Below are 238,188 nucleotides of genomic sequence, written 5' to 3'. Positions count from 1 at the left end.
TATTTCTGTCCTGACTGCCCTGACCACCCTGCCCTATGCTTAGGGGAGTGTTTCCGGAAGTACCACACACAGGTACACTTAGCATAGGGATTGCATCTCACAGGACAGGCACACAGGGCTCTTAGGACCCTTTCACTCACAGCTGCTGCAAACCTCTCCTTTCACCTGGGACAAAGTGCATAATGTACTTTGCCACATCTTTGGGTGATTTGTGCTTTGCACATTGTCCCATGGGGAAGGAGAGGTTTGTCCTATAAAGGTAAAAAAACAAAAAAAAAAATCACCGGTAAGCAAAAAAGTTAACGTTCTGTTCAAAAAGTTTAATAAAGTTTATATGTTCCATTCAAATGTTATTATAAAGTTGATAAATTTATTGCGTTGCGGCCTGGTTTTTTCTTTTTCCTTCCAGGTGGACCAACCGATCGACTAGCTGCAGCACTGATGTGCATTCTGACAGAAGCATTGCGCTGCTGTCAGATTACACAAAAGTCTGTGTATGCGGCGCTGCAAGACGAGATTTCTCCTCTGCAGTAAAAGATACGTTTGCCGAGGCTTATGAGCTGAGGGGGCGGCGGTGTTCATATGCTTTGGCAAACACTTTGTATATAAAAAAATAATAAAAAATCCCGCCAATGATTTATTCATCCACATTGATTGATGGGAATGGAGAATTCGGGTTTGCCAGGGCATACGGGCTAAGTGGGTTTGGATGTTGGGCGGAGCTCCTATGTCCTGGCAGACGCCTTTCCCCTCCTTTTTTTTTTTGGCAGAGATTTTTTCATCCACGTTGATCGATGCGAATGAAGAAATCTGTGCCGTTCATTTTTTCTTTCAGCCCAGAGGCTGAACGGAAAAAAAAAATCTCATTACCCGTATGCTCAATATAAGGAGAATAGCAGAAACTCCTAATGCTGGCCATACATGTAATGATTGCGGAGACCCTCAAATGCCAGGGCAGTACAAACACCCCACAAATGACCCCATTTTGGAAAGCAGACACCCCAAGGTATTCGCTGAGGGGCATATTGAGTCCATGAAAGATTGGAATTTTTGTCCCAAGTTAGCGGAAAGGGAGACTTTGAGAAAAAAATAATAAAAATTTCCGCTAACTTGTGGCAAAAAAAAATAATTTCGATGAACTCGCCATGCCCCTCATTGAATACCTTGGGGTGTCTTCTTTCCAAAATGGGGTCACATGTGGGGTATTTATACTGCCCAGGCATTTTAGGGGCCCTAAAGCATGAGAAGAAGTCTGGAATCCAAATGTCTAAAAATGCCCTCCTAAAAGGAATTTGGGCCCCTTTGCGCATCTAGGCTGCAAAAAAGTGTCACACATGTGGTATCGCCGTACTCAGGAGAAGTTGGGGAATGTGTTTTGGGGTGTCATTTTACATATACCCATGCTGGGTGAGATAAATATCTCGGTCAAATGCCAACTTTGTATAAAGAAAATGGGAAAAGTTGTCTTTTGCCGAGATATTTCTCTCACCCAGCATGGGTATATGTAAAAAGACACCCCAAAACACATTGCCCTACTTCTTCTGAGTACGGCGATACCACATGTGTGACACTTTTTTGCAGCCTAGGTGGGCAAATGGGCCCACATTCCAAAGAGCACCTTTCGGATTTCACAGGGCATTTTTTACACATTTTGATTTCAAACTACTTCTCACACATTAGGGCCCCTAAAATGCCAGGGCAGTATAACTACCCCACAAGTGACCCCATTTTGGAAAGAAGACACCCCAAGGTATTCTGTGAGGGGCATGGCGAGTTCCTAGAATTTTTTATTTTTTGTCACAAGTTAGCGGAAAATGATGATTTTTTATTTTATTATTTTTTTTCCTTACAAAGTCTCATATTCCACTAACTTGTGACAAAAAATAAAAACTTCCATGAACTCACTATGCCCATCACGAAATACCTGGGGGTGTCTTCTTTCCAAAATGGGGTCACTTGTGGGGTAGTTATACTGCCATGGCATTTTAGGGGCCCTAATGTGTGAGAAGTAGTTTGAAATCAAAATGTGTAAAAAATGCCCTGTGAAATCCGAAAGGTGCTCTTTGGAATGTGGGCCCATTTGCCCACCTAGTCTGCAAAAAAGTGTCACACATCTGGTATCGCCGTACTCAGAAGAAGTAGGGCAATGTGTTTTGGGGTGTCTTTTTACATATACCCATGCTGGGTGAGAGAAATATCTCGGCAAAAGACAACTTTTCCCATTTCTTTTATACAAAGTTGGCATTTGACCGAGATATTTATCTCACCCAGCATGGGTATATGTAAAATGACACCCCAAAACACATTGCCCAACTTCTCCTGAGTACAGCGATACCAGAAGTATGACACTTTTTTGCAGCCTAGGTGGGCAAAGTGGCCCATATTCCAAAGAGCACCTTTAGGATTTCACAGGGCATTTTTTTACACATTTTGATTTCAAACTACTTCCCACACATTAGGGCCCTTAAAATGCCATGGCAGTATAACTACCCCACAAGTGACCCCATTTTGGAAAGAAGACACCCCCAGGTATTTCGTGATGGGCATAGTGAGTTCATGGAAGTTTTTATTTTTTGTCACAAGTTAGTGGAATATGAGACTTTGTAAGGAAAAAAAATAATAAAATAAAAAATCATCATTTTCCGCTAACTTGTGACAAAAAATAAAAAGTCCTATGAACTCACTATGCCCATCAGCGAATACCTTAGGGTGTCTACTTTCCGAAATGGGGTTATTTGTGGGTTTTTTCTACTGTCTGGGCATTGTAGAACCTCAGGAAACATGACAGGTGCTCAGAAAGTCAGAGCTGCTTCAAAAAGCGGAAATTCACATTTTTGTACCATAGTTTGTAAACGCTATAACTTTTACCCAAACATTTTTTTTTTTTATCAAAGACATGTAGAACAATAAATTTAGAGAAAAATTTATATATAGATGTCATTTTTTTATTTATTTATTTTACAACTGAAAGTGAAAAATGTCATTTTTTTGCAAAAATTTTGTTAAATTTCGATTAATAACAAAAAAATGAAAAAATGTCAGCAGCAATGAAATACCACCAAATGAAAGCTCTATTAGTGAGAAGAAAAGGAGGTAAAATTCATTTGGGTGGTAAGTTGCATGACCGAGCAATAAACCGTGAAAGTAGTGTAGTGTAGTGTAGTGCAGAATTGTAAAAAGTGGTCTGGTCGTTAAGGGTGTTTAAGCTAGGGGGGCTGAGGTGGTTAAACTCAACGCTAAGTAAAACGCTCACTTTTCTGAGTTGTGCAAATACAAGCAGAACTCTCTTGACAGCATGTATAAGTAATACAGTCAGCTGATTCCTCTATTTCCAGACCTACAATGGACTCATGTCAGCGCTTGCAATATTCCCAAGAGCGCTAGGGGCTGAATGTGGGCACTGATGACTGGAAATGTCAGGGAGACCAAGAGTGCAGAGAAGATATTTATTGGATATATTCTGGCTATGCATTTAGGCACTGAAGCAGTTTTAACTGGTTAAAAACATTTTAATAGCCTACAAGGGAAAAATACTCACAAAAATAAAGGGTCCTCTCAGGAGTGCCCACTTATGATAAGGGTATTACCCTAAGCTCTGATTGCCATGTATAGTGTAAATAAAATACTTGCAAAGACTCAAATATCAAAAATGCTGCAAACTATGTAAATATGATTCGGAAAGTGCACTGTAAACCATGAAGTGCTCTATGTATGTCAGGTAAAACCATACAGTACTGTGGGAAAATGCTGCAAAGTAAGTGTTACTAGTTTATTTATCAATTAAAAATGCAAAGTGAATGAACAAAATGTAAATCAAATCAATATTTCAAAATTCTTCTAGGTACACTTGCACACAGCTTAAACATTTTGGAGAACTAACCCCAGATCTTCTGTGGATGTAGGTTTGCTCAAATCCTTCTGCCTCTACAAGTCATCCCAGACAGACTTGATGATGGTGAGATCATGTCTCTGTGGGGGCCATATCATCACTTCCAGGACTCCTTGTTCTACTTTGTGTTGAAGATAACGCTGGCTGTATGTTTGGGGTCGTTGTCCTGCCACAGAAAAATATTTGAGCCAGACACCTCAATGACTGTATTGCATGATGGACAAATATCTACCTATATGTCTAAGCATTGAGGGCACCATTAAAGGGCTTCTGTCACAAGTTTCAAAGCACTGGAACATGCTGACCTAGACCTGCGCGCTGGTCAGCAGACTTGATCTGTATCTGTATCAGTCCCATCCCAATATGTTAGAGAAAGAGTTGGTCGACACTCCTAGTCGCTGAAGGTGGTGGTCAGTGATTAATAGTATGCAGAATCAAATGGAGTAAACCTCGGCACAGTTGTAGTGTAAAGTAGTGAAGGTCATTTATTCCATCCAAAATTAACAAGAAGCCACTGTCCAACGTTTCAGTCTAACCTAGACCTTGTTCACGGCCATAATGACTGCAGTCAGATCGTTGTAAGGAGGATGGCGTGTCATCCTCCTTACAACAATCTGCCGTCATTATGGCCGTGAACAAGGTCTAGGTTAAACCGGAACTTTGGTCAATGGCTTCTTGTTAATTTTGGATGGAATAAATAACCTTCACTACTTTACACTACAACTGAGTGCCGTGGTTTACTCCATTTGACTGGCCATATGTGGCTGCATTTCAGTGAAAAAATAAGTTTTAATATATGCAAATAAGTGTTTAGATGCAAAGATGATTATATCTGGGCGTGCATAGGTCATCCCAGGATGATCTGGTCATCTGCCAGGACCTGTGATGACATCAGCATCATGATCACAGGTCCTGCACCATCTAGTAAATCAACTGCACAGAGATTGGTGTAGTTCCCAGGCTAGAAAGGTGCATCTGCCAGGACCTGTGATGACCAGGGCCACACCGCCATTAGGTGAGGTGAGGCGATTGCCCCCAGTGGCATGGCCCTGGAGATTGGTGGGGGGCAGGGCTGAGAGAAATGAGCATTTTCATTGTGGAAGTTCTCATCTCTCTATTTAACTGTATCACCATCCTCAGGACGGCCATATAGTTAGATACTGTGGCGGGGCATGAAAGCAACGTCTCCTTGCCCTGTAGCCTATCAGAGGCCAGCACAGGCAGCGTGATTACATCAGCATCGCCTGAGCCAGGCTGCGCACTGGCGGGACACAGGCCGGAAGAGGCCTGCACCTCCGCTGACAGCTGCATGGAGGTGTGTATTAAGGTGCTTTTACACCAACAGATTTTCTGACCAATCATTGGTCAGATGGCCATTTACACACACAGATCTTTTGTTATACACGACCACTATTGGTTGATTGGGCAGATATTGGTCAGATAATCTGTTGGTGTAAATGCATCCTTAGTGTTTACTTTATTCATTTGACACTATGCTTTTTGGCCAATATGGGGAAGGGGGAGAGGAGCACTATGGGGGCATCTACTGGAGGCACTATATAGGGGTATTACATACCGGCATACATTATGGGGGAACTATATAGGGGCTTTATATACTGGTGCAGATTATGGGGGCAATATAGGGACATTAGCTCAACTGAGGGCACTACAGTAAGAGGATGTATTTTTTTGTACTGGCACACACAAGGGGTCATTGGCACACATGGGGGCACTAACGGGGTATTTTGTGTACTGGCACACATTATGGGGGCACTATGGAGATGCTGGCTCTAATGGGGCACTAAGAGGAGGTATTGTTTGTGCTGCCACACGTTACAAGGGGGCATTTTTTGCACTTGCACACATTAGGGGAAATTTTTCTACTATAAGACATAGGGATAATTATTACTACTGGGGGACTATGGGGAACATGATTACTAGTATGGACACTATGGCAGCAGTATTACTTCTGGGGCACAGTGGGGACATTAGTACTGTTAGGCCTCTTTCACACGGGGGTTGCAGGTGACGTGCAGGCAAAGATGCGGGTGCGTTGCAGGAAAATGCGTGATTTTTCAGCGCAAGTGCAAAGCGTTTTAATGCGTTTTGCACGCGCGTGAGAAAAATCGGCATGTTTGGTACCCAGACCCGAACCCGGACTTCTTCACTGAAGTTCGGGTTTGGGATCGGTGTTGTGTAAATTTTATTATTTTTCCCTTATAACAAGGTTCTAAGGGAAAATAATAGCATTCTTAATACAGAATGATTAGTAAAATAGGGATGGAGGGGTTAAAAAAATGTAAATTTTACTCACCTCATCCACTTGTTTGCGCAGCCCGGCTTCTCTTCTTTCTTCTTCTTTGACCTGGGAGGAAAAGGACCTTTGGTGATGTCACTGCGCTTATCACATGGTCCATCACCAGGTTATAAGGGAAAATAATAAAGATCGGGTCCTCATCCCGATCGTCACCTAGCAACCATGCGTGAAAATTGCACTTGCTTGAAGATGCTTGTGATTTTTCACGCAGCCCCATTCACTTCTGCGTGAAAATCCCCGCTCATGTGCACAGCCCTATGGAAATGAATGGGTCCGGATTCAGTGCGGGTGCACCTCACGCATTGCACCAGCGTGGAAAACTCGCCCCCGTGTGAAAGGGGCCTTAGGGGCACTATTACTACTAACTGTGCTCTGGCAGAGAATTGTTACTATAGGTGGGACTTTTGGGAGCACTAATACTGTGGGTGTATCCTGGCACAGTATCGACTTTTTTGGACGGGACATTGTGTTTACACTATTATTGTCAGGGGAACTATTTGCTGGGCGCAGTTATTTTGTATGGCATTGCGTGTCAATAATTATTGAAGGGGGCACTATCTGTGTGGTATTAGTATTTTCAGGGGCACTGTTTCTGCAGTATAGTATTGGGGAGCACATTGGGCACAGTATTGGGGGTGGCAGGATGGGGTGTTCAGAAGGTAGGAGGATGACTGAAAAGTAGGAAACTAAGATGTTTGTTTGTCAAACTGCAGATAAGAGAGATGGCTGAAAGAAAACATCATGGCGGTCTGGTCTGAAAGGAGAAAATGAGCGAAGAGGACATCTACATCAAAGGAGACGTATGTCACTGGATGTAAGAGGTATGTGGCACTGTGTTTCGAATTGCTGTATGTAATGTTAGGAGGGAAGTGGTTAGGTTGAGAATTTGGTATGGGGATGGAGTGGGGTGCTGTTTCAATATTCGCCTTAGGCAGCAGAAAGGCCAGGTGCACCCTTTACCCATCAGGCTGCACCTTTATGATGCTGCCTGCTGGTGATCAGTATAAGTCTGGTTTCACACGGGCGTTGCGGATTGGGGCCGGATGCGTTCAGAGTGCGTTCAGTGAAACTCGCACTATTTTGCAAGCAAGTTCAGTCAGTTTTGTCTGCGGTTGCATTTAGTTGTTCAGTTTTTTCCGCGCATGTGCAATGCGTTTTGATGCGTTTTTCACGCGTGTGATAAAAAACGGAATGTTTACAAACAACATCTCTTAGCAACCATCAGTGAAAAACGCATCGCACCCACACTTGCTTGCGGATGCAATGCGTTTTTCACGCAGCCCCATTCACTTCTATGGGGCCAGGGCTGCGTGAAAAACGCAGAATATAGAACATGCTGCTATTTTCACGCAACGCAGAACTGATGCGTGAAAAACAACGCTCATGTACAAAGCACCATAGAAATGAATTGGTCACGCATTGCACCCGCGCGGAAAACTCGCTCGTGTGAAAGGGATCTAACACTGATACTACACTCACCTAAAGAATTATTAGGAACACCATACTAATATGGACCCCCTTTTGCCTTCAGAACTGCCTTAATTCTACGTGGCATTGATTCAACAAGGTGCTGATAGCATTCTTTAGAAATGTTGGCCCATATTGATAGGATAGCATCTTGCAGTTGATGGAGATTTGAGGGATGCACATCCAGGGCACGGAGCTCCCGTTCCACCACATCCCAAAGATGCTCTATTGGGTTGAGATCTGGTGACTGTGGGGGCTATTTTAGTACAGTGAACTCATTGTCATGTTCAAGAAACCAATTTGAAATGATTCGAGCTTTGTGACATGGTGCATTGTCCTGCTGGAAGTAGCCATCAGAGGATGGATACATGTTCTCATTCTGTTTACGCCAAATTCGGACTCTACCATTTGAATGTCTCAACAGAAATCGAGACTCATCAGACCAGGCAACATTTTTCCAGTCTTCAACAGTCCAATTTTGGTGAGCTTGTGCAAATTGTAGCCTCTTTTTCCTATTTGTAGTGGAGATGAGTGGTACCCGGTGGGGTCTTCTGCTGTTGTAGCCCATCCGCCTCAAGGTTGTGCGTGTTGTGGCTTCACAAATGCTTTGCTGCATACCTCGGTTGTAACGAGTGGTTATTTCAGTCAACGTTGCTCTTCTATCAGCTTGAATCAGTCGGCCCATTCTTCTCTGTCCTCTAGCATCCAGAAGGCATTTTTGCCCACAGGACTGCCGCATACTGGATGTTTTTCCCTTTTCACACCATTCTTTGTAAACCCTAGAAATGGTTGTGCGTGAAAATCCCAGTAACTGAGCAGATTGTGAAATACTCAGACCGGCCCGTCTGGCACCAACAACCATGCCACGCTCAAAATTGCTTAAATCACTTTCCCATTCTGACATTCAGTTTGGAGTTCAGGAGATTGTCTTGACCAGGACCACCCCCCTAAATGCATTGAAGCAACTGCCATGTGATTGGTTGACTAGATAATTGCATTAATGAGAAATAGAACTGGTGTTCCTAATAATTCTTTCGGTGAGTGTATTATACTCTGCAATGTATAAGCAATTAAGAGATCTCCACGTTAACAAAAACACCAAAAAAAGCTTTTCAATAGAAGAAATTGCAAAAATAAAATCCCATGCACATATTTGGTATCACCGCATCCAAAATGACCTCTACAGCACAATTATCATGTAATTTATCCTATATGGTGAACGCCTTAAAAAAAAAGAAGCCAGAATTGCTCCGTAGCCATCAAGCTCCGTAGAATGAAAAATAAAAAAATTACGTGTCTTGGGAAGCAAAAACATTTTTTTTATTATGCAAAAGTAGTACAATGTAAAAAAAATTGTACCGCTGTAATCGTACCAACTCGGAGAATAAAGTTAGCCAAAAAATTAATGCCACAAAATTTATAATGGAAAAACTCAGTGGCAGTATTGTTACCATCCCCCCAAAAGAGTTAATAAATGATGAGCAGTAAGTTATGTGTATCCCAGTATGGTGACATTAGAAGCTACAACTTATTCTGCAAAAAAACAAGCCCTCATATGACTAAATGGATGGAAAAATAAAAAAGTTATAGGTCTTGGAATGCGACAAAGACAAAAATGGAAAAAAAATTGCTTGGTCATTGAGATCCAATATAGGCTGGTCACTAAGGCCCCACATTTCCCCATTTTCTGCGGACACCACATGTACCTATTGATTTTAATCTATTTGTTTACACATCAGTTTTTCAAGATCATTGAAGTCTAAAGGTCCATTAAAAAAGTGGCATCTGTGTTTGGTTCATTTTTCACTGACCACTGATGGGAATTAATTTTTGGCTGAACATTGTTGTGGAATAAGGATGGCAGAAAACGGACAGTATTTTCCATGGATGTGAAACAGACGTGAAAATGTGAACAAGGCCTAAGGGTCTATTCACACGTCCGCAATTCTGTTCCGCATTTTGCGGAACGGAATTGCAGACCCATCCATTTTTATGGGGTCGCACGATGTGCGGTCCGGATCTGGAAATGCGGACCCACACTTCCGGGTCCGCATTTCTGTTCCCTAAAAAATAGAACATGCCCTATTCTAAGAATAGGCATATTCTATTAGTGCCAGCGATGTGCGGTCCACAAAATGCGGAACGTACATTGCCAGTGTCCGTGTTTTGCGGATCCGCAAAACACACACGGACGTGTGAATGGACCCTTAAGGTTAAAATCCAGCTCACACTTTGCTGTAACAGCTGATGTACGCAACAATCAAATGTCCCAAGAGATCAAAGCACTGCACCTGCCACTGTGTCTCAGAAGTCTCCCAAACCTCAATCAACTTCCAACACAGGCCACTTCATAGAATCCATTTATATATGTAAATTCATAGCATATAATATATTCTTAAAATCAATCTTCCATAGAAAGTGCATAAGGAAAAAACTGATGTAGTATTGTGGTTTACTTACCAATTCATATAGTCCATCAGAAACTAGAAGTACACAATTCACATGAGCATATATACTATGAGGGACATTTAGGCTTAGGCTACACTGCGATCCTGGCCACAGAACTAAAGTCTGTCACATCTAGGAGCTGGTATAGATTTCAGGTATAATTTATCCCGGCTTCTGCCGCAAATTATAATAAGGCCTCATGCACACGACCGTTGTTTTATTCCGTGTCCGTTGTGCCAGTTTTCGTGATTTTCTGAGGACCCATTGACCTTTAATGGGTCTGTTGAAAACTCGGCTAATGTACCGTTTGTCATCCGCGTCCGTGATCCGTGGTTCCAGTCCGTCAAAAAAATATAACCTGTCCTATTATTTTCACGGAAAACGGTTCGCGGACCCATTCAAGTCAATGGGACCGCTAAAAAACACGGAGGCACACAAGATTGTTGTCCGCGTCCGTTTTTTTCCTATCATTTGCATGGCAAACCTGTCTTAGATTTTTTTTTTACTTTCCTTCATGTCTGGTGATCCTCCAAAAATAAAGGAAGACACACGGAAGCAAAAACGGATCACGGAACAATGGAACCCCATTTTGCGGAACGGAACACATCAACGGTCGTGTGCATGAGGCCTAAATGTGCAGGCCCAGCTAGGCCCAGCCCTGCTTTCCCCACTTTTGGGAAAAGTGGGAAGCAGGACTCAAAAAGGGGGTGCCTAGGGAACTGGAACTGACTGCTGGAGACCGGAGGAGGGTATAGGGGACTAGAGCTGGCTGTTGGGGAGAGGAGGGAGGCCAAGGGGACTGGAGCTGGCTGCTGGAGAGGGCAGGGAGGCCCAGAGGACTGGAGCTGCTTGCTGGAGACAGAAAGGTGCCCAGGGGACTGGAGATCGCTCCTGGAGACAAGAGGGGGGCGCAGGTGACTGGAGCGGACTGTTGGGGAGAGGAGGGATGTCCAGGGGGACTGGAACTAGCTGCTGAAGAGAAGATGGGGCCCAGGGCACTGGAGCTGGCTCCAGGAGACAGTAGGGTGTCCTAGGGAACTGGAGCTGGCTTCTGGAGACAGACCAGGGGCCCAAGGGACTGGACTTGGCTGCTGAATACAGCAGAGGGCCTAGAAGAATGGAGCTGGCTACTGGGGAGAGGAGAGGGGCCCAGAGGATTGTAGCTGGCTGCTGGAGGCGGGAGAAAGGGCCCCTGACATTACCGCAACCTCTTCCTCTGGGTTTCAGGCGGCGTAATCACAAACGCCTGCATCACAACCATGTGATTGCACCACCTGATGTCATCGCAAGTTTTTGGTACTCTGAGGAACTGCATGACATGTTCCTTCACGGTCCAGTTACTGGTGCCTGGTTTGGAAAGCTCTGCAATGGATGAATAAATAAATGGACTGCCTCATTACCACTGTTCCCATGAAAAGGATGTAAATAGATAGTTGCACCGAGCATTTCCTTAGGTAAGTCATATCTTGGGACTATCTTTAGACTGCTTTTCTAAGTTTATACTGTCTACTTTTTACAAATTTAAGTTTTTATTACTAATTCCAAGTTACAATCACAGCTGTGACAACACATGTAAGTGGTATTACAATGTTTGCGACTCACGCAGGAATCCGACACTAAACAAGGATTGTGGTGCATACCCAAAGTCTTGCCAAAGACTCAATAGAAATCAAGGCATTCTAATAGAAAAATAAATAACAATAGAACAATAAAGGAAAAGGTACACATAGCTTTGAGTGATTTACAGTAGCTTGAAGTAGCGGGCTGCTCCGCGGGGGGATAGAATGGTACATTTCGTAAAGTTATCTAGCTTAGATTGGAAAATTTAATCCATATTTTCCATTTAGATATTAACTCAGACCAATTATGTGTACGGAGGGCGTATAGTTTTTCCATTTCAAAATTCGCCTGACCAAATTGCAAGTAGTCAGCGGGAGCTAGATTTCTATGTTTTAGCAATCATTGCTCTTGCTGTTAAAATGATCTGACCACAGACTGTTCTGATCTGCACCAGCAAATCTGCCAACCCGACGAAACACAAGGCTAGGGACGCTGATTTAGGAATCCGCCAACCCACAACTCGTTTGAGAAGAAAGAACACGGCTTCCCAAAAAGTCGAGACAATAGGGCTCTCCCACCACACATGTTTATAGGTACCTACTTGGCCACAGTTTATCTAGCAGTTTGGAGGGTATGAATGATTAATTTTATGATTGTGAACTGGTGTAAGGTACCATCTTAATAATATACACTGCTCAAAAAAATAAAGGGAACACTTAAGCAACACAATGTAACTCCAAGTCAACCACACTTCTGTGAAATCAAACTGTCCACTTAGGAAGCAACACTGAGTGACAATCAATTTCACATGCTGTTGTGCAAATGGGATAGACAACAGGTGGAAATTATAGGCAATTAGCAAGACACCCCCAATAAAGGAGTGGTTCTGCAGGTGGTGACCACAGATCACTTCTCAGTTCCTTTGCTTCCTGGCTGATGTTTTGGTCACTTTTGATTGCTGGCGGTGCTTTCACTCTAGTGGTAGCATGAGACGGAGTCTACAACCCACACAAGTGGCTCAGGTAGTGCAGCTTATCCAGGATGACACATCAATGCGAGCTGTGGCAAGAAGGTTTGCTGTGTCTGTCAGCGTAGTGTCCAGAGCATGGAGGCGCTACCAGGAGACAGGCCAGTACATCAGGAGACGTGGAGGAGGCCGTAGGAGGGCAACAACCCAGCAGCAGGACCGCTACCTCCGCCTTTGTGCAAGGAGGAACAGGAGGAGCACTGCCGGAGCCCTGCAAAATGACCTCCAGCAGGCCACAAATGTGCATGTGTCTGCTCAAACGGTCAGAAAAAGACTCCATGAGGGTGATATGAGGGCCCGACGTCCACAGGTGGGGGTTGTGCTTACAGCCCAACACCGTGCAGGACGTTTGGCATTTGCCAGAGAACACCAAGATTGGCATATTCGCCACTGGCACCCTGTGCTCTTTACAGATGAAAGCAGGTTCACACTGAGCACATGTGACAGACGTGACAGAGTCTTGAGACGCCATGGAGAACGTTCTGCTGCCTGCAACATCCTCCAGCATGACCGGTTTGGCATTGGGTCAGTAATGGTGTGCGGTGGCATTTCTTTGGAGGGCCGCACAGCCCTCCATGTGCTTGCCAGAGGTAGTCTGACTGCCATTAGGTACCGAGATGAGATCCTCAGACCCCTTGTGAGACCATATGCTGGTGCGGTTGGCCCTGGGTTCCTCCTAATGCAAGACAATGCTAGATCTCATGTGGCTGGAGTGTGTCAGCAGTTCCTGCAAGACTAAGGCATTGATGCTATGGACTGGCCCTCCCGTTCCCCAGACCTGAATCCAATTGAGCACATCTGGGACATCATGTCTCGCTCTATCCACCAACGTCACGTTGCACCACAGACTGTCCAGGAGTTGGCAGATGCTTTAGTCCAGGTCTGGGAAGAGATCCCTCAGGAGACCGTCTGCCACCTCATCGGGAGCATTTACAGGCGTTGTAGGGAGGTCATACAGGCACGTGGAGGCCACACACACTACTGAGCCTCATTTTGACTTGTTTTAAGGACATTACATCAAAGTTGGATCAGCCTGTAGTGTGTTTTTCCACTTTAATTTTGAGGGTGACTCCAAATCCAGACCTCCATGGGTTGAAAAATTCGATTTCCATTTTCTTTTATTTTTGTGTGATTTTGTTGTCAGCACATTCAACTATGTAAAGAACAAAGTATTTCAGAAGAATATTTAATTAACTCAGATCTAGGATGTGTTATTTTTGTGTTCCCTTTATTTTTTTGAGCAGTGTATATATACCTTATATACTCTAGTATAAGTCGACCCGAGTATAAGCCGAGCCCCTAATTTTACCCCAAAAAAATGGGAAAAATTATTGACTCGAGTATAAGACTAGGGTGGGAAATGCAGCTATAATGCAGAGTGTATGTGTATATAATGCACACACTCTACATTATATACACACATCTGCAAGAGGGTGACTCACTGGACTCCCTGTATTTAATGCAGAGTGTGTGCATTATATACACACACACTCTGCATTAAATACAGGGAGCCATCCACAGATCTCCCCCCTAAACAGTGCCATCCACAGATCTCCCCCTAAACAGTGCCATCCACAGATCCCCCCTAAACAGTGCCATCCACAGATCCCCCCTAAACAGTGCCATCCACAGATCCCCCCTCCCCTAAACAGTGCCATGATGGCACTGCTTAGGGGAGGGGGGATCTGTGGATGGCACTGTAGGGGGATCTGTGGATGGCACTGTAGGGGGATCTGTGGATGGCAGTGCCATCCACAGATCCCCCTACAGTGCCATCCACAGATCCCCCTACAGTGCCATCCACAGATCCCCCTACAGTGCCATCCACAGATCCCCCTCCCCGACGCTCACAGCAGTATATTTAAACGATATCTTACTTTGTCTTTGCTTCGGTAATACAGGCAGTGCGGGGAGCGGCGCTCACTCACTGACGTCACGCGCCTGCTCCCACTAGGCGGCGCAGGCGCGTGACGTCAGTGAGTGAGCGCCGCCCCCCGCACTGCCTGCTATTACCGGAGCTAAGACCTAGACTCGAGTATAAGACGAGGAGGCTTTTTGAGCACAAAAATATGTGCCAAAAAACTCGTCTTATACTCGAGTATATACGGTATTTTTTATATATCTTTTTATTTATCAAGATGCATTGTACACATTATAAGCCAACAATCTGTACATCATGTAAAAACCTTTAATACATAGTTGACTAATCATAGCCATTATTGAAGCATTGCAACATGACATCTTGATATCTTTTTATAATAATATCCGAATCCCCCCCTCCTATTTAACTACCAACTTATCTCCAAAGTATACTGGATACGATCAGAGTACATGGTAACCAGGGCCATACGAGTTAACAAATCGTCTCCTGTATCTATCCGATCCTATTGTCATATCTCCAGCCTTCCCAAGTTTCCTTTCAGTTGGGATGTCAAATACCATTTCGTCTGTTTAAACGGTGACATTAGCTCCTGTATTTCGTTATCCGATAAAGCGTCTGAAATAAATTTTTTCCATTTTTTCATAAACCTGCCTACTGTCTTTTCTTTATGTCTCTCAATCTCCATATATAGCATGTATTTCATAGTACCTATGACCTCCTCCCATTCCGGCACTGTCGGTTGCAACCATTTTCTCAGAATAGATCTTTTGACTGACATGAGCATAACGTGTATACCGCTCTCAGCAACCGCCAGGCCTTGTATATCTGATTGATCCCTCAGGATTTATTGAAAGATACATTGCATAGGGTTAGGTTTCACCTCTATTTCCCACACCTTCCGAATATATGTCACAGCATGGAACCATAGTGGTTGTAAATTTGGGCAGGTCAGCAAACCATGTAAGAGGTTCGCCTTTGGCAATGCACATTTAGGGCAGTATCTCAAATAATGAGCTGGCGCCTCTCTGTAGGGCAAGTCAAATGCGTACGTTGCTTTATGCAGTATGCACAATTTCGTTTCCCTCCATTGCTCGTTTAAGATTGATTTCCTAATATATTCAAAGCCATCCCTCATCTTTTTGGGTACGTCTTGGTCCTCCAACTCTCTCTCCCATGTGTGAAAAACTCTATTTACCAGACCTAACGTTTGAGTACTGTGGATCCTATGATACAATTCTGACAGAGGGCGTAATGATGCCCCTGTGCCCAGAAGTGCATCAAACCACGAGTTTATCCGCCTCACCCATCCTTTCTGATTGCGATTTACAGTAGGCTTTCAATTGTTGATAAAGGAGGAAATGCGACACTGTCAGGTGGTGTTTATCTCTAAGTTCTTGCCAAGGAAGAAGGGCCTGGCCAGTGTTGTGTAGCAGTTGATGCAACTTATGTATACCTTTTTCTCTCTTCCCCCCCCCCCCCGAAACATCTTGTTTTCCCTACCCATGGGAAAAGAAGGCAAAGACCACAGTGGCATCTGCGGCGACACATAGAACGGCAGTCGGTATATCTTTCTAATGGCTTTCCAGGACATTATTGTATCTTGCAATACCACACTCTGTTTAATTCGGGATGGGATATCACTTAATTTCGTGTGTAGCAACGCCCCCAGTTGCCACGGGCGTGCCAACTCCTGTTCCAGGGAAGTAGCCGAAAAGAAGGAGGTACCCCATATCCAGTCCCTCACGTGGCGAAATAACGCTGCCAGGTTATAGTGACGAACATTTGGCATCTGAAGGCCCCCCTCCCATTTTAGCATCGTAAGTTTCTCATAGGATATACGTGATCTTTTATGTTTCCACAAAATGGCTATGAAAGTTGAATGGATTTTCCTGACATCGTCATGTCTTAATAACAGAGGGATTGTCTGTAAAGGGTAAAGGAGTTTAGAGAAACATGACCTTTTAATCAGGTGTGCCCTTCCACTTAAAGAAAGCGGCAGGTTTTTCCATTTTATCAAATCCTGTGTTATCTTTTGGATCAGGGGAGGATAACTTAGGAGATACAATGCTGTGGATGAACGCCCAATCTTAATCCCCAAATACTTCAGGTAATCCTTTCAAACTTCTATGGTGTCATATCGCCGCTTGTCTCTCTGGTTGTGACTTAGAAATAGGATTTGACACTTCGATACATTTTGTATCCCGTTACTGAGCCATAGTGAAGTAAAGCATATAGTACCCCTGTGAGGTGCAAGTCCGGGGAATCTAAGTAAAGTAGTAAGTCGTCAGCGAAGCATGTCACCTTGGTTTCCATCTCCCCTACGTCAATACCCTTGAACAGATCGGAATGTTTTAGATATAAAACAAGTGGCTCCAGAGCTAGATTAAATAACAGAGGGGATAAAGGACATCCCTGCCTGTTTCCTGCCTGGTTCCTTTCTCGAGTGCAATTGTGTTGGATAGGAAGCCGGGTACATATATTTTCGCTTGGGGTTTAGAATAGAGAGCCTTTAGACAATTACAAAATTCACCCGTAAAGCCTATAGTATCCAAAACCAAATCGAGCCATTCCCAACATTGTCAAAGGCTTTTTCGGCGTCAATCGCCAATAAAGCTGGATTGCCCCCATGTTGTCTCCCTTTCAGTCCGTCCTGTATCGTGAGGACTTTCCGAATGTTAGTGATCGCCGACCTTCCCTTCATGAAGCCTACCTGATGCTCCCCTATAATTGACGGCAGCAGAGAGGCTAGCCTATTGGCTTTTATTTTCGACAGGAGTTTGATGTCTTGGTTGATAAGAGATATGGGTCTATAGCAGTGTTTCCCAACCAGTGTGCCTCCAGCTGTTGCAAAACTACAACTCCCAGCATGCCCGCACAGCCTTTGGCTGTGCGGGCATGCTGGGAGTTGTAGTTTTGCAACAGCTGGAGGCACACTGGTTGGGAAACACTGGTCTATAGGATCCCAGTTGTGTCAATTCTCTATCAAGCTTGGGGATCATTTTTATATAAGCCATATGACCTGATGGCGGCAAACTATTGCCTTTCATAATAGAATTCTATAATGGAGTAAGAATAGGGGCCAATTTCCCTGGCAGAGCTTTGTAAAACTCGGCCGGGAAGCCGTCAGGTCCTGGGGCTTTACCACCAGAAAGGGTTTTGATTGTCATTTTCAGCTAGTCCTCCGTTATCTCTTTGTTCATGACTACTTGGGCCTCCTCTGACACTAAGGGTAACGTTACCTTGTTCAAAAGATCTTCAGCCCTTTCTCTCATGAAGGGGTACCGGGTGTAGAGAGATTGAAAATATTTCCTCTGGTTTAGTGCAGAGGTTTCCAGACTCATCTTTTAAGGGGTGGTAGTGGGTTTGCTTAACGTAAGGTTTAGTGAGGTTGAATAACAACTTTTCCGCCTTGTTTCCATGCTGAAAGAGATCGGCCTTCTTACGGTCCCCGAACCATTTAGATGCCTGCTCTAGATCATAATCATACGCATGTTTGGCTGTTACCCACTGTATTTTATTGGACTCCGTTGGGTGGTTCAGAAAAGTAGTGTACATGCATCTGAGGATAAAAGGTAGTGGTTTTTGGAACCCTTTTTGCGGCGCTGGAGACAGGAGGCGGATTTTCATAAAATACTTTTTAGAGAATAAAATAGCTTGTTTATTTTTTGTGTCAACGCGTTTCAAGGGCATCCAGCCCTCTTCGTCAGGACAATAAAAGTATCTGTCATACATGTTAAAACATCGTCTTTTAAAAGGGGGGTATTTTGGCGCGCAGGCCAGTGGTTGGACGGGGGACAGATGTGTATGACGTCATTTGTGGCGTCACTTGGAGGAACGCCCCTCATTTTCTGGCTGATAGTAAAGATACTGTGAGCGCTAACTAGGATAGCAGCTGATTGCTAGATTGTATGGTATACATGTCTTTTTTATTTATTTATTCGTATTAGTTGGTGCTGCCGATTTTTCTCAGTACACAGGTGTATGGCGTATTCCGGTAAAATGATCCGGTATTTCGTGCATATTGAGAGCTGCTGCCGGCACTGTAAAGTATGGGGGATTGGTGGCTCGGCAAGAATCCAGATGCCTGTAGTTGTAAGGATTCGGTGGAGCTGTGGGTTACTGGAATGGTCGTGGGGTGAGTGGGGGAAGGGGGAGAGGTGGAGATGGGCTCCGTCCCGCCTGACAGCTCAGTGTGCTGTGAGGAGATGCCGGACTATGTTGGCGCTATGATTTTTGGGTTTTGTAGGGGGCGGACTGCGGTCTGCTGTTTGTTTGAATGCTCCTTCTGTGGGGAGATGTTGAACTATGTTGGCGCTATTGGTATTTTTTGTGTGTAGGAGACGGACTGAGGTCTTGTTGCTGGGATTATATGTTTGTTCTGTCTGGAGGTGCCGGACTGTGTTGGCGCTATGGTTATTTCGTCTGTTGGTGTGTGAGGAGCGGACAGAGATCTACTGCTGGATTTCGGTGTTCTTACAGGTAGGGAGATATTTTATGTTGTTGTTAGGAGGTGGCCCCAAGGAGCACATTGTAGATAGCCATATTTTTGCGTATCTGGAAGCGGCGGGGACCCTATGTTTAATCTCCTTTGGTGCAATGTGTGTCCTTTGGGGTTGTTTTCTGGCATTTTGGCCAGGTAAAGAGGCAAGGGGGGGGCCACTGGTTCTTCTTAGTTCGGGATTGTGTTTGTGTTTTTGGTTGTATTCGGTGTGAATGTATATCTGTATGCGTATATGGACCGAAAAGGTTATGTCTTATTGTATTGTGTCTAGTATAGGTACTGCCGGTTAGATTATTACGTTTGTGTATGTTGGGATTAATATTTGTTTGTTTCATTTTTAGATTGCCTTATTTATTGTGGTTCCAGGCTGGAGGCGGTCTCATCATCCGTAGGTAATGTCACTTTATTTTTCATTTTTCATTTGTTTTGTAACGTAGGATGCTGTGACAAAAAAGGCAGAGTATTGTGTCTTTATTTGTATCTTTTCATGTGGCAACATTTTTCCCATGTGGCAACATTTTTTTGGGAAACAGTGTTGCTATAGTCATCGCTTGAGACAGGGGTTGGATGTCTTATTGGATGTGTTTTAGTTATCGGATAGGGGAGGTAGTGGAAGGGGGAGGAAAGGACTTTCTGTGAGTTTGAGGATATTTTTTTTTGGGGGATGAATTTGAGAATGTGCGTTTATAGTATAGTTTCCGAGATTGCGTTGAGTCCGTATGGTGCAAGGGTGTCCAGCTGGTATATCCAGTATACTTCTCTCTTTTGTAGGGCATTAAATCTGTTGAAGGGATTTTCAGGTATAAAATCAATTGGGGTGATGGTTAGGGGGTGTTTGTCTTTATCAATTGTGGATGCACAGTGTCTGGATAGGCTGTGTTTAAGGTATTGTCTGCGTATATTGTATCTGTGTTGGTTTAGACGGTTATGTAGGGCCTGGGTTGTGCGTCCTACGTACTGCAGCCCACATTTACACTCAATTAGGTATATCACGTAGCAGGATTGACAGGTCATATGGTGTTTGATCGTGAATGTGGATCCATTTTTGTTTGAGGAGAATTGTGTACGGTTGTGTGTGATGACCTTACAGCATAGGCAGGTTTTTGTTCCACATTTGAAACTTCCTTTCTGGTCTGGCTTGTCTCTTTCTGTAGTTTTTTCATGTTGTCTTGGTTTGCTGGGGGCTAACATGTTTTTCATAGTGGGCGCTCTTCTGTGGATGATTCTTGGTTGTGTTGAAAGGTATTTATTGAGATAGGGGTCTTGTTGTAAAATATGCCAATGTTTGGATAGTATTGAACGGATAGTTTTGTTGGATGTGTTGTATTGGGTGATTAGGCTTAAATGCATCTCTGATTTTTGTTCATTCTTGGTGCTTTTTTGTAGGCAGGTTTTTTGTGATATTTGTGCCGTTTTTTCGTATGCGTCCCTTAATAGTTTTTTAGGGTACCCTTTTTCATTAAATCTTTTTTGTATTATTTTTGCTTGTATAATGAAATCCTCCCCTTGTGTGCAGTTCCGTCTGATTCGTTTATATTGACTATAGGGGATGTTTTTGAGCCATTTTTTGTGGTGAAAACTTGTGAAATGTATGTAACTGTTCGTATCGACTGTTTTGAAATATGTTTTGGTTGTCAGATGGTTATTAGCACTGGTGATTGTGATGTCTAGAAAATCTATTGTTGTCCTGTTGAGATTTGGGGTAAAAGAGATTCCCCAGTCTGTGGTGTTTAGCTGGGTGCAGAAGTCTTGGGCTTGCTTGTCGCTACCATCCCAGATGATGAACAGGTCATCTATATATCTCCTGTAGTAGATGATGTGTTTGTTTGGTTTGGAGGTGTTTAGGATGTGTTCTTTCTCGAATTCCCCCATAAAGAGATTTGCGAAAGACGGTGCCACCTTCGTCCCCATCGCGGTCCCCCTCCGCTGATGGTATGTGGTATGGTTATAAATGAAAAAATTATTTTCTAGGATGAATTTTAGACTTTCTAAGAGAAAAGTTATCTGTTGTGGTTTTAATGATTTGTCGTTTGATAATACTTGATTTATACACTTTATCCCTAATTCGTGTTGTATGTTTGAATATAGAGCAGTGACGTCCATAGTGAACAGGGCGTATGTGTCTTTGTATGGCAGATCACTTAGTTCGCGGATGAGTTGACAGGAGTCGTGTAAATAGCTGGGGAGTGTACGGACATATGGTTGTAGGAAAAGATCTAGATAGTGGGACAGGTTGCTGGTAGCTGATTTCGTGTTGGATACAATTGGTCTGCCTGGAGGTTTTTCTGTATTTTTGTGGATTTTTGGAAGGTGATAAAAATATGGTATACATGGGGATTTGGGTGTTAGGAAGTTTTTTTCTTTCTTATTTATGAGCAGCTGCTCATAGGCATTTTTGATTCTGGTGGTCAATTCCTTGTTTAGGGCTGGGAAGGGGTTTTCTTGGACTGTCTCATAGTAAATTGGGTCCTGTAAGATGTTTTGTGCCTCATTTTCGTAATCTATATAGTTTTGCAGGACAATGCCACCTCCTTTGTCGGCTGGGCGGATTATTATCTCAGTGTTTTCTTTTAATTTTTTCAGAGCCGTCTTTTCTTGGCTGTTTAAATTCTCTCTGAGTGTAGATTTTTTTGTTTTTGTTTTTGTTTTTGCGGTCATCTTTTTTATATCTGTTGATATCATATCGAAGAAGGTTGGTATGAAATGTCCCTGGCTTTGTAGGGGGAAGAAATTTGACTTCGGGCGGACTTCCTGATGTGTATATATCTGGGGGTCGTTGGTAGTGTCAGGGTTTGTTAGTGGGGTTTCTGTGTTCCTTGTGTTCTGGGATTCAAAATGTCTTTTTATTGTTAGATTTTTTCTGAATTTTTGTATATCTAGGTATAGTTCAAATGGGTCGACCGGATTGTAGGGGCAGAAAGAGAGTCCTTTCTGTAGTAATCTATATTCGGGTGTGGAGAGAATATGTGATGAAAGGTTGAATATTTTTACTGTGGTTGCTTGGTGTTTATTGGGGGGGGTGGTGAGTTCTTCAAGGGAGGATATGTCTTTTTCTGCTTGATCTAAATTGACTTTCCTTTTTTGTTGTTGTTTGCCTCCCCTGCACCCTCGTGCTCTAATTTTCTTTTTCCCGGGTTGGGCTTGTAGTACTGTGTGATGAGGGAAGGGGTGATTTTTTTGGGGGGGGGGGGGGGGGGGGGGTTTTGGGGTCTCTGGTTTGGTTAGTGTAAGTGTGGGATGTGTCGTTCTTGCAGAGCCTAAAAAAGGAACCAGGGCAGTGGCTCCTGGGATGGTGTTGTCGATGATGGTATGGCCAGGTGGGTGGATGGCATCGTATGATGATGTTTCGTGTACCGTTATGTTCGTAATTGTAGTGTCTAATAGGAGATTGGTTTCTTCTATAACTGGGTTGGTGGTGTATGGTTCATTTTTGCGGGTTGGCTTGTCACCAAGGATGCTTGCTTCATCAGGTGGATAGGTTGGGATGGGGGGTGTGCTTGTATAGTCAGGAGGACTCCTGGGTGGTATATTGTGTTTCGATTTGAAGTCAAGATATTTTGTCCTCAGGGCTCTGAATTTCGTTAGGAATTCATCAGGAGATGAGGGGCCTGGGGTGTCCGGGGGCATGGAGGGTGTTGGTGTTCTATAGTTGTTTGTTCTGGCATGTTGGGATGCAGGCTCGGTAGGACCCATGTGTCTGTGATCGGAAGGGCACATGGGGGGCTTGGTGGTGGTGTCTAATCCTAGGAGAGGTGTTGGTATTAGGGGTGGTGGTAGTTGTGGTACCGTCCTGATGGTATTTATAGGTTGGGTCGGGTTGATGTACGTATAGCGCGGGTCTCTTTTTGAGGTATGTAAGCTGGCTGGTTTCCTCAAGGTCTGGTTGTTCGGATTTTTGTAGTGGTTGTTTATAAAGGACCGAGTTTTGGTGTTGTATGGTGCTGTGGTCCTGGGGTTCTGTTGATTGCTTTCTGGTGGCGGGTTGCTGCTAGGGGTTATGGCTACTAAATCTTGTGGCTCTTTAGGGGTATTATAGTTTTTGTTTTTGGGGAGTCTGTATCTGTTTTTCTCCTTGTCCACTCTATCTCTTTGTAGTTTCTTGGCTTTGTTTGCTATGATGTTCTGCTCATTATAGTATATTCTATTTGTGAGGTTATGGTTTATCATTGGAAATTCTGGATGGGATGTGAATTCTTGTAGTTTTTGTATTTTTTCGTCTATTTTATGGGTGTGATGGTCGGCCAGGGTTTTTCTTTTGTTTGTGATAATTTTCATTAGGCCTGCTGCGCATTGATCAAGGTAATCATTCCATTCGTAAACAAAATTTTTGTCATCGGGAAAAGTAGGGGGGATATCTATTCTGAGGCCCCTCGGGGCTATGTTTTCTTGCAGATAAATGTTTAGAAACATAATGTCCAGGGAATGGAAAAGTTCAGATTTTAAGTTATCTTCCAGGTTATTGAAAAGTTCACACATGTGTTTCGTGTCATCAGGGGAAAAAGAATGTACATTGTCAGTTTCACCTGCTGGTGTCTCCTGTTGATAACAGTCTTTCTTTGCGGTGTAGCGGGATACTAAAGATATTCGTTGTTGGATCCTTTGTGGGAAGTAGTCCATTTTCTAGTTGTTGTTATATATTTCTCCACTGGCTGCTGGGCTTCCTCTCTGCTTCTTTGGACAGTGTATGTCCTCCGGTTACTGTATGTGTCCACACCGTCCCGGTTGTTATATAAAGGAAAAGAGAGAAAAAGAGACAGGAGGCCGCGCCTCGTGTGTGTGGCTGTATTTACGGTCTAAATTCACTGTATACAAGAAGCGCTTACCGTGTTTTGTTGTGTATAGTCACAACAACTGTAGAGATCTTTTGCTGGTATTCTCCCGTCCAGCATGCGGGGTCCTGTGCTGCTGCCAAAGGTTCCTTTTTCTCTGCACCAGAGGTGACAGAAGAAAAAAGTGAGAAGATAAAAGGTAGTGGTTTTTGGAACCCTTTTTGCGGCGCTGGAGACAGGAGGCGGATTTTCATAAAATACTTTTTAGAGAATAAAATAGCTTGTTTATTTTTTGTGTCAACGCGTTTCAAGGGCATCCAGCCCTCTTCGTCAGGACAATAAAAGTATCTGTCATACATGTTAAAACATCGTCTTTTAAAAGGGGGGTATTTTGGCGCGCAGGCCAGTGGTTGGACGGGGGACAGATGTGTATGACGTCATTTGTGGCGTCACTTGGAGGAACGCCCCTCATTTTCTGGCTGATAGTAAAGATACTGTGAGCGCTAACTAGGATAGCAGCTGATTGCTAGATTGTATGGTATACATGTCTTTTTTATTTATTTATTCGTATTAGTTGGTGCTGCCGATTTTTCTCAGTACACAGGTGTATGGCGTATTCCGGTAAAATGATCCGGTATTTCGTGCATATTGAGAGCTGCTGCCGGCACTGTAAAGTATGGGGGATTGGTGGCTCGGCAAGAATCCAGATGCCTGTAGTTGTAAGGATTCGGTGGAGCTGTGGGTTACTGGAATGGTCGTGGGGTGAGTGGGGGAAGGGGGAGAGGTGGAGATGGGCTCCGTCCCGCCTGACAGCTCAGTGTGCTGTGAGGAGATGCCGGACTATGTTGGCGCTATGATTTTTGGGTTTTGTAGGGGGCGGACTGCGGTCTGCTGTTTGTTTGAATGCTCCTTCTGTGGGGAGATGTTGAACTATGTTGGCGCTATTGGTATTTTTTGTGTGTAGGAGACGGACTGAGGTCTTGTTGCTGGGATTATATGTTTGTTCTGTCTGGAGGTGCCGGACTGTGTTGGCGCTATGGTTATTTCGTCTGTTGGTGTGTGAGGAGCGGACAGAGATCTACTGCTGGATTTCGGTGTTCTTACAGGTAGGGAGATATTTTATGTTGTTGTTAGGAGGTGGCCCCAAGGAGCACATTGTAGATAGCCATATTTTTGCGTATCTGGAAGCGGCGGGGACCCTATGTTTAATCTCCTTTGGTGCAATGTGTGTCCTTTGGGGTTGTTTTCTGGCATTTTGGCCAGGTAAAGAGGCAAGGGGGGGGCCACTGGTTCTTCTTAGTTCGGGATTGTGTTTGTGTTTTTGGTTGTATTCGGTGTGAATGTATATCTGTATGCGTATATGGACCGAAAAGGTTATGTGTTATGAGCTTCTTCATGGCCTCATCAAATCTTTTCCTAGTTTCTTTCTTTTTCCCTGTAGTATATGCCATCATATGGCCCCTTAATACAGCTTTCGCTGCGTCACAAAAAAGGGTATGATTGGAGATATGTTCTCTGTTATCCTAGGAGAATTCCCACCACCATCCTCTAAGTCTATCAACAAAATCTTCGTCGACTAAAAGGTTTTGGGGGAGCCTCCATAGAAAGTCTGACCATGAGACACATCATCTAATAGCTGTAGTACTACCGGAGCATGGTCCGATATAATCATGTCAGAAATCTTTACAGATTTCGTTTTGAGCAACAGATTTGGAGATGTCAGGAAGTAATCTAATCGCGACCAAGACATTTGTGAGTGGGAAAAGTGTGTGTACTCTCTCTCCAATGGGTGATGATGTCTCCACACATCTACCATACCTGTGGCTTGTAGTAATGGAGAGAGAGTACCCATCCCCCCGCCTTAGAACCCACCCGTGGACTACTACGATGTCTGTCTTCTACATTATCATAGACTCTATTGAAATCCCCTGCAACCACCAGATGGCCTCCCCCCTCTTGCAGAATGTTAACCTCCAAAGTCATAGAATTGTTGTTGGGAAGAGTTTGGCGCATATACGTTATAAAATGTGGTGAGGCCCGCCGGGGATTCCAACACTAGTTTTAGTATTCTACCTTCCTCTACCGACTTTGCGGCCATAACAGTATATTGTAAACGTTTGTGTAGCAGGATAATGACCCCTGCTTTTCTTCCCAATGATGGAGAACCCACTACCTGGCCCACCCATAATTTCTAAAGCCTCCAGAAGTCTGATTCCCCCAGATGCGTCTTCTGTAATGAGGCAACATCAGCCTCTAATTTTTTAAGATGTCTCAGGACAGCGATACGTTTCGTTTGGGATCTCAGGCCCTTTACATTCCAAGTCACTATCCGCATAATGCGTGAACCATAAGATTGACCTCAGTTTGACACGACCCACACTTCACCCGCACCAGTCGGATACTCAGGATCTACGGTTCTACCACATGTCAGAATCACCTTACCCCCCACCCTAACCCATTCCAGGAACAACAGAAACCCTTCCCCATAATACAACGTTAACAACCCACATCTCGACTTCACTTTTTTCCACACATGATAGCGCATAGCCGTTATAGCTATCCTTTTTACCCTTGTCCATTCTCAAAGTCAACATTCTTCTCCACCACTAGCCCATTTGTAAAAGAACATGAATCAAACCAAATATTTTCTCAATTGCTCATAATCCCCCTCCTTACATGAGCATCTTCTTTGCCTCAACCCTGACTAAGAGGGGGCAGACCTTTTCGACAGAAAAAACAAAACTCAACATGAATCTCACGTGTCCCATCAATGGTGTCTACGTCAACATCCCCACGCTGAGTCCTGGCTTGAAGAAAGTAGAGCCTGGGGATTCTCGGCCGTCGCCTTTGGAGATCCACGACTAGGCTGTCGGTTTACCCTCTTTCCTCTCCCAGAGAACCCGTTTCTTTGAGATGGACCACTATGGAAGTCAAGAACGTCGTCATCTTCACCTAAGCCATCTTGAGCTTCTTTTGCGGTGAGGAAGGTTTAAATCGATCCATCAGCTTGGAACACCCTCAGCATCGCAGGATATTAAAGGGCAAACTTGATCTTTTTCCTCGCCAGGGCGTAACATACATCGGAAAAAGCCCTTCTATGTCTCGCAACCTCCGCCGAATAATCGCGATAGCAAGTTACTACTATTTGCCGAACAATCAGTCTCTGCGGATTTCGGCAATATTGATTAAGGATCGCCTCCTTTGCTGCATAGTTCAAGTATTTAACAATGGTATTCCTGGGTCTATCTATGCCCAGCTCCTGGCCCTGGGGTGTTTTAGGCCCAATCTGTTGGCTCCTTAGACTGTAAACGTACTTTGGAGACCCCAAAGCTTGGGGTATCTCAATAGTACAAATCTGCATTAGTTGGTTCGGCGGGATCGATTTCGGGAGCCCCACAATCCGCAAATTATTTCTTCTGGAACGGTTTTCCAAATCGTCTAGCTTTTCTTTCAGGGCTTGGTTGCTGCGGAGTGCTTCTTTAGTTTGTAATTGAGTTTTTCCAAGCTCTTCCTCCACTAGTAAGATTCTTTGTTACAGCTCTGCTATCTAGGCGGTATGCTGTGATACCTCCTGTTGTTTCTGTAGCAGCGTTGTGGACACCGTTGCCTCCAGAGTGGCTTTAAATTCCGGCACCAGTAGTTTCACCACCGCAATAGCCATTTCCTGGCATGAGGCAGGTAAATCTGGCCCTGGGCTGGCCTGCATATCTCCACCATCTCCCTGTACCTCATCTGTCTCAGTGTTCCTCTGTGTGGGCTGGGAAGCTGATCTCGTCAGCCTCTGTGGTTTTCCCGCCGCTTTTGCCGCCATCTTGCAGCTCTTCCCCTGCTTTTCTTGTCGGTGCGGGAGCGGCGATGTAACTGGTCAGGAGCCACCTCTTTGTAGGTATTTATCCATGGAGCCCTGCAGGACTCCGAGGGCACTTCTGTGGGGGTTAATAGCCACTTGTAGTTAGAAGGTATTGTAGAAGGTACAGAAACAAGTTATGTACCGCAGTGCCATCTGGAGGCAGATGGACAATATTATATTATTTCATTATTTGTTCTATACTATATTAGGAGTTGATATGACATCATGGTGTTATTAGCATGCGAATACACCCACCTTACTTGATTGGGAATCCTTAATTTAAAGGGGATGATTCTTAGATAAGGGGGGGGGAATAATTACTCGTGTACGGAGGAGGGAGGAAAAGAGAGAAGTTGAGCTCTCTAGAGGGGTTTATCAAGATGAAAGCCATAATGAGATGCGCTATGATGGACCATCCAGCTTTCCTAGGAGCAGAAGTGAGATTCCTACTAGGACTTGGTAAGAGGCACAGAAAATGATATTTCATTTTATTAAGACTAATTTGATAGTGTGGGTGAAATTATACCATCTAGATTGGCGAATAAATAAATAATTAAATTAATTGATCATCTCCATATTGAGATGTAGTCTTAGGATATTGTGAGGCTTCATTCTACCTGCAGAAGAATCTAGACTCATAATCTAGCAAAGCATTAAATAATTGCTTATATATATATATATTGATAGAACATTCTTCGCCAAGCTAAAGTGATGGATTCCCACAGGAAAGACTTATTTCAAGTCCTTCCCATTTAAGATATGGTCTAGCAAGATCCTAGATCCCTGTTTTTTGTCTTAATATTCTTACCAAAGTTATATATGTGAAAATAGTCCAGGATGGGGCGGAAGGATACAGTTGTCTCTTCTAAGTTATATCCTTCAATGGATTTGTCCATCTTGAAGTCATGTGATGTGTAGTTGGTTAGGGGGGGCAGAATGTATTTAGCATTCTATAATGATGTCTAGGATTACACATGCCCATCCTGATATCATGAGGTTTTCTCTGAACAGAAGTAATGTATATAACTTCTGTTCATATTTTGACATCCTAACCTAATAATAGCTTGGTTATAATGTGACAAGTTATTTCCACTCACATGTATTGTTAAGCTTGTAATGCTTTATATTAACGGTATATATATTCATTTGCATGTATCATTGTGTTTATTTACTTATATATGTTTATAACCTTGTAACCAATAAATCTGCATATTTTTATAATACCTGTGTATTATTGTATAATGCAGAACTACATTTTATCATTAACGTCATCTCACGTCAAAAAGAACTTATTTATCTGAGGAAATAGTCGGACTCAGATGTGAATTGTATCAATTAGGTTGTCTACATATCACCAGGTCATGATTTTAAGAATTTATGACAAATTTTATAAATTTTATTTTTTTATGGTTAATTATTTTTATGACCATAATTAATAATTCTTAATTGAATTATTACCCCCCGACACTCTTCTTCCCATTTAAGTACAAAGGGAGGTTTTATTGTTGTTGTAGGCGTGTTGTAAAATTGGGTGATTCCTTTTATGGAAGGCCTAATAGAAGAAAGGAACTCTTGTATTTGCTTGGGAAAATCTAATAAATAATTATGAAAATCAGTTAAAGCATGTCTAATTCTCAAGTATTTATAGAAATCTCTTTTTGAGATGTCATATCGATTAGTTAAATTTTCAAAAGTACACGTGACTGTGCCATCGAAAAGACGTTGAATTGTAAAGATGCCAGCAGTCACCCAATTATCCAGTTGTATATCAGGGATCCATACATTTAAATAATGCAACGGAAGGTTCCTTACTGACTATTTGGCCAGTGGACCCATATGTGGCAGGAGGTTTTTCCAAGCTGCAACTGATGGTTTGATACTAAGGAGAGGTTGTTGGTCTCTTGAGATTTTTCGGGGATGCAAATTAAATAGCGAGATAAGAGGTATAGAAGACGCAGAGCTTTCCAATTCCACCCATCTCTTATCACTATCTCTCACCCACCAATCTTTTAATTGAGCGAGTATTCACGCCCAATCGTATTTCCTAAGGTCTGAAATACTAATTCCCCCCTTATCCTATGGTCTGGCTTTTTGAAGGGACTTTAATAAAGATTCCAGTACAGGGACCACTACTGTGCGGAAAACATATAATATGAGCGGCAACATCATCATCTTAACAATTCTACATGCCCAGGACAACAGAGGCAAGGAGAATCTGCCAATCATATTAGATATCTTTGACAGTAACGGGGTGTAATTTGCTGAGTACAGGTCTTTGCTAAAATTAGTCAATGTGATCCCCAGGTAAGTAAAGCCTTTGTCCTGCTAATTGAAAGGATATTGGGAGGTAAACTCCGACCGCACCAAAGGGTCCATACCAACCATAAAGGCTTGGGTCTTTGTTAAGTTAAGCTTATAATATAAAACATTCTGGAACGTGTTGATGATCCTTTGCACACCTGGGAGTAATCTCTCCGGATGGGACAATGACAGAATGATGTAGTCTGCATATAATCCTAGAGTATGCGAGGTGCCCTTATCTGAAATGTCGGGGGTATGCCTGATCCTTTCTGCAAAGGGTTCCATGACTAGGGCGAAAATTATGGGGGAAAGTGGACATCCCTGTCTCGTTCCATTAGAGCCATATATCTATTATATATTAAAGAGAGATTTTCATGAAGTTGAGGATCCGGCTGCTATTCTTCCATCTTGATTGCGGACCTGGCATACTTACCTGGATCTCTACCATTCTACAAACAATCCCGGCCCCACCCCAGGTGTCTTGAGCTTATCCTGGAGGTGACCCCCCTAGTGTTGTGAGTGCATAGTCCTTTCTTCCTCCTTTTAATTTGGTTCATGATTGTTCATACGTTTATTGCATATTTTTATTACAGTATTTATTGCAGATTTTAAGTAGCCTCCAATACTTTTATCCCTATTAGGCACATCAATATACTGGTGTCTAGTTTATCTTTGGTCACGGTGACTACCTGGGTCTACCTATTCTAACAATAATTTATCCTATTTTCCTTCTGTTAAGGGTTATTCATTAACTACTATATTACTTATTGATTCTCAGCACCACTCGGTATATGAATAGAAGGTTGGTGCTCCTCTCCTTCACTCATATCAGTGTGTTTTTGTCCACTAGTTCTTGGACATTATCACTCCTATTGGCATTTGATATACCTTCTAATCCTTGATCGAGTGTTAAGCACCGCTAACACTAAGTGAAGCAGTCTACTTCGACTATTTTCCACATTTTTCTTATATCTATACACAGTCTGAGTCACAGTCCTGTTGGCGCCTCTTTGCACTTCTCCAGGGGCACTTATCTGAGCCCTTGAAAGAATTTGGATAACCTCTTCTCTTTTTCTCCTTTTTTACACGTATTCTACTTCGTTCCATTAGAGATAGTGAAGCGATCTGACAAGAATCCTGAGGTGAATACTTTTGCTGAAGGGGAGAAGTACAAAGCCAATATTGCAGATTTAATGAATCCCTGAAATCCAAACTTATCCAGTGTGGCCGAGAGATATCCCCAGTATACACAATCGAACGCCTTCTCTGCGTCCAACGCCAGAAACAGTGAACACGTCCGAGTGCGCTCAGCCATCTGAGGCTTGTCTTTCTGCTACGAATCCCACTTGATCTGGGTGAATCAGGAGTGGAATATATTTCAGGAGGCGTGTTGCAAGAATTTTTGCATACATTTTAACGTCAGAATTCAATAGGGAGATGGGACGGAAATTTGTGGGGGTAGTCGGGTCTTTGCCCTATTTAGGAAGTGTAACTACGTGGGCCATGAGCATCTCCTCCGGAAACTTACTGTCTGCAGCAGCTTTGTTAAAAGCCTTTGCTAGATGCGGTGCTATCATGAGGGAGAAGTGTTTATAATAGGCATTAGTAAACCCATCTGGTCCTGGGGCTTTGTTTAATGGTAAGGATTTGATTGCCAATTGTATTTCTTCACTTGCAATAGGAAGTGACAGGGCCCCGAGTCCGACCTGTTCTGAGGATAAATGAGGTAACTTTAGTTACTTGAGTTAATTGCTTCCCCGGTGGGTTGCAGGGTTTGCTTATCTGTTTGTAAGTTATAAAGGGATTCATAAAATTGCTTAAATTGATCTGCTATTAGTCTAGGGTCTGTAATTTAGTTTCTTTTGTTTTCCAGTAGATAACCAATGCAAGATGAAGCTGTAGCTTGTCTAAGACGCTTGGCTAAAAAGGCACCTGCTTTATTGTTATGTACATAACATTGCATCTTGAATTTTATAAGAAAGTATTCATGCTGGGATGCAAGGATAACTTGTAGGTGCTTTCTAAGATCACTGAAGGTTATGGAATGAGAGGCGTGTACTGAGGTTTTATTTAGAGTTTCAATTTGTTGAATGCTGGAGAGAATCTCATTAATCTCCCGATTACGTTTCCTCTTCATCTGTGCACAGCACTGGATGAGAGTACCTCTCATTACCACCTTGTGTGCATTCCACAAATTCTGGGGATCCATTTCGGGAGTTGTATTAATTTCAAAGTATGAAACAAGAGCTGACCTCAATCTATCTCTATAGTTTGGGTGAGTAAGTATAACGTCGCTCAGGCGCCATTGGGATGGGAGAGGGGACGAGAATTATTCTGATAACGTGAGCGTAATAGGGGCATGATCAAACCATGTGATGGTCATTATATTAGAGGAGACTACTTGAAGTAGGCATATCTTATTTACTAGAAAAAAGTCGATCCAGGAATATGAATGATGGGGAGAAGAAAAAAAGGTATAGTCCCTTTCGCTGCCATGCTGACAACACCACACGTCATAATATCCCACTTTGCAAGTGTGGAGAGATGCCTCCCAGGGGCAGAAGTATCCAGTTGATTATCCAAAATGGAGTTGAAATCCCCTCCCTCCACCAAAATCCTTTTGCTCACTGACTCAATCCTGGTCCAGAGAGACCCCCAGAATCTTGGTTGGTGTCTGTTGGGAAAATACACATTAACCCCTTAAGGACTTATGACGTACCGGTACGGCATGGTTCCCGAGTCCTTAAGGACCCATGACGTACCGATGTGTATTTCCGATCACCGCCGCCCGGCGGGCGATGATCGGAACCCGGTGCCTGCTCAAATCATTGATCAGGCACCTTGGCTAAATGCGCGGGCGGAGTCCCGTGACTTTAGACCTGCGGTTCGCGGCGGCGTGTGGCAGTGCCATCGGGTCCCCATGCGGCTGTAGGGGGGACCCGATGGCATGGAAGGGCATCGTGCTGCCTTCCGGTGATGAGCCTGTGAGATCCAGCCCCCTGGATCTCACAGGCCGGAAGCTGTATGAGTAATACTCACTGTATTACTCATACAGCCAATGCATTCCAATACAGAAGTATTGAAATGCATTGTAAAGGATTAGACCCCCAAAAGTTCAGGTCCCAAAGTGGGACAAAAAATAGTGAAAAAAAGTGAAAAAAAAACTTGAAAAAATAAAGTTTTCCCCAATTTTTTTTTTAAAGTTTCAAGTAAAAATAAACAAAAACTTAATTTTCCCCAAATAAAGTAAAAAAAATTGGTAAAAAATAGGGGGAAAAAAAAGTATACATATTGGGTATCGCCACGTTCGTATCGACCGGCTCTATAAACATATCACAGGACCTAACCCCTCAGATGAACACCATAAAAAATTAAAACTGTGCTAAATAAACCATTTTTTTATCACCTTACATCACAAAAAGTACAACAGCAAGAGATCAAAAAGGCGTTTGCCCACCAAAATAGTACCAATCTAACCGTCCCCTCATCCCACAAAAAATGAGCTCCTACCTGAGACAATCGCCCCAAAAAATTAAATAAAAATATGGCTCAGTATACATATTTGGTATCGCCGCGTTCGTATCGACCGGCTCTATAAAAATATCACATGAACTAACCCCTCAGATGAACACCGTAAAAAATAAAAACTGTAATAAATAAACAATTTTTTGTCACCTTACATCACAAAAAGTGTAATAGCAAGCGATCAAAAAGTCATATGCACACCAAAATAGTGCCAATCAAACCCTCATCTCATCCCGCAAAAAATGAGCCCCTACCTAAGATAATCGCCCAAAAAATAAACAAACTATGGCTCAGAATATGGAGACACTAAAACATCATTTTTTTGTTTTAAAAAAGCTGTTATTGTGTAAAACTTACATAAATAAAAAAGTATACATATTTGGTATCGCCGCGTTCGTATCGACCGGCTCTATAAAAATATCACATGACCTAACCCCTTAGATGAACACCGTAAAAAATAAAAAATAAAAACTGTGCTAAATAAACCATTTTTTGTCACCTTACATCACAAAAAGTGTAATAGCAAGCGATCAAAAAGTCACACGCATTCCAAAATAGTGCCAATAAAACCATCATCTCATCCCGCAAAAATCATACCCTACCCAAGGTAATCGCCCAACAACTGAAAAAATTATGGCTCTCAGACTATGGAAACACTAAAACATGATTTTTTTTTTACTTCAAAAATGAAATCATTGTGTAAAACTTACATAAATAAAAAAAAAAGTATACATATTAGGTATCGCCGTGTCCGTATCGACCGGCTCTATAAAAATATCACATTACCTAACCCCTCAGATGAACACCGTAAAAAATGTAAAATAAAAACTGTGCTAACCTTTGTCACCTTACATCACAAAAAGTGTAATAGCAAGCGATCAAAAAGTCACACGCACCCCTAAATAGTGCCAATAAAACAGTCATCTCATCCCGCAAAAATCATATTTGGTATCGCAGCATCCGTGACAACCTGGTCTATAAAAATATCACATGATCTAACCTGTCAGATGAATGTTGTAAATAAAAAATAAAAACGGTGCCAAAACAGCTATTTCTTGTTATCTTGCCTCACAAAAAGTGTAATATAGAGCAACCAAAAATCATATGTACCCTAAACTAGTACCAACAATACTGCCACCCTATCCCGTAGTTTCTAAAATGGGGCCACATTGTTGGAGTTTCTATTCTAGGGGTGCATCAGTGGGGCTTTAAATGGGACATGGTGTCAAAAAAACCAGTCCAGCAAAATCTGCCTTCCAAAAACCGTATGGCATTCCTTTCCTTCTGCGCCCTGCCGTGTGCCCGTACAGTAGTTTACGACCACATATGGGGTGTTTCTGTAAACTACAGAATCGGGGCCATAAATATTGAGTTTGGTTTGGCTGTTAACCCTTGCTTTGTAACTGGAAAAAAAAAATTCAAATGGAAAATCTGCCAAAAAAGGGAAATTTTGAAATTGTATCTCTTTTTACCATTAATTCTTGTGGAACCCCTAAAGGGTTAACAAAGTTTGTAAAATCAGTTTTGAATACCTTGAGGGGTGTAGTTTATAGAATGGGGTCATTTTTGGGTGGTTTCTATGAAAGCCTCGCAAAGTGACTTCAGACCTGAACTGGTCCCTAAAAATTGGGTTTTTGAAAATTTCTGAAAAACTTCAAGATTTGCTTCTAAACTTCTAAGCCTTGTAACATCCCCAAAAAATAAAATATCATTCCCAAAATGATCCAAACATGAAGTAGACATATGGGGAATGTAAAGTAATAACTATTTTTGGAGGTATTACTATGTATTATAGATGTAGAGAAATTGAAACTTGGAAATTTGCTATATTTTAAAAAATTTTGGTAAATTTGGTATTTTTTATAAATAAAATGTATTTATTTTTTTACTTCATTTTACCAGTGTCGTGAAGTACAATATGTGATGAAAAAACAATCTCAGAATGGCCTGGATAAGTCAAAGCGTTTTAAAGTTATCAGCACTTAAAGTGACACTGGTCAGATTTGCAAAAAATGGCCAAGTTCTTAAAGAGGTTATCCCATCTTAGACAATGGGGGCATATCGCTAGGATATGCCCCCATTGTCTGATAGGTGCGGGTCCCACCTCTGGGACCCGCACCTACAACGAGAACGGAGCCGGGGAGAGTTGTGGCTGGAGGACCCCGGGTTTCCCAGGGTCCGTCCACCACCAGGTACAGCTCCCCGCCTCTCCCATTGAAGTGAATGGGAGCGCACCGCGCATGCGCGCCCACCGCTCCCATTCATTTCTATGGAGCCGACGGAAATAGCCGAACCAGCGCTCGGCTATTTTCGGCGGCTCCATAGAAATGAACGGAGGGCGGCTTTGCATGCGCAGTGCGCCCTCCTCCACTTTCTCCGCTCCGCTCCGTTCCAGCGGTGGGACCCGCACCTATCAGACAATGGGGGCATATCCTACCGATATGCCCTCATTGTCTAAGATGGGATAACCCCTTTAAGGTGAAATAGGGCTAAGTCCTTAAGGGGTTAAAAGGGTATATGTAACATTATTTATATCACAGATCACCCCTATATAACGACCATGTGGATCCACTATTGTATCATGTAGCGAGAAGGCTACAGTATTTTTAATCATCATGGCTAACCCCTTTCGTTTGGCAAGGCAGGATGCTATGTAGATGTGAGGGAACCTCCTGTTCATGAATTTCCTTTTATGGAAATGAGTTTCCTGTAGGAACTATATCACACTTCAGAGATTTCTAGCTTTCTTCCAAACCATACTCAGTTTGAAGGTACTGTTAAGACCCTTCACATTCAGAGAGGCGATAGTTATTACCATATTAGAAGCATATAGTATGCCGCCTCTGTGTCCCTACCGCGAGCAGCCGCGCCAGCCCACATCACTTCCAACAAGAGAAATGCATATTTAGATGTACAATCTACAATTATATATAACGAATTTAATGGAGCTCTACCGGATTACAAGCACAGCCCGCTTTAGCACCTAGCTGTAATGTTTCAATATCCAATCAATGGCCGGCTTCAATCAATAATTTATTAAATCTCTATATGTACATAGGCAAATATAAAATCTTAAAAATAATACAAAAAAAATATTTTCACCATGCGTGGATTACATAAAAAATTTATGAATCATAGCTGCTGCGTAACTCAAGCAGCTGCTTAAAATCCTGATATGGCAGTCTTCTATGCAAAAAACTGTTCTGCAGTTGTGGTACTTGTACAATGTCACCATACGCGTTTCGAAAACTATACTAGTTTCTTCTTCAGCTGTATTTTTTGAGAAGGAGCTCGAAATGAGGGACGAAACTGATTTATTAATTCCGTTTTGCAATAGAATGAGCATATCTTTTAAAGTGTCCACTGTTACTGGAGCTGAGGACGCTGGAAATTGAGAGATATCATATTGAGGCAATACTGTAGAGATTGTTTCCTCATCCATCATCTTGCACATAGCTCTTTTTATGAATCGAGCTTTTGCTGTTAGGAGACGAAGATGGCGAAGTTGCGGATTTCCTTTTCCCTTTTTCTTCACCCGCTCCCCTCTTGGTGAGGTTATTTTCCTGTGTCAGAGAGGGGAAAGAGTCCTCTCCTGGGGGTCTGTGTTTAATAAAGTAGGGCTCATGGGGCGCGGCAAGGGTGGTGCTAGCTAATTTTGTTCTACCCCGGAAGGATCTGCAGAATCAAAGAAGTCTGTTAGCTTCCTTGGAGCAGAGGCTTTCGCCTTTTTTTGGTCGATTTTAGACCCTCTATTCATTTTTACAGCCCCCAAGTTTGCGGGAAAGCCCTGAATTCATAGTATTCAGTATATTGGGCAGACTAGATGGGCCAAATGGTTCTTATCTGCCGACACATTCTATGTTTCTATGAATATGGCAGAGGGGTGAAATGCGGCTCCGCTGGCCTGATACTATAATCCTTAGCTATATCCGAGGTGCTGCACGTGGCCAAGATGACCGCTAAGGCGAGGGATTGTTATTCTTTGCTTGCCTGCGATACTGCTGTGCTAGAGAACCGCTCCTGCAATTACTATGGAGCGGGATTAACAGTGGCGGGTCCCGCTGCTTAATGCTGTGCTTTCCTCCTCACCTCGAACCACGCTGCTCCGTGTCTCCTCTGCTCGATGAGCCTTCTAATTGCGTGCGCTGATGTGGGAGCGCTGCCTCCAGGCAGCTGAGGTGCTGCACGTGGCCAAGATGTTCGCTGTGGCAGGGGCTGATACTCCTGGCTTGCCCGCGGTAGTGCTGTGCTGGAGAACCACTCCTGCAGTTGTTAGGGAGCGGGAGTGTCAGCGACGGATCCCACTACTTAATGATGCGCCTTCCTCCTCACCTTGAGCCGTGCAGCTCCGGATCACCTTTGCTTGTTGAGCCGACTATATGTGCGTGTTAATGTGGACGCACTGCCTCCAGTGTGCTCTCGATACAAGGAGCATCTTCAAAGATGTCCTCCGGCTTAGGATGAAGTAAATTCCCGCTTTGAGGTGCTTTGCGCCGGTTTCTTATGCTGTGAGCTGCTGTATATTATCTGTGGCTGGGAGAGCTGTGGACTAAGCAGCCATCTTTCTCAGCAGCCAGTCTCTGCCCCTATTCTGTCTACTTTTTAAACAGGATTAGTAAATCTGCCTCACTGACTGTATTAAAAAAGCTATGGTGTCTAGAGAAAAAGGTATTAATTTTCCAAGTTCCACAAACTGGAAATTAATTTATAAACTTAACAAATTATAATGAATGTGTTTGGCTGCCTTCCCATTATTAAAGAAAGTGGTGAGAGTGGGTAAAAACTAAAAAAATCTCCAACTTTTGTATGCCAGAAAAATAGTGGACACATTTAGTAAACTGTCCGGTCACATTGATCACTATTATTTTTATGTTTAAGACTGACCTTACACAAGATGATCGCTCATTCAGCTGACATCTCTTCCTATCAACTTGACCACAGACTACCTGAGCATGCGTGTTAATTTTATTGGGCAAAGATAAAAATAACTGGTGGCAGGCCCCTCTGCAATCCTACAAACCCAGTCCTTCTTTTCCAAAATCTACCACCTCGGAGGCCTTCATATACATGACCTAGCTCACATTTTTGTCTTTACAGTGAATTACATTACAAGCCTGTAATGTACTAATAATGTTTTGTTAGTCAAGGAACTGTCATCATTGGCACGTTGCAGCAAGTGCTCACAATCAGTCCATTGGTATTTCTTTACATAAGTCATGTGGACTTCCTCTTGACTATAACCCTCCTCCTGATTTTCAGCTAAGTAAATATTACCTTTTCCCCAGACACGCCTGTTAGTTCAGTGCATCATCACTCAAGGAGGTGCCTACTTCTCTAATTTCAGAAACAAGAATAGAAACTATTCAATCACCTAGCAGAGTCCTTGACCGGTTTAACAGCTCACACGTCTTTCAAGGTAAGATATCTCGGTTTTAAGTCGGCTGAAAGCAGCATATGAAAAGATTTCTGATGCAGACTTGTATATAGATTAGTGGCTTTGTCACATTCGCTGTTTATTGGGTGTTCTTGGTTGTAGTGTTACGATGGCGGCTGTACATGTGTGTGTATAGTATTTGTATCAGGGTGGAAGACACAGCAATATTACATCAGTAAAGAGTCAGTATATCGGCTGGATATAGATGGAATGGCAATGGAGTCTTAGTCTTGACACTTAGGCCACTTTCACATGGTCAACATTTTGTCAGTATTTATCATCAGTATTTGTACCAAAACCAGGAGAAGAAGCACATCTTTCCATTATACTTTTTCTCTGTAGGTTCTACTTCTGGTTTGGGCTTACAAATACTGATGAAAAATACTGACCAAAAACTGACAAAAGTGGCCTTATTTAGGCTGTCTTTATGTGAGTGGGGTAGCAGAAAACTGTACCAGTATTACATAGTGTACATCTAAAGGAGATTCATGTAACTGTCTAATCACAGCGCAGTTTTAATTTCATTGCACTTGACACATGAAATCTGTGCTGTGATTGGCTACTATGGACAACAATGAGTTTTTTCTGTTTTCATGAAAGCCCTCCACTCTTTCTATAGAAGATGGCAGTCACATACCCTGACACGTTTTTATGAGTCACTGTTTTTGATGGTAATTAACCATATAAAAAGCAATAACAAAGTGACAGTCACAGTTTGTAAATGCATTTATAGTCTGGCTTCAGACAGCCATATAGTGGCCACATATTATCTGTATCACTACTGAACCAAGATTAGATCACAATACAATATTGTTATAAATGAACGTTAAAACACAATCACCTTAATCACCATCAGAAAGTGGACCTCATCTTAAACCTGGAGTCTGGACTGACATTACAAGATCTTGAAAAATAACGGTGATGTGAAGTCTCCCTTACACTGGTCTAGGGTTGGCCAGATCATCGCTAACAAGGAATGCTCATTAGCGATGTTCTGCCTGTGTAAAGTGCCACCAATGTGCCATCTAATTGCGCTCTGCTGCCGGTAAATAATGATTCTGCATGGGGACGAGTGATAGCATTAGCAATCGCTCCTTGACATACTGTGGAGGAGATGGCTGCATGTAAATACAGTGATCACCTCCACTGATGAGCAAGCCGAAAATCATAAGGCACATCTGCCAGTGTAAAACAGTTCTTACAATAGGCAAGTACTATGCCTGATAGATCTGGAATCATACATATACGTACAGATCTCTTTCCAGGTATCAACTGATATACACCAGTTTTCAGAGCAATCTGTGACTTTTCCCCGCTTATTTCAGGTCTAAAAAAGGGGCACGCGTGTGGGCAGAGAAGGGGGGAGGCCAGCAGGCGAGTCTCATTTATCATTTTCCACGCTTGTTTTAGGAGTAGAAAATGTTCTAAATCTACATCATCAATGAAGCTTGCGTATATTTAGGTCGTCTGTAGATGCGCCAAAGTTATGTAGAGGCCAGCGCCGGTCTTAATAAATGACCTACCAAGTCATTATTTCAAGTGCCACAGGGAAATCTTTTTGTAATTTTCTGACCACTACGCATGTAGCAAAAATTCCACATAGAAAATTCTCAAAGCAGAGAATTTCTCATTTTAACATGGAAGTATTTTATAATTTACAGTTTACTTGTTGTCCATCAGTCGGGGGTCGGCTGATGCATATAATAACATTCACGCTCTATGGCATGAATATTACATTCTGCATCAATGCAGCATTATCCTGAGATATGTGACTGTTTGCTATCTTTGCTAAGCATGTGATGCTGGTACGTGTTAAGCGCTGACATGGAAATGTTAACCACTTTGCATGTTCAACCAGTACAACCCTGACTGGTTTAACTATTCTGATGCTAACACAACAGAACTGCTCTAAAATGTGCAATACTAAATGTGTCCCTTGTTTCAGGGTGGCTTTGTTACAGTATCACCATGTTTACTAGAAAATGATGTTTCGTTGTCAGTAATTCACATGCTACCTCTTAACTTGCATTTTATTCCAATGTTCTCATTGGCTAAGCTAAAAGCCAGTCACCACCTGAAAGTTGGCCAATGAGTAAGCATGGTAGTATGCCAGGCTAGCCACTGACAATCTCTCAAGCAGTTACTACAAATGAATCTGAGCAAAATGCAGTGTTGGGGCATGTGTGCCCCATGCCTGCATTGCGGCCCGTATATAGCGGGTCCGCAATATATGAACACAGGGCCTGTGCACTCCGTATCACCGATGATGACTCATTGACTTGAATGGGTTCGCAATCCACAAGATATGGAGTGGAGGCACAGATTGGGTGCCCACGGAAGCACTACAAAGCGTTTCTGTGGGATTTTGGTCTGTGCCTCAGCACCGCTACAAAATAGAACAGGTCCTATTTTTTTGTCAATGCGGACCACCTCTTATGGATCATGTGAATGGGTTGGTATCTGTAAACGGCGTGCACACAGACGGTGCCTGGGCATTGCAGACCGCAATTTGCGGTCCATCCACAGGCACAGGGCACACACACTCATGTACATGAGCCCTTAGCCGGATGGCCGCCATGAAATACTATATTTCGCACATACAATGCCTTGCTAGCCATGGCATCTTGAAACAGCCTGAACCCATGTCGATCACCTGATTGACACACTGGCTTTAATCGGAAAAGAGATTATTGGGACAATAATTTTTTACGTGAAGAAGGTGGTCCTATTAGTACTTCTTTAGCTGAATTCAAATCTGATTTTATTTAATTTCTATCACCCACAGCTTTTAACAGACACATGATTTTTTAAGTATTTTCTGAGAGTTTATAACGGATGATGTATCCTCAGGATAGGTCATCAGTATCTGGACGGTGGGGGTTCGACACCCAGGACCCCTGCAAATCAGCTGTTTGAGAAGGCACCGGCGCTCCTTTGAGCAACATGTCCTTCTCCCTGCTCACCAAGCACATCACCATTCAATTCTATGGGGCAGAGCTTCGCCTATGCCACGTGACCAATGAACGTGTCGTCACTACTGCGAGTGCAGCTGCCTTCTCGAATAGCCGATCGGCGGTGTCTGACCCCAACCGATCAGATGTTTATAACCTATCCTGAGGATTGGTAATCAGTATTAACATCTCTGAAAACCCCTTTAAAATTCCAAGAAAATATAAATGCGTTTAACCCTTTCCCCCTGCATGCATTTTAAGGCTTAGTGATCAAGCAAATATAAAAAATTTGGATTGTCACATTCCAAGAGCTATTTTATTTTTTATTTTTACATTGATGCAGCCTTTGAGTGCTTGGTTTTTGTAGAGCAAGTTGTAGTTTTTAATGGCACCATTTTGGGGTACACATAACTTACTAACTTTTCTTAACTCTTTCTGGGGGAATTGGAGAAAACAGGAATACTGCCTCTGGGTTTTTATCTTATAACTTCTGCTGCGTTCATTTTGCGGCATAAATAACATAACAACTTTACTCTCTGGGTCAGTATGATTACAGCATCCTCACAAGAATTCAGCATGCAAAACTATAGATAAAACACAAAAATTGTGCTTTTGAGTGGTTTCCGCAATGAACATTCGTATAAATGCTCGTTTCCTGGAATTGCACCAGGAAACTCCAGGTACTCCGTGTGCATTCCGTTTCCGTATTTCCGTTCTGCAAAAAAGTAGTGCATGTCCTATTATTGTCCGCAAATCACGGTCCGAGTCCCCATTCAAGTCAATCAATACTGCTCATGTGTTTGGTAATTACTACGTTACTGTTTCCGTTTCAGATCCGTAAAAAGCGGATCGCATATGGAAACCATACGAATATGTTTTGTGGAATAATGGAATGGAAGAGGACTTAAATCAGAGAAAAAAATAACTCTGATACGGAACAACGGATCCGTGAAAAACGGACCGCAAAACTACAACGGTCGTGTGCATGAGCCCTAAATGTGCCTCTGATCTCCCAACAAACCAGGAAATAATCATTTGTCAGAAAATCGGCAGCATTTTGCCCAGACTAAAAAGGAATGCGCTGCTGACTTAGGAATTAAACTGTATGGGGATGAAGAATGATATTAACGATCATTCATCCTCATACAGAAAAGATGATCTGCTGCCTGTAAATGCAGCTTAAATGAGCAGGCAATGATTGGGAACAAATGGCTCATTCCCGATCATTGCCCTATGTATTGGACCCTTTAACCCTAATAAGACAACCCCTTTAAACACACAATAATTATTGTAGTAGGTGTTTGGATATTCATGTAGCAGTCTTGGCAGCTATGAAGACTCTTTGTAGGTGTTGGCCCTTGTACTGTTTGTCCATATCTAGGGTCAGCAATACATAAAATCGGACATAACATTTCGGTTGTTGCATGTGGCCAAACCACTGCCCACTCAATAGCGGCCTACATCTGCACAATTTTGTAGGTAAAAATAAGGTATTATGTATTATACGTAAAATTGCACGGCCATTGGCTGCCATGGGAGGGTGAGGTTGTGGCCACATGGGGCAGCTGGATTGGGTAAATCCAACCTCTGTTTTCAATAGTTGTAAATAGTATAAAATAACTAGTATACAATTGGATAATGACTCTGCCCTGTCTGATACATCCCTAACGGCCCCATACACATTCGGATTATCAGATACTGTTTTGCACTCTAAAAACATAAGGGGAAATGTTTCTCAATGTAATTCCCGCGATTTGGCCCTTGTGATAATTGACCCAACAAAATCCCCACTTGTTGGCAGCCCAACACACAGTATAAACATAGATGTGCTGCTGACAATGTGCAAATTGAGTGGAAACCAGTGAGTGTAGTAATGACCATTCATACCCATACAGATGCAATCATGGGTGTATATTGAGTGGGCAATGATCAGGACTCAGGAATGAACATTCCTCTTCCCGATTATTGCCTACATCAGTCTACATAATGACCCTTATTTTGGAGTACGCTTGTAACTTCTGAAGATTAAACAGTTAACTTTACATTAAAAGAGAGGCTGATTATCGCTCTACACAAGAGAGAAGGCAAAATGGAAGACATTAGTCCTCAGCAAGAGAAATCCCATTTCTGGTATAAGAGGTATAGTTTTTCTCTTTGTTAGGTTGATTTGCCCACCCCATTCATTAGCCTTACCAATGTTTATATACAGGTGGCTCAAGGAGGAGACAATGACTCAACCACCTGAGTACACACATGAACAGAACATATAGTCCTTCCATAATGATTTGTGAGTGTAGAGCAGACAATAATTTATTAACCCCTCCAGTACTCAACCTATATTGCCGTTCAGGGCACATCTCTATTTTTCAAATCTGACATGTCACGTTATGTGGTAATAACTCTGGAATGCTTTTATTTATCCAAACCATTCTGAGATTGTTTTCTTGTGACACATTGTACTTTATGTTAGTGTTAAAAGGGTTTTCCGAGTGTTTTCTACAGATGACATACCCTAAGGACAGCTCATCAGTATCTGATCGGTGGGGGTCTGACACCAGGGACCCCTGCCGATCAGCTGTTTGAGAAGGCACCGGCGCTCCTGTGAGCACTGCTGTCCTCTCCGTGCTCACCAAGCACAGCGCTATACAGTGTATAGCGTCTGTGCTTGGTATCGTGCTCAGCCCCATTCACTTCAATGCAGCTATGCTGTGCCTAGGCCACGAGAACGATAAACGTAATGTCACTCGGCCTAGGGAAAGCTGAGAGAAGGCTGCGGAGCTACTGCAAGTACTGCTGCCTTCTCAAACAGCTGATCAGGACCCCCACCGATCAGATACTGATGATCTATCCAGAGAATAGGTCATCAGTATATAAATCTCAGAAAACCACTTTAAAGTTTGGTCAAATTCAACAAATATTTTTTTTCAAATTGCTATTTTTTTCCCCAGCAATGTGGTCACATATGAGTATGTGACCAACACAGATGCCTTCAGCTGCCAAGTGCACATGTAATTGGTCAGCCAGTTTCAAAGGTGCAAATCTGTAGACAGATGCACTTTAACCGCTTGCCGTCACACTAACGCCGAAGGACGTGAGTGCGGCAGCTCTCCCAGGTCACACTAACGCCGAAAGACGTCATCTCGTGAGACCCGAGATTTGCTGTTAACGCGCGTAAAGAAGTTGATCTATAGCCTGCCATCAGCGATCATTCGCTGGTAGGCTGTAGATGTGTTTTTTTTTTTTTAACCCCAGAAAGGTATACCAGACGCTGTTTTGTTAACAGCGTCTGATATACCTGCTACCTGGTCCTCTGGTGGTCCCTTTTGCTTGGATCGACCACCAGAGGACACAGGCAGCTCTGTAAGTAATCACCACACTACACTACACCCCCCCTGTCACTTATTAACCCCTTATTAACCCCTGATCACCCCATATAGACTCCCTGATCACCCCCTGTCATTGATCACCCCCCTGTAAGGCTCCATTCAGACGTCCGTATGTGTTTTGCGGATCCGCGAGTTCATGTAAAATTTTATTTTTTGTCACAAGTTAGTGGAATATGAGACTTTGTAAGAAAAAAGAAATAAAAAAAATAATCATTTTCCGCTAACTTGTGCCAAAAAAAAAAACTTCTATGAATTCACCATGCCCCTCACAGAATACCTTGGGGTGTCTTCTTTCCAAAATGGGGTCACTTGTGGGGTATTTATACTGCCCTGGTATTTTAGGGGCCCTAAAGCATGAGAAGTAGTTTGGAATTCAAATGCGTAAAAATGCCCTGTGAAATCCTAAAGGTACTCATTGGAATTTGGGCCCCTTTGTGCACCTAGGCTGCAAAAAAGTGTCACACATGTGGTATCGCCGTACTCAGGAGAAGTAGGGCAATGTGTATTTTTACATATACCCATGCTGCGTGAGAGAAATATCTCTGTAAATGACAACTTTTTAATTTTTTTTATACAAAGTTGTCAATTTACAGAGATATTTCTCTCACCCAGCATGGGTATATGTAAAAATACACCCTAAAACACATTGCCCTACTTCTTCTGAGTACGGCGATACCACATGTGTGACACTTTTTGGCAGCCTAGGTGCGTAAAGGGGCCGAAAGTCCAACGAGTACCTTTAGGCTTTACAGGGTTGCTCACAATTTAGCCCCGCCCAAAATGCCAGAACAGTAAACACACCCCACAAATGACCCCATTTCGGAAAGTAGACACCCCAAGGTATTCACTGAGGGGCATAGTGAGTCCGTGGGAGATTTTCTATTTTTTTTGCCAGAAGTTAGCAGTAATAGAAACTTTATATTAATTTTTTTTCCTCAAAGTGTAATTTTCCACTAACTTGTGAAAAAAAATTAAATCATACATGAACTCACCATGCCCCTACTTTGGGGTGTCTTCTTTCTAAAATGGGGTCATTTGGGGGGTATTTATACTATCCTGGCATTCTAGCACCTCAGGAAACGTGACAGGTGCTCAGAAAGTCAGAGCTGCTTCAAAATGCGGTAATTCACATTTTTGTACCATAGTTTGTAAACGCTATAACTTTTGCGTAAACCAATAAATATACTTTATATTTTTTTTTTATCAAAGACATGTAGCACAATAAATTCTGACACAAACTTGTATAGAAATGTAATTATATTTGAACAATTTAGCCAGAGAAAGTTAAAAATACACTTTTTTGAGAGAGAATTGCGGCCTATTTTGATTAATATTGGAAAAACGAAAAATCTTAGCAGCAATCAAATACCACCAAATGAAAGCTCTATTAGTGAGAAGAAAAGGAGGTAAAATTCATTTGGGTGCCAAGTTGCATGACCGAAAAATAAAACGTTAAAGTTGTGAAGTGCCGATTTGTAAAAAAGGGCCTGGTCATTAGGGGGGTATAAACCTGTGGTCCTTAAGTGGTTAAGGACTGGACTTCTGGCTTTTTCCTTTGTACAATAGCTATTTGTATACCTACAGTCATATGCTCTTTTAACAACACCAATGCAGAATAGTTGTCACTCTATAGGTGAGATACATGGAATACTGTATACAGTTGGCAATGTATATCTTCTTCTCAGCCAGCAACCTTATGGACAACACACACATAGTATAAAATTGCTGGCACCGAGACTAGCACTCAGGACAGTCTTTTGCACTGGTAGGAGCTTTATATTCCCCAGTAACCTCTGTTCACTGCTCTGTGACGTCACAGTGTTTCACTTCTGCTTATTGCATGTGGAGCATCACCAGCCTGGGGTGCTATGAATTCTCAGTCACTAGCATTATTGATTTCTGACTGAAGGGATACCAGCTACTGCCACACATGATGATCCAATGAGTGTTCTGTCCATTCCTGTGCAGCACATTGAGCTTTCTTTCAGTCTCTTTATCCACTAATATGTATTTCATGCGTGTGGTTTCTCGGGAACCAGTAGTATGTTTTATATGGCACCTCAAAGATATTTGGTTTTCACCATGGTTGGATGATTTTTTTCTGTTAAGACCTTGGTCAACTCTGGTAGCTTAGTACCCAGGGTGTTACTGCATTTATAGATGGTTTTGTGGGTTTAACCCAAAAACACAGTCTAGTTTGGTAATTAGGTGATTTTCTTTGCTGTTTGATCTCTGCATTTCAAAAATCATAGCTTTTTTACATTTTCCATCGACATTGCTATATGAGGGCTTGTTTTTTGCAGGCTAAGATGTATTTTTTATTGCCACCATTTTGGTTACCCCGACTGTATTGTTCAACTTTACAAAGAAAAATTTGGGACAACAGCTACATGGTAACAACTGATAGGCGGGAAATGCAGGGAGTTGGACCCCCGACGATCTGATATTGATGATCTATCCTGAGGATAAGCCATCAAAATTTTGGACAACTGCTTTAAGGATAATGTGAGACAATCTGTTAAAAGACTAAGGGCTCATGCACACGACTGTATGTATTTTGTGTTCCGCAAAAAACGGTTTGACAAAAAATAAGGATGATGTCCATGTGTGTTCCGTATTTTGCGGAACGGAACAGCTGGCCCCTAATAGAACAGTACTATCCTATCCTTGTCCGTAATACGGAACGGGAATACGGACATATGGAAACTGAATGCAGACGTAGTAACTTCTGTTTTTGTGCGGACCCTTTGAAATGAATGGCTCCACATAGGGTCCGCAAAAAAAACAGAACGGACACGGAAAGAAAATACGTTCGTGTGCATGAGCCCTAAACCTCAGTTGAAAACCTGTATTGACAAACTACAGTCAAATCATGTTTTTCTTTTGCAAAAGTTTCAATATATTACTGTACTGTGTGAATAGACACTAATAGATAAAAATGGATTGTTCCTGAATTGCCATGGAAAAGCTTGGATTTGTACCCATTGAAATGCTGAAGAAAGGTTTGAAACAGGATGTGCATGGAAGAATCCCCTCAAACATTGTATAGCCCAAAAAAAAATTCTCTAATGTCAGAGACTGGTAGATGGTTATGAGGAACACCTACTGGAGCTTGTTTCTGCAGAAGCGGACAATGCCAGGCATTAGAAGTCATGTCCCACAGAATGATATGGCATATTCTTGGATTTTCATAGAAAATGATCCACTGAGCTGTCTTCCAGTGGCTGAAGTGTGGGTAAATATATGAGACAGATATATGGCTAATGTAGATAGTTCTAACCACAGAAAGCATATGAGTATCCTTTATTGATGGTGATTATTTTTTCTAGCTGGCACTTCAAACCATTTGAAGAAGAAATGGAAGAAAACCAACCATCTGTAAAATGGTTCACTGAAACACAATCAGAATGGTTTTTACAGAATGGCATTCCTGAATGGTTTCATGGTGTCATCACAAGAAAGTAAGTGTCTTAACTATATGTTTAAAGGTATTCAAAATCTTTTCATATTGGTTTAGTGTCTGATTAACCCAGTAATATGCCATTGATGTAACCTTGTAAGACCTACAAATAAAAGCTAAACTGTAAAATAAAAGTCATATTTAATATTTATGGCCAAAAGTTTGATCCATGCAGAAAATTAGATGAACAAAAAGAAAAGAAAAGTTCAATATGTGCAGAATTCACAAATGCCACTTGTGCCTGTGTCTACATGCACATGCCTTAATACAATCACCAGAAGGACAGAAATGAAAAATCTGGTTTTAAGGGGATTTAAAACATGGTGACAGTGTTGACAGCCATATTCACATTCGAGTAACTTTGTGACCAACAGGAAACTAAAAAAAAAAATATATATATTAATTCCTACATTTCCAACTAAAAATACAAGCAGAGACGTACACACAAACACACAAAAAATTGGAATACTTGCTGGTATATTGATCACCGATATTTTAGTTTTGTTTAAAGGGCTTCTGTCACCCCCCTAAAGTAATTTTTTTTTGGCTCCTTAAAATCCTTATGCTGCAATTTATCAATATATAATGCTCTTACTCATTTTCGTTCAGTAGTTTCTTAAAAAAATGGACTTTTATAATATGTAAATTACCTCCCTACCAGCAAGTAGGGCGGCTACTTGCTGGTAGCAGCCGCATCCTCCTTTCATAATGACGCCCCCTCCTCATGTTGATTGACAGGGCCAGCGAACGCGCTCGTCCTCTGGCTGGCCCTGTCTGCGGTTTAAATCTTGCGCCTTCGCCGTACCGGTCTTCAGTTGGCGCAGGCGCACTGATAGGAGGGCGCTCGCTCGGCCGCTCCTTCCACAGTGCGCCTGCGCCGGGTGTAGATGTGATGTCATCGGCGCAGGCGCATTGAGGAGGGAGCGGCCGAGCGAGCGTCCTCCTCTCAGTGCGCCTGCGCTGACTGAAGACCGGTACGGCGCAGGCGCGAGATTTTGAACGCAGACAGGGCCAGGCAGTGGACGAGCGCGTTCGCTGGCCCTGTCAATCAACATGAGGAGGGGGCGTCTTTATGAAAGGAGGATGCGGCTGCTACCAGCAAGTAGCCGCCCTACTTGCTGGTAGAGAGGTTATTTACATATTATAAAAGTCCATTTTTTTAAGAAACTACTGAACGAAAATGAGTAAGAGCCCTATATATTGATTAATCGCAGCATAAGGATTTTAAGGAGCCCAAAAAAAATTATGACTTTAGGGGGGTGACAGAAGCCCTTTAATCGCATGTACAGTTGTGGCCAAAAGTTTTGAGAATTACATAAATATTGGAAATTAGAAAAGTTGCTGCTTAAGTTTTTATAATAGCAATTTGCATATACTCCAGAATGTTATGAAGAGTGATCAGATGAATTGCATAGTCCTTCTTTGCCATGAAAATTAACTTAATCCCAAAAAACCTTTCCACTGCATTTCATTGCTGTCATTAAAGGACCTGCTGAGATCATTTCAGTAATCATCTTGTTAACTCAGGTGAGAATGTTGACGAGCACAAGGCTGGAGATCATTATGTCAGGCTGATTGGGTTAAAATGGCAGACTTGACATGTTAAAAGGAGGGTGATGCTTGAAATCATTGTTCTTCCATTGTTAACCATGGTGACCTGCAAAGAAACGCGTGCAGCCATCATTGCGTTGCATAAAAATGGCTTCACAGGCAAGGATATTGTGACTACTAAGATTGCACCTCAATCAACTATTTATAGGATCATCAAGAACTTCAAGGAAAGAGGTTCAATTCTTGTTAAGAAGGCTTCAGGGCGTCCAAGAAAGTCCAGCAAGCGCCAGGATCGTCTTCTAAAGAGGATTCAGTTGCGGGATCGGAGTGCCACCAGTGCAGAGCTTGCTCAGGAATGGCAGCAGGCAGGTGTGAGCGCATCTGCACGCACAGTGAGGCGAAGACTTTTGGAAGATGGCCTGGTGTCAAGAAGGGCAGCAAAGAAGCCACTTCTCTCCAAAAAAAACATCAGGGACAGATTGATCTTCTGCAGAAAGTATGGTGAATGGACTGCTGAGGACTGGGGCAAAGTCATATTCTCTGATGAAGCCTCTTTCCGATTGTTTGGGGCATCTGGAAAAAGGCTTGTCCGGAGAAGAAAAGGTGAGCGCTACCATCACTCACAATTTTGCCCAAAAACACAGCCATGAATAAAGAATGGTACCAAAACACCCTCCAACAGCAACTTCTTCCAACAATCCAACAACAGTTTGGTGAAGAACAATGCATTTTCCAGCACGATGGAGCACCGTGCCATAAGGCAAAAGTGATAACTAAGTGGCTCGGGGACCAAAACGTTGACATTTTGGGTCCATGGCCTGGAAACTCCCCAGATCTTAATCCCATTGAGAACTTGTGGTCAATCCTCAAGAGGCGGGTGGACAAACAAAAACCCACTAATTCTGACAAACTCCAAGAAGTGATTATGAAAGAATGGGTTGCTATCAGTCAGGAATTGGCCCAGAAGTTGATTGAGAGCATGCCCAGTCGAATTGCAGAGGTCCTGAAAAAGAAGGGCCAACACTGCAAATACTGACTCTTTGCATAAATGTCATGTAATTGTCGATAAAAGCCTTTGAAACGTATGAAGTGCGTGTAATTATATTTCACTACATCACAGAAACAACTGAAACAAAGATCTAAAAGCAGTTTAGCAGCAAACTTTGTGAAAACTAATATTTGTGTCATTCTCAAAACTTTTGGCCACGACTGTACATAAACATTACGGTAAATGCATTCAGAAAGTCTTCAGACTCCTTTTCTTTTTACATTTTGCTATGTTGCAGCCTTGTGCTAAAATAAAATAAAAAAAATCTACTTTTCCTTCATCATTCTGCACTCAGTACCTTATGATGAAAAAGTGAAAACACAACTTTAGGAATTTTTGCAAGTTTATTGAGAAGGAAAAAAATGAAATTTTGCAGGGACATAAGTATTCAGATCCCTGCTTCACATTTTGACTACTGGAATGAAGAATAATTGAATTATATTAGTTCTCTTCTGTACCTCTTAATAATTTAGGACTTTAAAGGGAATGTATAATCAAAAAAATAAAGGATTAACTTTTTTTTGTGAGATATATATATATATATATATATATATATATATATAATATTTTTTTTTTTTCCATGTCCCTATCTATATTATTAAAATACTAAAAACCTAAAATCCTGCAGTTTTCACATGGCCACTAGGCATAAAGTATGTCAAGGCAGCGTGGTGGTTCAGTGGTTAGTACTGGGGTCCTAGGTTCAAATTCAAATAAGGGCAACATCTGGATGGAGTCTGTACGCTGTCTCTGTGGGTATCTTCCCACACACTAAAGACATAGGGAATCTAGATTGTGAGCCCCACTGGGGACAGTGAGTGATGACAATGTCTGTAAATACATAGGCGCTAAATAAGCAAGAGAAGACCTCATTGACTTTTGTGGGTGTGGCCACATGTTGTGGGTCCGCCGCAGCAAAACGTATAAAATGTATACTGAATAGCCTGAATTTTGTTGCTCATAACTATTGACTGTGTCATATGTCTCAAGGCACAATCTTACCTGATTTTATCATGCTTGTGGAACAGGTAAAGGTTCAACCCTTAGGCCTTATTCACACGTCAGTGTTTTCCATCAGTGATTTTGAGCCAAAACCAGGTGCGGCTCTAAACACAGAACAGGTGCAGATCTTTCCCTTATACTTTAGGCTCCAATCCTGGTTTTGGCTCACAATCACTGATGGAAATCACTGACCAAACACTGACGTGTCAATGAGACTTTATCATAATTCCCGAACCATATTTGTAGGATCACTGCAATGATACTTAGATTCCATCTTTTGGACACTGGACAGAAAGTTGCAAAAATTGCACTGATTTGTGCTGCAATCAGTTTTACAATGAAGACCATAAGTGAATTATGTGAAGTCACGTAATACCAGGTTACATAATATACAAGGACTAATCTCTGGTGCACCATAACTCAGCCAGTAACGCTGCCCAGTGCCTCCCCTAAAGATTTACCTATAATAAAGGCTGTCATTCAGAATCAGCACAAAAAAAATATCTGGAAGGTTACTCAAGTTTCACATATATTACAATATATCTACGTGTAAACTGTAAAATCATGTACAGAGGTAGAATAATTATACTTTAAAATGACGTGACTTGTTCAGAACTGGTTTTTCAGCATTTTTCATTACCCTGTTACCCTCTAGCCATGTTTCATTTTTGTTCTTTCATTTTTTTTACACCCTACTTTCCAAAAGCCATAACTTTTCTATATTTCTGTTCACATAGCCTTATGAGGGCTTGTGTTTTTGTGGCACACGTTGTACTTTATAATGGCACCATTTAATATTCCATATGACGTATTGGTAGCTGAAAAAAAAAAAGCATTAATGAGGTGGAACCAGAAAAAAAAGCATTTGTGCCATTGTTTTATAGGTTTTGTTTTTATAGTGTTCACTGTGCAGCAAGAATGAAACCATACCATGACTATTCCTATGGAAATCAATGAGGGAAAACGCCAGTTTGAAGAAAATTATGTAAAATGTGACTTTTCCTTTATTTAATCCCACAAAAACTTGTCTTATTATAGGGATGCAGAAGATTTACTGAAGGACAAGACAACAGGGTGTTTTCTAATCAGAGTTAGTGAAAGCAGAATTGGGTACAGCTTGTCCTACAGGTAATTTAAAAGAATTAAAACATTAAATCATATCTAATTTTCTATAAAAAGAAGATAATGTACCAGATCTGCTGATTATGTTATTACCTTACTTATAGGACCCCGGACCGCTACAGACATTTCATGATTGATGTTTTGAAAGATCAGCAATGCATCCTTTCTGGAGACACAAGAATCCACAATACATTAGAGGACCTAGTAAGCTTTTACAAGCAGCATCCTCTGTGCCCTTATAATGAACTTTTAACACAACCATGTGGACAGGTATGTGGCAACTTTTACATGAAAACAGTCATATGACTAGCCTTTCATTCCACAAGTACTATACTTACTGCTGGTGTTATATTGTAGATTAAATGGCTTCCATAGGAGTTTATGAAAATGTTTAACCACATTCAAAGTGACTATTAGCTGCATGCTTAGTCCTTGTGCTCTGTAATCTTCATATACTTTAATATAGACAGCCGGGCACAACCACCACCCAATTGCGTTCTATGGGAAAAGGGCGATTTTGGGTCATAGAACCTCTGTTCTTTTTAGTGAGTTAGGGTTCCAAAGGTGTGATGATCCTCTAAGCTGATTTATGACCAAATCAAAGCTCAGATTTGATATGGTCAAAAATCAGCCTAGAAGATTATTCAGGAGAGGAGATAGAGGGGCAGGAAACCGAGCCATCGGACAGATTTCACAGTGAATTGCATTCTGCATCCTACTATGTACTGTGATATATAAATAGTGCAATATTTTCAAATAAAACCATATGGCAAAATGGTTTCAGCCCGATTTTCAAGCATTTAAGTAAAAAAAAAAAAAAATGTCTTAAAGATATAGCCTATAACCCTAAATCAAATGAAGACCAGGTACTCTTCACAAAGTTTTTAATAAAACAGTGAAACTTTATGTCGTAGCATAGCATAGTGAGGCTTTGATCATGTAGCTGTAATATTATTTTATTGGGGATTGGTTTTATTTTCTAGAAATGTATTTTCCAAATTAGTAAATGACGGCATAGCAGCATTGTGATCACGCTAACTTAATGCAAACTTTAATCATCTGATCTGTTACAGAAAACATCATCTGGTAATGATTATGAAGAATTATTTAAAAACGGATCAACACTGCCAACACCATTTCACAGTCCAAAGCAACCTTTTATAGGCATCGCCATGCCTCCCCCACAGTCTGTGGATACACACATCCCACCTTTGCCACCAAGGAGATTGCAGCCTTCCATGTCCTTAAATTTTCAAATAACGACACCACCATGCAATCCTGCCACAGTAAACAGACTATACCCATTACTTCCCACAGAACTGCAGATGCCAAGCAACAATGTAAGTAAATGCTTTGGAGTAATTTTTCTTTAAAGGGTTTCCGTCATGAGAAATAACGTTATGTAGCTGACTGACACTAGCGATATCAGCAGTACATACAGTACATACAGTATGCTTTATAACTCCCTGCCTGCCGCCGTTCTCTTAAAATAAAGGCTTAAAATATGCTAATGAGCCTCTAGGTGCTAGTAGGGCGTTGCTTCAGCACCTAGAGGCTCGGTCTACTCATCCTTTGGCACGCCCAGTTGATTGACTTTCGAGTTCTCCTCAGTTTCCCGTAAATCCCGCGCATGCGCCGTCTCGTTTAGTATTAAGCGCAGGCGCAGTGAGTGAAGGACGCGCTCCTGCTGCCAGCTTCCACACTGCGCCGGCGCCGAAGGAAGGAAGCCGACAGCAGGAGCGCGTCCTTCACTCACTGCGCCTAATACTAAACGAGACGGCGCAGGTGCGGGATTTATAGGAAACTGAGGAGAACCCAAAAGTCAATCAACTGGACCTGGGCGTGCCAAAGGGTGCGTAGACCAATCCTCTAGGTGCTGAAGCAACGCTCTAATAGCACCTAGAGGCTCATTAGCATATTTTAAAAGTCTTTATTTTAAGAGAACAGCGGCAGGCAGGGAGTTATAAAGCATACTATTATGTACTGTATGTACTGCTGATATTAGCACATCGCTAATGTCAGTCAGCTACATAAAGAGTTTCTGTCATCAGAAATAAAGTTAAGAGGATAAAGGGAGAGGAGAGAATGCTGGTTTACCTGCACAGGACTGTTGTTTGGGCTACAGAATTTGAAATGTTATGTTCCTCAAAATTGATTGTCAATTCAAATATTAAATCCCTTTGCACATTCTGTTTACAGGTCCCAGTGGTTCCAAATGAGCAGAGATCTATAATAAAATCTCAAAGCGTAGATTTACCAAGCCCAAATGCAGCTAACAATTCAAACTGGCCCAATAAGAATGAGGAGAAACTGGGTAATTCATCAAAGAAACCCTTGAAAGCTTGTAAATCTGCAATGGATAAAGCAGTGTATTTCATTAAAGACGGAGAACTGGCTCAGGATTTGAAGAAAATGGAAAACACTATGGTAACACACATGAAAAATGTCATGGACGGTTTTGGACGCTTTGGACAAACAGGACAGAAGAGCCCACCTCCAACACCACACCAGAGATACCATCAAGCAAGAGTCCCAGAAGAATATACAGCACCTCCCCCTTTTGCACCAGGATTTTCCTAAACAAGAAAGTGGACAGAAAAACCTACTGTGTACATTAATATAATATAAATGTGGGCATCATGGATTTTCTAATACGTAAGGGCTCATGTGCAACCCTGAAAAACCTTGCATTTGTACCCTGTACTTGAGCACTAGATGTCACTATGTGTCCATATTTCAGAGTTGTGGGCAGTTTGTGTATCACTGTGTATATAGCCTCCATGAGACAACGTACAGTACGGTCATCTAGAAACCATGATTACCTCTGTAATAATGCATGCATTGAAACATGGCACCATTTTTGGTCTTGTGGATTCCTTTATGAGGGAAAAATAAATAAAAACCCTTCACTGCAACATAAAATCAGAAGCAAGTGGCCATAACATTTGTGCCCCTAGCAGACTATGGGTACTGCATAAACGTGTGCATAAAGCGCTATAAGGGTATGTTCACATGTGACATATTTTAGTTTGGATATTCTGCAACAAATCCACAGCAAAATCCCCATGGAGATTTTGACACAGATTTGGCCGTGGATTTGCAACAGATTTCACCTTATGCATCTCAAAGCATGACATTTTCTGTGGAAATCCGTGGCATAAACTGACATGCTTCAGATTTAAAATACACACCATTTGTGGATTCTGTTGCAGAGACTTTTTCCTGCAGGCGTGAATGAGCATTTTTAAAAACGCCTCTGGTTGCTGCTACTGTGAATGCTGCGGATCATCTACCTGTAATTCCATTGTGGCTGTACCGTGACACAGTGATAAAACCCTGCAGCCTCTGCTAGAAGACGTAAGGATAGCCCACACAAACGTACAAAACCTATGGAACCTCTTATTAGAATAGCATTGGGAACTTGATGAATACGCCATGAAAAAACACAACTAAATGACTATAGTTTACCGGAAGCTGACTGTGTAAGGATAGTTCAATTACACTGAGCAAAAATATAAACACAACACTTTCAGTTTTGCTCCCATTTTCCATGAGCTGAACTCAAAGATCTGAAACATTTTCTACATACACAAAAGACCCATTACTCTCAAATATTGTTCACAAATCTGTGTAAATCTGTGTTAATGAGCGCTTCTCCTTTGCCGAGATAATCCATCCCACCTCACAGGTGTGGCATATCAAGGTGTTGATTAGACAGCATGAATACTGCAGGGTCTATGCCCAGTCTGCCCCATTTCTGAATTTGTTTTCAGTCCCCTGCTGCTCAGGGTAACTAGGCTGCCATTATGTTTTGTCTATAGTGACAGGACCACATGAGTCAATATGGACTACTCATCCTGCCAGAGGGACATCCGTACCCAGAGGCAGAGATTCCGACGGTACTCATATTGTATGTTTTTTCTCAATATTATACAGGTTCCCATCTTTTTCTAAACGCCCAAAATGCAGACAATCCATAGACCAAAGAGAACGTATTTCCTTTCATACAGTGCTTCTCAACCGTTTAGCCATCTGGGAACTATAGTTGCTCTGCCAGGGAACTCTTACACCCATTTATGCCATGTGTAAACACTAGTGTTGGGCGCAAATATTCGAATAGCGAATATTAATCGCGAATATCGGCACTTCAAGAATTTGCGAATATTTAGAATTCGTATTTCCCTCAGTAACCTCCCTTCTTGCTTGTGGGCCAATGAGAATTCTGCAATGTATTTGTCTGAGCTTTGCAACATCCCTAGCAACCAATAGGAAAGCTGCTTACCCCTTACTATATAAGAACCTCCCCAGCAGTAATTTTCTACAGTTTTTTAAAGTTCTGAAAGAGACAGCAGTGTCATTGCTGTGCTCTGTGCTTTCCACACTACAGTAGATAAATATTTAGATAGTGTGTGTGTGTGTGTGTGTGTGTGTGTGTATGTATATATATATATATATTACAGATAGTTAGTGGGAGATAGTCAGTGTAGGTTATATCCTGATATAGTGTAGCTGTTGCAGTGCAGTGTGTTAGGTAGTGTGATAGGTTCTGCTGTCCATACATACATGCTACACAGGGCCGGTTTTAGACAAAATGTGGCCCCGGGACAAAATCAAAAGTGGGGCCCCAAATCTGGTAATAATGTACTCCCTCACAGATTTACACTCCGTAAAGCTCCTCACACAGTTCTTCACCCTCATGGCCCCAGTATATGCCACATGCCCCCTCCCCTCACAGCAATGAGTTCCCCTTACTCACGGCATCTGAGTGTTAAAAACCAGAGGCGCGGGATTCCTCTTCAGGCGTGCTTTTCCCCAGAGGAGATCAGGGAAAGCACCCTGTTCTAAAAATGAGTTGCAGCGCATACTAGGCTTCCAAGCTCATTGTTAGTATATCCCTGTTCAGGCCACTAGATGGCAGCACTGAACTGTGATAAAGGGATTTCTATACAGAATAATGGAGCAATTTGTATCTGATGATTGTAAGTTGTGGTCCACTTGGGGGACTTAACAAAAAGAGAAATAAAAAATTAGAAAAAGTTTTGAAAATATAAAAAAACATAAATTTAAATCACCCGCATTCCCCCCCCAAAAAAAGAAACAAAAAAAAAATAGAATTGTGGGCATCGCCGAATGCGAAAGCGCCCATACTATTAAAATATTTTAAAAAGTTAGCCCATATAGTGAATGGTGTAACAGAATTTTTTTTTAAAAAGGCCGTTTTGAGTTTTTTTCATCACTTTATCGCCCAAGAAAATTGAATAAAAAGTGATCGTCATACACAACCCAAATAGTATTGTCAAAAACGACAGATTGTCCTGCAAAAAATTAGCCCCTACACAACTCCATGGACATAACTATAAAAGAGTTATGACGGTCAGAATATCATGATGAAAAGAAAAATTATTTTTTTTACAAAGTGAGTCCTGATGAGATTTAGCTTGCTGCAGTGAGCGGGCCTATAGAGGTCCTGAGTGGGTGGGCTATTAGGGTTGCCACCTTTCCCAACAAAAAATACTGGTTACACAAGTTAAAAAGGTCGGTGTGGGTTAATACGGGTGTTATTTGATCATATTTTAAGTTTTGCTCCATTTTTTTCTCCATAAAATCAAATTTTTTACTGTTGCGAACACCCTGTGTATTTAAGTTTTATTTAGCCTCTATTTAAAAAAAAGTTTTTGTAGGGATTCGAACTCACAACCTTCTACATTAAGGGCAAAACCATAACCACTGGGCTATAGTGCTCAATGCTATGACAAGGCTGAAAAACATGATAGAGGTTTCTGTTCTGTTAAAAACAGCATAGAAGTTTCTCTTGTATTATACAACAGAAACTTCTATGAGGTTTTTCAACACTGGCTTAGCATTGAGCTCTATAGCACAGTGGTTAAGATTCTTGCTTTTAATGTAGAAGGTTGTGAGTTCAAATCCCCACATAGACATTTTAAAAATAGTCTAAATTAAATTTATATACACAGGGTGTCCCTAAGCATAATGACAATGCTTGGGAATACCCCTTTCATGTTTATAACACTGACTCCATACATGGACATATGCATATATGGAGTTAGAGCAGGGACTCCTAAGCTGGGAAATTCCCCACTCTGAAGTCCCGACTGTCAACCTTCTGCAATAGGGACTGAAGCAGGGGGCCCCTTAGAGGATTGCCCAGTTTGCCCCCCCTAATGCTGGCCCTGATGGTACAGACATAGTGCTGTGATGTCACAACAATACATAGTGCACCAATCAGTAATATGTAGTCAGACCTGCTAAAATGTGAAGTTTCACGTATTGCGCCAAAAAATGTGCATCATTAATTGCCAATTAGCGCAATCGCGAATATGTTGGATCACTCTATCTGCATATAAAATATGTAAATTTCTCCCTTTGTTCATTTTTTTGTATTCAGCTTTCCCAAATTATGGATTAAGTCTCAATTTAGATGTTCCCACTATCTCTGCTGCAATAAAGCAGAATACTGCTGAAGGTTGAATTTTGTAATTTGATGGAGGCAGTAGCTTGAAGTTTTCGCCTTTCCTCTGCACACATTTCATATATTATTGTAGCACTATGTTGATTCTATAGGTTCTGTAGCGAGAGGTGTTTCAGTTCATGGCCCCCAACCCTTTTCCCACAAAAAGTCTTTAATTTTAATTTATGTAACTTATATAACTTTGTATCATTATTCAACATCAATACATATTGTATTTGTCATATATCAAAAAAGGTTAATATTTTATATACACGCGGTACTGCAGCTGTGGTCTAAACATATGTGATGTATTTCTACTGGTGTGATCCCATCTCCCCATTATGGTTCTAACTTTATTGTGGTCACATAACATATACAGCACTAATAGAGAACATAACTTTTATTATGTCTCACTATGACTAAGGACAGACAACCATCCATAATGCATCAGCTGCTTTCTCAGGGGTTTTGTCCTTACTTTGGTATTGCTGTAGTTTAACTTAATTTTGAATAAAGTATAAGTTGAATCTTATACCATTTGTACTGTTATTAATTAAGTTTTATCTAAAATACCTACAGTGTGTCTAAGGCTACTTTCAAATTACCGTCTTTGCTGGATCCGGCAGGTTTCCGCAAAAATGCATCCGTTATGAACGGATCCGTCATGAACTCCATTGAAAGCCAATGGGGGACGGATCCGTTTTCTATTGTGGCAGATTGGGGTTTAGAGATAGCTGGGAGCTCATGCACTGTAACTCCTCGGTAAATCACTTGTGGTTTTTAAAATGCATTTTCCTCTGCATTTGGAAAACACAGAGGCTGCAACAGTCTGTGAGAAAAACAAGGTACACATTATGCCCAGTGTTTTGTCACAACTAGACAGCTGAGAAGCTCTGACAGGAGCTTTCCAGATCCTCCTCCTTGAGTTTCTTTGTTTTGGTTAAGTTCCTCATCTCGTTAGTCTATCTCAGCTGTCATGCAGTTGGACTGATTGCTTCCCTTTAAGTTCCTCCCCATGATGCATTAGGTTGCGGCTTATACAACTTCCTGGAGTGTGTGTGCATGCTGTTTCTATTCCCCAGTCCTCTGCAAGATAAGTGCTGTTCCTTTATTTGTGATTTTCTTTCTGCTGGATTTTCAGGTGACCCTGACTCCCTCCGTGTCTTGTGTAGGGAGCCGGTGGTCGTGTCCCCTCACTATTGTAGGGTCTTCAGGTATTAGATAGCTGAGGTACGTGGATATGCGCCCATCCACCTTTGGGGTGTTCGCATAGGCTGAGCAATTAGGGAGAGTGGCAGGTCTCATGTAGGGGTCTCCCTTTTGTTCCTTAGTTGTGGATCCAGTGAGTCATTAATTGTATTGCATTGTCTTGTTTCCTGTACACCATCCGTGACATTATAAGCCACCAAAACCGTCTCAAGCATGGATCCGGTTTCACTTTTGGCTGAGCGCTTCTAGGGTCTTTCATTGGAGGTAGCTGATCTCCGTAAGACTTTTTCTCAGTTTCAAGTGACCGGTTCAGCTTGCCTTCATGGAGTTTGTTCTGAGCCTAAGATCTCGCTCCCGGATACGTTCTCCGGGGGTAGTGAGTATTTTGTGCGTTTTAGAGAGGCTTGCAAACTCCATTTTCGCCTTCTTCCCCATTCCTCTGGTGATGAAGAACGGAGGGTGGGGATCATTATATCGCTGCTCAGGGGTAACGCTCAATCCTGGGCCTTTTCGCTGCCGTAGGGGGCACGGCCCCTCCGTTCAGTGGATGAATTCTTTTTAGCCCTGGGTCAGATTTATGATGATCCGGATCGTATTGCTCTGGCTGAGTCTAGACTACGTCTGTTATGCCAGGGTAAACAATCCGCAGAGATATACTGCTCAGAATTTCGGAGATGGGCAGCTGATACTGGTTGGAATGATGCTGCACTCCGAAGTCAATTTTGCCATGGTCTTTCAGAGGGATTGAAAGATGCATTTGCCTTTCATGAGAGACCAACCTCCTTGGATTCTGCTATGTCTCAGGCCGTTCGTATTGACAGGCATCTTAGTGAGAGAGGAGAGATCTCTCCTTCCTGCCATACTCAGTCCCGGGACAGTGCAGCGGTCTCTTTCTGTGCGCAGGGGTCTCAGTCGCTGTCAGCCCCTTCTGAGCAGGAGCCCATGCAGTTGGGGTTGATTGCCTCTGACAATAGAAGATTCAGCCCACATGGGAGGGTTTGTTTTTGTTGTGGAGGTAAAAAATCATTTGGCAAATGTTTGTCCCTCTAGGAGATTCAGGCAGTCTTCTGGGAGTAATAAAGAAACAAAAAGGAAAAAATCTTTTAAAAATGTTCCGTCTGTTACTATTGGCAGGGTTGAGGTGGAAATTGAAGGTTCCCTCCTGGAAGTTGGGTCCTAGGTTTATTGGGCCTTACAAGATCCTGTCTGTCATCAATCCTGTTGCCTACCGTCTTGATCTTCCTCAGACTTGGAAGATCCATAATGTTTTTCATAAGTCCTTATTGAAACCTTATGTTCAACCTATTGTACCCTCGCCTTTGCCTCCTCCTCCGATTATGGTTGATGGAAATCTTGAATTTCAGGTCTCTAGGATTGTGGATTCTCGTCTTGTCTGCAGTTCCCTCCAGTACCTCGTTCATTGGGAGGGTTATGGTCCTGAGGAGAGGATGTAGGTCCCAGTGACGGACATTAAGGCCACTCGTCTCATCAGGGCTTTCCATAGGTCCCATCCTGAGAAGGTGGGCCCTGAGTGTCCGGAGTCCACTCGTAGAGGGAGGGGTACTGTCACAACTAGACAGCTGAGAAGCTCTGACAGGAGCTTTCCAGATCCTCTTCCTTGAGTTTCTTTGTTTTGGTTAAGTTCCTCATCTCGTTAGTCTATCTCAGCTGTCATGCAGTTGGACTGATTGCTTCCCTTTATGTTCCTCCCCATGATGCATTAGGTTGCGGCTTATACAACTTCCTGGAGTGTGTGTGCATGTTGTTTCTATTCCCCAGTCCTCTGCAAGATAAGTGCTGTTCCTTTATTTGTGATTTTCTGTCTGCTGGATTTTCAGGTGACCCTGACTCCCTCCGTGTCTTGTGTAGGGAGCCGGTGGTCGTGTCCCCTCACTATTGTAGGGTCTTCAGGTATTAGATAGCCGAGGTACGTGGATATGCGCCCATCCACCTTTGGGGTGTTCGCATAGGCTGAGCAATTAGGGAGAGTGGCAGGTCTCATGTAGGGGTCTCCCTTTTGTTCCTTAGTTGTGGATCCAGTGAGTCATTAATTGTATTGCATTGTCTTGTTTCCTGTACACCATCCGTGACATGTTTTTTCCAGCGTCTTCTTGGATTTGTACTGAGCAGGAACTGTGGCCCTGATTTATCAAAGTAGATTTGTTATATTTTTTTACTTAACCTCTTAAGGACTTAGGGCGTACTGGTACGCCCTATTTCCCGAATCCTTAAGGACTCAGGGCGTACCGGTACGTCCTAAGTTTAAATCGAGATTGCAGAGCTGCGGGGGTTAATCCGAACAGGATGCCGGCTGAAATCATTCAGCCGGCATCCTGTCACAACGCCAGGGGGGGTCATGTGACCCCCCGTATCGGCGATCACCGCAAACCGCAGGTCAATTCAGACCTGCGGTTTGCTGCAGTTTCTGATCCCCTCGGTCCCTGACCGCGGGGATCAGAAACTTTAGTGTGCCTAAAATATAGATTTTTCAGCCCCCCTGCACCCCTGCATGATTTTTTGCAGGCGGGTGGTGCAGGGGGGGGGGGGGGTTGTGGGCGGTAGGGGGGGTGCGGGAGGCGGGCGGTGCGGAAGGCGGGATCGCGATCCCCGCCCGCCTCCTCTTGAAAATTCGTGGGTGCCCAGTGGTAATACCAAGAGTGTCAGCACATTGCTGACACTCTGGTATAAACGGCTGACATCTGTGCAGATGTCAGCCGTTTAACCCTTTCCATACCGCGGTCCGTACGTACCACTGTATGGAAAAAGTTAACAGTAAGAGGGAGCTCCCTCCCTCTACCATCGGGGGCTGCTGTGCCTTTGCAGCCCCCCGATGGAGAGGGAGAGAGCCCCCAGACAGCCCCCCTCATTACCCTTCCCCGTCTGCGAAGTTGTGGCCACAACTGAGCAGACGGGGAAGGTTCCCATGGCAACAGGACGCCTTCTCAGGCATCCTGCTGTCCATGGTGCTGAACAGATCTGTGCTAAAGGCATAGATCTGTTCAGGCAAAGTGTAAGTACAATACAGTACAAAACACTATATAGTGTACTGTACTGTATTATACAGACATCAAACCCACTGGATCTTCAAGAACCAAGTGGGTCTTGGTCAAAAAAAAAGTGAAAAAAAGTAAAAATCAAAAAACAAATTTATCACTGATTAAAAATGAAAAAAATTAAATTCCCTACACATGTTTGGTATCGCCGCGTCCGTAACGACCTGATCTATAAAACGGTCATGTTACTTTCCCCGCACGGTGAACGCCATAAAAAAATAAAAATAAAAACTATTAGGAAATTGAAATTTTGCCCACCTTACTTCCCAAAAAGGTAATAAAAGTGATCAAAAAAGTCGCATGTACGCCAAAATAGTACCAATAAAACCGTCATCTCATCCCGCAATAATCATACCCTACTCAAGATAATCGCCCAAAAACTGAAAAAACTATGGCTCTTAGACTATGGAGACACTAAAACATTTTTTTTGTTTTAAAAATGAAATCATTGTGTAAAACTTACATAAATAAAAAAAATTGTATACATATTAGGTATCGCCGCGTCCGTGACAACCTGCTCTATAAAATTACCACATGATCTAACCTGTCAGATGAATGTTGTAAATAACAACAAAAAAAAGTGACAAAAAAGCTATTTCTTGTTACCTTGCCGCACAAAAAAGTGTAATATAGAGCAACCAAAAATCATATGTACCCTAAACTAGTACCAACAAAACTGACACCCTATCCCATAGTTTATAAAATGGGGTCACTTTTTTGGAGTTTCTACTCTAGGGGTGCATCAGGGGGGCTTCAAATGGGACATGGTGTAAAAAAAAACAGTCCAGCAAAATCTGCCTTCCAAAAACCGTATGGCATTCCTTTCCTTCTGCGCCCTGCCCGTGTGCCCGTACAGCAGTTTGCGACCACATATGGGGTGTTTCTGTAAACTACAGAATCAGGGCCATAAATAATGAGTTTTGTTTGGCTGTTAACCATTGCTTTGTTACTGGAAAAAAAATATTAAAATGGAAAATCTGCCAAAAAAGTGAAATTTTGAAATTGTATCTCTATTTTCTATTAAATCTTGTGCAACACCTAAAGGGTTAACAAAGTTTGTAAAATCAGTTTTGAATACCTTGAGGGTGTAGTTTCTTAGATGGGTTCACTTTTATGGAGTTTCTACTCCTAGGGGTGCATCAGGGGGGCTTCAAATGGAACATGGTGTCAAAAAACCAGTCCAGCAAAATCTGGCTTCCAAAAACCATACGGCGCACCTTTCCCTCTACGCCCTACTGTGTGCCCATACAGTAGTTTACAGCCACATATGGGGTGTTTCTGTAAATGGCAGAGTCAGGGCAATAAAGATAGTCTTGTTTGGCTGTTAACCCTTGCTTTGTTAGTGGAAAAAATGGGTTAAAATGGAAAATTAGGCAAAAAAATGAAATTCTCAAATTTCATCCTCATTTGCCAATAACTCTTCTGCAACACCTAAAGGGTTAACGAAGTTTGTAAAATCAGTTTTCAATACCTTGAGGGGTGTCGTTTATAGAATGGGGTAATTTTTGGGCGGTTTCTATTATGTAAGCCTCGCAAAGTGACTTCAGACCTGTAGTGGTCCCTAAAAATTGGGTTTTTGTAAATTTCTGAAAAATTTCAAGATTTGCTTCTAAACTTCTAAGCCTTGTAACATCCCCAAAAGATAAAATATCATTCCCAAAATAATTCAAACATGAAGTAGACATATGGGGAATGTAAAGTCATCACAATTTTTGGGGGTATTACTATTTATTACAGAAGTAGAGAAACTGAAACTTTGAAATTTGCTAATTTTTCCAAATTTTTATTTGCAAAAAAAATAATTTTTTTGACTTCATTTTACCAGTGTCATGAAGTACAATATGTGACGAAAAAACAATCTCAGAATGGCCTGGATAAGTCAAAGTGTTTTAAAGTTATCAGCACTTAAGGTGACACTGGTCAGATTTGCAAAAAATGGCCAAGTCCTTAAGGTGAAATAGGGCTGAGTCCTTAAGGGGTTAAATATTGACTTTGACACATCTATCCTATTTATGAAGTTTCTGTGCTTGTCCTACTTTTTGTCTTAAAGGGGTTATCCCATTACGAATGTAAAAAATTAAAATCAGACCTCATATAGTACAAAGCAGGAAAGGGAGGTGGCTGTTATTGTCCATCTTGGGACAAATGATCTGGATTGCAATGAGGTTTCAAAGGTGAAGGAAGCTTTTTACACACTTGGTAATGATATAAGGGGGGTTGCATCAACTGTTTCATCCTCTGCAGTTTTGCCTGTGCATAACCTTCAGCATGACAGGAAAATGCGCATTAAATAATTCAATGTATGGCTTAGTTAATGGTGCCTGAATCAAGGGTTTGGCTTTGTGTCTCATGTTAGCTCTCGTTAGAATGGAAAAGAACTGTACAAGAAAGATGGTTTACATTTTTCTCTCAAGGGAACGAATGTCCTCAGTGAACAGTTCAAAGTATTTGCTAAGGAGCATTTAAACTAGGAAAGGGGGCAAAAGAGTGATAATCCAGCAGTCAGACTGCCACCCGGAACAATGCCAGAAGATGCCAGTAGCACATAGGTTAAGAAACGAAAAGCTCAGAGTCTTTGTCTACAAATGCTCGCAGTTTAGGGAATAAGATCAATGAACTTGAGTCTATAATGGCATCTGATAATATAGATTTAGTGGCTGTTACTGAGACATGGTTCAATGGAAGTAATGACTGGGATATAACAATACCAGGGTTCTCTCTATTTAGGATAGACAGAGAAGGCAAGAAAGGAGGAGGGGTGACCCTGTATGTGAAAGATAGCATAAAATCTAATTTAATACAAGTTAGCGAGACCAATTTAGAGTCAGTTTGGGTTACGTTGCAGCTTGATAATCATAAGGTAACTCATGTGATATATAAACCACCTAGCCAAGTCAAAGAATTAGATGATCTACTAGTTGAGGAAAGAGCTAAAATGACATTGAAAGGGGAAGTTATCATTCTGGGAGACTTTAATCTTCCTGATGTAAACTGGAAAACCAAAATAGCTAGTTCTGCCAGGAGTACAGATATTCAAAATTCCCTACTAGGATTATCTCTACAGCAAGTAGTGGAGGAGCCAAGTCGGAAGAAAGCCATTTTAGATTTAGTATTCATAAATGGGAATTTGGAATCTGATATTACTGTAGGGAAAAGCTTGGGATTTAGTGATCACCAGTCAGTGTGGTTAAGGCCCCATTCACATATCCACAATTTCGTTCTGCATTTTGCGTAACGAAATTGCGAACCCATTCATTTCTAAGGGGCCGCATGATGTGCGGCCCGGCTACGGAAATGCGCACCCGCACTTCCGGGTCCACATTTCCGTTCCCGAAAAAAATAGAACATGTCCTATTCTTGTCCGCAATTGTGGACAAGAATAGGCATATTCTATTAGTGCCGGCAATGTCAATAGTGGGGAAATTAATAGAAACCATACTTGAGGAGAGGATTGTGGAACATCTAAAATCCCATGGATTGAAAGATGAAAAACAGCATGGGTTTACTTCAGGGAGATCATGTCAAACTAATCTTATTGATTTTTTTGATTGGGTGACTAAAATAATAGATGGCGGAGGTGCAGTAGACATTGCTTATCTAGACTTTAGTAAGGCTTTTGATACTGTCCCACATAGAAGGCTTATCAATAAATTGCAGTCTTTGAGCTTGGACTCCCATATTGTTGAATGGATTAGGCAGTGGCTGAGGGACAGACAACAGAGGGTTGTAGTCAATGAAGTATACTCAGACCCTGGTCTTGTTACCAGTGGGGTACCTCAGGGATCTGTTCTGGGACCCATATTGTTTAATATCTTTATCAGTGAAATTGCAGAAGGCCTGGATGGTAAGGTTTGTCTTTTTGCTTATGACACAAAGATTTGTAACAGGGTTGATGTTCCTGGAGGGATACACCAAATGGAAAAGGATTTAGGAAAACTAGAGGAATGGTCAAAAATCTGGCAACTAAAATTTAATGTTGATAAGTGCAAGATAATGCACCTGGGGCGTAAAAACCCAAGAGCAGAATATAAAATCAGTGATACAGTCCTAACATCAGTATCTGAGGAAAGGGATTTAGGGGTCATTATTTCAGAAGACTTAAAGGTAGGCAGACAATGTCATAGAGCAGCAGGAAATGCTAGCAGAATGCTGGGGTGTATAGGGAGAGGCATTACCAGTAGAAAGAGGGAGGTGCTCATGCCGCTCTACAGAGCACTAGTGAGACCTCATTTGGAGTATTGTGCGCAGTACTGGAGACCATAATTTCAGAAAGATATTGATACTTTAGAGAGAGTTCAGAGAAGAGCTACTAAACTAGTACTCGGATTGCAGGATAAAACTTACCAGGAAAGATAAAAGAACCTTAAAATGTATAGTTTGGAAGAAAGACGAGACAGAGGGGATATGGTAGAAACTTTTAAATACATAAAGGGAATCAACAAGGTAAAAGAGGAGAGAATATTTAAAAGAAAAACTGCTACAAGAGGACATAGTTTTAAATTAGAGGGGCAAAGGTTTAAAAGTAATATCAGGAAGTATTACTTTACTGATAGAGTAGTGGATGCATGGAATAGCCTTCCTACAGAAGTGGTAGCTGCAAATACAGTGAAGGAGTTTAAGCATGCATAGGATAGGCATAAGGCCATCCTTCATATAAGATAGGGCCAGGGGCTATTCATAGTATTTAGTATATTAGGCAGACTAGATGGGCCAAATGGTTCTTATCTGCAGACACATTCTATGTTTCTATGTTCAGACATGACAATCTCTTTCTAACAAAGCTAGAACCAGCCCCGCACTTCACATGGATCCAGAGATCTCCCCATTCATTACTATGCTAGATTTATATCAAGCTGGCAGCTCAAGGGGAGTGACATTTCTGCTGCAGATAAGGGGGCGGGTCCATGCTCTCCCTATCACAGCTCAGGAGGCAGTTGAAGGGTGAGACTGAGCATGTGCGACCATTTCAGTGAGCAGGTCAAAGAAATAAGAAAAGACTAACAGAAGGTGGCGCTATACAGATAAATTTTATTGAATGAATCGGTGGCTGTATTCAATTTTTAATTACATGGAATTACAAAAGTATTCAAATCCAGGTGCTGGTTTGAAAACTGTAGAATATTTTTCGTGGGACAACCGCTTTAAGTTAATTGGCCAGTTTCCTGTTTCCAGATGTTTAGGCGATATGTCAGGCAGTTAAATTGGTTTATGACCTTATTTATCACTTTAAAAAGTTGCCAAAACACTCCAGTCCCTCCCTGCTGCAACTTCACAAAGTCAGTGTATGATAAATAGAAAGTCTTGGCAAATGACTTCCTTTGATTTTTTGATTTGATATTTACTAACATCCCACAAGGTCCATCAAACAAGAAACTGTGCAGGAAAGCTATATAAATACAATAATATCCTTGAGATGATGAAAGATATTGGCAGGCATGATAATAAATATAGTTGAAGAACAATGAGGATCACAAGTGCTGTAGCTTCTAAGCTAATGAATGAAAGAGATCTGCTGACATGGACGCACGATCAAAGATATAAATTTAATATACCCAAAATGAACAAACTAATAATCCACCTAAAATGGATGTTACAGTAGTCATACATAACTTAATTAAAAAACATAAAATATGTGCCATTAAATTATTTTTAAAGATCTAATGCCAGGAATAAAAACTAACCGATGGACCCTAGCGGTAGTTATAAATTATAATATCGCACCATATGTTGTCTTAGGCTACTTTCACACTAGCGTTTCTATTTTCCGGTATTGAGACAGGATCTCAATACCGGGGAAAAACCCTTCCGTTTTGTCCCCATTCATTGTCAATGGGGACAAAACGTAACTGAACAGAACAGAATGCTCCAAAAAGTGGAGCAAAACGGATCCGTCATGACCCACAATGCAAGTAAATAGGGATGGATCAGTTTTCTCTGACACAATAGAAAATGGATCCGTCCCTCATTGAGTTTCCCGGCTCTATAAAAATATCACATGAACTAACCCCTCAGATGAACACTGTAAAAAATAAAAAATAAAAACTGTGCTAAATAAACAATTTTTTGTCACCTTACATCACAAAAATTGCAACACCAATCGATAAAAAAGGCGTATGCCCCCCAAAATAGTACCAATAAAACCGACACCTCATCCCGCAAAAAAGGAGACCCTATCTAAGACAATCGGTCAAAAAATAAAAAAGCTATGGCTCACAGACTATGGATACACTAAAACATAATTTTTTTGGTTTAAAAAATGGTATTATTGTGCAAAACTTAAATAAATAAGAAAAAGTATACATTTTAGGTAACGATCTGCTCTATAAAAATATCACATGGCCTAACCCCTCAGGTGAACGCTGGAAAAATAAATAAATAAAAACTGTGCCAAAATTACAAATTTTTTGGTCACCTTGCCCCATAAAGTGTAATGATAAATGAACAAAAAATATGTACCCAAAAATGGTACTAATAAGGCTACATGCACACGACCGTATGTGTTTTGCCATCCGTTTTTTTTCTGCAGATGCATTATAACAATGCCTAAAATGGACAAGAATAGGACATGTTCTATTTTTTGTACGGAGCTACGGAATGGACATACAGATGTGGATAGCACACAGTGTGCTGTCTGCATTTTTTGCGGACCCATTAAAATGAAAGGGTCCGGATCCTATCCGCAAAAAAAACGGAGCAGACACGGAAACACGATCGGCAGAAAAATTAAAAAAAATATGGCGTTCAGAAAATGGAGACACAAAAACATAATTTTTTTTTCCAAAATGCTCTATTATGTAAAACTGAAACAAACAAACAAAGTAGACATATTTGATATAGATGCGTCCGTAACAACCTGCTCTATAAAAATAGCACATGATCTACCCTGTCAGATGAATGTTGTAAAACAGAAATTGTTTGGTTAACTTGCCTCACAAAAAACTTAATATAGAGCAATTAAAAATCATATGTACCCCAAAATAGCACCAATAAAACTGGCACCTTATCCCCTAGTTTCCAAAATGGGGTCACTTTTTGGGAGTTTCTACTGTAAGGGTGCATCAGGGGGGCTTAAAATGGGACATGGCATCCTAAAACCAGTCCAGCAAAATCTGCCTTCCAAAAACCATATGGCGTTCCTTTCCTTCTGCGCCCTGCCATGTGCCCTTACATCAGTTTACGACCACATGTGCGGTGTTTCTGCAAACCGCAGAATCAGGGTAATAAATATTGAGTTTTGTTTGGCTGTTAACCCTCGATGTGTTAAAGAAAAAAATGTATTAAAATTGAAAATCTGCCAAACAAGTGAAATTTTGAAATTCCATCTCCATTTTCCTTTAATTCTTGTGGAACACCTAAAGGGTTAACAAAGTTTTTAAAATCGGTTTTAAGTAGCTTGAGGGGTGTAGTTTCTACAATGGGGTCATTTATGGGGGGTTTCCACCATGTAAGCCCCACAAAGTGACTTCAGACCTGTGGGTTTTGGAAATGCTCTTAAAAATTTTAAGAATTGCTTCTAAAATTCCCTTCTAACGTCCTGAAAAATTAAAATGACATATACAAAATGATGCCAACATAAAGTAAACATATGAGGAATGTTAAGTAATAAATATTTTATGAAGTATCACTTTCTGTTTTAAAAGCAGAGAAATGTAAAAAATTTTTGGTAAATTTGCGATTTTTTCATAAATAAAGGTGACTCAAATTTATGACTATCATGAAGTACAATGTGTCACGAGAAAACTGTCTCAGAATGACTTGGATAAATAAAAGTGTTCCAAAGTTATTACCACATAAAGTGACATGTCGGATTTACAAAAAATGGCCTGGGCAGGAAGGTGAAAACTGGCCCAGGGTAGAAAGGGTTAAAATACAGGATCTGTGTCTTGTTTATTTATCTCTTCTTCTGACGGATCAGAAGAATGGAAAACTGTACAGTGATGTGAACGCAGCCTAAGGCTTCATTCATATCCCAGGTGACTGTATCCGGCAGGCTATTCCAACAGAGAACATCCTTCCAGAGTTCACTGGATCCAGCATGGCTAGATTCTGCCGTTCACCAGGTATGCAGTTTCACCACACCTGAAGTGCCGAAGGTTGCTGACCTCTGCTACCAGATGCCGATCACCAGAGATGTGAACGAAGACTAATATGGCATCAAACTGCAGCGATCAGATGGCTTTATTTTGTCCAGGTTCAGAGTTGAACCCCGGACATATCCCCTTCTTGCCCCACTCAGCCCCTGTGACATGAGCATCGGAGCATTTCCCTTGCCCTTCGGTGAATTTGGACAATTTTTCTGGAGATTCAGTGACGTAACTGAATGCTCATATCAGAGGGGCTGAGTGGGGAAGAAGGGAATATGACAACCCCTTTAACAGTCACAGTCATAACTAGTATTGAGTGAACTTGTATTTTCAAGCTTGGCATACAAGGTTCGGGTTATCTAAGAATTCCATTATGGATTCTGCTACCACGGACCATGATAGAATTCTATGACGGCATAGCATGGTTAGCATAGACTTCTATTATGACGGAATGCAATACAGAAAGCCGCTTGTAGGCTAACAGGGTCCGGAAGGTTGCTCCGGCGGGGGAACAGCCTGCTGGATCCGTGCTAATGCTAGCCCACTGTGCCGCCGGAAGTTCACTGTAGTTTTTGTCCGGCCACCTTTCGGCATGTTTGCTGTGCTGCGACCCGACCTCCGGCCTGCCCCCATTATAGTGAATGGGACTGCAGTGGAATTCCGGCGGCACGGTGGGCTAACGTAAGCACGGATCCAGCAGGCTGTTCCCCTGCCGGAACAGCCTGTCGGACCTTGCTGGCGCAAGTGTGAAAGTAACCTTACACATATATGGATATCCTGCACTTAAGCCAGTCAGAAACAAGACACATGCAGCGCACACCAATCACATGCCACTATGGGTCACATGCCACTGATCCATATGGCACATGCTGAACATACACCACTGATACATAGATCATATATAGCATACACCAATCACCCATAGGAAACATGCAATGCACACACCAATACATGTATGCCTAACCCTATTAAGTGTAGCACACTTAAAGGGGTTAAAGGGGTTGTCTCACTTCAACAAATGACTTTTACTAATGTACTGTGATTTTCCATATTGGCTCTTTTCCATCAGATTATACACAGCATGTATCCATGGTTTTGACCACTCTGCAATCCAGCAGCGGTGGCCGTGCTTGCACACTATAGGTAAAGGTGTTGGCCTATGCGAACTTTCAGCCTTTCCCTATAGTGTGTAAGCACGGCCACCACTGCTGGATTACACGGAGGAAATAACCACGGATACGTGCTGTGTATAATGTGATGAAAAGGAGGCAATGTGGAGTATCACAATACATTAGTAAGTACCTTGTATTAACTGCATGATAAATGCCATTTACTGAAGTGAGACAAACCCTTTAACCCCTTTATGCATAAATGTCCAGCATTAAATTTACCAAATCTTAACCTCCTCAGATTGCATATAATCTACAATATATTTAAAAGGGTTGTCCTACCATAATGACTAGTGTTGATTGAGCACCAAAATGCTAGGGTCGAACACCTCAGGATGCTCGGGTGCTCTACCGAGCACCCGAGCACATTGGAAGTCAATGGGAGAACCCGAGCATTAAACCAGGCACCCCCTGCTCTGAAGAGGGGAGGGTGTCCGGTTCATAAGAAAAGGTCAGAAATTGATAGAAATGCAGCGTCCCACTACGTGTGTGTGGGCACTGCTTAAAAGCACTTTTTACCTTGTCAATTGCATTATGTTGTATTGTGGTACATTGTATTAAGGTATCTGTAAAATCCCTGTTACCAGGCAGATTAGGTGTAATTTATACATCCCACCACTAGATGGGGATATAGTTCATGTCTTATATACACTCACCTAAAGAATTATTAGGAACACCTGTTCTATTTCTCATTAATGCAATTATCTAGTCAACCAATCACATGGCAGTTGCTTCAATGCATTTAGGGGTGTGGTCCTGGTCAAGACAATCTCCTGAACTCCAAACTGAATGTCAGAATGGGAAAGAAAGGTGATGTAAGCAATTTTGAGCGTGGCATGGTTGTTGGTGCCAGACGGGCCGGTCTGAGTATTTCACAATCTGCTCAGTTACTGGGATTTTCACGCACAACCATTTCTAGGGTTTACAAAGAATTGTGTGAAAAGGGAAAAACATCCAGTATGCGGCAGTCCTGTGGGCAAAAATGCCTTGTGGATGCTAGAGGTCAGAGGAGAATGGGCCGACTGATTCAAGCTGATAGAAGAGCAACATTGACTGAAATAACCACTTGTTACAACCAAGGTATGCAGCAAAGCATTTGTGAAGCCACAACACGCACAACCTTGAGGCGGATGGGCTACAACAGCAGAAGACCCCACCGGGTACCACTCATCTCCACTACAAATAGGAAAAAGAGGCTACAATTTGCACAAGCTCACCAAAATTGGACTGTTGAAGACTGGAAAAATGTTGCCTGGTCTGATGAGTCTCGATTTCTGTTGAGACATTCAAATGGTAGAGTCCGAATTTGGCGTAAACAGAATGAGAACATGTATCCATCCTCTGATGGCTACTTCCAGCAGGATAATGCACCATGTCACAAAGCTCGAATCGTTTCAAATTGGTTTCTTGAACATGACAATGAGTTCACTGTACTAAAATGGCCCCCACAGTCACCAGATCTCAACCCAAAAGAGCATCTTTGGGATGTGGTGGAACGGGAGCTTCGTGCCCTGGATGTGCATCCCTCAAATCTCCATCAACTGCAAGATGCTATCCTATCAATATGGGCCAACATTTCTAAAGAATGCTATCAGCACCTTGTTGAATCAATGCCACGTAGAATTAAGGCAGTTCTGAAGGCAAAAGGGGGTCCAACATCGTATTAGTATGGTGTTCCTAATAATTCTTTAGGTGAGTGTATATACCTAGGTCAGGATTAGTGAGGGGTTTGTTGTTGAAAATGTAGTTAGAGATGAGAGCAGATCTAAGGAAGTCAGATCAGATTAGTGGGAGAAAATGTAGAGTGAAGACTCCATGACACAGATTAGTGAGTGGAGCCAACTTCGCTAGGAGGTTGTACTAAGATGTGAGGCGCAGAACAGTGTTTTCCTTCTGTGGCCGGACTATAGACTTGCATCCCTGACCAGTAGGAGAGAGTTTGCCTCCCTGGAATAGAAACAAGCTTCCTAAGGAATCATCGGTGATAAGAGCCATTATTGAGGGCCACAGACATCTTTGCGCATGGTGGAGGACTTATAGCTTCTGGCAGCCACACCATACTTCTGAGAGACAGATGAGTTTTCCTGTCCAAATGTTCAGCTTGTAGGGAAAGGACAAGGAATAGGACTGAGCACATCAATAGGAACGAGGTACACCGAACCCACAGCTCCAAGTCAAACCTGAAAAGCCTAGAAACAGTGGATTTGCAGAATCAACTCTGTTAACATCAAGAGATTTTTGTACTGCTGCAACCAAAGTCATCAACAGTAAAAGTTGTGAGTTGCATCTTGCCACTGTCTACCTCATTATTACCACTATTGGTTGTACCACCTTTAACGGTACTGGCGTCACGACAAAAACCATCAAGGGACTCAGCCGCAATAAGCACCCCTAACACCAAGGGCACCTCAACCACCATCTTGGCTGATGCTTCCCTACCACAGAGCGTGCCCCGGAGGATTTCGTGCTGTCCACCTCAACACTGTGCTGCCAGCCCAGGGAGGCTTTCTGCTAACCGTGAGTAAACTGATGAACTGTGTGTTATATTTTGGCCCCTCATCGGTCCACCGTGCACCTCTTGTGTTGCCCCTGCGCTACTGGCTGGCTGCATATCCACCACCGAAATGGTTCAGGAACAGCATGGGGAGGATGCTTGGATGCATCTTGGACTCCCAAGTCAGTGCTGGGAACAATGTTGTCCGAGTAGTACACCACTTTTACAGACTTACAATAATACGCACCAAAACGAAAAAATAAAATCGATTTTAGATGGAGGAAAAATTGTTAGGAAACATTCTTTCCTGTATATTTACTTGTATATAAAGTGCAAGTGCTGCCAATAATTAGAAGGAAGAGGCACTCCGATACAACCTGTATATCACATAATGGAGGGCCTCATTCACATTGTGGTACAATTTTTGAGCCTATGCACTAAGTGAAAGGGCTTCCAAAAATTACAAGGAACCGGCACTCCAATACACCCTTTATTACACATAAAGAAGGTCATCATACACACTTGAAAAATTATGATTGATGGCCTGCTGGTGACCCTCAAAAACATTAGGAGCAAGGGCATGCTGGTGATCCCTAGTGCAGAGCTGACTCTCTAAAACATTAGAGGCGAGTGCCTGCTGCTGATCTGAGCATCAAAAAAATTATGCTGGTGAGCTGACCCTCTAAAAGATTGTAGGTGAGAGTCTGCTGGTGAGCTGACCCTCTAAAATATTGTAGGCGAGGGCCTGCTGGTGAGCTGACCCTGTAAAACATTATGGTTGAGGGCCTGCTGGTGAGCAGACCCTCTAAAACATTACATGCGAGGGCCTGCAGGTGAGTTGGCCCTCTAAACGATTGCAGGAGAAGGCCTGCTGGTGAGCTGACCCTGTAAAAAATTATGGTTGAGGGCCTGCTGGTGAGCTGACCCTCTAAAACATTACATGCAAGGGCCTGCAGGTGAGCTGGCCCTCTAAATGATTGTAGGCAAGGGCCTGCTGGTGAGCTGACCCTCTAAAACATTAGGTGCGAGGGCCTGCAGATGAGCTGACCCTCTAAAAGATTGTAGGTGAGGGCCTGCTGGTGAGCTGACCCTCTAAAACATTACATATGAGGGCCTGCAGGTGAGCTGGCCCTCTTAAAAGATTGTAGGTGAGGGCCTGCTGGTGAGCTGACCCTGTAAAACATTATGATTGAGGGCCTGCCGGTGAGCAGACCCTCTAAAACATTACCTGCGAGGGCCTGCAGGTGAGCTGGCCCTCTAAAAGATTGCAGGAGAGGGCCTGCTGACGAGCTGACCCTCTAAAACATTAGATGCGAGGGCCTGCAGATGAGCTGACCCTCTAAAAGATTGTAGGTGAGGGCCTGCTGGTGAGCTGACCCTCTAAAACATTACATATGAGGGCCTGCATGTGAGCTGACCATCTAAATGATTGTAGGTGAGGGCCTGCTGGTGAGCTGACCCTCTACAACATTAGGAGCGAGGGCAGACTAATAAGCATGTTGATATGATGGAAGAGGAGGAGGAGGACAAGAAAAGGAAGATTGGACTATAAACCCTTTTTTGTGGTGGAAGGGGTGCATGGGAATACAGTGTGTTCAGTACATTATAAAAAACACATTTAAAGTGCCTTTATGTTTAGCCGCTTTCCTCTGGAGAAGTCAGGGGCAATCCAGGCCTTGTTCATAGTCAACCTGTCAGCATTTTCAGTTGACAGGCAGATGTGCTTATCAGTTATTATGCCCCCACAGCACTAAATACCCTCTCTGACAAAACGCTGGTGGCAGGGCAGGCCAGCACCTCCAAGGTGTAGAGCGCCAGTTCGTGTCACGTGTCCAGCTTGGACAACCAGTAGTTGTAAGGCACAGAGGCATCATTGAGGACGCTAACACGGTCTGCTACTTACTCCTTCACCATCTTCCAAAATTTTTCCCTCTGTGTGACACTAGGCCACACATCAGGGTGAGGGTGCTGTCCCTGGCTTTGGAGAGTGTTGCCCTGCCTCTGTTGGAACTGCTGTGTGTTCCCCACGTCTCCCCTCCTCGGTTACCCAAGGAACTACGTACTCTGCCACCAGTGTTGTCAGCTGAAAATTTGTGGAGCAATTTTTCCACAAGGACCTTCTGGTATAGCACCATTTTGCTCGTCCTCTCCACCACAGGAATGAGAGATGAGAAGTTCTCTTTGTAGGGGGGGGTCGAGAAGGGTGAACAACCAGTAATCGGAGTTGTCCAAAATGCGTAAAATGCGTGGGTCATGGGAAAGGCAGCCTAACATAGAGTCAGCCATGTGTGCCAGAGTACCAACAGGCAAGACTTTGCTGTCATCATCAGGAGGATGACTCTCAATCTCCTCGTCCTCTTCCTCCTCTTCTGCCCATCCATGCTGAACAGATGGAATTAAACTTCTATGGGTACTACCCTCTGTAGCGGAGGCAACCGTCTCCTGCTCCTCCTCCTTCTCCTCCTCATCATCCAATTTGCACTGAGAAGACAAACTGAGGGTGGTCTGGCTATCACCCTGTGTAAAGTCTTCTCCCTTTTTCACCTCTTCAACATGCAAAGCGTCGGCCTTAATTGTGAGCAGCGAGCATTTGAGTAGACACAGAAGTGGGATTGTGACGCTGATAATAGCGTTATCGCCGCTCACCATCTGTGTTGATTCCTCAAAGTTTCTTAAAACCTCACAGAGTTTAGACATCCATGCCCACTCCTCACTTGTGAATAGCAGAAGCTGACTGGAAAGGCGACGACCATGTTCCAGCTGGTATTCCACTACTGCCCTCTGCTGCTCACAAAGCCTGGCCAACATGTGGAACGTCGAGTTCCAGAGCGTGCTCATGTCGCACAACAGTCGGTGAGCTGGCAATTGTAAGCGCTGCTGCAGCGTTGACAGACCGGTGGAAGCTGTCGACTTGCAGAAATGGGCACACATGCGGCGCACCTTCACAAGTAGCTCAGGCAAATTAGGGTAGGTTTAGAGAAACCGCTGAACAACTAAGTTGAAGACGTGGGCTAGGTATGGGATAAGTGTGAGCTTGCCAAGCTCCAAAGCTGCCACCAAGTTACAGCCATTATCAGACACAACTATGCCTGGTTCTAGGTTGAGTGGCGGAGCCACAGCTCAGTCTGGTCTCTTATCCCCTGCCACAGCTTTGCGGCGGTGTGCTGTTTGTCACCTAAGCAGATCAGCTTAAGCACGGCCTGTTGACGCTTCCCCACTGCAGTGTTACACTGCTTCGAGCTACCGACTGATGCCTGACTGGTGCTGCAAGAGGATAATTCTGAGGTGGAAGTGGAGGAGGAGGCGGAGGAGGAGAAGTGGGGGTTGGAGCCACTAACGTAGGTGGTGGCGGAAACCCTGATGGAAGTAGGGCCCACAATCCTTGGCGTGGGTAGCACCTGTACCATCCCAGGGTATGACACACTCCCAGCCTCCACAATGTTCACCCAGTGTGCCGTCAGGGAAATGTAGCATCCCTGGCCTAAAGCACTTGTGCATATGTCAGTGGTTAAGTGGACCTTACCAGTAACTGCATTGGTCAGGGCACGGGTGATGTTACGGGACACATGCTGGTGTAATGCGGGCACGGCACACCGTGAAAAATAGTGGCAGCTGTGGACTGCGTAACGAGGGACGGCCGCCGACATCAGGCTGTGAAAGGCCTCAATGTCCACAAATCTAAATGGCAACATTTCCAGGGCCCACCTATTACGGTGCTTTGATGCCATGTGGCGGATTATGCTGGTGGTGGTGAGGTTGCTAGTGTTCACGCCCCTGCTCATTTTGTACATGGCACAGGTTGCAAATTACAATTCTTTTGTCGTCCGCACTTTCCTAAAAAAAGCGCCAGACTGCAAAATACCTACCCCTTGGCCTAGGGAGATTTCCGCATGGGTGTGCTCCAGGGAACCTGTTTGGTGTGGCCCACCTTCTCCCTTTTGCCACCCCACTGCCTCTTCCAGCCTGTTGCGGTGCTGTGGATCCATCCCCCTCTGTACTGCTATCCTCGCTCAGCTTGCCACCTTCCCAGGTTGGGTTAGTGACTTCATCGTCCACCATCTCCTCTTCCTCTTCCTCACTCTGCTCATCCTCCTGATTTGTTGACCTAACAACAACCTCAGTTACTGACAAATGTGTCTCATCCTCATCATCAACCTCTTGAGACACTAATTGCCGTTCCCCACCATCATCTTCTTGTGACTGTGGATGCTCAAGAGTTTGGGAATCAGGGCACAGGATCTCATGTTCCTCTTCAAACGGGCTTGTTGAGAGGCCCAAATGAACGAATGGCGCTGAAAATAGCTCCTCGGAATATCCAAGTGTTTGGCAAGACTCTGAATGGTGAGAGGAAGGAGGATCAGGGTGTCATGGATGAGAGTGGGGGAAACCCTCATCCGTGCGATGTTATGGAATCGGGTAGCTGCTAGGCCAGGACCACAGGATCAGGGAGCAGGTCACCTCCTATCGCGTCCCTAATTCTGACCCTGACTCCTAACTGTATAAGCCAACCCAGATGGTAGGAGGGCTCTTACTCTGGAACCTAGGGTCCCTACTATCCCTGAGGAAAAGCCCTGTGCAAGGAGCAGGGTAAGACGACCTGTTCCTCCAAGACACGGGCGAACAGGAGTCTCACTGGCCAAGCTGCAAGGAAGGGGAAACATATACAGACATAAGCATGAATGTGGGTTTTGCGGAGCAAGCCATCCAATGTCCAGGTGTTTTAAAAGAGCCAATTTGCCATCGCAGCCGTTGCTGGAAGAATTTCTGGCCATTTTGCGGCGCCGCCTTTTGAGGATTTTCGTTTATCTCCTCTGGGGGTGGTGCTGAAAAGAGCAAAAGAAGAGTCGGGTGCGTTTAGGATTATCCATCATTTATCCTATCCTTTTGGTCAGTCTCTGAATGCTGAAATTGATACGTCTTTGACCAGGGTTTGTTATACTACTTTTGATTCAGCGGTTTCAGTGGTTAAGATGTTTGGAAGAGGGGCCTTAATGGCGAAGGCGGATATAAAATCGGCATTTCGGCTCCTCCCCATCCATCCGGCTGCGTTTAATTCTTTGGGTTTTAATTTTCAGGGTTTCTTTTATTTTGACAGATGCCTTCCTATGGGATGTTCCATTTCTTGTTTTTATTTTGAGGCCTTTTCTACATTTATTGAGTGGGTGGTTGCTGTACGGGCAATGAAAGGGGGGATAGTTCACTATTTGGACGATTTTTTTGTTTGTTGGTCCAGCAGGTTCGTCGGTTTGTTCTGAAGTTATGTCGTTATTTGTATCAGTTTGTGCAGAGTTTGGTGTTCCCCTGGCTTTGGAGAAGACTGTGTTGCCTTCTAGTTATATTGAGTTTTTAGGAATAGTGATAGATTCGGAGGCTGGTGAGTTTCGGTTACCGGTAGAAAAGGTTAAGAAAGCGGTTTTGTTGATTAATGGTTTGTTGTTGCGTCATAGTGTTATGGTAAAGGAGATTCAATCGTTATTGGGTTTGTTGGCGTTTTGTTGTAGGATTATGCCGATGGGGAGGATTTTTTGTAGGCAGTTGACTTTAAAGGTGGCTGGATTGCGGAATCCATGTTTACACATAACGCTGGACAGGGGGTTAAAGGATGATTTATTAGTTTGGTTGAGATTGTTGCGGGAGTTTAATGGTAGGTCGCTGTGGCAGGAGGAGTTTGTGGATGCGGCCCATTTGAATCTGTTTACGGACGCGGCAGGGAGTGTGGGTTTTGGCGCTTTCTGGGACGGTCATTGGTGTGCAGAGGAGTGGCATGAGTCATGGGTTGCGAACTCTGTGTTGTCTAATTTAGTTTTGCTAGAACTTTTTCCAGTAGTGGTAGCATTGGTGCTTTGGGGCAGTTTTTTTAGAACGGACGCATTCGCTGGCATACGGATAACAAGGGTGTGATGTACGCTCTCAACTGTTTATCTTCAAGGTGTCCGTTAGTGATTAAATTATTGAGGCATTTAGTATTGTTGTGTTTGAAGATGAATGTTTGGATCAAGGCGGTTCATATCCAGGGGATTAAAAATGATGTGGCTGATGCTTTGTCCCGTTTGCAGATGGATCGTTTTCACAGTTTGGCGCCATTGGCCGACGCTTTCAGGACTCCTTGTCCGGAGCACCTGTGGGGGCTGATCTAGAGTTAACTCTGAACCTGCTGAGTCGTTTTGTGGCAGCTTCAACATGGCAAGGTTACCTGTCTGCGTCGCTGCGTTGGGAACGGTTTGCGTGGGTCTATTGGTATCACCATGAGTCAATGGCGTTGTCGTTTTGTTTGCACTTGTTTGAGGAGAAATTGGCGCACAGCTCGGTGTGTCGGATTTTGGCAGGTGTGTCGTATTTTCTTAAATTGTTTGGGACAGGGTCTTTTTTAGATTACTTCCTCATTAAGCAGTTGCTGAAGGGTTATAGGTCATTGGGTAATTTGCCTGATGGGAGGTGTCCCATTTCTCCAGAATTGGTAGTGAGGTTGTGTGGGGTTACGAAGTCAGTTTGTTTTTCGCAGTTTGAGGCGTCCCTAATTTGTACAGCGTTTATTGTGTTATTTTTTGGGGCTTTGCGGATCGGTGAGTTGTTACCTCGTTCTCGTTGGGCAAAAGCGGGTTGAGCTTTGAGGCATGTAGTTGTTCAGGAGTCATGGGTGTCGTTATTTATTGAGAGATCTAAAACTGACCAGGAGGGTAAAGGCTGTTTTATAAGAGTGGGGGCTATTGGGGATAAGAGGATCTTTCCGGTGGCAGCAGTGTTACAGTATTTGGCTATTCGCCCTGAGGGGAATGTGGATTGTTTTCTTGCTTATCATGTCCCCCCTGTCGCAGTTTCAGTTTAGAGCGGTGCTAGCTAAATGCTTGGGTGAATTGGGTCTAAGTGTGAAGTTCTTTTCTTCCCATTCGTTCCGGATCGGAGCTGCTACTGCGGCTGCGCAAGCAGGTTTGAATGAGTCAGTGATACGGAGGATTGGTAGGTGGTCTTCTAATAGGTATCAGTTGTTAATCATTTAATTTATTAGTTACAGGACACGCAGTCTGGATTCTGGGACACTCTTTTATCCACTGGGCTAATAGAAGGGCTGCAGAGCGCTGCTACGGAACGAACCTATCCTTGTCTTCAGAGGCCGCCAAGATCTACTGGGCCGGAGTCAGAGGGCTTCGTTGGTCAGGTTTGGTTGACCTTGTTTTGCATTTGCATGATGTTTTTCCTAATCCGGACATTATCAATGTTCATTTAGGAGGTAATGATATAGGTTGTGAGGACACTATGGAGTTAATCTTCCAAATGAAGAGGACATTGTCGGATCTTCATCGCCTGTTCCCGGACACAGGGTTAATCTTTTCAGAAATCATTTGCAGGCGGTGTTGGAGGGTGTCCCCGGAATTGAAGTTCAAGGAGAAAGTCCAGAAGAGGATCAATCGGGCAATGTTTAAATTTATGCCTTTGTTGGTTTTTTTTTTTCGTTTAGACATGTCGATCTAGAGAGTGGAGAGGCAGGCCTGTACTTTCGTAATGGTGTTCATTTATCTGTTATTGGATGTGATTTTCAACCTCAACCTTTAGGCTATGGTGGAAATAGCTGTTGGTGGGGTGGGGCCCGTGCCGCCTTGTTAAGGTGGTTCGGTCCGGTTGGGTGATGTAAGGATAGTCATTCCGTGATGGGATGGACTATGATTGATATATTTATGGTTATTGGAGTCTGAGTTTATGACTAGACTTTTAAATGTTTTCTGTAAGGTTGTATTGGTTGGTTTTAATAAATCAGGCCTTGGCAGTTTTACCTCCACTCTTTAGTCTGTGTCTTTTATTAAGGGTATACATGTATTATTGTGTTTGTTATAAGCTAGGCATAATATGCCATGTATTGCCATGGAAGTACCCCGTACATTATGGAGGGGGACGCATGGCCATACTGGCATTGCCTGATGGCTGTCTTGTCCCTGGGTTTGAGATAGTTTCTGCCCGGTGATAAGAAGGTTATTTCAGGAGCTGAGTTTTGGAGAGAAAAGGTTTCCCGCTCTTGTGGGGTCACTGGGCAGAAGTTTAATTCTGCCCGGTAATTTGCCCTCAATTGGCTGGGCAGGTGGCCTATGATGTCCCCAGGGTCTCGGGTAAAGTTACCTGAGCCCTGGAGACAGTAGATGATTGGTGGATGTGGGAGGTTTTAGGGCTATAAGTGTCCAAGCTCCGCAGGCTGGGCTTGCCTTTGATCTGCACCTGCCTGTGGAGCCGGATTCTTTGTGCCCCTCCCGCCAACCCCATTTTTTGAGGGTTCGGTTTGGCCAGGGCCTGAGGAAGGGTGATGTAAGGATAGTCATCTCGTGATGGGATGGACTCTGATTGATATATTTATTGTTATTGGAGTCTGAGTTTTTGACTAGACTCTTAAATGTTTTCAGTAAGGTTGTATTGGTTGGTTTTAATAAATCAGGCCTTGGCCATTTTACCTTGGCCATTGTATACTGTAAATCCCCTCACTACTGACTGTATACTGAACGTTCTCTCACTACTGACTGTATACTGTACATTCACTCACTACAGACAGTACACTAAATGTCCACTCACTGCTGACTGTATACTGTACGTCCATATACTGTACGTCCCTACTGTACGTCGCTATAGCTACTAGAGATGGGTCGTCTTGGAGTGTAATAATATTACAGGCTATAGCTATTAGAGAGGGGTCATTGATCCAGGGAGTTATTTTGATTGCCTGATTGGAGTCGGGAAGTAGGGAAAATTGGCTTCTACCTCACAGTTTTTTTTTTGCCTTCCTCTGGATCAACTTGCAGGATAACATGCCGAACTGGATGGACAAATGTCTTTTTTCGGCCTTATATACTATGTTACTATGTCTTCTCACTACTGACTGTACAGTCGTGGCCAAAAGTTTTGAGAATTACATAAATATTGGAAATTGGAAAAGTTGCTGCTTAAGTTTTTACAATAGCAATTTGCATATACTCTAGAATGTTATGAAGAGTGATCAGATGAATTGCATAGTCCTTCTTTGCCATGAAAATTTACGTAATCCCAAAAAAACCTTTCCACTGCATTTCATTGCTGTCATTAAAGGACCTGCTGAGATCATTTCAGTAATCCTCTTGTTAACTCAGGTGAGAATGTTGACGAGCACAAGGCTGGAGATCATTATGTCAGGCTGATTGGGTTAAAATGGCAGACTTGACATGTTAAAATGAGGGTGATGCTTGAAATCATTGTTCTTCCATTGTTAACCATGGTGACCTGCAAAGAAAAGCGTGCAGCCATCATTGCGTTGCATAAAAATGGCTTCACAGGCAAGGATATTGTGGCTACTAAGATTGCACCTCAATCAACAACTTATAGGATCATCAAGAACTTCAAGGAAAGAGGTTCAATTCTTGTTAAGAAGGCTTCAGGGCGTCCAAGAAAGTCCAGCAAGCGCCAGGATCGTCTCCTAAAGAGGATTCAGCTGCGGGATTGGAGTGCCACCAGTGCAGAGCTTGCTCAGGAATGGCAGCAGGCAGGTGTGAGCGCATCTGCATGCACAGTGAGGCGAAGACATTTGGAAGATGGCCTGGTGTCAAAAAGGCCAGCAAAGAAGCCACTTCTCTCCAAAAAAAACATCAGGGACAGATTGATCTTCTGCAGAAAGTATGGTGAATGGACTGCTGAGGACTGGGGCAAAGTCATATTCTCAGATGAAGCCTCTTTCCGATTGTTCGGGGCATCTGGAAAAAGGCTTGTCCAGAGAAGAAAAGGTGAGCGCTACCATCAGTCCTGTGTCATGCCAACAGTAAAGCATCCTGAGACCATTCATGTGTGGGGTTGCTTCTCATCCAAGGGAGTGGGCTCACTCACAATTTTGCCCCAAAACACAGCCATGAATAAAGAATGGTACCAAAACACCCTCCAACAGCAACTTCTTCCAACAATCCAACAACAGTTTGGTGAAGAACAATGCAGTTTCCAGCACGATGGAGCACCGTGCCATAAGGCAAAAGTGATAACCAAGTAGCTCGGGGACCAAAATGTTGACATTTTGGGTCCATGGCCTGGAAACTCCCCAGATCTTAATCCCATTGAGAACTTGTGGTCAATCCTCAAGAGGCGGGTGGACAAACAAAAACCCACTAATTCTGACAAACTCCAAGAAGTGATTATGAAAGAATGGGTTGCTATCAGTCAGGAATTGGCCCAGAAGTTGATTGAGAGCATGCCCAGTCGGATTGCAGAGGTCCTGAAAAAGAAGGGCCAACACTGCAAATACTGACTCTTTGCATAAATGTCATGTAATTGTCGATAAAAGCCTTTGAAACGTATGAAGTGCGTGTAATTATATTTCACTACATCACAGAAACAACTGAAACAAAGATCTAAAAGCAGTTTAGCAGCAAACTTTGTGAAAACTAATATTTCTGTCATTCTCAAAACTTTTGGCCACGACTGTATACTGAACTTCCCCTCACAACTGACTGTATGCTATACAGCTCACTACTGACTAAACTGTACATTCTGTCACTACTGACTGTATACTGTATGTCCTCTCACTAATGACTGTATACTGTACGCCCCCCCCCCACTACTGACTGTATACTGAATGTCCCTTTACTACTTACTGTATACTGAACGTCCTCTCACAACTGACTGTATACTGTATATCTCACTACTAACTGTATACTGTACACTGAAAGTCCCCTCACTGCTGACTGTATACTGTACGTGCCATTACTACTGACTGTATACTGGATGTCCTCTCATAACTTACTGTATACTGTACATCCCCTCACTACCTAAAGAGGACCTTTCATCTGTTTTACTTATAGGAGCTAAATACCTGTACTTGCGGGGTACCCAACGCTGATGCTGCCACCCGTTTATTTTATTTTTAAACATCACCCCTACGCCCCGCTGCGCCTTCCTGAAGTTTTCGTGCTCAGTATGTAAATACTGAGCATCAGTACAGGGAGAAGGAGACGCCCACTGGGAAACCCTGGCGTCTCGACCTCCCTGTTTCGATCCTCAGTATTTACATACTGAGCACGAAAACTTCAGGCGAGTGCAGCGGGGTGTAGGGGTGATGTTTAAAAAACAGAACAAACGGGTGGCAGAATCAGCGGGGGGTACCCCGCAAGTACAGGTATTTAGCTCCTATAAGTAAAACAGATGAAAGGTCCTCTTTAATGTATATTGTACACTAAATGTCCCCTCCCTATTTACTGTATACTGTACATCCCCTCACTACTGACTGTAATGAACGTCCCCTCACAACTGCTGTATAGTGAATGTTCCCTCACCACTGACTGTATACTGAACATCCCCTCACTTCTGACTATATACTGTATAATGTACGTCTCCTCACTATTGACTAGGAGAAGGGCCAAGCCAATTTTGCAGCAACTACATTATAATCGGCTTGAATTAAACACTGTTTCTTGCTAGCGCCCTCTGCTGGTCACCAGTGGGAAATGCAAAATATTTTTTCATAATTCCGGACAAGTGGGGGGAAAAAAACATTTGGAAAAATATCAGTTGTGACGGTAGTTAATTAGGGCAGAATGGGAATCTGGTTTGTCTTTCTTATTGTTAAGACATTGACTTCACTAAAGGGAGTGGAATAACAAGAGCTAATTGCAATGCATCCTGGGAGATACAGCTTCTTGAAGAGCTGCTACCCTCTCACAGAAAGAAAGTCATACAGATACAAATAAAAACGAACAAACAAGTTTTCAATTTGTGGGTTAACCCCTTTAAATAGTTGATGAACTACTATGTGAATACAGTGTCAGTGGGCTAGTCCAAGTGCAGTTTTTGTTACAAGTTTTATAAACTTACAGCAAAATGCCATGGTTTTGTGAAAACCGCAGCACAAACAGCAGTATGACCACCACATGAGAATGGACCCTAATGGACCACTACCCTGTTTCCTCCCTCTCTTAATTGACTGGTCCTTGACAGAAGAATGAGAGACAGGAGGTTTTCAAGCAGAAGCCTTCTAAAGTGAGGAGGTTTGTATGCATGTTGCTGTTGGTTTTGGTGCTATGGAATAGGCAGCTGTGGCTGGTGATTCCTTGCTTACTGACACATAGCCAGTGAGGAAGTCAATCCCAAATCTGGGTTACAGCCCAGGGCCTATAGACTACTTAATCCGCCACTGAGAATAGAGATGATATCGGCAATTGTTCCACTAATCTCTTAACAGGCACAGATCGTAGTCTGTTCTTAGCACTGCATTGGCAAATGGTTGCCTCAATGGTTGCTTTGCATAATGCCCACACGTCCATGTTTAGTGCATCTGTCCAAAATAGGTGCATTATGTTCAGAGATTTTATGAGAAAATGCATTTGTGAAGCATCTTTATTTTACATTTCTATGTACAGTATACAAGTGAAAGCAGGAAATTGAACAGCTCTTTACGTGCAGCCTTTAAATCCGGATATGAAATGTGCTGAAATAAAAAACAAAAATATTGGATCAATTAGATTTACAATTTATATTACAAAATCAGTAAAAAGGCTTTGCTCACAATACTGTAATACTTTCTGTGATTAACATCATGGTTCAATGTTTAAGGGGATTCCAAGGAATCAGAAAGATCCAACTGATGTACTGTGTAATGAGGATCATTAGGTTTCCAATGTGCTTGATGGCAAGACTGACAGAAGACTATACTGTGCAGCATAGTTACGAAAGTGCCATTTGTCAATGTACAGGCTTCCCCTGCACAAATAACAGCAACAATCATAATGAATAGTGATGAGCGGCATAGGCAATATTCAAATTTGCGATATTTTGTGAATTTTTGGCTGAATATTCGCCATAAATTCGCGAATTCGAGATCTCCAGTCATTGTTTACTTGATTGCGAAAATTGGCAATGTAATATATTCACGATAAATTTGCAATAAATTTGCAATTAGAATATTCAACACTATTCGCAAAAACGAATATATAGCACTATATTCTAAATATTCGCAAATTCTCGATGTGGAGATATTCGCGATTAAAATTCGCGATTCGAATATTCACACTCAACACTAATAATGAATAGAATAGACTGAGCTATAAAGCCAGGCCTCCATGCTCTATTTTTCTGAATGTACAGTATGTATGACAGTCTGGTGTGTCTCTGAGCCCAGAAAAATTATGTGAAGATCTTTTAAAGCAAAAATCCTGAAGAGATGCATAGTGATATAATTTCAATAGTGTAAATACTTTTCAGTATCTTCAGGGATTCCAGGTTTTATAAACTGATGGATAAAAGTGGAGTAAAGTTTAATACAAACAATTTATGTCACTTAGAATTTGAAGTCCTAGAAACTTTATGAATTGGGGTGGTCATTTGAAAGGAATTTTGAATTTTATTTGCTCAATTATATGTGAAGGCATCAAAGGCCGATTTTTCTAGATTAATTTTAACCCCTTACCGCTCAGTGCTGCAACATTGATGGTACGGGCTCAGCTGTAATATACAGCTGGCCCCCTGCACTCACTGCTTGAATTGTTAATAACTCTGATCCTGCTGTCAATAGCCACTGACATCTGAGCAGTTAGACAGATGGAACTCCCTCTGTCCTCCGATCAGCACCTTTGAAAACGCAATCATGGGGTGCTGAGCAGTTATTATGGATCCAGCTGCTTTCTAAAGGCCCCCAGTCCTGCTACGTTACTGCCTTTTTTATATCTTGCCTCTTCCGGGATGTAACAGAATCCAGGTCAAAATCCCTATACACTGTAAGGCCTCATGCACACGACAGTATTTTTTCACGGTCCGCAAAACGGGGTTCCGTTGGTCCGTGATCCGTGACCGTTTTTTCGTCCGTGGGTCTTCCTTGATTTTTGGAGGATCCACGGACATGAAAAAAAAGTCGTTTTGGTGTCCGCCTGGCCATGCGGAGCCAAACGGATCCGTCCTGACTTACAATGCAAGTCAATGGGGACGGATCCGTTTGATGTTGACACAATATGGTGCAATTGCAAACGGATCCGTCCCCCATTGACTTTCAATGTAAAGTCAGGAGTCCCTTTTATACCATAGGATCGGAGTTTTCTCCAATCCGATGGTATATTTTAACTTGAAGCGTCCCCATCACCATGGGAACGCCTCTATGTTAGCATATACCATCGGATTTGAGTTAGATCGTGAAACTCATATCCGACAGTATATTCTAACACAGAGGCGTTCCCATAGCGATGGGGACGCTTCAAGTTAGAATATACTACGAACTGTGTACATGACTGCCCCCTGCTGCCTGGCAGCACCCGATCTCTTACAGGGGGCTGTGATCAGCACAATTAACCCCTCAGGTGCCGCACCTGAAGGGGTTAATTGTGCGTATCATAGACCCCTGTAAGATATCAGGGGCTGCCAGGCGGCAGGGGGCAGACCCCCCTCCCTCTCCAGTTTAAAAATATCATTGGTGGCACAGTGTGCGGCCCCCCCTTCCTCCTTTTATTGTATTATCATTGGTGGCCAGTGTGCGCCCCCCCCCGCCCCCCCTCCCTCTATTGTATTATCATTGGTGGCCAGTGTGCACCCCCCCCGGCCCCCCCTCCCTCCCTTTATTGTATTATCATTGGTGGCCAGTGTGTGGACCCCCCCCGGCCCCCCCTCCCTCCCTCTATTGTATTATCATTGGTGGCCAGTGTGCGCCAACCCCCCCCTCCCTCTATTGTATTAATATCATTGGTGGCCAGTGTGCGGCCTCCCCTCTCCCCCCCCCCTTGATCATTGGTGGCAGCGGATGGCCACCAATGATAATACAATAGAGGGAGGGGGGGGGCCGGGGGGGCCGCACACTGGCCACCAATGATAATACAATAGAGGGAGGGAGGGGGGGCCTGCACACTGGCTACCAATGATAATACAATAAAGGGAGGGAGGGGGGCCGCACTGGCCACCAATGAAATTAAAACTGGGGAGGGAGGGGGGTCTGCCCCCTGCTGCCTGGCAGCCCCTGATCTCTTACAGGGGGCTATGATACGCACAATTAACCCCTTCAGGTGCAGCACCTGAGGGGTTAATTGTGCGGATCACAGCCCCCTGTAAGAGATCGGGTGCTGCCAGGCAGCAGGGGGCAGTCATGTACACAGTTCGTAGTATATTCTAACTTGAAGCGTCCCCATCACCATGGGAACGCCTCTGTGTTAGAATATACTGTCTGAAAAAGCTTTTATGCAGACGGATCTACGGACACGGATCACGGACACGGATGCAAATCTTGTGTGCATCCGTGTTTTTTCACGGACCCATTGACTTGAATAGGTCCATGAACCGTTGTCCGTCAAAAAAATAGGACAGGTCATATTTTTTGGACGGACAGGATACACGGATCACGGAGGCGGATGACAAACGGTGCATTTTCCGAGTTTTCAACGGACCCATTGAAAGTCAATGGGTCTGCAGAAAATCACGGAAAACGGAACAATGGCCACGGGTGCACACAACGGTCGTGTGCATGAGGCCTTAGACAGAAGGTGTTACACTATACACTATAGTGTAGGGTGAATAAATCTATTAAACTAATAATTGTACAACATGTCAAGTGTGATTTCTGATACCTGAGAAAGTCTGGTGCTCTCACGATCATGTGCTGGAAATCTTCCAATGATAGCTTTCCATCATTATCTACATCAGCCTCATCTATCACCTTCTCACAAACTAGACACACTTCCTCTGGTGTTAACTCATTCCGGGTGAGCTTATTCAGTGTTTTTTCCAGGTCTGATTTACATATATAATCATCATTATTGAAATCTAGGAAAATAGATTGGAAACAAAAAGAAATGTAATGGAGAAGTTGAAACAAAATGAAATTACATTTTGACAGCGAGATTCAATTTATGCTGTGGATTTCATAATTTGCATTGCAAATTTATAGCAAAATCTGCATTAAAAACCTGCAGGTAAGCAATTCCACAGCAAAACGACAATCTTAAATCAGTTGTGCAGTGGCTTAATACTCATGACTTATCTATCGATCTCATATCTCTCTGCAGTACCCCAGAACAGGGTACTTACAAAATGTTTTTGTTATGTAATGTGGTTTAATATGTTAATGCCTTGTAATGTACCAGCATATCTCGGTATGGATCAGTTGGGGTTAATAATACTGCACCTGCATGAAGTTAGGAGATGGTCCTGGATCTGCCCATAGCTCAGTTAGTTGTGTGTTAGTGAGGAAGTGATAGGGCTCACTTCTCAGAGAACTAGACCTGGACTCCAGAGAATCACTATCTCTGGGAGATATACCATCTCTATTTTAAAGTATTCTAGAAAAAAAGGGAAAAGAATTAGAAGGTCCAGAATCTGCAGTCAATCAGTATAAGTATTTGAGTTAGGGTCCATTCACACGTCTGCAAAATGGGTCCGCATCCGTTCCACAATTTTGCGGAACAGATGCGGACTCATTCATTTTCAAAGGGGCCGGAATGTGCTGTCCGTATCCGCACTTCAGGATCCACACTTCCGTTCCACCAAAAAATAGAACATGTCCTATTCTTGTGGTCAAGAATAGGCATTTTCTATGAGACTGCCGGTGATGTGCGTTCCGCAAAATGTGAAACGCACATTGCCGGTGTGCGTGTTTTGCGGATCCGCAAAACATATACGGACGCGTGAATGGACCCTTAGTCTGTAAGGTATTTACTATTAGGCTAATAGAGACTTTACTGCAGTAAGAGGGACATTGCTAATACACCCTTTACACTTGGACACTGTCTGGGCCACCGTATCTTACTCCTGTACCCCTCAGCTGGGAGTTACAGCCACATTATGCAGAAAGAGACTTTGGAGAGATAGAGGGAAGGAGTACTATAATCCCCATCCTGGCCTATATCCATACATTGCTATCTGGGAAGATTTGAACAGAGAATTGTTTGGAACTGTGTTTTGATACCTTTGGATGTACTACAACTTCCATTCTACGCTTTAGTAAAGGGAAATGTTTATCTTCTACAACTGGCCTGGTTACTGACTCCAGCACCATCCACATCTCCAACCTTGTACCTGCACCAAACCCACAACACAAAGGGCACCCCAACTAGAACCAGGCAGGAGCCCTAACATGAGGGTGTGCTCTGAAAGGAGAAAGGGTGCACCCTGCTATCATTGCCCGCGCCCTAGGGAGCATCAGTGTGAGGATTGCCCCTGTGATTTACTGTTGCATCCAGAGCCAGTACTACTATAATCCTCCCGTCCTCCATGGCTTGTGGCATATCTGTCTATCTACTACTTGTGAAGAAAAACCAAGTAAGCAAATAGAATGATTCACACCAATTTTCAATAGCAAGGGTGGACACGGACAGCCCCGTGCAATAAGCGTGTTTGAGAGCATCATACCTCCGATGGAAAAGCTAGAAAAAGAAAAAAAATCCATACATAAACACACATTATAAAGAAGCCATCCACACATAGGACACATGACGCACAAAAGCCACTGACACACAGGACACATGACATACACACTCCAATTGTATATAAGAGAGGTAATGCACCACTCACACATAGGACACATGAAACAAAAATACAGTAATATATGATCTCTCCTTGAATGTTCTCATGTTCAGATCTTCCCATTTATAGTCATTCAAGGAGTTGGCCATTATCTATCACTAGCTGCACATGTGTTGGGAACAACATATACATGCACCTTGTAAGAACATGCAGCTTGAGAGGACTTTGAGAGGCAGTAATCCAATGAGGAGTGCAACATATTATAATATATTCTTATTTGTTTAACATGTTTGGTCTTATCACTTTTCAGCACAATGCACAATGCAGCACAATGCACCCTCAACCACTCCCTCATAGATTGTAAATTAGATGAGAGTGCCCCCCAAACCGAAAAAGTGAAGTAATGAGTATTTGGGGTTTAGACATAAATGCTGTAGTGTCCTGGTCCATGTTCTCCATGCTGTCATAATAAGGGGATTTACTTTAAAGGTCTTCTGGAGTATCTGACTATAGAGTATACGGAAGACAGGTCAGTGAAGTATCTGGGAAGAACTGTTGCTCAAGAAGGTAGTCTGTGAAACTAGAACTGTTAGCTAATCCCCACCTCCCTAAGTTGGGCTGTCCAATTGTACAAACTAAGGTTTTAGAGGAAATTCTCCTTAGTACAATGTTGTTGCAAGACACTTGGGGCTGCCAATAGCTCTATGTGACACCAGTGGTTGAAAGACCAGTAATATGCTTAACATCTCAAATATGTAAGAAAAGATTGCAGTAAATATAAACACATTGGAAAGACTATCATTTTCAAAAGGTTCCCAATTCTCAAGGAATGTGTAGAAGTGGTATTTCAGGTATGTCACAAATGGACATATTATGCTTATAAAGATGAGCGGCCCTTCAGAAACAAGGCTTCCAATTTGTTCTAATTGACCTGAACTCCTGACCAGGGACCATACTGCATGATAGGAAGGAGAAAAATGGGATATATATATATATATAGATATATATAGTAAGAAGGTACCTGCAATCATCGTGGATGGAAGGTATGTGTCACCGAGGTTCTTGGCCTCGGTGAAGTAAGAACCGGTATTTTATGTGTCAGCAGCAGCTATTGCTAATTGACACCGTGAGATTTAGCATGGCTGTCATAGCTGATCCGGGACGATTCTTACTGGGAGTAGTCAAAGTGAGAAAAGGTGACTTTTTTTGTTTATGGACTTGTGTGTGAACAAACACCAAGCCACCTGCGTTTTGTGATACACCTTATCTGCATTTTGTTATACACCAATGTGTGAATAAACACCACTGTTTGAATCAAGAACTGTGTACTTTGCCTCTATACTGCATACGCTAGTCCTAACTACCAGAGCGAATTCCCACAATTGGTGGAGGATGCAGGCAGAAGCAGTGAGGCTGGCGCGAACGCCGATATATTTTTGGGTTTGCATTTTTGGGCACAGTTGTATGTCGTACATCAAACCAGCTGTATTTTAACCCGTGCCCCACAACAAAATAGAGGCTGTTGTGAAGGCCCTCATGGAGGCAAATTTTCAGCAGCAGGAGACCAACCTGCACCAACGGGAGGCTAAGAAGCAGAAGCAAGAGACCAACCAGTTGCTGCTACAACATGTGATGGCTTTGCAGACAGCAGGATCAACCCCAAGCATCCACGATGCCTGGAAAGCAATCTGTGCAGCGATCCCTAAGATGACACTCGCAGACGACATTGAAACCTACCTGGTGATGTACGAGAAAGTGGCCACCAGGGAAAAGCTGCGCCGAGACCAGTGGGCTGAGGTCGTCGCTCCTTTCCTGGCATCAGAGTACCAGCGGGAGTATTTCGACTTGCCGGACGATCAAGCGACCGACTACCCAAAGGTAAAGGGTGAGATTTTGGCAAGACTGGGGGTGAATGTGTTGGTCCGGGCCCAGCGGGTACATCAGTGGTGGTTTAAGCAAGCTGAGCCTGTGAGACCCCAGTATTATGACTTACTCCACCTTTTGCAAAAGTGGCTACAGCCTGATGTGCTGAGTCCCACGGCTATGCTGGATAGACTATTGGCTGACATATTCTGGACAGTGCTGCCACCCCCTCTCCAGCACTGGATCGGCCAGGTATGTCCTGGAAATGCCCTGGAAATGGTGGACCTGGTGGAACGCTATGAGGCCACCAAGAATCTCAAGGAGGGTTCTTTTGGTAGGAGGGCAGGCAAACTCCAGAACTCCCCACCCCAGGCCCACCGGAATGAGCCAATGAAACCCCCCCCGGGAGGTTCCCCCTATGGGCCGGACCCAGTTAATCTGCTGGCGGTGTCAGGAACCTGGCCACTACAGGGCTGAGAGTCCTCATCAGGTTGAGCCCATGGACACTAATTGTGGTCACCGACAATCGCTATATGCTAGGAAACTGTGTGCCACAGTTACCCCGGAGGCTCTAGACCACTTGTGCCAGGTGGAAGTAGGAGACACTCAAGTGGAGGCGCTGCTGGACTCAGGGAGCTTGGTGACCCTGGTAAGGGCTACCCTGGTGCGGTCCGCTGAGTATACTAGCTGGAAAGTGGGGTGATGTGCATTCATGGAGACTTGAAAGACTACCCCACCGCGCTGGTGTCTCTAACCACGGTGGCCGACAGGGAGAGACTTTCCAGGTTTCCCTGCCCTATGGCCGGTTGTGAGAGTTAAGGATACCCCCGAGACAGGAATAAGCCCAGGAGATTGGCCTTGTTCAGGGGGACGACCAGAACCCTGCGAACATGAGGCAGAAGGGCCAGCAGTAGGGGTGACCGCCACTTCGGTGGAAGAGGGGGAGACAACCCCGCGTAGGGTAATGGTGGAAGACGTGGAGGAGTTGCCACCGGGTCCTGGGTTGGCAGACCTCAACGTCTCCGGGGAGAATTTCGGTACAGCCCAACGCAGAGACCCAACCCTATCCCAGGCCTGGGAGAATGTGGTAATACTTGATGCTGTACCCCAACAACCTGGGGCCAAGTCGATGTTTCCCCGTTTTGTGGTTCACCAGTATATGCTATATTGGGTAAACCAGCTGCGGGGTGAACCTGTTGAACAGTTGGTGCTGCCCGGGGCCTATTAAAAAGTTAGAGTTAGCCCACCAACATGTTCTCGGGGGTCATCTGGGACTGCAGAAGACACAGAACCGGATACTACAAGGGTTTTTCTGGCCCAGTATCTTTAGAGAGGTGGATGACTTTTGTAAGACTTGCCCGACCTGCCAAACCACTAGCCCCCAGCACCTGTTCCGCAGTCCATTAGTGCCCCTCCCGATTATCGAGGTACCATATGAAAGAATCGCTATGGATCTCGTAGGCCCAGTACCGAAGTCCGCTAGGGGGCACCAACACATCTTGGTTGTCCTGGACTACGCCACTCGGTACCCGGAGGCGGTGCCACTGCAACATACCTCGGCCAAACTCATAGCAAAAGAGTTAATGGAGATGTTTTCCCAAGTGGGGATGCCCAAAGAGGTTCTGATTGACCAGGGGACTCCTTTTATGTCCAAGGTCATGCAATGGCTCTGTAAATTGCTGAATATCAAACAGATACGGACATCCGTCTATCACCCGCAAACTGATGGCCTAATAGAAAGGTTTAATCAAACGTTAAAAACTATGTTAAAATGAGTAGAAGCTAAGGATGGAAAGGACTGGGACCTCCTTCTGCCCTATCTTATGTTCTCAGTGCTAGAGGTGCCCCAGGCCTCTACTGGGTTCTCACCCTTCGAACTGCTATATGGCAGACATCCTCATGGTCTGTTGGACATAGCCAAAGAGGCGTAGGAGCAGCAACCCACACCATATAAAAGTGTTGTTGAATACGTCAACCAGATGCAGGAACGTATGGAAACCGTGTTGCCGCTGGTAAAGGAACACATGGAGGAAGCTCAGCGAGCTCAAAGTTGGGTGTATAATCGGCAGGGTCGGGTCTGGATCTTTAACCCAGAAGATCAGGTTTTGGTTCTGGTACTGACAGTGGACAGTAAGTTACTGGCTAGGTGGCAGGGACCCTATGAAGTACTCAAAAAGGTTGGAGAAGTGTACCATGTGAATTCACTTAAACTGTGGAAGGATAGGGAGACCATTACTGACGATAGCCCGCGGCCGAGTTTTCTAGGGGGAGAGGTTCCAGCCCCTAAGTCTGATGTAAGGGAAGCGGTTGTCACAGTGAAGATTGCTGACAGCCTCTTCTCTAAACAGACTCAGGAGGCCAGGGAGTTCGTCAGCAGGAACATGGATGTGTTCTCAGACCTCCCTGGACGCACTTCCATAATCCAGCATGACATTGTCACTGAGCCTCAGGCCAAAATCCGGTTGAAACCATACCGGGTACACGAGGCTCGGCGACAGGCCATGTCTGAGGAAGTACAAATAATGCTGCAACTAGACGTCATCGAGGAGTCTAGAAGCGAGTTGGCCAGCCCTATAGTACTGATACCCAAACTGGACGGGACGTTGCGGTTTTGTAACGATTTTCGAAAATTAAATGAGGTATCTAAGTTTGACGCGTATCCCATGAGCTGATTGAGAGGTTAGGACAAGCCCGGTATTTTTCTGTTTTGGACCTCACCAAAGGGTACTGGCAGGTACCATTAAGGGAGGCTGCCAAAGAGAAAACGGCCTTCATCACACCAGAGGGGCTGTACCAGTATAATGTGTTACCCTTTGGTCTGCATGGCACCCCCACCACTTTCCAAGGGCTAATGGACATTGTGCTGCAACCACGCTTTGGCTTACCTAGACGATATTGTCATCCACAGTACCGACTGGGAAAGTCACCTGCCCAAAGTGCAGACTGTAGTAGACTCCCTTCGAAAAGCTGGACTAACCGCTAACCCAAAAAAATGCATGATAGGGTTAGAGGAGACAAAATATCTGGGGTATGTCATTGGGCACGTAGTGATCAAACCCCAAGTAAACAAAATAGAGGCGATAAGAAATTGGCCCCGACCTGTCACCACTAAACAAGTAAAGTCGTTCCTAAGAATGATAGGCTATTACATGAGATTTGTTCCCCATTTTGCCACTATAGCCATGCCCTTGACAGAGATCTTGAAGGGACGAAAATCAGTGACGGTTCACTGGGATGAGCAGGCGGAAGAGGATTTTTTCACTTTGAAATCGGCCCTATGCGGGTCACTGGTTTTGGTGACGCCCGACTTCAATAGGGAGTTTGTGGTACAGACAGAAGCCTCCGAAGTAGGCCTCGGTGGTGTACTCTCTCAGGAAGTCAACGGAGAGGAGCATCCCGTTGTCATTTTAAGCCGCAAGCTCATCCCAGCCGAAACCAGGTATAGTATACTGGGATAGAGAGTGCCTGGCTATCAAGTGGGCACTTGAGTCTCTCCGCTACTATTTGTTGGGGAGAAAGTTCCGCCTGGTGACTGACCACTCCCCTCTCAATTGGATGAGCCAGGCCAAAGAGAGAAATGCCCAAGTCACCAGGTGGTTCCTGTCCTTACAGAACTTTAAGTTCTCCGTGGAACACAGGAGAGGCCGGTTGCAGGGAAATGCGGATGCCCTGTCCCGGGTATACTGTAGGTGTTCACCCCCTCAGGGTTAAACAAAGGTGGGGGTATGTAAGAAGGTACCTGCAATCATCATGGATAGAAGGTATGTGTCACCGAGGTTCCTGGCCTCGGTGAAGTAAGAGCCGCTATTTTATGTGTCAGCACTAGTTATTGCTAATTGACACCGTGAGATTTAGCATGGCTGTCATAGCTGATCCGGGACAATTCTTACTGGGAGTAGTCAAAGTGCTGGGTCGGTGACTACTCCCCATGTTCCAGGCCGGGTTTTGCCAGGCTGGATTTGAGGTTTGAGCTGGGCTGGAGGACTCAGGCCCCTCTAAAGGTGAACAGGCCGCCTATGGACTTGATGAGGCTGAACTGCTAACAGGGTGTGAATTAACACCAGGGAGAAAAGGTGACTTATTATTTATAGACTTTCCTTGTATGTGAACAAACACCAAGCCACCTGCGTTTTGTGATACACCTTATCTACATCTACCAATGTGTGAATAAACACCACTGTTTGATTCAAGAACTGTGTACTTTGCCTCTATACTGCATCCACTAGTCCTAACTACCAGAGTGAATCCCCACTATATATATATATATATATATATATATATATAAAAACGAAGAAAGGACAGCACTCCAAGTAAAAATATGATGGTCTTTAATCACCCATGTAGATGGCAACGTTTCAGCTCCAAACAAGAGCCTTTCTCAAACAAGAGCCTTTCCTTTTTTATATATATATATATATATATATATATATATATATAGAAATGGACAGCACATCCAGTAGAAAAAATCTAAAATATTTATTCAGCCACAGTGGCACAAAGAGGCAACGTTTCGGCTCAAAAACCCAGAGCCTTTCTCAAGCTTGAGAAAGGCTCTGGGTTTTGAGCCGAAACGTCGCCTCTTTGTGCCACTGTGGCTGAATAAATATTTTAGATTTTTTCTACTGGATGTGCTGTCCATTTCTATCTACATACCTTGGGTAAGCAGTGACAACCCTGGACATAGCACCCATTATATTGTTGTGTATTGGTGCTGCCATACTTTTCCTTGTTATATATATATATATATATATATATATATATATATATAAGAAAGAAAGGAGATGGCAGCACCGTCACAGATAAAAATGGATGAAGGGTGCAAAAAGCCCAGTATGGATATAAGCCAATCCAATGAAATGTAAACGATGAAAAGAAGGGCAGCACTCCAATAGATAAAAAATGAAAAACCTTTATTTACCCAAATAAAGGTTTTTCATTTTTTATCTATTGGAGTGCTGCCCTTCTTTTCATCGTTTATATATATATACACTCACCTAAAGAATTATTAGGAACACCATACTAATACGGTGTTGGACCCCTTTTGCCTTCAGAACTCCCTTAATTCTACGTGGCATTGATTCAACAAGGTGCTGATAGCATTCTTTAGAAATGTTGGCCCATTTTGATAGGATAGCTTCTTGCAGTTGATGGAGATTTGAGGGATGCACATCCAGGGCACAAAGCTCCCATTCCACCACATCCCAAAGATGCTCTATTGGGTTGAGATCTGGTGACTGTGGGGGCCATTTTAGTACAGTGAACTCATTGTCATGTTCAAGAAACCAATTTGAAATGATTTGAGCTTTGTGACATGGTGCATTATCCTGATTGAAGTAGCCATCAGAGGATGGGTACATGGTGGTCATGAAGGGATGGACATGGTCAGAAACAATGCTCAGGTAGCCCGTGGCATTTAAACGATGCCCAATTGGCACTAAGGGGCCTAAAGTGTGCCCAGAAAACATCCCCCACACCATTACAACACCACCATCAGCCTGCACAGTGGTAACAAGGCATGATGGATACATGTTCTCAATCTGTTTACGCCAAATTCGGACTCTACCATTTGAATGTCTCAACAGAAATCGAGACTCATCAGACCAGGCAACATTTTTCCAGTCTTCAACAGTCCAATTTTGGGGAGCTCGTGCAAATTGTAGCCTCTTTTTCCTTTTTGTAGTGGAGATGAGTGGTACCCGGTGGGGTCTTCTGCTGTTGTAGCCCATCCGCCTCAAGGTTGTGCGTGTTGTGGCTTCACAAATGCTTTGCTGCATACCTCGGTTGTAACGAGTAATTATTTCAGTCAACGTTGCTCTTCTATCAGCTTGAATCAGTCAGCCCATTCTCCTCTGACCTCTAGCATCCACAAGGCATTTTTGCCCACAGGACTGCCGCATAATGGATGTTTTTCCCTTTTCACACCATTATTTGTAAACCCTAGAAATGGTTGTGCGTGAAAATCCCAGTAACTGAGCAGATTGTGAAATACTCAGACCGGCCCGTCTGGCACCAACAACCATGCCACGCTCAAAATTGCTTAAATCACCTTTCTTTCCCATTCTGACATTCAGTTTGGAGTTCAGGAGATTGTCTTGACCAGGACCACACCCCTTAATGCATTGAAGCAACTGCCATGTGTTTGGTTGACTAGATAATTGCATTAATGAGAAATAGAACAGGTGTTCCTAATAATTCTTTAGGTGAGTGTATATATATATATATATATATATATATATATATATATATATATATATAGATCCATAGAAAAGGTTAGGCAGCACTCCTTCACATGCAATGAATGGTTGTACGGTGCCCGCGGTGGTCCCTCGATACAGGACGGATAAACAACAAAGAAAGTCCGCAGCACTCCTTGAAGTAAAAAATGTGCAGTTTATTCACACATGTCAGAAAATTGACAACGTTTCGGTTCTCTCACAGAACCTTTCTCAAGTCAGAGAGTGCTGGATGTAGAGTGCGATCACATTTGCATTTTCCCTTTCTCAAGTCACGCCTGACTTGAGAAAGGTTCTGTGAGAGAACCGAAACGTTGTCAATTTTCTGACATGTGTGAATAAACTGCACATTTTTTACTTCAAGGAGTGCTGCGGACTTTCTTTGTTGTTATATAAAAGGGTATATTAGATTCAAGGTGCTGATAGGGTCATTCTGAAAAACTTAACACACACGCTACAGTGCAGATCCAAGTCTAATTCTGTGATTAAACGTATACCTGTCACCCAGCGCCTAAAAAATAGGCCTCACATTTATATTCAGCTAAATCTGTCATTACTGGTTTGCCTGTATTAGTGTAATACGGTACCTAAATAGATAGCCAGATAGTGTTAGGTGTCTGTAAAAAAAGGCCTGAATTTTAATTCAATACATTGGCCCGAATAATATTTTTCTTATGGTGGTGAACGGTAACAATGAGGAAAACATCTAGTAAGGTACGCGGACGTGGACATGGTCATGGTGGTGTTAGTGGACCCTCTGGTGCTGGGAGAGGACGTGGCCGTTCTGCCACAGCCACACGTCCTAGTGTACCAACTACCTCAGGTCCCAGTAGCCGCCATAATTTACAGGGATATTTGGTGGGGCCCAATGCCGTTCTAAGGATGGTAAGGCCTGAGCAGGTACAGGCATTAGTCAATTGGGTGGCCGACAGTGCATCCAGCACGTTCACATTATCTCCCACCCAGTCTTCTGCAGAAAGCGCACAGATGGCGCATGAAAACCAAGCCCATCAGTCTGTCACATCACCCCCATGCATATCAGGGAAACTGTCTGAGCCTAAAGTTATGCAGCAGTCTCTTATGCTGTTTGAAGACTCTGCTGGCAGGGTTTCCCAAGGGCATCCACCTAGCCCTTCCCCAGGGGTGGAAGAGAGAGAATGCACTAACGCACAACCACTTATGTTTCCTGATGATGAGGACATTGGAATACCACCTCAGCACGTCTCTGATGATGACGAAACACAGGTGCCAACTGCTGTGTCTTTCTGCAGTGTGCAGACTAAACAGGAGGTCAGGGATCAAGACTGGGTGGAAGATGATGCAGGGGACGATGAGGTCCTAGACCCCACATGGAATGAAGGTCGTGCCACTGACTTTCACAGTTCAGAGGAAGAGGCAGTGGTGAGACCGAGCCAACAGCGTAGTAAAAGAGGGAGCAGTGGGCCAAAGCAGAACACCCGCCGCCAAGAGACTCCGCCTGCTACTGACCGCCGCCATCTGGGACCGAGCACCCCAAAGGCAGCTTCAAGGAGTTCCCTGGCATGGCACTTCTTCAAACAATGTGCTGACGACAAGACCCGAGTGGTTTGCACGCTGTGCCATCAGAGCCTGAAGCGTGGCATTAACGTTCTGAACCTTAGCACAACCTGCATGACCAGGCACCTGCATGCAAAGCATGAACTGCAGTGGAGTAAACACCTTAAAAACAAGGAAGTCACTCAGGCTCCCCCTGCTACCTCTTCTGCTGCTGCCGCCTCGGCCTCTTCTGCTGCTGCCACCGCCTTGGCCTCTTCCTCCGCCTCTGGAGGAACGTTGGCACTTGCCGCCCAGCAAACATGGGATGTACCACCAACACCACCACCTGCGTCACCAAGCATCTCAACCATGTCACACGGCAGCGTTCAGCTCTCCATCTCACAAACATTTGAGAGAAAGCGTAAATTCCCACCTAGCCACCCTCGATCCCTGGCCCTGAATGCCAGCATTTCTAAACTACTGGCCTATGAAATGCTGTCATTTAGGCTGGTGGACACAGACAGCTTCAAACAGCTCATGTCGCTTGCTGTCCCACAGTATGTTGTTCCCAGCCGGCACTACTTCTCCAAGAGAGCCGTGCCTTCCCTGCACAACCAAGTATCCGATAAAATCAAGTGTGCACTGCGCAACGCCATCTGTGGCAAGGTCCACCTAACCACAGATACGTGGACCAGTAAGCACGGCCAGGACGCTATATCTCCCTAACTGCACACTGGGTAAATGTAGTGGCGGCTGGGCCCCAGGCGGAGAGCTGTTTGGCGCACGTCCTTCCGCCGCCAAGGATCGCAGGGCAACATTCTTTGCCTCCTGTCTCCTCCTCCTCCTACTCAGCTTCCTCCTCCTCTTCTTCCACCTGCTCATCCAGTCAGCCACACACCTTCACCACCAACTTCAGCACAGCCCGGGGTAAACGTCAGCAGGCCGTTCTGAAACTCATATGTTTGGGGGACAGGCCCCACACCGCACAGGAGTTGTGGCGGGGTATAGAACAACAGACCGACGAGTGGTTGCTGCCGGTGAGCCTCAAGCCTGGCCTGGTTGTGTGCGATAATGGGCGAAATCTCGTTGCAGCTCTGGGACTAGCCGGTTTGACGCACATCCCTTGCCTGGCGCATGTGCTGAATTTGGTGGTGCAGAAGTTCATTCATAACTACCCCGACATGTCAGAGCTGCTGCATAAAGTGCGGGCCGTCTGTTCGCGCTTCCGGCGTTCACACCCTGCCGCTGCTCGCCTGTCTGCGCTACAGCGTAACTTCGGCCTTCCCGCTCACCGCCTCATATGCGACGTGCCCACCAGGTGGAACTCCACCTTGCACATGCTGGACAGACTGTGCGAGCAGCAGCAGGCCATAGTGGAGTTTCAGCTGCAGCACGCACGGGTCAGTCGCACTGCGGATCAGCCCCACTTCACCACCAATGACTGGGCCTCCATGCGAGACCTGTGTGCCCTGTTGCGCTGTTTCGAGTACTCCACCAACATGGCCAGTGGCGATGACGCCGTTATCAGCGTTACAATACCACTTCTATGTCTCCTTGAGAAAACACTTAGGGCGATGATGGAAGAGGAGGTGGCCCAGGAGGAAGAGGAGGAAGAGGGGTCATTTTTAGCACTTTCAGGCCAGTCTCTACGAAGTGACTCAGAGGGAGGATCCCCGGTACAAAGACAATGTGCCCACCTTACTTCCTACACTGGAGCGTGATAGAAAGATGCGCGAGTACAAGCGCACGTTGGTAGACGCGCTACTGAGAGCATTCCCAAATGTCACAGGGGAACCAGTGGAAGCCCAAGGCGAAGGCAGAGGAGGAGCAAGAGGTCGCCAACGCAGCTGTGTCACGGCCAGCTCCTCTGAGGGCAGGGTTAGCATGGCAGAGATGTGGAAAAGTTTTGTCACCACGCCACAGCTAACTGCACCACCACCTGATACGGAACGTGTTAGCAGGAGGCAACATTTCACTAACATGGTGGAACAGTACCTGTGTACACCCCTCCACGTACTGACTGATGGTTCGGCCCCATTCAACTTCTGGGTCTCCAAATTGTCCACGTGGCCAGAGCTACCCTTTTATGCCTTGGAGGTGCTGGCCTGCCCGGCGGCCAGCGTTTTGTCTGAACGTGTATTCAGCACGGCAGGGGGCGTCATTACAGACAAACGCAGCCGCCTGTCTACAGCCAATGTGGACAAGCTGACGTTCATAAAAATGAACCAGGCATGGATCCCACAGGACCTGTCCATCCCTTGTGCAGATTAGACATTAACTACCTCCCCTTAACAATATATTATTGTACTCCAGGGCACTTCCTCATTCAATCCTATTTTTATTTTTATTTTACCATTATATTGCGGGGCAACCCAAAGTTGAATGAACCTCTCCTCTGTCTGGGTGCCGGGGCCTAAATATGTGACAGTGGCCTGTTCCAGTGGTGGGTGACGTGAAGCCTGATTCTCTGCTATAACATGAAGACTGATTCTCTGCTGACATGAAGCCAGATTCTCTGTTACAGGACCTCTCTCCTCTGCCTGGGTGCCTGGGCCTAAATATGTGACAGTGGCCTGTTCCAGTGGTGGGTGACGTGAAGCCTGATTCTCTGCTATGACATGAAGACTGATTCTCTGCTGACATGAAGCCAGATTCTCTGCTGACATGAAGCCAGATTCTCTGTTACGGGACCTCTCTCCTCTGTCTGGGTGCCGGGGCCTAAATATGTGACAGTGGCCTGTTCCAGTGGTGGGTGACGTGAAGCCTGATTCTCTGCTATAACATGAAGACTGATTCTCTGCTGACATGAAGCCAGATTCTCTGTTACGGGACCTCTCTCCTCTGCCTGGGTGCCTGGGCCTAAATATGTGACAGTGGCCTGTTCCAGTGGTGGGTGACGTGAAGCCTGATTCTCTGCTATAACATGAAGACTGATTCTCTGCTGACATGAAGCCAGATTCTCTGTTACAGGACCTCTCTCCTCTGCCTGGGTGCCTGGGCCTAAATATGTGACAGTGGCCTGTTCCAGTGGTGGGTGACGTGAAGCCTGATTCTCTGCTATGACATGAAGACTGATTCTCTGCTGACATGAAGCCAGATTCTCTGCTGACATGAAGCCAGATTCTCTGTTACGGGACCTCTCTCCTCTGTCTGGGTGCCGGGGCCTAAATATGTGACAGTGGCCTGTTCCAGTGGTGGGTGACGTGAAGCCTGATTCTCTGCTATGACATGAAGACTGATTCTCTGCTGACATGAAGCCAGATTCTCTGCTGACATGAAGCCAGATTCTCTGTTACGGGACCTCTCTCCTCTGTCTGGGTGCCGGGGCCTAAATATGTGACAGTGGCCTGTTCCAGTGGTGGGTGACGTGAAGCCTGATTCTCTGCTATAACATGAAGACTGATTATCTGCTGACATGAAGCCAGATTCTCTGTTACGGGACCTCTCTCCTCTGTCTGGGTGCCGGGGCCTAAATATGTGACTGTGGCCTGTTCCAGTGGTGGGTGACGTGAAGCCTGATTCTCTGCTATGACATGAAGACTGATTCTCTGCTGACATGAAGCCAGATTCTCTGTTACGGGACCTCTCTCCTCTGTCTGGGTGCCGGGGCCTAAATATGTGACAGTGGCCTGTTCCAGTGGTGGGTGACGTGAAGCCTGATTCTCTGCTATAACATGAAGACTGATTCTCTGCTGACATGAAGCCAGATTCTCTGTTACGGGACCTCTCTCCTCTGCCTGGGTGCCTGGGCCTAAATATGTGACAGTGGCCTGTTCCAGTGGTGGGTGACGTAAAGCCTGATTCTCTGCTATGACATGAAGACTGATTCTCTGCTGACATGAAGCCAGATTCTCTGTCACGGGACCTCTCTCCTTTGCCTGGGTGCCTGGGCCTAAATATGTGACAGTGGCCTGTTCCAGTGGTGGGTGACGTGAAGCCTGATTCTCTGCTATGACATGAAGACTGATTTTCTGCTGACATGAAGCCAGATTCTCTGTTACGGGACCTCTCTCCTCTGCCTGGGTGCCTGGGCCTAAATATGTGACAGTGGCCTGTTCCAGTGGTGGGTGACGTGAAGCCTGATTCTCTGCTATGACATGAAGACTGATTCTCTGCTGACATGAAGCCAGATTCTCTGTTACGGGACCTCTCTCCTCTGCCTGGGTGCCGGGGCCTAAATATATGACAATGGACTGTTACAGTGGTGAGTGACGTGAAGCCAGATTCTCTGCTATGGGACCTCTGTCCAATTGATATTGGTTAATTTTTATTTTTTTTATTTTTATTTTAATTCATTTCCCTATCCACATTTGTTTGCAGGGGATTTACCTACATGTTGCTGCCTTTTGCAGCCCTCTAGCTCTTTCCTGGGCTGTTTTACAGCCTTTTTAGTGCCGAAAAGTTCGGGTCCCCATTAACTTCAATGGGGGTCGGGTTCGGGATCCGAACCCGAACATTTCCGGGAAGTTCGGCCGAACTTCTCGAACCCGAACATCCAGGTGTTCGCTCAACTCTAGTTATTAACTATCATGCCTTGTAATGTTATGACATGTGTTGCAAACAGTATAGCCATGCATGGATGGAATAGCCAAGAGTTAATAATCCTTGCTTAGCCCTTGCAAGTTGTTAGGTGGTGGCTGGCTCCACACCTACCTCTAGGGAGTGTATAGTCAGTTTAGACTAGAGTTCAGAGAGGAAGGAAGCAGTGACCTATGCTCCCTCTTCTTAGGCCCAAAAAAACTACAGAGTAACAGATCTCTGCAAAAAGAGAGAGAAGACAGAAAGAGATGGAGAGAGAATGAGGAGAACTTGGAATCAGCATAGGAGTCAGTAAGGTAATCTACTGTACCCTACTGCTGTGAAGCACACAGTTAAAACACCTTTTACACCTGGACACGTGCTGGCCAGACATGCCTTCAAAACCCTGTATTCTGCAGTAGATAATACAGCCATTATGGCCAAGGTATTGTTGCCAGCCATATATTTTACTGAGAGAGAATTTAGCATAGTTTAACATAGTGAACAAAAAGGGCCGTGACTCCCATTCTTGCCTAAATCCATATATCGCTTACCGGGAGAGAATTGCACTGTGAACAGTTAGTACTGTGTTTTTGTATAGTTGGATGTACTAAAACTCCCATTTGGCACTACAGTGAAGAGATGTTTATTATTTTACCTCTGGCCTGGTTTTCTGACTGCTACACCTTACACTGGAAATTGCACTCTACACACCCTGCCTTGCACCCATTCAAACATCTAAGATCAAGGGCACAACAGCTACCAACAGACAGGAGCCCTAGAATCAGGGTGTGCAACAAGGTTAGAAAGGTTGCTCCCTCTTTTCAATGCACGGCCCTAGGGAGCAACGGTGTGAGGACACCCACCGTGATTGACTGACAGCCAGAGCCACTGGCCAGCATTAAAGGGAACCTGTCACCGGGATTTTGTGTATAGAGCGGAGGACATGGGTTGCTAGATGGCCGCTAGCACATCAGCAATACCCAGTCCCAATAGCTCTGTGTGCTTTTATTGTGCAAAAAGATGATTTGATACATATGCAAATTAACCTGAGATGAGTCCTGTAGGTGAGAGGAGTCAGGGACAGGACTCATCTCAGGTTAATTTGCATATGTATCAAATAGTTTTTTTTACACAATAAAAGCACACAGAGCTATGGGGACTGGGTATTGCGGATGTGCTGGCAGCCATCTAGCAACCCATGTCCTCAGCTCTATATGCAAAATCCCGGTGACAGGTTCCCTTTAAGATCCTGAAATCATTTCTGGTATTCCTTTTTCTTGTATTTGATATGAGAGATTACATGACCTCTCATCATGTCCTTAGGTGCAAGCCATCTACTGCTCACAAATGATTTATATTGTCACCAGCATATTGGGACCAATTTGTAGACAAATGGTTACAAAAATACTCTGAAGTGGACTGATGCCAGAAATTGACTGATGTTTCTCCTATTTACACTATAGTTTTTTAATGTGAGCACAATGAGGGGCTCTCTTTTTTGCAGTGTCAGAAAAATGGAGCGTGGTTTTGTAGTCACATGAAGTGTACTCTGTATGGAAAATAAATTCTGGGCCAGTATGAGTAAATATACTCATACTGAACCCAAGACACATTCAAAGGAACCTAACTTATATTACTGCAAATTGTATTCCATGAAAACATTTTCTCCATGATTTGTTCCTAGTGATATGCCGACAATGTGTGAGATGGTCTAACCCCTTTAATTATAGATATCTAAAAACAGTGGTCTGTGGCTAGCAAAATTCTTCCCTCAAAATGACAAAGTAGGCACAGCAGAGTCCAAGGGCCTGGCAAAGTCTGTGGATGCCAAATTTCCACCAAAACTGTAAACCTAATCCCTTATTCACAGATCAGTGTTTTGGCCAGTGATTTCCATCAGTGATTGTGAGCCAAAACCAGGACTGGAGCCTCCACAGACATAAGGTATAAGGGAAAGATCTGCACCTGTTCTGTGTTTAAAGCTGCACCTGGTTTTGGCTCAAAATCACTGACATGTGAATGAGGCATAAGTCTGGCCTAAATCTGGATGCTTAAAAAATAGGGGGGAATTAATAATTTCCTGCATTTTGTGTGTCATTTTTAAGTCTGTCTTTTAGTTGTGCTGACGTGCCTATTTTATGAAATTGTGCACAGTAGTAATGAATTTAGTGTATGTGCGAATTGGTCTCTGTTATTTAAAATACACTGGGGGTTGTGACTGCAAAAGTCACACATAATACACACATCTAAACACAAGTGGCAAAGTGTGGCATAGGTGGGTTAACGTCACAGGTTATTGCACAAAAAATTTGCACCAAAACACTATATATCCACCATAAAAGAGTCGCACTAAGGCCTCTTTCACACGACCGTTGTGTGCATCCGCGGCCGTTGTTCCGTTTTTTGTTTTTTTTCGCGGACCCATTGACTTTCAATGGGTCCGTGGAATACTCGGAAAAGGCACCGTTTGTCATCCTTGACCGTGATCCGTGGTTTGAGTCCGTGAAAAAAATATGACCTGTCCTATTTTTTTCACGCCCAACGGTTCACGGACCCATTCAAGTCAATGGGTCCGGGAAAGAACACGGATGCACACAAGATTGGCATCCGTGGCCGTAGGTTAGTTTTTATACAGACGGATCCGAAGATCCGTCTGCATAAAAGCTTTTTCTGAGATGAGTTTTCACTTAGTGAAAACTCAAATCCGACAGTATATTCTAACACAGAGGCGTTCCCATGGTGATGGGGACGCCTCTGGTTAGAATATACTAACAGAACTGTGTACATGACTGCCCCCTGCTGCCTGGCAGGTGCTGCCAGGCAGCAGGGGGCAGCCCCCCCCTGTAGTTAACACATTTGTGGCCAGTGGGCCCCCCCTCCCCTGTAGTTAACTCATTGGTGGCCAGTGGGCCCCCCCCTGTAGTTAACTCATTGGTGGCCAGTGGGGCCGGCCCCCCTCCCTCCCCCTCCTAATTAAAATCTCCCCCCTATCATTGGTGGCAGTGGAGTGTACCGATCAGAGTCCCAGTTTAAACGCTGGGGCTCCGATCGGTAACCATGGCAACCAGGACGCTACTGCAGTCCCGGTTGCCATGGTTACTTAGCAATTTGTAGAACCATTATACTTTCCTGCGAGCTGCGATCTCTGCGTCCGGCCGGGAGCTCCTCCTACTGGTAAGTGACAGGTCCGGCCGGGAGCTCCTCCTACTGGTAAGTGACATGACCTGTCACTTACCAGTAGGAGGAGCTCCCGGCCGGACCTGTCACTTACCAGTAGGAGGAGCTCCCGGCCGGACGCAGAGATCGCAGCTCGCAGGTAAGTATAATGGTTCTACAAATTGCTAAGTAACCATGGCAACCGCGACTGCAGTAGCGTCCTGGTTGCCATGGTTACCGATCGGAGCCCCAGCGTTTAAACTGGGACTCCGATCGGTACACTCCGCTGCCACCAATGATAGGGGGGAGATTTTAATTAGGAGGGGGAGGGAGGGGAGAAGGCCCACTGGCCACCAACGAGTTAACTACAGGGGAGGGAGGGGGGGGCCCACTGGCCACCAACGAGTTAACTACAGGGGAGGGAGGGGGGCCGGCCGCACTGGCCACCAATGAGTTAACTACAGGGGAGGGGGGGGGGCCCACTGGCCACAAATGTGTTAACTACAGGGGGGGGGCTGCCCCCTGCTGCCTGGCAGCACCTGCCAGGCAGCAGGGGGCAGTCATGTACACAGTTCCATTAGTATATTCTAACCTGAAGCGTCCCCATCACCATGGGAACGCCTCTGTGTTAGAATATACTGTCGGATATGAGTTTCACGATGTAACTCAAATCCGACAGTATATTCTAACATAGAGGCGTTCCCATGGTGATGGGGACGCTTCAAGTTAAAATATACCATCGGATTGGAGAAAACTCAGATCCGATGGTATATTAACTCCTGACTTTACATTGAAAGTCAATTGGGACGGATCCGTTTGAAATTGCACCATATTGTGTCAACACGTCAAACGGATCCGTCCCCATTGACTTGCATTGTAATTCAGGACGGATCCGTTTGGCTCCGCACGGCCAGGCGGACACCAAAACGACTTTTTTTTCATGTCCGTGGATCCTCCAAAAATCAAGGAAGACCCACAGACGAAAAAACGGTCACGGAAAAACGGGACCCCGTTTTGCGGACCGTGAAAATATACTGTCGTGTGCAATAAGCCTAAGATTGATAAGTGACCCCCACAGTTTTTAGAAAGTAGTGTCAACATAGTGCACTCCAAAATCCCAAACATCCTTCTCAAGAAGCCCATACCCTGTGCTGCCTACAATAACCAAGTTGTCCTGCTTCTAAAGGTAAAAAAAAAAAAGACATTAAAGGGAACCGGTCATCATCTTTATTCTGCCGTTAGTATGGGCAGCATAAAGTAGAGACAGGTGAGTTGATTTCAGCGGTCTGTCATTTAAAAGTTAAAAGTAAGTGGTTGCCGAGAACCAACATCACAATCATTGTAGACTAGGCCTAGAAAAGAGTCCCGGCCACCTGAGAAGAGTCATGGATATTCATGAATTCCTGCTCTATCTGCCCACCTGCTGATGATTGACAGGCTTCTACCTAGTTTTCTCCCTTTCCCTCTAGAAGAGAACTGCCAGTCATCAGCGGATGGGTGAGAGTGCAGGAGATTGTGAATAACCATGACTCTTCTCAAGTAGATTTGACTCTTTCCAAGGCCTGTGCTGCAATGATTATAATGCTGGTTCTCAGCAACCTCTTACTTTTAGCTCATGAGTGACACCACTGAAATTAGCATTTCTGTCACTATTTTATGCTGCCCTCAATGTATACTGAAAATATTGGTTCAAAATACTACTATACCAAAAAAACTAACTGGAGAGCCAAAAAATAATAAAATTAGACACTGCCTCCCATTTCACTAGGCCACTGTAAAAAAAACAGGGCAAGTCTAGGTCTACCCCCTTTCCAAATAAGATCGGTAAGAAGAGTGTCTAATGTCTTAAATGTCTTTAAAGGAATCTATTCCGGACTATTAGCACAGAAAATGAGAGGAAGAACGTTAAGATGGATGTACTGCCTAACATCTCGTGAACACCTAATCAGGTGACCTAAGGATCAATAATCCTGAAGAGGGTGTGTAGAGAGCGGGGGCCAGAGCAAGACATTATGTTAATCAACGGAAAAATAGAAAATGTAGAGCAAGAATATAAATATTTGACTTACCCTCGACCATGAATAAAACTTACCATATATTTTGAATGCATAGTAAGCTTTAAGATCACGAGGAGCCATTTCACTGAGTACTGAAAACATGTCTAAAAAATCATCCAAAGTCATGTTTCCATCCCCATCTTCAGAAAACACTTCAGCTATTCTTTGTCGGAAGGGATTATCCTGAAACAGATTTAATTGGTTATCTCGCAAAATCAATATTAAACCATAGATAATTAATATGCAAATCATATTTCCCCATGAAGAATGTTGACGGGCACTGCATATGTGCATGTTGTAAACAGCACTGTGATTATGCCCCCATCTGCTGGCTAAGTGTGTTCTTTCTATTGGATGTGCACAGAAAAGTGTTTGCTGAAGAGAAACTGCTTCTGGAGACAGATCCAGCCATAGTCTGCTAGGATGTGGATGTGTTAGGTATTAGTCATAAAGGTACTCCACCTCAGAGCATAGATAGGGCCACAGATCAACTGAGCATTGCAGTGTCTGACTGCTTCCGTGTGTGGGAGCTAGGAAGTGCAAGTCAGCTACTCCTGTTCCAGTCTCTCCCTCGCTACTGCGATGCCCAGATGCTCTATGCCTTTAGATGGTTCACTCTTATGAATAGTACCTCACACTTCCACTTACTAGCTAACTAAAATGCAAAAGTATGACTGGATCTGTCTCCAGCAGCAGCCTTTCCCCAGCACACACTTTGGGGGTCATTTATTATACTGAAATAAGAGTATTTCAGGCGCAGATGGCAGCGCAACGGTTAGTTGCACCTCTACTTGCGACTTCTCCCCACTCATGCCAAGTCTAAAATTGTGGGCATGACATGGGCGGGGGCGGGCTAGTAGGCCCGTCTGATTCATTATTTTCTACGCCTGTTTTAGGAATGGAAAATGGTCTACATGTAAGACAGCTGTCATACATTTAGAACTGGTGCTGGATGCGCCGCAGTTATGGAGAGGTCTGCACCTCTTCATAAATTCGGCGGATTCTCCATCAGCTTTTGGGTTTTATTAAGACCAGCATCTAAAACACTGGTCTTAATAAATGCCCCTTTCTCTCTGTCTGCATAGTATTGACATAAGGTCTGCAGGGTACTTCTATTTATGATCTCATGAGTACTCAGGACAGATAAAAAAAATCTCCTTATGAAAACAGAGAACTCGTTCAAGCTTGTTGCCCCATGCGAGATTGCATTGACTGTAGTAACCGCCAAGCTTGTTGCCTCAACTGTGATCAGTAAAAGCTGTTGCCAGGTAATCAGTATTAAAGTCTTGGAAAACCCTTTTAAAGGCATGTGTAGAGCACAGACTGATAACATGCAAGAAGCATATCCCTTATGGTTAAGATTAGAAATGAGCAAAGTTTTAAAAAATTTGATTCGGTCACTTCGTCAAATTTTTCCTAAAAAATCATTTGTCATGAAGCATGTTAAATCAGGTCTATCCTGGCCTGCAGTTAAACTTTAGGGAGAATGTATCGTGGTGTACATCACTGTGCAGTGCAGCAACATGCACAGCTGGTCCATTCTGGTAGCAAAACAGTTAGGGCTCATGCACACGACTGTATGTATTTTGCGGGCCGTAAAACACGGATCCACAAAAAAATGTGGATGATGTCCGTGTCCATTCCGTATTTTGTTAAACGGAACAGCTTGCCCCTATTAGAACAGTCCTATCCTTGTCCGTAATGCAGACAATATTAGAAAAAGTTAAATTTTTTTGCGGAATGGACATACGGAAATAGAATGCACATGGAGTAACTTCCATTTTTTTTTGAAGACCCATTGAAAAGAATGGTTCCGCATACAGTCCGCAAGAAAACAAAAAATAAACTGTCCGTCACAGGCAGGTAACATATGGATGCACGCATCACCTGGCAGGCCACCAACATTCCTAGCTGACCCCTAGCTAAACAAAAAAAATAAAAATAAGGACATGGAGGCAGCGCCAATAAAGTAGTGGAGAAAAACAGTTTTTTTTAATCCATGTTATGGCAGTGCAAACACATGCGTTTGAATCCTTTCTGTTAGGCCTCATGCACACGACCATGGTGTGTTTTGCGGTCCGCAAATCGCGGATCCGCAAAACACGGATGGTGTCAGTACGCGTTTCGCAATTTATGGAACGGCACGGACAGCCTTCAATATAAATGCCTATTCTTGTCCGCAAAGCGCGGACAAGAATAGGACATTTTATATTTTTTTAGCGGGGCCATGGAACGGAGCAACGGAGGCGGACAGCACACGGAGTGCTGTCCGCATCTTTTGCGGCCCCATTGAAGTGTCCAAACAACGGCCGTGTGCATGAGGCCTTAGATGTAGAATGAATGGTTCACACTTCACTTATTTGGTCAATTATTGTCAGCCCAAAGCAGGTGCGGGTGAAACCCCCCCAAAAAAAGGGACAGATCTATTTATGATACCTAATCCGAGAGAAGGCTTGGCTCTTAAATTTACCTCTCAATAAGTGATGGAAATAACTGACCAAATAACAGTGTGAACTCCGCCTTACAGGTCAATGTTAGCATCAGGTCTAATTCATCAGCGTGGACTTAACCGTGCAGTGCCCCAAAATTCAAGTAGCGGCCCCATGCCAGTGGGGAGGGTGTCAGCAGTAAATATTTGCATGTAGGTCCAGCAAATAATATAACCCTTAAAATTCATATATTTAATTTAAATCCTTTAAAATCGAAAAGTCAATAAACAAAAAGGACGGCAATCACTGAGGGCCCACTCAGATAAGTCCACAGTAAGCACCTTTAAGGTACCAGGGGATGTAGGGAGACTGTCCATGTTGTCTCTCCCTGGTCTATTCCTCAGCCCAGGGACGACCCCTGATGGTGGGCAGGGGCGGGATGGGCCGGGGGGCAGGGAGGCAATTGCCCCCCAGGCCGCTCTAAAAAAAATGGCCGCTGGGCCGTCTTTAACAAATAATATATATATATATATTTTTTTATTCCTAAGGGCCACACCGCCGATCACCACAGGCAGCGCGGCCCTGGATGTAATTGCGGCGGGCAGCAGTGGCGGCGGGCAGTAGGAGATGAGCGCTTCCATTGTGGAAGCGCTCATCTCCATATTCATCTGTATTGCAGTCCTCAGGACAGCGATACAGATGCCTGTGCTATGGGGCAGGGGAGGGAGAGGCGTGTCCCTCCCCTGTTCTTCTGATAGGCCGTAGGCACTAATGCCTGCAGCCTATCAGAGGCCGGCTCAGGCAGCCGATGACGTCATTATCATCGCGCTATGGGGGGGCTGTCACTATGGCTATGGGGGAGCTGGCACTTTGGGGGAGCTGGCACTATGGGGGAGCTGGCACTATGGCTATGGGGGGAGCTGGCACTATGGCTATGGGGGGAGCTGGCACTATAGGGGGCTGGCACTATGGGGGGGCTGGCACTATGGGAGGGAGCTGGCACTATGGGGGGGACTGGCACTATGGGGGCACTTCTTACTGGCACATTATGGGGGGGGCACCATGAGGGAGAGGAGCACTATGGGGCTATCTGGGGGCTCTAAAGGGGCTTTTTTAATTATTGGCGCATTATGGGGGGCACTATAGGGGAGAGCGGCACTATGGGGCATCTGGTGTCACTATAGGGGCATTATTTGGGGGCACTATGGGGAAGTGGGGGCTCTAAAGGGGCCTTTTTTATTGGCACATTATGGGGCCACTATGGCATTTGGTGGCACTAAGGGGGCATTTTTTACTAGCACATTATGGGAGGCACTATATGGGAGAGTGGCACTATGGGGCATTATTTGGGGGCACTATGGGGAAGCGGAGCACTATTGGGGCATATGGTGGCACTAAGAAGGGGCATTTTTTACTGGCACATTGTGGGGGACACTATGGGGAAGGGGGAGAGGAGCACTATGAGGGCATTTACTGGGGCACCATATAGGGGTATTTAATACTGGCATACATTATGGGTGCATTTTTATTTTTTCTTTGTGGGGGGAGCTGTCACTATGTACTGTCATATTATAGGGGGAATTATTACTACTAGGTGGTATTATGGGTAGCATTAGTACTACTGGGGGGCTATGAGGAACATGATTACTAGTATGGGCACTATAGGGGCATTATTACTACTAAGTGTGCTCTGGCAGAGAATTATTTCTATTGGTGGGATTTTGGGGAGCACTGTTACTTTGGGGGCACCCTGGCATAGTATCAGCTTAGCACAATTATTTTTGGGGGACATTATCTTTATACTATTAGTTATTTTTTAGAGCACTGTGTGCCAACAATTGTTGAAGGGGGCACTATCTGTGTGGTAGTAGTATTCTCAGGGGTACTGTTTCTGCGGTATAGTATTGGGGGCACAGCAGGCACAGTATTGGGGGCACTATCTGTGTGGTAGCAGTATTTCCAAGGGGACTGTTTCTGCAGTATAGTATTGGGGGTGGCAGGAAAGGGTGTTCAGAAGATGTGAAGATGATGGAAATGTGGGAAACTAATGTCTGTTTCTCAATCTCTGCAGAGACGGGAGATGGCAGAAAAATCATCATGGCGGTCTGGTCTGAATGGAGAAGATAAAGAAAGAGAACGTCTACAACAAAGGTGACATCACTGGATTTAAGAGGTATGTGGCGCTATGTAGGACAGGAGATGCTCCGGCTCCTCCCCTGCCATTTGCAGAAGAAGGATTCAGAGCTGGGTGAGGACGGCGAAAGGGGGCAGCAGGCCACGGGTGGGTGGCAGATGGTGGGGGGAACCACAAGCCCCGAGCAGTATCTGGGGAGGGAGGAGAGCGGAGAAGCTTCCTGGCTGTAGCCTGCTGTTTATTGTATAATGTGAAGCAGGCAGTGCAGCCAGGACAGGTCTCCCCTCTCCGTATGATGTGTAGAGACAGGCCTCAACTATAGAATTTCAGCTGTACAGTGTTTGTTGGGAGTGGCTTATTATATGTAGGAGAGGCTTTTAATAATGGGTGGGGCTAAAATGGGACACTTGACTGGATTTGCCCCCCAGGACTAAGGCTGCCAGCCCTCCCCTGATGGTGGGGACTCCCTGTCCTCGAACCTGGGCTATTCCAGCCCTCACACAACCCTAGTAGGGTGGTATTAGAGGGTAAGAAAATATATGATAACCTAGATAGGTGCTTAAAGATGGACAGTTGATATACATACAAAAATCAACACATACACCCTACCCTATCATATAGGGCCTATTGGTGGGCTGTGTATACACCGCTAGTGCTGAAGTAATACAGATACCTAGGTACACAGTACACCATCAGATATACGTCATTCAAAATACCCTGACGCGTTTGCCCCACTTTATGGGATTATCGGGGGGGTCAGTAGGATTTGGGTGACGGATATCAGTATGGATAGTGAGATATCCATAGTTATATATATGATACCCAGAAGATAGAGAAGGGGACCATTTGTCAGTGGCTGGAGGGGATCTCAATCACTCGGACTCAGTACAGACAGTTTAGTTAGAACACCAGGACCGTTGTATAGTTTAGCCGGAGTTCATTGCAGGCATCAGTGGAAGAGAAATATGTGGTAGAGGACAAATCATATCCTATACAAAGCCTCCACCAATGCCCAAAACAGTAGAATAGAACTCACAGTCTCGGTACATTCACTTCAAACATCATAGGTCCAGTGGTTAATGAGTAGCTTCAATGAGCATAGATGACCCATACTGCAGAGAACAAATGCTCATGATCAACAATCGCGGTCATGTTAGTAAAGACAAAAGGGAAGTGAATTCCCCAACTTACAGTCTGTTGTCCGTCTCAGGATCCGATCGTCTCAAGCTCCTCATTCAGCCCATCCCTGTGTTCACCAGGTGTCCCCTATTTATATGCTCACCACATTCAAATTTACCACCATGCATCGATGAGACGCGACTACGTCATTTCCGCGGTTCTGTCACTTCTGGTCATCAGATGTATTCATTTCCGGCCGGTGGAATGCAACTCGTGCAGTTCCGGTCACATGCTTCTGGCCGGTGGAACGCACTGGAACGCAGTCAAGTGATCGGATCAAGAAGGTTTTAATGCCATCTAAGACATATAACGGAAGTACAGGATGCCACAATTCGCTACATAGTACTCTCTGTCCGCATGTTCGCCAACCTCCTATATAGGTCAGACCTCTAGGGGCCCAGAGTGTATAAGGACAAATGTCTGATCGCAATTAACCCAATAGGGTGAGGCATATAGATGCCCAATTAGAGCATCCAAGGATGATTACATAACTATGGGTAGAAGGATACATGGTGGGAAAGAGACTAAAATATATTGATGAGATGTGGTGATTTTTGAAACCTTCACCACATACCATCCAAAACAGGCTAGAAATTATATAAAGGATGTTTATATTATCCAACGAAAACATCATATTCATTGGTCGCGTCGCGTCTCATCGATGCATGGTGGTAAATTTGAATGTGGTGAGCATATAAATAGGGGGCACCTGGTGAACACAGGGATGGGCTGAATGAGGAGCTTGGGACGATCGGATCCTGAGACAGACAACAGACTGTAAGTTGGGGAATTCACTTATCTTTTGTCTTTACTAACATGACCGCGATTGTTGATCATGAGCATTTGTTCTCTGCAGTATGGGTCATCTATGCTCATTGAAGCTACTCATTAACCACTGGATCTATGATGTTTGAAGTGAATGTACAGAGACTGAGTTCTATTCTACTGTTTTGGGCATTGGTGGAGGCTTTGTACAGGATATGATTGGTCCTCTACCACATATTTTTCTTCCACAGACGCCTGCAATGAACTTCGGCTAAACTATACAATGGTCCTGGTGTTCTAACTAAACTGTCTGTACTGAGTCCGAGTGATTGAGATCCCCTCCAGCCACTGACAAATGGTCCCCTTCTCTATCTTCTGGGTATCATATATATAACTATGGATATCTCACTAGAGATGTTGCAAACATAAAATTTTCCGTTCGCGAACGGCGAACGCGAATTTTTTCAAATGTTCGCGAACGGGCGAACCGCCATTGACTTCAATAGGCAGGCGAATTTTAAAACCCACAGGGACTCTTTCTAGCCACAGTAGTGATGGAAAAGTTGTTTCAAGGGGACTAACACCTGGACTGTGGCATGCCGGAGGGGGATCCATGGCAAAACTCCCATGGAAAATTACATAGTTGACGTAGAGTTGGGTTTTATCCATAAAGGGCATAAATCACCTAACAATCCTAATTTTTTTAACAACGTGGTTTAAAACATCCAGTGTGTGTATACGATCAGGTATAATGTTGTATCGATCAGGTAGTGTAAGGGTTACGCCCGCTTCACAGACATTGACAGACCAAACTCCCCTTTTAATGCACCGCAAACAGTCCATTTGCCCAACCGCAAACTCCCCATTTGCACAAGGTTGGATACCAAGCTAGCCATGTCCCGTTGATGTCATTGAAGGTTTCTTCCTCCACCCAGCCACGTACAACACCAAGGGTCCCCGAAAGGTGAATTGAATTGATTTTTCGAATGGGGAGATAGTTAAAAAAACGCTGGCTCCCTCCCCTTTGTTTTAATCCACGGTCACTGCGTCTGCGCCGTGCAATTTACTGTCACACCCGATATGAGTGGTATTTTCTGTAGTACTATTCTCATCAGTTTAATCCCTGTTACGTCCCCAATCTGGGGTCCATTTATTGAATTGATTTTTCGAACGGGGAGATGGTTAAAAAAAAGCTGGCTCCCTCCCCTTTGTTTGAATCCACGGTCACTGCGTCTGTGCCGTGCAATTTACTGTCACACCCGATATGAGTGGTATTTTCTGTAGTACTATTCTCATCAGTTTAATCACTGTTACGTTCCCAATCTGGGGTCCATTTATTGAATTGATTTTTCGAACGGGGAGATGGTTAAAAAAACGCTGGCTCCCTCCCCTTTGTTTTAATCCACGGTCACTGCGTCTGCGCCGTGCAATTTACTGTCACACCCGATATGAGTGGTATTTTCTGTAGTACTATTCTCATCAGTTTAATCCCTGTTACGTCCCATATCAGGGATTGCCTTTTGTGAAAAAAAATTTAGGCCGGGTACCTTCGACTGCCTTCACAGTGACAGACCAAACTCTGATACACCAAACTGAATTGATTTTAGGAACCGGGAGATGGAAAAAGCAGCTTGGTCGGTCCTCTTACTCCCAAGTTGGGGCACTGCACGTGCACAGAGCAATGTGCTGTGACACCCTATATGAGTGGTGTCTTAACTAGTACTATTCCTATCAGTTTAATCCCTGTTACGTCCCCTATCTGGGGACGTGTGTCGAATTGATTAACCATTGTCGAATTAACCATTACGACATCCTGAAATAATTTAGTTCTGAGCTCTGTACTTGCTTTGTATTGGAATTGATGGGGATTTTTTAAATTGTCTGCATTATTTCTAATAAATTATTAAGAGATTTTATTAAGATTTTTTATTTTATGTATTAAAAACCCATAAAACCCCAAAAAAAAGAAAAAAAAAGAAAATTAATGTTTTTCCTATGAAAAATTATCCAGCCGATCGCTTTTGGTCTGATCATAATGAAGCAACGGCCTTATCATCTGGGGTGTGGCATCATTGCCAACACACTCATAGAGGTGATGATCGCTTCATTGTGATACGCAAGCCCCTTCACCACGACAAGGTAACGATCACGAAGGGGAATTGACACATGTATGTGCCTTTTTTTTTGTTTTGTTTTTGCAGCCACAGCGCAGCACCAGAGGCCAGAAAAATTAGGCTTGTACACATGCCTGAAAAATAATGGTATTGTTGCAGCCACTGTTGTAGCAGTGGCCGGAAAAATTGATGTTTTCCAGGCCGAAAGGTGACTAAAACATTGCGGCTTGAACCCTAGTTGGTGGCGGAGAATTCACGAAAGTCATCCGGTATGCAGACATTAAATACAGCAGCGTGGGGACCATTTTGAGGCCAAGGCATGTCATCAGGCCTTTTGCTAGTCAAACGTATCCCCCACTGTCAGTCCCTTCGGGATCCATGCCTCATTCATCTTAATGAAGGTGAGGTAATCAACACTTTTTTGACGAGGCGACTTCTCTTGTCAGTGACAATGCCTCCTGCTGCACTGAAGGTCCTTTCTGACTGGACACTTGAAGCGGGGCAGGCCAGAAGTTCTATTGCAAACTGGGATAGCTTAGGCCACAGGTCAAGCCTACACACCCAGTAGTCAAGGGGTTCATCGCTCCTCAGAGTGTCGATATCTGCAGTTAAGGCGAGGTAGTCTGCTACCTGTCGGTCGAGTCGTTCTCTAAGGCTGGATCCCAAAGGGCTGTGGCGATGTGTAGGACTGAAAAAGCTCTGCATGTCCTCCATCAACAACACGTCTGTAAAGCGTCCTATCCTTGCCGGCGTGGTCATGGGAGGAGGAGGATTACTTTCACCTCTTCCCCTGTTAGATTCCCGTTGTGCTGTGACATCCCCCTTATAAGCTGTGTAAAGCATATTTTTTCGTTCGGTTTTGAACTGCTGCATCCTTTCCGACTTTCGGTAATTTGGTAACATTTCCGCCACTTTCTGCTTATACCGGGGGTCTAGTAGCGTGGCCACCCAGTACAGGTCGTTCTCCTTCATCCTTTTTATACGAGGGTCCCTCAACAGACATGACAGCATGAAAGACCCCATTTGCTCAAGGTTGGATGCCAAGCTACTCATTTCCCGTTCCTCATCCTCACTGATGTCATTGACGGTCTGTTGTTCCCCCCAGTCACGTACAACACCACGGGTCCCAGATAGGTGACAGCAACGAGCACCCTGGGATGCCAGCTGTGGTTGGTCTTCCTCCTCCTCAAAGCCACATTCCTCCTCTGACTCCTCCTCCTCATACTCCTCTTCCAGCGTTGCCGCAGGTCAGGCAAGCGATGATGACAAGGCTGTTTCTGGTGGTGATGGTGACCACAACTCTTCCTCTTCCTCTTCACGCTCATCTACAGCCTGATCCAGCACTCTTCTCAGGGCACGCTCCAGGAAGAAAACAAATGGGATGAGGTCGCTGATGGTGCCTTCGGTGCGACTGACTAGGTTTGTCACCTCCTCAAAAGGACGCATGAGCCTACAGGCATTGCGCATGAGCGTCCAGTAACATTGCATAAACATTCCCAGCTCCGCAGAGGCTGTCCTAGAACCCCGGTCATACAAATACTCGTTGACGGCTTTTTCTTGTTGGAGCAGGCGGTCGAACATTAGGAGTGTTGAATTCCAACGTGTCGGGCTGTCGCAAATCAAGCGTATCACTGGCATGTTGTTTCGCCGCTGGATATCTGAAAAGTGCGCCATGGCCGTGTAGGAACGCCTGAAATGGCCATACACCTTCCTGGTCTGCTTGAGGACGTCCTGTAAGCCTGGGTACTTAGACACAAAGCGTTGTACGATGAGATTCAACACATGTGCCCAAATTCAATGCCGCCAACAAATTGCTTCCATTGTCACACACCACTTTGCCAATCTCCAGTTGGTGTGGGGTCAGCCACTGATCCACCTGTGTGTTCAGGGCGGACAGGAGTGTTGGTCCGGTGTGGCTCTCTGCTTTAAGGCAAGTCAACCCCAAGAAAGCGTGACACTTCCGTATCCGGGATGTGGAATAGCCCCTGGGGAGCTGGGGGGATTCAGTTGATGTGCAGCCAGACGCCGCAGCAGAAGAGGACTCAGCCGAGGAGGTTATCGAAGAGGATAGAGTAGGAGAAGTAGAGGAGGTGGCAGTAGGCCTGCCTGCAAGTCGTGGCGGTGTCACCAACTTCGCTGCAGAGCCACGCATTCCATGCTTGTCAGCCGTCAGCAGGTTGACCCAATGCGCAGTGTAGGTGATATACCTGCCCTGACCGTGCTTTGTAGACCAGGTATCAGTGGTCAGATGGACCCTTGCCCCAACACTGTATGCCAGAGATGCCATGACTTCCTTTTCAATTTCAGAGTAGAGGTGTGGGATTGCCTTTTTTGAAAAAACAATTCGTCCGGGTACCTTCCACTGTGGTGTCCCAATAGCGACAAATTTTTTGAAGGCCTCAGACTCCATTAGCTGGTTTGATAAAAGCTGGCGGGCTAAGAGTTCCGTCAAGGCAGCTGTCAGACGCCGGGCAAGGGGGTGACTTTGTGACATTGGCTTCTTACGCTCAAACATGTCCTTGACAGACACCTGACTGTGGGCAGATGAGCAGGAACTGCTCAAGGCGAGAGACGGAGTGGCGGATGGTTGAGAGGGGGCAAGGAGGACAACAGTGGTTGACGTGGCTGAAGATGCTGGACCAGGAGGAGGATGGCGGCTTTGAGTTTGTGTGCTGCTTGTGTAGTGTACGGGAACTGTAATACCCGTCACTACCAAAATGTCACTTGGTGTGCTGTCGTCCCTCCTTAATTATGGAGAAGTTGGTATATGTCAGTTTTATAAAATGTCATGTAATGTAATGTTATGTATTTCCCTGTTACTGTGAAACTTGCATGTACAGGCCTGCAGGGGTGTCATTCCAGCTTCTAGTCGCTAGAGGGAGCTAGGGAGCCTTAGTTTATATAAGGCCCAGACAGGGAAGTGCAAGGCAGACGGAGTCTAGTGTCTGTAATCTACAGTTGGAGATTAGACAATGTCTGAGACAAGTCCAGGCCTGAAGCCTGCTGTCCAGGAGAAGATTCCCTCCTGAATTCCCATATGCAGAAACAGGAATATGTTAGCTCAAGAGCCTGAGGAAGTTTCCAGAAGCTGAGAGAGACAGAGGCAAAGATCAGGAAAGCCAGAGGTACTCAGAATAACAGAGGAGGTACTTATAGAAGCCATAGCCAAGGATATAAAGCCAGAATTAGGTTAATGGGCCTTGGTGAAGAATTGCTGTATTCCAGGATCAGACAGAATTAGAGTGCAAGCTCCTGTGCTGCAAGTCCTGTGTTCAACACTCTGTAATTACCCTGCTATAACTGAATTGCCTGCATCGACCGAATTGCAAAATCGACTGTATGCTTAGGAACTGCATTTCCAATATTGTCTCTGCTTGAAAACTACTAAAGTTGGAGTTCTGTTTTAAGACTACGTTTCCTCAATTTATTCCTGCATCCGCAAACGGCGTGCCACCGTTTACTTGGCACTGGCGTCACGAACTATTTCTACCTATACCTGCCCTTGCAGAGAGTCAGCTGTACCAGGTTAGTGTATATTGCACTACATCACCCAGAAACACCTACTACACACAACTTGAGTACGCTGCACCTCTCTTTTGGCGTCACGAACAGGATACGCACGCTTTCTAGTGCAAGAAGCGTGAACTTTGTGCCTTATACCGTTGCCCTGTGACCAAAGTGACAATTTGCCTGTTTTATTCAAGTGGACTTTGTGGACTGAAAATCGTACCCAAAGTGTACCCAAAACTTCTAAAAAGCGCTGTGCAATATTGCGCTATACAGAGGAAGAAAATCGCCGCATTGGAGTGTGGTTTTGTGGACTTTTTACAATCCTGCTTGCTGTCAGTGAATAGACAGCGTTTATACCCAAAGATGGCTGCTGGGCTTGCTGAATTTACTGCTGCGTCACCTTCATCCCGAAAAGGCGGGAAAAATTGGCGCCTTTCTGAGGAAAAAGCGGGAAGCAGGTCAAGGTCAGGCGCCACGGCTTATCTGGATATTTGCATGTCTGCCAGCATGGACACCGCCTTCCATATACTGGAATACCTGGGGGGCGGCTCCCCAGTGCAATGGGAGGAGCTGGCTACTCTAATTGACGCGACCCTATCGCTCTCCTCAGAAGGATCGAGCATGTTGGATTGTGAACAGAGCGTTGCTGCAATGTCCGCACCTGAAATTGCAAAGATGTCTAATGTTGGTGTAGAGCCAGAGGAGGCTCCACCGGCCTACGCTCCGGGACCGGAGCAACCCGCCTGCCGCCCAAGGGAGAAAGAACCCGAGCCCTGCTATGGCTCGTGGAGGGACTTTTTCCAACCATCTTTTAAATGGTCCTCCCTGATGGCGGAGATCCGAGAGGCCGCTATCAAGCGGAATACAAAGACCAAAATCATCTATGAGGAACTAACCAAGACCATACATGAGAAGCATACGCACACCCAACCCCGCCTGGAAAGGAGAAAGGGAGTGGTGCTGTCATTTGACAAATCCCGTGGCTACGGGTTCATACAGGACTATCTAACTGGCAGAGACCTCTATGCTAATCGAAAGTCTGTCAAAAGAGACTACCTCCCTTCGTACCAGCACAGCCTCCGCGAGGGAGAGGAAGTGGAGTACACCCCTGCCGAGAGCCTACGAGGCCCTTATGCGACTGCTGTGACCCGTCCCAAGCGTGCATCGGAGGACTGGGAGGCAGAAGAAGGAGAAGACTACTCTGGCTGCGAGCGGGAACCGGAACGCTCTCCAGAGCCGGCCCATCACGCCTTTCAGGAGCGGAGCTCCTTCATTGGGCCAAACGTCTTCTGGCAGCCAACCGTGTTGGAAAAATGGGTGAGCCCCTATCCTTCCCCCGAGCTGCCTCGTCGGGAGAAGACAATATCGGAGCTGGAGCAGTTAAAAGGACTTAGTGCTACCTTTCAGAACATCCGGATGGGACGGAGACCAGACGCATCGCCAGAACCTGCAGAGGCCGAGTCCGCGCCATCGGTGACTGTACCTGCGCCGGCGGCGCCAGCAGAGGACAGCGACTCCGACACAGAGAGCATCGGTGAGCAGATCGTCCGGCTGGAGGAGAAGTTGCGGGAGTTGCGCAAGACATACACCGCCAGGATCCAGACACCGCCGAGGAAGGATGAGGTAAGGGTGCCTGTCACCACCCGTAGACCGCCTTCTGTTGCCACCGCTCCGTCAGTGCCCCAGACCGGACCCGCGATTGCCGTAAACTGCTGCACCCAGAGCACCGGACCGCTTGCTGCGGCGGTGCCAAACCCGTCACACCCTGCAGTGATCATGCCAGGGCCGGCACGGTCCATCAGAGGGTTCACCCCTAGGCCTATGGGGCCAATACCTATTAGGGGCCCCTTTACCTTACAGCTGCCCCCTGATACAGTTATGTGGGCACATCCTCCTGTAGAGGACTACTACAGACGGTACTTGCCAGCGGAGCCAAGTGATTACAATATTTCACTGTGAATCAGCCTGCTAGGCCTTTGATTGATTTAATCAGAAGTGATGTTAACCCTTTCAGGACAGGAGTCCTATGTTTCTGGTCCTTTGTTGCGGCTGCCAGTTTGTCCACGGCTCAGTGGTAGGTGTTGACCACTGAAATCACAAAGTCAGCAAGGCCACGTTTGTTTCCAGGACCTCCTGCCTGCTTTTGTTACCCCACGCCAAGTTGTGCCTGTTCCTTTAGTTGCACCTTTTACCCTTCACCCCCTTTTCAGGTTGATCAGGGGTATTACAGCACTTGTCTTTGCTGTCCGTTTATTGTGCAACTTCATACTAAGGAACCGTGCCCGGAGACAGACTCAAAAGTACCTGAGCCTCTGAGATTCTTATTCTTTTAAAAGTAATGTGCCCAGAGATGGACTCCACCGCATGAGAGCCTCTGTGATTAATAAGAAATAACCTGGGTACGGACTCATGTTTGTTATTTGAGCCTCCAAGAACTTTTATACCGTTTTCTACTGTTTTATCATGGACTTATTCATTGTCATGGACTATCCTGGTTATAATGTTACGCTGTGCCAGGTCAGCGCCCCCGTTCCATTCACTATCCTGAGAGAAGAGAACGACGCCCCTTGTCACTACCCTTCACTTTTGCCAATTGGACCTGATGTAAATGTAAATGCAGATGAATTACATGTATGTATGCCTGCATGTCTCTATTTTCTATTTCAGGTAGAGATTCCAGTTGGGCGACCCATGATGGAGTACGAGGTCGTACTCAGCTTAAAGCAGTGGGGTATGTAGTGTACGGGAACTGTAATACCCGTCACTACCAAAGTGTCACTTGGTGTGCTGTCGTCCCTCCTTAATTATGGAGAAGTTGGTATATGTCAGTTTTATAAAATGTCATGTAATGTAATGTTATGTATTTCCCTGTTACTGTGAAACTTGCATGTACAGGCCTGCAGGGGTGTCATTCCAGCTTCTAGTCGCTAGAGGGAGCTAGGGAGCCCTAGTTTATATAAGGCCCAGACAGGGAAGTGCAAGGCAGACGGAGTCTAGTGTCTGTAATCTACAGTTGGAGATTAGACAATGTCTGAGACAAGTCCAGGCCTGAAGCCTGCTGTCCAGGAGAAGATTCCCTCCTGAATTCCCATATGCAGAAACAGGAATATGTTAGCTCAAGAGCCTGAGGAAGTTTCCAGAAGCTGAGAGAGACAGAGGCAAAGATCAGGAAAGCCAGAGGTACTCAGAATAACAGAGGAGGTACTTATAGAAGCCATAGCCAAGGATATAAAGCCAGAATTAGGTTAATGGGCCTTGGTGAAGAATTGCTGTATTCCAGGATCAGACAGAATTAGAGTGCAAGCTCCTGTGCTGCAAGTCCTGTGTTCAACACTCTGTAATTACCCTGCTATAACTGAATTGCCTGCATCGACCGAATTGCAAAATCGACTGTATGCTTAGGAACTGCATTTCCAATATTGTCTCTGCTTGAAAACTACTAAAGTTGGAGTTCTGTTTTAAGACTACGTTTCCTCAATTTATTCCTGCATCCGCAAACGGCGTGCCACCGTTTACTTGGCACTGGCGTCACAAACTATTTCTACCTATACCTGCCCTTGCAGAGAGTCAGCTGTACCAGGTTAGTGTATATTGCACTACATCACCCAGAAACACCTACTACACACAACTTGAGTACGCTGCACTTGTACTCATGTGTTGATCCCATAGGCGTTTGTGATGTGCAATCATGTGCCTTCGCAAAGCAGTTGTACCGAGGTGGGTGTTGGACTTCCCACGACTCAGTTTCTTTTGGCACAGGTTGCAAATGGCATTGCTGTTATCAGAGGCAGACACACACAAAAAATGCCACACTGCTGAGCTTTGCAATGACGGCATTCTGGTGGTGGCAACAGCATGCGTTGATTGGCGTGCTGTCTACCTGACCCCGGGTGCCGATACATGCTGTCTGACTGTGCCACTAGCTCCTTGCGATGACCTCCCCCTGCTTCCAACTCGTCTCCTCCTTCTCTCTGTCTCCCCTTCTGAACTTTCCCCCTCTTCTTCTTCTCTTCGAGCAGGCACCCACGTGGCATCCACAGACACATCGTCATCATCAACCACTTCACTTGTATCTGACACCTCAGCAAAGGAAGCAGCAGCGGGTACAACATCATCATCATTATCATCATCACACTGTACGTCCATGTGTGTAATCCTGCCTGACTGAGACATATCCCTGTTATCTACATCCTCTGGCAATAATGGTTGCGCATCACTAATTTCATCCAACTGATGTGTAAATAACTCCTCTGACGGATCAAGTGAAGCGGCTGTGGTGGTAGTGGTGGTGGTGGCGGCGGGCGGGAGAGTGTTAACTTGAGAGCAGGTGACCGAAGCTGAGCTGGAGGATGGTGCGTCAAGGTTCTTAGTGGAAGCTGTTGAAGATTGGGTGTCCTGTGTAAGCCAGTCAACTATTTTCTCAGAATTTTTCGGGTTCAGGGTACGTGGCCTCTGAACACTGGGCATTATTCCAGGGCCAGTGGAAATCACAGTACCACGACCACGACAGCCACTGCGGGGTGGCCTGCCTCTGCCTGTCATTTTTTTTTAGATAAGTGGTACTATGCGTGCAAGGTACTGTGCCACCCTATATAAGTGGTGGGCAGTGGACACAGTACAGTCTGTGAGCCTGCAGCCTCTCGCTGTCTGGCAACTGCGATTATATCACAGAGAACAAATGAATTGGCTTTTTTTTATCTGCCAGGTATTGTGAGTGTGACACCCTGTAACAGTATGAGTGGTGGCCTGGCCAGTGGACACAGTACAGTCTGTGAGCCTGCAGCCTCTCACTGTCTGGCAACTGCGATTATATCACAGAGAACAAATTATTTATTGTCTTGTTATGTTATATTATTATTTATGTGACTTCATGCTCTGCCATCCATATAAAAACACTTTAAATATGTATTTAATACTATTCCAGATAACATGACCACTGATGAAGGTCCACCGTGACCGAAACGTCTGGTCAGAAATAATCTGTTATTCCTTAATTTACCACAGGCATATGGATGATGCAGAAAAATGAAAAAATAAAAAATACATTTGAATTGCAAAACTGCCAGACTGAGTGCCTCAAATTCTTATCACTTGGATTCGGCCTAATAAGCCCTTGATCGGCACGGGTGATACTACTTGAATAGAGTGCGGTTCCTCACTTTTCTACAGGTATTGTGAGTGTGACACCCTGTAACGGTATGAGTGGTGGCCTGGCCAGTGGACACAGTACAGTCTGTGAGTGTAACGGTCGCGTACACACACACACACAGGGGAGAAGGGAAGTGACCACTGCGCTCCACCCTTACCCCTGGCCCTGCCTACTTGCCTCGCGAGTCCTAATGACAGGGGACAACTGGACGGCAATCCCTAACTTGGAATAAGTGCAGGGATGACAGACAGACAAACAACAGGACGTGAACGGACCGAGTCAATACCAGGAAAGCTACAAAGTACAAAGGATTAAGCAAAGAATGGTCAGGAGAAGCCGGGGTCAAATACCAGGAGAGCAGAGAAGTACAAGAGGAGTCCTAAGAGAGTAGTCAGGTGGGAGCCGAGGTCACAATACCAGGATGGATGCGCAGTACAGGAGGATCAGGCAAAAGGATGGTCAAGGAACAGGATCAGGTAAGTATTCAGCAGTCCAACAAATAGCCAGGAACCTAGAAATTAACAGGCAACTGTAGCCAGCAGGCTGCCTGTATTTATAGTGGGGAGTGAGGGTCATGTGACGTGGCCAGCGTCACATGACCGACAGACCAACCAGTCGAGCACCGAGTGATCAGCTCGGCGCTCAAGACAGACTTAGGAGCAGGGAGCCACCCAGCTAGTAAAGCCGCCCTGGGAATGAGGTCAAACACAGATCCTCATTCCCAAAGCTAAGCAACAGGTCTGCGGGCAATGGGGGACCGAGTGCACCTTCGGAACCCCGTGACAGTACCCCCCCTTTTATGAGGGGCCACCGGACCCAAGACTTCAGGCGATGGCTTTTCAGGGTGTTCTAAATGAAATTTACGAACAAGTCTAGGAGCATAAACCTCCCTGGCAGGTACCCAAGATCTCTCTTCAGGTCCATACCCCTTCCAGTGAATCAGGTACTGCAAGGAATTACGCACCTTCCGGACAGCCACTATTTTAGACACCACATACTCGACAGCATCATTAACAAGAACCGGCGGAGGCGAGGCTTTTGATGGTACTACCGGTTCAAAATATTTTTTAAGCAGAGATTTATGGAACACATTATGAATGTGGAATGACTCGGGCAGCTCCAACCTAAAAGATACCGGGTTAATCACTTCCGTGATCTTATATGGTCCAATAAAACGAGGAGCAAATTTTTTAGAAGTTACCTTGAGAGATAGATTCTTGGAGGACAACCATACTTTATCCCCAACCTGAAAGTTTACCCCCCTTGAACGTCTCCTATCGGCCTTGAGTTTCTGAGAACATTGAGCCTTTTCTAGGTTCGATTGAACCCGGGCCCAAACTGTGCACAGTTCGGAGGAGAGTTTATCCGCTTCAGGGTTAGAGGAGGAGACGGACGACCCAGAATGAAAACGGGGATGAAAACCATGGTTACAAAAGAAAGGGGAGACCCCAGCGGAAGAATTGACACGGTTATTCAAAGCAAATTCAGCCAATGGAAGAAATTTCACCCATAATTGCTGGTCATCAGCAACATACGACCTCAAGAATTGTTCGACAGACTGATTAAGGCGTTCAGTCTGCCCATTACTCTCAGGGTGGTAGGCAGAGGAAAAAGACAATGAAATTTTACATTTTTGACAGAAGGCCCTCCAGAATTTGGACACAAACTGCACACCCCTGTCAGAAACAATATTTTCCGGGATACCATGCAATCGAACAATTTCTTTCACAAAAATAGACGCCAGGGTTTTGGCATTCGGGAGTTTAGACAGGGGAATGAAATGGACCATCTTGCTAAACCTATCCACCACTACCCACACTACAGTCTTACCCTCCGCCGGCGGTAGGTCAGTTATAAAGTCCATCGAGATATGGGACCAGGGTCTACTGGGAATGGGTAGGGGTCGTAGGTTACCAGCAGGGCGAGTCGTAGGTGTCTTGGACCTGGCACAAACCTCACAGGCTGACACATAGGACTTGACATCCCTAGTTAGAGTGGGCCACCAATAAGATCTAGAAACCAGATCCTTAGTGCCCTCAACACCCGGATGTCCACAAAAGGCAGAATCGTGACACTCACCCAACAGCTGGAGACGAAATTGTACGGGAACAAACAACTTATCTGTTGGGGTGGATACCGGTTCCAGATGTTGTAATGCGAGCCGAGATATCCTGGGTAAGAGCTGCTAAGAAGATTTTTGCTGGTAGGATGGATTCAGGTGGTACCTCAGTAGGTTGAAAAGCCTGGAAGCTCCGAGATAATGCGTCCGCCTTCACATTTTTACTTCCCGGCCTGAACGTGATGGAAAAATCAAAACGAGTAAAAAACAGAGCCCATCTGGCTTGACGGGGATTCAACCTCTTAGCAGACTCGAGAAACATAAGGTTTTTATGGTCAGTGACAACAGTTACACAATGCCTTGCCCCCTCCAGAAAATGCCTTCACTCCTCAAATGCCCATTTAATGGCCAGCAGCTCCCTATTCCCTATGTCGTAGTTTCTCTCCGTGGGAGAGAATTTCCTGGAGAAGAAGGCACATGGTCTCAGATTAGTGAGGCTAGCAGGACCTTGTGAAAGGACTGCTCCTGCGCCGTCCTCGGACGCATCCACCTCCACAATAAAAGGTTTCTCCTGATCAGGCTGGATCAGAATGGGAGCGCTACTGAATGCCTTTTTTAATTTTTCAAATGAAGAAATGGCCTCAGTAGACCAATTCTCCAAATCCGCCCCTTTCTTAGTAAGGTCGGTCAACGGTTTAGCAATTACGGAAAAATTCATAATAAATTTACGATAGTAATTGGCGAAACCTAAGAACCGTTGTAAGGCCTTTAAGGCTGAAGGTCTTACCCATTCCTTAATTGCTAGTACCTTACCAGGATCCATCTTGAAGGCGTGAGGAGTCAGAACATGCCCTAGAAACAGAATCTCCTGCACACCAAAGACACTTCTCTTGTTTAGCGGATAGCTGATTCTCCCTCAACACCTCTAATACCTGTCTAACATGAGACACATGGGATTCGAAGTCAGGAGAGAATATCAAAATGTCGTCAAGATAGACAATAACAAATTTACCTAAGAACTCCCTAAGAATGTCATTCATGAAGTTTTGGAACACAGCTGGGGCATTGCTGAGTCCAAAAGGCATCACCTGATATTCAAAGTGTCCTACCGGAGTATTGAACGCCGTCTTCCATTCGTCTCCCTCCTTGATTCGGATTAGATTGTATGCCCCTTTCAGGTCAATTTTGGAAAACCAGGTTGCTCCAGGACCTGGTTAAATAAATCCGGAATCAATGGGAGGGAGTATCTATTCTGGACAGTGATTTTATTTAATCTCCGGTAATCGATACATGGCCTAAGACCACCATCTTTTTTCTTAACGAAGAAAAACCCCGCCCCCATAGGAGAGACAGAAGGTCTAATGTGCCCTTTACCAAGGCTCTCCTTAATATAATCTTCCATGGCCTTGCGTTCGGGCATAGAAAGATTATAAATTCGTCCTTTAGGAAACTTGGCCCCCTCTACTAGCTCTATGGTACAATCATAAGGTCTATGGGGGGGTAGAACCTCCGGGGTTGGTGATGAGAATACATCAGAATATTCTCTAACAACAGAGGGTAAAGTATCAGACTTTACTGAGACCCCAGCCTGTACCACGGACAGGCACGAGTCACACTTAGGCCCCCATCTCACCAACTCCCCATTGGACCAATCTATAGTGGGGTTATGTAGTCGGAGCCAAGGCAACCCTAGTACCACCTCAGCAGGTAGGTTCTCCAGGACTATAAGCAAACATCTCTCTGAGTGGCACACACCCACGGTTAGAGAAATCTCCGAGGTACATAAGCTCACCGTACCACCAATAAGAGGAGTAGCATCAATAGCCATGACATGGATAGGAGTTGGTAAGGCAAACATAGGAATACCCAATCTTACAGCATACTCAGAGTCAATAAAGCTAGCCACTGAGCCAGAATCAATAAAGGCCTTACCCGGCCATTTATCTACTCCCAGAGAAATCGTAATGGGTATCGAAAGCTTACATTTAGAAAATTCAGGGTGTACCTGGTCTTTAGGTTGTCTTGCCTTAGGAGACTTGACAGAGAGGACCTTCTTAGGACACTGGTTGATCCAATGGTCAGAATCTCCACAGTAAAAGCATTCTCCACGTCTGCGGCGAAGATTCCCTCGGGTCATGCCAACCTGCATGGGTTCCTCGGTGGAGACCTCAGCATTGTCTCTGGGATAGGCCTCTGGCTGGACCACCATCTGGGAAGAGAACTGTTGTTCCTGTCGTCTCTCTCTAACCCGTCGGTCAAGTCGGACAACAAGGGTCATCATCTCCTCTAAGGTCTCTGGAAGTTGATAACTGACCAGAAGATCCTTTAATTTATCAGACAGACCTGACCTGAAGTGACTCTTCAGGGATGGTTCGTTCCATCCTGAGGGGACACACCACCTTCTGAATTGGGTGCAATAATCCTCCGCTGGTAAATTGCCCTGAACCAGTGCCTTTAGAGCCGTCTCGGCTACTAGAGCCCTGTCTGGTTCATCATAGAGGGTACCTAGGGCCTGAAAGAACCCCTCCACAGAATATAAACAACTGGCGCCAGCAGGTAAAGAGAACGCCCAGTCCTGGGGATCACCCTGTAATCGGGAAATGATAATGCCCACGCGTTGACTCTCGGGCCCAGAGGACACGGGGCGCAAACGGAAGTAAAGTTTGCAACTCTCCTTAAAAGAGAGAAACTTCTTCCGGTCTCCAGAAAAGGTTTCTGGGAGCTTAATCTGGGGCTCAAAATGCGGACTGGAGGCCTGAGGAGTGGAAGAGCCTTGCCCTAACTCAAAAGAGCTGAGTTTTTCCCCTAACTCCTGCACCATCTGCATCAGATTAGAGACATAGTCAGTCAGGGTCACCAGAGGATTCATAATACAGTGGTTATTGGGCCTGTTAATCTGTAACGGTCGCGTACACACACACACACAGGGGAGAAGGGAAGTGACCACTGCGCTCCACCCTTACCCCTGGCCCTGCCTACTTGCCTCGCGAGTCCTAATGACAGGGGACAACTGGACGGCAATCCCTAACTTGGAATAAGTGCAGGGATGACAGACAGACAAACAACAGGACGTGAACGGACCGAGTCAATACCAGGAAAGCTACAAAGTACAAAGGATTAAGCAAAGAATGGTCAGGAGAAGCCGGGGTCAAATACCAGGAGAGCAGAGAAGTACAAGAGGAGTCCTAAGAGAGTAGTCAGGTGGGAGCCGAGGTCACAATACCAGGACGGATGCGCAGTACAGGAGGATCAGGCAAAAGGATGGTCAAGGAACAGGATCAGGTAAGTATTCAGCAGTCCAACAAATAGCCAGGAACCTAGAAATTAACAGGCAACCTGTAGCCAGCAGGCTGCCTGTATTTATAGTGGGGAGTGAGGGTCATGTGACGTGGCCAGCGTCACATGACCGACAGACCAACCAGTCGAGCACCGAGTGATCAGCTCGGCGCTCAAGGCAGACTTAGGAGCAGGGAGCCACCCAGCTAGTAAAGCCGCCCTGGGAATGAGGTCAAACACAGATCCTCATTCCCAAAGCTAAGCAACAGGTCTGCGGGCGATGGGGGACCGAGTGCACCTTCGGAACCCCGTGACAGTGAGCCTGCAGCCTCTCACTGTCTGGCAACTGCGATTATATCACAGAGAAAAAATAAATTGTTTTTTTTATTGCTGCCAGGTACTGTCTGTGACACCCTGTATGAATGGTGTGCACACAGTACAGTCTGTGAGCCTGCAGCCTCTCACTGTCTGGCAACTGCGATTATATAAAAAAAAAAAATTAAATTGCCTTTTTTTATCTGCAAGGTACTGTCTGTGACACCCTGTATGAATGGTGTGCACACAGTACAGTCTGTGAGCCTGCAGCCTCTCACACACGGGCAGGCAACTGCTATATATATGAAAAAAATAAAAAAAAGCAGACTGATGTACCAGCCCTAAAAAGGGCTTTTTGGGGTGCTGTCAGGACGCTGTCCTTACAGCAGATGAGTCTGTGGACACAGAACACTGCCCTATCTAACACTTTCCCTATTAAATCAGCAGCAGCAGCACTGTTCCTCCTCTCACTAAGAATGCAGCTTCTGAATGAATCTAAAATGGATGCTGTCCAGGAGGTGGGAGGGTCTGGGAGGGAGGGTCTGCTGCTGATTGGCTGGAATGTGTCTGCTGACTGTGAGGTACAGGGTCAAAGTTTACACAATGATGACGAATAGGGGGCGGACCGAACATCGCATATGTTCGCCCGCCGCGGCGAACGTGAACAAGCTATGTTCGCCGGGAACTATTCGCCGGCGAACTATTCGGGACATCACTATATCTCACTATCCATACTGATATCCGTCACCCAAATCCTACTGACCCCCTGATGATCCCATAAAGTGGGGGAAACGCGTCAGGGTATTTTGAATGACGTATATCTGATGGTGTACTGTGTACATAGGTAACTGTCCATCTTTAAGCACCTATCTAGGTTATCATATATTTTCATACCCTCTAATACCACCCTATTAGGGTTGTATGAGGGCTGGAATAGCCCAGGTTCGAGAACAGGGAGTCCCCACCATCAGGGGTCATACCTGGGATGAGGAATAGACCAGGGAGAGACAACAGGGACAGTTTCCCTACATCCCCTGGTACCTTAAAGGTGCTTACTGTGGACTTATCTGAGTGGACCCTCAGTGATTGCCGTCCTTTTTGTTTATTGACTTTTCGATTTTAAAGGATTGAAATTAAATATATGAATTTTAAGGGTTATATTAATTGCTGGACCTAGATTTATGTTGATTAACCCAGAGAGACGTTATTTACCTAACTGCTGGATTAGTAGTACATATTTGCATGTCTTATGTGTTTTGGACCCACTCCTGCTCCATGGCTTCCAAATCATGATCAAATCCTGATGCAAAATACTGACTGTGTGATAGAGGCCTCATGCTCAATTTGCATGAGTTTTGGCCATTATTCGAAATTGGCCCTATTCCGATGGAAAAGTAGTCCTCCATGCAGGAATTTAATGTCCTCTATCACACGGTCAGTATTTGATCAGTTTTTTGCATCAGTATTTGATCAGTATTGGTAAAACTAAAACAGGAGTGGGTCCAAATCATAGATAACATGTGATGGAAATATTTGCATGTCTTCTGTATCTTGGACCCACTCCTGCGTTCGGATTCCAAACCATTATCAAATCCAGATGCAAAGTACTGACCGTGTGATAGAGGCTTTCTTGGTGTACAAACGACAGAACATTTTGTTTTTCTGTTCTTCTGATGGACAGTGATGTCAACGTGGCCAAGCAGGGACACTAGACTTGTAAGGGTGAAAACAGCATGAAGATTCACAATAGTGGCCCCGAGACAGCGTAGGGAAGGGAAGCAACAGCAGTGGCAGTAAGAGCACAAGATGGTGAGAGATCACAGTAGGGGCAGATGGCAGTAGAAACAGCAGGCATGCGGCATCAGGCAAGTTACAGTGTGAGAATAGGGGAAGCAGCACGTGGGCAGAAGTAACGTGCCATTTGTCACAATGTTCCCGCTCTGATGCCATACTACTGGCCGGGCGGGAAAGCTTGTCCAGGGAAAACTCAGCCATTTGCGGGTAACAATTCAAGTTTGGCTGCCCAGTACTCCAGAGGATCTTGGCTCTACGGTGACAGGGTGCAGTCCAAGTACCCCACCACCTGCTGGTTCAGGTCCTGGTGCTCGGTGGTTTCTTTAGTAGTCAGGTGAAGAAAAGTGCTCATCAGAAACTTACGACTCAAGTTGTTGCTGATGGAGCTGGTGCTGCTCCTGTCTCCCCCCCTTCCACTAGCCATGGCAGTGGAGCGTAAGCTCAGAGGGTCCCCCCGGTTAGACCTTCGTGAGGATAGGTGATAGCGCACGTAGGCAGCTGCGAGAGATGAACGAAGCGACTTTGAACGCTACATCTGAAATCGCTTTGCTAAAAAATTTGTTATAATGTTGTACGGAGATCCTTCTCCGTAGAGCATTTGAATGTACTGCCAGAATGTACTAAATGTGCATTTGAATGTACTGAGGCGAAATCCGTTATTCACGAAGTTGCGTGCGACTTCATTGAATAACTTCGGTAATTGATTACGACAATGAAAATCCTTAGAACCGAACTCGGCTACGGTTCCAATGTACCACTCAGAACCGAAGCAGAGTTCGGTTCCAAGTTTTGAAGTGGTTTTTCACTTCAATCAATTACCGAAGTTATTCAATGAAGTCTTGCGCGACTTCGTGAATAACTTACTTCGGCTCATCTGAGCCTATACAGTATTATTCCAAAGTTTTGAACAAAGCGACTTTAGATTAAGTATCCGAAACTTGCTTCGCTCAACTCGAGCAGCGACCAAAAGACTAAAAAAGGATGTCTCAATAGTAGTTACGTTTTTCATCCCTTTCAGAAAGTGTTAAAAAGGCCCCCATTTTGGACCAGTAGTGAGAGTCTAACATTGTGGAGAGCCAGTAGTCATGCCTCTGCCGAATGGTGATAATGCGGCTGTCACTACGCAAGCAATTCAGCATCCATCTGGCCATTTTCTCCCTCCGTCCATCTCCACTGCATACTGCCATGGTCTGTCGGGGTCATCTGCGTTGTCGCCCTCTAGTTCCTCCTGCTCCCGTTGCTTGAGCAGATAAAAAACCTAGTTTTGTATAAAATTCCTAGGCGTTTATGTCTTCCTCCTTTTGTGCCAGTTCAGCCTCCACAGGGCTCAGATTGCCGTAAAATGAAGGCGGCGCGTCTTCTGTCCCCTCGACAGTCAGATTTATGAGCATCCCCTCCAGAACATAAAGGAGTGGAATGACATCATTCATACCGTAGTCCTGGTGACTGACAAATAAAGAGGCCTCCTGAGCAAACAGCAGGTGTCATGCATGAGCTGCCACTGTCTAACATCAAAGTTACACTGGGCTGTAGTCCTGCCCATCTGCATCATCAAGAAATCTGTCACGGGTTTCCTTTGCTCATACAGTCGGTCCAACATTTGGAGGGTGCAGTTCCAACGTGTACAAACGTTGCATATGAGGCAATGTAGGGGAACACCATTCTGTCTTTGCAGCTCAAGAAGGATGTGTTTTGCACGGTAAGAGTGGCTGAAGTGCATGCACAGTTTCCTTGACATTTTCAAGACGTCTTGCAGTTGGGTGTATGACTTCAGGTACCGTTTGACAACCAGATTTAATGCAGCGCAGACAGAATGTTCTTCCCTTTATCGGTGACCATGGTTAGCATCTCCAGTTGGCGAGGAGATATACAGGATTTGATTGCTTGGTTGATGAGCAGTTCCTCCCCAATGTGACTCCGTTCACCCAGGCTGACCAGATGCAGAACCGCGTGACAACGCCAAGCTTTGCATAGGTGGTATGCTGGAGGACCACTCTGGACTGTGCCTACAGTGGAGGCTGAGGACAAAGTGGAAGATGAGGAGGCAGAGGAGGAAATTGACGCAGAAATCCCACGATTACAACGCGGAGGCGGCATTGCAAGCACCTGGCCAAGTTGCTGGTGTGCCTGGGCCAGAACCGTTTACCTAGTGGGCTATAAAGGACATATATTGTCCTTGCCCATAGTTACAGCTCCACATGTCAGCACTAGCATGAACTGTACCAGACACCAACAGGCTCAAGGACTGGCCCACCTTCTGTTCAACATATACACTGCTCAAAAAAATAAAGGGAACACTTAAACAACACAATGTAACTCCAAGTCAATCACACTTCTGTGAAATCAAACTGTCCACTTAGGAAGCAACACTGAGTGACAATCAATTTCACATGCTGTTGTGCAAATGGGATAGACAACAGGTGGAAATTATAGGCAATTAGCAAGACACCCCCAATAAAGGAGTGGTTCTGCAGGTGGTCCCCTGACCACTTCTCAGTTCCTATGCTTCCTGGCTGATGTTTTGGTCACTTTTGAATGCTGCCGGTGCTTTCACTCTAGTGGTAGCATGAGACGGAGTCTACAACCCACACAAGTGGCTCAGGTAGTGCAGCTTATCCAGGATGGCACATCAATGCGAGCTGTAGCAAGAAGGTTTGCTGTGTCTGTCAGCGTAGTGTCCAGAGCATGGAGGCGCTACCAGGAGACAGGCCAGTATATCAGGAGACGTGGAGGAGGCCGTAGGAGGGCAACAACCCAGCAGCAGGACCGCTACCTCCGCCTTTGTGCAAGGAGGAACAGGAGGATCATTGCCAGAGCCCTGCAAAATGACCTCCAGCAGGCAACAAATGTGCATGTGTCTGCTCAAACGGTCAGAAACAGACTCCATGAGGGTGATATGAGGGCCCAACGTCCACAGGTGGGGGTTGTGCTTACAGCCCAACACCGTGCAGGACGTTTGGCATTTGCCAGAAAACACCAAGATTGGCAAATTCGCCACTGGCGCCCTGTGCTCTTCACAGATGAAAGCAGTTTCACACTGAGCACATGTGACAGACGTGACAGAGTCTGGAGACGCTGTGGAAAACGTTCTGCTGCCTGCAACATCCTCCAGCATGACCGATTTGGCATTGGGTCAGTAATGGTGTGGGGTGGCATTTCTTTGGAGGGCCGCACAGCCCTCCATGTGCTCGCCAGAGGTAGCCTGACTGCCATTAGGTACCGAGATGAGATCCTCAGACCCCTTGTGAGACCATATGCTGGTGCGGTTGGCCCTGGGTTCCTCCTAATGCAAGACAATGCTAGAAGTCATGTGGCTGGAGTGTGTCAGCAGTTCCTGCAAGACGAAGGGATTGATGCTATGGACTGGCCCGCCCGTTCCCCAGACCTGAATCCAATTGAGCACATCTGGGACATCACGTCTCGCTCTATCCACCAACGTCACGTTGCACCACAGACTGTCCAGGAGTTGGCAGATGCTTTAGTCCAGGTCTGGGAGGAGATCCCTCAGGAGACCGACCGCCACCTCATCAGGAGCATGCACAGGCGTTGTAGGGAGGTCATACAGGCCCGTGGAGGCCACACACACTACTGAGCCTAATTTTGACTTGTTTTAAGGACATTACATCAAAGTTGGATCAGCCTGTAGTGTGTTTTTCCACTTTAATTTTGAGGGTGACTCCAAATCCAGACCTCCACGGGTTAAAAAATTTGATTTCCATTTTTTTTTTTTGTGTGATTTTGTTGTCAGCACATTCAACTATGTAAAGAACAAAGTATTTCAGAAGAATATTTAATTAATTCAGATCTAGGATGTGTTATTTTTGTGTTCCCTTTATTTTTTTGAGCAGTGTAGTATATAAGGCTGAAAAAAGACATTTGTCCATCCAGTTCGGCCTGTTATCCTGCAAGTTGATCCAGAGGATTACACTCCAGAAATTCATCCAAGCCCCTCTTGAATTCCTTTATTGTACTCACCATCACCACCTCCTCAGGCAGAGAGTTCCATAGTCTCACTGCTCACCGCAAAGAATCATTTTCTATGTTTGTGTACAAACCTTCTTTCCTCCAGACGCAGAGGGTGTCCCCTCATCACAGTCACAGTCCTGAGGATAAATAGATGATGGGAGAGATCTCTGTACTGACACCTGATATATTTATACATAGTAATTATATCTCCCCTTAGTCGTCTTTTTCCTAAAGTGAATAACCCTAATGTTAATAATCTTTCAGGGTACTGTAGTTGCCCCATTCCAGTTATTACTTTAGTTGCCCTCCTCTGAATCCTCTCCAGCTCTGCTATGTCTGCCTTGTTCACAGAAGCCCAGAACTGTACGCAGTACTCCATGTGTGGTCTGACTAGTGATTTGTAAAGTGGTAGGACTATGTTCTCATCACGGGCATCTATGCCCCTTTTGATGCAACCCATTATCTTATTGGCCTTGGCAGCAGCTGCCTGACACTGGTTTTTATTGCTTAGTTTGCTGTTTATTAAAATTGCTAGGTCCTTTTCCATGTCAGTGTTACCGAGTGTTTTACCATTTAGTATGTACGAGTAATTTGCATTATTCCTTCCAATGTGCATAACCTTACCACTGCCCAAGCCTCTAATCTATCCAGATGCATCTGTAGCAGTGTATTGTCCTCTTAAGTGTTAATTTAGTTTAGTGTAATCTGCAAAAATTTATATTTTACTGTGCAAGCCTTCTACAAGATTATTAATAAATATATTGAAGAGAATAGGGCCCAATACTTACCCCTGAGGTACTCCACTAGTGACAGTGACCCAATCTGAGTGTGTACCATTAATAACCACCCTCTGTTTGCTATCACTGAGCCAGTTGCTTACCCACATACAGACATTTTCTCCCAGTCCGAGCATTCTCATTTTATATATGTGTGCAGGGCTGCTTTTTTAGAGAAGTAATGTTTGTAGCTTTTTTAGAGAAGTAATGACGGCTTGGGACTCTCCACCTTGGGTTTCCTGACAGGTAGGCTCATGAGTAGCACTGTTTCGACCCTGCTGGCTTATCATCATTATTCCACCCTGTTGCTCTCTCACGGGCCTGCTGCCACCCTCACCCCAGATCACTGGCGGATCCGGGGGGGGGGGGGGAATAGGCAACGGGTCAATCCCCCCCGAGATTATAGTGAGAGAGTGGGCTCCTTCACATACACTGGCGCGGCGACATTGGTGGCCCGCCCTGTACCTTCCACCCCTCCATGCATCTTACTGCCGGCCAGCCAGAATCAAGCCGGTGCTGTTCTAATTAGGCCCGACCACCAAGTTCCGGGCCCGGGAACTGGAAGTCCGGAACAGAAGAGTGCTGTGCGGGAGTCGGGACAGGGACAGGGACGGGACCTCACCTCACGGGTTGCGGACAAATGCGGCAGTGCCAGCGACAGTCTGACAGACTGTGCCCCTCCCGAGACCAGGCTCTGGGTCCGCCACTGCCCCAGATAATGATGATGCCCCCTTTTGACTCGGCTCTCACATGCGATCAGCTACATAATCATCCACTACTGTCTGTTCGTCACTTATGTCACCCTAACCAGTCTCATGACCACGTCCCTGACCGCTCGCAAACTTGTGCTTTCACCCGACGTCATCATAGTTAGTTGCACGGCTAAGGGAGGACGCAGCAGACCTCTCCTCCAAGTCTGTGCTGGCAACTTTCCTCGTCCTCGCTGAAAAGCAGAGCCAGCAGCATGCATTACTTCCCGAGCAGAAAAAGACAGAGGCAGTTGCAGGACAGGTGAGGGTATGGAGGTGGTTCCTGGGCCATGGCAACTAAGTGTGGTATCAGAGGAACCCACCGATGCCTGGCTGCGTGTATCTGTTGACACCTGAGATGATGTTGAAGAGCAAGTAAACCATTCTAGTACAGCTGGATTGTTGTTCAAAACACGACCGCTGTGGCATTAGGTGGGTAGGAATGCAGCAACCAACTTTTACATGGCACTACACAAACTGACTATGTCTTTGATTTCTTTATTGTGCACACATTCTGGCTTTTAATTAATTTTGAGTTAGGGGTCAGGAAAATCCATTTAAATGACTAGTGTTCCTTAAGTAACATTACAGAAGGGGGGCCCTGTGGCTGCCGCAGCACGGCAAACAAGAGGAGAGGCGGCCGGAATAAAACTACAACATGTCATGGTTTTAATCCGGCCGCCTCTCGGCCTGGTGTCCGTGCTGTGGCCGGACCTCGTGCACTAGCGGCAGCACAGTGCACTGTGACCGAGTGCACTAGCGGCAGCACGGATCCAGCAGGCTGTTCACCCACCGGAACAGCCTGCCGGAGAAGGCTGCAGATAATGTGAAAGTAGCCTAAGCTAGTTTCACATGTGTGGCTGTCCTCTCTGCCAGGCTGTTCCATGCAGTGGTTTTTGCCTGGCCAATATTTGCCAGCTAGTGCCGGGCAAGTGGCAGTATCCAGCAGTGCCCGGCCCTAGTGTAAAGATATTCTACATCTATAGTGCTAAATCAAAGTGACTGGCCCACTTTACCATCTTTAATTTCGACCAAAAAGGACAGCACAGTGCAAAGAGGACAATTTTTTTTTTTTTTAAGTAGCAATTAGTGATCTACAGCCAAATTTATTCATGACAAAACGTGTTAAACAGCTATTTCCTGGCTGCTGAGACCCTATGTAGTAGTATAGAACACTGTGCATTGCAGAAACATGCATAGGGAGTCCACTGTGCTAGTGAAACAATACTGTAAGTCAGTATGACACGCAAATGACAGGCGTCACTCTTAGAATCACTTCCCACTTCACCTATTTGGTCAGTTATGGGGCCAAAACTCACCAAATAACTCGTGTGAACTCAGCCTTACAGGTCAATGTTAGCGTCAGGTATAAAGAACCGTGCAGTGGCCCAAGATTCTACTATAGAGTGAAAGAGGGCACCCCTTTTACACCATCATCAGCTGATTCCACACAGACAAGTAGTGTCCCCATGACAGAATGGAGGGGTGTCAGGAGTAAGTTTGTGTTGACGTCACAGTTTTTTTTGCCTTTCTCCTCATTTGTCATAAGAACAACCCCCAAAACACAGATCCAGTTTTTTGAGCATCCTCCTTTTTATTTGGTCAGTAATCCATAGTTATTGCTAAGGCCATAAAAAAAAAAAAAAGGGAGTGGATCCAAAACAGAGATGACACATGAATGGAATATTTGCATGTCTTTGTTTTGTACCCACTCTTGCTTTTGGTTTCCAAATCATGATCCAATCCTGATGCAAAATGGGCACCATGTGATATAGGTCTTACGGCTGCTCCAAAGACAGGATCTGTTGTGGTTCTCATTTTTCCGTCCTTCTGACAGATCATAAGAAGGGTAAAATAAATGGTGATGTCAACAAGGCCAAACAGACAATAGCAGCCCCATCACAGACTGGTGATGTTGCAACAGCATGAGGAGTCAACACAGTGGCCCAGTCACAGAGTGGTGAGGTGGGTGGCAAAAGCAGTGGCAATAACAGCACAAGATGGTGGGCAGCAGTAGGAGCAGATGGAAGCAGGTGTGTGGCAACATGCGAATAGTAGCTGAAGCAGGTGGCCAGAAGAAACTGGGTTCTTTTGACAAAGTTTGGGTGTGGCACTCAGAATAATCTAGTCTGATGCATCAGGCACTGGTGTGTGGAAATCCTGGCTGTTCCATGCCGGATTCATCTTCACATAGGTCAGTCTCTCCACATTTTGGGTGGAACGGCGAGTTCTCCGTGGGGTAACTATGCCCCAGCTGCACTAAACACCCGCTCTGATGCCACACTACTGGCCAGGCACGACAGATTGTCCAGGGCAAACTCTGCCAGTTGCGGTCATAAATCAAGTTTGGCTGACCAGTAGTCTAAGGCAGTGTTTCTCAACTAGTGTGCCTCCAGCTGTTGCAAAACTACAACTCCCAGCATGCCCGCACAGCCAAAGGCTGTCCGGGCGTGCTGGGAGTTGTAGTTTTGCAACAGCTGGAGGCACACTGGTTGGGAAACACTGGTCTAAGGGATCTTCCATGTGGGATGGCATGGTGCAGATCAAGTATGCCACCACCTGCTGGTTCAGGTTCTGCTCTATGTCTTGCTGCTGCTGGGTGGTTTCTTCACTAGGCGGGTGAAGAAAAGTGCTCATCAGAGACTTTAGACTTAAGTTGCTGCTGATGGAGCTATGACGGTGGAGAGTGGGGGCAACCCCCCACCGTACAATGTCAGGGAATTTGGGAAAGCAACTAGGCCTGGATTCAGGGAGCAGGTCACCTCCTATAGCGTCCCTAATCCTCGCCCCCTAACTCCTCACTGTATGAGCGGACCTGGATGGTAGGACGGCTCATAGTCCTGAGTTGCCCTGATAATCCCTCACATAGGAGCAGGGGAGAGACAACCTGTTCTTCCAAGACACGGATGAACAGGAATCTCAACCGGCCTAGTAGCAGTGAAAAATAGAAACCATATACAGCAACTGGATCGGCAGGTAAAAACACCGGACACACTTACCTGCCGCTGCCACCACGACTGGAACCCGTGCATACGTACAGGAGCCCACACCAAACACATACAGGAATCCAGCACACCAGTTACTGCCTGGACCCCCATGCAGAAAGATGCACGGCAGCCCCAGGCAGCGCTGTATACAGGCATGTGGTTCACCCCTCCAGAAAACCATGAGACTTGCATTCATACTGGACAAACCACACCAAAATACCAGACATGAAACAAGACATACACCACACCCAGAACATAAACCCACACCAAACTTAAACACAGGTAAGGTAAGGAACATGGATGAAACAAGGAAGACATCGATGTCCCACTAGGTGGCCCACACACTGCAAGATCGAACATCCAGACCAAGAGCATAACTCCAGCATACACCAAGGCTGGAGTACAACTGACTCCTGGCCTTTAGCCACAGGTATAAGAAGCACCTAGTGACCACACCCAGCAAAGTAGTTAACCCCTCCAGCACCAGACAGAGGAGGAACCAGGAGAAGCGGAGGAAAGCACATGCTGACAACCACGCATTGCCCCTGGCAAACGGCATGTATGGCAAACGTGTCACAGCACACAACACAGAGGCCGTGACACTCCCACCCCTCAAAGCCCCCCCCCCCCAACTGAAAAAGGGGAAACTAAAATGGAACACCCAAACAACAACGGGAAAAAAAAAAAAGTAATAGATCAGTGTCAGCGCCAACAAGTCTCCCTAAGACTGCCGCCATCACACCCGAACCAATGACAAGGAAACAGGCAGCCAGCCAACAAACAGCCCAGAGAGACCGCACTGAACTCTGCATCCACACTCAGGCACAGTTCAGACACCAGGTAGCAGCGAGCAAACATCCCCGAACCAGCATACACCACAGCCAGTACAACAGGAATGCAGCCAGCCACCACAGCACCAGCAACATGAACCACTGAGAAGTGGACGAGGGGACACGAGTAACGGTCCACACACTGCAACACTGTCACAGAGAACCACACTGTTAACAGAAGCCCCCTTTCACCCTCCCTCCGGAGGACAGGCATGCGCACCAGGAATGGCAGGAGGCACATGCTGGACCCTCTTTCGAAGGTGCAGACAGAGGAGCCCAAATGGGACATACTGTCACAATGGAGAGTGGTTTGACTCCGCAACCAGAAAAGAGTGCGTACGCAGAAGTCAAGATTAAGAAAATTGCATTTACTATAAATTAATAAAAGCAGGTTAACAGTGAAGTTACAGAGGTAAAGACAAGCAAAATATTCAAAACAGTATAAACAATACAAGTTAAACACTGCAACAATTTTCACCTTCGCTGTGTCCGTATTCGCAGTGCGGACACTAAGAAATAATAGTCCCAGAAACTGTCCCTAACTGACCCTAACGTTCAAGCGGGTGCGCACCCCCCTTATCCCATTGGTCCAGGTGGACCTCTTACAGTTTGTGGAAGTGCACGGTGGGGCCCGATGTCATCCTTTTCCTTTAACCACCTCCGGACCGCTGTACGCACAGACGCGTTCTGGAGGTGGTTGATTCATTCCTCCTGGACGCGCCGGCGCGTCCTCTCGCGAGACGCGAGATTTCCTGTGAACGCGCGCACACAGGCGCGCGCGCTCACAGGAACGGAAGGTAAGAGAGTGGATCTCCAGCCTGCCAGCGGCGATCGTTCGCTGGCAGGCTGGAGATGTGATTTTTTTAACCCCTAACAGGTATATTAGATGCTGTTTTGATAACAGCGTCTAATATACCTGCTACCTGGTCCTCTGGTGGTCCCCTTTGTTTGGATCGACCACCAGAGGACACAGGTAGCTCAGTAATATGTTGCACCAAGCACCACTACACTACACCCCCCCACCCTGTCACTTATTAACCCCTTATTCACCCTTGATCACCCCATATAGACTCCCTGATCACCCCCCTGTCATTGATTACCCCCCTGTAAAGCTCTATTCAGATGTCCGCATGATTTTTACGGATCCACTGATAGATGGATCGGATCCGCAAAACGCATACGGACGTCTGAATGGAGCCTTACAGGGGCGTGATCAATGACTGTGGTGATCACCCCATATAGACTCCCTGATCACCCCCCTGTCATTGATTACCCCCCTGTAAAGCTCCATTCAGATGTCCGCATGATTTTTACGGATCCACTGATAGATGGATCGGATCCACAAAACGCATACGGACGTCTGAATGGAGCCTTACAGGGGCGTGATCAATGACTGTGGTGATCACCCCATATAGACTCCCTGATCACCCCCCTGTCATTGATTACCCCCCTGTCATTTATCACCCCCCTGTAAAGCTCTATTCAGACGTCCGCATGATTTTTACGGATCCACTGATAGATGGATCGGATCCGCAAAACGCATACGGACGTCTGAATGGAGCCTTACAGGGGCGTGATCAATGACTGTGGTGATCACCCCATATAGACTCCCTGATCACCCCCCTGTCATTGATTACCCCCCTGTCATTGATCACCCCCCTGTAAAGCTCCATTCAGACGTCCGCATGATTTTTACGTCTCCCTGGAGCCTTCCAGGGGGGGTGATCACCCCATATAGACTCCCTGATCACCCCCCTGTCATTGATCACCCCCCCTGTCATTGATCACCCCCCCTGTCATTGATCACCCCCCCTGTCAGGCTGCATTCAGATGTCCGTATGATTTTTACGGATCCACGGATACATGGATCGGATCCGCAAAACACATACGGACATCTGAATGGAGCCTTATAGGGGGGTGATCAATGACAGGGGGGTGATCACCCCATATAGACTCCCTGATCACCCCCCTGTCATTGATCACCCCCCTGTCATTGATCACCCCCCTGTAAGGCTCCATTCAGACATTTTTTTGGCCCAAGTTAGCGGAAATTATTTTTTTTTCTTACAAAGTCTCATATTCCACTAACTTGTGTCAAAAAATAAAATCTCACATGAACTCACCATACCCCTCACGGAATCCAAATGCGTAAAATTTTTTAGAGATTTATATTTCAGACTTCTTCTCACGCTTTAGGGCCCCTAGAATGCCAGGGCAGTATAAATACCCCACATGTGACCCCATTTCGGAAAGAAGACACCCCAAGGTATTCCGTGAGGGGCATATTGAGTCCATGAAAGATTGAAATTTCTGTCCCAAGTTAGTGGAAAGGGAGACTTTGTGAGAAAAAAATAAATAAAATCAATTTCCGCTAACTTGTGCCAAAAAAAAATAATTTCTATGAACTTGCCATGCCCCTCATTGAATACCTTGGGGTGTCTTCTTTCCAAAATGGGGTCACATGTGGGGTATTTATACTGCCCTGGCATTCTAGGGGCCCTAAAGCGTGAGAAGAAGTCTGGGATCCAAATGTCTAAAAATGCCCTCATAAAAGGAATATGGGCCCCTTTGCGCATCTAGGCTGCAAAAAAGTGTCACACATCTGGTATCGCCGTACTCAGGAGAAGTTGGGCAATGTGTTTTGGGGTGTAATTTTACATATACCCATGCTGGGTGAGATAAATATCTTGGTCAAATGCCAACTTTGTATAAAAAAATGGGAAAAGTTGTCTTTTGCCGAGATATTTCTCTCACCCAGCATGAGTATATGTAAAAAGACACCCCAAAACACATTGCCCAACTTCTCCTGAATACGGCGATACCACATGTGTGACACTTTTTTGCAGCCTAGGTGGGCAAAGGGGCCCACATTCCAAAGAGCACCTTTAGGATTTCACAGGTCATTTACCTACTTACCACACTTTAGGGCCCCTGGAAAATGCCAGGGCAGTATAACTACCCCACAAGTGACCCCATTTTGGAAAGAAGACACCCCAAGGTATTCCGTGAGGGGCATGGCGAGTTCCTAGAATTTTTTATTTTTTGTCACAAGTTAGTGGAAAATTATGATTTTTTTTTTTCTTACAAAGTCTCATATTCCACTAACTTGTGACAAAAAATAAAAACTTCCATGAACTCACTATGCCCATCAGCGAATACCTTGGGGTGTCTTCTTTCCAAAATGGGGTCACTTGTGGGGTAGTTATACTGCCCTGGCATTCTAGGGGCCCAAATGTGTGGTACAGAGTTTGAAATCAAATTCTGTAAAAAATGACCAGTGAAATCCGAAAGGTGCTCTTTGGAATATGGGCCCCTTTGCCCACCTAGGCTGCAAAAAAGTGTCACACATGTGGTATCTCCGTATTCAGGAGAAGTTGGGGAATGTGTTTTGAGGTGTCATTTTACATATACCCATGCTGGGTGAGAGAAATATCTTGGCAAAAGACAACTTTTCCCATTTTTTTTATACAAAGTTGGCATTTGACCAAGATATTTATCTCACCCAGCATGGGTATATGTAAAATGACACCCCAAAACACATTCAATGTCGGCTCCACAGGTTAGTTGCTGCACACAGTCCTTTTTAACTTGGCTTCACTAAATGCACGGTCTCTTTGTACTCCATTCGTCTCTAGACCGAAGTTCACACAGCTTGGCCACACAGGGAAGTCCTTTAGTATCTCCACACACGTCTTACACAACACAGAACTTGTTTTCTATCTTGCCAATATGGCGGCAGTTGTAGTTCAAGTCTCTCTTCCTCCTTCTTCCTGCTCACACTGAGGCAGGGTGACATCATAAGGGGCGTGTCAATTGAACACCTAGCTGCTGCCTTAAAGAACCAGTATCACAGTAATACACTTTCTCTATGGTAAACTCCAATGCAAATTGGAGTGCTGCCATCTATTGACCAAACGAATACTGCAGGCATTTTACATTAAATTTTGACACAGTTTACCAGGATAATGAAACTTAGAGACATTACATGACTGTTTCTTACACCTGGATGCCGGGATTAGGGATCAGGTCACCTCCTATAGCGTCCCTAATCCTCGCCCAAACTCCTCACCGTATGAGCGGACCTGGATCTTATTACAGCTCCTAATCCGGAAACCTAGGGCCCTGAGTCTCCCTGATAATCCCTCACATAGGAGCAGGGGAGAGCAGGGGCGTAACTAGAAGTGACTGGGCCCCACAGCAAATATTTGTAAGGGCCCCCCCAGCATGCTTCGCACCTCCCTCCTCCTGTGTAAACCCCACTCCTTTTGCACAGTGTAGCGGTATACTGTATATTGTGGAGCACAGTGTAGCGGTATACTGTATATTGTGTGGCACAGTGTAGGCTATATGTGTATAACAAACATATTTCATATGAAAACTTACAGTTACTTGACTTGGCCCTTGGGGATCTCGGACGCCACTTCCACACTTTGGTCGAGGGCTCGGTGGAGCTGATGTTGTGCTTTATCCTAATGAGAAAGATTTCATAATAAGGATTTGGAGAAGGGGCAGAGGGATAGCAGAGCAGGGAGAGGATGGTGCTGCTACTAGGGGGTCATACCATGAGGGAGTAATAAAGCCCACCATAATGCCCCCCCAGTAGAAATAATTCTCCTTATAATGTGACAGTGCAAAAATACCCCCTAGTTGAGCTAATGTCCCCATAGTGCCCCCATAATGTCCCAGTATAAAATACCCCTATATAGTGCCCCCAGTAAATTCCCCCATAGTGCTCCTCTCCCCCTTCCTGCTAGTGCCCCCCATAATGTACCAGTATAAAATGCCCCATATATAGTGCCCCAGTAGATGCCCCTCAGTGTCCGGCCTCTGATAGGCTGCCGGCCTAGTGTCCCCCATAATGCCCCCCAATAATGTGCCAGTAAGTGTCCCCATAGATGCCCCCCCCATCATGTGCCAGTATCAAGTGCCTCTTTCCTCCCCCCCACATGTCCCAGTATCATAGTGCCATCTCCCATCCCCCAATGTGCCAGTATCAAGTGCTTCTCTCCTTCCCACCCCCCATGTGCCAGTATCATAGTGCCAAACCCCCCTATGTGCCAGTATCAAGTGCCTCTCTCTTCCCCCCATGTGTCAGTATCATAGTGCCATCCCCCCCCCCAAAAAAAGTGGCAGTATCAAGTGCCCTTCCCCCCCATGTGCCAGTATCATAGTGCCAAACCCACCCATGTGCAAGTATCAAGTGCCAAACCCCCCCCCATGTCCCAGTATCATAGTGCCATCTCCCCCCCAAAAAAGTGCCAGTATCAAGTGCCTCTCCCCCCATGTGCCAGTATCATAGTACCAAACCCACCCATGTGGCAGTATTAAGTGCCAAACCCCCCCTCCCACGTGCCCGTATCAAGTGCCTCTCTCCTCCCCCCCATGTCCCAGTATCATAGTGCCATCTCCCCCCCCCCCCAAAAAAAGTGCCAGTATCAAGTGCCTCTCTCCCCCCTCCCATGTGCCAGTATCAGGTGCCAGCCAACCCCTCTCCCCCCCATGTGCCAGTATCAGGTGCCAACCCTCCTCCCCCCATGTGCCAGTATCAAGTGCCTCCCGCTCCCCCCATGGCAGTAACAGTCGGGTATTAAAAAAAAAATATTAACACTTATACTTACCTCCATGTCAGCCTCTTCCTGTGTCCCGCCCTGTATGTCCATATATGGAGTCAGTGCTTGTATTTCAGAAAAGTTTCTGCTGGGATTCGAACCCACGACCTTCTGTATCAGAGGCAAAGCACCTAACCACACGACCATAAGAGCTGCCTTGCTGCTGACTGAAAAAAATATCAGACTTCTACTGTTATAGGTGGCTAAGTCTACATCTATACACAACACACCCAGCTGCCCCAACACACCCAGCACTGCTATATCTCTATATGACAGCTGTCCCAGCACACTCAGCTCTGCTATATCTCTATATATGATAGCTGCCCCAACACACCCAGCACTGCTACATCTAATATACATGACAGCTGCACCAGCACACTCAGCTCTACTATATCTCTATATATCACAGCTGCCACAGCACACCCAGCTCTGCTACATCTATATATCTCTAAGTATTGCTATACAGTAGATAGATATATAGAGATATAGCAAAGCTGAGTGTGCTGGGGCAGCTGTCATGTGTATAGATGTAGCAGTGCTGGGTGTGTTTGGGCAGCTGTCATGTGTATAGATGTAGCAGAGCTGGGTTTGCTGGGGCAGCTGTCATATATAGAGATATAGTAGAGCTGAGTGTGCTGGTGCAGCTGTCATGTGTATTAGATGTAGCAGAGCTGGGTGTGCTGGGGCAGCTATCATATATAGAGATATAGCAGAGCTGAGTGTGCTGGGACAGCTGTCATATAGAGATATAGCAGTGCTGGGTGTGTTGGGGCAGCTGTCATGTGTATAGATATACACTTAGCCAGCTATAACAGTAGAAGTCTCATATTTTTTCAATCAGTAGCAATGCAGCCCTTATGGCTGTGTGGGTAAATGCTTTGCCTCTGATACATGGTACATGAACAGGAGTCTCAACCAGCCTAGTATCAGTGAAAAGTAGAAACCATATACAGCAACTGGATCGGTAGGTAAGAACACCGGACAACACACTTACATTCCGCTGCCACCACGACTGGAACCCGTGCATACGTACAGGAGCCCACACACCAAACAGGACACCATACAAACAACACATACAAGAATCCAGCACACCAGTTATTGCCTGGACCCCCATGCAGAAAGATGCACGGCAGCCCCAGGCAGTGCTGCATACAGGCATGTGGTTCACCCCTCCGGAAAACCATGAGACCCCTTCCGGAGGCCACAACAGACAGGGAAACGACTTGCATTCATGCTGGACAAACCACACCAAAACAACAAGACGTACACCACACCAAACTTAAACACAGGTAAGGTAGGGAACATGGATGAAACAAGGAAGACATCGATGTCCCACTAGGTGGCCCACACACTGCAAGATAGAAAATCCAGACCAGGAGCATAACGCCAGCATACACCAAGGCTGGAGTACAACTGACTCCTGGCCTTTAGCCACAGGTATAAGAAGCACCTAGTGACCACACCCAGCAAGGTAGTTAACCCCACCAGCACCAGACAGAGGAGGAACCAGGAGAAGGGGAGGAAAGCACACATGCTGACAACCACACATTGCCCCTGGCAACTGGCATGTACGGCAAACGTGTCAAAGCGCACAACACAGAGGCCATGAGAGGAGCCTTGTACTGCTCCTGCCCCCCACCCCGCTCCAGCAGCCATGGCAGTGAAACGTGAGCACAAAGTGCCCCCTGTCAGACCTTCGTGAGGATGGGCGATCGCACACATAGGCAGCGGCCAACTGACTACATAGGATGTCTCGATAGTAGTTCAGTTTATCCTCCCTCTCAGTGGGTGTAAAAAAAGGCCCCCCATTTTGGACCGGTAGCGAAGGTCTAGCATGGTAGAGAGCCAGTAGTCATCCCTCTGCCGAATTGCGACAATTCGGCTGTTACTACGAAAGCAACTGAAAATGCATTGGGCCATTTTTACGCAAGGAAGTCGGAGGGACTCCCTGCCTCCATCTCCACTGAATACTGCCACTGTGTCTTGGGGTCATCTGCCTCGTCTTCCTCATCGCCCTCTACCTTCTCCTGCTCCTACTCTCCTGTCACTTGTGCAGAAAAACCCTCCATTTCTGTATACATTGCTTGTGCATGAATGTCCTTCTCCTCCAGTTCAGCCCCCACAGGGCTCAGGTGGCCATGAGATGTAGGCGCCACGTCTCTTGTCCACTGGCAAGACAAATTTAGCATCCCGTAGTCCTGGCGACTAACAAATAAAGTGGCCTCCTCAAAGGGCCTGAGCAAACAGCAGGTGTCACGCATGAGTTGTCACTGGCTAACGTCAAAGTTACACAGGGGAATGCTCCTGTCCGCCTGCATCATCAAGAAATTATTTATGGCCTTCCTCTGCTCATATAGTCGGAGGGTGGAGTTCCAACAGGTGGAAATTTTGCAAATGTTGGGGAATGCCATTCTGCCTTTGCTGCTCAAGAAGGGTGTGTTTTTCAGTGTAAGAGTGGCTGAAGCAGGGGAGCAACTACCATAGCGGCAGACCATGCAACTGCTATGGGGCCCAGAGCAAAATGGGACCTAGTCTTAGTTGGGATTATCTCCTCTTCTACTGGAGGTGAAAAACTTGGTCAGAACTCTATCCTCTAAAGGAACAACTTTTAGCAAATGAGGCAGTGGAAAAATGGTCATTGAAAAGGTTTAGGCAGAAACCCTTCTGTCCTGTGTGGGGCGCCTGGTTTGATCTTTGCTATGGGGCCCTTACTTCTCTATGTACGCCACTGGGCTGAAGTACATACAGTTTCCTGGCCATTTTCAGGATGTCTTGCAGAAGGGGGGGGGGGGCAGAGTTTGTGGCCGGCCGAGGCAAATGCATCCTGTGTAAGCGCTCACGCAGTAAGATAAATTCTTTTATTTAGCTAACAAACCCTGATAATTTGTGCCAGAATTCCAGCACCTATCAACACAGTGACCGTCTGCGACCGCCCGCATCATAGTATTAAGATCTGTGACATTTATGCCTGTTGCCTAGCAGAAGCATCCAAGCCGTGGCCTAAAGTTTGGGCACCAATACACCACAAGACCAGCAGACAGAGATACAAAGCCCCGACTCCATGAAGCGCCCATCAGCAAGGATTAAAATAACAGGGGGGACTTACAGAAACAGATAAAGTATTTTATTCTTTGAATGGACTTACTGGTCAAACCCAGCATTATCATCTTATGGCGGTGGTGAGTGCATTACCCTTGTCATACTCTTTCTATATACTTAAACTTGAGTTTATGCAGCGCCGAGTTTTAGTGCTATAGTCATAAAGCACACCTCAATCATCCAGAGACCAGTCGGCCCTCAATGATTGTCCTGAGCAACTGCGGGGGTGGTTTACATCACCTTGGAGAGTAAAATTGAATGTATTTGAAGGTGTACTGATGGCTCCAGACAAACCTATGATTATACATTGAAATAATTTATGACCTAGGCACTGCAATAAGTTGAGAGCCATGGGCAAGCCCAAGTATTTGGAGGACACTGCAAAAGTTTCAAAAACACCAAAAAAGCTACACAAACTCCCAAAACAAAACAAAGACCTAAACAAAACATCTACGGTCCAAGCAGACTGGTCGGACAGTGATGTAGTGGAGACTAACGCTGATATTTCAGAAATAAGAGAACGTCTGAATGACTTACCTTCTAAAACATGCATAAAAGAGCTATTCAAAGAGTTTACTAAAACTGTGAAAGACGAAATACAAGAAATGAAGGCAGATGTCAAGCAGATATTTAACAGAATTAAGGTCCATTCACTCGTCCGCAATTTCGTTCCGCATTTTGCGGAACGGAATTGCGGACCCATTCATTTCTATGGGGCAGCATGATGTGCTGCCCGGACACCGAATTGCGGACCCGCACTTCCGGGTCCGCAATTCCGTTCCAGAATAAAATAGAACATGTCCTATTCTTGTTCGCAATTGCGGACAAGAATAGGCATATTCTATTGGTGCTGACAAAATTGGGAACGCACATTGCCGCTGTCCGTGTTTTGCAGATCCGCGGATCCGTGGATACGCAAAACACGTTGCGGACATGTGAATGGACGCTTATGCCTCTTTCACACGGGCATCATGTTTTAGGGCTGGATAAGATGCGGGTGCGTCGCGGGAAAATGCGCGATTTTTCCGCGCGAGTGCAAAACATTTTAATGCGTTTTGCACGCGCGTGAGAAAAATCAGCATGTTTGGTACCCAAACCCGAACTTCTTCACAGAAGTTCGGGTTTGGGATCGGTGTTGTGCAGATTGTATTATTTTCCCTTATAACATGGTTATAAGGGAAAATAATATCATTCTTAATACAGAAATCATAGTACAATTGGGCTGGAGGGGTTAAAAAATGTTTTAAATTTTTTTAACTCACCTTAATCCACTTGTTTGCGCAGCCCGGCTTCTCTTCTGTCTTCATCTGTGAGGAAAAGGACCTGTGGTGACGTCTCTGAGCTCATCACATGGTCCATCACATGATCCATCACCATGGTGATGGATCATGTGACGGACCATGTGATGAGCACAGTGACATCACCACAGGTCATTTTCATACTGCACAGCAAAGATGAAGAAAGAAGAGAAGCCGGGCTGCGCGAACAAGTGGATTAAGGTGAGTTAAATTATTTATTTTTTTAACCCCTCCAGCCCTATTGTACTATGCATTCTGTATTAAGAATGCTATTATTTTCCCTTATAACCATGTTATAAGAGAAAATAATAATGATCGGGTCCCCATCCCGATCGTCTCCTAGCAACCGTGTGTGAAAATCGCACCGCATCCGTACTTGCTTGCGGATGCTTGCAATTTTCACGCAGCCCCATTCACTTCTATGGGCCTGCGTTGCGTGAAAAACGCACAAAATAGAGCATGCTGTGATTTTCACGCAACGCACAAGTGATGCGTGAAAATCACCGCTCATGTGCACAGCCTCATAGAAATGAATGGGTCCGGCTTCAATGTGTTCAATGTGTTCACCTCACGCATTGCACCCGCGCGGAAATCTCGCCCGTGTGAAAGAGGCCTTAGGCCTCCTGCACACGACCGTATTGCTTTTTCAATGTTTTGCGGTCCGTTTTTCACGGATTCGTTGTTCCATTTTTTGTTTCCGTTGTGTTTCCGTTTTATTTTTTCGTATGGCATATACAGTAATTACCTAGAAAAAATTGGGCTGGGCATAAAATTTTCAATAGATGGTTCCGCAAAAACGGAATGGATACGGAAGACATACGGATGCATTTCCGTATGTGTTCCGTTTTTTTTGGCGGACCCATTGGCTTGAATGGAGCCACGGAACGTGATTTGTGGGCAATAATAGGACATGTTCTATCTTTCAACGGAATGGAAATACGGAAACGGAATGCATACGGAGTACATTCCGTTTTTTTGGCGGAACCATTGAAATGAATGGTTCCGTATACGGACCGTATACGGAACGCAAAAAACGGCCAGTGAACGAAAAACAAAAACGGTCGTGTGCAGGAAGCCTTAGGCTACATGCACACGACAGTTGTTTTTTGCGGTCCGCAAATAGCGGATCAGTGTTCCTGTTTTTTTTACATCCACATCCGTTCCGTTTGTCCGTAAATTTTGTAGGTTGTGTTTCCGTGTGTCTTCAGGTTTTTTTGCGGTCCGCAAAAAAAAACCTGAATGCTGTAATTCTTGAAATTTAATATATACAGGTTTCCTAGCAACCATCCACAAAAATAAACGGATGCGGATGACATATGGATGGCTTCCGTTTGTCATCCACATTTTTTTGCAGACCTTTTGACTTGAATGGGTCCGCAAAACGTTTATTGCGGACAAGAATAGGACATGAAATACTTTTTTGGCGGACGGGAAACACGGACAGCCGACGCGAAAAAGAAATGGTTGACTACACTGCAATTTTAACGGCTCCATAGAAATGCATGGGTAACGATCCAATCCAAAAAAACGGAACGGACGCAGAGAAAAACAACTGTCGTGTGCACGTAGCCTTAACTACCTGGAGGAATCCACCTCCTCGATTATATCACATGCTGACCAGCTTGCACAAAAGATTGCCAAACAAAGAAGGGAGCTTTACATGCTAAGGCCTCATGCACACAACAGTATTTTTTCACGGTCCACAAAACGGGGTTCCGTTGGTCCGTGATCCGTGACCGTTTTTTCATCCGTGGGTCTTCCTTGATTTTTGGAGGATCCGCAGACATGAAAAAAAAGTCGTTTTGGTGTCCGCCTGGCCGTGCGGAGCCAAACGGATCCGTCCTGACTTACAATGCAAGTCAATGTGGACGGATCCGTTTGACGTTGACACAATATGGTGCAATTGCAAACGGATCCGTCCCCCATTGACTTTCAATGTAAAGTCAGGAGTTAATATACCATAGGATCAGAGTTTTCTCCAATCCGATGGTATATTTTAACTTGAAGCGTCCCCATCACCATGGGAACGCCTCTATGTTAGAATATACCATCGGATTTGAGTTAGATCGTGAAACTCATATCCGACAGTATATTCTAACACAGAGGCGTTCCCATAGTGATGGGGACGCTTCAAGTTAGAATATCCTACGAACTGTGTACATGACTGCCCCCTGCTGCCTGGCAGCACCCGATCTCTTACAGGGGGCTGTGATCCGCACAATTAACCCCTCAGGTGCCGCACCTAAAGGATTAATTGTGCGTATCATAGCCCCCTGTAAGAGATCAGGTGCTGCCAGGCAGGAGGGGGCAGACCCCCTCCCTCCCCAATATTATATTCATTGGTGGCCAGTGCGGCCTCCCTTCTCCACCCCCCCAGTTAAAATCACGTTCCGAATCCCCCATCATTGGTGGCCAGTGCGGCCTCACATCCCCCCCCCCCTTGTTAAAATCACGTTCCGAATCCCCCATCATTGGTGGCCAGTGCGGCCTCACATCTCCCCCCCCTTGTTAATATCACGTTCCGAATCCCCCATCATTGGTGGCCAGTGCGGCCTCACCTCCCCCCCCCCTAGTTAAAATCACGTTCCGAATCCCCCATCATTGGTGGCCAGTGCGGCCTCACCTCTCCCCCCCCCCCTAGTTAAAATCACGTTCCGAATCCCCGGACTCCGATCGGAACTCTCCACTGCCACCAATGATGGGGGAACGTGATTTTAACTAGAGGGCGAGATGTGAGGCCGCACTGGCCACCAATGATAGGGGATTCGGAACGTGATTTTAACTAGGGGGGGGGGGGGAGATGTGAGGCCGCACTGGCCACTAATGATGGGGGATTCGGAATGTGATTTTAACTGGGGGGGGGAGAGGTGAGGCCGCACTGGCCACCAATGATGGGGGATTCGGAACGTGATTTTAACTGGGGGGGGGAGAGGTGAGGCCGCACTGGCCACCAATGATGGGGGATTCAGAACGTGATTTTAACTAGGGGGGGAGGGGAGGCCGCACTGGCCACCAATGAATATAATATTGGGGAGGGAGGGGGTGTGCCCCCTCCTGCCTGGCAGCACCTGATCTCTTACAGGGGGCTATGATACGCACAATTAACCCTTTAGGTGCGGCACCTGAGGGGTTAATTGTACGGATCACAGCCCCCTGTAAAAGATCGGGTGCTGCCAGGGCAGCAGGGGGCAGTCATGTACACAGTTCTCAGTATATTCTAATTTGAAGCATCCCCATCACTATGGGAGCGCCTCTGTGCTAGAATATACTGTCGGATATGAGTTTTCACGAAGTGAAAACTCATATCTGAAAAAGCTTTTATGCAGACGGATCTGCGATCCGTCTGTGTGAAAGTTGCCAACGGCCACGGATCACGGATGCGGATGCCAATCTTGTGTTCATCCGTGTTTTTTCACGGACCCATTGACTTGAATGGGTCCGTGAACTGTTGTCCGTCAAAAAAATAGGACAGGTCGTATTTTTTTGACGGACAGGAAACACGGATCACGGCCGCAGATGAACAACTGTGCATTTTCCAAGTTTTCAACAGACCCATTGAAAGTCAATGGGTCCGCAGAAAATCACGGAAAACGGAACAACGGCCACGGATGCACACAGCGGTCGTGTGCATGAGGCCTAAGGCTTCATACAGTCGACCTTGAAAACAGGTCACGACGCAACAACCTGAGAATTAGGCCTCATTCACACGACCGTTGTTGTGGTCCGCATCCGAGCAGCATTTTTTGCGGCTCGGGTGCGGACCCATTCACTTCAATGGAGCTGCAAAAGATGCAGACAGCACTCCGTGTGCTGTCCGCATCCGTTGCTCCGTTCCGTAGCCCTGCAAAATAAAAAAATATAGCATGTCCTATTCTTGTCCGTTTTGCGGACAAGAATAGGCATTTCTACAATGGACTGCCAATTCCGTTCCGCAAATTGCAGAAGTCACACGGGCGGCTTCCGTTTTTTGCAGATCCGCGGTTTGCGAACTGCAAAAAACGGAACGGTCGTGTGCATGAGGCCTTAGGCTACATGCATACAACTGTATGTGTTTTGCGGTCCGGAAGGGAGGTGAAAAACAAGGTAATTAGAGCCCTTCATGCTATGTTTTATGCCAATAAGTCCAACTTAGTCTGTTTTCGTGTCAACAGACGCGGAAAAAGCATTTGACAGACTAGGATGGCCTTTTCTAGAGGCAACGCTATATATAATTTAGAAATACTGCCGTGAGCGGCAGGGCCCGGTGTAAGAGTACAGTGACTGCACCGGGCACCGCCGCAAGTCCCCGGACTCCAGCCCCTCCTCCCTCCTGCAGCATTGCAGACTGCGATGTAAAATGGCAGCATTTGCCCCATAAGACGCACTTTGGGGGGGGGGAAGTGCGTCTTATGGGGCGAAAAATACGGTATATATATAATAAATTTACCCCAAAAGTAAGGCTGAAGGGACGTATTTTTATATATTTAAAATAAATGCACCCCAAAACTGTTTGTATCAGGCTGCAAATTCACCCCAAAAACAAGGATGAATGGATGTACTTTTTTAGATTTAAAATAATTACACCCCAAAACTGGTTGTATCAGACCACACTTACTGAAGCAAGGATGAATGGATGCAATTATGTATCAACTAAATAAACCCCAAAACTGGTTGTACCAGACAGCACTTTCAACCCAAAAACAGATGCTAGGATTACTGCAATTACTGTTTAAAACAACCTAAAAATCTGTAGTAATAGTTCACTTTTAGTAACCCCAATTAGTGTAGCAAGGTGTAATAGAATAGCTCCTATTACCCAGGCTTTACACTCTCCTATTGGTCCCTGATCTCTCCCAACAGTGTGGATAATGCCTCCCTATTCTTTCCCTACACTATGAATAATCTTTCCCTGAACAGCTAAATCTTTTTTTTTTGGAATAAAGTATTTTCTAATCACTGTCCCTAGTGCCTGTAACATCTCTCCCTGCACTAAATTCACTGTAAAATGGCGGAGCCTGGGCATGAGGAGGCTTTTTATAGGGTTGTGACATCACAGGGGCTGGCAATCTGCTGATTGGCTGCATGCATGGCATTATGGGTGCTCCCTCATTTCCGGGCTTCTTACTTTCACTTTGTAACATGTGCTGCAGCCATTTTCGAAAAAATGCAATTCGTTACCACGAACCACGAGGAAATTCAACTTCGGGGCGAATCAAATTTTTCCTGAAATTCGGATAGAGTTCCACTTCATCAACTTTGATTCGCTCATCTCAAATCAATTGTCATAAGAAAACTACCGTATTTTTCGCCCCATAAGACGCACTTTTTCTCCCCCCAAAATGGGGGGGAAATGCCACTGCGTCTTATGGGGCGAATGCTGGCAGTTTTACATCGCAAGCTGCGATGTACCAGCAAGCGGGGACTCGGGGAGGGACTGGGAGGAGGAGCTGGGGGCCGGCAATAGCGGCGGGGCGGTGCAGTCAGTGTACTATAGCCCCGCCCCGCCGCTCCGGTATACTAATATAAGATGTTTTATTTAATTAATAGTTATTAAACATGCCCCCTCACTCCTAATAGTACCTTACATCCTAACCGCTTCAGCAGAATGCAGGCAGGCAGGCCGGGCGGGCGACAGCGTAACTCCCTGATGTCACGTGCCTGCGCCGCCTACTTTATGAATGAAGCAGGCGGCACAGGCAAGTGACGTCAGTGAGTGACGCGCCGTCCGGCCTGCCTGCCTGCATTGTACTGAAGCGGTTAGGATGTAAGGTACTATTAGGAGTGAGGGGGCATGTTTAATAACTATTAATTGAATAAGACATCTTGTATTTGTATACTGGAGCAGCGGGGGGAAGGGGGATCTGTGGAGGACATTTTTATGGGGGACATCTGTGGATGGCACAGTTATGGGCTGAGGGGGTCTGTGGATGGCACAGTTATGGGCTGGGGGGGGTCTGTGGATGGCACTGTTATGGGCTGGGGGGGTCTGTGGATGGCACTGTTATGGGGTGGGGGGTCTGTGGATGGCACATATATAACAGTGCCACCCACAGATCCCCCCTCTAACAGTGCCATTGTCACAGCGGACAGGATATAGGATACACAGATAACTAAACAAACAATATTTCTAGGCGAGAAGCTGGGGATAAAGGTCACCTCCTAGCGAATCCCTAACCGCTCTCCCTATTCTGCTTTGCCCACATTCAGATCCTGAAGGTGGGAACAATGTGTCCTCGTGCCTGGGCTGAGAACACCCTAGAATCCCGAGATGGCGAAAGGGGAAAAGGGGCAGCCTGCTCCCTCAGAACCAGGAGGGGACAGATGACACTAAAACAGCCTAGACAGCAAACCAAAGAAATCAGAAACCAACTTATCTTATCTGAGCAGGAAAAGCCAGAGGCGGATCCAGCACGACTCCAAAACAACACAAATGACTAGGCACGTGCTGCTAATCTGGCAGACCTCCGTACATAGTCTGAGCAGGGCATGACAGCCATCCACAGATCCCCCCTGTAACAGTGCCAGCCACAGATCCCCCCCTGTAACAGTGCCAGCCACAGATCCCCCTGTAACAGTGAAAGCCACAGATCCCCCCATAACAGTGTCCGTCACAGATCCCCCCCATAACAGTGTCCGCATCCACAGATCCCCCCATAACAGTGTCCGTCATCCACAGATCCCCCCATAACAGTGTCCGTCATCCACAGATCCCCCCCATAACAGTGTCTGTCATCCACAGATCCCCCCCATAACGGTGTCCGTCATCCACAGATCCTCCCCATAACAGTGTCAGTCATCCACAGATCCCCCCATAACAGTGTCAGTCATCCACAGATCCCCCCATAACAGTGTCCGTCATCCACAGATCCCCAGTAATAGTGCCATCCACAGACCACCATTAGTTCCAAACACACTAAACACACAGCACACCTTTTGGTTAAAAAATTTTTTTTTCTTATTTTCCTCCCCAAAAACCTAGGTGCGTCTTATGGGCCGGTGCGTCTTATAGGGCGAAAAATACGGTATACACTGTCATTGGCATATTACTGAAAATGACCCAGACTTGAGTAGAATCACAAAAAAAGATTTTCCTTCAAACATGCAAGGAATCTGTATGAGGAGTTAGTGTTTGCTTTGCATTACTCCATCCAACATTTGGCATTGTGCTTTGGATCTCACTGCCATTTCTGGGTCCGCCTGTGAGATCCGTTTCAGGGCTCTCACAAGCGGCCCAAAACGGATCAGTTCAGCCCCAATGCATTCTGAATGGATAAGGATCCGTTCAGAATGCATCAGTTTGGCTCCGTTCAGCCTCCATTCCGCTCTGGAGGCGGACACCAAAACGCTGTCAGTCTGATGAAACTGAGCCAAAAGGATCCGTCCTGACTTACAAAAAAAGAAAAAATAATACTTTTTTTTTTTTTTGTTCATGATAATGCAAATGGGTCCGTTTTGACTTACATTGTAAGGCCTATTGCACACGATCGTATGGCTTTTTCAGTGTTTTGCGGTCCGTTTTTCATGGATCCGTTGTTCCGTTTTTTGTTTCCGTTGTGTTTCCGTTTCTGTTCCGTTTTTCCGTTCTGTTTTTCCGTATGGCATATACAGTATACAGTAATTACATAGATAAAATTGGGCTGGGCATAACATTTTCAATAGATGGTTCAGCAAAAAACGGAATGGAAACGGAAGACATACGGATGCATTTCCGTATGTGTTCCGTTTTTTTTTGCGGACCCATTGACTTGAATGGAGTCACGGAACGTGATTTGTGGGCAATAATAGGACATGTTATATGTTAAAACGGAACGGAAAAACGGAAATATACGGAAACGGAATGCATACGGAGTACATTCCGTTATTTTTTGTGGAACCATTGAAATGAATGGTTCCGTATACGGACCGTATATGGAACGCAAAAAACGGCCAGTAAACGGGGAAAAAAAATGGCCGTGTGCAGGAGGCCTAAGTCAATGGGGACGGATCCGTTTTTACTGACATAATATGGTGCAATTGAAAACAGATCCGTCCCCCATTGACTTACAATGTAAGTCAAAACGGACCCGTTTGCATTATCATGAACAAAAAAAAATTAAAATAATTATTTTTTATTTTTTTGTTGATGGTAATGCAAACGGATCCGTTCTGAACGGATACAAGCGTTTGCATTATAGGTGCGGATCCGTCTGAGCAGACATCAGACGGATCCGCACCTAAACGCAGGTGTGAAAGTAGCCTAAGGCTTGTATGCAGCTGCTCAGCCAATGAAAAGGGTACAATAAAGCTCCTGGAACACAGTTTTTGTGCTGATGTTAATGGCAGAGGAGGTTTGTTACTCTGCAGTCAGCAGAACATTGGTGACTTTTAAGCACTATGCAACTCAGCTGTACACAGCCCTGCTCTGTGTAACCTTATGTTACATTTCATGGCTGAGCAGCTATGGCTCCTAAATACTTCCACTTTGTAATAATATGACTCAAAGCTGATCATGGACATGTTGAAACTTTGGTATCCTATTACAGTACTATGCTCGAATTCACTGAGTTCTTCAGAACGACCCATTCTTTCACAAATGTATGACAAGGGGCTGAATTCTATACACCTGTGGCAATGGGTCTGAAACAAACACCTGAGTTCAATGATTAAGACGTGAGTCCCAATATTTTGTCTATATGGTGTAGTGAACAAATGCATTAGGAGACATGAGGTGTTTTTACAGAAGACGATTCTGATTACTTAGACTGAAGTTCTGGCTCCACTTGGGTTAAATGATCGTAATGACATGAATTGTACATGGTATTCCATTACACTGTAAACTATAATTAGACCGTTGTTTTTAAATTTGTACAATTGCTGCTGTTTCTCTTTATATTAGTCTAAGGGCTCATTCACATGACTGTATGGTCACCATGCTGGTGCTGGGGACCGCAAATAGTGGCCCCCAATGCCCGGGCATCAGCCATGTGAATGCGTGCTGCGGATGTGGACCCATTGGTCCGCAGCATGGCGTTTACATGGCCGGTGCCCATGTTTTGCAGACCTGCTGTTTGCAGTCCGCAACACAGGCATGGTAACCATATGGTTGTGTAAAAGAGCCCTAGATAATAGATCACCTGAGGCACCTAGATGATATGTAACCGTCGTGATGGGTCTTGGAGAGGCTATAGCCCTATTGATTGGAAGTGCCTTATGATTTATGGATTCATGTGAATAAAGGAATTAAGAAGGGCGATGAATGCCGTGTTGATACATATTTATGAGCAAAATATAATAAATTGAGTGTTTACTGTGCATAATAACACTGAGCACCACAGGCACTAAACACTGGAACCACATACACTCACTATGCCTGCTCTGTGGTACCAGTATGGGAAGATGTATTTTTTATTTCCGAATGTTGGAGGGTTTGCTACTGTACTTAACATCAGGTCAGTTATTACTTTGTATTGTATGTAATTTCGAACAATTGTTTGGTTTCACTCTGAGAGGTGAAGCAGAGTGCAGTTTAGCTCAAAATGCGTAACTGAGAGGGACTTAAAGAACTTTGGTCTTTGCTGTGTATTATGTTAGGCATCAGTTATCTTCCAAGTCCTGCCAATTAGCACATGATAAATTATGAATGAAGAATTGGATTAGAGTGACACCTGGCAAGCTTTGCAGTTATTCCTTCTTTTATGCTTTACCTTGAGTTCTGGCATGCTGCCTATGAGCTCATAAGGAATCCTCACATCTGGTTTATTTGTGTAATCATCTGGAACAAGTTGTGGTGCCAGGTCTCTATATCTATGGAAAAGCCTGGAAGATAAAAAAAAAAAATAACATTTCCAATTCAAATTTAATATATAAAAATAGGTTTTACATTTTAAACATATCAATCTTAATTTCTTTACTTGACCATTACTGCCCATTTCTGTATTAAGACACACAAGAAAAAAGTGAGGATTGATGGAGGAGGGGTAGCAGTTGCCTTTCTGTATTAAGGCGCACAAGAAAAAAAGTGAGGATGATGGAGGAGGGGTAGCAGTTGCCTTTCTGTATTAAGACGCACAAGAAAAAAAGTGAGGATGATGGAGGAGGGGTAGCAGTTGCAACAGGGCTTCTTAAGGTACTATTACACGGAGCAAAAATGGATGGGAATCGTGTGATGTAATAAGTATGAATGATTGAAAGATGAGCGATAAATCGCTAGTTTCTTGTCCATCGTGATATTTCCGCATGCTATAAAATTATCATTCGTCGTAAATCCATTCGTATAATATGTAGTCGTCTAGTTGCTAATGATCCACTGCATGGCTTGGGGGAGTAGCAATAGGTGTATCTTTGAAATTTACATGTTTTTTTCCATTGGCTACTTTAAAACAGAAATATGTTACTGGATGGGGAATGGGACATACAGTGGACGGTACAGTAGGTAACATCTTGACCAAACATCTGTCCACCATCTTTAACGAACGATTTAAAGGCGAACAAGGAACAACCACATGTCCTAACGATTATCAATGCGTATAATAAAACAAAAGTTTTGTTGCTAATAAGTCGCTACATCTTCAATCGTTTATCGTGATCTGTAGGACATTGGCTAGTGTAACAGTACCTTCACTGGGGAGGGATGGGCTGAATGAACTGGATCGAGTCTGTCTGCTGGGGCTGTCGGGATGGGGCTGGCATGGGCTGCTTGGCTGCTGCTCCAGGCTCTGCTGCGCCGGGCCCTCTCTCATGTGCAATGTCTGGACTTCAAGCCCCCGTTCCGCCTGCCGCACACGCTCACCTTCTGCGTCCAGTACAAGGATTTTGACTGCTGCAACTCTTGTGATCCCGCGAGACCCGGCGCTGAGGTGACGGGTCTCGCAGGATCATCTCAGAAAGCAGCGCAGGGTATGGGTGGGGTGCTGCCGGCCAGGCACAGGGGCCCGGACTGGCCATAAAATCACGTGCCCGGCCCGATCGCGGTCGCACCCTCTGAGACCTCAATCGTTAAGCCCCTGATCATATGCCTTTTGTATTATGTACTGATTTTTAGAATAAAGGAGGATTTAGACGTGCCAAGGAGCAGCAGATTGTCACAAAGGAAGCATTCCTTCCCAACAGTCGGCTGCTCATTAAGTGGAGGTGAAGCTCCTCATTTACATGCAGTGAGCACCTCCACAGTAGGAGGACGAGCGGTCTGTATTGCGAAAGATCATCCTCATACAGCTGCACTGTTTATGGGCAGCAGATCACTGTTTAGACAGCATGGTCTGCTGCCCAGAAACGATAATTTAGGTGCCTGCTCGAACGAGAGTTTAGTTTGTTTATCGGATGGCTGGCTGCACCTTTAGACAGGCAGATTGTCTGGAACGAGCGTTTGCGGGAACGTTTGTTTCCGATTATTGCCCTGTCTAAATCTACCTTAACAGTGCCATTAAGTCTGGAAAACTATGTGGGGAATACACATAACCTGGTGTAATCCAACTAGACTCAGACTGTTAAAGGCGAGCTACTGTAAGTGAAGGAGCCTAACTTTTGAACTGCTAAATGAGATGCATCCTGTTCTTTATACTCAAACCCATAGAAATGCATGAAACCTTAGACACAGTGGCTGTAGGCCCCAGCGGGTGGTCTAGGAGTAATTAGATTACATACCAGAATACGAGTAAATGTATCATAAACTGTAGCTCCTTTCTGATAAAACCTACAGATTAATAACTTTAATATTTGTACTTGTCATAATGTGGGCATCACAGGAAGTCTAAACATCCCACATTTGGCAACTTGCTTTCCCACATTAAGAAAAATATTCTGGGACACATGCACTTATTACCTTAAACGGCTGGCATGATGGAACATGAATTATGAAAACAGACTATTCTGTTTTTATCTTTTTTTATTTTCATAACTCTTGTGCACCTGTCTGTATGTCTGTTTACTCCTTTTTTTTGTAGCTAAGTACTGTAAATTTTTCTACAGTACATCAAAGTCTAACTTTAATGGTTTGCCTTGTGCTCTAACCAACTTAGCAGTGGTTGGGGTTCTTATTGGCCCCTAATTCATGTTATTAATTTGCATGTAATAGATTATTGGCAGTGTGTTTTAGGGTGCATGGAAGGCTGTGTTGAGGTGTGGTTTATGTTCAATTTGCCGCCTGTGTGTCAGGGCATGCAATATTGAGTGTTGAATAAATCAACACATGGCAGTCGCACCCGGTCACATGACAGGGTGGTTAAGTACGTAACACCTCTATATCCGAACCAGACCATCATAGGATTCCAAACAGAACCTGGATTCCTCACTAAAGATGATACGGTTTCAGTCCATAGCAGTCCAGGTTTCTCGTCCACAACACCAAATGAAGGCTGCGGTTACTGGCAGTCAATGGAACTATATGTAATGGGTGCTATGAGACCAAATTTCCTTCTGCTAAAGGCCTCAAAATGGTCAGAGCAGAGACGGGTCTGTAATGAAGATGCCACTTGTGTCCTGATGGTGGACAACATAACAGTGGGAGCTGCTGCTTCTTGATCAAACAATCCTCTCTACTGGTGGTCAGTCTGGGCCACATAGAGGCCATCTGCTGTGTGTGCGCGTGCCCTCATGGAACCACCTCCTGACACCTAGGTCAAAAAAGTCTATATGGAGGGGAATCCGTCTATCCTACTTCTCAGGCCAATGATGTGCCCCCGTCAGTCAACTGGGCAAAATGTCTTTGAGTGCATCGTAGAGGCTTCTCTAGCAGTCAACGATCTTTCACCAAGAGATACATTACCCAAAAGTAGACTCTCTTTTTATAGGGAAGCAATTTTACACCCTTTTGTGGTAAGACCCAGTATCTAATCAGACCACACCTGTAATCATTTACATATCTACCTGAGACATAACTGCATCCAACGTTTTGCAGCAATCCAACATTTCTATCTGGGTGTGTTATATTGTTTGTCGGTGAGTACTTCTGTCTCCAGTAGCTACTAGCTGGATATATGGAATTTAATAACTAGAATTCAGTTTAACCACTTGACTACCGCCACACGACTTTTTACGTCGCGGCGGTAGGCTCTTATCTGTAACCCGATATATAAAAACGTAAAAAGTGTATATATACACTGCTCAAAAAAATAAAGGGAACACAAAAATAACACATCCTAGATCTGAATTAATAAAATATTCTTCTGAAATACTTTACTCTTTACATAGTTGAATGTGCTGACAACAAAATCACACCAAAAAAAAAAAATGGAAATCAAATTTTTTAACCCATGGAGGTCTGGATTTGGAGTCACCCTCAAAATTAAAGTGGAAAAACACACTACAGGCTGATCCAACTTTGATGTAATGTCCTTAAAACAAGTCAAAATGAGGCTCAGTAGTGTGTGTGGCCTCCATGTGCCTGTATGACCTCCCTACAACACCTGTGCATGCTCCTGATGAGGTGGCGGACGGTCTCTGAGGGATCTCCTCCCAGACCTGGACTAAAGCATCTGCCAACTCCTGGACAGTCTGTGGTGCAACGTGACGTTGGTGGATAGAGCAAGACGTGATGTCCCAGATGTGCTCAATTGGATTCAGGTCTGGGGAACGGTCGGGCCAGTCCATAGCATCAATGCCTTCGTCTTGCAGGAACTGCTGACACACTCCAGCCACATGAGGTCTAGCATTGTCTTGCATTAGGAGGAACCCAGGGCCAACCGCACCAGCATATGGTCTCACAAGGGGTCTGAGGATCTCATCTCGGTACCTAATGGCAGTCAGGCTACCTCTGGCGAGCACATGGAGGGCTGTGCGGCCCTCCAAAGAAATGCCACCCCACACCATTACTGACCTAATGCCAAACTGGTCATGCTGGAGGATGTTGCAGGCAGCAGAACGTTCTCCACGGCGTCTCCAGACTCTGTCACGTCTGTCACATGTGCTCAGTGTGAACCTGCTTTCATCTGTGAAGAGCACAGGGCGCCAGTGGCAAATTTGCCAATCTTGGTGTTTTCTGGCAAATGCCAAACGTCCTGCACGGTGTTGGGCTGTAAGCACAACTCCCACCTGTGGACGTTGGGCACTCATATCACCCTCATGGAGTCTGTTTCTGACCGTTTGAGCAGACACATGCACATTTGTGGCCTGCTGGAGGTCATTTTGCAGGGCTCTGGCAGTGCTCGTCCTGTTCCTCCTTGCACAAAGGCGGAGGTAGCGGTCCTGCTGCTTGGTTGTTGCCCTCCTACGGCCTCCTCCACGTCTCCTGATGTACTGGCCTGTCTCCTGGTAGCGCCTCCATGCTCTGGACACTACGCTGACAGACACAGCAAACCTTCTTGCCACAGCTCGCATTGATGTGCCATCCTGGATAAGCTGCACTACCTGAGCCACTTGTGTGGGTTGTAGACTCCGTCTCATGCTACTACTAGAGTGAAAGCACCGGCAGCATTCAAAAGTGACCAAAACATCAGCCAGGAAGCATAGGAACTGAGAAGTGGTCAGGTCACCACCTGCAGAACCACTCCTTTATTGGGGGTGTCTTGCTAATTGCCTATAATTTCCACCTGTTGTCTATCCCATTTGCACAACAGCATGTGAAATTGATTGTCACTCAGTGTTGCTTCCTAAGTGGACAGTTTGATTTCACAGAAGTGTGATTGACTTGGAGTTACATTGTGTTGTTTAAGTGTTCCCTTTATTTTTTTGAGCAGTGTATATATATATATATATATATATATACATATAACCAAATAACGGAACAGCACCTCCAGAGACAATCGCAGGTGCAAGCTACCAGGCAATAATACAGCAAACAAAGTAAAGTAGCAGTACACTACTAAATGCACTAAGACTGAGTGAACAGGTGAATGTGTGAACAGGGTCAAATACATGATGCCAATACTTACTAATAAGCAGTCAAGAAGCTCTTAGCGCATATTATTGATCAAAAATATGTTGGGCCCATCTACCAGACGACAAGGTAGCTTCCTATCAGATGGGACCTACTCTAACACGGAGTGTCCAGCTCCATTATTACTCTGATTAAAAGCACCAAGGGGTGGGGTATGGGCAGGGAGTGCTAAGTTCCGTTATTTGGTTATATGTATATTATAGAGGACTATCCATCCTCTTTGGAACTTAGCACTCCCTGCCCATCCCCCACCCCTTGGTGCTTTTAATCAGAGTAACAATGGAGCTGGACACTCCGTGTTAGAGTAGGTCCCATCTGATAGGAAGCTACCTTGTCGTCTGGTAGATGGGCCCAACTTATTCAGATCCTGTAGAATATTTTTCATAGGACAACCTCTTTAATGTTTGATGGGGAATGGGGTTGAGCTTCAGTACTGTACACAACAGCATATACAGTTGTGCTCAAAATAATTGCAGTCAGACATCACTAACCTGATCAATCACTGTTTTTGGTAGAAATGATGTTTCTACATGGCAAATAATTTACTAGCAGGTGTAGTAGAGTAATAGAACTCCAACAGACCCAACAGTCATGACATGCATGCTGCTGATTCTGTGTAATTTAATCACTAATTGAAAGGGGCATGTTCAAAATAATAGCAGTGTGGAGTTCAATGAGTGAGGTCATTCATTCTTTAAGAAACAGGTGGCAATTATTGCACTTATTTAAGAAAGGAAGGCAGCAAATGTTGTACATGTTGGTTACAGTGTATTTCTCTCTTAAATTCTGAGGAAAATGGGTCGTTCCAGACATTGTTCAGAATAACAGCGTACCTTGATTAAAAAGTTGATTGGAGAGGCGAAAACATATAAAGAAGTGCAGAAAATGATAGGCTGCTCAACTAAAACAATCGCGAATGCTTAAAAATGGCAACCAAAACCTGAAAGACATGGAAGAAAGCGAGAAACTACCATTCAAATGGATAGAAGAATAGTCAAAATGGCAGGAAGATCTGCAGCGTCCCACTACGTGTGTGTGGGCACTGCTTAAAAGCACTTTTTACTATGTTGTAATGTATGATTTTGTATTTATGTATCTGCAAAATCCCTGTTAACAGGCCTATTAAGTGTAATTTATACATCCCACCACTAGATGGGGATATAGTTCAGGTCATATATATACCTAGTTCAGGCCTAGTTTAGTCAGTTTAGACCAGCAGATTAAGAATGGAGTTCAGTTGAATAGAGTTGGACCAGAGCTCAGTGTGGAGATCAGTAAGTAGACTGATACTGAGAGAGTGAAAAGGTGCAGATCCAGCACTTCAGCTCTGAGGAAAAGTTTTAGTCCAGCAAGGGACAAAAGAACAGATTTATATACATCCAAAGGATAAAAGCCGTAAACCAGGCAACCTCACCAAAATTGCACTGATATTGAAGATAACCCACTGCTCCCAAAACTAGAAACCTGAAAAGCCTAGAAACAGTGGATTTGCAGAATTAAGGCTTATTGCACACGACAGTATATTTTCACGGTCCGCAAAACGGGGTCCCGTTTTTCCGTGATCCGTGACCGTTTTTTCGTCCGTGGGTCTTCCTTGATTTTTGGAGGATCCTCGGACATGAAAAAAAAGTCGTTTTGGTGTCCGCCTGGCCGTGCGGAGCCAAACGGATCCGTCCTGAATTACAATGCAAGTCAATAGGGACGGATCCGTTTGACGTTGACACAATATGGTGCCATTTCAAATGGATCCGTCCCCATTGACTTTCAATGTAAAGTCTGGAGTCCCTTTTATACCATCAGATCGGAGTTTTCTCCAATCCGATGGTATATTTTAACTTGAAGCGTCCCCATCACCATGGGAACGCCTCTATGTTAGAATATACTGTCGGATATGAGTTAGATCGTGAAACCTCATTTCCGACAGTATATTCTAACACAGAGGCGTTCCCATGGTGATGGAGACGCTTCTAGTTAGAATATACTACAAACTGTGTACATGACTGCCCGATCTCTTACAGGGGGCCGTGATCAGCACAATTAACCCCTCAGGTGCCGCACCTGAAGGGGTTAATTGTACTATCATATCCCCCTGTAAGAGATCAGGGCTCCCAGGCAGACCCCCCCCCCCCCCTCCCCAGTTTGAATATCATTGGTGGCCAGTGCGGCCCCCCCCCCTTCCTCCCTCTATTGTAATAATTCGTTGGTGGCACAGTGTGCGCCCCCCCCCCCCTTCCTCCCTCTATTGTAATAATTCGTTGGTGGCACAGTGTGCGTCCCCCCCCCTTCCTCCCTCTATTGTAATAAATCGTTGGTGGCACAGTGTGCGCCCCCCCCCTTCCTCCCTCTATTGTAATAATTTGTTGGTGGCACAGTGTGCGCCCCCCCCCCTTCCTCCCTTCCTCCCTCTATTGTAATAAATCGTTGGTGGCACAGTGTGCGCCCCCCATCGGCCCCCCCTCCCTCTATAGCATTAACAACATTGGTGGCACAGTGTGCGCCCCCCATCGGCCCCCCCCTCCCTCTATAGCATTAACAACATTGGTGGCACAGTGTGCGCCCCCCATCGGCCCCCCCTCCCTCTATAGCATTAACAACATTGGTGGCCAGTGTGCGGCCTCCCATCTCCCCCCCCCCCCCCGATCATTGGTGGCAGCGGGTTACTAGCAATAGTACAATAGTAAAAGATTCATACTTACCTGGGAGATGCGATGTTCGTGTCCGGTCGGGAGCTCCTCCTACTAGTAAGTGACAGTTCATTTAGCAATGCGCCGCACAGACCCTGTCACTTACCAGTAGGTGGAGCTCCCGGCCGGACACGAACATCGCAGCAGCAGCCAGCAGCAGGTAAGTATGAATCTTCTATTGTACTATTGCTAAGTAACCATGGCAACAAGGACTGTAGTAGCGTCCTGGTTGCCATGGTTACCGATCGGAGCCCCAGCGATTAAACTGGGACTCCGATCGGAACTCCGCTGCCACCAATGATGGGGGAAGGGGGGGGGGAGATGGGAGGCCGCACACTGGCCACCAATGTTGTTAATGCTATAGAGGGAGGGGGGGGGAGATGGGAGGCCGCACACTGGCCACCAATGTTGTTAATGCTATAGAGGGAGGGGGGGCCGATGGGGGGCGCACACTGTGCCACCAACGATTTATTAGAATAGAGGGAGGAAGGGGGGGGGGCGCACACTGTGCCACCAACGAATAATTACAATAGAGGGGAGGGGGGGGCCGCACTGGCCACCAACCTATTATTACAATAGAGGGGGGGGGGCCGCAATGGCCACCAACCTATTATTACAATAGAGGGGGGGGGGGGGCCGCACTGGCCACCAATGATATTCAAACTGGGGAGGGGGGGAGGGTCTGCCCCCTGCTGCCTGGCAGCCCTGATCTCTTACAGGGGGATATGATAGTACAATTAACCCATTCAGGTGCCGCACCTGAAGGGGTTAATTGTGCTGATCACGGCCCCCTGTAAGAGATCGGGTGCTGCCAGGCAGCAGGGGGCAGTCTTGTACACAGTTTGTAGTGTATTCTAACTAGAAGCGTCCCCATCACCATGGGAACGCTTCTGTGTTAGAATATACTGTCGGTTCTGAGTTTTCACAAAGTGAAAACTCAGCTATGAAAAAGCTTTTATGCAGACGGATCTTCGGATCCGTCTGTATAAAAAGTAACCTACGGCCACGGATCACGGACACGGATGCAATCTTGTGTGCATCCGTGTTCTTTCACGGACCCATTGACTTGAATGGGTCCGTGAACCGTTGGCCGTGAAAAAAATAGGACAGGTCATATTTTTTTCACGGCCAGGAAACACGGATCTCGGATGCGGCTGCAAAACGGTGCATTTTCCGTTTTTTCCACGGACCCATTGAAAGTCATGGGGTCCGCGAAAAAAAACGGAAAACGGCACAACGGCCACGGGTGCACACAACGGTCGTGTGAAAGAGGCCTAACTCTGTACCATCAAGAGACTGCATTTTTGTACTGCTGCAACCAAAGATATCTAAAGTAAAAGTTGTGAGTTGCATCTTACCACTGTCTACCTCATTATTACTACCTATGGTTGTACCACCATTAACGGTACTGGCGTCACGACAAAAACCATCAAGGGACTCAGCCGAGACAAGCACCCTAAGCACCCCTAACATCAAGGGCACCTCAACCACCATCTTGCGTGCCCCGGAGGATTTCGTGCTGTCCACCTCAACACTGTGCTGCCAGCCTAGGGAGGCTTTCTGCTAACTGTGAGTAAACTGATGAACTGTGTGTTATTATTCGGCCCCTCATCGGTCCACCGTGCGCCTCACGTGTTGCCCCTGCGCTACTGGCTGGCTGCATAACTTTTATTGGCGTCACGAACAGGATATTAACCCCTGCGCCATATTTGAGAGACTGTCACATGTGAATAAGTCCCTTTATCTGATTGAGAGACTTTTGCTTATTGTGTGCTGTTTTGGGCTACAGAACCGTTTAAACTACTTGCAAAGTATATGGAGGTGCTATACTAGTCCCCAGCATCAAAATCGCAGTGTTAAAAGTGAGAAAATCCAACATTTGTGTGTCACTATAACTGCTTGCTGTCAGTGAATAGACGGTTTATATGCAATTAAGATGGCTGCCGGAGCTTTGATTTGAAAAATAATACTGCGCCATCACTGTGGACAAGTTAGTGACACCCCCTGAAGAGCGGGAAAATATTGTGCCGCCCCTTTATGCAAAACTGTCTGGTCAAAGCCCATCCTACCTGTACTGTGTGGGTTCTGAGAGGCCAGCCCTGAATGCAAGCGCAGCGCACAGGAGGAGAGCACCGCTAGCCAGGAGCGCTATTAGAAGCTCAAGTAAGCGCTGCCTGAGGACTGTATTCAGCCGGTATCGAACATTTAAAGGGCCATACACCGCAAAATAGCCATCACCCATAGCATCGCTAAATAAAAAGTATTGATAGCCACAATTAACCTATCTAACTGTAATCTACCTATTGGCAGCATGTCTGTGCAGGAGGATAACGTGCAGGATGACCTCCGCGGACCCCCTGCGGCAGCCGGAGCCGGTCCCAGCGCCATACCAACTGCTGCAGCACCAAGTTTAATGCCTTTAACTATGCCTTATTATTTTGGGGCCCCCTGGTTCCCACGTTACTCTGGAGAAGTTCACACTTTAAGGGACTTTAAAGAAAAAATGCTTGCTGTGTTCAGATTGTACCCTGTATCCCCAGAACAGCAGATGGAGATTCTCCTTGCGCAATTGGAAGGAGCTGCTCTCAGAGAAGTGAAATCCTGGCCAAGCTCCGAGAGAAGGACACTGAAACAGATATTTGAACGTCTCTACACCACCTTTGAACCCAGGACCGTGTCAGAGGTCAAGATGAGGTTCTTCAGTAAGAAACAGCAAACGGTTGAGTCACTCAGAGACTTTGCATTATCTTTAAGGGAAGCCCTTAAAGCTGTTGTACAAGTAGACCCCCGTGAGGCAGAGAATCAGGACAAAACCCTGAAAGAGCAATTTATTGAAGGTGTCAATACAGACAATTTAAAGGGATTCTGTCACCAGGTTTCACCCCCTCCAGATAAAAATATGGTTATGTTCAGGGAGCTTTCACGATTCCTAATGTGGTCTTATAAATGTAATCTGTAGGCTCATTTTGCTAAAAAAAAACGCTATTACTAACCTGTCATTCAACAAAATAAGGTGCCCAAGGGGATGTAAATGGATCCAAGCTGCCGCCCGCACCCGCCGCCGTTCGTGCCCAGCTCCGCCTTTCCCGACCTCAGCGCCACCTCATAATCCTGTGTGACGCCTCCGGCTCTCCCTCCCTCCCGCCCCCCTCCTTCTGCTCTAACATCTCGCGCGTGCGCACAGGTCATCGAGAGGTTGAGCGAAGTGCCGGCGCATGCGCACTTCGCTCTATGAAGCCGAACGGAGAAGTCCGCACGGGCGCATCAGGCAGAGCCCTGTGCACACGCGCGAGATGTTAGAGCAGAAGGAGGGGGGAGGGAGGGAGAGCCGGAGGCGTCACACAGGAGGGAAAGGCGGAGCTGGGCACGAACGGCGGCGGGTGCGGGCGGCAGCTTGGATCCATTTACATCCCCTTGGGCACCTTATTTTGTTGAATGACAGGTTAGTAATAGCGTTTTTTTTTAGCAAAATGAGCCTACAGATTACATTTATAAGACCACATTAGGAATCGTGAAAGCTCCCTGAACATAACCATATTTTTATCTGGAGGGGGTGAAACCTGGTGACAGAATCCCTTTAAAGAGTCAACTAAGAATGTTAGCCGCCCAGCATCCAAGTGCTGCCTTCTAAGATTTTAAAGAACTAGCTATCAGTATACTGGGAAAAAGTCCACCAACAGAACCTGTTGGATCCGCTGTAGTGCCAGCAACACAGCCGGTCACCCCTGTCAAACCTTTACCTGTCGTTAGTCAGACAACTCATGCCCCAATTCTTGACGCAGTTGCTGCCCTTACTGAGCAAGTCCAATTCCTAACTAAAAGTCTGGAGAAAGTTCACAAAAAATTGGAACAATGGGAAAAGCCACTATTGCTGGAGGATGAGAAACCTGTGTCCAGAAGGCTCTTCTCTCCTGATTATAAAAAGACTTATTCCAGAAATTCAGGCGGACGCCCACCTGACCGCACTAGTACCCCCAGGCGGCCTATCTGTGCATACTTTCATAAGCCAGGCCATACTGAAGCCACCTGCTGGCAGTTAAACGGGCGGCCCCCGAGGTCAGGGACCACCCCTCGGGAGATAGATCAATAGGTCCAGAAGATCCCCAGTGGATGCCAAGATATGTAGGATCCCGCCCAGAAGTGACACTTCAAGTAAATGGAGTTCCTTTTGTTGCCCTAGTTGACACAGGATCCCAAGTCACTACCAACCAACAAACCGCATTTGAGAAATACTGGGACCAAAATCAACTTACCCAGTCCCCAGAATCCTGGCTGAGTCTCATAGCTAGTAATGGCAAACCTGTACCAATACTGGGTTACTGGGAACCTACCATTCGAGTAGGAGGAACTATTCTATCCCAACAAGGCATTATTGTAGTACAAGTTAAAGAAAACAACAACAACTCTCCAATAGTCCTAGGCATGAATGTCCTCAGGAATTGTTATGTTGAAATGATGGAAGCCTTACACCAGTCAGTGCCTACTGCTTCTTTTGCTTCTAAGAAGGTAATTCAACAAACCATCCGTGTACTGAGTGCACAACAGAAATTCGCCAATGAAAAAGGAGAAATTTGCTGTGTCCGCATCCGAGATAATCAACCTGTGATTCTCAAATCCAACACCGAAACTCTCCTGTGGTGCCGAGCTGTAGTTGGAATTCAAGGTCAAGACTACCAAGCCTTGGTAGAGCCCGTTGTCTTGGAAGACTATGCCTTAGTTAGAGCTGCAAGAAGCCTGGTAACCGTCTCTGAAGGTAAAGTGCCTATTCGTCTCCTCAACTTGAGTGATCACAGTGTAACGTTAACAAAGTACCGTCCCATTGCACAGCTGATCCAGGTTACCTTTCAAGATGTCATCAGCGTGACTACAGACCTCAAGAAACAACACCAACAGGGCCAAAACTTAAACACCCCCTGGTGGAAAGAACTTCATGTGGGAGATGCTTCCACACCAGAACACTAATTGGAAGGAGTACTGCAAGTCGTGAAGGAGCATCACCGTGCCTTCAGTAAGCATTCTACAGACTATGGGGAAGTGGATATCATAAAACATTCCATCCCTACAGGTTCACATCCACCAATCAAGGAAAGGTATCGGCCTATACCACCTACTATGTACCAATCCGTCAAGCAAATGATTCAAGAGATGAAAGACTCAAATATCATCAAAGACAGCCATAGCCCATGGGCTGCACCACCAGTCCTAGTCCGGAAAAAAGACGGTAATAGCAGATTCTGTGTGGACTACAGAAAAATCAACCAAATTACTCACAAAGATGCTTATTCTTTACCACGCATAGAGGAATCCTTGACAGCTTTAGGATCTTCAGCCTACTTCTCTACTCTTGATTTAACCAGTGGATACTGGCAAGTACCAATGGCACCGGAAGATTATGGGCCTATTTGAGTTCAACTGCATGCCCTTTGGACTTTGCAATATGCCTGGAACTTTTCAGAGATTAATGGAGCATTGTCTGGGCCACAAAATTTTTTAGACTGTCCTGTTGTACTTAGATGATGTCATCATCTACTCCAAATCTTATGAAGACAATTTAAAACATCTGGCCGAAGTTTTTCAAGTTCTTACTAAGCATGGACTAAAAGTCAAACCCTCCAAGTGTCATCTACTGAAGCCAGAAGTTAAATACTTAGGGCATATCGTCAGCTCTGAAGATGTTAAACCGGATCCAGAGAAGATAGCCACAGTCTGAAATTGGCCTACTCTCACTACGGTGAAGGAGGTAAGAAGTTTCGCAGGATATTACAGACGTTTCATTCCTCACTTTGCCCAAATTGCAGAGCCCATATTGGAACTTTTGAGAGGGCATCCTAAAAGCTATCAGAAAACTCCAATACCCACATCCTCTCCTCAGAACCATAACCCTCCCAATGAACGAGGTACTGGAGAGAACCGCGGATAACGCGAGAATCCACAATCCTAGAGACCTGAAATTCAAGATTACCATCAACAACAATTGGAGGAGGAGGCAAAGAGGAGGGTACATTGGGTTGGACATACGGTTTTAATAGGGACCTGTGAAAAACATTATGGATCTTCCAAGTCTGAGGAAGATCAAGATGGAAGGCAACGGGATTGATGACGGACAAGATCTTGTAAGGCCCAATAAACTTAGGACCCAACTTCCAGGAGGGAACCTTCAGTTTGATATTCTTTGTAGACAACCACACCAGATCACCCAGGCACGGACCAGGCACACGTCTCTTATCCGCCACACGCTTATATCTCTCACTCATCCTCTTCAGATTACCCTGAATCTTTTGCCAAATAAATGACAAAGACAAGGAAAATCTCTCCTCATCAGGTAAACCAGAAGACCCCTCTCCAGAGAATGTCCCAAACTGCGGATGAAACCCATATGCACCAAAAAATGGTGACTTATCAGAGGACTCCTGGCAACGGTTATTTAAAGCAAACTCAGCAAGGGACAAAAAAGAACATCAATCCTCCTGATTCTCTGCCACAAAACAGCGCAGGTATGTCTCCAGATTCTGATTGACGCGTTCGGTCTGGCCATTCGACTGCGGGTGAAAAGCAGAAGAGAACGACAACCGAACCCCCAAGCGAGAACAGAAGGCCTTCCAGAATCTGGAAACAAACGGCGTGTCCCTATCAGAAACTATGTCTGAAGGAATGCCATGCAATTTGACAATGTGATCAGCAAATGCTTGTGCCAGCGTTTTAGCATTGGGTAACCCAGGAAAGGGAATGAAATGCGCCATTTTGCTAAAACGGTCCACTACTACCAGAATCACAGTCTTCCCCGAGGAACGAGGCAGGTCCGTACTGAAGTCCATGGACAGATGCGTCCAAGGAGGGGAAGGAATGGGTAACGGGAGGAGAGAACCCAATGGCCGTGAACGAGGGACCTTGGCACGAGCGCAGGTCTCGCAGGCTGCCACAAAACCCTCAACCGTCTTACGAAGAGCCGGCCACCAGAATCTCCGAGCAATGAGATCCACTGTGGCTCCACTCCCCGGGTGCCCAGCAAGGACAGTATCGTGGTGCTCCTTAAAAACCTTGTGTCGTAAAGCGAGAGGCACAAACAACCTCCCAGGAGGACAAAGATCAGGAGCCTCTGCCTGGGCTGCCTGAACCTCTGCCTCCAAATAAAGAGCAGAGACGACCACCCCTTCAGCCAAAATGGGACCCGGGTCTTCAAAGTTCCCCCCCTCCCGGAAAACAACGTGACAGGGCATCAGCCTTCACATTTTTAACCCCAGGGCGGAACGTGACAACAAAATTAAACCTAGAAAAGAATAAAGACCATCTGGCCTGTCTCGGGTTCAGACGCTTGGCTGATTCCAAGTAGGCCAGATTCTTATGGTCGGTAAACACGGTAATAGGGTGTCTGTGTCATGGTCTTACCTTCTTGCTGTTCTCCTTCGTTTGACATGTGCTGGCGGCCATCTTGGTTTCTGGGTTTCTTGTAGCCTTCCACCCTGCGGCTCCTCCTTCCCACTGGGAGGAGCTGGATGCCTAGCTCATATATATAGGAGGTCTGTGGCTTCAGTTCCTTGCTTGGTCCTCTTGTGTTCACATGCTTCTAAGACTGCTGCTGCTTCTGGTTCCTGATCCTGGCTTCGTCTGACTACCCTGCTGGTTCCTGATCCTGGCTTTGTCTGACTACCCTGCTGGTTCCTGATCCTGGCTTCGTCTGACTACCCTGCTGGTTCCTGATCCTGGCTTCGTCTGACTACCCTTCTGGTTCCTGACCTCTGGCTTCGCAAAGACTCTGCTCGGTTTCACCATCCGTTTGGACTTTGCTTTACAGCTTTATTTTCAATAAAGCCTTCTATTTTCACTTATCTCTTGTTGTACGTCTGGTTCATGGTTCCGTGACATTAGGACCAAGCCATGAATTCTGACGGTACAGGGCCATCCTCGCTACCCACGCTGGTTGCCAGACTTGATCAGCAGGATCACCTGTTGGGTCGGTTCGCTGTGGCGTTGCAAACCCTGCTTGAACGCACGGCTCATTTCGCTCCCGTTGCCGATGGGTCGGTTGTCGATCCTGGGCTCGCTCCTACTGCCGCTCCGGTTGTAGCGCCAGAGTCTACCCCGACACCTGTTGTTGCGCCTGCGGTGTTTCGGGGTATGACCGGTTCTGCCCCTCTTCCACAGCGCTTTGGGGGAGAGCCAACTCAGTGCCGAGGTTTCCTTAACCAGGTGGGCATTTATTTCGAGTTGCTGCCACATGCCTTTCCCACTGAGAGATCAAAGGTGGGCTTCTTGATCTCGCTGCTCTCGGACAAGGCCTTGGCCTGGGCCAGCCCTTTATGGGAGAACAACAATCCGGTGGTTGCCGAGTTTTCCGGTTTTGTTGCTTCTCTTCGGAAGGTATTCGATGTGCCGGCTCGTGCTGCCTCTGCTGCGAGGCTCCTTATGTCCATCAGACAGGGTTCACGATCCGTAGCTGAATACGCCATTGAGTTTCGTACCCTGGCAGCAGAGGTGGGCTGGAATAATGAGGCTCTGGTCGCTGCTTTCTCTCATGGTCTCTCGGATGCCTTGAAGGATGAGGTTGCAGCTAAGGACCTACCAGTTGAGCTCGAGTCTCTTATTTCTTTCCTGATTTTGATTGACACCAGACTCAGGGAGAGACCTTCCTTTAAGGAGAACCTGCGGAGGTCTTCTAACAGATTGGTGCCTACGTTTGCTGTCCCACCCGTGCCTCCCTCTCCTCCCACGCCTCCTGGGGATGACTTGTGTGGGGGTGAACCCATGCAGCTGGGGTTTGCTCGCCTGTCCGAGGGGGAGAGGGCACTCCGGAGACGCGAGGGCCGATGCATGTACTGTGGTCTCGGTGGGCATTTTCGGTTGGCATGTCCGAACCGTCCGGGAAAACGCTCGTACCTGAGATCCTGTCGGGGGCAGATCTTGGGTGGAGTCTCCTCGTCCCCGGTTTCCCGTGTTGACAAACCACTGATCACTGTTGTCCTCTCCTGGGTCGGGGGCTCGGTGACGACCCAGGCGTTGGTGGACTCTGGTGCTGGTGGTTTGTTCATTGATAGTGTGTTCGCTGCCGCCAATTCCATTCCTCTGCAGGCTCGAGGTTCCCCACTGGCTCTTGAGGCGATAGACGGCAGACCCCTTCTGCCGCCACACGTGACTCATGAGACCCTTCCAGTGGGGATAGCCATTGGTTCCGTTCACAGAGAGTCGGTCTGCCTCCAGGTTATTTCGTCTCCACACTACTCGGTGGTCTTGGGGTACCCCTGGCTCCAGAAGCATAATCCGACTTTCGATTGGAGATCGGTCGAGATCCTCTCGTGGTCACCGCAGTGTGGGGCTAGTTGCATCCATGGGTCTGTCAAGTTGCTGTGTACTTCCTCGGACTCTCTGTTGCCTCCTGAATACGAGGAGTACCGGGATGTATTCGATAAGGTGCGCGCGGTTGCCCTACCTCCGCACCGCCCATACGATTGTGCCATAGAGTTACAATCTGGTGCCGTTCCTCCTCGTGGCAAAGTCTATCCACTGTCGGTAGCGGAGAATGAGGCCATGGAGGAGTACGTGAGGGAGGCGCTTTCACGCGGACACATTCGCAAATCTTCGTCCCCGGCAGGGGCTGGATTTTTCTTTGTGAAAAAGAAGGGCGGTGAGTTGAGGCCTTGCATCGATTACAGGGGTCTCAATCGCATCACGATCAAGAACGCTTACCCGATACCCTTGATTTCCGAGCTGTTCGATCGCCTTAAAGGGGCCACGGTCTTTACCAAACTCGACCTGAGGGCGGCATATAACCTGGTAAGGATCAAGGCGGGCGATGAGTGGAAGACCGCGTTTAACACCAGGACCGGTCATTACGAATCCTTGGTTATGCCCTTCGGGTTGTGCAATGCGCCCGCAGTCTTTCAGGAATTCATCAACGATGTTTTCCGTGACCTGTTGCAGCAGTGTGTGGTGGTCTATTTGGATGACATCTTGGTATATTCTGAATCCATGGAGGCCCACATTCTGGATGTCAGACGAGTGTTGCAACGGTTACGAGAGAACAAGCTGTTCGGTAAGCTTGAGAAATGCGAATTTCACCGATCCCAGGTAACCTTCTTAGGTTACATCATTTCCGCTGAGGGGTTCTCCATGGATCCTGAGAAGGTTTCGGCTGTCTTACAGTGGCCCCAGCCCAGTGGTCTTCGTTCCCTGCAGCGCTTTTTGGGCTTCGCCAATTATTATCGGAAGTTCATCAGGGACTTTTCCATGCTGGCCAAGCCTCTCACGGATCTGACCAGGAGGGGCAGTAATTCCCAGGTCTGGCCGCTCGAGGCCATCCGAGCTTTTGAGGCTCTAAAGTCCGCCTTTGTGTCGGCTCCGATTCTGTCGCATCCCAACCCTGGGTTGCCCTTTGTCCTCGAGGTGGACGCGTCTGAGACGGGAGTAGGCGCCCTTCTGTCTCAGCGTAGAACACCAGAGGGTCCTCTGCTTCCTTGTGGGTTTTACTCCCGGAAACTGTCTTCTGCGGAGTGCAACTATCAGATTGGTGACAGGGAGTTATTGGCCATCGTGCAGGCCCTTAAAGAATGGAGGCACTTGCTCGAGGGTTCGGTGGTTCCGGTTCTCATCCTGACGGACCACAAGAATCTGACCTACCTTTCTGAGGCCAAGAGATTGACACCACGTCAGGCCAGATGGGCTCTGTTCTTGTCACGTTTTAATTACGTGGTCTCCTACCTACCCGGTTCCAAGAACATCAGGGCGGATGCCTTATCACGGCAGTACTCCGAGCTGTCCAGGGAGGAGTCGATTCCGACTTCGGTCATACCTCCGAATCAGATCCTGGCCGCCATTCGCACCAGCCTGACCTCTCCCCTGGGTGAGCAGATTTTGGCGGCTCAATCTGGTGCTCCCTCTGGGAGACCCAACGGCAGATGTTTTGTGCCTGAGGAGTTGCGCACTCGGTTGTTGCGAACCTACCATAACTCCAAGACCGCGGGGCATCCTGGAAAGAATCAGCTGTCCTGGGCTGTTTCACGTCTGTTCTGGTGGCCTTCCCTACGTTCCGACATCGCCGCATATGTAGCGGCATGCTCCGTTTGTGCCCAGAGTAAGTCCCCTCGGCACCTTCCGTTGGGCCTTCTGCAACCCATAGCCACCGGGGAGCGCCCATGGTCACACCTGGGGATGGATTTCATTGTGGACCTCCCTGCATCCCGAGGCCATACGGTCATTCTCATGATTGTGGATCGGTTTTCCAAAATGTGCCACTGTGTTCCTCTCAAGAAGTTACCCTCTGCACAAGAGTTGGCCACGATTTTTGCCAGGGAGGTCTTCCGGTTGCACGGTTTGCCCAAGGAGATTGTGTCGGATCGGGGGAGTCAGTTTGTGTCCAGGTTCTGGCGCGCCTTTTGCTCCCAGTTGGGGATTCATCTCTCCTTCTCCTCGGCCTACCACCCTCAGTCCAATGGGGCCGCAGAACGATCCAATCAGGCCTTGGAGCAATTCCTTCGTTGCTATGTCTCCGATCACCAAGACAATTGGGTTGACCTCCTGCCTTGGGCTGAGTTTGCCAGGAACACGGCGGTGAACTCTTCCTCTGGGACGTCTCCCTTCATGGCCAATTATGGGTTCCAACCTGCCGTGTTACCGGAGGTATTCTCTCCCCAGGATATTCCGGCTGTGGAGGATCACCTTTCCGTCCTACGTGCTTCTTGGGTACAGATCCAGAAGTCCCTTGAGGTCTCTGCGCAGCGCCAGAGACTCCAGGCTGATCGCAGACGAGCGCCTGCTCCTTCCTACCAGGTCGGAGACCGTGTATGGTTGTCCACCCGCAACCTCAACCTTCGAGTGCCAAGCTGGCGCCTCGCTTTGTTGGTCCCTTCCGAGTGCTTCGCAGGGTAAACCCGGTAGCCTATGCCCTTGCGCTTCCTCCTGGCATGCGGATCTCCAACGTGTTTCATGTCTCCCTGTTGAAGCCACTGGTGTGTAATCGTTTCACTTCCTCGGTTCCTCGGCCTCGTCCGGTCCAAGTGGGCAATCGTGAGGAATATGAGGTGAGCAATATCCTGGACTCACGCCTGGTCCGCGGTCGGTTGCAGTTTTTGGTCCATTGGCGTGGTTATGGTCCAGAGGAGCGTTCCTGGGCTCCCTCCGCAGATGTCCATGCTCCTGCCTTGCTCCGAGCCTTCCACGCACGCTTCCCTCAGAAACCGTTTTGTGCTCCGCGGAGGAGGGGCCCTTGAGGGGGAGGTACTGTCATGGTCTTACCTTCTTGCTGTTCTCCTTCGTTTGACATGTGCTGGCGGCCATCTTGGTTTCTGGGTTTCTTGTAGCCTTCCACCCTGCGGCTCCTCCTTCCCACTGGGAGGAGCTGGATGCCTAGCTCATATATATAGGAGGTCTGTGGCTTCAGTTCCTTGCTTGGTCCTCTTGTGTTCACATGCTTCTAAGACTGCTGCTGCTTCTGGTTCCTGATCCTGGCTTCGTCTGACTACCCTGCTGGTTCCTGATCCTGGCTTCGTCTGACTACCCTGCTGGTTCCTGATCCTGGCTTCGTCTGACTACCCTGCTGGTTCCTGATCCTGGCTTCGTCTGACTACCCTTCTGGTTCCTGACCTCTGGCTTCGCAAAGACTCTGCTCGGTTTCACCATCCGTTTGGACTTTGCTTTACAGCTTTATTTTCAATAAAGCCTTCTATTTTCACTTATCTCTTGTTGTACGTCTGGTTCATGGTTCCGTGACAGTCTGGCTCCCTCTAGCCAATGGCGCTATTCCTCAAAAGCTAATTTGATGGCCAACAACTCTCTATCTCCCACATCGTAATTTCTCTCTGCGGAGGAGAGTTTCCTTGAGAAAAAGGCACACGGTCGCCATTTGGCAGGAGAGGGACCCTGAGACAAGACCGCACCCACACCCACCTCAGAAGCGTCTGATGGGGTATAAGTAACTCCATTTTGTCTGTTTTAGCAATGTGTATTACGATTACATCTGGTCAATGCACTGTTCCAAGATTCACCCCCTCCCCCTTTGTGGAATTTGAGAAACATCTTGTCCAGTTTAGAAGAGGCCCATACATTCCTTAGTTTGAGCAGTCTTACCTTATATGGTCATCCTGGTTCAATACATACTAAGCATGTATGTGTCTATACCTGATTGGTTAATGCTGTTACTATGAGTCATCTATTATGTTAATGCAAAGCTTATGTGTAACTACTTTATAGGTTAAGACAAATGCTAACATATGCTTGGATGTAAAGGAAGTTCAACCCCCCCCCCCTCCTATATTAAGCTTTTACATGCTGTTAATAAACAGAGTGAATTGGAACAGGGCACGTGTTTGGTGTTAAATCTGATTCACCCTCCTGGTAATTCAAGCTTACCACCGAAAAGTCTGGTGTCAGGGACACCATATAGGCAAAGAGTCCAAATTGCCTAACAGCTTTGGGGGCTCATGTCCGGGATCGAGAGGGTCATCCTCGGGTCCAGTGTGAAAAACATCAATTTTTGCCCTCCGTCTGATCCGAGGGCACTGGCCACGTCTCGACCCAAGTAAGTTGAACCATTTACTTAAGACTTCGGTAGGTTGTTGTGTCCAGGGGACACATCAAGGCTCAGGGAGCCAAGAAAAATGATTATAAGAGACTCTTGGAGCCCATATCACTAGATATAAATATAGTGCACTATAAAGAAATCCTGTTCAGGGAACAGAAGGTTACAAGCTTGGATTAACTATATATATATATATATATATATATATATATATATATAGTATAAGTATCTTAGAAGTGATAAGATTATCTGTTTGTGTGAGATACTGACCGGGTGGTAAGTGTACGGTCACATCCCACTGTTATTGTCAAATTGATGTATTTTGGGTTAACTACTGGCTGGCAATAGGGATGAAAATCTGTAAGAATCTGTGAAGTTAGAGCTTACAGACTGTGTACATCAGCACTCCTGTGATGGTGAAGGGGGGGCTCTGGTGAGTGAGAAAACAGAGCAGTGTCAGGAAATTAATTGATGGCACTAGCAAGGAAAAAAGTGCCCCAGCGTCTGCAATCAGAAAGGGCTTGTGTTAAATGTTCAGAAATGAACTGGTCAAGTTTTGTTGCCCTAATGATATGTGTGTGTTTAAATAGGGACGATCCATAGCCCTAGCATTAGAAATTAGAGCAGTAAAAGATGGTCAGTTAATGGATAAGTATTGTTTGGTGCAGTATCTGTAGAAGTTTGAGGAATATTTAAGTTGAACGTTCTGTGATGGACGGATTTACTTCCCTGCATTAACAAAGAAACATTCCTGAGATAAGAGAAACGCAGTGACACAGGAAAGAGGGGGCAGGGAATCATGTAGAGTGACGATGTACGTGCAACACTACCTAAGACCACATGGCATATAAGATGATATGGGTTTAACAAAATTACTGTATGATTATAACATGTATATTGTCTTCTTATAAGAGTTGATTAATCACAGAGTGAAGACCAGAAGACATTGGAAAACGCAGCTCAATAGTGACAGACCATTAGGTGTGGATATCTGTTTCCAGGAAAGCTGTGTTTGTCTGTGCTGCAAGTTTTGGAATGAAACAAAGAAATTGTGTGACTGGGTTGAAAGGTACATGATTCAGTGGAATGTGAATGGGTGTGGCTTTGAGTTGTAGTGGAGTTGAATATGTGTGAAGACTGAGAGATGTTTTTAGCAGAACTGTGTATGCAATTCAGTTTTTATGTATGAGCTGTTTGTGAAAATGAGTACATGAAAATGTGAATGCGTATGGAGTACGGTATTTGTTTTCATATAATATGCGCATTGAGAATTTTATTTTATTTTTCTTGGAAGTTTTTGGTTTTTATTGGTGCCAACAGCATTGATCAAGCTGTACATTTTTTTTTATTGAAGTCAATGAAAAGTTTTTATGGGCCCTTTGTGTGTTCATGTCTGTATTGTCAGATCTGTTTGTTTCAGTGTTTGCAGTTACGTGTTACATGTTAAGTGTTGTGCTTAACATCAGAGCTCTGTTCTCATGGGCAACTGGGACACTAATGACAGACAGAAGGAGGACCACAGCGTCCGACTAAAAGGGGTGGACTTAGATGACTAAGAGTGGGAGAAAGGAGAATCTGAGCCTTCTATGTAAATTAATGGGGTTTTGACAAAACCTCTCAAAACTGACTCACTACCACTCGAGACCATGGACAGGGAATACATCACAGATCATGTATTTAGCATTATACTAGATTGCCCAGTCAGCCTGTTAGGGAGAGATTTGTTCATTAAGCTTGACTTGCAAGTATCAGCGAAGAATCAGGACATAAGAGTATACTCAGGTTTCATTCCAATCTCTACACCAGTGCCACTGATTCTTGCAAACATACAGGACTACCCAGAACTTAATAACATTAACCCTGCATTATGGTCTTCAAATGAATATGACACAGGATTCATAGATTGCACACTTTACACAGCTACTGTGAAACCAGGTGTCATCTCAGTATATCAGAAACAATACCCGTTGTCAAAAGAGAAACTCGATGGACTTAGGCTAATGATAGAAGAATTCCTACAAAAGGGAATCCTGGAAGAGGTGATTTCACCCTACATCACGCCCGTGAATCCAGTGACAAAGGCAGATGGTACTATCCGCTTTGTACAGGATTTAAGGGCCATCAACAACATCATTGTGCCTATAGCCCCTGTTGTACCTGATGTCACTCAATTATTATCTGCCATTCCAGCAGACGCTGTTTGGTTCAGTGTGATAGATCTGAAAAATGCATTCCTTTCTATCCCAGTTGATAAGATAACCAGACTACTTTTTGCTTTTTCCTTTGAGGGACGTTAACTGACCTGGTGCAAAATGCCCCAGGGATATGCTGATTCACCTATAGTGTACAGCATAGTCCTCCAAGCGATGTTAGAACCATGGTACCCCCCCCCCCCAAGGTTCTGTGCTGCTGCAATATGTCGATGATCTGTTACTGTGTAGCATGTCAGCGGAGGCCAGCATTCAGGATGGTTTATCACTGTTATAATGATTGTCAGGATGTGGTCACAAAGTGACACTTAAGAAAATGCAATGGTGTAAAATGTTTTGAGGTAAGCCACTCTGGAAGAAAATCCAGATTTGATTAAATGGTCTTCTGAAATGTACAATGCATTTGATTATCTGAAATGTTCACTCATGTCGAATCCAGGGCTGGGCCTCCCTGACTATAATATGCCTTTCCACATGTTTGCACGCCAAAATTGTAAAACCATGGCGGGTGTACTGACATAAGAAAACGGAGGCAAGTTGCATCCTTGTGTATTTTTCTCAAAGGTAATGCCCACCCCTTATCAAGGGATGCCGGCATGTCTGTGTTCTCTTGTAGCCTGTGCTATGATGGTAGAGTTGGAAACTTCTTTCACAATGTGACATTACACCATTTTGTACACCACTCATGATGTTGTAGGCCTACTCAAGGGCATCCACACTCAACACAGCAGGCAGCTGAGCCTATTGCACTCACTAGAGCATGTATTCTCTGTCACCATCTATACTGAGAGTAGGTACGCACATGGGGTAGTGTGGGACCATGGTATGATTTGGCAGAGGAGAGGATTCACGGCAGCAGATGGTAAGGATCATGTCTCATAGGGCAATGCGCTGGCAGATAAGGTGGCGAAACGAGTGGCCAAATGCAACCCCACAGGTCCGTGTAACCATTGGGAGATGCCATGTCTGGCACCTCCAACCCCTGAGATGTCGCAAATGCTTACTGATCTTCAAAGGTATGCCACTGAACAGGAACAGCAAGACTGGTGTTATCCAGTATTGCACAAAAATCCTAAGACAGGATTAGTCTGCGAAGAGGGGAAGCTATGCATTCCCCAACACAGTGCTTCCATCTTAATAGCACATTTCCACGGAATAGGACAGTTAAAGACAAACTCAGGAAGGCCACTGCTGGTACATTTGAGAAATGGAAACAAATCCTACCCATAATACTCGCAGACATTAGAATGACGCCTAATAAGAAGTTAGGGATGTCACCTTTTGAAATTCTAATGGGTAGGCCTTTCCCCACACCATGGGCAAAACGCCCCCTGGTAGTGCAGGAAAGGGACTTGGACCTGATCAGAGAGGAGTATGTTACTAATCTGATCAAGGTCCTCAGTAACACTGAAGAAAAAAGTTGCTTGTAAGTCTCCCTGTTTTCCACAGGAACCCACCCACCCACCCATACAGGGTGGGGGATGAGGTAGTGGTCGAAACACTGAAGAAAGGAAGAGCTCAAGGTGATTTCGTATATGGCCCACCTACTACCGTGGTTGCAGTAACCAGAACAGCTGTCCTGACTGAACAATCTCCAATTTGGATCCATGCCACCCGAGTGAAGCTTGTGAGAGAAGGACAGGAGGTACTAACGGGGGCAGACAGCCCTGACCTCCAACGAGGCCCAGAGGTACTAACGGAGGCAGACAGCCTTGACCTCGGAGAAGATATAGAAAGGGTACTAACGGAGGCAGACAGCCTTGACCCCCAACAAGATGACACAGTCGGGAAATTCCTCGAGATGGCTGAGATGCAGTGCCTTAATAATTGCAATTTTGTGTCTCCTACTTACTGTCCCACGGCTGTGGAATAGACAGACATACCTGAAAACGGAATGCAGGGGGGAAGACAATCTGTGGAAGACAAAGGAGAACTTATTGCTGTACCTGGCCAAAACTCTGAACTTAACTGATTTCTGTCTCCGAACCACTTTATCTGCATCTAACATTTTGGAGACATGTCTTGTAGCAGTCCCCACTCCATTAGATGTATGGACGGGGCTCCTACGTTCCCAATGGAATGACACTGATTTGGAGGATCATGATGTTAAATATGGATATGTATCCTTATCATGCTTGTTATAACTGTCCTACATATGAGACTCTGCAAAGTAATATGATATAAATAATTACAGGTCTTGTTACAGCAGCAGAAATATGTTATAAGTTCTCCTGCGATGAGAAACTATTGCCTCTCTGCATACAAGCAAAAATGCAGAACAAGACTAAGCCAAATATTTGCGATAAGAGATCTAGGTAGCTGTAAAAAGATAGTATCAGGAAAAAATATGCAATGTAATATTACAAAAACAGTACCATCCCTAGACAAACATGTACCTCTACCAACAGGATGGGTATTGGCCTGTGGAAATACTAGTTACACATACAGTACAGACCAAAAGTTTGGACACACCTTCTCATTCAAAGAGTTTTCTTTATTTTCATGACTATGAAGGCATCAAAACTATGAATTAACACATGTGGAATTATATACATAACAAACAAGTGTGAAACAACTGAAAATATGTCATATTCTAGGTTCTTCAAAGTAGCCACCTTTTGCTTTGATTACTGCTTTGCACACTCTTGGCATTCTCTTGATGAGCTTCAAGAGGTAGTCCCCTGAAATGGTCTTCCAACAGTCTTAAAGGAGTTCCCAGAGATGCTTAGCACTTGTTGGCCCTTTTGCCTTCACTCTGCGGTCCAGCTCATCCCAAACCATCTCGATTGGGTTCAGGTCCGGTGACTGTGGAGGCCAGGTTATCTGGCGCAGCACCCCATCACTCTCCTTCATGGTCAAATAGCCCTTACTTTCAAAGTTTTCCCAATTTTTTGGCTGACTGACTGACCTTCATTTCTTAAAGTATTGATGGCCACTTGTTTTTCTTTACTTAGCTGATTTTTTCTTGCCATAATACAAATTCTAACAGTCTATTCAGTAGGACTATCAGCTGTGTATCCACCTGACTTCTCCTCAACGCAACTGATGGTCCCAACCCCATTTATAAGGCAAGAAATCCCACTTATTAAACCTGACAGGGCACACCTGTGAAGTGAAAACCATTTCAGGGGACTACCTCTTGAAGCTCATCAAGAGAATGCCAAGAGTGTGCAAAGCAGTAATCAAAGCAAAAGGTGGCTACTTTGAAGAACCTAGAATATGACATATTTTCAGTTGTTTCACACTTGTTTGTTATGAATATAATTCCACATGTGTTAATTCATAGTTTTGATGTCTTCAGTGTGAATCTACAATTTTCATAGTCATGAAAATAAAGAAAACTCTTTGAATGAGAAGGTGTGTTCAAACTTTTGGTCTGTACTGTACATACCAGCCAATATTACAGAGGGACCCTGTACAATAGCTAGGTTGACATTAGCAATGATACCACTATTCCCAGCAATGCAGACACGACACACGAGAGACAGTTCCCTACAGCTACCAGAAAATTGTGACTATAATGTGAATCTCCTCTCTAGAGCAGAATACCAGGGTTGGCCATATATAACCACAGGACAATATCAAAACTTGCCTGTTTTATGGTAAAACAAATAAATGTCACTAGGGCAATTCTGCAAGATATGCTGCTGGATATACAATCATATAAAAAAGCTATCTTGCAGAATAGGGCAACTATTGACTATTTATTGCTCCAACATGGTATAGGATGCTCAGCGTTTGCAGGGATGTGTTGTTTCAATTTATCAGACCACTCCCGTGGAATAAAAGATAAAATAGGCCAACTAGAAGAGATGATAAAGCATATAAAACAAGATGTTGACCAAGGATGGTGGGACTGGCTTTTTGGCTGGATACCTGACTTTGGTCAAATAAGGTATGTTTTAGGAGTAGCACTCGCCGTGGTCACTGCAATAGTGTGCCTCTGCTGTTGTCTACAGTGTGTGCCCTCCCTTCTTGCCATATGGCAAAAAGTGGCCAAAAGAGGGGTACACTCAACATTCCTCTATACTCCGGTAGAGGTAGAGGAGGCAAATACAACCTCAACAAAGCCTGAGGATTATACTCCTGAAGGGTATATGGAATACCTAAAGGCTTACAAGCAAACTAAGGGAGAGCAGAGAAAGAACCATATAGTATAAGGTATATATATAAGGTTCTAAGAGGGGATTGATGGGGTATAAGTAACTCCACTCCATGTGTATTACGATTACATCTGGTCAATGCACTTTTCCAAGATTCCCACCCTCCCCCTTTGTGGAATTTGAGAAACATCCTGTCCAGTTTAGAAGAGGCCCATACATTCCTTAGTTTGAGCAGTCTTAGTTTTTATGGTCATCCTGGTTCAATACATACTAAGCATGTATGTGTCTATACCTGATTGGTTAATGCTGTTACTATGAGTCATCTATTATGTTAATGCAAAGCTTATGTGTAACTACATTATAGGTTAAGACAAATGCTAACATATGATTGGATGTAAAGGAAGTTAACCCCCCCCCCCCCTATATTAAGCTTTTACATGCTGTTAATAAACAGAGTGAATTGGAACAGGGCACGTGTTTGGTGTTAAATCTGATTCACCCTCCTGGTACCAGAAAATACTTAATTCAAGCTTACCACCGAAAAGTCTGGTGTCAGGGACACCATATAGGCTAAGAGTCCAAATTGCCTAACAGCATCCACCTCAACAATGAAAGACAGAGAGACATCAGGTTGTACCAAGATGGGAGCGGAAGCAAAACTCTCTTTGATACTAGAAAAGGCCTTAAGCGCATCTACTGACCAGGAGGAAAAATCTACCCCCTTTTTAGTCATATCAGTGAGTGTCTTAACAACAGAGGAATAATTCAAAATGAACTTCCTGTAATAATTGGCAAAACCCAAAAACCACATCAGCGCCTTCTGATTCTCAGGAAGCTCCCAATCAAGCACAGCGCGGACCTTCTCAGGGTCCATGCAAAAACCAGAAGCGGAGAGAAGAAAACCCAGAAATTGAATCTCCGGAACCGCAAACACACATTTTTCCAGTTTAGCTTACAATTTATTCTCCCGCAGAATGAGCAAGACCTGACGTAGATGGTCCCTATGAGTTTTGAAATCAGGAGAAAAAAATCTAAATGTCATCTAGATACACCAGTACAAATTTCCCCATTAAATGATAAAAAATGCTGTTCACAAAATGTTGGAAGACGGCTGGAGCATTCATCAAACCAAAGGGCATAACCAAATTCTCGAAATGGCCCTCAGGGGTATTGAAGGCCGTCTTCCATTCGTCCCCTTCCCTGACCCTGACTAGGTTGTATGCCCCTCTTAAATCCAACTTAGAAAAAACTTTAGCCCCAACAATCTGGTTAAACAGGTCCGGGATCAGAGGAAGCGGATAAGGGTCACGAATTGTGATACAGTTCAGCTCCCTGAAATCCAGAAATGGTCTTAAATAACCATCTTTTTTCTTAACAAAAAAAAAACAGCGGCAACAGGTGACTTCGAGGGTCGGATGTGTCCCTTTCTCAGGCTCTCAGAGATATAAGTACGCATAGCGACTCTTTCAGGTTGGGAGAGATAATATAAACGTGATTCTGGCAGCTTGGCGCATGGGATGAGATTAATAGGGCAATCGTACTCCCGGTGAGGGGGCAGCATCCGAAAATTCAGAGAGAAAAGATGGTACAGTCTTGGTAGAAACCTCTGAAAGAGACGCCGTGAGGCAATTCTCTCTGCAAAAGTCACTCCAACCATTTATTTGCCTTGCTTGCCAATCAATGGTGGGGTTATGTTTAGTGAGCCAGGGTAGCCCCAACACTAGAGGAGTAGGTAATCCGCTTAGGACGAAACATGACATATCCTCAACATGAGCATCAGCCACAGTCAAACGGATATTGTGAACTATGCCCTTTAACGATTTTTGAGAAAGTGGAGCAGAATCGATAGCAAAAACAGGTATATCCTTTCCCAAAGTGCATACCTGGAAACCATGTGTTATAGCAAATTGATTATCAATGAGATTGACAGCTGCTCCACTATCTACAAAAATCTCACAAACAATGTTCTTGGCATCTAGCGCCACCCTGGCAGGTAGGACAAAACGGGAACTACAAGCAAACGGCAAGCCTTCAATTTCCGCATCAACCTTGCCAAAAGTAACAGATGGAAACTTTTTAGAGTTTTTTTTTCTTTTTGTTTCTTTATTACCCTCAGAAAACTCTCTGAATCTCCTAGAGGGGCAAACATTTGCCAAATGATTTATACCCCCACAACAAAAACAAACCCTCCTCTGAGAGCTGAATCCTCTACTATCAGAGGCAAGCAAACCCAGCTGCATGGCCTCCTCCTCAGAGGGGATTGAGAGAGACTGAGGCCCTGCGAACTGAATGAGACCGCCCCACTGTCCTTGGACTGAATATGACAGGAAGGAGTGGTCTCTCCTCTCTCTCTAAGACGCCTGTCAATACGAACAGCTAGAGACATGGCAGACTCCAACGAGGCAGGTCTCTCATGAAAGGTAAATGCATCTTTTAATCCCTCCGAAAGACTATGGCAAAATTGACTTCGGAGTGCAGCATCATTCCAACCAGTATCAGCTGCCCATCTCCGAAATTCTGAACAATATATCTCTGCAGACTGTTTACCCTGGCATAAAAGACGCAGTTTAGATTCAGCCAGAGCAATACGATCCGGGTCATCATATATCTGCCCCAGGGCTACAAAAAATTCATCCACCGATCGGAGGGGCCGTGCGAAAATAGAATTTGCAAGCCTCTCTAAAGCGAACAAAATTCTCACTACCCCCGGAGAATGTATCCAGAAGTGAGATCTTAGGCTCAGAACAAACTCCATGAACGCAAGCAGAACCGGTCACCTGAAACTGAGACACAGTTTTACGGAGATCTGCTACCTCCAGTGAAAGACCCTGCATGCGGTCAATCAAGGCTGAAACCGGATCAATGCTTAAGACGGTATTGGCGGTTTATAATGTCACGGATGGTGTTGCAGAAAACTGGAAGTTATAAATAAACATCCGACTGAATTGATCCCAAACTAAGGAACATATGGGTGAGCACTATAAAACCCCTAGAGCTCTCCCTGACTGCTATGTCCATGCAAAGATCTTTATGATAGACAATTGCATGCCCTCGTACCTAGACTGTGTGACACCTGAAAACCCTATAATAGTGAGGGGACACGACCACCGGCTCCCTGCACATAATACGGAGGGAGTCATGGTCACCTAGAATCAAGCCAGCACGGAAACACAAATAAAGGAAAAAGACTTATCTGAGGAACCAGCAGCTGCAGCCTCTAGCAGTGAACACAATCCAGGAAGTAGTATAAACCTTTTAAGTGAGGCAGTATGGGAGGGAATATAAAGAGAGGCAATCAGTGTAAATAGGTGACAGCTGGGAGATGGTAAAGAGATGACAAAGTGAAACCAAAACAAAGAACATCATGCAAGAGGTACAGAAGAACGTCTGCCAGAGCTTCTCAGAGAGCTGGCGGTGACACGACCCCTCTCTAGTAGCTATAGCCTGTAATATTATTACGCTCCAGAAATACATCCAGGCCCCTCTTGAATTCCTTTATTGTACTCACCATCACCATCTCCTCAGGCAGAGAGTTCCATAGTCTCACTGGTCTTACCGTAAAGAATCCTTTTCTAAGTTTGTGTACAAACCTTCTTTCCTCCAGACGCAGAGGATGTCCCCTCGTCACAGTCACAGGCCTGGGGTTAAATAGATGATGGGATAGATCTCTGTACTGACCCCTGATATATTTATACATATTAATTAGATCTTCCCTGAGTGGTCTTTTTTCTAAAGTGAATAACCCTAATTTTGATAATCTTTCAGGGTACTGTAGTTGCCCCATTCCAGTTATTACTTTAGTTGCCCTCCTCTGGTCGTTCTCCAGCTCTGCTATGTCTGCCTTGTTTACAGGAGCCCAGAACTGTACACAGTACTCCATGTGTGATCTGACTAGCGATTTGTAAAGTGGTAGGACTATGTTCTTATCATGGGCATCTATGCCCCTTCTGATGCAACCCATTATCTTATTGGCCTTGGCAGCAGCTGCCTGACACTGGTTTTTGCAGCTTAGTTTGCTGTTTATTAAAATTCCTAGATCCTTTTCCATGTCAGTGTTACTGTTTTATCATTTAGTATGTACGGGTGACTTGCATTATTCCTTCCCATGTGTATAACTTTACATTTGTCAGTGTTAAACCTCATCTGCCACTTATCTGCCCAAGCCTCCAATCTATCCAGATCCCTCTGTAGTAGTATACTGTCCTCTTCAGTGTAAATTACTTTACACAGTTTAGTGTCATCTGCGAAAATTGATACTTTACTATGCAAGCCTACAAGATCATTAATAAATATATTGAAGAGAATAGGGCCCAATACTGACCCCTGAGGTACCCCACTAGTGACAGTGACCCAATCTGAGTGTGTACCGTTAATAACCACCCTCTGTTTTCTATCATTGAGCCAGTTACTTACCCACATACAGACGTTTTCTCCCAGTCCGAGCAATCTCATTTTATATACTAACCTTTTATGTGGTACAGTGTCAAATGCTTTGGAGAAGTCCAGATATATGACATCTATTGATTCGCCGCTGTCAAGTCTAGAACTTACCTCCTCATAGAAACTGATTAAATTAGTTTGGCATGACCGATCCCTCACGAAGCCATGCTGATATGGCGTTATTTGCGTTGAGATGCTCTAGGATAGCATCTCTCAGAAAACCTTCAAACAGTTTACCCACAACAGATGTTAAACTTACCGGCCTATAGTTTCCAGGCTCTGTTTTTGGACCCTTTTTGAATATTGGCACCACATTTGCCATGCGCCAATCCTGTGGGACATTCCCTGTCAGTATAGAGTCCGCAAATATCAGAAATAAGGGTCTGGCTATGACATTACTTAATTCCCTTAGGATACGGGGGTGTATGCCATCCGGTCCTGGCGATTTGTCTATTTTAATCTTTTTAAGTCGCTGATGTACTTCTTCCTGGGTCAGACAGGACACTTTTAATGGGGAATTAATTTTTACATTCTGCATGTCATCTGACAGTTTATTTTCCTCAGTGAATACATTGGAGAAAAAAATATTTAACAGCTTTGCTTTCTCCTCGTCGCTCTCTGCGATTCCCCCCTCATTACTCTTTAAAGGGACGACACCTTCAGATTTATACTTTTTAACATTTATATAATTGAAGAACATTTTAGGGTTAGTTTTACTCTCTTTGGCAATTAATCTCTCGGTCTCTAGTTTGGCCGCTTTTATTTGTTTTTTACATGTTCTATTTTTTTCCTTATAGTTTTTTAGTGCTTCCGTGCTACCCTCCTGTTTTAGTGATTTATATGCTTTCTTTTTGTCATTTATTGCTTTCTTTACAGTTCTATTTATCCACATTGGTTTCTTTTTGTTCCTTAACCTTTTATTCCCATACGGTATGTACCTCTCACAATGAGATTTTAAGATGTTTTTAAAGATATCCCATTTTGTGGCTGTATTTTTATTTTTGAGGACTTTGTCCCAGTTAGTTAGGCCTATGGCCTCTCTTAGTTGGCTAAATTTAGCTTTTTTGAAGTTTGGTATTTTTGTTCCTCCCTGTAGAAACGCTCTTTTGAATGATAATTGGAAGGTTATTACTTTATGGTCACTATTTCCCAGGTGTCCACCAACCTGCACGTCTGTTGTTCTGTCAGGCCTATTGGTTAATACTAAGTCCAGTATGGCTGTCCCTCTAGTCGGGTCCTGAACCAATTGGGAGAGGTAATTGTCTTTGGTTATTGCCAAGAACCTGTTTCCCTTATGAGATATACAAGTTTCAGTTTCCCAGTCTATATCTAGGTAGTTGAAGTCCCCCATAATAACCACCTCATTATGATTTGCCGCCTGGTCTATCTCGTTTAGTAGTAGATTTTCTGTGGACTCTGGTATATTAGGTGGTTTATAGTAAACTCCTATTAGTAATTTATTGTTGTTTTTAGCTCCATGTATCTCTACCCACAGTGACTCCACATGTTCATGTCCCTCACTTATATATTCCCGGAGAGAGGGCTTTAGACAGGACTTTACATAAAGGCAAACCCCTCCCCCTCTCCGGTTTTGACGATCCTTTCTAAACAGACTGTAACCTTGTACATTAACTGTCCAGTCATAGCTATCATCCAGCCATGTCTCAGTTATTCCCACTATGTCATAGTCCTCCTCACTTGTGCGTGTAGCTGGCACAGATCGACCATGTCCTCTCCCTGCAACAGGAGCTCCACCAGCAGCACCACGACTGGGCCACGTCCCTTATTTGACACTCTCCTCATATTTTTCGAATTTAGGATCTTCCCCTAAATGGGTGTTTAATTAATAGTAGAATAGAACAACAGTATGTAAAGGGAGTATCTCACAGGGCCTGAACCAGTGTAGGCCTGAAGTAAATATATCTTTGCACAAAATGGCTGTATTTCAAATGGCTGTATTTCAAATTCCTGATTCAAACCCCTGTATGTAGAGGGGGTATCTCACAGGGCCTAAACCACTGTAGGCCTGAAGTGAATATATCTTTGCACAAAATGTCTGTATTTCAAATTGCTGTATTTCAAAAGCCTGATTCAAACCGCTGTATGTAGAGGGGGTATCTCACAGGGGCTGAACCACTGTAGGCCTGAAGTAAATATTTCTTTGCCCAAAATGGCTGTATTTTAAATGGCTGTATTTCAAATGTCTGATTTAAACCGCTGTATGTACAGGGAGTATCTCACAGGGCCTGAACCACTGTAGGCCTGAAGTAAATATATCTTTGCACAAAATGGCTGTATTTCAAATGGCTGTATTTCAAATCCCTGAATCAAACCCCTGTATGTAGAGGGAGTATCTCACACGGTCTGAACCACTGTAGGCCTGAAGTAAATATATCTTTGCACAAAATGGCTGTATTTCAAATGACTGTATATCAAATGGCTTTATTTCAAATGCCTGATTCAAACCCCTATATGTAGAGGGGGTATCTCACAGGGCCTGAACCACTGTAGGCCTGAAGTAAATATTTATTTGCCCAAAAAGGCTGTATTTCAAATGGCTGTATTTCAAATGCCTGATTCAAACCCTTGTATGTAGAGGGGGTATCTCACAGGGCCTGAACCAATGTAGGCCTGAAGTAAATATATCTTTGCACAAAATGGCTGTATTTCAAATGGCTGTATTTCAAATCCCTGAATCAAACCCCTGTATGTAGAGGGAGTATCTCACAGGGTCTGAACCTCTGTAGACCTGAAGTAAATATATCTTTGCACAAAATGGCTGTATTTAAAATGCCTGCTTGAAACCCCTGTATGTAGAGGGGGTATCTCACAGGGCCTTAACCACTGTAGGCTTGAAGTAAATATTTCTTTGCCCAAAATGGCTGTATTTCAAATGGCTGTATTTCAAATGCCTGATTCAAACCCCTGTATGTAGAGGGAGTATCTCACACGGTCTGAACCACTGTAGGCCTGTAGTAAATATATCTTTGCACAAAATGGCTGTATTTCAAATGCCTGATTCAAACCCCTGTATGTAGAGGGGGTATCTCACACGGTCTGAACCACTGATGGCCTTAAATAAATATATCTTTGCTCAAAATGTCTGTATTTCAAATGCCTGATTCAAACCCCTGTATGTAGAGGGGGTATCTCACAGGGCCTGAATCACTGTAGGCCTTAAGTAAATATTTCTTTGCCCAAAATGGCTGTATTTCAAATGGCTGCATTTCAAATGCCTGATTAAAACCCCTGTATGTAGAGGGGGTATCTCATAGGGCCTGAACCACTGTAGGCCTGAAGTAAATATATCTTTGCCCAAAATGGCTGTATTTCAAATGCCTGATTCAAACCCCTGTATGTGAGGGGGTATCTCACAGGGCCTGAACCACTGTAGGCCTGAAGTAAATATATCTTTGCCCAAAATGGCTGTATTCAAATGGCTGTATTTCAAATGCCTGATTCAAACCCCTGTATGTAGAGGGGTATCTTACAGGGCCTGAACCAGTGTAGGCCTGAAGTAAATATATCTTTGCACAAAATAGCTGTATTTCAAATGGCTGTATTTCAAATGGCTGTATTTCAAATGCCTGATTCAAACTCCTGTATGTAGAGGGGGTATCTCACAGGGCCTGAACCACTGTAGGCCTGAAGTAAATATTTCTTTGCCCAAAAATGGCTGTATTTCAAATTCCTGATTCAAACCCCTGTATGTAGAGGGGGTATCTCACAGGGCCTGAACCACTGTAGGCCTAAAGTAAATATTTCTTTGCTCAAAATGGCTGTATTTCAAATGGCTATATTTCAAATGCCTGATTAAAACCCCTGTATGTAGAGGGGGTATCTCACAGGGCCTGAAACAGTGTAGGCCTGAAGTAAATATATATTTGCACAAAATGGCTGCATTTCAAATGGCTATATTTCAAATGGCTGTATTTCAAATGCCTGATTCAAACCCCTGTATGTAGAGGGATGTATCTCACAGGGTCTGAACCACAGTAGGCCTGAAGTAAATATATCTTTGCCCAAAATGGCTGTATTTCAAATGCCTGATTCAATCCCCTGTATGTAGAGGGGGTATCCCACAGGGCCTGAACCAGTGTAGGCCTGAAGTAAATATATCTTTGCACAAAATGGCTGTATTTCAAATGGCTGTATTTCAAATGCCTGATTCAAACCCCTGTATGTAGAGGGGGTATCTCACAGGGCCTGAACCACTGTAGGCCTGAAGTAAATATATCTTTGCCCAAAATGGCTGTATTTCAAATGGCTGTATTTCAAATGCCTGATTCAAACCCCTGTATGTAGAGGGGGTATCTCATAGGGCCTGAACCACTGTAGGCCTGAAGTAAATATTTCTTTGCCCAAAAATGGCTGTATTTCAAATGCCTGATTCAAACCCCTGTATGTAGAGGGGGTATCTCACAGGGCCTGAACCACTGTAGGCCTGAAGTAAATATTTCTTTGCTCAAAATGGCTGTATTTCAAATGGCTGTATTTCAAATGCCTGATTAAAACCCCTGTATGTAGAGGGGGTATCTCACAGGGCCTGAAACAGTGTAGGCCTGAAGTAAATATATATTTGCACAAAATGGCTGCATTTCAAATGGCTATATTTCAAATGGCTGTATTTCAAATGCCTGATTCAAACCCCTGTATGTAGAGGGAGGTATCTCACAAGGCCTGAACCACTGTAGGCCTGAAGTAAATATATCTTTGCCCAAAATGGCTGTATTTCAAATGCCTGATTCAAACCCCTGTATGTAGAGGGGGTATCTCACAGGGTCTGAACCACTGTAGGCCTGAAGTAAATATATCTTTGCCCAAAATGGCTGTATTTCAAATGCCTGATTCAATCCCCTGTATGTAGAGGGGGTATCTCACAGGGCCTGAACCAGTGTAGGCCTGAAGTAAATATATCTTTGCACAAAATGGCTGTATTTCAAATGGCTGTATTTCAAATGGCTGTATTTCAAATGCCTCATTCAAACCCCTGTATGTAGAGGGGGTATCTCACAGGGCCTGAACCACTGTAGGCCTGAAGTAAATATTTCTTTGCCCAAAATGGCTGTATTTCAAATGGCTGTATTTCAAATGCCTGATTCAAACCCCTGTATGTAGAGGGGGTATCTCACAGGGCCTGAACCACTGTAGGCTTGAAGTAAATATTTCTTTGCCCAAAATGGCTGTATTTCAAATGCATGATTAAAACCCCTGTATGTAGAGGGGGTATCTCACAAGGCCTGAACCAATGTAGGCCTGAAGTAAATTTATCTTTTCACAAAATGGCTGTATTTCAAATGGCTGTATTTCAAATGCCTGATTAAAACCCCTGTATGTAGAGGGGGTATCTCACAGGGCCTGAAACAGTGTAGGCCTGAAGTAAATATATATTTGCACAAAATGGCTGCATTTCAAATGGCTATATTTCAAATGGCTGTATTTCAAATGCCTGATTCAAACCCCTGTATGTAGAGGGAGGTATCTCACAAGGCCTGAACCACTGTAGGCCTGAAGTAAATATATCTTTGCCCAAAATGGCTGTATTTCAAATGCCTGATTCAAACCCCTGTATGTAGAGGGGGTATCTCACAGGGTCTGAACCACTGTAGGCCTGAAGTAAATATATCTTTGCCCAAAATGGCTGTATTTCAAATGCCTGATTAAAACCCCTGTATGTAGAGGGGGTATCTCACAGGGCCTGAAACAGTGTAGGCCTGAAGTAAATATATATTTGCACAAAATGGCTGCATTTCAAATGGCTATATTTCAAATGGCTGTATTTCAAATGCCTGATTCAAACCCCTGTATGTAGAGGGAGGTATCTCACAAGGCCTGAACCACTGTAGGCCTGAAGTAAATATATCTTTGCCCAAAATGGCTGTATTTCAAATGCCTGATTCAAACCCCTGTATGTAGAGGGGGTATCTCACAGGGCCTGAACCAGTGTAGGCCTGAAGTAAATATATCTTTGCACAAAATGGCTGTATTTCAAATGGCTGTATTTCAAATGGCTGTATTTCAAATGCCTCATTCAAACCCCTGTATGTAGAGGGGGTATCTCACAGGGCCTGAACCACTGTAGGCCTGAAGTAAATATTTCTTTGCCCAAAATGGCTGTATTTCAAATGGCTGTATTTCAAATGCCTGATTCAAACCCCTGTATGTAGAGGGGGTATCTCACAGGGCCTGAACCACTGTAGGCTTGAAGTAAATATTTCTTTGCCCAAAATGGCTGTATTTCAAATGCATGATTAAAACCCCTGTATGTAGAGGGGGTATCTCACAAGGCCTGAACCAATGTAGGCCTGAAGTAAATTTATCTTTTCACAAAATGGCAGTATTTCAAATACCTGATTCAAACCCCTGTATGTAGAGGGGGTATCTCACAGGGCCTGAACCACTGTAGGCCTGAAGTAAATATATCTTTGCCCAAAATGGCTGTATTTCAAATGGCTGTATTTCAAATGCCTGATTCAAACCCCTGTATGTAGAGGGGGTATCTCATAGGGCCTGAACCACTGTAGGCCTGAAGTAAATATATCTTTGCACAAAATGGCTGTATTTCAAATGACTGTATTTCAAATGCCTGATTCAAACCCCCTGTATGTAGAGGGGGTATCTGACACGGCCTGAACCAGTGTAGGCCTGAATTCAATATTGGTGCACCAAATGGCGGTATTTAAAATCTCTGAATGTAACCCAAATGTATTAAGGGTGTATCTCACAATGACATCTGCATCAAAGGCTGCCAACTAAATTTTTTGTGCCCAAACGAGAGTTTGTTTAACAAGCCCAAAATGGCTGTATTTCAAATGCATGATTAAAACCCCTGTATGTAGAGGGGGTATCTCACAAGGCCTGAACCAATGTAGGCCTGAAGTAAATTTATCTTTTCACAAAATGGCTGTATTTCAAATGGCTGTATTTCAAATGTGGGGTATATATATATATAGTAGTGGGGTATATAGTAGGGGAGAGCAGTGGGGTATATATATATAGTAGGGGAGAGCAGTGGGGTATATAGTAGGGGGGTATATAGAGATGGTGCAGGGGGGTATAATGATACTTAGGGTTAAATGCGCGTTGTCCAGGGGTTGCTCGTTCGTCTAGGGATGATCCTCTCTGGCTGGGGCTCCGTTCAGCAGTGGGGGGGCGGCAAGGCTCTTCTTCCCCAGTGCTGGGTCCGTGGGATATTTATATCCCACGGCCCGCACTGCCGCACCGCCCACAGGGTGGCGCGCGCGCGCGAACGCACGCACACCACCATTGGAGACACGTGGGCCGGCTCAGTGAGATGATGTCACTGCGCCGGCCCGTGCGTCTCCTGAACGAGTGCATCGGGGCAGCGCTTTCATGCCAACAGGCGGGGGAAGCCTTTGATCTCCCGCCTGTGGCATTCAGCATTCCGGCCAGCGAGATGTTAATTTCGCTGCCGAAATGCACATAATAGAAGAAGGGGAGAAGCCTCCTCTCCTTCTATCATGTATAATTGTCTCCAGCGGCGCTGGTGACAATTATATCAAAGGGCTCAGATTCTGTGGAATCTGAGTCCTTTGAAGTTATCAGGATGACCGGAGTTTAGTCTGGTCATTCTGATACAATCAACCAGATTGCATCTGTGTGAATGCTTGGGGGACATTCACACCGATGCATCTGGTTTCAGATGTATGGAGGGGGGGGGGGATATCATATAATATATATCTATATACCGTATGTGTATGGATGCATGGGGCACATCCATACACATGTATACACCAACATAGGGGACAAATACACACACATCAGGGGGCATAAGGGGCCCAGTTATATACATGTATACATATCCTAATATGTATACACATGTATACAAGGGGCCACTGCCCTATACATATTATAAAGGGGGATTATAGAAATACATATACATATATATAGAAAAGGGGCCACAGTATATATGCTAAGGGGGCATATATTTCCCACAGGGGCCACCATGAGTCCCTGTGGGCACCCATGGGCAAACGCGCACAGATGCTGGGCACATCTGTGCACATCATCCCAGGATGCGGTAGTACATGTATGCATATATACCATACATGGCCGCACGTGATTGCATGCATGTATGGGTATATATGCATACGTCTCAACCCTTCCTCAACAGTGACCATGTGGATATAGATAATTTCCTAGAGATGATTCCCATTGATGCTATCACTAGACAACAAGCTAGAGTCCAATCTGAAAATAGTGTAGCTCAATGGAGCCAAGGATCTGATTAAAAGCCAGAAGGAAGATCCTATACTTGGTATCTTCTATAGACATATTGAGGATCCTAATAATAATCCTATATCGGAATATGATTATGGCCAAAAGGAAGATCTCCGAATACTTATGAATACCAAATCCAAATTTAGTATTCAAGGTGGGTTATTAACGAGAACCTCTAAAAACGGTATTCAACAATGGGTAGTTCCCACTACGTTTAGAGGTTTGATGTTACAGCATGCCCATGATGCGTCTACAGCTGGTCATCGTGGAGAAAAGATTACATATGAGTCATTACGTGATTATTCCTACTGGCCTCATATGTTAAAAGATGTACAAATTTACTGCCAAGGTTGTTTGGTGTGTGCTCAATTTCAACCTCAAGGTCCCACGCATCGTGCTCCACTTCAGAAGAAGGGGTTTTCATTACCTTGGTCCGATATCCAAATAGATTTTATTGGTCCTGTTACCCGGTCGTCTCGAGGGAATAAATTCATGTTGACAGTCACTTGTGTGTTTACCAAATGAGTAGAGTGTCTACTGGCCCGTAATAACACAGCAGAGACCTGTGCCTTTTTGTTGATTAACCATGTATTTTCCAGATTTGGGTTACCGTTAAAGATTGATTCAGACCGCGAATCACACTTTGTAAGTGAGGTAATGGCGAAGACGTGGAAGATCTTGGGTGTGAAGAGAAAATTACACATTGCCTATCGTCCAGCATCTAGCGGATCCGCTGAGCGCTATAACCAGTCTATTGTCAACATCCTTAAGAAATATGTTAAGGAGTCTGGTACATAAAGTTACCGTTAGTGCTTATGGCCATTAGAGCTACTCCAAGCACGGCTACCAAGATGTCGCCCTTCGAGCTGATGACGGGAAGAAGAATGATACTTCCACAACATCTGTTGCATCGCACGTCAGATCATAACCTGATCGATGCAGCCACGACATATCAGTATGTGGAGGACCTTCGTAAGTATCTTCAACATGCATTTGCTTTCGCGCAGAAGAACCTTGAGAAAGCCGCCGTAAATAACAAGACTTATTATGACTTGAAAACTACCAAAAAGGAATATGAGGTAGAGATAGAGTGTATCTCTATAACTTTGCCCAGGATTGGGTAAAAGAAAGAAAATTTCTCCCATCATGGAAAGGTCCGTATGATGTCATTGATAAAATATCACCTGTAGTTTACAAGGTGAAAATTGATTCGAAAAATGGGTTCATAGAGAAATGGGTCCATGTGAATCAATTGCGAGTATGTCATCCGAAATCCCAACTGAGAATCATAGAAGGCGATGCTGAATAAGAGAATGAATAAGGATTGCGTTAATCTGATTTCTCTCAGTTCACAGATGTTCCGATTTTGGTGTTTCCTTACCAAGTATTTTATATAACAAAGTTAGGAAACTGTAAGTGTAAATGGATAAGAATATGTATATTTATACTCTTAATTTCTTTTCACAGAAAAAGGAAGTAATTGGTGGAACCAGACGTGATTCCTGGCGACGATGATGACAACAAAGATACAGATATCGTGCGGATGGTGTTGATCCGAGATGTCCAATTCAAGACGGAACTAATCATCAACCAGAATCTACAGTCGTGTTTCAGATGTCCCAGGATTGTGAATGATGGCAAAGAAGATTTTACTTCAAGAATCTTTGCGAAGTTGGAGCCAAAGACATACATTGGATGAAAACTACAGGATATTTCATTTTAGCTTGGGAAAGGTACCAAATTGGTACATTGTGCATGGGAACAAAGTCACTGCAAAAAGGGCATGATTGGTGCCAAGTTTTGTTTTTTCTTACATGCTAAAACTATTGGACACAGGATCTCTGTGATGGTATACATTTGCAGGATATGACTTTATGATGCGACAAAAGACTCGGATAAAAAATTTGATGAACATGAAAATTCTTCCGACTTTCTCCCAGTTAGGTCTTAAGGGAATCCTTGACTAAAGTGGGAAGAAGGGGGGGGGGGGGGAATTTATCAGAACTTTTGAGTATAAAAAGAGTCTATCATATAAAGCCTATACAGGTATATGAATAGGAACATTAAGAACAGCTATTTATTTATTTATTTTATATGATTTTGTCTTATTCAAGAGCTTAATATAAGTTCAAACCCTGGTGAACTTAGAATCACTAACTCGAGATTAGATATGTGTAAAGACTTTTGTTTATAAAACTTAGGAGCTTTTGCATAGTCTGAGAAGAAATTTAGACGGGTCTAATAAAATGTATTTACCCAGATAAGACACTGGAGTAGTAATGTGCTGAGTGTTGGTGATTCTCAGTGAATAGAAAGAATATAATTTTATTATTCATTGTAAGGTATATTAATCCTCATATGTATGGATTTTAGGTTATATATGATATGTCATAAAATTGCGTGGGTTTTAATAATTAGATGTGTGACATATATATATATACATATATTTGTGGTCGTGGCAACCGAGTACGTACCTATCCTACCTGGGATACCCTACCCCTAAGCGGTCAGAGTTGTGCCGTAACCGCGTCGTGGAGGGACGCCTGAAAGAGGGCATCCCCTTTGAGAGTAACAGGAGAAAGGGGTGGGTGGGAGGGAGAACTCTGCACGTCGTACGCCTGTGGGAGGGTGCCGGCCGTTGAAGTAGGTGGCCAAGCCCCTCCCACAAATACAGGCCAATGAATCGGCCTTTACACTTGTGGTCGTGGCAACCGAGTACGTACCTATCCTACCTGGGATACCCTACCCCTAAGCGGTCAGAGTTGTGCCGTAACCGCGTCGTGGAGGGACGCCTGAAAGAGGGCAAAAAGACATACTGATAGGCAGAAGTAATTTATTACAAAGACGTTACAAAGCTAAAGTTTGAAAGGCTGCCGACATTTCAGTTTCGGGGTGAGGTATGTAACGGTTGAAACAAGACGAGTGCCAACGCCCCAGTTTCTGTATGACATGCGCAGGCACTCGGTTTTTGGAGGCCGCGGATGCAGCACCTATGCGGAATGAATGTCCCGAAATTGTGGCAGGGTCACCGCCCGTGCTGGCCACAAGTGACCTTACATGGGATATGAACTGGTGGGTGGTGAGCGGAACCACCCCGAAGGGTAACAATGGACTATTCGGTCCGGCCTCGGACAAGGCAGACCGTAACTGACGAAGCACCGTGACGGGACACCATTGGTGTGCTGTGGGAAAGAAGGATACCGGGACAGGGGGGCCCATCTGGGAGGTCTTGGACGTCTTGAGCAGTAATATGAACCCGTCGGAGTTCTGGACCAGCTGGCTGACCGTGAGGAACCTGCTACTGCCTGGCGAACAGGTGAACTCCCCAGGTCTTAGGAAGCCGTAAAAGGCTAGATAGATGGCGGATTTAAATACCAAGCTGGGCAAAACCCCGAAAGGATAACCGTCCAAGGCGTCGGACAGTTTGCGGAAAAGAGGGCCGGTGACCGCTTGCCTGCGTACTTAGCTTTGAGGCCCGCACTTGCTCAAACCCTTGAGAGCGGCTTTGACAGCATGTATGGTGAACACTGACGCTAGTTCGGGATGGCTAACAGAGAGGAAGTGTTGCACTCCCGCCAGGTACGACCTCACTGTACCGTGGGAGAGCCTGCGCACTGAGTGGCAGTAACCAATGAACGCCAGGATGTACTCTGGAAAAACTGGAGTCCCCTTGAGGACATTCCCCTCGAAACCTGCAGAACGTCTTCCACCCGGTGTTGTATGCCCTGGTTGTGTTAGGTGAGAGGGAACTGCGTATCAGAGCGTGAGCCGTCTCAAGGTGGTTGGTTACACTAGCATTAAGGACTCGTGAGGAGGGACGGTGGCGCCTGTCGCATCTGCCTCTGGCATGATCTGAAAGAAACGGGAGAAGTTAGCCCTCGACAAGGCGTCAGCAGCCCCGTTTTGCGCACCTGGCACATGTGCACTGAAAACATGAAAGTGGTGACGTAGGGAGAGCTGCACTAACCGTCTGAGGAAACACATGACTTGGCTAGACTTTGACAGTCCACTGTTAAGGATGTCTACCACGGCTGAGTTGTCAGTTACGAACAGAACAGACTGACGCGCCCAAAGACTGCCCCAAATGTGGGCGGCTACCACGATGGGGTATAGCTCGAACAGCGCCGAGGTTTGGAGGAACCCCGGGATTTGTCCCACCTCGGCAGGCCATTCGTCTGCAACCCAGTGGGTGCCAAAAATGGCGGCAAACCCTGAGCCCGCAGCTGCATCAGAAAAGACTGTAGGCGACCGACAAGACAGCTCGGGTACGAATAAGGACACCCCGTTCCACTGGCTCAGAAAATGGTCCCACATGTGGAGATCCGCTAGGGCTTGACTGTCTAGGCACACTGGGCTGTCCTGTTCCGGGGCGGAACTTAAAAGCGACAGTAGGCGGGATATGAACGCTCTGCCCTGCGGAATGATGCGCATGGCGAAGTTTAACATACCCAGTAGAGACTGAAGGTCAGCCTTAGTGACCACGGTTGTAACTGAAAACCTGTGGATGACTTCTCTAATCCTTGTTAACTTATCCGCGGGCAACCTAGCTAACATGTGCTGGGAGTCTAACTCGATGCCCAAAAAGGTGATGACTGTGGCCGGGCCTTCTACTTTCTTGGGGGAAACCGGAACACCTAACTGGGAAAAACACCTCAGCAACTTCCCCAGCCCTAGGGGAACTGCCCCTGGCCTCTCAATCAGCAGGAAGTCATCCAAGTAGTGGATGACAAACTCACAGAGGACCTTGTGAACCAAGACCCAGTGGAGGGCCTGAGCCAACTGATCGAAGAGCCAGGGGCTGCTCTTGGAACCGAAGGTGAGCTTGGTGGAGAAATAATACAGGCCTCTCCACTTGATGCCGTGCCACTGCCAGAGGGCTGGCATGATGGGAAGCAACTTGAAGGCATCCGATATGTCGGCTTTGGACAACATGGATCCTGGGCCTGTTTTCATGATGATGGCGATAGCCTGATCGATCGAAGCATATCTCATGCCCACCTCCTCCGAAGGGATGAGGGAGTTAAGGCTGGGGACCTGGGAGCCGTGTGGGGCCGACAAGTCAATAATGAGTCTCTCCTTTTTGCTGAACTTGCCTGTGACTACCCCCACGGGACTGACTCTCCAGCGTTGAAAAGGGGGCATATCAAAGGGACCGATCAAGAATCCTTTGCTTAACTCGGCCTCTATTAATGCGTCTACCGAAGCGGGATTTCTTTCAGCTGACTGAAGGTTCCTGCACTCGTGTGTGAACTCTGGAGTCGTGATTAAGCCCGTATGGAAACCGTCGTGAAATCCTGACACCAGGAACTGTACAAACCCTGGATTGTGATGACCTTGCAAGTACTCTTGTAGACGGCTAACATTGACCACACTCATGTAATTTTTCACCGACTTTAATGAGCAAGCTACTCGGGGGTGGGCCCTAAAACAGTTGGTACAGATATGTAACAGACGGCATTGCCCGAAATTGCAAGACGCATAATTAAAATTGTTACATATCTGTGCCCTCCCTAGCTGAACGATGGGTCGGCCCAGCTTGTCTACTGAGTTGGGGGGTCTGAAGACGTTGAGTGGACCAGCTGCAGAGCTGGAGGGGTAGGACGCCGTGCTGACGGCGGACTTATCGCACCACTCGACAGAATGAAAGATAGACTGGCAGGCGGAACAGGAGGGAGCTTTCAGGCCTGCAAAGTGTCTGCAGAAAAGCTCAGTATCCAGGTTGGACCAGTCAGTAACGTGTTGGAATTGGGAGAGAGCCGCTGCCGCCTTAGCTGAAAATGAACAGTGGTAGTCATAGAATGCGTTCCCTCCATACCTGTGACCCAATTCTGTGACCCTAAAGAGATACAGGTCTAGTTCCTCCCTCCTGTCCGGCCTGGCAGTGCAAATAACATCCCTGAAAAGGCTAAACGCCATGACGAATTCCGGAATGGACAATTTGCGGTTGAGCCGGTGGTCGCGGCTTCTCAGTACCACTGACACTTCCCCGCAAGCTATGACCTTATTGTCAGATAGGTCCCTGGAGGCTATCAGAAGTGTGATTGACTTGGAGTTACATTGTGTTGTTTAAGTGTTCCCTTTATTTTTTTGAGCAGTGTATATATCTATATATATTCAACGGTGCTGCCCCCTGGCATAGGGGGAGGCTTTATCAGACACAGCCTCCCCCCTTCTTATGTGGGAACGTGCCACGTGGGGGGCCCACCGCTCCCTGATGGGGTGCCCAGTGCGGGGGTGCCCCCCTACTCCATGAGGGGCCGACCCACCGCCGGCTGGGCGCCTCCACCGCGTGGGGAAACGGTGCCGCCCCCTGGCAAACTGAGATAACGGGGCCTGTGCCGCTTGTCCCTAAACTCCCGGCATGATGGGCGGAGCTACGCGATGCCGCCCCGCCCCTCGGTAGGGGGCTCGTCACAGGGGTGCCTCCCCTAGCTAGGGGGCCGGCCCACAGCTGACTACGCAGCCCACCACGTGAGGGAGCGGGGTAGCATAGGCTGTGGTTATGGGTGGAAGCGGACGGAAGCGGCCGGGGAGGCGGGCGGAGGGGGGGGGCCTCTCGTGACCGCTGGCCACGCCCCCCGCCGGAGAGAAATGACGTGCTCGGACCTGGGCGGCGGAGGAGGGGAGTGCCGGATCCGTGGGCTCCATCCCCCCCGCCGGCGGCTGAAGGGGTACCGCCGCTGTGAACGGGCAGGAGGGGACCCTGGACTGTAGAGGCCCCGCTCCCTGCTGGCAACGCAGTGGCCCAGCGCATGGCGGCCCCTACTCACCAAAGGGCCGACCACCGCACGCATATCCACTCACCTTCTCTGTCGACAACGGACTGCCAGGTACGAGCGCACGCTTCCTGCGAAACTCTGCACGTCGTACGCCTGTGGGAGGGTGCCGGCCGTTGAAGTAGGTGGCCAAGCCCCTCCCACAAATACAGGCCAATGAATCGGCCTTTACACATGTACAATATATGTAAGAATTAAGGGGAATTTTTTTTCCATAGCTTCAAGGTGTAGGTTAGCGAATTACTTCAGTCTTAGGAAACCTGTTCTTGGGTTTGTAGACACAAATGTTCAAGAACAAACAATGGATTTACACAGAGACAATGGCTGAGTAACACTTATGGTGGTTCCCAAACAGACAGGGATAAACCATGAATAGGGTAGGACTTTGGATTGTGTAACTAGACTGGAAGTTAACAAAGTGTATATATGAGTGCTGGGTCAAAGTCAACAGTTCATTGTTTCCCTGTTAAAAATTCCAAATCCTGTTTTTAAAATCAGTTAATAAGTAAAATCCAAATTAATTCCAAAATGTATACGTGGACCTCTGGTGCCATCTGGTGGTAGAATAGAATTAAGGAAGTTATTGCAAAATCCCTTGGGGAGGTCTTAATAGTTATAAAATGATGTCACTAGTTGTTGATTAAACTAGACCAGTCCCATTTTAGATAGGATAAAAAGATGGTATGGGCTGACAGAGAGAGAGCATCAGATTAGATCATCAGGAAGCAGATCATCATCATCAATATCCTCATCATCTTCTTGAATCAGCTTGGGATGGTCATCTTGAAGAAGACATCTTAATCCATCAGATTCAGCCCTGACCACCTTTTCAGCCATTGGAGGTAGCCATCTTAGAACCATTGAAACTGATTTCTGCTAGCTGACATTTTTGGTATAGTATAACCTTACCTATATTTTATAGGATAATTAATTAATATAATACACTGCTCAAAAAAATAAAGGGAACACAAAAATAACACAACCCTGAATTAATTAAATATTTTTCTGAAATACTTTGTTCTTTACATAGTTGAATGTGCTGACAACAAAATCACACAAAAAAAAAATGGAAATCACATTTTTTAACCTATGGAGGTCTGGATTTGGAGTCACACTCAAAATTTAAGTGGAAAAGCACACTACAGGCTGATCCAACTTTGATGTAATGTCCTTAAAACAAGTCAAAATGAGGCTCAGTAGTGTGTGTGGCCTCCACGTGCCTGTATGACCTCCCTACAACGCCTGTGGATGCTCCTGATGAGGTGGCGGACGGTCTCCTGAGGGATCTCCTCCCAGACCTGGACTAAAGCATCTGCCAACTCCTGGACAGTCTGTGGATAGAGCGAGACATGATGTCCCAGATTTGCCCAATTGGATTCAGGTCTGGGGAACAGGCAGGCCAGTCCATAGCATCAATGCCTTCGTCTTGCAGGAACTGCTGACACACTCCAGCCACATGAGGTCTAGCATTGTCTTGCATTAGGAGGAACCCAGGGCCAACCGCACCGGCATATGGTCTCACAAGGGGTCTGAGGATCTCATCTCGGTACCTAATGGCAGTCAGGCTACCTCTGGCGAGCACATGGAGGGCTGTACGGCCCTCCAAAGAAATTCCACCCCACACAATTACTGACCCAATGCCAAACCGGTCATGCTGGAGGCTGTTGCAGGCAGCAGAACGTTCTCCACGGCATCTCCAGACTCTGTCACATCTGTCACATGTGCTCAGTGTGAACCCGCTTTCATCTGTGAAGAGCACAGGGCGCCAGTGGCGAATTTGCCAATCTTGGTGTTCTCTGGCAAATGCCAAACGTCCTGCACGGTGTTGGGCTGTAAGCACAACCCCCACCTGTGGACGTCGGGCCCTCATATCACCCTCATGGAGTCTGTTTCTGACCGTTTGAGCAGACACATGCACATTTGTGGCCTGCTGGAGGTCATTTTGCAGGGCTCTGGCAGTGCTCCTCCTGTTCCTCCTTGCACAAAGGCGGAGGTAGCGGTCCTGCTGCTGGGTTGTTGCCCTCCTACGGCCTCCTCCACGTCTCCTGATGTACTGGCCTGTCTCCTGGTAGCGCCTCCATGCTCTGGACACTATGCTAACAGACACAGCAAACCTTCTTGCCACAGCTCGCATTGATGTGCCATCCTGGATAAGCTGCACTACCTGAGCCACTTGTGTGGGTTGTAGACTCCGTCTCATGCTACCACTAGAGAGAAAGCACCGCCAGCATTCAAAAGTGACCAAAACATCAGCCAGGAAGCATAGGAACTGAGAAGTGGTCTGTGGTTACCACCTGCAGAACCACTCCTTTATTGGGGGTGTCTTGCTAATTGCCTATAATTTCCACCTGTTGTCTATCCCATTTGCACAACAGCATGTGAAATTGATTGTCACTCAGTGTTGCTTCCTAAGTGGACAGTTTGATTTCACAGAAGTGTGATTGACTTGGAGTTACATTGTGTTGTTTAAGTGTTCCCTTTATTTTTTTGAGCAGTGTATATATCTATATATATTCAATTAACCATACTTTATGTATAGTATCTGTTTTGGAATAAGATTGGGGTGTACCTGCAGCATCATCCTAAAACTTAATCCAATCCAGGGAGATTGAAAATATATTCTGGTAAAAACACGGTATCATCTCCAAGGAACTGAATTCAGTTCTAGACCGGTATGGTTGATTATGTATATATATCTGTATAGATAAAAGATAAACCAGATTTAGGTTTAATCAGACATTGGTCGGCTGAGAGAAATCAGGTATCAAATTGATTTAAAATATAATTGAGGGGTATTGTTATACTAAGGCATAGTAGTGAATATATATACAGTACTTTAGAATATTTTGACTTTTTTACTATTTTGCATATTATTGATTGTATTTCAATTGCCACCAATTTTTTTATATATTAGTTTGCACTATATTATTGTTATTTAATAAATATATATTTTGATACATCACCGCATTCTTTTTGTCGTCTAACTTAGCGCAGATCACGAGCTCGTTTTAGCTTGGTATTTATGATAATAGATTAGACTCTCCTTCATTACAGATTCTAATCTATTCACGTAAATAATATAGACAGCATAAATATTCCGACAAGTGGTTTAGAGAGAGGAAGCCCCACCCCCTGTCTCGAATCAACAGCCCATGAATGAAATCTTGGAGTGCCCATGTCTTGGCATTGCAAGCCCCAAACTAGTGAAGGACCAAGCCTGTCAGCAGTATATTCCTAGCAGGCTATAGTCCCGACACAAAAATAATTTTTTACTGCTTTAGAAATACAAATGTATTATAGAAGTGATTGAAATGCCGCCTATTAAAATCACCTTGTGAAAAAAAAGTTTAAAAAAGTTTTATAAAAAAAATACACCTTTTTCCATTGAATAAAAGCTGTTATGTACACCAAAGTCATCCCACGAAAATCAAGGACTTACACAGCTTTGTAGAAAGAAAAATAAAGTTATGGGTCTTGGGATACAGTGGTTCAAAAACATTTCCTTTTTTAAAAAGGTTTTTATTTGTGCAGAAGTAGTAAAACGTAAAAAGAAAAATGTATTTGATATCACCTCGTAAAGAGTTAATAAAAGTTAATTAATGATTAATTATGTGTACCCCAAAATGGCATCAAAAACTACAACTTGTCCTGCAAGAAACAAGCTCTCATTACGACTACGTTTTAGCTCTTGGAACTCGACAATGAAAAAAAGAAAAAATATTGCTTGGTCACTAAGGTCCAAAATGCATACAGGGGGAGGGGGTCAATACCAGATTTATACAGTATACTGCATTTAAATGTTCTATATTGGGGTTAAAATGAGAATATAATTTTACAGCTGCATTTTTTGCCTTTTTAATACATAAATGTAAACTGTATTGCCATACAAATGCATCATCAAAAAAAAAGTACAACATATGACAAAAAACAGTATCAGAAGTACTTTGATACACAAAATCACAGAGTTATTCTCAGATAATATGACCAAAACCAGATTTCTAAATTCTGGCTTGGTTCTGAAGCCTTAAAATAGATTAGTCCTAAAGAGATTAACTGACACTTTATTGTCTTTTTGAAAGTTAATAATACTAACAATGCAAGAAATGGACTGTAGGATTTTATGGTGCAAGTTTGAATAAAAAGTATGAATTAAGTAAACATTTGGGTCATAAATGCAACCTGCATACTGGCAATTGGAAGTAATAATTGACTTTTAATTTCTGTTTAATAGATTAAAAGCTCTGCTTTCCCCTGCTACATTAAATGGGCTTGTTCCATTACAACCACCTATTACATATCCACAGGATATGGTATAAGTGATTGATTGACAGGGTTCTGACCGCTAGGGCCCCCGCCGATCACTATGTTCCCCAGAATTAATGGACTGGCAGACATGCATACACGCTAAGGCTCCATTCAACTCTCGGGACCACTGGCAATAACTGAGTACAAGTACCAGGGGTATGGTCCCTGGTGCATGTCCCTGTTATTTTTTTTGTACAAACACATTAAAATCAATGGGTACATGTGCCGTCCATGGAAAATGCAGATAGCAAATGTCTGTGAAATTCTTTTAATGTGAACGAGGCCTAATACGCTATGTGATTGAAAAACTAAAAATGTTATAGCTCTTGGAAGGCGGGAAGTAAAAACTAAAACACAAAAATGAAAATGTATTCAATCTTTAAGGGGTTTAATAAATTTAATGACTTACCTTAGTATTTCTTTTCTTGTAAAGAACGTGCAGTCCTGAAAATAAATATTGTATAATGACTTATTAGACAGATTGACAAATCAGGCAAAATTTTATTAAAACAAGCTTGATCAACTTTGCAGGCTGAACTGGATATATGGGTGTCTTTTTTAAGCCTTATAAGCTATGTTACTCTGTTACTGAATTTTCAGTGTTCCAGCTTCCTGTAATGACAATAAAGTATTTGGGAAACCCTCGTATGTAATCTGAAATATTAAATTCACATATAGAGATTGTGGAGTAGGATTTGTTATTAAAAGGGTTTTCAGTATCTAAGGAATGTCTGATTTCTAGGAATCCCACTGAATCCAAGCACTGTCACCAGGGACGTAGCTAAAGGCTCATAGGCCCTGGTGCAAGAGTTCAGCCTGAGCTCCCCTTTCCCTTAGTGCTTTGTGGCAAGTGGCAGGGGTGCACCTCTCCTTGCTGCTGCCTGAGGCAAAGATTGTAATGGCATAATGGCACCCCCCATGTGAAATTCTTAACTGCCATATGGCTATTTACGTCGGCAGTCGGGACTTTAAAGATGAGCGGGGCTATGGTTGCAGGGTGCCTGCTGTTTCATACAGCAGGCACCCTTGGCTAACCCTAAAGATGCTGTGGTCAATCCTGACCATGGGCATCTGAATACTGAATACGCACGCGCTTCCAGGTTTGCTTTGGCTCTCCCCATCGGGGATCGGGGAGCCGGAGTGTGTTGTCAGCAGCCCGTCCTCCTGTGTGACAGGAGGCTGCTGCTTAGTAATTTCTATGGAGCCCTTGTCTGTAGCAGATGCATTGGAGTCTATGAGAAAAGCAATCCAATGATTCCCTAAAAACGTATTTTTTTCCAATTTTTTTTTCCCCCAGTATAAAAACGCAATAGAAAAATATACATGTGTGATATTGCTGGATTTCTACTGACCTGGAGAATGAAAGTAACTGGTCAGTTTTATGGTATAGGGAACACCGTAAAAACAAAACCCAAAAAACAGTTGTGCAATTGCGCTTCCCACAACATTGTATGCAACTGTAAATAGCGCCATTAGAAAGGGCATCTTGTCCCACAAAAAAACAAGCCATCATACAGCTATGTGAACAGAAAAATAAAAAAGTTATGGCTTTGGGATGGCTGGGAGAAAAAAAAACGAAAACACAGAAAATTGGCAGGTCATGAAAGGGTTAAAGACATACTTAGAAAACATTACATACAGCGCTACAAAACATACAGGGTAATACAGCGCCACATACCTCTTACATCCAGTGACGTCTCATCTGATGTCCCCATGCCAATACTGTGATCACTGTGCTCCCCAATACTATACTGCAGAAACAGTCCCCCTGAAAATACTAATACCACACAGATAGTGCCCCTTCAAAAATTATTGAGCCCTAAAAAAATAACTGCGTCCAGCAATTAGTGTCCCTGACCCTAATAGTATAAACATAATATTGGAAGAAGGATTCTGGAGACAAATAAAGGTCCTCTTTTCAGCTCTTCTTTATTGAATATTTCTTAAAACCGACATAGTCACTGTCCCCACGGCATGGTCGCTGACGCGTTTCGGGTGAGTACCCTTAGTCGTAGCACCATTCTGAATGTGACCCCACATTATAAAGGAATTGGAGTGCGCCTCTTCAGAAAATCCAAAGAGAAACCTCCGATCCCATAGGCTGCCACAACAGAAGCACACCTCTTCCCCAATTATTTGTACAATTGAAAACACACTGTGTGGATAGTCCTGGGGCAAATTAACCCCTATTCTCCATGCTGTTGGTTTCTATAGGAATAAACCGCACAGTGTGAATACATAATCCTTTCTATCTGTTAAAATAACATTATAAACAACCGGAATGGCCTGACAACTGCGGTAAATTGCAATCAGTTGTAAGCCGACAATAAAAGCACAACTGAGTATTGGAACAGAAATAAGCATATATAAAAATCACATTGTTGCAGCGATAAATGTTACAGAAAATTCACTATAAATACGTAAATCTACATAGCTAGTGTTGTGAATTTAGTTGCTCTATATATGAGAAGCAACAAGAGAAAACAACACACTTGCTTCGGTATAATCTTATCACCATTACTTTAATCAAGCAGATTCATATTATGTGTGGATCATATTGTTGAAAAATAAGCCGCTCTGTGTGATCAGTGTCCTGAGCAGTGTTCAGCCTGCACGCACGATCCTATGCGACATTCAAAATCCCACTCCTCCTGACTACTGTAACCAGAATAAGTCATTATGATTATCAAAAATTTCCCATTGAGCTGTGGGTAAATGCACATCTCCACTTAGATAAATGTCAATCAGTGGTAGATGTACATAAGCTCTTTTCTCAGGTTAAGACCCGCTGGAATCCTAGACCCGAGTCTAAAGATCCAGTATGCCTCTCTGAGAAGAATTTTCTTTCGATGGTCACCGCCCCTTTTAGGTGCCGAAACTCTTTCAATGGCAAATGCTTGAAAAAATGTCACTTTGCGAGCATGTTTTTGAATAAAGTGCCTCGCTATATTAGAGATGTTAAGAATATTCGGGTTGCTAATATAATTCAAGTGTTCAAGGATGCGGCTCTTAAGCTTACGTGCCGTGCTGCCTATGTACATCAGATCGCAATGGGTACATCTGACGACATAGACAACACCCTCCGTATTGCAGTTAATATAACTGCGAATGGGAAATTTGGCTGTATGTGTTGAGTTGTCAAAGGTTTGTGTGGGTAGAACGTAACTGCAGGTTTTGCAAGGGTTACTGCCACTCCAATTCCTTTATAATGTGGGGTCACATTCAGAATGGTGCTACGACTAAGGGTACTCACCCGAAACGCGTCAGCGACCATGCCGTGGGGACAGTGACTATGTCGGTTTTAAGAAATATTCAATAAAGAAGAGCTGAAAAGAGGACCTTTATTTGTCTCCAGAATCCTTCTTCCAATTTGTTTTCTGCCTGTTACGGGAACCGGGACTATATACCATACCAAGGTGAGCTGGATAAAAGTTTTTTCTATATAAACATAATATCCCCCAAAAATAAATGTGCTAAGCTGATACTGTGGCAGGGTGCCCCCACAGTATTAATGCTCCTCAAAGTTCGATAGAAATAACCTACCAGTAGCCATTTGGCTCCAGGAGAAGTATATGGTGGCCTCAGTGTGCATGTTGGTACTTGCATCCCTGGATCCGATGAAAGCTGTAATGGCACCGGACGGGGTTAAAAGCAGAGTGTGCTTGGCGTGCATGCTGACCTGCATTCCCTGGACTTTGTGTGGCTGTCATGGCCCATAAACAGGTAGGAACTAGTGTTAGGGACCACTCATAGAGGCGACCTTGACGTGGTGAGTGGCTTATTACGCTTTGGCCAAAATGTACACCAATGCCTCATCCAGCATAGAGGCAGGGCAGAATGCTGGTTGCAGAGTGCTATCACATTTGTATTTTGCGTTTGTAGAAATAATTATCTGCCAGAGTGCATAATGTTAACAGTGCCCCCAATAGTAATAATGCCCCCATTGTGCCCATACTAGTAATCATGTTCTCCGTGATCCCCCAGTAGTAACAATTCGCTTTTTAATGTGTGCCAGTAAAAAATGACCCCTAATGTGTGCCACTACAAAAAGTACCACCTTATAAAGTGTGCCTGTAAGTGGTATAACTAAAAATGACATTCCCCCCCCCCCCCCACCAGAAACTTCTGCCCAACCCCTCCTCCCATTCAACCTCAATTCCTGTGGCTAGTCAAAATCGCTCTCAGATTTTTTATATATTTTTTCCCTTTGAATCCAGAGGAAAAAAAGCAGTCTGGTTTGAAGCCATTTGGGAGCTGCATTTATACAAGCAGGCAAACGCGAGTTTGTGAGCGTTAGCGTGTATGATTTCAAGTGTGTGTATTAAGTGTGTGACTTTAGATTAAGCGACTTCAGATTCAGGGACTTTAGGAGGGGACTACAGTAAATCAGTTTCTTATCACTGCATTGAATTTTTTCTTAATCCCCTTTAGTCCAGCAGTCCAGTGCACATCTTGTCTAAGGCTACTTTCACACTAGCGTTTTTGCTGGATCCGGCAGGGTTCAGCAAAAACACTTCCGTTACTGAAAATACAACCATCTGCATCCGTTATAAACAGATCCGGTTGTATTATCTTTAACATTCCCAAGACAGATCAGTCATGAACTCCATTGAAAGTCAATGGGGGACGGATCCGTTTTCTATTGTGTCAGAGAAAACGGATCCGGATCCTTTCTCTGCATTCCAGGATGGAAAGCAAACCGCAGCATGCTGCAGTTTGCTCTCCAGTATCAGAACAGAATGGAATGCATTTTGGAGCATTCCGTTCTGTTCAGTTACGTTTCGCCCCCCTTGACAATGAATTGGGACAAAAAAAAAAAATTCCGGTATTGAGACCCTATCTCAGTACCGGAAAATATTAACGCTAGTGTGAAAGTAGCCTAATGTATGCAGTCCTGGAACAGCTTTTGTTCAAAATGTGAGCAAATTACCCGTTTGGAATCGCACATCGTGTATCTAACCGGGCGAGTTTCAACTCTGAGAAGTGTTAGTAAATTGGAGCAGAGTTTGCTGCTCACTGAGCAGGCACCATATGGAGTAGATGTGGAGGAGGGTGGTAGCATGATGGCTTAGGAAAGTGAGGTAGCTAGCTGAGTAACAGAAAGCGGGGTAGAGGGAAGAGTGCCAGGTAGGCTAGCTCTGATCTGACACACCCCAACAAGTTTGCAAGGTTGGCAGATGAGGGGGATGTCAGTTCAGGGAGAGTACTGCTGCAGCCGGACACTTTCTCTGCCAGTCAGGGGAATGTCAGCTCCAGTAAGCAGGGGACCAGGAGAGCAGGGCAGGTGAGACAGGTTCTGGTAGTGGGAGAAAAATTATGGGTACAGAAAGGGTGATCTGTCACAAAGACCGGGATCGTCGAACAGTGTGTTGTCTTCATGGCGCTCGAGTGTGACACATCACGGATCGGGTTGACAGATTACTGGGAGAGGCTGGAGAAGATTCAGCAGTCATGGTCCATATCGGAACCAGTGGCAAAGTTAGAGGTAGGTGGAGCGTCCTTAAAAATTATTTTAGGGATTTAGGTCACAAGCTTAGGGCAAAGACCTCAAAGGTATGGTTTACCTAAATACTGATGGTGCATGATGGGCTCTGATGTGTTCCTGACAGGAATATATTGGCAAAAGTCTCAGCTTTTAATGTCTGCTTGTATGACTAGCTAGTATAGTCAGTGGCATATCCGTTTGGTGCATTTTTTTCTGTGATTTATATACAGTGGGGGAAATAATTATTTGACCCCTCACTGATTTTGTAAGTTTGTCCAATGACAAAGAAATGAAAAGTCTCAGAACAGTATCATTTCAATGGTAGGTTTATTGTAACAGTGGCAGATAGCACATCAAAAGGAAAATCGAAAAAATAACTTTAAATAAAAGATAGCAACTGATTTGCATTTCATTGAGTGAAATAAGTATTTGAACCCTCTAACAAAAAAAGACTTAATACTTGGTGGAAAAACCCTTGTTTGCAAGCACAGAGGTCAAACGTTTCTTGTAATTGATGACCAAGTTTGCGCACATTTTAGGAGGAATGTTGGTCCACTCCTCTTTGCAGATCATCTCTAAATCCCTAAGGTTTCGAGGCTGTCTCTGTGCAACTCTGAGCTTGAGCTCCCTCCATAGGTTTTCGATTGGATTAAGGTCCGGAGACTGACTAGGCCACTCCATGACCTTAATGTGCTTCTTCTTGAGCCACTCCTTTGTTGCCTTTGCTGTATGTTTTGGGTCATTGTCGTGCTGGAACACCCATCCACGACCCATTTTCAGTTTCCTGGCAGAGGGAAGGAGGTTGTCGCTCAGGATTTCACGATACATGGCTCCGTCCATTTTCCCGTTTATGCGAATAAGTTGTCCTGTACCCTTAGCAGAAAAACACCCCCAAAGCAAAATGTTTCCACCCCCATGCTTGACGGTGGGGACGGTGTTTTGGGGGTCATAGGCAGCATTTTTCTTCCTCCAAACACAGCGAGTTGAGTTAATGCCAAAGAGCTCTATTTTGGTCTCATCAGACCACAGCACCTTCTCCCAGTCACTCTCTGAATCATTCAGGTGTTCATTGGCAAACTTCAGACGGGCCTGCACATGTGCCTTCCTGAGCAGGGGGACCTTGCGAGCCCTGCAGGATTTTAATCCATTGCGGTGTAATGTGTTTCCAATGGTTTTCTTGGTGACTGTGGTCCCTGCTAATTTGAGGTCATTAACTAACTCCTCCCGTGTAGTTCTAGGATGCTTTTTCACCTTTCTCAGAACCATTGACACCCCACGAGGTGAGATCTTGCGTGGAGCCCCAGAGCGAGGTCGATTGATGGTCATTTTGTGCTCCTTCCATTTTCGAACAATCGCACCAACAGTTGTCACCTTCTCTCCCAGCTTCTTGCTAATGGTTTTGTAGCCCATTCCAGCCTTGTGCAGGTCTACAATTTTGTCTCTGACATCCTTGGACAGCTCTTTGGTCTTTCCCATGTTGGAGAGTTTGGAGTCTGCTTGATTGATTGATTCTGTGGACAGGTGTCTTTTATACAGGTGACTAGTTAAGACAGGTGTCCTTAATGAGGGTGACTAATTGAGTAGAAGTGTCTAACCACTCTGTGGGAGCCAGAACTCTTAATGGTTGGTAGGGGTTCAAATACTTATTTCACTCAATGAAATGCAAATCAGTTGCTATCTTTTATTTAAAGTTATTTTTTCGATTTTCCTTTTGATGTGCTATCTGCCACTGTTACAATAAACCTACCATTGAAATGATACTGTTCTGAGACTTTTCATTTCTTTGTCATTGGACAAACTTACAAAATCAGTGAGGGGTCAAATAATTATTTCCCCCACTGTAATTATATTTTCATCCGCACAATGCTCTGTTTTGTATAGGATGCATTTGTGGTGCATGTGGACCGCGCCGGCATCCTCCATTGTACACATTTTTTGCTGGGGATGGTCGTTTGCTGCGGTCCACATGCGGTGGGACTGCTCCCCCAATGAGAAACACGCTACAGTGTTTGGGGTTTGAGCAGTTCTGCCATATTTGCCACTATATTTCTGTGATTTTGTTTTATATGTATTGAATGTGCCTTTACCTGGCATTTAAACATTCTTTTGCACCTGGTAACCTCCATCACACGGTCTGATATGGGTGTGGCTTACAGTCTTGCTTTGTTCACATTGCATTAGTTGTCCTGCTATGCGGTTGTGTGGAAGCTTGGCTGTGAGCTGGATTTCATCACCTTCAGACCGTGTTCACACCATAGTTAGCGTAGTGGTAGGACCCTTGCCATGCTGAGAGACCGTGACGTGGTGCATGATGGGCTCCGATGTGTTCCTACCAGGAATATATTGGCAAACGTCTCAGCTTTTAATGTCTGCTTGTATGACTAGCTAGTATAGTCAGTGGCATATCCGTTTGGTGAATTTTTTTCTGTGATTTACCTAAATACTACCTGTTCCACGAGCCAAACAAGAAAGGCAGAGGGAGGTAACAAGTGGCTCAAGAACTGGTGTAGGAAGGAGGGGTTTGGGTTCCTGGAGAACTGGCCTGGCTTCTCTGTCGGCTACAAGGCTCTATTGTAGGGATGGGCTGCACCTCAATGGGGAAGGGGCAGCCATCTTGGGGGAGAAGATGGCTAGAAGGTTGGAGGAGTGTTTAAACTAGGGACTGGGGGGAAGGGTAATTACATTATAGGAGGGGAAGATAGTGCAAATAAAGACCTTTGGCGAGGAAATGGAACTGGGAAGGAATATAAGGAGGGACTAGAACAGTTCAGAAGGAAAGGTTTAGGGTAAAAAAATATACACAAGCCTCTCAATTGTATGTATACTAATGCCAGAATCCTGACTAATAAAACTGGTGAAATTAGTGATGTGTGAGGAGAACTATGACATAGTGGGAATAACTGAGACATGGCTGGATGATAGCTATGACTGGGCGGTTAACGTACAGGGTTACAGTTTGTTTAGAAAGGATAGTCAAAACCGGAGAGGGGGAGGGGTTTGCCTTTATGTAAAGTCCTGTCTAAAGCCCACACTCCAGCAAGATATAAGTGAGGGACATGAACAGATGGAGTCACTGTGGGTAGAAATACATGGGGAAAAAAACAATAATAAAATACTAATAGTCCACAGAAAATCTACTTCTAAATGAAATAGACAAGGTGGAAAATCATAATGAGGTCGTAAAGGAAACAGGTTCTTGGCAATAACCAAAGATAATTACCTTTCCCAACTGGTTCAGGACCCTACTAGAGGGACGGCCATACTGGACTTAGTATTAACCAATAGACCTGACCGAACAGATGTGCAGGTTGGGGGACACCTGTTTAATAGTGACCATAAAATAATAACCTTCCAATTGTCATTCAAAAGAGTGTTTCTTCAGGGAGGAACAATAATACCAAACGTCAAAAAAGCTAAATTTAGCCAACTAAGAGAGGCCATAGGCCTAACTAACTGGGACAAAGTCCTCAAAAATAAAAATACAGCCACAAAATGGGATATTTTTAAAAGTATCCTAAAATCTAATTGTGAGAGGTACATACCTTATGGGAATAAAAGTTTAAGGAACAAGAAAAAAAAACAATGTGGATAAATAGAAATGTAAAGAAATCAATAAACGACAAAAAGAAAGCATTTAAATCACTAAAACAGAAGGATAGTGAGGAAGCATTGAAAAACTATAAGAAAAAAAATATATATATGTAAAAGAAATAAAAGCTGCCAACTTAGAGACTGAGAGATTAATTGCCAAAGAGTAAAACTAACCCTAAAATATTCTTCAATTATATAAATGGTAAAAAGTATAAATCTGAAGGTATCGTCCCTCTACAGAGTAATGAGGGGGGAGTTGCAGAGAGTGATGAGAAGAAATCAAAGCTATTAAACATTTTTTCTACACTGTATTCACTGAAGAAAATAAACTGTCAGATGAAATGCAGAATGTAAAAGTAAATTCTCCATTAAAAGTGCCCTGTCTGACCCAGGAAGAAGTACAGCGGCGTCTTAAAAAGATAAAAATAGACAAATCGCCAGGACCAGTTGGCATACACCTCCGTATCCTAAGAGAATTAAGTAATGTCATAGCCAGACCTTTATTTTGGATATTAAAAGGGAACCTGTCACCTCCCAAAACCATCCCAAGCTGCCAGCAGTGTGTTTCTGATGATGCCTTTCTTTCTGAAGGCAGATGCAGCAAAAGTACTGAAAACGTTGTTTTATCCCCGGCGCGCTTCTCCACACATGCTTGAAGTCAAGGAGGCAGCGGCCTCCTTGCTTCAAGTCATGGTAACCACGCCTCCTTCCCTGCCCCTTTGCTGTGACTGACAGCCGGCAGTTCGGCTGGTTTTGCCTCTGCATAAGCGCTGTCAGTCACAGCGAAGGAACAGGGAAGGAGGCGTGGTTACCGTGACTTGAAGCAAGGAGGCCGCTGCCTCCTTGACTTCAAGCATGTGTGGAGAAGCGCACCAGCAGGGGATAAAGCAACATTTTTAGTACTTTTGCTGCATCTGCCTTCAGGAAGAAAGGCATCATCGGAAACACACTGCTGGCGGCTTGGGAGGGTTTTGGGAGGTGACAGGTTCCCTTTAAGGACTCTATACTGACAGAGAGTGTTCCACAGAATTGGCGCATAGCAAATGTGGTGCATCAAAAGGGGCATAGATGACCGTGATGAGAACATAGTCCTGCCACTTTACAAATCACTAGTCAAACCACACATGGCAAATTGTGTACAGTTCTGGACTCCTGTGAACAAGGCAGACATAGCAGAGCTGGAGAGGTTTCAGAGGAGGGCAACTAAAGTAATAACTGGAATGGGTGGACTACAGTACCCAGAAAGATTAACACAATTAGGGTTATTCATTTTAGAAAAAAGACGACTCAGGGGAGATCTAATAACTGTGTATAAATATAAATACCTACAAAGCAATACCAGACCGCTTACAAATCAATATAAATTTTATTACATGATTCAATACATAATTGAAAAACATTAGTGCAGGGGAAGGCGACATCAACCTCGGATACAAAGTTCAAAAAGTGTCCACATACTTATGAAGAAACAATAGAATAAAGTGCAAGTGCAAAAATTGGATCAAACACATACAAAGGACCAAGAACAATTACTCATGCTGTGTCTCCACTGAGATGGCGCCAGCCCCGACGCGTTTTTTGGCGAACCTTTGTCTGAAGAGGATTTTTTATGGTAAGAGCAGCGAGACTATGGAACTCTCTGTCTGAGGAGGTGGTGATGGTGAGTTTGCTAAAAGAGTTCAAGAGAGGCCTGGATGTATTTCTGGAGTGTAATAATTTTACAGGTTACAGTTACTAGAGATGGGTTGTTGATCTAGGGAGTAGTGTTGATCGAGCACCAAAGTGCTCGGGTGCTCGGGTCGGACACCTCAGCACAATGGAAGTCAATGGAAGAACCCGAGCATTAAACCAGGCACCCCCTGCTCTGAAGAGGGGAGGGTGTCTGGTTCATGGGAAAAGGTCAGAAATTGATGGAAACACCACCTAAATGGTTCAGGAACTGCATGGGGAGGATGTCTGGATGCATCTTGGACTCCCAGGTCGCTGCTGGGAACAATGTTGTCCGAGTAGTAGTACGCCACTTTTACAGACTAACAATAATACGCACAAAAGCGAAGATAAAATCGATTTTAGAGGAAAAAAATTTAGGAAACATTCTTTCCTGTATATTTACTTGTATATAAAGTGCAAGTGCTGCCAAAAATTACAAGGAAGAGGCACTCCGATACAACCTGTATATCACATAATGGAGGGCCTCATTCACATTGTGCTGCAACTGTTCAGGTAGTGGGACTACAACACTCATAAAGCCTATGCACTAAGTGAAAGGGCTTCCAAAAATGACAAGGAACCGGCACTCCAATACACCATTTATTTCACATAAAGGAGGGCATCATACACCCTTGAAAAATGATGATTGATGGCCTGCCGGAGACCCTCAAACATTAGAAGAAAGGCCTGCTAGTGACCCTCTAAAACATTACGGGTGTGGGCCTGCTGCTGAGCTGACCATCTAAAAAATTAGGGGTGAGGGTCTGCTGCTGAGCTGACCATAAAAAAAAAGTTATGGGCAAGTGCCTGCTGCTTAGCTAACCATTGAAAAAATTATGGGTGAGGGCCTGCTGGTGAGCTGACCCTGTAAAACATTATATGCGAGGGCCTGCTGGTGAGCTGACCCTCTAAAAGATTGTAGGTGAGGGCCTGCTGGTGAGCTGACCCTGTAAAACATTATGGTTGAGGGCCTGCTGGTGAGCTGACCCTGTAAAACATTATATGTGAGAGCCTGCAGGTGAGCTGACCCTCTAAAACATTACATGCGAGGGCCTGCAGGTGAGCTGGCCCTCTAAAAGATTGTAAGTGAGGGCCTGCTGATGAGCTGACCCTCTAAAAGATTGTAAGTGAGGGCCTGTTGGTGAGCTGACCCTCTAAAACATTATATGCGAGGGCCTGCAGATGAGCTGACCCTCTAAAAGATTGTAGGTGAGGGCCTGCTGGTGAGCTGACCCTCTAAAACATTACATGCGAGGGCCTGCAGGTGAGCTGACCCTCTACAACATTAGGAGCGAGGGCAGACTAATAAGCATGTTGATATGATGGAAGAGAAGGAGGAGGACAAGAAAAGGAAGATTGAACCATATACCCCTTTTTTGTGGTGGAAGGGTGCATGATGATACAGTGTATTAAGTACATTATAAAAAACACATTTAAAGTGCCCTTATGTTCAGCCGCTTTCCTCTGGTGGAGTAGAGAAGTCAGGGGCAATCCAGACCTTGTTCATTTTTATAAGAGTCAACCTGTCAGCATTTTCAGTTGACAGACGGATGCGCTTATCAGTTATTATGCCCCCAGCAGCACAAAATACCCGCTGGCGGCAGGTCAGGCCAGCACCTCCAAGGTGTAGAGTGCCACGTGTCCAGTTTGGACACCCAGTAGTTGTAAGGCACAGAGGGATCATTGATGACGCTGAAACGGTCTGCTACGTACTCCTTCACCATCTTCCTATATTTTTCCCTCCTTGTGACACTAGGCTACGCATCAGGGTGAGGGTGCTGGAGAGGGCTATGGAGAGTGTTGCCCTGCCTCTGTTGGAACTTCTGTGTGTTCCCCTCGTCTCCCCTCCTCGGTTGCCCGAGGAACTATGTACTCTGCCGCCAGAGTGGTCAGCTGGAAATTTTCGGAGCAATTTTTCCACAAGGACTTTCTGGTATTGCATAATTTTCCACACACAGGAATGAGAGATGAGAAGTTCTCTTTGTAGCGGGGGTCGAGAAGGGTGAACAACCAGTAATCGGTGTTGTCCAAAATGCGCAAACGCGTGGGTCACGGGAAAGGCAGCCTAACATAAAGTCAGCCATGTGTGCCAGAGTCCCAACAGACAAGACTTCACTGTCGTCATCAGTAGGGTGACTCTAAATCTCCTCATGCTCTTTCTCCTCTTCTGCCCATCCATGCTGAACAGATGGAATAATACTTCCATGGGTACTACACTCTGTAGTGGAGGCAACCGTCTCCTGCTCCTCCTCCTCATCCAATTTGCGCTGAGAAAACGAACTGAGGGTGGTCTGGCTGTAATGTCTTCCCCATTTCCACCTCTTCCACATGCAAAGCGTCGGCCTTAATTGAGATCAGGGAGCGTTTGAGTAGACACAGAAGTGGGATGGTGACGCTGATAATAGCGTTATCGCTGCTAACCATCTGTGTTGATTATTTAAAGTTGCATAAAACCTCATAGAGGTCAGACATCCATGCTCACTCCTCGCTTGTGAAGAGTGGCGACCACTACTGCCCTCTGCTGCTCACAAAGCCTGGCCAACATGTGAAACGTCGAGTTCCAGCACGTGCTCACGTTGCACAACAATCGGTGAGCTGGCAATTGTAAGCGCCGCTGCAGCGTTGACAGACCGGCAGAAGCTGTCGATGACTTGCAGAAATCGTCACACACGCGGCACACCTTCACAAGTAGCTCAGGCAAATTGTGGTAGGTTTTGAGAAACCGCTGAACCACTAAGTTGAAGACGTGGACTAGGCATAGGATGTGTGTGAGCTTGCCGAGCTCCAAAGCCGCCACCAAGTTACAGCCATTATCAGACACAACCATGCCTGGTTTTAGGATGAGTGGCGAGGGCCACAGCTCAGTCTGGTCTCTTATCCCCTGCCACAGCTCTGTGGCGGTGTGCTGTTTGTCACCTAAGATCAGCTTAAGCACGGCCTGTTAACGCTTCCCCACTGCAGTGCTACACTGCTTCCAGCTACTGACATATGGCTGACTTTGAGAGCGTTGTCCTGCCCCACCCTGCAAACTGGGACATGAAGCTAGGTTTCGTAGATTATTGTTTTTCTTCTGCTCTGGCAGCAGGCACAGTTTCAAAACGCCCAGGGCAACGGCCTCTGTGTGCACCATCAGCATCACAGCCACTTCCCTGTCCCTTACTGCTCGCCTTCTTCATATTAAATGTTATATATGCTTGAAAATTTTTAACACGTACATTTGTAAGTGTATGCGCAAAAAAATAAAAAAAGGTATTTGGGATGTGGAAACGTCACACAGGAGATATACCGCAGATAATGTCGCTGATGACAGCAGCAGCTAATATAAAATTACAGGGAATGTCACAGGTATTTGGGATGTGGAAACGTTGCACAGGAGATATACCGCAGATAATGTCAATGCTGTCACCAGCGGCTAATAAAATATTACAGGGAATGTCACAGGTATTTGGGATGTGGAAATGTTACACCGGAGAAATACCGCAGATAATGTCGCTGATGTCAGCAGCAGCTAATATAAAATTACAGGGAATGTCACAGGTATTTGGGATGTGGAAACGTTACACAGCCGATGTACCCCAGGTAACGTCACTGTCCGCAGCGGACACAGTCTACGGAAAAAGTACACTGGATGTCACTGATATCTTTTGCATGTGCACACGTTACACAGGAGATGTAGCGCAGCTGATGTCACTGTCCGTAGCGGACACCATCTATGGAAAAAGTACACTGGATGTCACAGATATTTTTGGAATGCGCACGCATTAAACAGGAGATGTAGCGCAGAAAATGTCGCTGTCTGCAGCGGCCTAACTATTGCACGCTATTTAGCGCAGGATGCGCTAAAAATAGATATTGCTGCCACACACACAATAGTCCTTAAAAGGACTTTTGGGTCTGTAAAGTTTTAGCAATTTAGCACAGGTTGCGCTAAAAATATATATTGCTGCTGCCACACACAACAATAGTCCTTAACCACTTAAGGACCACAGGTTTATACCCCCCTAAAGACCAGGCCCTTTTTTACAAATCGGCACTCCACAACTTTAGCGGTTTATTGCTCGGTCATGCAACTTACCACCCAAATGAATTTTACCTCCTTTTCTTCTCACTAATAGAGCTTTCATTTGGTGGTATTTCATTGTTATTAATCGAAATTTAACGATTTTTTTGCAAAAAAATGACATTTTTCACTTTCAGTTGTAAAATTTTGCAAAAAAAACGACATCCATATATAAATTTTGCTCTAAATTTATTGTTCTACATGTCTTTGATAAAAAAAAAATGTTTGGGTAAAAAAAATGGTTTGGGTAAAAGTTATAGCGTTTACAAACTATGGTACAAAAATGTGAATTTCCGCTTTTTGAAGCAGCTCTGACTTTCTGAGCACCTGTCATGTTTCCTGAGGTTCTACAATGCCCAGACAGTATAAACACCCCACAAATGAACCCATTTTGGAAAGTAGACACCCTAAGGTATTCGCTGATGGGCATAGTGAGTTCATAAAACTTTTTATTTTTTGTCCCAAGTTAGCGGAAAATGATGATTTTTTTTTTTTTTTTCTCATATTCCACTAAATTGTGACAAAAAATAAAAAGTTCTATGAACTCACTATGCCCATCAGCGAATACCTTTGGGTGTCTTCTTTCCAAAATGGGGTCACTTGTGGGGTAGTTATACTGCCCTGGCATTCTAGGGGCCCAAATGTGTGGTAAGGAGTTTGAAATCAAATTCTGTAAAAAATGGCCAGTGAAATCCGAAAGGTGCTCTTTGGAATGTGGGCCCCTTTGCCCACCTAGGCTGCAAAAAAGTGTCACACATGTGGTATCTCCGTATTCAGGAGAAGTTGGGGAATGTGTTTTGGGGTGTCATTTTACATATACCCATGCTGGGTGAGATAAATATCTTGGTCAAATGCCAACTTTGAATAAAAAAATGGGAAAAGTTGTCTTTTGCCAAGATATTTCTCTCACCCAGCATGGGTATATGTAAAATGACACCCCAAAACACATTCCCCAACTTCTCCCGAGTACGGAGATACCACATGTGTGACACTTTTTTGCAGCCTAGGTGGGCAAAGGGGCCCACATTCCAAAGAGCACCTTTCGGATTTCACAGGGCATTTTTTACACATTTTGATTTCAAACTTGTTACCACACATTTGGGCCCCTAGAATGCCAGGGCAGTATAACTACCCCACAAGTGACCCCATTTTGGAAAGAAGACACCCCAAGGTATTTCGTGATGGGCATAGTGAGTTCATGGAAGTTTTTATTTTTTTGTCACAAGTTAGTGGAATATGAGACTTTGTAAGAAAAAATAAAAATAAAAAAATCATCAATTTCCACTAACTTGTGACAAAAAATAAAAAATTCTAGGAACTCGCCATGCCCCTCACGGAATACCTTGGGGTGTCTTCTTTCCAAAATGGGGTCACTTGTGGGGTAGTTATACTGCCCTGGCATTCTAGGGGCCCAAATGTGTGGTAAGGAGTTTGAAATCAAATTCTGTAAAAAATGACCAGTGAAATCCGAAAGGTGCTCTTTGGAATGTGGGCCCCTTTGCCCACCTAGGCTGCAAAAAAGTGTCACACATGTGGTATCTCCGTATTCAGGAGAAGTTGGGGAATGTGTTTTGGGGTGTCATTTTACATATACCCATGCTGGGTGAGATAAATATCTTGGTCAACTGCCAACTTTGTATAAAAAAAATGGGAAAAGTTGTCTTTTGCCAAGATATTTCTCTCACCCAGCATGGGTATATGTAAAATGACACCCCAAAACACATTCCCCAACTTCTCCCGAGTACGGAGATACCACATGTGTGACACTTTTTTGCAGCCTAGGTGGGCAAAGGGGCCCACATTCCAAAGAGCACCTTTCGGATTTCACAGGGCATTTTTTACACATTTTGATTTCAAACTTGTTACCACACATTTGGGCCCCTAGAATGCCAGGGTAGTATAACTACCCCACAAGTGACCCCATTTTGGAAAGAAGACACCCCAAGGTATTTCGTGTTGGGCATAGTGAGTTCATGTAAGTTTTTATTTTTTGTCACAAGTTGCCCTGGCAAACCAGATTTATCCATTCACATCAATCGATGTGGATAAATAAATCATTGCCGGGATTTTTTAATTTTTTTTATATATACAAAGTGTTTGCCAAAGTATATGAACACCACCGCCTCCTCAGCTCATATGCCTCGGCAAACGTATCTTTTACTGCAGAGGAGAAATCTCGTCTTGCAGCGCCGCATACACCGACTTGTGTGTAATCTGACAGCAGCGCAATGCTTCTGTCAGAATGCACATCAGTGCTGCAGCTAGTCGATCGCTTGGTCCACCTAGAAGGTAAAAAAACAAAAAAAAAACAAAAAAAAAAAAAACAGGCCGCAACGCAATAAATTTATTAACATTAACTTTAGAGAACATTAACTTTTATAAACTTTTGAAACAGAACAATAACTTTTTTACTTACCGGTGATTTTTTTTTTTTTTTTTTTACCTTTATAGGACAAACCTCTCCTTCCCCATGGGACAATGTGCAAAGCGCAAATCGCCCAGAGATGTGGCGAAGTACATTATGCACTTTGTCCCAGGTGAAAGGAGAGGTTTGTAGCAGCTCTGTGTGAAAGGGCCCTGTGTGCCTGTCCTGTGTCACGCGATCCCTACACTAATAGTGTACCTGAGTGTGGAACTTGCGGAAACACTCCCCTATGCATAGGGCAGGCTGGTCAGGACAGTCAGGACAAAAAAAGGTGGTTTCACGCCTTATTCCACCCCTGCTGCAGACACAACATCTTTTTCTTGGGAAACGTTGAGTTGGGGTACCAGGATAGACAGACGGGAAGTGTCTGCCATGTAGCCGGCTCACTACATCAGGGCCTTGGGGCACGGACCCTCCTGGATACAGGAGTTCCGAAATGATCTCTTCCTGGAATTTTAGGAAGGATCCTGTTCTCCCAGCCTTACTGTAGAGAACAAAACTATTATACATCGCCAATTGAATTAAATAAACAGACACCTTTTTATACCAGCGTCTGGTGCGTCGGGAAACTAAATAGGGAGCCAACATCTGGTCATTGAAGTCCACCCCTCCCATGTGAAGGTTATAGTCGCGCGGTGCCACAGCATTGAATTCCGACTAGATGTAAGTGCCGAAAGAGGGCCACGCTTGAGTAAAAATTGTCCACGTATAAGTGGTACCCCTTGTGGAGTAAGGGTGACACCAAGTCCCAGACAATCTTGCCACTGCTCCCCAGGTAGTCAGGACATCCGACCGGCTCCAGTTTTGAGTCTTTTCCCTCATAGACCCTAAAACGATATGTATAGCCTGTGGCCCTTTCACAGAGCTTATACAGTTTGACCCCATAACGGGCGCGCTTGCTGGGGATGTAGTGTTTTATGCCAAGGCGCCCGGTAAAATGTACTAGGGACTCGTCTATGCAGATGTTTTGATTAGGGGTATACGCATCTGCAAATCTGGATGACAAATGGTCTATGAGGGGCCGAATTTTATGGAGCCGGTCATAAGCAGGGTGGCCTCTTGGATGACAGGTGCTATTGTCCGTAAAATGCATAAAGCACATGATGGCCTCAAAACGTGCCCTAGACATTGCAGCAGAGAACATGGGCATGTAATGTATTGGGTCTTTAGACCAATATGACCGCAATACATTTTTTTTTGTTAGACCCATGCTGAGGAGAAGGCCCAAAAAAATTTTTAACTCGGAAACTGTGACTGGTTTCCACCGGAAAGGCTGGGCATAGAAGCTTTCCGGATTGGCGGTAATAAACTGTGTGGCGTAGCGGTTGGTTTCTGCCACAACTAGGTCATAGAGATCCGCGGTGAAGAACAGCTCAAAAAACTGAAGGGCCGATCCTAAATGAGCCATCTCCACGCGAACTCCAGACTGGGCGGTGAAAGGGGGCAATACGGGTGCGGCGGAAGCAGGGGAGTGCCAATTGGGATTTGCCAGCACCTCTGGGAGACTAAGGGTTCTACGGGCCTGTGAACGCGGTGGCTGCGACAGGGGAGTTACTGCACGTGCCACCGTACCAGCTGGAACTGCCCTTCTGGTGCTCGCCACTTCACCAGGGAATACGGCAGTGCTGGTAGAAGGTCCAGGATGTGCTGCGCTGCTGGTGTATGCCGCACCATAAACAAGATCAGCGCTAGCACCACTCTGCTGCAAATGAGGGTCATCATGCAGGGTAGGCAGAACCCTGACATGGGATCGGGTACGTCTGGCCGTAGCAGGGACCTCTACCTCGTCATCCTCACTAGCGGTTAGAGTGCCACTGCTGTCTACAGGTTCATATTCTGAACCACTGGATTCAGCGGGTGAGTCGTCCCCATCGCTTTCATCCATCAGGGCCAGAATCCTGTAGGCCTCTTCAGCGGAATACCCCTTGTTTGACATTTGCAGCGTCTGCAGCGGCCTAACTATTGCACGCTATTTAGCGCAGGATGCGCTAAAAATAGATATTGCTGCCACACACACAATAGTCCTTAAAAGGACTTTTGGGTCTGTAAAGTTTTAGCAATTTAGCACAGGTTGCGCTAAAAATATATATTGCTGCTGCCACACACAACAATAGTCCTTAACCACTTAAGGACCACAGGTTTATACCCCCCTAAAGACCAGGCCCTTTTTTACAAATCGGCACTCCACAACTTTAGCGGTTTATTGCTCGGTCATGCAACTTACCACCCAAATGAATTTTACCTCCTTTTCTTCTCACTAATAGAGCTTTCATTTGGTGGTATTTCATTGTTATTAATCGAAATTTAACGATTTTTTTGCAAAAAAATGACATTTTTCACTTTCAGTTGTAAAATTTTGCAAAAAAAACGACATCGATATATAAATTTTGCTCTAAATTTATTGTTCTACATGTCTTTGATAAAAAAAAAATGTTTGGGTAAAAAAAATGGTTTGGGTAAAAGTTATAGCGTTTACAAACTATGGTACAAAAATGTGAATTTCCGCTTTTTGAAGCAGCTCTGACTTTCTGAGCACCTGTCATGTTTCCTGAGGTTCTACAATGCCCAGACAGTATAAACACCCCACAAATGAACCCATTTTGGAAAGTAGACACCCTAAGGTATTCGCTGATGGGCATAGTGAGTTCATAAAACTTTTTATTTTTTGTCCCAAGTTAGCGGAAAATGATGATTTTTTTTTTTTTTTTTTCATATTCCACTAAATTGTGACAAAAAATAAAAAGTTCTATGAACTCACTATGCCCATCAGCGAATACCTTTGGGTGTCTTCTTTCCAAAATGGGGTCACTTGTGGGGTAGTTATACTGCCCTGGCATTCTAGGGGCCCAAATGTGTGGTAAGGAGTTTGAAATCAAATTCTGTAAAAAATGGCCAGTGAAATCCGAAAGGTGCTCTTTGGAATGTGGGCCCCTTTGCCCACCTAGGCTGCAAAAAAGTGTCACACATGTGGTATCTCCGTATTCAGGAGAAGTTGGGGAATGTGTTTTGGGGTGTCATTTTACATATACCCATGCTGGGTGAGATA

General features: G+C 45.0%; 2 protein-coding genes across 2 annotated transcripts; one reads left to right on the top strand and one right to left on the bottom strand.

Moving 5' to 3' along the window:
• Positions 1 to 38,849: 38,849 nt before the first annotated feature.
• HSH2D (hematopoietic SH2 domain containing) lies at positions 38,850 to 57,085 on the top strand. The gene is made up of 6 exons (XM_040417670.1): positions 38,850 to 38,952; positions 48,637 to 48,768; positions 53,407 to 53,496; positions 53,595 to 53,760; positions 54,564 to 54,830; positions 55,690 to 57,085. Exons 2-6 carry the CDS (start codon positions 48,665 to 48,667, stop codon positions 56,068 to 56,070), a joined length of 1,008 nt encoding a protein of 335 aa, XP_040273604.1. The 5' UTR covers positions 38,850 to 38,952; positions 48,637 to 48,664; the 3' UTR covers positions 56,071 to 57,085.
• Positions 57,086 to 88,364: 31,279 nt separating this feature from the next.
• On the bottom strand, positions 88,365 to 219,586 carry LOC120990928 (calcium and integrin-binding family member 3-like). Its single transcript, XM_040419819.1, has 7 exons — positions 219,550 to 219,586; positions 218,934 to 219,103; positions 218,281 to 218,315; positions 166,438 to 166,549; positions 112,773 to 112,920; positions 91,499 to 91,694; positions 88,365 to 88,386 (listed from the first exon to the last, which is right to left on the bottom strand). The coding sequence occupies exons 1-7, from the start codon at positions 219,584 to 219,586 to the stop codon at positions 88,365 to 88,367; spliced, it is 720 nt and encodes a 239-aa protein (XP_040275753.1).
• Between the last annotated feature and the right edge of the window lie 18,602 nt (positions 219,587 to 238,188).

Source organism: Bufo bufo, chromosome 2 (assembly GCF_905171765.1).
Source record: "Bufo bufo chromosome 2, aBufBuf1.1, whole genome shotgun sequence".
NCBI lineage: Eukaryota > Metazoa > Chordata > Amphibia > Anura > Bufonidae > Bufo > Bufo bufo.
This window is presented reverse-complemented; position numbering and strand designations above follow the sequence as displayed.

Bases quoted from the DNA above. Each gene is read 5' to 3' on its own strand.
- HSH2D (XM_040417670.1), top strand. From the start codon at position 48,665: ATGGAAGAAAACCAACCATCTGTAAAATGGTTCACTGAAACACAATCA. The intron at 53,497-53,594 runs GTAATTTAAAAG...CCTTACTTATAG, and splicing joins GGGTACAGCTTGTCCTACAG to GACCCCGGACCGCTACAGAC. The intron at 54,831-55,689 runs GTAAGTAAATGC...TTCTGTTTACAG, and splicing joins TGCAGATGCCAAGCAACAAT to GTCCCAGTGGTTCCAAATGA.
- LOC120990928 (XM_040419819.1), bottom strand. From the start codon at position 219,586: ATGGGGACATCAGATGAGACGTCACTGGATGTAAGAG. The intron at 219,104-219,549 runs GTATGTGGCGCT...CTTTTCTCATAG, and splicing joins GACGTCACTGGATGTAAGAG to ACTCCAATGCATCTGCTACA. The intron at 218,316-218,933 runs GTCAGGATTGAC...ATTTATTTTCAG, and splicing joins TCAGTATTCAGATGCCCATG to GACTGCACGTTCTTTACAAG.